The following is a 288,358-nucleotide window of genomic DNA, read 5'->3' as shown; positions in this document are numbered from 1 at the left end:
TATAGTATGAAAGCCTATCTATTTTTGTTTATTGATATAAAACATCAAACAAAATAAGCGTCATAAACCCCTACGAGTTATCTTCATATAATTTCCGTCATAGTTGTTCATTTGCGTCAATAATTTAAAAGTGAAGTGTGTCATAAACATCTAAAAATTAAACGTGAACCAACTTTGCGCGCGTCGAGGTACATCTCTGGATTATAAACAGAAAAACATGGGGTTGTTTATCAAATGCTGAGAAGTTTCACTGCCAATTCATAGTGGGTTTTTTCACGTTTAAAGATACCCCGTAGTCATTGGGTAGTTTCCCGGTTTAAATTGCAATTATGAAAAACTACGGTATTGATTCTCACATGATATCATTAGGGTATATTTTCTATCATTTAACACATTTTTGTAATTTTGTCATAATTTACATGTTACGAAAACATAGAGAGTCTTATATTAGATTGTTATGTTATGTCATCAGGACACTGGTTCTATTTTCAATAAAAACCATGAGATCCTGATGATGATCATGAAATTTACCAGTTGTTTTCATCACGCAACATTTCCTGCAAGTTGGAAATTGGCCACTTTGTTGACCAGATGTTTAACATTCAGACCTCGTCAAAGATACTCACCCATGTTGTATTGTAGAACCCGAACGTGCAATAACATTCATGTTATTTTATGTTAATATGTTTATGGTAGGATCGGTTTGAAATATATGATGACAGTAACCTTCCTACACATTCCGTCTTCATACAATCTTGGCATCTGTGAAGGCGTATACATAACTTAAAAAACAATTCCCGGGGCGTCAAATATAGATAAAACCTTTCTCATGTATTAATTTGGGTCATATGCCTTTATACGTAGTTGTATTTTCTGAAATATGATAAAATATCAATTCCACTTGAATGAAGTCTTCCGTAATTTAGAGCTTTATTCCATTTCACCAACGTCTAGAATGCTTACGCTGCTGTACCTTCCATTGCTTCCATTCTCTATGATTTGTGGCGCTTTTAAATCGATCCATGGCATATATCTCTACCACGTTAATGGCAGCAAGGAGTGATTGTCATTGTCGTAACACAGAAAAATGGCTACAACTCGAAATAGTTCTCTAGTTTATCGATAGTCTTCTTTTGAATGTATGGTTCACCAGTCAGCGTTAGACTGCACAGAAAAATGATCATTTGAATGAATGTAATGTCATAGTGATGGTTAGCAGCAATCGAAAATATAGTATAGAAGACTAGTCATTCGTTTTCCTAAAAGCTTAATTTGGTCTTGGTTCGTCTGATTTTTGTTTTTGTTTTGCCCCCTCCTTCCCCGAGAACCTTAAACCATAAACATCACTGCAAAAACCCTGGTTGTTAAACCTAAGAACAATGGTACTATGGTTGACGTCACTATGGTATTATGGTTGACGTCACTGAGTTAATATATGGCTTTTTAGTCATTTAACACTAATAAAATGCAACTTCCGGTGGAGTTAGTGTGGGAGGTTTGTGTTTCTGATGATGCTGTAATGGTCTTGTCCTTGGGCAAGATTTTCATCCCAGTTGATCGTCATAGACTGACCCCTTGTCTCTAGAATATCAAAATCATAAATAAAATTGAGCTTTATGATTTTGGTTCCTAATGATATGCCTGCTTCTAAGTTTCAAACTAGGGGCAGATAATTTAGTATAAGAATGTAGCTTGTCAGTTCTTAACAAAACTAAAAAACAAAAAAACTTATGGTCTGATGGCCAACCTATGATCGTCATAGCAAGCGATGGGCCTCTCGTATGTTGTTTGATAAGGTACATAGCATCTGGTACAGAGAGTCATCGCCTCAAAATCACCGTATCCGTTCACGACGCTACAAACCGAAGACTGAACCTGAACTAAATAGCATTAATCAGAATAGATGAGCTGCATAGAAAGTCTATTAACTTTGTGCTGATATGTTCCCTCTTCAGGTTTGATATTGATACCTGAGAGAGCTGCAGTATTTTTGCCATTTTTTCCCCAATGTTAACATGCCACCAATGCAATTATTTTCAATGTTTCCCCTATGAATTGAACCTAGCTTACTTAAAGTAAGTCCGATTCTGCATCGCATAGGCTAACGAGAATTTCCCTAGCTGAGTCAGTAGGACGCGTGCAAGATCAATTATGATCAGATTAATCCTTTGTTACCAAAATCGATACCTTCCAAATTTCAATAATAAACTTTTCGTCGTCTTGGAAAACGAAGAGATGTAGCTAGATGGAGCCTTAAGCCAAAATATTCGTAAAAATATATCAGAAGGGTTACGGCTAGAATGAAGTCAAGACAACAGATATATCAACACAAACATTATCAACGTTCACAATGACTTCTGAAGGGGCCTATTAATATATATATATTGCACCATTGTGATACCAGACACAAGCGAACGGCCATGCACAGTGCCTTATGCTATATTAACGCCAGAGAAAAGGTTGAAGAAGATTCAAATCCAAACATGTGAATACATTACAGTCAGTATGGTGTAGTCTGACGCTTATCCGAGATCAATAGCGAGCTGTGCCAACACAGAACTAACAGGAATGTTTGCCACGAGGGAAGGGAATACAGTCATAATACGCCGTCTTTGCCAGGGCTGTGTAGCAGACGACAAAACCCAGTAGTCGATCTACGTAGTCGATCAGACCACCAGACGGGCATGTACAAACAAAGTTGGAGGTCACGTGAGCGCAAGGTTTTAGTGTTTGACGGCCTAGCCAGGCATGTCGAGTGGGTGTTGGTCCCAGCATACCGAACTGATTAAGTACTGGATAGCAGGGCCTGTAGCAAGCAAAATGTTATGTTCATTGGAGCAGCGCCTTGACTTTGTTAAATTACATCACGATCCCCTGGGCAACAATGGATCTAAGACAACAATACAAAAAAAGAAACTTCAAGTGAAACGTCTCGGACAGAATAAATCCATTCCTTTCCTTATCATTTGTAGATGTACGTTATATATCTCTTTCGGTCAGATGTATTATCGGTTCGTATTAAAAGATCACTCTTTTTAGATATCACCTACTCCCTACCATCTCGGTAAGACGGAATTATCATACACTCAGTAAATATAAAGCGTCAGAACCATGGGTCACGGGTTCGATATCTATTGTGGGGCATTGGAATAATCATAATACTGACCTCTTTTACATTTGCTTCCCTGAATTGGCTTGAGGAAAACATAGATAGAAATAATTAGCATGGCTTTCACAAGCACAAGCTGACATCCCTGGATATCTCGAGGACGAGTCATTTTCTGGATGCCACCCCTGCCGGGTATTAACTGCTTCCTATAACGAATTGGCCAGGAAGCATTTCACTTTTGTATGCCAGGTTCTCCGAGTGAAGCGAAGATATCTCCAAATATAACAAAGCCTTGATTACATAATGCCCAAAGCATAGCAAAACACTCAAATGTCCTTATTAGTATCATATCTGTTTAGATATTTTGAATATCTTTCATTTTTGTTGTTGGTTTGTTTATCGAGTATGTTTCATAATGCCTTTAATATGTTTGAATTTGCTTGACCTCCGTTAATTGTAATGACTATAGGATCCAATAGATGTTTTAAGACTATAACACCATTTTATCACGTGACCTCTACTACCTACGTCACAGTCGTAAGGAGAGTGAAATAACTTCTTAGAATATACTTATACTCTATTTAAGATAGTAATATAATTTATATTATATATATATATAATTTAGTAATAAAACGAAATAATACATATGGAAATAGATATGCTGCAATGACTGCTTTAGTGTTCATATCATGTAGCACACATTGATTTTGTCGACAATTTTTTGTCAATAAATCCCCTTATCAATAGCATAACAGGTTTTAGGACCATACCACGATTTACTAAAACATTTATGCATTATAGTGTAACATATGTAGCCCTGGAAAATACAAGCCGCAATATACAGCTCGGCTAAAGAGAATTTTTCTTTAGCTCGAGTGGTTGAGTGTAAGACAAGCAGGCCTAAGGTCCTGGGTTCAATCCTTAGCAGAGGCATTGACATAGAAGTATATATATATCTGTGTTTCCTATTAAACGTAGTTTTCACTTATAAATACATTGGGGATTCAAATGCATTGGAGTATAGATATGCACGGTATACACTTCGTTTAGTTCTTTCCATTTATTCGGTTTCGTCTGATTTTTGACCGGCTCCAATGTATTTCCATTTTGGAATGCTGTTCTCTAGGTTCACAATATTTTATTTAATGGACATGCTTGTATTATGAAACTGTGGTAGTTAAATTTCACACATTTCTTTTTTGACTCCGAAACAGCGGCACACACTATATACATATGTACATATGTCCGAGTCAATATCACCGACATAGGGTGAATCTGTGGTAGTAGTTTTTTCCCCACAAAAACAATGTATTTCCTTGTATTTCACGTGAAAAAGCTGTATTGAGAGAAGCATTTGCATCTAGTATGACGGATCGCCATGCACGATATCATCAGCAGACCACCATGTGCTCTTATCGCTGGCGTACTTGATAATGACCCCATTTTGTTATTTCTGCTACAGCCCTTACTACTACTGCTATCTTCTTCAGCAGTGTTCAGAGTAAAGCACAACAGGCCAAAGCGGGGATACCGGAAGTAGCACACCAATTATTTCACTACAACCGGAAGTGTCTGGTTATAAATGCTGGAAGATTTATAGTAGTATGCTGTTAATACAATCTGCTCCTGTCAAGTGAAAACTGTAGTGTTGAAACCCTGTTTCAAGTGTTTTAGAAAGATCAGGCAGTTTCATGTCATTAAGGTAGACCCCGGTGGTTTGGTCCATTGAAGAAAAGTATCCGCATATATAGGAAACTCTTTAATGTTTCATTAATATACAGAGTTCTAATGTTCTCATTCCTCCTGTCCATTTTACAATCCATAACCCACAGATAAACTTGTAAAACACTCTGTGACAGCGACCAATGTTAACACTCTCTGCGGAAATCTCGGTGCCAGCGTTTTGAGCTTCTGTGAACGCAGCGATACCAGCTAACTTTATACTCAATTCTCTCTCTATATATATAATGAAATGATTTGAAGCATTACATTGGTTCTCAGAGGCGAGATTGTCCATGTGGATGCCACGGTGGTATCGATTTTTCCTTGAGCATCTGGAGCTTTTTCCTCAAGGTGATACCTTTTGCTTAAAAGCACGTCGCAAATGAGAATATACCTAAATGTGGCTTGATATTGACTTACACGATGCATGCTAGCAGAAATATAATTTGATATTCTGAAAGTAATTTTACCATTCACAATCATCGATTCTTTTGGGGGAAACGTAAGGTTAAAATAACAATCGCTGGCTCGTGCCGATAAGCATTTACACCTAAGTATACTGAAAGGATAAAGAAACGCAATTAGGAATTGACCGGTTCACCCGTGGAAATAAAAAAGATGTTACAGAAAGTAATAATAGTATAATTCAAAGACAGGGAACCGTTATGTCGTCTGTGGAAATTTCATCCGTGTACTTTAACTACCCTTGTCAAGTTCCATGTTGATCTGATCACTCCCCGATAGAAAACGTATGGGACGAGTTGGACAAAATTATAAGTAGGCAGAACACCCTCCAGTCAACGTCGCCCAGTTGACGTTGGCGCTGGATGAGGAATGGAACCATATAGAAACGAGGAGGGTCAATTAAAAGTTCTTGCTACTGTAGGGGGTTTGGGTTGGGGTTTGATGGGGGCGGGGATACATGATATTGATTGGCCCTGAACATTATTCATTCTGAGAGGGTTACCCTTAGATAAACCAGAATTTTTTTATTTTTATTATTTTTTTACAGGCTTCCCTATCTTTAAATCACATCATTATTACATTTTTAAATCATGTTTTCATTTTCCGTACAACACTTACTAATTGCATTTCTTTTTCTTTTCAGTATATTACATCTATAAAGTCTCGTTAAGAAGCTATCCTTAACAGTGACCTGCTATTCAAGAAGTTTGATCTAAAAAGACTTTGTAGAATCGGTGATGCTACTGAATTAATGGTTGGTGGCGCAAATTTAGACGACCTAGATACGTAGTTTTCTCCAATGATAGACCCAGCATTGCATTCTAATAAGGTAGATCTATTTCTAAACGCGACCATTTTAAACGCCATGCATGTATTTAGTAGGAAAAACACAGCTTATACTGCAAATCAAAAATACTACCGAAAGTTCTTCCATTTATCTACCTTATTTTAGCACGTTAATTAATTTGTACAGTACTTAGTTTTCCAACAAAGGAACATGCAAACAATGAAACATATTGCATCTTATTGTTTGGCCATTTTACATATATCTATCTAATCAAAATCTAGATGGTCATTCTCACTACGTTACATGAACATCTAACGACATCGCAGAAGGGCTCACATTCTGATGACCTTTGTTATCTCAATATTTCACTATCATAGGGAATTGTCAATTTGTCGATGTCATCGATCTCATCCATTCGTTACGTCATGCGTCTTAAGCTAACCATTTCGGTACAGCAAATATATATATCTATATGCTTCCTTGGACGAAATGACTTCAAACAGATTGACATATTATGCAAGCTATGCACTCTAGTCATGCTATTTCGCACATATGAAATTCACTTCCTTAATTCTGTAAGTAGTAATTTGATTGGTTAATCCGAAAGGTCATCCTTACGTGGCCCCTTGTGCGATGCCGTTAGATGTTCATGTAACGTAGTGAGAATGACCATCTAGATTTTTATTAGATTGCATATATATCGTCATTTCTAAAGACAGAAGCTTGTCAAATAAATACCTGAAATTAACTGGGTTTTTTCCCCAGATCATTTTGATTAAAGGATAAAGTGCATTTGTAAATATATCCTGTTGTAATTCAATATCTTCCCCATGTAAGCTTACAGATATTTGACTGATTCAGAACCATCGAAACCAAACAAGTGTTACAAGGATACATAAGTAGTAGCCAACCTTTCGAACCCTTATGGAATCTGGATAGACAAGTGGCACAGTGGATAGCACGCTGGCCTTCCATCAAGGTATCTTAGGTTTGGTACCTCACTGAAGGTATGTATGGGGGTTATTTGTCCGACCCCATGGGGCTCGCCTGGTATCCCATTTATCTAAGTATCAAGGCCATTGCGCTCTGCCATCAGGTCAACTTGAGTACTTAATGTATGTCGATAGAACGTGTTTGATAGCAGTCTCCTGTGTTTGATAGCAGTCTCCTTTATGTTAATCTACATTTGTCATCAACCATCACAAAGCATCTGTAATAGATCAAAAAATCTAATTTGGGACTGCAAGCAAACGAACAAGAAGCAATATACGTGCAACGAGGGTCGTTCGATAATCTTTTTAACAAGATCCGAGACCGACATAAAGCAACCACAGAAGACTCATTGTTCTAACAAGTATTCAAATGTCCCTGAACTGCGACAATAGAACAAGGCATTACGTTCAAAGGCATTTTTTTTTCAAGTTCGATTTCAATCAATGTCAATTTCAATTCTAAAAAGATATTTCTCAACCACTACCTCCTGATAAGCTTAAAAAACAACGAAAAGGGAATCTGAACTGGCATGTATCAATAGACTATGTGCCATAAATATCCATGCTGTGTACCTCAGTTGCATTTTTCGTACGAGGCAACTAAATTTGGATCCTGGTATTTTTTTCCTTCATTCTGTGTGCTTCTATTTCTTGATCTATCTCTTGAAAGTGCCCCACTTTGGCCTTTCTATTGAACAATGTCGCCTTTGTAAGGCTATATGACTTCTAAGACCGTCACTATCAATTACATGAAATAGTATGCTGCCTGCCTGCACTGAAAGGGATGCACTTGGAAACAAAATTAACTCAATCCAGTGTAAGCATATCCGACCGGAAGAGGTCTAAGTCCACTCTGCCTGTGACATGAATTTCATGTAGACAGCATGTTATATTTCCCTTCAGTTGGCGCCGTCCTAAAATAGCTCAAATGAGTTGATAGTATTTTTAATTGGCGTAATATATTATCAGCCAACAGGAAGTTAACAAAGCGTCAGATTTATTAAAACAAAACCAAAAACAATAGAGGACAAATCACATGTTCAAGAAGAGGCGAAAACTGTTACAGCCACAGTGTCAGACATATTTTCCAATATGACGTCATCAGATCTAAGGAATTTCCGAACTCCCTGTCGACATGCTTTATTTCTAGCTGTAATGAAAAGACTTGTCTCGTGGGTATTGGCTGTATTCGAATTTAATATTTATAGAATGTCAAAACCGGATCATATGGTTTCCAATCCTTTCCTATGATCGATACGAGATATAACCAGATATTAAAAATCCAGTATAAGCGATTGCTTATTATCTATATATGTAGCCGCGCACATATTCCATGGAGTGATATGGACATCTACCGTAGAAGGCGAGGCCGGGCATTCATACTGCGTGGATCTGTATGCGTTGTGTCAATGCTGACAACACATCTTAAATTTGTAAAGTAGAAGGTAAACGGGCAGCTCGTTTCCTTCTCGTTAACAACAGGTAGACGTGCGATGTCACTTCAGTACTGACTGTAGTGTTTCTGTCGACCTGCCAGGTAAACTTCTCTCCGTCTGATTTATTTATGTCGATGACGTGGCAGATCTCCTGATGAAAAGAGGCATTAATTCCGTTACCTATTTGTATGTGTGCGTGTACGTAGCACAGATGAACATGTCCGTTTACATGTCGTGAAATATACTGTTGTACACAAAAACAATAAAGGCATTTATATTATCGAAGACTGTTTCACGAAATCACGTTATTAGTTGTGTGCAGTGGGACATGAATGATTAAACTATCACACTGTCTACCCAAAGCTGAATAGCATTCCAGATTCAATTAATATTCCGGAAGTGAACATTGTCAACACTTCCTGTTGGGAAATAAGTCTTCATTTTACTGTAATATATAAGACTTGATATATAATCTCTTCTGGAATTATATAACTGAATTGTTACCACCCCTTTGAAGGCAATGACCCTTTTTGAGGCACATCCGGATCTATGGTCTGCATCCGGTTATACTCGACGGAAGTCGATCCGGGAATGTTTGGTAGATTTAGTGCTTCTCATATTGGAGTGTATGCCAAGAAGTAAGTTTACCAAAAGTTCAATGAAAAAACACCAGCACAGAAATAAAAATATCGAGTGCTTGATAATTAAAAAAAATTAAAGATAAAAAAAAAATGCATATATTTACAATAACGTTTTGAAATCTACGATATTAGACGTTACATACTGACAAGTAAAAAACAATAAAGTGAGAACTTTAAACTTTATTCAGATTCACACTGTAAAACCTTACTAGAACATATAATCACTTACCAGTTGCGTGATATTTCCTTATCAATTCTATAGACCACGAATTACATATAGAACACTAGATCGACGACTTAAGATTCCTGGTATATGTTGCCATATATGCCTATACGAACGACAAATACAACTGACGTTAGGCCTAAGAGAACTTCACGTCTTAACTGCGACACCGGACGTCACATAATGTAACTCACTGGCTCGTTTCAGTCGACTCCAGTCTTGATATCCCCGCACAAATAGGTCCCACATGTAAAGTCAGCTAATCCAAGTCGGTAGAAGTTCTTCCTTTAGACAGACAGATAACACGGTCCGCTCAGATTTACATTGTTAGGCTAATATCTGACTGAAATAAATAGGCCATTTGCGCAGAAAGAACGCTGTGACGAGAAAAATACTCGGTCACGTGATTGTGGTATGGATATATAAACCGCGAAAGAGGCCGAGTTGCTTCTTTGTTCGCTGAGCACATGGTCGATGGTTTGTGCTGTGAATGATCTTGTTAATATCACCTCAGTTTGGCGTTCCAAAGGCGTTAACTTTGCTGTCTAAGGTAAGGAAATATGTCTTTAGTAACGTCCTGTGAATTTGTCAAGTAATGTTTAGCAGACAGCATGTTTATTCCACGAGAAACTGGTAACACTGTGAACGGATGACCGAGTAGCGAGGCCCCTATCGCCATTACGCTGTTGTTGGCCGTGGCAGCTAGGCTATACATGTATACGCACTGACACAGTCGTCGTCTGCTTGCAGCGCGCGCTCTCTGTTCACCAGCCGCATGGGATAATCAGACAGCACATCAATACTCTTTATAGCTGCATGGTGTATACTCGCTGGTTGAAGAGCTAGCCGTGGACACTGATATGTATCGCATGCATTCGTAATGGCGGCTTTAGACTGGCCTAGACACTTCGTCCATTGAAGATCTGTGTGTTATTTATGACGTTGGTTACGCAGGACATTGGTATACTGCCAGTTATAACTTGTTTATATTTGAACAAAAGATTTTTTTTAAATACAACATGAAACATATCAAGACCTGCTTTACCAGGATTTATGAGTCAGGGCTCTCATTGGTCAACACATCATCCAATCAAAAAAAAATATGCAAAATTCCAGAAAGAGGCTGTTGTAATATCAGGCTCAATAACTAAAGAGAAAAAATGAGATTGTGGCTCATTTAATTATTGTGATATAAGTCAAATATTCACAGTATTAAAACAAATAATGATAAAAAAAAACAAAAAAAAACTGAAACGTAAGACAGAACATGCATGGATTTACTCCAACTGATACAAAGCTGTTTTGTCTAATTAGGTATTATGTTATGGCTTCACTGTTACATGAATTATAAATACTGATTAATGGTGATGATGCAATGGCAGTTTATCTAGGAAAATAAAGTTATTTTAGTTTTAAGTATTTGTGCAAAATATTAAATTTAAGAACATGAAGACGGCAGAGCTTGGTGGAGGGACCAGGAGGGGACAGTTATGCCTTTGGATTTAAGAGTGTTTTAAGTTTGTACAAATAATTTTTGTGGTATATTTATTTTAATTGTCCAAATTATACTTATTTGTGACAATATCGAGAACAAAACATTCTGAAGTTTATCTTGGAGTCTACCTAATTATAAAGGCCCTTGACAATTATTTTTTTTTTCTTTTTTTTTTTTAAATTTGGGCCTTTAAAGAATAACGAGTGTTTCCATCAACATGAAAAAAAATAGGGTAGGTAGAGGGGGGAAATATTTTACTAAAGTTATAAAAAATATGGACAAGGAATCCAGACTTGAAAATGGTTAAAAACAACATGAGGGTAGGCACAAAAAATTGTAAGAATTCAATATCATTCAGTTGATACGAGAAAATATAGATGAAAATGCAGTTATTCAACCATGAATGCAGATTGCACATATCATTGTGATTGTGTTATATTTGTTATATTCTATATGGTAAAATTTTTACATGTTATATTTGTATTTTTGTTGTGTCCCTGATTTATAAAGGCTATTCAAATATACAGTTTTTTTTTGCCAGTTTAGCTTAGAGGAATCTCGAGAAATTCTGGAAAAATTCACTCAAAGAACTTTGATGGATCTACTGAAGTTTTGGGTCTGTTATTGGGTCTATTAACAGAATTGTAAACCACAATTTTCATCCCCTTTTACTAGTAAATGTATACAATTTCTTATCTTCTCAAGGAAAATGTAATTCAAAATGTGCCAAAAAGAATTCCTATTCAGAAAAATTGATAAAAATGTGATAATACACTTTGCTTTCGATTTGAAACACAACACCAGACAAAGTGTCTGGGTATGACATTATGGAATTAATGACTTTGATATTCTTATGTATAGATCCCAAGTCATGTTTTGTTTCATTATGAAGACACTGCTTTGTTGTAAAGATTTTGTTATTAAGTTGTAATATTGCTGTCCCTCATAAGAATCTGTTAGAGAATATATATACTGCATTTCTAATGATAATGGTGTTAAAAACACTTTCATTGCTTCACTCTTCAGTTGGCTGATCCAATCTTACAGTTTATGGGGCAGATGGTAAAATATCACCGTAATCTAGACATTGATAAACGCCAACAACCAAACCGCTACCTGTTTTCTTGGAAACTTGATAGGTGCCCTAATATGAAAACTGGCTTACAAGTCTATTTATAGTTTTCTTACAGGATTTTTTTTTGCAGGAATTAAGGCCAAATATGGTCCCCATTCCCGAAAAGTCAGCCCAGGACTAGGTTGGTTATATTAGTAATCTGCTCTGAACATGACAGTATATATGAACTACACTAGAAAGAGAACAATATGGTGGCTGATAAGTCAGTCTTGTGTTGGCATGTTGAAGCTTTGGCATGTTGTTGCATTTGGTGCGTCCTCGCTCTGCACCAAAACGAGATTTAAGATTTGAAATATTGTCTTGTCGCATTTTTCATCTGCAATAAGACACCAACACACCACCTCTCCAGTATGCCAAATCACCAATATGCCATAGGGACATTTTACTTCCACCATCTTTACCTGTAATCATGATCAACCACCATAGAACAATGACCCCGTTTTTTTTGATATATTTCGTAACTTAAGATTTTGTCACATATTTTCCCCAAATTCAAAGTGATTGGCCCTATTCCCAGAGTGGTAAAAACATTAAACAAAGCCAGTTCAGGAAAAATAAAAAAGGAGTCCATTTCTGTTTTTTTTGCCAATCCTGCTTCCACATTGAAATTTGTTATGAATTATAATATTGATTGGTAATACCTGTGTTAAATCCAATTTGAGGTAGAATTATCAGTAACTTAACTTTGGGGCTTCTCTGTCATCACTTTTGCCTGAAATGCCAATGGCCACCTATTGATGGTGCAAGGGAACCACTAGAATATTGACATTTTATCATCAATCTGGGTAGAATGCCAGAGATATTATAAAAAATGCCTGTTTGTTTCTAATGCTGATATTTGAATCATAACATCACACTTAAAAATTCAACACAACAGATGTGTGCCATGATATTATCAATATTTGAAGTTTGATTGACATTTCTATGACAAAGCGGAAAAGTACATTGTATTTAAAATGAATAAGCTGTGACTAAAGTGACTATTTGACTAAGTCGTGACTTTTAAAAACTGATTATTCAGAGATATATTTAACTGTCTAGTGACTTTAATTCAGTCATATTATTCAGAGATAAATTTAACTGACCAGTGACTTTAATTCTGTTATAAATATTATTCAGAGATAAATTAAACCGACTAGTGACTTAAATTCTGTTGTATTATTCAGAGATAAATTAAACCAAATAGTGACTTTAATTCTGTCATATTATTCAGAGATATATTTAACAGACTAGTGACTTTAATTCAGTCATATTATTCAGTGATATATTTAACTGACCAGTGACTTTAATTCTGTTATAAATATTATTCAGAGATAAATTAAACCAAATAGTTACTTAAATTCTTTCATATTATTCAGAGATAAATTAAACCAAATAGTGACTTTAATTCTGTCATATTATTCAGAGATATATTTAACAGACTAGTGACTTTAATTCAGTCACAGTGTTTGAAAGTATATGTGAAAATTCCTTAGACAATTGGTCTACAGAAAATTTAAATCCCTTAGCCCAAGTCATTTTTCGATAGACCCATTTTGTAAACATATATTGTTTAAAGTAGCATAACTGCATCACGCAAAAGCTTGCATCATCAAGTTCATATTCGCTTAAATGTTTGAAGCCAATAACGCACTATTCTCAGTAAAAACACCTTGATTGTAAACTCTGATTTCATATGATTGTTTGTCAGAAAATATAGAAATTTCGTTTGCATGAATTGAAATGTATGTCAGGACTCAAACTTTTCATAGCCATTCGGGCCAACATTTGAAAATTTTACATAGACCGGCCAGGTTTTCTATAGCCTCGGGCCATCGGACCACCTTTACTTTCGAACACTGCAGTCATATTATTCAGAGATATATTTAACTGACCAGTGACTTTAATTCTGTTATATATATTATTCAGAGATAAATTAAACCAAATTGTGACTTAAATTCTGTTATATTATTCAGAGATATATTTAACTGACCTGAGTGACTTTAATTCTGTTATAAATATTATTCAGAGATAGATTAAACCAAAGAGTGACTTAAATTCTTTCATATTATTCAGAGATATATTTAACTGACCAGTGACTTTAATTCTGTTATATTATTCAGAGATAGATTAAACCAAATAGTGACTTTAATTCTGTCATATTATTCAGAGATAGATTTAACTGTCTAGCGACTTTAATTCAGTCATATTAATGAAGTGACAGTCACTGACTAACTTGGTTTGAAGTTTTGACTGTAACTTTAGAGTCAACTTATATTACCTGTGACATCCGAAACTAATTAAGAGTTGACTTATCTCAATATCTGTGACTTCAGATCAAATTTAGAGTTAACTTTAGGACTTCTGAAACTAATTCAGAGTTGACTTGTCTGACTTCTGAAACTTACTTAGAGTTGACTTATCTGTGACTTCTGAAACTTACTTAGAGTTGACTTATCTGTGACTTCTGAAACTGTTTAGAGTTGACTTATCTGTGACTTCTGAAACTGTTTAGAGTTGACTTATCTGTGACTTCTGAAACTGTTTAGAGGTGACTTATCTGTGACTTCTGAAAGTAATTTAGAGTTGACTTATCTGTGACTTCTGAAAGTAATTTAGAGTTGACTTACCTGTGACTTCTGAAACTAATTCAGAGTTGACTTACCTGTGACATATGAAACTGTTTAGAGGTGACTTATCTGTGACTTCTGAAACTAATTAAGAGTTGACTTATATTTAATCATCTGTGACTTCTGAAACTGTTTAGAGTTGACTTGCCTGTGACTTCTGAAACTATTTAGAGGTGACTTATCTGTGACTTCTGAAACTGTTTAGAGGTGACTTATCTGTGACTTCTGAAACTGTTTAGAGGTAACTTATCTGTGACTTCTGAAACTAATTAAGAGTTGACTTATATTTAATCATCTGTGACTTCTGAAACTGTTTAGAGTTGACTTGCCTGTGACTTCTGAAACTGTTTAGAGGTGACTTATCTGTGACCTCTGATCAAATTTAGAGTTGACTTTATAATGACTTACTGTTACAAGTGGTGACTTAGTTGAGATGTCACAGACTTCCTCCTTCAGTGAGACATCAGACTTTCTTCTTGAGTGACTTTTTTTGTAAAAGTTTATTCCCATGCAGGCAAATATGTTGTTATTATTGAACTCAACCCCTAGTCTGGACCAAGATTTTTCTTCAGTTTACAGAGATTCCAAGGAAAAAGTATTGATTCAGCCATGTTACTGCTCTCTTTCCTTTTGGCTTGTTTCGACACAGATGATTATAATCTTCAAATTGAAATTTTGCTGTTCAATGAAGTACATTGCTGATAATAGCTTCATTACAAATAAGAGGTTACTTAAAGTTAGATGACAGTTTTCATTTTTTTAATCAATCAACAAATGAGATTTTGTTTTCTGTTCAGTTATCTAGATCTACCAAAATGCTCTTATCTTAAATATTTTGAGTTAATGTTGGTGAGAGCTGTTTAAACTCATTGCAACACTCAGCATGATTTCTCTCGGTTGAAATGAAAGATAGGAAAAGTGTTCTATGCATGCATTTCAGTGTACCCTTTGCTTTCATTTATCAATTTCTTAGTCATATAGCATTTCTCTTAGAAACTGAAAGATCAAAACAAACCATTTACATAAAATTTTGTTGAAATTTACTGATTAAAAATATTTGGTTAGACATTGTACATAAAATATTGATGTAGGATTTCGAGAATGGAAGGTCTAGTTGTGACACTAGCTGATATATTGGGCAGATCACATTCACACTTTATCCAGTGCATACTGAAAGAATAGGATAACTTTTTCAGGCCTGGAGGTCAAAGTCAAGGTCACATACTGTAAATACAAAATCAGCTTTTCAGGTTGGTTGAAAAGGTCAAGGTCATTGTTACAAGACCCTGACTTCTGTGTGGCCAATTGCACTCAGACTTTATCCAGTGCTTCATCTAAGAAAGTGTTTGCTAAGGATAGCTTTTCAGGGTCAAAGGTAAAGGTCACTTGTGCTATGAATAGGAATTCAGTTTAATGTCTTTGCTTGTGTAGTGCTAATTGCCAGAATTGTAACACTGGTTAAGTTTATATGTAGAGGCACAACGTCAGTATGATAGAATTGTTTCTGTCTTTTGGTGTGTTAGGGTAATCAGTATAGTTAGGGTTGCCACGATATGGCAGAAGCATATTATGATATATTGTGATACAGAACAGCTGTGTTTCAATTTGTGTTGCAATATATTGACCTTGACATTAATAGTATTTATTTTGTAATTTTCCTATTATGATTACCTCCTTCACTTTATCCAAACAACAGGTGTCTGCATCTGGTTAGTATTTATAGTTCTGAAAAAAACAGCCTCTACTCCTACTATTACATATCAACAAGGTGTACACTTGAAATGTCAGAAGTGGAGGGTGAGCTTCGATTCACTTTGAATTTAAGTTTAATCCTACTAAAAAATCAAATGCACACAAACTTCAGTAACATACCTTGGTTTAGAATCTTTAAATATCAATGCATTTTATTCTTTTGTCCTGTGACAGTGATTTAAATATGAGAAAATGGACCAAAAGCGGTCGTGATAGCTGCAAATGCATCAACTGTGGAGCGGAAGTAGGCTATCTAATTTAGAGCTGTTTTGCAACAGGCAATCTGTTTGGACGACAGCCCTGTAAACAATACTATCTATAATTGTCGACCAATCAGACTGTCCATTTTAAAAAGCTCTAAGATAGGTAGCATACTTCCGTTCCACATAAGATGCTTGTCCAATCTTCAAGTGTCACACCTCCTTGTTAAAGTGGGAGTAGGGGCTAATATTTGTTTAACATCAGGATGCCTTTGGCACCTGCCCTTTTAGTCGTGGTGGGTAAATTTTGTTTGTCACACTTTTGTTTCCGGCTAACAACTTCTCTTTTCTGTAATACAAATGATATACATCCGCAGCCTAATATAGTTCCTATTTTGACAGCAATTATTGACATGATTTAACTAATGGTTCCCGTGTTTACTGCAATTATTTAAAATGAAATATGAATGTTTGGTGTTCTAGACTATTTTAGATTACAAATATAAACATTTTCCTCACCAGTATATGCAATTTTGTTGGCGTAGGATTACATAGATCTGTGTCAATCCTGCCTTGAAAAGGAAAGTAAAAAATTCAGTTTGATCGTTGTGGAAATTTACATGCATTCACAGAGAAACTATCCACATGTCTTAGACTCATATGTTAATCCTGAGATCATATGCAGGAACATTTCATATAAGCCTAAAACCAACCGTGTTTACGTAGTCAAATGTTTACAATTCTATAAATAGCTTTGCAACCAAACATTCCACGGGATAACTTCAACTGTCTGTCACATGACTTATCACGTGATCACCGCTAATCGGCCAAAATTGTGGTTATGTCTAATGTAACTAAACCAGCGACCGTTCACAGTTTCATATTTATTTGTCGCTAGAATATCAACAGGAATTGAAGGCAAGTTGTAACAAACTACATTGCCGTTTTTCATGAGGATTTTATTAGATAAGATTATTGTTATTGTTTGTTTAATGGAAAATAATCTAACGATTATGATCCGTGACTGATGTACTGGCGTCTTATTTGTTAAACTGTAGGCCTTTATGTTGTCGGACAGCGTGATTGACAGTGTGACTGCAGTTTTCTATCGGAGGTAAAATATTTGCATTTTCGATGTTACTAGGGGTCATAAAATAGATGTTTGCTAAGCCTAATTAACATCTTATAATATAAATAAAAAACTTAGGCTGTGTACATCTTGGATTTTATCTCTGTTTGTACATGTAACTATTAATGGACCGATTTGTCTTTCAGTTGATTTTTTTTCAAAGTTTACAAGCAGCTTTACTGATTCAGAAGTATATCAATAATCTTCCACAAGCATTAAAGAAATAGGGAAAGAACTATACTCAGCTATAGGAAAGTTGTCAGTAGATAAATATGTTATACATGTCTATATAGAATAGGAATAACCAGATTAAGACATTTCATCTGACACAAATGACTTGACTTGTATAAAGTTATAACAGCAGCAACAATGACAAAAAATGAATTGTCAAATGGAAAACAAACTCGCTCTCTCCATAAAGTTGGTACTTTAATCAGAGTTTAAAGATACCAATGATCAAAACACTTGCAGTTGGCACTTTTTTGGCAGTTGAAATAAATATTTAAACTTTTATATTTGACTACTATACTTTAAATGGCTTTACTACCCTAGCAGTAGCAGCATAACCACTAGGTATATAAATAGATTCAAAAAGTTTCTGATTGCTGTGAGGATGGATTGTCTGGTGAAGTGTGTACAATCTTATTGCATCAATGGCAAATAGTGACTCCTGGTAGGATTCAATATAGGTGTTGGGGTGGGGGGGGGGGGGGGGGGGGGGATGGATACAGGTGTATACATGAGGTCTCCCTGACGACCGCTACCCTACAGCCGAAACATGTAAACAACACTCTTAAATAAATCTGACCATTGAATGAATCTCCATGTTGGGCTCACCGTTTTTACACATACATTTCCTGGTTGGGTGGTTCTGTCATATTATGTTGCAAGGAAAAAATTTACCTTACCTCACTTTTAATCTTTTTGTTTTGAATGAGTTCTAAGATCAGATCGTTCTCGTTTTCGTCATATGTTGCTTTATATTCAAAGTCATACAAATGTATGTCAGGGCTTAATCTAGGATTACTACCCATTATGAAATTTAGGAGATATGAATTATTCTTTAACATTTTACAGCTATTCTTTGCTATAATTCTTACATATTTCATCAAAATTTGAGGTATTTCCCTTGTTTTGAAGAATTTTCCCTTGTTTTATGGGATTTTTTCTTGATGGGGAATTTGTTTTTATTCAAAGGGGAAAACACCAGTGGGGAATACTACCTTAATTTCAGTAGTAAAAGTTTTTGTTACAAAAGCGATACGATGTCTTCTCTCATTTTTCGAAATGGAAAACACATACAACTTGCTGGTTTGTTGTTTTATTGAAAAAATATCGCCAAAAGCTGGTTCACTTCTTCTGTATCACTGTACAATATGTTTTGATAGTGCATTGTGATATACGTGTATCAATATACTGGTTAACCACAACATCCCTAGTTATAATGCTAGAATATGTCTGTGCTAAATGAGTTTCTGTGTATGTTCTCAATGACAAGTATTGTGGATATGTCGCATAATTCATCATTGTTCTCATCCGTTACACTCTAGATATGTGAAAAATTTTGAGTACAGTGAAATAAGCTGTAAAAGGTCAGAATTTAGCTCTACCTGTCAAAGAGCAGAAAGAGCTTATGTCATGGACTGTCATCTAATTGTCGTCCTTTAGATTATATTGATGATGGTGAGCTGTTTATATTAATTACTACTCATCTGTGTGTCTGTCATCCTTCTGAATTTACAAATAATCAGTGTTATCACTATTCCTTGTGAAACAAAGGAGGATCTTTCTCAAATTTCAACTTTATTGAATTAGAGCCTGCATGGAAATACAGGTGTTAATCTACAGACATCGGGTGTCCATCCATCTGTCCTTCTGCAGGGATCAACACTAACAGTAGCCTGGCAGCGCTGCCTGAAATCTGGTCGGGCTGGCAGATTGTCCAGGCCAGCACCCTGTGGGCTGCCAACATTTTCAGCCAAATGTAGAATGTCCAGCTAAAAGTTTCTTCTTTTACTTCAATAATTTTATTTTCAAAACTTTTTTTGTATAAAACCTGTTGGTATAAGATAGATATTTTTATGCTCAGAATGAACATGAGACAGCAGGAAATTGCATCTAGAATTCATTTTTTCCCTCAGTGTTGGGGTTAGGAGCTGAAGGGACATGCCCCCGAATCCCCCAGGAGGGACTTCACATTTCCAGCCCGGGCTGCCTCATTTCAAAACGTGCAGGCAGCCCAGCGGTCTGTCAAGGCGTTTAAGTTAGTATGACAGTATGGAATGGGAAAATGTGAGGACAGTATGTTTTATAATCAGAGATATTTAAAGAAAGGAATAAATGGATTGATGTCGGATAAAAGAGATAGAATGGAAGACAGAATGTTAAGAACAGGGTGCAATTGTGAGATAATGCATGATGTAAAAGAAAGGCAGGAAGCTGGATGAAAGAAGAAGGGAGATTGGCATCATTAAGTATAATTAAAAGGTATGGGTTAGCCTGGGAAACTCTGGACAGAGTAGTGGACAATGGACCACCTATATAATAGCTGTCCATCTCAGGAAGATAAGCCCACCTATATCATGTAGTTGACCAATAGAAACATCAGTCAGATAATTTGCATTTCAAGTAAATCCTACCCTTTAAGTAAAAAATAAAAGGAGAGTCTGAGAGGGAGAGAGACGAGTAGCAGGAGGTACAGAGGCAAGAGTCAGAAGGGATAACATCAGGAGTAGATTGTCATGCTTGTCCTATATTGAGAGAGTAAAGCGAGAGTCAGAAGGGATAACATCAGGACTAGATTGTCATGCTTGTCCTATATTGAGAGAGTAAAGCGAGAGTCAGAAGGGATAACATCAGGAGTAGTTGTCATGCTTGTCCTATATTGAGAGAGTAAAGCGAGAGTCAGAAGGGATAACATCAGGAGTAGATTGTCATGCGTGTCCAATATTGAGAGAAGACCAATAAAAGCTGGAACTGGAAATATGACTTGAATAATAATTCCCTTGACCTGACAGACACAAACAACAACAACAGAGCGTCTGGTCACATTGGTGTCAATCCCTGTTCTGTCAAACTTTTTGGCACATCACATAATGTTACACTCGGTGATGTGACAGTGTGCGTAGTGGTTAAAAATTACCAAGGTCAAATTTGAAGTCACTAACTTTAAATAGATTTGGAAGTATACTGTAAAAAAAAAAACTACATCATATAAAGCCTTTACCAAAGGTCAAACTTCCTAAAATTCACCTGATGGTAAATTATGATACACATATGTGCAGTAGGGGTTCAAAAAGTTCACTTTAATTTCATGAAATAAAATGTATGTGTTGTAATTAATATTTGGTGCATAAGTAGTAAGTAAATATAAATGTGATTCTTGGGTTAAGCTCCAGGCCAGAGACGGTCACATTGTTGGGGCCTCTCTGACCTGAAAATTATTTGGTTAAAATTAACTAGGGCAGCTAATGTTTAGGAAGGACGGGCTATGGGCCATGGGCACATACAAATTCATAATGGCCCATAGAAATTTGAGAGTCTTGCACAGACAAAGAGCAAAATGGCCCATTAGAATTCTAAAACAGTGGTAAATGGCTTATACACATACTCTGCCCATCTGAATCCCAGCTCAGGTCAATTTACTTTTCTATTAATGTGAACTTGGTTGTGTGTGAAGAGAAGTGATAAAGAGATTTTGTTTTTAACTTGTAAGTGCTGTATCTCCCACTCTGAGGAAATACTTGACAAAGTATAGGGAAGTAATGTGTTTCACTATAGCTGGAATAGACCTGCAGGTTCAGGGACCTATCTAGGCCAATCTCCTGATCAGAGGCTGATATTTTGTCCTCAATTCTTCCCCATTTCAGTATTAATTTCCCATCCAGATTTTTTTCCCGAAGTAGGTTAACTTTCGGTTTCCGTCAAATGAACTAAAAGGTCGAGCATTTAGTGTACCAGATTTCATGATTTCAAGTGTCTATGTATGTTGGTACTATTTTATCATGAGGTCAAATGATTTAGGATTGCTATAAAGGAGAGATCTATTGACCGCTTTATGCTTGCTTTGTACATGCCCACCATTAATTACCAAAATGTCAAAAACACTGCAATATTTCTAAATTTTGAGTCTGAGGTCCATTTCCACTAAAAAAAAAACCCGCACCGTTCCCACATGGATGGCTATAGATACAATGGACTCACTGGGAGATCAAATGAGGAATACCACATTTAATAGAAAATGGTGGATGGTATGAGTGGTTTGTGGGAGGAAACTTGAGTACCTGGAGAAAACCGACATTGTCTGGCAATGGCCCTGTACCTTATTAGGTAGACAATACAAAGAAAATGAGATCCAACGTCCGGTGTAGATAGTTCTATACGTCCGGTAGTCTCCCTAGGATGGATTCCAAATGGAATACACGAGTCCGGTACATAAAAAGTGTATACACAATAAATAAAGATGACCAGACAACATCCGCAGGAAGATCTTCAACTGGTTTAATGGTTAACATGTTTCGGCATACTAGGTATGCCGTCCTAACCCTCTGAGGACGGCATACCTAGTATGCCAAAACATGTTGACCATTAAACCAGTTGAAGATCTTCCTGCGGATGTTGTCTGGTCATCTTTACTTATTGCTTATGAGGTAGAGTATATGAATGTGATATTTTTCCCTCCAGAGGAGATCCACAGTATTGTCTACATGTATATCCAAGAGGAGCAGACATGCTTGTGAGCCTTAGCCTAAGTTATAGTTTACTGTTAAGTGTAAAGTATACCAAGGGGCTACTTTTCCCTCCAGAGTAGATCCACAGTATTAACTATTTCCAAGAGGAACAGGCATGCTTGTGATGCTTAGCCTAAGGTGTGGTTTACTGTTAAGTGTAGAGTATACCAAGGGGCTACTTTTCCTTCGAGGGGAGATCCACAGTATTAACTATTTCCAAGAGGAACAGACATGCTTGTGATGCTTAGCCTAAGGTATAGTTTACTGTAGCTGGTGATGATAGAGTATATTTGGTAACTTTTCCCTCCAGAGGAGATCCACAGTACTAGTATTAACTATTTCCAAGAGGAACAGACATGCTTGTGATGCTTAGCCTAAGGTATAGTTTACTGTAGAGTATACCAAGGTGTTAATTTTCCCTCCAGAAAGCTAAAGTATTGACTATTTCCAAAGGGAACAGACATTTTTGTGAGACTTTGGGTGAGGCTAGATACTTCAACTTGTCCAAAAAAAAATAAAAAAAAAAAGATTAATTTGTGAGGAATTGGTGGTTACAGCAAGTATTTTGTCTGATTTATCAAATATTTATAAAACCAAAATAACTCAAGTGAAGAGATGAACATGTATGACTGCATAAACCTCTTAGTATTTTCTAGTCCACAGTAAGTTTGACATTTATGAATGGAAGTCGTATAGAGACAGAAAAGGGAAACAATGGATTTGTTGACCGTGTAGTGTAGTCTGTTAAAATGTTGTACAAAGAGGAAGAAAACAGTTAATATTGATTTCCTTGTCTAACGTGCTAGAAGGATTTTACTATCACTGGATTGATCAGGTTCTGCCCTATAGAGAGCCTCACTCAGCAAATGGATTGGTCTTTTAAAAGTCGGCCTGTTCTCAGAAAGCAATAAGGTCTGTGATTCCATGTGTGTTGTAACAGAGGAAACTAATGCGGTATCAAATGCCTGCTGTCTAAAAGTCTACATCATATTCTGACTAAGGAGCACATTTCCAAGCTGTACTTAACATGATGGTCATAACAATAGCCTCCCATGGCAGAATAAATACAGTGTTTTCTGCAGCTGTTGTAGGGTTGAATTTCAGTCCACTATGAAATTTAAGATTTTTTTCCCCTTTCCAGACAGTATCTATTTCTCTATTGCAGAATTCATTGCGTTAAATGTAACCATGCATTCATGGTATGAGAATTCTTTCAAGATGGTACAAAAGAAAACATAGAAGAAAAAAGGAAATAAAACTAGCAATGTACAGTCTCGAGGTCTAATTTATAATAGAAAAATGCCAAAATGTCAGTCATGTGACATGACACTAGTACACCAAATAACTCTTAGGCACTGCTAAAATAATAATGATAATATATAATGATAAAAATCTTATCCCGATCTTGAGATTTCTCTGTCTACATCACACTGAGAGATTCTGTCAGTCTCCCATACATGTTTCACTGTGTGATTTTAGTATTTTATTTTGAGACCCTGTCATGATCGGTGAAGTGATTGGCAGCTAGGTGTTTGCATGTTTGATTCCTTAGGATTAGTAGGTGTATTTGTTTGAACAATGTTTACCGGCTGTTGTTACGAGGCACTTAACGACTTAAGGCAGTACTGTACCTAGGATCAATGTGTAAAAGGAGAGGGACAGTGTGGTCTCTTGTCATGGGCTCAGCTGATGGAACAAGCTTCTTTGGCTCAGGAGGTAGACCCATGGTTTATCACACAAGAGACCTGGGTTCGATTCCTTTTAAGGCACTCCACAGGAATGTGCTTTTCCTGGTTCTTCCACAAATGTATAGTATATTGTATACTTCTATAGATATCTTCGCACCATGCAAGGTTTTATTAGTCCCCTATCAGTGAAACCAGGGGCACTATAGGTTTTCCCCAATGTCTTGTACATATGTACAAAACACGAAAGTTTGTCAACTCTCTACCAGAGCTAGAAGCTTCAATCCTGGAGGAATTTTCATCAAACTTCAAATGATAAAGGACCATAAAATCTCGAAATTAAGGTTTTTTGGGTCAAGTTCAAGGTCACAGTTACTATTTTTAGCAGGGACCAATAGGATACATGTATTGCTTTAAATGTAATATCTTGTATGCTTTTTAAAAAAAAATGTACCCTGTAAAAATTGTTAAAGTTTAGAATTATTACAGGGATGTTTACTTTCATTACTTTTTAAAGCGATAAATGTTGAACAATAAAAAATTGAAAACAAATAAGATGATTTGACACATACTGAAATAGGCTCTTCTCTTTTTTCCCGTCCAATATATATAGTTATGGCCCTTAGTTACATGTAATAGTGCATACTTTTTTTAAGGGCTGTTATTTTTGCATGATCTATTATTGCCAGACTTTGTATGTGTGTACACTTTTCACAATTGTTTTAAAGTAAACGTTTATAGTAAGTTACAAATGGTAGCTTGAAATAAATAACTTGTAATGTACTGGTTTTCACACCAAGCGAATGGCTGTTACCTCTAGATAAATTAATTAGGGGTGTCAGGGGTATAGAATTCGGGCCCTGGATACCCAAGTTTTAATACCTAAACAGTACCTATGTACCCGATCTATAATTCGACCATGTACAGTGCAACCCCTCTTTATTATAACAAGAGAAGTGATAAATCAACTTTTTCTAACTGTACTTTGTTGGTGATAAAAATCCTTTTTACTTGCTTTACTGGGACATTCCTTCGTTTGAATAAAGTGTATGTCGCTGAAATGAAACTTAATGGGAAATATGTATTTTTCACCAAGTAATAAATGTTATAATCTTCGAATAAATGCGACAGTTTTACTCTCAAGGGAAACCAAAGTACGTATACTTCAAGTATTAAATCATTGAAATTATCAATTCGACCGGAACTATTAATTAATACCGCAAAGATAGACGGTATTTGTGTACACATCGTCATTTTTCTATACATTTCAGTGTTACTTTCATAACTGATAGGCACAAAAAGCATTTATCAATAGAAATTTTACACTTTTCTGCTGTCCGAACGAAAGAATGGCCCTTAAATCAAATTATGTATGTGTAAAACTATACTTCATTTTAACAGTTCAAAAGATTTACATAATGATGTCTTAAATGCATGAGCCTATCACATCTGACGTGTCATTATTGACTGTGATCGGGAAAAGCTATCAAGTACGCTATAGAAGTGAACGAATATTCTGACTGAAATACTGTCATGAGAAGTCAAAATCATAACATGTAATTGTTGGCAAGTTGCATTTGATTATCTGCAAAGAGAATTTACAAATCTTGTCACTGGTGAGTGAAAATAAATAAGACTGGGACATTGTAATTTTACCCTTTTTGACCTTTGACACAAGAGGATCTCTTGGTGTTTCTATTTTGACGGGTATCTGGGTACACATTTTTCATCCCCAACTTTCACCAGAACGGGTGTTATTGATTAAGGTTTGTCAGTCTGTCTGTCAGGCTTTGTTTCAACTGCAATAAATGTCATCTAATTTTCTTCAGACCTGGTAACAAGGTTTAAAGACTTGTAAAAGTTCAAGGAGTAGTAGTGTGCAGCCAGCCGGGATTGAACCCGCGACCCTCGGCTTACTGGTCCGCCGCTCTACCGACTGAGCTAAAGGGAAATTCCCCCTAGCCGGAAGCTAGAAGGCGACCATTACAACTATGTACAGTATCTACAATTAAAACCCGGCCTGCTACACTACTCCCTCCTTCAAACGTGTTCGCCCCCGAACACACCAACCCAGGTTCTCTCTCCCATGGAAGCCTCTTGCTTTCACTTGGAGTGGTCTGCGGCACCAATGTAAAAGTTCAAGGAGTAGTAGTGTGCAGCCAGCCGGGATCGAACCCGCGACCCTCGGCTTACTGGTCCGCCGCTCTACCGACTGAGCTAAAGGGAAATTCCCCCTAGCCGGAAGCTAGAAGGCGACCATACAACTATGTACAGTATTTACAATTAAAACCCAACCTGCTACAGCCTCCACCAAGTTTTGCCACTTTTGTCTGACTTTATTTGACAGAGTTATGTCCCCATGATTAACTAAAAAGTCATTTTCTGCTGTTTCTGTGAAGTAAATGGAAATGTTTAGATATTCTACAAACTTGAAGTATAAATGCCGTAAGGGATAGGCCAAGTGCGATTGGCACTTTCAGTGAACATTATTTGACAGGGTTATGGCCCCTTGATTAATGAAAAATTGTCTGCTGTTTCCATGTGATAACTCCCACAAAAATTATCTGATTATCATCAAACTTAGTAACAGAGTGATCATCCCATGATTTATGAGAGACTAAATGTTTGCTGCTAAATAACTCTCCCAAACATTTTCTAAAAATCTCCAAACTATGAATCCCATGAATTTGCTTGGTGAACCTGGTTTCGCATCAACCTGACCTGTGTTCTGGTACTCATAACAGCCCTAAAAATAATAACTGAAATTTCATCATATTTTACAGATGAAGGCTGACTTGAATTGGTCCTGCTGCTGGTAACTGGGTAAAGGCTGAAGGCAGTCCAGATTGTAAGTAAAAAAAAATCTTATATCTATAGATTAATCTGAGGCTTGTTCAGCACATGCAACTTAAGTGACAGGGAGTTATCACTTTCGAAGAAACAAACACACCTTGAATTGGTATTCACAAGCCCATGCATACCTACAAACAGTATGTCAAATGTAATTATGTCTGAGAGATTGGCACTAAAAAGTGAAGGTGAGAGTTAAAAACAATTTTTTTGTAAGAAAGAATTAAGTTCTAAATCGTAGTCACACAGGTAAGAAGAATGCAATTTTGTAATATTCTAGTAGTAATTTTTTTACTGTTATAGAATTAACACACCAAACACCAACTAAGACAACCTTCTACATTTATCTTTAGCACTGAAGGTTGCCATTCTGAAAGAAGTGCCTACTTCTATACAGAATAGCCAATATCCTGTCACACAAGTGTTTCAGTAAGCCTCTGGCTTTCTCAATATAATATCACTTGAAATTCAAGCTTTGCAACAAAAAATAGGCTGTTAACTAAGTAAATGAAATTTCATACATGGTTCCATCAGATTTGAAAAGTCCATAAATTTCAGTCCTTGCCTTGAAATATTTTGAATCCATTGTTATGCCTTGAAATTTGGTAGAAATGTTTTTTGAAAAGTGCCATGTTTATGGTGAAGTTTTCGGTGTCAAAGGTTTTCTGTGAGGACAATTCCATTTTCTTAAAATATAATATTCCCCACAATGTGTTGCTATGAAATGGTGAGCTTTTGTCGCTTTTGTTGAATGTAATCGATATTTAGTGTTTACAATTGTATGACTCATTGTTAGTTAGGTAAGAAAGAAGACTTTCAGACTCTGTACTCTAGCGGTTGCATAACTTCTTAAATTTCATCGAAATTTCCTTACTGTCCCTGATAAAAGGACAAAAAGTTCTGATATATAGTCATTGAATTTGATGGCTTAAAGTGTATGAACCACAGGTATGGGACTATTTAAATAATGGCTAGACACCTCAATATGAATCTTTCATTAGTTTCAGCCCACTATCATCAGGTGGTCAGATCCCCCTCCATCAGCTGTTCGTTAACAATTTTACTTTTGACAGTGAAAGTTTGTTATCGCTATTTCTCGGAAAGTTCTTCATACACGTAGTATTTCACATATACTTCTTACATTACCCTTGGTCTTCAGTTGTGAATCTATACTGATTTTTGAGACATTTTTGAGATTAAAAAACAAAAGGGCAGACAGTCATGGAGCAATTTTTACTTTTTAGGTCACCTGAGACATAGTCTTAAGTGACCTATTCTAATCGCCTTTTGTCCGTCGTCCTGCGTCGTGCATCCGTAAACAATTTACATTTTGGACTTCTTCTCCAAAACACCTAAACCAAATTCAATGAAATTTGGCAGGAAGCTTCTATTGCTAAATGTCAACCAAAATTGTAAATTATGTGGTCCCCACGCCCCAGGGGCCTGAGGGGTGGGGCTAAAAAGGGTCAAATTGACTAAAACTTTAAAAATCTTCTTCTCTACTCTCAGATATTGTGGAATCAAGCACTCTTCATAGATGGAAGGGTCTTAAGGTGTTTTACCAAAACTGCAAAATTTCATGACCCAGGGGTCTCACGTTTGCCCCTGGGGAGGGGGTAAACTTAACTATAGCTTATATAGTGAAATCAAATTTTTGACTTTTCTTTGGTTTATTTCTATTGGAATTCATTCTAATTTGGTTAACATTATCAGCTTGTGATGGCAGTTTGATGGTATACACATGTTGGCCCTGACTGTCCCCTAGGGGCTGATGGGCGAGGCCAAATAGGGTCAATTAAATGAACTGAATATTTCAAATCTCAGGTGACCGTTAAGGCCCATGGGCCTCTTGTTTTGCATTTCAATATTGTTATTGCTGTTGTCAGAAAGTTCTTTCTCTTTCATATGTTGTGTCCTCTTGGTTGTCCCTTTTCGTACATGATCCAGGAAATGGCTATACAGGCTATACAATTAAAACACGAAAAATGTCAATCTGTCTGCTATCTGATAAAGCAGGCTATCTGACAAAATGTTTTCCAAAAGCCATGAAAACTGTTGGCCATACAATAACTGTCAAAATTAAGGTAATTAATTTCAGTTATAGACAAATGGTAAAAGCATACAAATCAAATTATCAAGCATATTATTATATACATCTAAATTTGTCTCACAGCACCTGTACCTAAACAAACCAACATATTTTACAATGGAAACTACATACTGTGTATACATTATTCCCAACAATCGGACAGCTCCCAGTCACTCTCGATTGAATAACCCAAGCTGATATCCTGCCGAAGGCATGTTCTTCAGTATAGCTAACAACATTATACTGTGCAGTACAATTTTGTCTCTTCCTTTAATAATACCATGTGGAAGACTTCATGTGTTAGCAGTTAGCATATTGTACCTCCTGTAGTGTGGAGTATTTAGTGTAGTAACTGGTGTTGTACCAGGCGCAGACATTGCTGTTTGCATCAGAAATATGAAAGGTACATTTACCTGTTCAAGGACACAGAAAGTAAATATATTTCACAATTAAGATCTAGAAGTACATTAAAAGGATTCTCAAGATAATGTGCCTGTACTTGGACTCAAAATTCATTACAAAGCAGATAACCCACAGTCAATATACTGGAGTAGGCTATTCATAAAACAGTTACTACCCTTAGTCTCTATTTAAGCATACTGAATATTGAGACTGATCCAAAAACAATATGGCAGACAGACAACAATTTTGAAAGTTGAAGATTGTTAACATTATTTCTCAAATACTTTTTCCGGAATCATTTTCATCTCTCATATATTTAGCTCACCGGTTACGAGTAACCGAGAGCTAATGCTGTCGCCCCGCGTCGGCGTCCCTCCCCAAAACTTTAAAGTTTTTGGGGTCAGTCTTTGGAAAGCTTCTTAGTCCAAAAGTATCCACCTCACACCCTTCTAATTTGGTTTATACATTTATTAGAGGTCTAGGAGTAATGTTATGGCAAAATCATGCAGAAAAAAATTGGGATTTTTTCACATTTTACCATTTTGTTAACTTAACTTTTTTAGCACCAAAATCCACTTTAAAGTTTTTGGGGTAATTCCAAAATTATGCTCTCACACCTTCTAATTTGGTTTATGCATTCATTAGATGTCCAGGAGTGATGTTATATCAAAATCATGCCAAAGAAATTGGCATTTTACCATTTAGTGGACTTATTTTTTTGGCACAAAAACCCTCTTTAAATATTTTGGGGGTAAGTTTTGGAAAGCTTATAAGTCCACACCCTTCTTATTTGGTTTATACATCCATTAGAGGTCTAGGAGCAATATTATGTGACATACAATTTCAAAATTACATGCTTGTACATGCATAAAAAATGAATGCATAGTGTGATTGCTGCCGCCGGTGAGCTTTCGCAATCATTGATTGCACTTGTAATTCCTGTTGGCCCCTAGTTGTGCATATTGATTTTTCCAACTGATTAGAAAAGAAATGGCTGTGGCTAATGAGTGGCCATCTTGGATTTAAATAGTAGAAGATTGTTATCTTAAGTAGTATTTCTTTAGAATTACATGTACTAGAAGGATTAATTTCTTAGACTTAGTGAGTTTCCTTTGGTCACTGGTTGTTCCCATTACATTTGTAGTCTGCTAAGGGAAACAAAAGAAATAGCCAACAGGTGCCCTCTGGGATCCTCCTTCAATTTAAATAGCTATAGCAAGAGGATAATTCACAGTCTATTTGCAAATTCAAATCAGATAAGTCATTTATTAAAGCTATGTATTTTACCAAAAAATGGAGTTCTTGTAACATGCATTGTTTCCCATCATTATTCCAAGAGGAGATTATAACTTTTTAGGATCAACAGATAGTGGGCTCTTCAAATCTCCATCTCCATAATACTTGGAAGAAGTGTAGACAGTTTGTCACTCTAACCTACATTTTGACCTATGACCTACATCAAAAACAAAGTTTGTCCTGGCTTTATATCCCGCACTACTTGTCACTTCATCTTCATGCTTGGGACAAGAGTTCACCTAGATGAAACAGTGTGTCATGTACCAAAACTAGGTCACTCTAACCTATATTTTGACCTTTGACCTACATCAAGACAAAGGTTATCCTAGCTTTATCTCCTGCCCTGCTAGTCACTGGATTATCATACTTGGGGCATGATATCCTAGGTGATGTGGCGTGTCCTGTAATGAAATGTCACTTTGACCTACATTTCGACCTTTGAACTACATGTATATTGATCAAAGATAAAAAAATTTTGGGTGTCATCTCCTGCACAGCTTGTCACTGGATCATCTTACTTTGTGTATAGGTGCTTCATATTTGTGCCATGGATTCACTTGCATTGAACTTCTGACATCGCCTACTAAAATTTGTGATATTACTTGATACTAAATTTATTGACATTTATACCTCCAAATTCAATGATTAAACTATTGAATATGATATGTCTATAAAACATTAAGTCTCCAGACACCACAATAGAAATTAAAGAGAAAAAGTTGATTTTTTTTAACCAAGACATATAAGATAAGTTTGCGAAACCTATGTCATACAGTATCGAAGTAAACAATATGTCATACATTATCAAAGTAAATAATATGTTATACAGTATCGAAGTAAATGCAGTTATCTTACAATTGGTCAGAACTTGTTTATTCCCAACTATATAGCCAAATTTTGAGACTGCAAAATCTAAGTCCAACGGAATCAAATTAAATGCAGTAAATACTATGTCATACAGTATCAAAGTAAATATTTACTGTCATACAGTATCAAAGTAAATATTTACTGTCATACAGTATCGAAGTAAATAATTTGTCATACAGTATCAAAGTAAATAATATGTCATACAGTATCAAAGTAAATACTGTCATACAGTATCGAAGTAAATACTTTATGTCATACAGTATTGAAGTAAATGCAGTTATATTACAATTGGTCAGAACATGTTTATTCCCAGCTATATAGTCAAATTTTGAGACTGCAAAATCTTAGTCCAATAGTACCAAATTAAATGCAGTAATTTTCATTTGTTCAGAACTGCCCCCTCGCCCTCCAATCATGTAGTCAAATTTAAACCATTTGAATTAGACATATATAGTTGATCTCTTTATCTCAGTTTTAAAATAAAGACTGACCAAGTGTTGTAGGCTTATAATGTGATATGGTATTTATATTAGCAGATATTCTGCATTTCTTAAAAACTCTAAACGAAATGTTCTGGCTTATAATTTGTTATCCCCGTGCCTGTTGATTGTTCAATTCTGTTGAAATTATAAGAAAAAAAAGAAGAAAAAACTTCAAATTGTAAAGTAATGTCAACTTCAACGGTAACCTTTTTTCAATGATATTCTTGTTATGTAGGTTAAGTCATATTTCATTACATCGTCAAAAATAAGAACAGAGTAGCATATTGATCAATTTAATCACCAAGTGTTTATATTATGGAAACAATATTAAGAGAGACAAATAAATCTTTCACTGCAATGATTTGTGTAGCCTGGACAAAAAAATAGGTAAATTTGCTATATAAAGTAAAAATTACTTGAAAAATAGCAACTTTTCTCACACTTAGTACATTTTGTTTTTTCAGGGGCTGAAAAATGGATGTGTCTGACCCTGTTCTTCTTTCTGATCCATCCATAAGTGAAGATGTGAATATGGATTCAAAGCAGGATGAAGTTGACGGATCACCTATATCGGACGTAACAGATGGAGTTTCGCAAAGTACTACTGAAGGAGCAGACCGCTCACAACCAGCAAAAGAGTTAAATGTTGTACATTCCCTGACTATTTCTGCTGCTTCATTACAAAAGGATCAAAGTCAAGAGGAAAATCGTAATGTCTCTAGTACAACCAAACCAAACGAAAGAATTTTGATATCTGAACCAAGAAGCATATCAGAGTGTGATGATGGAGAAACAAATCTTGTTATTGACTTTGGAGAAGTGAATCAGTTGGCAGATGACGATGAAGATAATGTAGAGAAGACAGAAATTGATGAAAAAATGTCAGCTAAAAGTGGGGCTTTAATGTATGATAATAACGATACAAACAAAATATCGGAAGAAAAAATGGATACAAATGACAAAGAACAAAATAAAGATGAGGATCCGGAGTCCAAGTCTGCACCAGTCATTGAAGTTGTGAGTAAAGATATCGGATTGGATTATTTTGAAAGACTTGAAAATAGTTTGCGTGAGTTGGAGAAGCAAATGTCAAGTTCTGGCGATTCAGAAAATCCTGAACAATTGTTAGACTCGGGTAGTACTGTAAGTGGAAGTACTCTATTACAAAATGGTTCGGAGAAAGCCCAAGATATCTCTACTGTGGAAATGGATAACAAGTCAGAAGATTCGAAGGGATATATTGACGCAAAAAAAAAGGAAAAAGACCCAGTTGTAGCACCCTCTGATGTTTTATCTGGTAATAATGTTGATTCAGAAACGCAAAAGGATAGTGTTGATAAAATGGAAAAACCAACAAAAAACAAGCATGAAGTCAAATTGTCTGCAGAAAATGCAAATGCTATGTGGTCAAAGATTGGAATGATGCGTTGCACAAGCTGCTCCTTTACAACTGACCAGGAAGCTATGTTGAACTCTCATACAGTGATATGCAGTAAACGAAAAGTTGTGAAAGGAGAAATTAATTTCAAATACAAAGCAGACCGCTATGGATGTGAAGCATGCCTTTATACAACAAAGAGTGTACGGAACTTCGAGGAACATGTAGCTTTTCATTTGCTTGCCCAGCCTTATATCTGTTTGAAATGTGTTGCTACATTTGAGAGTAAATCTGCAATTGAAAATCACGTTAGTACCATACATTGCGATGAGATGGTGAAATGTGGTTTACGAGGATCCAAAAAAATCAGTCACATAATAGGAATGTTGCACAAAGATTCTAAGTTCTCATTCACAGGAAGAATGTTGGATAAAAAGGTTTGGAACATGTCTATGGCATCTACAACAAAGGATCAAAATACACATGGAAAGGTTCAAAACACGTCTCTTCTGAAGAAAATTGAACGACCAGCGATTATTCAGCAAAAGAACTTTATGAAAACCAGTCCTTCAAAGAAAGATTCTTTTCCGTTAGAACCATTAGAGAAGACGGAGAAAACTGCATCTGAGATAGTTACTACTACTGCTAAACCAGTTCCAATTCAGAGTAGTAGTACTGCTAAACCAGTTCCAATTCAGAGTAGTAGTACTGCTAAACCAGTTCCAATTCAGAGTAGTCCTCCAATAGTGCCCAAGGCCTGCATCACCACTTCCTCCGCACAACTTCCAGGTGTCCAGACTTCTACAGGAGGGCTAAATGTCTCCTCATTCATCCTTGTTCCAGTGACGATGGCACCGAAGCCCCCTCCACCGGTTGTTCAGCCAAATAAACCGCCTGGATTGGTATCGATTTTAGGGTGCCTACAACCCTTCTTTAAATAGACCTCAACAACAAATGATTGTAATGAACCAAAATAATGTGCGTCCGACAACTTCCACACGACAGTTCATAGTATTGCCACCTACGACGAGTACGCCAACTTCCCCGGTGGTTCATCCTCAAAATATTTTAATTGACAATCAGAATCTTCATTCTAGTATGATTCAAACACAGACAACCGTGCAGCAGAAACTGATTTTGACATCTCAACAACAAGCTGTCGTTTCTAGTACAATTTCTCCCCAATATACAGTTTCTTCCCAATTGAACTCGTCAAAGTCAAATTCTGCTTCGAAGAACCAGTGTATATCCATACAGTACAATGAAGTGAGAAAAAGCAACACCCCTTCACAAAAAGAAGATCCTAAAGAATTGAGCGCTGATGAGAAATTGGGTACTGTCATTGATTTGACGGAGGGAAGTTCACAAAATAGTTGTCGGATTTCTTTCCGAAAGGAAGGATCATCATATATCTGCAAGTATTGTAAAGTGAAAACTGAAACAGAGGACGGTTTTAGTCGACATGTTTGGAGGCATTTTCACGGACAGCCTCAAATCTGCAAAAACTGTCCAAACGACTATTCGGCCGATGACGTCGCAAAGTGTGCTCTCGTTGCGGAAGTAATGAAAAAGTTAGTTACCTTTGATGTTGAAGAGAATAACACATCCAACAATGTTATTGAGGTTGTGTCTGACGATGACGATCATGTTGAAAGCCAACGACCTATTAGTAACACTGACGCGCAAATGGAAGGGTCGGATAGCCAGGAAAACTCGACAAATAGTGAAGAAGATAGTGGTTTGCAAATAAAGATAGCATCAACATACAGTTTGAGCGAACCATCGAAATCACAGGCAGATATAAATCCAGAGAAAGAATCAGAACCGTCTGTGTTATCAGAGGAAGTAAAGGAAGATAGAAATTCACCATCAACAATGAAAAAGAAAGACTCAGGAAATATATTTGAAAAAATGCAAGGATCGATAAATGTTGTTGATCAAACGTACAACAACCATGACACCGGTAAAGACGACTCGCCATCGTCCGACCAGAGAAGTGAAAATGCTTCTCGTGGCATTGCAATTGAAAATAGCAGAAAATCACCTTCAATAACGACAAGTTCAAGTAGATCATCAATAGAAGCACCAAGTGCGACAGAAATGACAGAAGTCACTGACGCGAACAAAGGAACCACTTCAGTTGAAAAGGTGAAAAAGACAACAGGTGCTGAGAATACGCCTAAATTTTCTTGTAATGGAAGTTTCTATGTGTGTGGCTTTACCGATTGTCGCTTCTCATGTATTACATCTGGTGAGTATAGGGAACATTTAATGTGTTGGCACTCGGATGCTGAAGAATATAAATGTTCACATTGTGGACACAGAAGTCTTACAGAAGATTGTCATTTGCGGCACATGCTAACTCACTCAAAAGCATCGTCTTTCATTCTTTACACGTGCAGTTATCCAGCTTGTCTTTACGGAACTAATGTCGTAAATTTGTTTCGGGATCACTGGACAAAGTTTCACCCACATACAAAGCAGTTCAAATGCCGATCATGTAAAATGATGTTTCCCTCTGCCGAGGACCTCATCACTCACATACAGGCAAATATACTTAAATTCGTTACGTGCCCACATTGTACGGCCAAAGATAGCAACAGGAAGACGATCATTGCACATATCATTGAAGCACATCCAGGTAAACCTCGACAGATTACTGTTGCCAGCCAACTTGTATGTCAAGAGAGAGACAACAACGAGTTTGCGGTTCCTGTTCCAGGGATTCCAGATAAACCAACCGAGGTCTCGCCCTGGCCATCTGTGTATATGGACGACGCAAATGATGATGATCATGGCGTATATGCAGATTCTCCAGATCAAAATAACTCGTGTGATGACACAGAGGCAGATGATGAACAACCGGACCATTTTGATCAACAATCAAAATTGTCGAAAGCAAAAGGTTCTCTCACGAAAATTGCCGCCGAAGGTGACATGCGTGATGCAGTGAAAGTAATGGCGCTGAACAAATCAAAGTTAAAGTCCTTAAGTGCCGAGATAATTCGCTGTTCTGAGTGTTCATATCTCGCTTCAGGAAGAGGACTACTGCGGAAGCATCTTTTTCTTCATAAAAGGGGCAAGGATGAACGGAAACGTCGGTTTTCTTGTCCTTGCTGTCCGGCAGCCATGGACAAGCTTAGCAAGTTATCATGTCACATGAATCTACATGAGGGTCAACACAAGGTAAAAGTTTTCTTCTGTACCTTATGCGCATTCAAAACGAATGTGACAGAATTTCTCAGCACACATATGAACAAATCACATAACTGCGAGATAACGAAGGGAATTAATTTCATTACCAAAGTTTTGAAAGTGTCAGTTTCCGCTTTCTTCTGTAACAAATGCTTGTTTGGAACGCGGGATCAAGAAGTATTCAGACAACATGAACTTGGGCATAATGATGATGAAGAGAATGGTGTGACGACGGCACAAGAGCCATCATGCCATGCATCATCTTCATCTCCGGTACCGAAACCTCAACCAAAGAAACCAACGGTTAGAAATACATTCGGTGAAAATCTAAACGAAGAAGACTTGGCTTCAGTAAATCCTGGTTCGAGGAAGAGGTTTTGCTGTAAGCTTTGTGGTAAATACTGCTCACGTCTACCAGCACTGAAGGCTCACATGGCATCGCATGTACTTGATGCAGATCTAGAGGTCATGGTATACAAATGTCATTACTGTGCGTATTCATCAACATACAAAGCATTTGTAAGCAGACATTGCGAAGATAAACATCCCGGGAAAATCATTCGCGTGAAACGTAGGGTGGACGTGATATCCGCGGCTGGTGAATATTTTCCACCACATGGACAGGAATGGCCAGAATCTCCAGAAGATATGGACGACCCTGAAGACATCGAAGTTTCTGACATGTCAATTTGTTCCCACCATTGTGATATTTGTCCATACAGTTGTGATGATGCTGCGGAATTACTTCGTCACAAAAACTCTCAACATCCTTACCCGGGAATTCAGAAAACGTTCATTGTTCCGAATGGTAATGTTTTCAAATCGCCTGTAGTATGTACAGAGTGCTCATTCACCACTACGAGAAGAATAGATTTACTAAAGCACATCAAGATCCATCCTGTTTTGTCTCCCTCTTATGAGGCGCAACCAAAGGAGCAAAGGGAATTGCTAAAAGTTGCTATTGGGAAGAAAACCGCCACAACCCACTCGTATGAGCCAAATTCCCCATCTCCAGACCCAGATAGCGAACATACACCAAGTCCTCAAATGGAGGATAAGAAACCCAAATTAGCGGAAGATGGTAGCCTGATTCAAGATGAGGTGCAAAAACCTAAAGTGAAAACACCATTATACTTCCTGGGAGGAGATCTGCTTCATTTGAAATTAAAACCTTGCTTCATTCAAGAGGAATCAAATTCTGAATTCACATGTAAACTTTGTCAGGATACATTTTCTGGTCGTTATGTTCTCCACAAGCACATACTCCAACACATGGATGTTTCCTTCTACAAATGTGCATACTGCAGTCATGGTACTTTAGAATCTCCCTCCATGGTTGTCCATATACAAAAGATACATCGAAAGCCCATACAACACGTTCAGATGGATGTTGCTGACCTGGAAAGTAAAATCAACAAAGCTATTCATAGTATCAAGGAGGAAGAATACTTCGTCAGAATGCAAGATAGCAATAGTGGTCACGCCAACACAGATGGAAGAGACGTTGATAGTGGGGATGATTTCCAGCCCTCTGAAATCAATTACCGTTCACCGTTTAAGACGAAAGTACCTCCGTTGACGATCAAAACATCGCCATCATATGATATTGTGAAAAAGAAATCCGCTTCGACCGCTAAAAAGTCGACAACAAGCAAACCCAAACCTAGTATTGTTATTAAGCCTTTACAGAAATCACCTGTGTATAAACCACCGGTAGAAGACAACCCAAACATTCAGAGGATGGGGGATATTTACAAATGCAAAGTATGCAGTTATACAAGTACATCACGAGCAACTGTGTTTAACCACTTGACAATTCATTCAGGATTTCGAAGATTCGGATGCCCTTTTTGTCCATATCGCTCACACTGGAGACACGATTGCCTGAAACATATTCGAACGCATCATCCAGGGAAACAAGGTCAGCCTACCGCGGACGATCCTCCAGAGGATTTTGATAATCAGCTGACCCTCAAACCCGATAAAAGCTCTACAAGCCAATCGGTACCAAAGGTACCAAAGCCACCGCCTCAACCAAAGCAGATTTCAGCAACACTTGAAGGTCAACCACCAGTTGAAGGCGCAGCTGAAACAGAAAACACCCCCGAATATAGGCACGTTTTTAAATGTCTTGTCTGCGATACCAAATTCAAAAGCATTTGGTCTATACAAAAACACTTTTCTAAGGAATGTTCCCAGCCAATGTTGGGTTGCTCCTCGTGCAAATTTAAGGATTTGGAACCAGGAACTGTAAAGCTTCACATAGAAACAAAGCATCCGGGAAGTGAAACATCAAGAATTGTGACATTGAAAAGAGAAGCCAAAATGAGAAAATACACAATTCCTACATTTAAGAAACAGGATTCTAAAGAAAGCGTTGACAGCATTAGTGGGAAAAGTGTAAAGTCAGAAGGGGCAGACCAGGAACAAGCTGCACCTCCTCTATTTAATCCAACATCCACCACTACTACTACCACCGAAAGCCAATATTCGAAGTTAAAATCGCCAATTCCAACAAGCACCAGCCTATCTATCTTGATAAAGCGAATAGGAAACCGTTACATGTGCAAAGAATGTGGATTCAGCAATCCAATCAAACGAGCACTAATGCGGCATGTAAAGAAGCATAGTAACGCTCGTCCGTTCGGATGCACATACTGTGATTATCGCTCGAACAACGAATGCAACACGAAAAGACATATGAGAAGAAGACATATTGGGAAGCCAGTCCTTGTTAAAAGGTTAGAGCCGTCTCAGTGGTACTCTCCGATTTCAAGTGATCTGAAATATAGCCGTAAACCTTTTTCGGCTCAGACAACACCGATACTAGAATCACCGAGTGCTGACGACAAAGAGGGTGATGTTGCAGAAGGGGATGACAATGCGGGTTCGGAAACTTCTACGAATGTGAAGGCACGCGTGGAAATAAGATACTTCTGGAAATGTTTGGAATGTGGTAACAAAAGTAATTCCGTTTCTAATGCGTACAGACACTTGAAGAAAGGAACATGTACCAAAACACTATATGGATGTTCAGGATGTAAATTGAAAAATACTGACAGAAAAGCAGTTGAGTTTCACCTTACTGAAAAGCATCTAAATAAGAATGTACAGATAACAATTTGCCCAAACACAGCCAAGATACGGAAATACCACATTCCAATCAAAGTGGGAGGATATGTCACAAAGTCAGAAGGTGATATTTCTCAGTTTGACGACACCAGCAACAGCACGGCGAGTATTGTGAGTAATACAAAGACTGTTTCTAAGGAGAATGGAGATGTTCCAAAACAGAACAGCGAGAAATCCCAGGTTGTGTTTTGTTCCGCTTGCAACTTGAAAGCTTCGAATGCAAGAATATTTCAAAGTCATATGGAATCGGAGCATACAGGGATGCTCATGGTTTGCAAACATTGTACTATATTCAGAACCGCGTTTGTGTCGAAAATACAACAGCATACATGGGAAAGTCATCCAGAGATGCCGTTAAAATTCTATTTGAGAACCAAAAAAGGAATACCTGATGAAGAGAAGAGACCATCGGAAAGATACACGTGTGCCAAATGCGATTATATAGGAAAGCGATCGTCTGTCCGTCAACACCTCTACTGTCATTTTGAGTACAAACCATACAAATGTGGACATTGTGGTTATCAAACGAAAAAGAACGATGGTGTAAGGCGTCACATTGAGAAACAACATATTGGTAAACCTATGAAGATTTTATTTAAGAGAAATGCAGCCCAGGAACAGGAAATTGAGATGTTACTGGATTCAAATTCGCCTGTCAAACTCTCATATCAGAAGTCTCATGCAGCAAGATTGGCGAAAGAAAGTTTATCAAAGCCGCCCATCAAAACAATCGCGACTCAAGTAATAAAAAAGAACTTCCCAACTTTAGCGAACATGAAAAATGCTGCAGTAGAAGATTTTATTCCGAGCAAGATGTACAAACCATTCTTCAATAACAAGGCTGGAAGGCCCGGCTTCACCTGTCTGCTTTGTCCATACAATACCTTCATGCAGAACACGATGATATCCCACGTTTATCATCATATGAACTCCATCTACAGATGCCCTTACTGTCCTAATCACGGCTACCCAAGGTATGTTACCATTCAAGCGATCTTTATTTACCATATTGGAAGTAAAAACGTACATAATTTTAGCAGTATCATTATCTAAGTGCTAATTTCATATTATTTGTAGTTTCTGTACATTGTTTTCTACGACAGATGTTGGTACGCTCTATTCATCGCCGCGGTAATCAGTTTGAATTTAGCCACGCGCTAAAATTTATATGAGGTAAAAAATAAAGTTATACTTAATGAGGACAAACTGATGTAGAAACAAACTTTCATTGTATTGTCTACAATCGATAGTACATTTAAGATTTATCAATAGTAAGTTTCGTTCATCATACATTTAACAAAACAGTCTCGCCAACCTTTACATTACTTTTAATTGAATTTATGGTTATTTGTGGTATCTGGTGTTCAACGCTTTAATACGACAATAATGACACACATCATAACATGTATTCTCGATCGTCCTTAATTGCGGTTATTCTACCTTTGATTGAGTTGACGATGATTATAGAAGTCTAATTTTGTTAGCTTACTGACATGTACCTCCTCATTCTAATTACAGGAGTAGAGTGACGACTCACATCCGGAAGCAACATCCTGGCAAACCTGTGTATGTTATTGATGAGAGGCAAAATAAGGGGGGATCCGCCAATTCGACAGCTTCTTCAACAGTGACTTCCGAATATTCATCAGAGCCCACAGAGAAACGTCGGAGGATTGATCATTCGAGCGACATCGAAGTCGAGGAAGAGTCGAACGCAGGAAGCACAACAGGTATGTGGTATGTTTTTGTTAGGATTCCTTATGCTGTTGTTTTGTATGGAAAATACTTATTTACAAGGTTAATGAAAATTACAAAAAATATTAAATAAATAGTATTCATTTCAGAGTTCTGTCTAGACATTAAGGGTACCAAACAGGATTATTCTTGAATATTGTCTCTGTTTTATCTGACTATCCATTGGACATTGATAAACTGTAAAGGTAATATTATTTCAGTGTAAATCTCATTTAATTGGTTATCTAATTTTAGTGGTAATCTTATTATAGTGGTAATCCTAATTTAGCAGTATTCTTATTTTAGCGGTAATAATATTTTAGCGCTTTTCGCGTTAAAATCCTTCCACTAAAGTATGCGTTTATTGAAGATTATATACGTAGATTGTATTCTGTGGCAATATTATTAGCGCACCAATAACTCATTGTGCTGCTCTGTTTAAGGGCCATCTAAATAGCATATCAAGTGACAGCATATCAAGTGACATTTCACACGACTATACATCTACTCCAGTGTAATTTTACTTGATCAGTTGTTAGTATGCATCGTGGCTTATCAATGGCCCTGATGTTAATATGTAGTTTGTTAAAGGGACATCACGGAAAACCAATTTTTATTTTGTATTATTTTTTCACATTATTGGGTATATCTTTAAAAAATATAACCTTATGAACAATAACCATTCGAATTTGATGATATATGTACATAAAAAACATCAATTATTAATTATAAAAAGGTTATCACAATTCGTTGATCAATAGTCTGGATATGTAAATTTTGTGACATGCACGATAAAACGCATGCACACAACAAACTAAATCACCTGAAAACAAAAATGGCTTCCAACGTGAATCGACTGCGGTTGAAAACAATAACAGATCCGCAATAAAGAGAATAATGGGCAAATGGGTCAAAGGCAATCCTAGAATTACACTGGGGAAGCAGTACAATAGATTGGAACAGATCAAACATGAAAACAATGACTGCAGTAATACGGACGCTGCTCTTATTCTGCTTGATTGCTGGATTTTTACACAATTTACACAAATTCGGTAATATTTAGACTGTCTGTATCAGTACATCGCTACTATCACTATACTATATGTACAGTGTTTTCACTTATATACACATAAATATCTCCGCCGAAATATGTACAGAACGTGTTATTAACATTTAAACCATTGTATAATATCGTTATCCAACTAACCCAGATGGAATATTTCGACTTGTAAGCTATCGTGTGTTTGTGTTAACAATTGAAAATACCACGATTTCAAAACAGCCACGTGATGATTTAAAAATAATTTCCGCGCTTAATTTAGAGGGGGATTCCCAACTAAATCGAGTGGTCAATCTGGACATAGGGATCGACTCTGAATATTGGGATAGCACAGAAACATAACAGGAAAGGAACAAAACACGTACATTCAATGAAAATAACAACGTTTTTACCGTGATGTCCCTTTAAGCACTTCGTAAATTTCGGAAAAAAACTTAAGCATAATTAGTTCCTGTGGATCACATAATTATGTTGCATCATATAACCATGCCGTCCTGCTCATAGCACGCAAAGTGGGCATTTGTTTGACCTGATCTTGGTATTAATATCGTATTGTGTGTTCCCTTATCAGGTCTTAGCAGTTGCACCAAATAGTTACGGTACTATATGATTGAAGGTAATTGAATCTCAATTGAGTTCCCGTGATGGCGGCCGTTTTCTCTCGTTTCAACTTAAAAGTATGTTAAATCTATACCGGGATGTTTTCGTCCTACAGTGACATATACTTATTACAATTCTATCGTAAATGAAGATTCCTCGTCTCGATTTCAAAAAGTACATTTATATGACGAATAAAGAGTCGCAGGTCCGCTATCTTTGATCCAAGTACGTTTCATGAACCGAAGCACAGCACGCGATCTGCTGGGTCTGCTGGTACGCAACGTTCAATTAGGAGTACGGAAGATTCATACCGGTGCAACTGGTCGAACCCGATAAATGAATGCTCGGTTAAGAATGTTCTGTTTTGATCTGGTAATGCAAATGGCGAATTACATATAAAAATATGACTTATTTCGGTAATGCATTACATTTTTATTGTGCCAAAGTAGGTGCACGGTACGGTTTATACCCTATTTAACTGTATCCAATAACAGGGGGGAAGTAGGATGTATGTAGTGATCATTTTGATTTATCAACATTTAATTACCTTGGGACCAATTCAGTGTGTTTTACTATACATAAACGGGCGAATAGCCAATAACTTTGAATCGATATTGGGAGATTTCGTTTCATAGAAAAATTGCGAAATAGTCGCCTGGGAGTTAACGGACTTTCGACCCTTATATACAGAAATGATATTCCTAATTTGTTTGATATTAGCAGCATGCATAATGAGACAGTCACTTAACGGATGGAACTGTCTATTAAATTTTAATGGCACTTTCTGTTTGTTTCACAGGAAGCATTAAGGAGGAGACGGGAGTTATCCAGTATTCATGTCACATATGTAGCTACTCAAGTCAGAGCCTGTACCACTACCGGCAGCACTTGGCATCACATGGGGGCTTTAAATGGGTGACAGCCGGAACGCAGTTGGAGTCTCGTCTCAAGTGTGGGTATTGCTCATACCTAGCTGCTGGGGACAAGGACTTCAACACACATATGGAGAAACATCTTGCCACAAGACCGTTTAGTTGTCCTTATTGCGATTTCTCACAATACACACAAGGGAAAGTGAAGACCCATGTTGCGTATGCCCATCCGGATAAACCTGTTGAAGTATCTAGAGAATCTGGTAGTAGCTGTTTGATCGATGACACTCTACAATTAGACTCTGTGACACTCGTGCAGTTGGATCCGGCCATAAAGCTTGTTGACATATTGTCACTAGGTGCTTCAGAATATGAAAAACTGTTGCTTGGAGCTAACATATCCGTTGTCGATTTTGATAATCTCTCTGACGATCGGTTTACCGCCGTGGCAAGCAACCTCGGTATTTCCTTGGATAACCAGTTTGAGATGAAGACAGAAAATCAGGATTACGAATATGGCGACCAATATGATGACTATGTCGTGAAGACTGAAAACGTAGATGGAGATGTCCAAACACAAACAGTAACAACAGATGGGGAAATGGATATAAGTTCAATGGTGGCCGCTGCGGACAGCCCTGATATTGTTGGTAAGGCTGATCAAAATATGGTTGACAACCAGGAAGATGTGACAGAAGATACCGATGAGAACTGCCTGCGGGAAAACATAGAATCAAACAAAGTAGAAAATGCAAATGATTTCAGTGATGTCAGCGATGCCCCCTTGTCTCAAGACGATGAATCAGAAGAGGGTAGAGACTGCAGACGAGAGTTTAGTAGAAATGGACTTTGAAAGTGTTAGCCAGGAATCGGTAGACGCCAAGTCCTTACCAGAATCATCAGTTAATGAGAACACTTTGCACGAGTCGGCCATCGACACAGAGGAGGAAGCTACTGTACAATATGCATCCGCAATGGAGGAAGATGACGAGTCGGATGAACAAATCAAATCATCCATGGAAAACACAAATGATGCATTGGATACATTGGCGAACGAACAGGCAGAACCGAGTGATCTTGATACTTCAAGAACTTCCAACAGTGAGCCAATGTGGGCGTCACAAGGATTCCAAGTTATCGATGAAGTGTAGATAAAGACACTGTAAAATATATTCATAGGGTTGTACGATGTGTTCATTTCATTAGTAGAAGAGCACCCTTTAAAAATGGTAGTATCGTGAAGAAATATCAGTGATTGAATTGATTCCGGGACGGCGCGTTGGGATGGTTCAAACATTGAATGCATGTTGTATTCAAGATGTATGAATATGTATTTGTAAATATGTGACTTTCTTTTGTAATATCTTGGAAATGATGAGGCATTATCTAGAGTTCCAAAGTAAATGTCATTCCAACACGCTATATTTGGTCCAAGCTTATTCATGCATTTTTTGTATTTCTCACCACCATCAATGCAAGTTACAGTTTATAAAGGGCATTTTGTCATAAGATGCATTTGAAATGATTAGTGTGTAGGCATGTGAGAGTCTTAAGCAATATCGTATAGACTTCATGCTGACCTGCTGACGCTATGTGTAAGAATGTGTTTGACAATACATCTTAACGTTTGAATCTGGATAGTACCGGTATTTCTGTTCGCAACTTGGTATATTTGATGTCTGAATGAAATTTACAATTATGTGTTGGAGGGGATTATTTTTGTCACATTGATTGACATATTTGTAAATATACATGTGTAGTGTCTGTAACATTATTCTACACTGATTTACTGGTAAACGTGTAGTACCGGGTAACGTTAAATCTGCCAACAAATAATTTGGTGGATAGTTTCAAATTCTTGACTGTAAAATTTGTCATGCATACATTTGGAATAAAGATGTACGTGAATAGGTCTTTATCCATCACGTTATATCTGTAATATTGAAGGTAGAAATTGATTTGTCACGTTGGAATGCCAAATAATAATACAGATATGTTGTACATTGTGTGTGGAATGACTAACCATGTCCATTTCTCTGTAACTGTAATGTTATATGCTGTTAACGTATATGTTTTAGCGGTATCCTTATTTTAGCCCTTTTTGCGTTGGAAGCATTCTGCTAAGATATTGCGCTAATTACGCATTCATGTATACACATTTTCAATAGCAATTAATGAGTGTGTCAATTTATTATTGTTAAAATACACAATGCACTGAAATTTGAACGCGCCATTTTTTCACGTTTACAGTATATAAAAATCTTTGCATTTTCCATGTAAAATATACATTTATAGTGCTTTAGTACAAATGATGATATATGAAATGTTGCTCTTTGTTAATGACAATTACTACCGTAATGTTTTAAAAACATTGGTACCAAAAATTTCAATACCTAATTACTCTCGTTTTTATTCTTGCATTTAAATGATGTCGTCACCGACCAGGAATATATTTTTAGAATTTCTGGTAACAGGTGTCCTTTCGTTTTGTTTATTTTCTCGGTTAATGTTTATTTTTCCATTTACCCCGACAGCCAGATCTGTTGGGACAGCTGTTTGCGTTCTTCCGTTATAAGAAAACAGTTGAGTATTACAGTGTATATTAAATGGTGCTAATTGAAAATGAAATAAGAAACTTTCAGAAAATCATGTTTTTCTTGATGTCATAACTTCTTACATGGTACCACTTTCTTCGTTAGAAAACTGCGAAATCGCTCTAAAATTATTACAGTTAATTTTCGCGGGCGATACATGTTAGCAAGAGATAGTTACGAGCTTCAATTATAGATCTAGCATTCGTTTATATAACTCTTTATCCAGGGATGTGATATGTTTGTTCGCGAAGTCAACGTTTGAAGAAATGACTAAAAGTAACTTGAAAGAACGACAGCTGTAGTGTCCGGACAAACACACCCTGTGATGTCAAAATTGAGCTTATAAGTCAAGTCGGGTCTAAATTGAGTATAGGTTCACAGAACAAAACGGTAGAAAAAGGCATACTATTATATTTATTAAATTAAAATTTTGTTCAGGCCAGTGATTTGATTGAAATTATTTTTGTTTCGGTCAAATTTCTTTACATCAAGTTACAATCGCACGTTGTTCGTTTTTTTGCTCGTGTATAACGTATGCATGCATGTGCCTGACCAATAATTATAATGATCATTGGAAATCATGGATAAAATTTTGCTGTTATCGAAAATTAATTCATTAATTTTTTTTCTTTTTTTTTTTTTGTAAAAAATGTTATTAAATTGTTAATGTTAATTATGCGTGTTTTTGTGTTTTGCGTCTTCGTTACAAATGAGTTATTCCTTATTAGTCCCGATACAAATTACAATTCCCGCTCTCTCTGTCATGTACGTATGAACGTAACGCAAAAGTTTGTCAGCATTGTGGCGGCTTCATTACTTGTGGGATTTTGATAAAGCCTCGCACATAAAGATCCATACTATCTCCGACAAGGTCGAGTTTCAGGGGTTTGGGTCAAGGTCAAAGGTCAGTGTTTCTATTTTAGCGGGTTCATGTAGGTATGAACAATAATTTGGTGACGTCTATTAATTAATGTGAATCCCTTGCAGGCTTCGTGAGCGAAACTGACTTGCGTTCTGTCGATACTTCTGTTTAAATCTCTGGATACCCATGAGGATAAAAAGACTGCTTAATTATTTTGATTTGCGAACAAACTGAATAGTGGTAGGCTGAATGCTAACCCGATCGCATTATAAACCAGATACAATTGATGTACGTTTGTGGAGGCCTGTGGAAATTGACATAAGACGGATGCCATATATTGTGACAAGGGCAGAGGTAATTCCTGTTTTTCTGTGAGTTCACTAAGGGTAGCGAAATTTAATCACAGTCACATGCACTTAAAACTGATTGATGTAAGGTTCTAGATATCTCCTTATAATTAAGATCCTACATGTATTTCTAGAAGATAACCCTAGTTTGGACGACCCCAAACGCAATGCTGACTTGTTTAAAAGTGACAGAATCACAGCAAGCCAGACAGTAAAGATTGAAATGTAAAACATTATTTAAATACCTAAAGCACCTAGCTGTGAGAGTAGGCAACATCATAGACCCTGTCATTTTAATGCTATCCCTCTGGGTAGCCACACGTTTGGTGCAGACATTCTCCTACTTTAAACAGTAATTTACGTATACTTTTGTTGTATTTGGTTCATCGCCCAATGAACAGCCAGGGTCATTTTGAGACGGGGTTTCCTTGTAGTAGTTGGTGGCTACCTCATTGAACAAGACATGAGATGTCTGTCTCGTGCTTTCCAGAGCAATTAGGGTAGAGTGTTTAGCCAAAGGACATTACCATGACAGGACAGACCTTCCCGTTTCTCAGCTTTCCGAGAAACAAACCGCCACGGGCAGAGAGTGTCGAACCATGCACCCCGGATCTTAACCTTGAGTTGCGTTGGCCGTCGCTCTAAAGGATTTAGCTGTCTAGCTGCGAATGAATCTAGCTCATCGACTGATAGAGTGTGCGAATTTTAAGCAAATATGTAAAAGATTTCATAGCGTTTTTAAAGATTTTTAAACAATTTGTCGTTAATAGTGCATTTCATTTTGCGTGTGTAGTTTTTCTCTGGTGTTATCCGGAATCTTGATGGAAATTAGTAGCTATATTAAGACAGTTGTCACGCGCTATATGACGCTGCTTACAATAACGTAACGTCATCATTTTACGTTGAGTAACGAAGTCGTAAATAATTACGACATTAATTTTGACGCACATTCCATGGAGCATTGAAGATGAAGCGATGAAAAACTTAAATAAAAACTTAGCTCAACCCTCGTGTAAGAGTTTTGCTGGCCAGCACTCGGCAATCAATCTGCTGACTGGCCAAACTCTTACACTCGGGTTGAGATATCCCTGTCCACGGAACAGACCTATGTTAGATTCTATTAATCTCACCCTAGGGAAAAGACAAGCTACATGTGCTCTTTCATGTTCTCAGCAATTGTATTTCGTCACTTCAACAATACCATGACGTCACGGCAACAGTACAATGACGTCACGTCGACAATTCAATCACGTCAAGTCAACATTTCCTTGCATTGATGTAACGTCAATATTAGATAAATAAGAGGGTAAACAGGGTAAGAGAAAAATAATCATTCACCCCCATGGAAGTGATACAGAGAAATCTCAACCCTCGGGGTAAGATAACTGAAGAACCTTCCCCTCGGGTTGTGATTCCCCTGTCTCAACCTCAAGGGGTGAAAGATTATGTTTTCCTCACATACTTCACAGGCTTATCCCGCGGTTCCTAGGGAAAAGATTAATATAATCTTTCACCCCTTTTGGGGTGAGATAGGGGGATCTCAACCCGAGGAGGGAGATTGTTAAATTCCCAAACACGAGGCTTGCCGAGTGTTTGGGAACTTAACAATCTCCCTCTGAGGGTTGAGATCCCCCTATCTCATCCCAAAAAGGGGTGAATTATTATTTTTCTCTTACACTATTTTCCAATCGTCGTGTGAACCAAATCCAAACGTATGTAAACAACAACACGTGGACGGCGGATGACAGTTGTGATAAGGCTGAAGCAGACGCTTTACACCTTACGATGTTGATTTCATACACAATATAGTTCCGATTAGCTTGTCAAAAAGAACACCAAACACTCAGTTAACTGATAATCCATACTTATTTTAATTTTTTTTGTGCATAATATTGATATTTAGCATTCAAACGTTTCGGGTCAGATCATAGTGACGTCACCCTATCGAGAACAAGAGCACGTTCAAAGAGCACATGTAGCTTGTCTTTTCCCTAGGGTGAGATAAGAAAATCTCACCCCGGTAAAACTGCGGATATCCCTGACCAGGATAAGAGAAAATCGATCTCACACAAGGAGGGTAAAGACAGCCGACAGGCGTTACATGACACTGTTCACAATAACGTAACGTCATCATTTTACGTTGAGTAACCATGTCCTAAATAATGACGTCATTAATTTTGACGCACATTTCAATGAGCATTGCAGGTGGGGCGATGAAAAAACTCTCATAAAAACTTACGTTTGGTTGAAAGTATATGAGAAAAATCATCGAACATGGGTCTGTTCCGCGATCAAGGATATCTCAACCCTCGTGTAAGAGTTTGGCTGGCCAGCACTCGGCAAGCCTCGTGCTGAATGGCCAAACGCTTACACGAGGGTTGAGATATCCCTGTCCACGGAACAGACCCATTTTAGACTCTATTATTCCGGCCTCGTCGACGATGCGTTTCCGACCGTAGTATGCACAGTTAACAGATACAATTCATAGATTAATGTGATCTCAATGATTCTAATACATTTGAGCTGTAAATTATATCCGATATTTTTATTCTGCGATGCTGATTTAATCTATTATAATGCTAGTTCTACTTTAAAAAGCTTGGAGAGAAAGTCACATATGTTACTTACATGAACTCTCATGTTCATTTGTCAATATAAATCTTACATTACATACATTGAACAGAAAAAGACATAAATAACGTTACTTAAATATACAGTGTAACCTTAACGAAAACGTTTAAAGATGGCTTTTCCGTAGGGCCAACGAAACTAATTATGCCACACAGGAAACACATTCACTCCTGAGCAATGTAATGACAGAGCTACAGTACTTAAGAACCTACACATTAAATAATGATATTTTGACCATTAGCTAGCTTGCTCATATGGAGTCCTTGTTTGCAACGAGACTTCAGGTATGGTAAAGTCAGTGGAAATGACGCTGCGAGGAAAAAACATGTAAAATTTCGAGAGATTTAATAAACTGATATGTATTGTCAAAATTAATGAAAGAACTGTCACTTTTCCATGATTTGGGCACCAGATAGGGATAAGGCAACAACACGCACCACCATAATTAAGGCGAAATCATGTGGATAGGACAGGAGTTTCTGACATATTGCACATATCACACAGAAGTAAGGTGTCATTGTTTGTAGTGGGAGCAATTTGTATATAACTATATTAATTGTGTAAAATATCAACGAAATGGCTTAACACAACCATGGATTTAAACAGTAATTTTACATTTGTGAAAATATAAACATAATGAAATTGATTAAATAGTTTAGTAGCGGTATGAATTCAAGTCGGCCACATACTTAATCTTCGAGTCTTCCATTCAGAGAAAACAATATAGATAAAGCGTCACATGTGATTCATAGCAAAAATCATATTTATAGTGAAAACTAGTCCTACTAATGTTTATCTTAAAAACATATAACGGCTTGTTTATTCCGTTTGCTAAGTCTACGCTTACTCCAAACAACAGAACCTGGAAGTAGATATGTAATAACATTGTCTATATATCCCCAGAGCACCTTATATGATTTATTGGAATTATCATCAGCATCATATTCCGAACATCAAGACGTTGTTCAGCTGGATGTGTTTGTGACAGACGAGAAGATTTTTTACCCCATTGAGATACGAACAAAAGTGTCTGTACCAGTGAATCACACACACACACGAAAGAGTCGTTTTATCCAGTCGGACATGTTCTACAACATCGCAGCTCGGGCTACTTGCAGCTATCGTACGCCTCGGCAGGCAGCAGCTAATGTGGAGTAGATTCGCGGCATTCTCCCAAGGGCAGAAGTGTTTAATCATGTTGGCAAGGAGATTCACATCTGTCGTGCAAATCAGCAGCAACGCCAGAGACACGTGTTATACCGATGGTTGTGCGGCTGTGCTTGGCGAAGATTTCAACGCGGAGCTGAATCACGGAATATGGCTTGAATTAGTACATAGAAAACCTGTCTACCCTGACATCATGTAAAAACCAAATGCTATCATCTTAGGTTTCTTAGCTTGGATGAAATTGTAGATTGTATTATTCTTTAAAGGTATGATTTTGAATTAAGATAAGTACATTTAGTCCTTCCAGAGCAAAAATACTCTCGCGATTAAATACAATGTAGCTCAATTCAACATTGTTAATACGTATACATGCCTATAAATTCGCTAATATAATTGGGTTTTAACAATTCGACTTCTCAATGTCAATCTAAATCACCAAATCAAAATCACCAGCAACCATTTATTAATTGATATTTCTGCAATAAGACTAACTAATATTCCAGGAAAAATATCTAAATAATTATACCGTGATAAAACAATCATAGATTATCCAGCAATTAAGAAACAATTGACCAATAATCCACCAACTTAGAAACAATTGACTAATAATCCACCAATTTAGAAAAAAATGACCAATAATCCAACAACTAATAAACAGTTGACCAATAATCCAACAACTAAGAAACAATTAACCTATAATCCACCAACTAAGAAACAATTGACCGATAATCCAACAACTTTGAAACAATTGACCGATAATCGAACAACTTAGAAACAATTGACCAATAATCCACCAACTTAGAAACAATTAACCTATAATCCACCAACTAAGAAACAACTGACCGATAATCCAACAACTTTGAAACAATTGACCGATAATCGAACAACTTAGAAACAATTGACCAATAATCCAACAACTAAGAAACAATTGACCGATAATCCAACAACTTATAAACAATTGACTAATAATCCACCAATTTAGAAACAATTGACCAATAATCCAACAACTAAGAAACAATTAACCTATAATCCACCAACTAAGAAACAATGAACCTATAATCCACCAACTAAGAAACAATTGACCGATAATCCAACAACTTAGAAACAATTGACCAATAATCCAACAACTAATAAACAGTTGACCAATAATCCAACAACTTATAAACAATTGACCAATAATCCAACAACTAAGAAACAATTGACTAATAATCCACCAACTTAGAAACAATTGACCAAAAATCCAACGACTTAGAAACAATTGACCAATAATCCAGCAACTAAGAGACAATTGACCAATAATCCATCAACTAATAAAAAATTGATCAATAATCCATGTTTAATTACCATCCGAACATGTTAAACAAGAGGCCCTGTATCGCTCACCTGGCTTCATGAGTATAATTGTCGCTGGAATTGCTATGTCAATATATCATAAGCATTTTATATGGGTACATGTACATTGGTTTTATTGTAATTCTAAAATTGTCAATTTAGCCAAATTGACCCCTTTTGGCCCCACCCCTCAGCCCTCCGCGGGTTGACCATCAACATTTGTACAATTTTGAATACCCACCCCATATCCATGCTACCATACAAATGTGGTTTTTATGTCAAAAAGTACAATTAATCCATGAAGTGAAATATGAGCGATGTCCATTGCTTAGTCTCAAAGAAGTTGTTTATATCAATTTAGCCAAATTGTTCCCTTTTGGCCCCGCCCCTCAGCCCCCCGGGGGGTCAGCCCTACCATTTGTACAATTTTGAATCCCTACCCCAAAAGGATGCTACCATTCAAATATGAGCAATATCCATTGCTTTGTTCCAGAGAAGAAGTTGTTTAAACAAATTTACCATTTTTGGCCCTGCCCCTCAGGGCCTCGGGGGTTCAGCCCAACCATTTGAACAATTTTGAATCCCTACCTCAAGGGGATGCTACCAGTCGAATATGAGAGATATCCATTGCTTAGTTTCAGAGGAGAAGTTGCTTTTATCAATTCTGACAAACTGGCCCCTTTTGGCCCCGCCCCTCAGCCCCTAGGGGTGGTCAGCCCCGTCATTTGTACAATTTTGAATCCAGACCTCAAAAGTGATGCTACCAGGCAAATATGAGCAATATCCATTGCTTAGTTTCAGAAAAGAAGTTGTTTATATCAATTTAGCCAAATTGACCCCTTTTGGCCCCACCCATCAGCCCCCCCCCCCCCCCCCCCCCCCCCCCCCCCAGGGGGTTAGCCCCACCATTTGTACAATTTTGAATCCCGACCCCAAAGGGATGCTCACAGTCTAATATGAGCAATACCCATTGCTTTGTTCCAGAGAAGAAGTTGTTTAAACAAATTTACCATTTTTGGCCCTGCCCCTCAGGACCTCGGGGGGTCAGCCCAACTATTTGAACAATTTTGAATCCCTACTCCAAGGGGATCCTACCAGTCAAATATGAAAAATATCCATTGCCTAGTTTCAGAGGAGAAGTTGTTTTTATCAATGTTGACAAACTGACCCCTTCTGGCCCCGCCCCTCAGCCCCGTCATTTGTACAATTTTGAATCCAGACCTCAAAGTGATGCTACCAGGCAAATATATGAGCAATATCCATTGCTTAGTTTCAGAAAAGAATTTGTTTATATCAATTTAGCCAAATTGACTCCTTTTGACCCCACCCATCAGACTCCTGGGGGTCAGCCCCACCATTTGTTCAATTTTGAATCCTGACACCAAAGGGATGCTCAAAGTCAAATATGAGCGATATCCATTGCTTAGTTTCAGAGGAGAAGTTGTTTATATCAACTCAGCCAAATTTACCCTGTTTCTCCCCGCCCCTCAGCTCCCCGGGGGGTCCGCCCTGTCATTTGTACAATTTTGAATCCCTGCCCCAAGGGGGTGCTACCAGGCAAATATGAGCAATATCCATTGCTTGGTTTCAGAGAAGTTGTTTATATCATTTAGCCAAATTGATCACTTTTGACCCCGCCCCTCAGCCCCGTCATTTGTACAATTTTGAATCCCTACGCCAAGGGGGTGCTACCAGGCGAATATGACCGATATCCATTGCTTAGTTCCAGAGAACAAGTCGTTTATATCAATTTAGCAAAATTGACCCTTTTGGCCCCGCCGGGGTCAGCCCCACCATTTGTACAAGTTTGAGTCCCCGTCCCATATGGATGCTTTTGTTATGGTGGTTTTGAAGAAGAAGTCAATTGTTGACGGACGGCTGGACGGACGACGGACGACGGACGGACGACGGACGGACGACAGACGCCACAGTATGGCATAAGCTGACCTTGGTCCTTCGGACCAGGTGAGCTCAAAGTAGTACATATGTATTTTGACATACATAAATAAATGCCCAGTTCTTATTGGATGCTTTTGAATAATCTGATGAATAGGTTACGACGGTTCATGTTCCTTCATAAACAAAAGCAACGTATTTTGTATATCAGTAATATTTATTGAAATCAATGAAATCAACTACAATAGAATTAACGAAAACATATATTTGAATACAGAATAGATTTTATATCATTTAATCATTACCAGTACCAATACTGGTCAATACTATGTATGGCACCATTGTCAACAATATATATAATTTGAGATATACCATTAAGTAGTTACCTTGCTTAAACTACCACGCCATTTGTTCTGTTGTTATCATATATGGCTGTTGTGTTATGTGTAAAGGGAATACTGTTAATCATTTAGATGTCACGAGTATTTTATTTCGAGAACTATTTCTAGAAATGATGTTAAATGCGAATGAAGAACTTTTAGAGTAATAGACTCTACAAGACTCCTTTATCGGTAACCGATAGCTTGGCCGCCATCCAAAGGAGTTATTTCCTTACAACTAATCGCAAAGAATTTGAATTAGCGATTGACTCTTCTCGCGTATGAGCGCGAAAATAAATCCCACTAGAAATATAAGTGATTTACAGTTAAGTACATGATATATATCACTCTTATGTTCTACTTACTTTGCCAATATCTGTTTAAAAATTCTAAATGTAATCTAATAATCAACGTCGATGAAAAAAGCATGGGAGCTTACAAGGAAATTTTAAGAGGTGTAATGAAATAAAAACAAGCAAAGGACATGTTTCATCCAAACCAATTCTGAAGCTTACAAGTCGTATCGTATAAATGTATGTTAATTCAGGTGTAGTTATCAATACAGCGAATACCAAACAGTGATAACATTTGATGGAACATACAGTATAACAGTCAGTGTAGTAACACCAACAGCCATATACTTATATTGAAGTAAAACCAACTATACATTGTAACCTATTTACTACAACCATATATTATTTTGCGTAAATCCCTCATTCCATTCATTAATATGACCTCACCCAATATAATAGTCAAAGAGAAAACATATAATAGAGTATATCATAATGATGGCGATAATCATTCCATTTCAAATTTAAGAATGTTCATTAATTGTTTTTGAAATATTCTAAAGAGGCTTGATAATAGGAAATATACTTAAGCCTCTTTTGATATATTTCACATGAAATAATTTTTTTGGAATATACAATATTTTGTTTAATTACCTGATGAAATTGAACATTATTCTTATCACTTTTATTGTTTGATACAAAATACAATATACGGTAAGTGGGGACGGGGACGTTTAACATTTGTAGACAATAGAAAAGAAGAGATATTAATCTACACTTTAAGATTTACAAGTACATTTTATGTCAGCCAAACCTACGTGTGAAGATGATTTTCTAAGAATTAGTGATTTATGTCATTTTTAAAGACAATTTCGCTGAAATTTGTTCACTGGTTGGTTTGGCCACTTTAGTACATGTATAATCTTTTTATATCTATGATCTGTGATATGGTCATTCGTCATCCGTAAGGTGACTGTTTTGGCATATCTAGAGTAAACATAATCATTATTTTTATTTCGTTAGATAATTTGTTGTGAATATTTTAAACAGCGCCAGATGCCATTTTGGAAGGCATCTACTTCTCAATTTGATCATCCTGTGATCTTTTACTCCACTCTGTGAATCCTCCCTGCAAGTAAAAAATGTAGCACTTTAACATTTGTTCTCCTTTTCAATTCCGACTTATTGAATTAAGCTCTTCAATTTTTGTAAATAAGTGTGCCAGTTGTCTACTGTATGTCTGTGGTGTGTAGTACAGAGAATATTTTTCATTTAGCATGTTATAGGGCTATGTACAAGCTCATAAGAGAAATACGGCTGTTACCAGTCGATACCGCCATATTGGTTTCTCTGCAGTATGATAAAGGCTTCCTTGCACAATGAAGTTGCTGGCGTTGGTAAACCTCGCATCATTCGCCATAGATTAAGGATCGCGTTCCCTGGTCAGACTACTCTCTCAATCATTTCCGATACATGAAGTAGTCCCAAATTGTGATCCCTATCGAAAATTTCTGAAGCTGCTTGAAATGAAACTCCAATGGCACGTTGCTATTCTCGTTGAAATAAAAGTAGTCAACTTAGCATGCTCTTAAACATGTTTTTGAAATGAATATGGAGTTATTTACGACAAATTTTCTGGAAAATTTGATCAAGAATACTTCGAGATGTCCCAAGACATTGAGTCATTGAATATTTTTTGATACCTCGAATATTCGAGGTAACAAAGTATACATGTATGTTATATAGATTTTTAACTGTCGGAACTGATTTTTATTTCGAGTTTAGCATGGTCTTCGAATTGAAATACAATCAATGTAAAATGTTTGGAAATTGGATATTTTAAATAAGATGAAATACACATGTATACTGTTGGCAAGTACTACTATAATTATAAGAATTGAAACATGACGTTCAGGACAAGATATGTCAACTCTTGAGAAGTCAATAAGACAAGTAGACTATCTTTCCCTGGAATCTATAATGGCACAATATCTATGTTTATCTTCAAGACTGATGCATATTTTCTTTTTACTACTTGGATTGTATGAATTTTAAATCTGAAAATAGACAGGATAAACATTTCGACAACTGCACACTCCGTTTCCTTGGTTACTAAGGCGACCGAAATGCTTGGATCATTATCAGCTGTCAGATAAATCGTGTAGTGTTAACTCCACACGTCAACATTCATTGTAACAAGCATTTTTACCTATTCGATTCAGCTTACGAGCAAAGAGAGCTGTGTCGTCTGCTTCAGGTGCTTTTCTATACACCAATAACGTTACATAGATTCCCGCCGAAATATTGCCGTTAGCCGTTTTTAGTGCTTCTGACGACAACGAATGTCACTCTATACTTGCCCAAAGTCATTTACCACATCAAACCACCTACTGACTGCATTTCGAAAGCAGTTGTCCTTGTTCTCATATTTCGCCTTGGCGTGATTCGACAAACGAATTTTAGCGATGTGTATGTAATCTAGGTTATCTAGTCTAGTTACTTGTTTTCCCCTGTTTACATCCGGTATATGTTGTGGACATTTGTCTGCGGTCTTATTCAGGTATCAGCTACAACCCAGTCGTTTCATATTCCGGCTGTACTACTATAGAGACTGTGATCAGCGAGATTAGGTGGAATGTCGTAGGCCAGACGTACGACAAGTATATGACTAGGAACTTGGAAGTGACAGGTGAACAAATTGACAAACCAAATTAAGACATTGGATGACTAACTGGGCCGCCGTGAGCGGCCTAATCACACTGACAAATCTAACATCTGCCGATGTTTATGCCATATACACACAGACATTGCCATTAAACAAACGCCCATAAAGACCAAAGTACACACTGACAAGCTACCTTTGCAAAAGTTCATATCATGATCAAGAGACAAGAATAATAATTATGCTGAAAATTGTGAAGGCCAAAGTACTCGATAGCATGGAAGCATTGTAAATACCTTCTTGATACAGAAACAAGTGATTGTCAACCCGAAAAGATGGCAAAGGTAAAAGTAAACAAATTACGTGGATCATAGAGACTATAATCAATGCTACATCAAACTACCTAATATGTATTGAGAAGAACGGCTAAAAGCTCTATAAGCCTATGTTTTGCTAGTCGCGCAACATTTAACAGAAATAAGTCAGTGTGCATCCTATCTAATCGCAGAATTGTCTCTCGTCTTGTAATCTGCTAGATAGTGTTTTTTGTGAATTTTGGCAAAAAAGGAGAACATAATTAGCTCATATGTATCGCATATACTGCACAACACAATTATGTCGTATTGGTCCCACGTGTCTATAGCATCCATTAGGACGTTTGTTTGACCGGCTATGGTTGCTTTGTGCAACATATATGATCCACACAAGATAATTATATGTTCTCATTAAACATGACTTTTTCGCATATTTTGCTAAGATTACCAAAGAGTATAGCAAATTGCATGACATGGTCCGCAATTAGACATGATTCAGCTAAAAACTGAAGAGGAGACATCAATAATTGACTCACTAAAAACCAAACAGTAAATATCACAATAGTAGATACTTACGTGGTAAACAGAAACATTGTCATTGCCACAGAGAGCTGCTGTGAAGGCCAATGTACATGACGACATGCCACTGTTACAGTAACAGGCTAGGGGTTTAGACAAATCAACTCCAGCCTCGCTAAACTCTGCAAAAAAATATGCAATAAACTAAACATATTCAATACGTTACCTTGCAATGTCATTGAGTTATACGTAATGCAATAGTATATATCTTATATAAAATCTAAATGATAATAAGTCTCTTCATCTTTCGTTCCAATGGTTAAAAGTATTTGTCAATATACAACATGATACATTCATTCTCATATCGATCTCATGGCGTTTTCTTAGATATACCGTAGCCTCTTAATCATGAAACCGTTCCTATATTCAAATTCACATCTGTGTTCACACTCAGATATTTTGGTGATATATCTAACATCGGAACACTTTTTTAATGATTTGAAGGAATTTCGAAAAAACAGTCGATATTGTTTTCTATGTTTGAGTTTTTCTTTTAAATTGCTATTTCATGATTTAAGCGAGTTTAAAGAAAGTTGGGTTGAGCACGGATATATTTGAGCATGATAATGGATTTATGAATACGGGCCTGGGTATAATTGATGAAATTATTATCATTTAAAATACGTCACATTATAAGGTAGCTACCTTTTTTAAGATCGTCCAGATCTTTAAGCGTTCCCGTTTCAGCGTTGACTAAATCTGCCATCGGTAGATTTTTGGCTCCTTTTATATGTCCCTTGCTTTCTGCAACCATTTTTTTCATTATGAGAAATAGTATGATTTGGAAAGTATGAAATTACTAAATATGACATGAGATTTACCAATCTTCTTTTATCTGTTCAGTGTAGTTAGATGAAAGAAGTCACATGTTTTTTTTTTTTTTTTTTTTTTTTTTATCTCAAATTGATGTACAAACTTTTTATTATTCAGATCATATTTTTGCAGTTTCAATTACTGATTTTATTATTTTGACAATCACTACTACCACTACCACCACCACCACCACCACCACTACTACCACTACCACTACCACTACTACTACTACTACTACTACTACTACCACCACCACCACCACCACCACCACCACCACTACTACTACTACTACTACTATGCAAAATCGTTTTATATTGTACAGGAAAGCTCTTGTGATAATATCGTTAAGGAGCAATGAAGCATTTAGTTGGATTTACCTGCTTACAAGGGCAAACTTTGGCTGGATTTAACATGCTTACAAGGGCAAACTTTGGCTGGATTTAACATGCTTACAAGGGCAAACTTTGGCTGGATTTAACATGCTTACAAGGGCAAACTTTGGCTAGATTTAACATGCTTACAAGGGCAAACTTTGGCTGGATTTAACATGCTTACAAGGGCAAACTTTGGCTGGATTTAACATGCTTACAAGGGCAAACTTTGGCTAGATTTAACATGCTTACAAGGGCAAACTTTGGCTGGATTTAACATGCTTACAAGGGCAAACTTTGGCTGGATTTAACATGCTTACAAGGGCAAACTTTGGCTGGATTTAACATGCTTACAAGGGCAAACTTTGGCTAGATTTAACATGCTTACAAGGGCAAACTTTGGCTGGATTTAACATGCTTACAAGGGCAAACTTTGGCTAGATTTAACATGCTTACAAGGACAAACTTTGGCTAGATTTAACATGCTTACAAGGGCAAACTTTGGCTGGATTTAACATGCTTACAAGGGCAAACTTTGGCTAGATTTAACATGCTTACAAGGGCAAACTTTGGCTGGATTTAACATGCTTACAAGGGCAAACTTTGGCTGGATTTAACATGCTTACAAAGGCAGAAGTTGGTAGGATTTAACATATTTACAAAGAAGGCATTTGGTTGCATTTGATATGCTTAAAATGGAAGTATGTGGCTGTCAATGAAACGGCAAAAGAATGAAGCACAGAAAACTGAGGAACAGAGAGGGGGAAGCAAAAACAGTAGGGAAAGACTAAGATAAACATGCAATAATACTTTGTATACACGTTTAGTATATTGTTCAATCGCAGTAACGATAGAACGAATTTTAGAAAACAAGAACAGTAAATAGCCTATACTTAATTCCCAGTGTGGTAAAATGTCGTTTAAGTTGACTTTGCGTTGAATCGATGAAAACAGCTTACTAACATTAATAATTGAACAAGGAATCGATAAAGCTGTTAACATGTCATGAATTCCCCTGGAAACTACATGCTTTGAACAATTTTCTTTAACCTGATATTTGCTGTTTCCATGACAACATCATAAGTCTCGTGATACTTCTTGAACATGCACTATTTAAGATTAAACCTCTTTGATACAGAGACGGTACTGACTGGGAACTAGATTCGATAGAGGATGGTTAAGAGAGGTTGTATTCAAGCGAAGGAGTAGATGACATTATGACTGCAAACCATTCAAATAATCTATTGAGTTCTCATTTAAAAGCCATATCGGTTAAATCAATATTCGGTGGAATGACATCTCGAAAGCATTAAGTCCAGGACATTTACAAAATGCAAAAAATATATATATATGAAGTTGATGAAAAGCTTTTATATTGAAATAAAAATGAATGAACATGCGAGTTTTCGGTTCTTTTTGAATATTGTTAAATAGTTTATGATCATAAAATCTTCAACAAAGATGGAATTCAGCTCATTACGACCAGGGGTCGCAGTCGAAGGTTTACTATAGGACTTCCATGGCCCCTGGACACCAGAAAGGTCAGATCGAAGGTTAGGGATATACAAGGTTATGTATGCACTGTAAATATGGCCAAAGCCACTCGGCACTCTAGAGATCATCTGTTAAGTCGAAGACATACCTGGTCCGGAGTACTTAAACGATGCTCGACTGTCACACACCTGTCTACCTGAAGATGACGTCACATTATCCACCATCATGTCAAAGTTCAACCTTATACTATCATCTGACCTACAGGTAAAGTCCCCTCGCTGAAATACAGAAATACGTTTAGTGTTAATGTCGTCAATAAGTGTAGATAAGATATCCCAGGGAGTAGTGTATCATGTACCGATTCATTTAATTGTGACAGCAAGTGTCCACTCAGATGTCTCGAGGTGTAATTATGAGGTATAGGTAATAGGGGCTGAATAAAATACGAATTTTTGTTATTATTCAAATTTTGTCTCAATGATTGTGCTACCTAGCATGTGCGTTTTCTTTTTTCAAAATATTTGAAGTTATAACTTATACCTGATACTCATGATGTTGCCCTTTATTACTTCCTTTCCAAATGGTTTCAATAATCTGAAATCCCCCCTTCTTTCTCACTTTTCATACCAACCAGGTGATTCCTTTCTTTCCCACTTTTCTTCCTTCTTCAGTTTCCACTTCTCTTACCAACCTGATGTTGTTATTTCTTTCCTATGTTTTGATTTGATTTGTATATCTCATCATGTTCAATTTAAGTGTTCTTAAAGTGGTAAACACTACCTTGAATAGTTTTTCATCAAAATGTTATCAACATGAACTTTATTGAACTGATTGCTTTCCTACTTTTTTTTACCAACCTGATATTGTCCTTTCCTTCCAATTTTTCTTGCCAACCTGATGTCCTTTCTTCTCACTTTTCTTACCAACCTGATGTGTCCTTTCTTTTTTTAAACTTACTACATTTTAAACCTAAATTTCGACCCGAAATGTTACGCATTTCATATCTTCTTTTCACCCCCGAAAAGTCATGGTATAATTGAAGGCTCCTTATGCTCTACATTGCGAGTGGCATGAAATGACTAATCTGGATATAAGTACGGTGTACTACATACAATATCATTGATAAATGATAAAGAAACCAAGCGGCAGCTTTAAAGGTAAAATAAGCAGGTTTCTGGATTACTTACTTTGGTCAATAAAAGGTCAAATATTAAGGATCAGCAAATTTTGTAAGGACATATTCCAAATGTACACAGAAGATAACAGGGGTAAGTTTTGAATTGTTATAGAAACTTTTGAATTTGAAGTTGTACGACATATTACATCCAGTATATATATCAAATGACACCATCTCTGTCGATAATACCTTCGAAGTAGGCACTTCACTACTAACAGGACAACCAGCAGACTTCCATTTCTGCCAACCACCATCAAGGATGGACACTTCTTTGTGTCCAAACAGCTGAAATATGAAATGATATTGCTATGCGATATTTGGTGGATTTATTTGCTCGTTATTTATACAGCAATAGTTACATCATCATTTCCAAGATTTTTCATTGGTCAAGCGCCGAAAATATCAAGTACTCTTTGGATTTGATCAGGCGACATCAATTAGTTTTGGAAGAAGAAGAAGAAAAAGCAATATCTCGCTCACTCTTTCATAGATATATGGTTAATTACATCCTGAATCCTGTTGTCCACACCATTCCTCTATAACAAAATCCAGGATTATAACAGGACATTATTTTACCTTGAAAGTCCACCATGCACGACCAGACAAGAAGAACCCAGATGCATCCGAGTCGCTGTAAATGATCACGTGAGTGTCGCTGTCGACGCCAGCAGTCCGGACACTCTCCTGGAACGCGTCGACGTCGGGGACGTTACGAGGAAACAAATCAGTATGCTTGCCCTCCATGACACTGAGGTATGACGCCCCCGGCACGTGCTCTCTATGGATAAGTGTGTGTAAAAAGGTGAGTTTGCGTCGATAGGCTTGCAAAAGATTAACAGTATAATTGATATATTGATCACTTTATCGACTAGTTTGGTGACAAAATTATCGATGTAGCGAGTAAACATTTTGAGTTATTTATTATATAGTTGTGTAAGTAAACAATACATTGAGTAACTAGTGAGTGAGTGGGTGGGTGGGTGAGCGAGTGAGTGAATTACTTACGCCATGTAATGATCTTTCATGTCCTTACTGCTTGACCAGGATACGTCAAGGATGACCACTTTCTCGAGATCTCCTTTAGCCAGTTTTTCCTTCAGCCATTCCACGCTTACCAGATTTGGATGGGCCATTGTGGCTTCTTTACAAAGTAAGACAACATCGGAGTCGAGTTTTGATTGGTAGTTCATATTGCAAAAGATCAAAGGATATTGTCACATACATTATTGATGGCGAGAACAGCAAGTTTGATTCAAACCATGGTTCCTGCTACCTTTACTTTCAGTGAGGAAATGGATTGATACGGAAACTCTTGACAGACGCACTTTTTGCTTTGAACTACTTGTTACCGGCACTCAGCCCAGTCAAGTTCCGCTACATTCCTCTCTCCTTTAACGATGTCTTCGACTCCTACGACACACACAAGATTCTAAATCACCTCTGTGGGTATTTCGTTGGGCGCCAAATGTTACAGGAGAGGAAAAATGCAACGACCAGACCGGGACTCGAACCTGGGTCCTCCTAACTCTAGACGGGCAATCTAAACCATTTGAGCTACGAGCCATTGGCGCTCAGCCCTGTCAAGGTCTGTTACATTATGGTTTCTGGTAGGTTTTTTGGCTAACCCAGCATCTGATTATAATAAATTGATGCTTGTGGTTGTCAATTTTAATGACATTGCTTTTATAATCAGTGACGACCCAGGATAAACGCCCTGGTTTTTTTTCTTCCATACGGTTCATGATTGTCGGTGTCAAAGGTTTATTTCAGCTTCAGAAGCAACCTCTGATGTTTGCAGAAAATGTTCATATAATTTGATAAGGTTCTTAACATCTTCATTCTCCGTTTAAAATAATAAAATAGCATTAATGGTTTACAAAACAACTTCAGGAATACCTCCATATAGACTAGCACAAGTTCTTCCTAGGAAAGTAACAGCTACAAAATAGAGGAGGGTTAAGCTGGTCCCAGAATAGGTTAATATATTTTATCTAATATTTAAAATATAAAAACTACAGTATGTAATAGGAACTAAATGCATAAACAAAACAAATATAAAAAATAAAATAAAAACTCGGAAAAAGCATTCATTTGTAAAGTTTGACTCGTTGTTGTTTTTTTTAAATATAGTGGGTTTTTTTCAATTTGTCAAAGACATGTGAACAACGATTCACCGTGAACAGAAATAAACGTGTCATTATTTAACAAACTATGTCCTAAGGGGCGTAAATCATGTAGCGCCTCAGGGCTTGCTCTCGAGGGGACGTAACTCTTTGTAGACGTTGCAGCAATCGGTTTCCTGGTACACTAATTAAGATAAATGGCTTAATACTGTACACAGAATGCACATATCAAAATATTGACAATAGGGGGAGATTATCAGCTGGCAGATTAGCGATGCTTTGTATCGACATACTCAGAGTAAAGCATATCACGACGTGAACACGTGAATTCGTCTGCAAGACTATAGATCTATTCTGAGTATGTCGATACAAAACATCGTTCGGTAAGCTAACCCAAACATTCTATTCAGTTATAGATATAATCTACGTTATTGTTAAGTATGAAACGCACAATACCTATTTAAGAATACAGTAATAAACGTTGATATAATTAAAAATGGAAGTAATTAGGGAAATGTAACATATAACGTGGTTACATACCTGTAATGTCAAGTTGATGCACCGTCAACAGTGTTGCAAGGGAGGTAACCCATATCAACTCGTGTAACAGCTGTGATTTACCGATAACACGATATCACAGGGACCCGAGAATTTGTCTAAGGTTATGTGTAATTAGGCCTCCCTGGTGTGTATAGCACATTTTCAGACGTTTCGGGGGCTAGGTTGAAATTCTGTAAAAATGACAATGAATACCGAGTGGAATAATTTTTAACGAAATTTAATCTAGAAAATTTGCTATACACAGTTTGGAAAGTCTGTGGACTGTAACAAATTCTCATATCCCCGTGAACACGATTAACAAACAACAATGTATAATGCTCACGGTCGGGATAACGACAAGATATTCTTGTTCTTGCATGACTCAAACTTAATAATGTCATTTAGTAAAGCAGGATTCGTTACATTTAAACATGATAACATTTTAGTTTTTTGTCCCTTCTGAGTGGAGTTCAAACACTGAGTAATTTATAGCTGCTCAATATAGTTATAGCTTTTTTGATAAGGTTGATATATGATGCTATCAACAAGGAAACTATCAGGATAATAAAACAGGTAGTGACCGACATCAAAAGACTATATTTTATAATACAATCTGTAGTTTTATTATCAAACGGCATAAAGAAATCAATGAATGCAATAAACATCAGTAAGAGAATTATACATACATTTTAAAGCGCCACATTCATTATCTATATTAAAGCACCACATGCATATTCTGTCTTTTAGCGTCACATCCACAATATATTTCAAACGCCATATCCAAATTTTAAAGCGCCACATTCAGAATCTATTTCAAAGCGTCACATTAAAAAAAATCTGTTTTACAGCGTCACATTTAAAAAATCTATTTTAAAGCGCCACATTAAGAATCTATTTTAAAGCATCACATTCAGAGTCTATCTTCAGAAATACTAATTAATCATTTTTTTACGCCGCGGCACTTATGATGTCAGTTTATGTAAGATGCATTTGTAAAAAAATGTCATAGTGTAATAATAACTTTAAATACTACACACGACTTTCTGCCAAAATATGAGGTGACGTCTACCAGCATGCCGCTTTATCATTTACTAGTAAATCTGTTTAATGACTTGGGACAATTGGAAAGATGAGATATACGGACTGTCATTAGCTACGCTATATACCACAAGCATGTAGTTATGAGCCCAATCTACAATACTTAAGTAAGTACGTCCGTTTCCTGCATCTTTCGTACGATAATATATATACATATACATTTTATTTCTGGTAATAATTATCAAGGATTGAGTCTACACAACTAAATGTTTATCTGATGAATGTCAAAAGGTCGTTTTTCATACCTAACAATGTCGAATTATAAAACAAGCTCAGCTGACGTATTACAACAAAAATCATGCAGACGTCGACAAAGAATCTAGACTCATGAAATATATTCCACGATCCTGTATACTGGTACATCGTGCATTGTGACATGTGCACTCATCGGAACCTCAGCGATGATTTTGTTACAACATAACACAGGCAATATACTCGCAGAGCAATATATACAGTTCGTTAGTCTAAATAACAATTTTCAGTCGTCGTAGTAGTTAGTGGCTACCACATCGAACATTCGGGAGATTGCCGCTTGCTATCTATAGTAGTTGGTGGCTACAACATCCAACATACGAGAGGGTGCCGTTTGCTATCCAACATACGGGAGGGTACCGCTTGCTATGGATAGCAAGCGGCAACCTCCCGTATGTTCGATGTTGTAGCCACCAACTACTACGACGATCGAAAATTGTTATTTAACGACTAACGAGCTGTATGTAATCTTCACCAATGACAATCAGCAACACAGGAGAGTCCATCAAAGCGGCTTCCATTTAGATTAAGGGCCATTTTTTGCATTGATACATATGTAGGAACCAGGCGCGAGGATGCGTAATATATTACAGATATTTAACACTGTTCCTGTCATTGATCTCCATCAAAAACTAAGATAAGAAAACAAATTGTGTTATATTAAAGGATGTTTTAACTTAAAACTGATCTATTTGTAACTCAAAAGAGAGGAAGAGAAAAACGCTTCGTCAGTGATGAGAACATATCTATAGAATCAAAGTTCTTGGGCGGAGTACGCGTTCATTTACATGGGCTTTTGACATCATAATTCGATAGTACCTCATGAAGTTGAGTTTGTGTTTAGTTTGGGGTGGGGGTGTGGTGGGGGTGTTGATATTGGACAGTAGTTACAGCAATATAACAACACAAAGCGAAATGGATTATTGGAACGTCAGCGTACACCAGGAAGTCCGACAAGCGATTAACTTGGTGCTGTTCTCTACAAAACCTACGTATGCTTCGACTCTATGGAGCCATTTTCATATATAATTATCTTGGACCGAGTGGCGATCTTTTTTCATATTCTAGCGAGCCTGGACTCTTCAAGTTCGTCAAAATCAAGAAATGTTACAATTTAAATAACATAAAAACCACATTGCCTGAATACTCGAACAGGCTCTACAGGTAGGTAAATCGAGTTATCGACTAAACTGTACGGCCAACCACTTGATCTGAGGGTGTAATAGATAAAATGAGTGGCATAGAAAAGTTATCTTCGTGGGAACCATAGGAACTCGGACTGAACCCACAGTCCATATATAGTATAATATACATATATATCAACCGTGGGTAGGGGTTCGTGCCAAGTCCCTGTGGTTGGAATCAGGGATTAGCCCACGGTACACGGAAGCCAGATAACAATATTTGGGGAACGAACCACAATTTTAAGTGTCTATGATCTTATGGTAGTGTGTACGTTTGGACTTCTACTGGTATGTATGTGGTCCTGGTTGACACCAATCTCTCCCAGAGGACATTGTAGTACCCTTCGTAACACGAGGTGTATTAGCTATAGCGGATAGAACATCTGGTAGAGGTTAACTTGACGCTATAATTGGTAGAAATGGCTTTGATGCCGCGGACAAAATAATTTATTTTACTGTAGACTTCCGTAGTTTTAATAATGCTCCCGGGTTTGTTAACAAAACACATAACCTATCAACACTTAAGTTCCCCTCATTACCCTTATTATTGGTAAATTAACGTAAAACATCAGTGTACACGTACCACCAACTGTCACTATGAATTAACATAAACCTGTTTCGTTGTGCTTCCTTGACTTCCTTGATAGTGCGCTACAGTTCTGTATATCAGGCGGCGCAATACCGGATTAAGCAGGTTCCGATGTAAAGGGGCTACGACAGCTAAGTCGGTTGGGTCGCCGACCACGTAATTTCGTAACCTCAGGTGAATATGCGAGGTGCGTGATTCGACGCTACCTACCCGTGGCGGTTTGTGTTTCTCTGAAAGCTAAAAGTTTTAAGAATAATAGTGGAGATTTCAAAATGTATTACACCGGAAACTTGAAGAGGCAAACTTGGTTGATTACATTATTTTTTGTTTGTTTGCTTGTTTATCGCCTCATTAACAGACAGTGTCGGGGTTCTCCTTGTAGTAGCTTGTGACTTCCTCACTGAACAACATATTTGAGGCCTGTCGCATGCCATCCCATCCAGAGCAATTACGGGGAGTCTTGTCTGAAAGCACAACCATACACTACAGCATAAACCGCGAACCGTTTCTCAGCTTCCCAAGAAACACAAAACGACACACCTCGGATATTCACCCGGGGTTACGTGGCCAGCGCTCTAACCAACTGAGCTAGCCTGGCCCCCTGATAATTGAACACGAAGTAGCCTGGCCCCCTGATAATTGAACACGACGTAGCGTGACCCCCTGATAATTGAACACGAAGTTGTTTCAAACTGTTTTAAGCAACTCATACCATTGGATTTTTGTAACATAAGAAAACATCTCCAGTTTGTTTAGACTTTCCAAACTGGAGATATTCAATTTTGCAAATTTTGACTCTGTGACAGGTATTGCCAGATAACATGAATGAAATAACAAAACACGTTTTTTTTTGTGAATACATTTTAATGTGGACACAAACTATCAGATGAAGTTCTCTTCCATACATACTGATCATGATGATTTTATCTGTAATGAACACAAATTAACACACATATGGGGGTCCTTCTCACCTTCACAAAAACCTTTGATGATCTTTTTATTCCATCCCTGTCTAGGACAGGATTATGATATGGCATTTTCATCTAAATGACATTTTTACAAATATGAACCTACTTTGCATTGTTTCTTAAAAATATGAATGTTTTGTTATTTTGTTCAAACGATGTTCTGTGGTTTTGTCAAAACATCAGCTCCACAAAGTTAAACATGATATTTTGTTGAACCATTCAAATTATAGACAAAATAACAGGAGTCAACATTTTTTTTACATAAAATGGGCTAAGTGATTTTCTAAACCTGACATGAAAGTCACAATTTCAAACATTAAACACAGGCACAGAAGTAGACAGCGAGAAAAAAATAACAAAAAAGAAAGAAAAAAAAGGACCACCCAAATATTTCGTTATTCTTTATATCCCACAGGGGCCTGGTACATTATTCATTATTCCAACCCAGACTTTATATGCATGTTATCGATACATATATTTATGGACCATTGGTTTAAAATTTGTACCAAGTCTCTGTGTTATGTACCAATCTGAGTAGTGGAGGTTTGGGACACTGTTCTATGTCTGACATGTACAGGGGCTAGCCCAAGTATCGCCTGGCTCTAAAACTGGAGGTTAACAAATTTGACAGACACATGTGTACACAAAATATCAAAAGTTGTCAGAGGAAAGTCCAGATAATACAAAAGGAAGAAAGAACTGAAACAAAAATATAATTTATTATATTAGTGCTCTACATGTAAAAACCATTACTGAAGGCCATGTATAGTTTTCCTACCAAGGGTAGATTGGTCTGAGAAAAGGTCTTAATTCTGTACATGTAAAAACAATTATCAACAGCTTAGCATAGTCCTCCAGCTAATGAGACAATTCAGCAAATTACGGTCCACATCAGATTTAAAATTACATACAAAGAATGCACAGATGATGAATTCTTGTTGAAACTTAATCAACACACTGAATGTCTGATGAGCCCACTGTATTCAAATTGCATTTGTTGGCATTAATGTGAATGATTTCAGGCATATCACTAACTTTAGTAGAAATATCAGAAGTTCAAAGCAAGAGAACAAATGCCCCAAGTAAAAAGTGTTAGAGAGAAGTAGATAAGAACATCAGACCTGAAAATTTGTTTCCTTTGATAAAGGTCAAATGCCAAAATGTAGGTCATAGTGATACACCTCACCTATGTGAACTTATGCTTCAAATGTTAAGTTTAAGTGACTACTAGTGAAGAAGATATAGCCCAGATGATTTTTTTTAAATGTAGGTCAAAGGTCAAAATGTAGGTCAGAGTGACCTACTCTAGGTACATGACACATAATCTCATCCAGATTATCCCATGCTCGAAATATGAAGTTCTAGTGACAAGTGGTGTGGGATATACAGCCTGGATAAACTTTTTCTTTGATGTAGGTCAAAGGTAAAAATGTAGGTCATAGAAACATACATTTGTTATATGACACACTGCCTTGCCTAAGGGAATGCATGACTCAGGTATGAAGTCCCTGTGATTTGAAATGTAGGAGATAGAACCCAGATAAGATAAAGAGCGGAAGGATGCAAGAAAGGACGAAAGGGTAGACCGAAGGGGAGGGGGTGGGGGACACAATGTAAAACCTAAGTCACGCCCGGCTCCTGGTGGGGGACACTGCAGTTGATACACATGATGATTCAAATCATGATTATTTAGTTTCCTCTGACCCCAACACCAGTCAATAAACAGCTGTTTTGTGTAGGGCCCAACCTTCTGTCAAAATGTCTATTGTCTGGTGTTAGGGTCAGAGGAGACTTGGGTTATTTTTAGCATTGTAAGTATCTTACCTGTCATGTGCATGTCACGGGTACTCATCTCACCTGTCAACACACCCCATGAGTATAAACTGCATGTATTGGTGGAGAAGACTTGTACCTGTGTATTCATCAACATCATGTATGGAACAATTTCACATCATATTTGTACTTTCACATTATCTATGTACATACATGTAAAACATTATCAACATTAAATATGACATTTCAAAAACTACATCAGATACAATTCACTGGTTTCAATTGATGCCGCACCAAAAAGATTTACTGATAGTCATAATTTTGATATAAGATATTCACCTTTTGAATTTATTAATGCCAGAATAAATCTAAACAGTTCAAACATTAGGTCATAACCTGTTGATCAAAACAAATTGCCAGTGATTAAAATGAGCTTAAAATTATCAATTTTTGGTTAAGCAATCTAAACCTGAGAAAAAATTTCATGTGATGTAAATTAAGGTGATTCCAGGTGATAGCACAGGTCAGATAGTTGTTAATTTATTACCATGTGAGATTCAGGGAATTGGTGACAGTTTATAATATACCATATTTATCCTGTAATTAGTCTATAGGGCATTGACTCAAAATAAAGTCAATTGCTGAACCCACTGCAAGACAATAGCATTGTTAGCATTTTTACTGAACCTAATTAGATGAGCTTATTGCCAGACATGGGCTTATTGCCAAACATGGGCTTATAACCCCACATATGTTTATTGCCAGATATGGGCTTATTACAAGACATATAGGCTTATTACCATACATAGGCTTATTGACAGACATGGGCTTATAACCCCACACACAGGCTTATTGCCAGACATGGCCTATTGGCAGATACAGGCTTATTATCAGACGCATAGGCTTATTGCCAGACATGGCATATTGCCAAATACAGGCTTATTACCAGGCGCATAGACTTATTGCCAGACAAATGGGCTTATTGCTATACAAATGGGCTTATTGCTATACAAATGGGCTTATTGCAGGATAAATGTGGTATATACTAGTATTTACTGATAACATATTCACAAACTTTTTAAGATTGGCAGTTTTCAGATGGTGAATCTAAAACAGAATACTTACAACATTATTATGCCTTATATGACAATATTTAGCCTCCAGCATAATACAAGAAATACAATACTGTAATGTGTGTATATAAATATATGGTAACAATTGTTTTTTGTCCACTTGACTATGAATAAACACAGAAACAATGATTATATATGCATGTATATATATGTACATAATTTTATTATCTGAACTATAAACAAACACTGCATATAGTTACACATAAATACTGTATAAATACAGCACTACTTCTCTGAAGCAAAATGAACAAAACAATGAAAACAGAAAATCAAAAGCACTGACAAAAAAGAAAAAAAAATAATAAAAAAAATATATACAATAGGGGAAAAAAATGTCAAGTCCAAGATTGAGAAATACCAAAGACTGATAGACTAAGAACTAGATAAACTGCTGCATAGGTCTGTCATTTCAAAAAATAATATATCATGTTAGAAGTTCATCTATGGCTAGACAATAGCTAGAGTTTAAAAAGTTTTCCTAGAATCAGTTAATAACTTATATAATCATATGATCATTCAATAAGTTTAATTTGGTATAATAAGTACTGTTTTTTTTATTAATTAATGCTGACTCTGTTCATTTTGCAATAAAGGGAGATTAACATAATTGCTGGACCTTTGAAAATTCTTATAAAGTAGCTACAATATATGTTTTGTGTTAGTCGGAAAATTAATATGCAAATTGAATGCTTAGGTATATAGGTTGAATTGGGTAGAGAGGCATTTGAAAGAGTTACCTCCCTTCAAAATAAAAATGTGTAAGGACGGAAAAACAAGAGAATGAACTAAAAATTACTTCATTAAAGTGAGCTTTAAATAAAGTTTTAACTTTATATCAAAGCGTCAAGCTTGAATCTATTTTAAGTGTTTTAAGAAAAGTTTGAATTTTGAATTCTCTTTTCTATATTTTCATACATGTATATATATGTACCAGGTATAAAACATTCATTAAAGATCAAATCAGATGTGATTTTACCTAAAGTACATATAATATATAGGTATTAGTAAAAAATGTCAGCATGTACTAGCTATTTGTTTAGTTTGTCACACGTTCATATATACATGTATAACACATACAGAACAAGAGGCCCATGGGCCTTACAGTCACCTGAAATTTGAAATATTTCAGTTAATTTAAATGACACTTTTTAGTCCCACATATCAGTCCAAGGGGTCAGTCAGGGTCAACATGTGCATACCATTAAGCTGGCATCCCATGCTGATAATGTTAACAAAGTTAGAATGAATTCCAATAGAAATCAAACAAATGAGAGTCAAATATAGGATTTCCCTATATAAACTACATAGTATAGTAAAGTTTACCCCATCCCCAGGTACAAACGTGTGACCCCAGGGTCATGAAATTCACAATTTGGTAAAGCACTTTAAGAGCGTTCCATCTATGAAGAGTGTTTGATTCCACCATATATGAGAGTAGAGAAGAAGATTTTTGAAGTTTTAGTCAATTTGGTCAATTTGACCCTTTTTGGCCCCACCCCTCAGGCCCCTGGGGGTTTGGGACCATACACAATATAATTCACAATTTTGGTTGACATTTAGCCATAGAAGCTTCCTGCCAAATTGCATTGAATTTGGTTAAGTGGTTTTGGAGAAGAAGTCGAAAATGTAAATTGTTTACGGACGCATGACGGACGATGACTGTCAAAAGGCGATTAGTATAGGTTACTTGAGACTTCGTCTTAGGTCACCTAAAAAAACAGGAAAATGGTAGATAAATTCTATTGATCTGTAAAATGAAAATAAAGAGATTTTTTGGCAATTGTTGATACAGAAAATGGGAATTTGTTCATCAGAAACATAGCTAAGGACAACATTCCTATGAAAGGTTTTGGAATTTATTTTTCATATAAATACAAAATTTATTTATTTATTTTTTATTCTTGGCCTTAATTTGTTTGTTTGTTCATGTTTCACATATCAATTAGGCAATAATCTGCAATCTATGATACTCTTGAGTCTTCAAAAAGATTTTATCATTTAAAACTTGACATACAATTACACTTACACTTAAAAAGTTATTTCATATTTCTGATAGTTCTAGCCATAGGCATGTTATTACAAACAATATTGCGCTTTTGAAGTCAAACAATGGCAAGGAACTTGAATTTATTTTTTTAAGTTAATATAATAACCAAGAAAAAAAGGCAAACTAAATCAAGCACTTGAAATTACACTAACAATAACATTGAAAAAATGTAACATGGGAAAAACAACAAAACTGAAAAGAACAGTCAAACCTGTCATAAGTGACCTTCCAAGGGAGGTAATAAAAAATGTCACAAGTGACTGAGAGTCTCTTACCCAGTAATCCAAGGTCAGGTAACTAGAATAGTAAATAACAATGGAAGGGGAAAATATGGTCACATATGAGAGGGAGTCGCTTCATTCAGTTGGTCACTAAGGCAGGTTTGACAATAAATTGAAAAAATAGTATAAAAAAATTGAAAAGAACTGTTTAAAAACAAATTGAAAAGAACTGTTTCAAAAAAAATTGAAAAGAACTTTTTCAAATACTGTACATTAAAGGAAAAAAGAAAAATAAAAGGAAAAAAAAAAAGAAAAAAAAGAAAGAAAAAAGATGGACACAAATAAATATTCCCATGAAATGAAGTACAATTATACCGGTATATAAGGTCATAAAGACAACATACAAGATCTAAATGATGCCATCTCCTGGTACATCTTAGAACTAATACAGGTGGACACATCACTCATCAGGTGTATAACATAATATCCTCCACTTTGATCTGTCTTAATATTTACATTATAAATCTAGACAAGTGTAGGCCGCATTTAATTTTTTGCTGATGATAAAATGGCTGTTAGACCAGCTTTATTCCAAAGTGAAATTTTCAATGGGGACAAATATAATTTTAGGGTCATAATTATAATTTGACATTGATCATGGACTGAAAAAAGATGAATTGGGGCTCAAGTTTCCAACACAAAGGTAAAGTAGAGGTATAATTTAAGTTTTAAGAGTCAGATATTAATCAAGAGTAATTACAGATGAGTTCATCGGTTTTGAAAATGACACCTTTTCTGATAAATCTTCAATTACCAGTAATTAATATAATCAAAGTTATTCTCTTTCTTACAGATAGGTACTTTACTTCTTGTTAAAAACTTCATTTTTTATCAGGGGAGGAAATGTTGATATTAAGCAAATTGTGATGTTAACAGCAAAAATTAATTAATTTTCTTTGAAATGATTCAGACTTTGATAGAGCATATTACAAAACTAGGTTTTGAACAATGTACCTCTAGATCATTAAACAACAAACTCCTGCAGGGCCATCACATGAAAAGTCATCATTCCCACAGGATTCTACCTGTACAGGGTTTTTTTTATTGCGTATTTTGAAATGTATCTGGCACATGACATTAACAAAAGATAATAAAAGGAATTCTGGTCATTTGATGAGTTATAAGTAAACTTATGTACATAAAATATACAGACAACATAAAGTGTTTCAGATAAAAGGTAAACATTAATATAACCAGAATTTGGTAATAAACAACATGATGTCGGGATGCCCCAAAACACTCTTTGAGGTAAACCATGCCATGGTTGAACCATTTTAAACATATATTAACCATTTAAACATATAAAAAAATCACACAAAAAAGTTACTATGATGTCCGTAACATTAATTCTCAATTGAGAGAACTTTATTTTATTTATTTTTTTAATTTCGTAAGGCATTGAAAGAAAAAAAGAAAATTATTGAAATTAAATTTTAAGACATCAATATATTAACCATCTGTCAACAACCAAATACACAAATCCCACATTTCTTTTAACAAGTAAACAACAAACATCTTGTGGATGTAGATGAGATTCTAATATTACTCATTTAAAGAACTTTCAAGCCCTATTCCAGTAATATTCGTCGTACAAATGACTATAATCCAATTTGAGATTTCGTCATCACATTTGAAGGATTTCTGATGAATCACATGTAATATTTATTAATCATATTTACATTTGTTGAAGACTATTGCCAAATCTGTGAATGAAGTCGGTGAACTGTTTTCTGGTAAGCATGTCCATGTTTAGGGTTCGGACACCAAAGTTGGACAGAATGGTGTCAAGGTCATCAAGACTCGAGTGGAATGTGTCGTGAAGTTTGACCTGGCTTGCCCCTAGACTGGTCACAAGAGGAGTCAGAGGATTCAAGAACGGTTTGCTGGAAGCTAATTTGTTTGATGCCAACTGCCTACTAGCAGGGCAGGCAGTCTTTGCAGTCACATCCTCCAAATTATCTGTCACAAAGTTTGACAGTGTGACTTTGTGAGGCTTCACAGAAAGAACACCATAGCGTGGGTCATTTACAACCCCACACTCCTTTAAAGACATCTCCTTGATTGGAAGGTCTTCATTTTGATTTTTAGTGTCAAGACAGTTATCTCCCTTTTTTGTTACCTCACCTTTCTCACAAATTTTATCTTTGACCTCTGAAGCTTGGTCATTGTTCCACTTAATTATTCTCTGGACACGCTCTTTGTCCAAAACTGTTTCCCTTTTAATGTTGTCAGATTTCAGCAGTTTTCCTTTGTCAGCCACTTTCACACGAGCTGAATCCCCCAGGAAATCCAAAACTGTGGTGTCTTTAGTAAATTTCATGAGACATGCTGGGTGATTTGTATGTTTATCGTAACAGTGGAGATGTAGCTGGTGACGAAGTGGAGCGGCGTAGTAACAGTACACACAGCTGAAACCAACGTTCAAGGACTCCAATTTCCTTGGGTGTAATGTGTAGGATGCAGACGACTCCTCAGCTGAAATCATTAAGAGTAAAGAAATAAAATCAGAGAAAATGAAAATTGATACTTTAATGTTAAGAATTCTTTCCAAGAAGATTTTAATCATAGGTTTCCATAAATTATTCTGTATTATACACAGATTACAGTTAGACAAATAGGCTTGATACAAATTTTTGCTTATTACAAAGTACATAATTGTGTAAATCCATACCTGAAACCCATGAGACTCTGCTCTTGCAATTTGTGACACAAACGACAGAGCAGAGTCTTGTTGATTTCTTATAATGGAAGTTAATTCAAACCAACAAATTTGGCTCAACGTTATATTTAAATGTGAATTATAAGTATTCACACTTCTTATGATTTTCATTAGTAACCGCGGTATAATTAGGGTATCAGTAAACAGATATTGTCATTAAGGTTACTATAACATCTTTTTTTTCAAATCAGTATCATTTTGTTCTTATAGCAATTTGGTGAAAATGGCAATATGTGTACATAATACATTATTAGAAATAACAATGTTTGATTTTACACATGTTATGGTCAGATATCATTTGGTATGATCTTATTAGAAATAACAATGTTTGATTTTGCACATGTTATGGTCAGTTATCACCTGTTATGATCTATCAAGTTTCCCATCGGATCTATAATTTTTTTTTCAATTTGATGATGTTGCTGAAGTGTTATTACATAGCTGATATGTTTACATGTACATTACTTATACTTATGACATATCTAGGTTACATGAAAAGTTAGTGTGTTTTCCTGAACTGCTTAGTGTGTTTCATATTGTTTAAATGTATACATAGAACTATATATATATATATATATTATAAGAAAAATAATGTGTGTACAATATATACCTGTATATATTTTCATACCATATATGCATCGTTTTTATAAAATATTTTGCTGTAATTTGCAATTGTATGACAATCGGTGTGTAAATAACGTGACTACAAAGTATGGCAAAGATAATTTTATACATGTATTAAATATGTTTTGACCTTTAACCTAGCATTATATTGTTAATTAAATAAACGAATAATTGTAATCATGTAAAATTCATTTGTTTGTTATTATTTATTGCTTATTTTCCGCTTTGTTCTCAAGCAATTATTCGGCATACAGCCGATTACACACAGACACAGATAAGTTGAACCATTGGGTAAGTCAAATATCTTGCTTGGTCAGTCAAATTTGACTTATAAATCAAAGTTTTACTGTATATCAATTTGAAAAATTACAAACTTTGACCAAAGCTGCATGGGCTTATTACACAACAATGAAACACCATTTTTTTTTTTATAGTTAACTGAAGCAGATTATTGCAAGACAATGAAATAGCAATGCCAAATAACTATATATGGCGGTAATGCCAGGTTATAGTTTGTAGCCATTTTGCCATATACAAAAATTGTATATTGAATAGGTACTTCGAATTCCTATATACAAGAATAAAGAGAAAAGTCATAAGACTTAAAAACAAAAATATACACTCCTACTGAAAAAAGAATGACGTACAAAAAATGCAAACTAGTACAGGTGAAAAAAGTAGTAGCAAAAACTTCAAACTTTAATTTGATATATAAAGTTCATGTCATTTGAACTTCAAATGAGCCATTGAGGGGATGGAGTCACTAGTAATAATATACAGTAAAATATTAAGTTGTGCGAGTTGTTTAAGGAAACATTAATGAATCTAGATATTGTAACAGTTGGCAGATAATGGACTTAAGATGAACATAAGTAGGGTAATTATACAAAAGTAGGAGTTATAAAGTTACTTACCTATTGTCTCCGATGTCTTTGCTTTTCCTGTCTTTCCCTTCCGTTTGGCAATAAGCTGCTGTAGGTTTTCTTGTTCTTTAATAGATCCCAGTTTCATTTGCCAAGTTTTAGGAAACTTCTTCAACTTGGGCATAGTTGGAGAAAGATCAGAAAGAGTGGTATCTGGTTCAATACTGCCTTTAGAAGATTTTGGTGTAGAGGAAGCTTTTGGCAAGATTTCCAAATTGAGCTCTGGATCTGGTTTAACCAAGATAGCCATTCTGTAAACCTTCGGCTGCATGCCTTTGTGGTTGCGCCGTGCATGTTGAAAGGCGAGTGTTTTTGAGTGTGATTTATACTTGCATTCCTTACATACCCAGTTTACAGTGTCGTGTGCCAGCATCAAATGCTGTCCGACACCACGCACTGTTGACACATACGAACACTTTGGGCAGCGACCTTTCAATACCTTAGACCTGTCTTCAGTGACAAGCGTCTTTGCTGTATTGGTGATATCCGGTGCTCCAGGTGATTTGGAAGGCGAGGATTCAGAAGTCTCATTGTAATCATAGATATCAGCCTTACTTGGAGTTGGCTGTTTGGAGGGTGATGTTTGTCCATGGAGTGACAATGTCAAAACCTTGCCTTCATGTCCGGGAGTCGTGTCTTCCTCCAAGTCTTTTAACAAACAGAAACTGCGTACCAGAGCAACAGTCTTCCCTGGATGTTCCTCCTTATAGTGTGCGAGACCCTCATATCTATTAAGGGTGAAATATGAACATTCTGTACACGAGTACTTACACATCTTATGTACCCAGAAGGCATGAAGCCGGACTCCATTTATGGATTTGGACTGGTATTCACAAAGAGGACATTTTATCATTTGTTGACCTTTGCCCTTTGACTTGGCCTTAGCCAGCTTAGAATATTTCTGACTGTACTTCTTTACATAGTTTGTCATTCTAGTAGACTTCAGAAGAGTTGGTTTTTTCACAGGTGTTTTGGGAATTTCAACATTTCCTCCATCACTTCCATCACAAAGACAGTTAGCTTTCCCAGGATTGACATTAACTCTCTTTCTTTTCCCATCAACAGAAACTTCTTCCAAGGGACATTTATCACAACCTGAGTGTATAATTGTTTTTTGTTCACTATCAGAAACAGGTTCTTGTGCTACTATCTTAGGCTTTTTCTTGTATGGTCCTCTAACATAAATTTTTCCCAAATTGGTTTTCTTTGATGATGTTGGTCTTCCTCTTTTGCGTTTCTCGGGGCTTTGGGCAGCTGTTGCAGACATTCCTGTTTCATTGAGATCTCTTTGTTCCTCCAATGTACTGCTTGTACTACTGATAGATAACAATGAGGACTCATCATTGGGTGTTGCACGGCTTTTATTCTTTTTAGGTGGCATTGTAAGACTTTTCGCTCGTTTCACATACTTCCTTTTTACACGTGTACTTGTGGCAGTAATGTTGTCCTGTCGCCTCTTTAGAGCTAGCAAACTGTTGTTGATAGTTTCCTCTGTCAGAATGCCAGTTTCACTGGCCATTTTCCTCTGTTTTTCCAAGCCTCTTGTAGCTGGGTCGGTAACACAGTCAATCTTTCTTTTTCGTCCCACAGTCTTCTTTTCCGATGATACATCCATCTCAGCACTTGCATTCCCCTCTTCTTTCAAATCTGATTCTGTTTTTTTCTTCTTTGTCCCCACAAACTTCGCTTCAGTTTGTGAATTAACAGAAATATCTGATCCTCTCTTGGATTTCATGACATACTGGTCTGGCAATGTTCCTACTAGCTTCATTCTCATGTATTTCCGTTTCAAGGGAGCTATGCCATGGCCCCGTGTTGCTGTACGGCCCCTTCTTTTATATACTGGTTCTGGCCAGGACGGATCACCTTCAGATCCGCTCACTTCACTTTCCGGTACCGAGTTATCTGTTGAAGACTGGTCAGTCTCTATGTCAAACCTCCTTGAGCTTCCTCTTCTTCTACCTCTTCCCCGTCCAGATTTAAGACCAAATGAAAATTTAGCACCTCCTGCTGTTTTTGCTTTCGCTTCTGCAATTTGACCATGTGAAAGTTTTTGTCGTCGCACACCGTTATCTAAATTCAAAATTTCTCGTATGGTTTTTGTTCTTCCTTTCTTTCTCTTATCCTCGTTCTCAATCAATTGTCTTGTTGGATTAGAATCTATCACAGAGGGTTGGCTCTGCGATATTGGTGAAGTCATTTGAGGTTGATCCGACATCTGCGGTTGAAGGGACATTTGTGATGACAGTTGAGTTGGCATTTGTGCAGGTACTTGTATGGGAATCTGCATAGGCATCTGCATTGGTACAGGAATTGCAATTCCTCCGAAGGTCTGGATGAGATTAATGCTGCCTCCCTGAGCAGGCATAACAGGCCCTGGATGACGAACAGCTAGCAAGGGAGTCTGACTCCTTTGATTCATCATTGATGAATTTATGCTAACATTACCGGTATTTATTTGCGATGTGTTTTCAGTATTAGAACCAACAGGATATGATCCTAGCTCATTCTTTTTCTTTCTGCCTGGTCCTCTTCTTCTTGGTTCAGCAGGACTACTCTCAGGAAAGTTAACATCACTTCCCGCTTCAACTGTGGATCCATCAGGGTAGGTTACAAAAACTTGTCCCTTCATTTGGGGCATTTTCATAATTCTACCCTTTTTCTTGTCAGACACTGACTGTGCTGAATTATTTCCACCATCGACGTCTATGGAAGAATTAATTTCCTTCTTCTTTGTGAATTTCTTTGAAGGAGTACTTTTGAAATGATTGAACATATCAAATGTTACCAGATTGCAGTCTTTGTACTTTGACGGATTTCTCAGTGCTACTTCAGTAGACTTCACCTTTCCTTCAAGATTGATACACATATCCAAATAGGTATCTAAAGCCTTGTCCTTCTCATCTTCTGGAGTATGCTCAAAGTTTTCTGAACCACTGTGTCTTTTCTTGTTATGAAAATTAAGCGTAGATTTATCGGTGAACTTGCCACCACACAAGTTACAAAGGAAGGGTTTATATTCAATGTTGATAGAGGCATGTCGTCGCAGGTTGGTTTTGATTGGAGTGCTATATTTACATCCCTTACACTTATACGCCCTATAGAGACCAGAGCCCCGGCTATATCGATCTGGTGTTGACAAATTAGAACAATCTGTACTGACCGAATCATCCAACATGGAAGTATCTGATGTATTCAGCTCAGCATCACTTACGGTTTCCTCAACCAATTGTCCATCACTACTTTTATTTGCCATGATAGCGGAATTCTCGGTACTTGCAGGAGATGAAGACTTTTCATCTTGCGTTGAAGGATTTTTAACATCTTGTATTGGTTTAGTCACTAAAGCCAACGGTTCTGTTTGTATATCTGACTTAATATATCCTTGACCTTTAGATTCCAAAACTTTCCTTGATAAAGTAGACCTTTGTCCTCTACTTGGCCTCTGAGATTTTATCTCCTCCTGTGAAATATCACTTTTCTTTGAATTTTTTGTTTCATCATCACTTTTCTCTCCAATCCCTACTGTTTGTGTTCCAGATGCTGTTTGTTTTTCAGTCCCAACAGCTGAGGTTTCACCATTTGTAGCTTTCGTTTCATTGTCCTGTTTGTTTTCATTTTCAGTATCTAATGTTTTTGATTCTGATTCCTCTTCTATTATATCTTTCTCTTTTGAACTGTCATTTTCTATAATATCTTTCTCTTTTGAACTGTCATTTTCCTTTTCTGTGCAAGGTTCGTCTTGAACCACAATGCTTTCTTCTTCCTGTTTCTGTGGTTCTATTGACTTAATCTCCTCTTTCACCTCCGTCACATTTGCAGATGTTTCGTCTTCAGCACCTACTTTCTGTGTCAGTATTACAGATGATGTTTCATTTTGTGGTATCACTTCCTCGTTATTGGATGGTGCTGTTTGTGTATTTGGTGAGGACATTTCCTGTGAACTAAGTGATGTCTCTTCCTGAGAATCCTGTGAAGTTACTTTCTGTGATTTTGAACAATTACCATCCTCTTGTTTTGATGGTAGTTCATCCTGTTGTTTACTACTTGTTTCAGTATTGTCTATCAATGACTTGCTTTGCTGAGAATTTTGATCATTTGAGCTCTTTTCTGTTTCTGTCACAGTGGCTGAACAGGATTCAGACTCTTTGATATCTTGTTCTTTATGTTCATCAGAAGAAACTTTTTTGTCCTCTTCAGGTGCAGGGGAAGGTTCATTGTTTGATTCCTGAATTTCAACTGTTTTCTCATCTTTTTTAAGTTCCTCTTCTGTGTAAGTATTTTCTGCCTCCTTTTCCTTACTCTCAGCAACAGACGTAATCATTTCACTTTCTGTACTAGCACTGCCACCTTGGTCAGTTTCAGGGTCCTCAGATGCTGCAGTTCTCAAGGAGGTTTTCTCATCAGACACCGGATCATTTTCATCTTTTACATCAACAGTCTTTTTAACAATTGTATCTGATGCTGCCATCCTCTTCAGTGCATTGATAGGTTCCTTCAATGGTCAACTGAAAAAAAAAAAAAAAAAAAGTGTTCAGAAACTTTAGAATAGGAGTTCTCTTCCAAAAGGTTTTTTCATACAAAATTTTGCAAGCAAATTATATATGAAGGTGAGGCTTCAAATATACCTGACTATGTTTCAACACACCCCATATCAGTGCTACTGGCCATATATTATGGGGTGAAACCTGAAGCTATTTTGGTCATTTTCAAGGAAGGACTTGCAAAGTTATGAACCCTTATCTGTACATATTTATTCACCAATAAACTCCTTCCTCTCCCCTTATGCAAAAGTTTGCTACCCATATCATTAAAAATCTAGCTGCCTACATGTAATTAATTATATAAGTTATAACCATATCAGTTATCGTAGATTGCTTTATAGCAGAATAATTCTGCATGACTCTGACTGTTTTAACTGGGCTATTGATGACATATGAATTGCTGGTATTTACATTGTAAGAGGACTTACAGGTTTTTGCAAACAAGATAACTGCCTTCAGGGAGTTTGCCAGTAAATGATAAAGTTGTAAGAAAAATTCTGGATATAACTTGGAACTTAGGCCAGGGTTGGCTAAAGATTGACATTCAATGCATTTCATACACAGTTCATACCATAGTTTTCTTTCTTCAGTGATGAAGCAATCATTTGGTTTGGTTTTGGTTTATTTTGTTTAATGTCCTATTAACAGCCAGGGTCCATAATACCTGGCAACTGCCCCACGTAGGTTCTGAACTCGCAACCCAGATGTGGAGGGCTAGTGGTAAAGTGTCGGGACACCTTAATCACTCGGCCACCGCTGCCCCTATGAAGCAATCATGATCTAGGTTTGAATAAAGGTGGGAGTGTTAGAGGGGGAGGGAGCAGCAATCGATTGTGGCAGAATTTTAAGGTGGGACAAATATGAGTGCTTTAATTCTGGGTATTTTCGGAAAATGTCAAATTGGGAAAAATTTTACACACTGTATTTGCTTGTTTTTGTTTGTTTTTTGGTTTTTTTGTTTAACGTCCTATTAACAGCCAGGGTCATTTAGGGACCTGCCAGGTTTTGGAGGTGGAGGAAAGCCGGAGTACCCGGAGAAAAACCACCGGCCTAAAGTCACTACCTGGCAACTGCCCCACGTAGGTTTCGAACTCGCAGCCCAGAGGTGGAGGGCTAGTGATAAAGTGTCTGGACACCTTAACCACTCGGCCACCATGGCCCCCCCACACTATAAGCAAAAATTTACAATTTTACATGGAATTCACAAAAATACCAATAATTGTTTTATAAGTGGCTCGCTTACCAATGCTATAATGTTTTCTAGTTTTACATGATGACAGTCACCAATTTTGATCCCTCAATGTCATTCTTATTGTGTTTATTAATTTCAGAAGTCAAATCACTGTTTCTCATAAATCTGAAACGTCAAGACATATGTCAAATTAAATAGACAAGTACTTTTAAACCTAAGATTCAAATATGATTTTGGGGAGCCAAAGCCAAACTCTAAAGTGTCTACTGGATACCCTGAATTACATTATGGATTCCTAATATATTATTTGTATACAGGTATCACACTGCCATATCGAAATAAAAAGTTTATATTGAAGAGATACATATTTTCCCTATAACTACCCCTCAGACAAAGTGCTAATTAGCGTTTTACTGTCTGTCAAAGCAAATATTTTCTTAGCTTTAATTAGCTTATCATTAAACAAATATAGGAATACATTATCAATTTAATCAGACTCGTTTGTGTACAACATTTTATGCAGCCAATTAGATAACTTTAATTATCAAAATTAACTGCTGGAATATATATACACTGTATATGTAAATGACACAGCAAAACCAATTAATTTCAGCCTACAGATAGTTTGTATAGACATACATTATCCGGGTCTCATAAAAGTGTAAGTTAGATAAATATAAGGTTGATCATGAGCCAACATAAGTTCATATTACTATATCTACCATGTATATCATACTCTACATGATGAATCACCAAGCAGGAATATGTATTATTTCGAGAGCAGCCTAAGGGATACACATATCTATTTGAATGCTAAATCAGAAAAATATGCATGGACTTTCCTATTTATGTAAATAAGGTCAAAACTTTTCCCCTTTTCTGAACAAAAAGCTGATGGGCCTAACTGTCACCTGAGTTTTAAAATCTTTCAGTCAATTTGACCCTTTTTTGCCCCACCCATCACCTTCTGGAGGTCAATCAGGCCAACATTTATTTACCACCAAACTGCCAATTCTGTCAGTACATGGCCATGGTGATGATTTTAACCAAGTTAGAATTAATTCCAATAGAAATCAACAAATGATAGTAGAAAATATGATTTCCCTATATTAATTAGAGTAAAATTTACCCCCTCCCCTGCGACAAACTTGAGACCCCAGGGTCATGAAATTCACAATTTTGGTAATTAAGGGACATTAATTTGAAATTTCCGTTAATTTGACCCTTTTGGCCTACAATAATGGTATTTTGACCCTGGTTAATTTTACCATGATTCAAAATACCATATGCAATACACCGGTCGGCTCTAAATGGTAGTTAGTTATATATATATAGTGTTACACCTAAACGATGATAATTTTATTACCTTCCATTACGTCACTGAATGTATTACATCATAATGCTGTTACCAATACCTTAAAGGTAATCACCTGAAGATAACCGATACATGATTTTGAAAAAGTTTACGATAATCAACATTACTTGCTTTGTTGATCTTTCATGTTTACATATATACATGTACACATTATATATCATATTGTATAACAAAGCATAAATGTACAAATCAAAAAATATTTTTTGTTGACAAAAGTACAATACATTTATATGTATACATATTATAAATGTAACTTAACATAAAGTAAAAAGGAAGTATAGAATATATGCCAATATATAAACAGTTTGATTCATAATTGATTTATACAACTGTTTATATAGACACTGTAACTAGAATTATGGCATGATGTTGCATACAAAATATATTAATTACACTGTTACATCATAAGATTAACCAGAGAATTATATACATGTATATGATTTATAAATCTCTGGATTAACATGTGTACCAGTACATGCATATTATGTCATTATATCAGGAAAGACATGCCACAGAACGACTTCCTTTGTGTGCAGCTATTCATACACAACAGCTGGAGATATGTCAGTCGAGTGTATGATATAACTAGAAATAATATTGATTGTCATGATCAATGTCGATTGGCATAAAGCTGGAAATGCATGCATTGTTATGTATATGAGTTGAGACCCCATTTCTAGAACTAATATAATATTTATAAATACAAATCAATAATGTACGGTCTGCTAGCTATAGAGGAATGCACACTGCATAATTTAAATCTTCTTGCTGTAAGTTTTATTAATATTGCTGTTGAACTTGCATAAGCACGTCAGGCATTAATCTTGCTTTAAAAGTTACATGTACATATACGTAAACATACACTAGGCCTACAGTTTACGTAATAAACAATGAGTCAGAATATTACCGGTTCCACGGCCATCCACCCGTAACACACGATAAGAATTTATACTTTATACGGGTGCCATTTATTGAGCATTTATGAAACGTATACTATAATATCATTTATACATAATGTAAATATTTGTTTGCATGAATGAAATGCACTAGTTTATAATACAATAAACAAATTGAAAGGTCATGTTCGATCGCGACTGAATGTTTACAAGCGTAGCCTGTCGAACGGAAGTGGTCCAGGATTGAAATTTTCAGCTCGGACACACTTCGCACACTCTGGATGCAAATTACCTTCAACCGCAAAACACACCCCAACAAAATGACCAACATTAACTAGTATTTACCTGATAAAGTCTTGCATACTGGCTGACGTTACAGTACGTGGTCGACAGCGAGCGTGTCTTCGCGATTGTGTATTGTGATAATTCAAGCACTTTGCTGATCAAGATGAGTTAAGTGCAGCATCAAGCCTCAAGTGGTCGAGTCCCACGATGAAAACACATAGATGACCCAGAAAGAGGGAGATAAACCAGTCTATATTTCGGCGGACTGTTACAAAATGATATGATATATAGAGATGGGCCGCACACAATACCTCGACCCATCTCATATATTATATCATTTGTAACGAACCTCTGTGCAAAGATTGAATAAACTAACGTAACTGAATTAAAGAATGACTAAAAAAATCATGAAAGACTGGCCCCAAACCACACGTTTTTCAAGAGCACCTTTAAAAGTTTTAAAATAAAATCGCTCGTAAGAAAGAATGCTAGTCGTTTCGGTAACAAGTCGTTTCGGGAGTCCAGAAAAGTCTCGGGGTCGTTTCGGTACATACGCGAGATTTTTCGGGACTTCGGTAGGACGTTTCGGTACTTAATGAAACAATGCGGATTCTATCATTTTTGTGTTATCATTGCATTTTTAAGTGACTATAATTGCATCAACAATCTATTATTGGTATATAATGCTATAATGCTTACTAACCACGACTCGGGTTAATGTCCCTTACAACGTTTACTGTAGACTACCACGTGATAACGTTAAATGATCAACACAAAAACAGCAAAATTCTTGCTAAGTTTTTTTTTATTAATATCAAACAATCATAATATACCATCCATAACAATAATATCGATAATTAATATAACTCGATATTACAAATCAACAACAAATATGAAATGCGACCGTTGGACACTACCATTGGGCCAACGTCGGCATACGACCGTCGCGTTTGTGCTGTTACCGGATCGGGAAGGATCAGAAACACGACCTATACATGTTTGGAATGAATTCAATTATACTTAATCGATTAGAAAAAAAATACATATATTATATGGATAAATGGAGCATTTTGGATTAAGTTATTCTTGTAATTATAGGAAAATGGCATGAGAAGAAGGGGAGGGAGAGTTAAAACTAAAATTACTGTATAAGATGAAAAATAATCTAACTCCAGATTTTTCAGATATTCTAGTGGCCCTAACAACAATCTGTTGGTCTAAACACCCTTATGCATTGAGAAATAGAAATAATTTTGTTATTCCTAACTATAGGCTTTCTTATACAAATTCATCTTTTTTACATTCAATTCTTCGTCTATATTAAAATAATTATATTTGATATTCTCCTAGATTGAGCATTTTCAAAAATGCTACTACACCCGATATAAAAACATTAAAACCTCCCAGTTATTATGGTTTTGGTGATAGGAAAATTAATATAATTCATACTAAGTTAAGGCATCAAAACAACTCTCTCACATATATGACTTATTTCGTTTTAACCTGATAGAAAATGCTGAATGTATTTGTGGTAACCCTTTCGAAAATGCCTTTCATTTTTTCTTTATATTTCTATATCTAAATTTATGTATATATTTCTCTATCTTCACGTATTTTTATACATGCATATATTTCTCTATCTTCACGTATTTTTATACATGTATATATTTCTCTATCTTCACGTATTTTTATACATGTATATATTTCTCTATCTTCACGTATTTTTATACATGTATATATTTCTCTATCTTTACGTATTTAATTCTATACCTACATGTATATATTTCTCTAACTTTACGTATTTCTATACATATATATTTTCTCTAACTTAACGTATTTCTATACCTTTACATATATATATATATCTAACTTAACGTATTTCTATACCTTTACATATATATATTTCTCCAACTTAACGTATTTAATTCTATACCTACATGTATATATATGTGTGTGTCTCAATTTTGAATACGTATAATGATTTAACAAACCTAGACTAATACGAAATCAAAAAAAGTAATGAAATCACCCTGTATAGCCTTTATTTCTCGGGCATGGGTTGTTACATACCAATTTTGATATTGATTGTATTGCTTCTGTAATAGAAGTTTGAAATTATGAACCAAATAATAACGTGTTTAGGTACGATCATATAGAAAAGAACCATCAGTTGATTGAAAGTACCGAAACGACTTGCTCATGTCTCCCGAAACGACCCGGACTTCTACAGAAACGACTTGTTACCGAAACGACCTGACACCGTAAGAAATTTGACGAATTTTCGGAAACAACGTAAACATGTCAACAATCTAAAAAACATACCAAATAACTTTTCTATGCGGATATAAATGGTATTCTAGATTACTTTTCTTCTTCAAATCCACGGAATTTTTGGAAAATTGTTCGGTAAAAACTTCTGACACTGCTAATATTATACCACCGCTTGTACATACAAACGGAAATCTTGTAATGACAGACGTCGATAAAGCAAATATACTGAATGATTACTTTGTTTCTATTTCTACCATTGACGATACAGACATTGACGAGCCAGGGGTCGAACTTAGTTTAAACAACATTTATTTATATTCAAGACAAGTGTACATATACATTGCAAATTATACATTGGTGAGGGATTTAGAAACAAGCTTAAAGCTTATATTAATCCACTTCCCTCTAAGGTTCGGCATATTGGTGATTAGTATGGTGGTACAAATACTGTTTCATAATAATAAACAGAAAATAATTATTTTGACAAAAAGGTAAATTATAGTGAAAAGTGATGAACAGTGGTGGAATACAAATAAATCTATGTTATAGCAATCTAATTGGAGAATAGAATACTTGGATATATAATTATGTAAATTATTTATGTTAATTAATGATGTCGATGGGGATGTGGATAAATTACGATGAAGCTAAGTAGTTCATAAATATTTAGTCGAACCTTTTGGAATGTAATATAAAATTATGTACAGCTTCAATTATTATTTCATTTTCTTCATTTGACAAGTCTGGGTTTCCTGATAATAGAATATCAGTATTCAGATCAAAATTTAAACTTAATACAAACTGATTATGCTGATTAATAAATTTTTCACACATGAATAAAAAGTGAAAATTATCTTCAATATATCCACATGAACAGAAAGGGCTATCCGTTAGATTTCTGTTAAATAAATGTTCTTTCAAGTTACTGCAATTTAAACGAAGTCTAGTATGTAGTATTTGTAAGTTACGTGTGCCAAAATTTCTATAACATGTTGGGGTTTTAATGTCTTTATTTAGGTATTTTTTTAGGATAATCAGAGAGGGGTTGTTTCTGATGTCTGCCGGTATAGAATTCCAAAGTTCGATTGTTGAAGGTAAAAAGGATGTTTTATAATAATTTGATTTAGAATGAACAGTTAATAATTGATTGCCTTGTCTGGTTCTGTAATCATGCAGATCTGAATGTTGAGAAGGAACAAGTGAGCAGAGATATTCTGGTGTTATTTTGTGAAACATTTTGTGAAACTGAATAATTTTATGTTTTTTCCTTCTATCCGATAATTTTTCCCAGCATAGATCGTTGTATAATAATTGTATATTTACAAGTTTAGTGGCCCCCGTTACTATTCTACCGGCCTCTATTTGAACATGTTCTAGTCTCTCAATTAAATATAGCGGTAAAGAATCCCAGACGACATCCGCATATTCTAAGATTGGTCGTATAAAAGATGTATATAGAGTTTGTAAAGAGTGTCTGTCGAGAGAGAATTTTAATTTCCTGAGTATTCCTAGACGCTTGGAAGTTTTACCTAGAATATAATTAATGTGCTCAGTCCAGCTAAAATCAGCAGAAAGATATACACCAAGATGTTTATGAGAGGTTACGTTTGATACAACTGTATTGTTCATTAATACTGGAGGATGGTTTGGCCTGTTTAATTTTTTACTGACTAACAAAGACTCTGTATTAGTAGGATTAAAGGTTACCAGCCAATTGTTAGCCCAATTATCTATCTTCCCTAAATCGTTGTTTATCAACTGATTTGTTATTATTGGATTATCTATCATCATGTAAAGAGTGGTGTCGTCCGCAAAGAGTTTAATTGTCCTGTTAATGTCGTTAACAATGTCATTAATGTAAACAAGAAATAATAGTGGTCCTAGAATGGATCCCTGGGGAACTCCTGCTGTAATTGTTTTGTAAGATGATGATTTCCCGTTTATAACAACCCTTTGATGTCTGTTTGATAGATAATTTTTGAACCAATCGATTAGCTTACCAGAAATTCCCGCCCGTTGCAATTTGTAAAGTAGCCCTTTGTGCCAAACTCTATCGAAAGCTTTACTTATATCACAAAATATATCCTGAATTTCTTTACCATTATCAAGAGCCTTACCGATATCATTAGTGATAGAAACTAATTCATTTACAGCAGAATCTCCAGGGATAAAACCAGACTGTGACTTCGTGAAAAAATTAGTTCTGTGCAGAAAGTTATATACATATTTAAAAACACATCGTTCCATCAACTTGCCCAGAATACTGATAAGTGATATCGGCCTATAGTTGGCAGTATTACTTTTGTCACCTTTTTTAAAAATAGGGGTTATATTAGCATTTTTCCATTTGTCAGGATAGTAAGACGATTGGAGAGATTTATTAAACAGCAAACATAATGGTTCAGCAGGCTGGTTTACACCTTCAGTTAGAAACTTAACACTTATCAAATCTGGACCAGAAGACTTAGAGGAATCTAAAACACTAATTGCATCTTTGACATCTTCGATAGTTAGTATAATATTGCGTAGAGTTTCGTTAGGTGGGTCGTGGGTCGAACTTAGAACTGACGCTACGATATCAGACATACATTTTCAACTCAGCGACATTACCGAAATCTTTATCTCTTTACAAAGCTGTATGTCACGACGGAATTAGCCACAATATGTTAAAAAATACAGCATTTTCTATAGCCTACCCATTATAATTAATATTAGTTATGCCATTATTCAAAAAAAGGGGATAAACACGTTTCTTCTAATTATAGGCCTATTTCATTACTTAGCACTATCGGTAAAGTTTTTGAACGTTTAGTAGATCTAGTTAAATATTTGAATAACTATTTGCTTGATAACTCACTTATTTATAAATACCGATTCATTTCATTTCAACAAATTTTATTATACAAGATGTTATAGTACAAAGGAATTTGACAACAGGCTTTGCCTATATCAGTCTTCTCCCACATAAATGACATTTTGATAAAGTAATTGAACAATAGAACTATATAATTAGGGTTATTTGTAACACTTGCACATACACTCATACACACATCATTGTAATAATTTAAGTAGTCATTCAAAGTTTAATGGAATAATTTATAGTTAAAAAGTATCGAAAGTTCAGGGAATATTTTTATTTATATACATTATATATAGAAAATAGATAATTATACAAGACTTTGTAAAGCAAAAGTGCTTCACCTACCTGACGGTGAGAAAGAAGAGTATCTTATTGAACAATTATAATGATATACAATGTACATATATACATTGTATCAATGAAATATTATATAATTAATTGATTCAAAGATAAATAAAAGAGAATTAAAATCCTCATTTAATTCCATACATGGAGTAAACAAGTCATCATCTACAATAACATATAAAGAAGTGTCATCAGCAAATAGCTTTATATTAGTACATACTTCATTAGTTAGATCATTAATAAAGAGTAAAAACAAAAAAGGCCCAAGAATTGATCCTTGAGGGACTCCAGAATTTACATTTTTAAAACTAGTTGAATAACCATCATATACAACTCGTTGTCTTCTGTTTGAGAGATAATTTTCAAACCAGTTATAGAGATTACCTTTTATGCCATATTTTTTTAATTTATATAATAATCCTTTATGCCAGACTCTGTCAAAGGCTTTGCTAATGTCACAGAAAACAAGTCTTATATCTTTCCCTTCATCTAAATTTTTTGAAATTGAATTGTATACTGTGAGCAACTGATTAATTGTAGAATCATTTTTCTGGATGCCAGACTGGTGAACCCTAATTATATGATGTTTGTTTACATGATTATACACATATTTGAAAATAATTTTTTCGAAGTACTTTAATAAAAACAAGATGTAATTGCAATGGGTCTATAGTTACTAGGATCATCAGTGTTTCCTTTACCTTTATATAAGGCATTTACATTTGAAGATTTCCATGCTAGTGGAATCTTACCAAGGTCTATAGTTTTTTGAAAAAGAATTTTTAAAGGTTTGACAAGTGAGGGTAAAAGATTCTTTACAATTTTAGGTGACAAATTATCAGGTCCTAGTGGTTTATTCTCCTTGATTATTTTAATTTGGTCTGTGATATCTTGTTCAGTGATTTCTATATTATTAAAATCCAAGTGACTAAGGGGAGGTAATTCATCAACAATATCATCAGGATCTTCATCAACTGCATTAGATATGGAAGTAAAAAAAATATTGAGAGCCTCAGCCTTATCAAGAGGATGTAATAATGTATTACCATCAACTCTGAGGGGATTTGAGGTAGATTTATTATTAAGATCACCTATTGATTTGGCTATTTGCCACCATTTTCTTGGAGGAGTATTTTTATCTAATGGAGAATTTTGCATCTTTGTCAAATAATCAGATTTTGCTTCACGATTAAGTCAATAACTTCATTACGAGAGTTTCTGAACTTAAGCCAATCACTTTCCTTGTTAGTGTTTTTAGCTATTTTATGAATTCTATTTTTCTTTCTTAATCTATTTCTAATTATGCTATTCATCCAAGGTTTGTCATTTGGGCGTATTCTTATCTTTTTTGAAGGAATGTGAGTTTCAGTTAATGTTCTAATATTGTTTAATATTTTATCATTAATTACATCCACATCATTATCGTTTCCAATTATTGTTTCCCAATCTAAGGAAGAAAGATTAGCATTCATTAGGTCCCAATTTCCTTCATTATATTTATAGATAATTCTTTCAAAGGACCGTTCTCTAAATACTTTAAAACATAGATTTAGAACTATTGGACTATGATCACTGCATAAAGGTGGTAAAACTTCAGTATTCTGTATCATATTCAAGTTATTAACATAAAAGATATCAATACATGTTGAGGATGTACTAGTAATTCTGGTTGGTGATTGATAAACATTATCAAGTTGGGGGGGGGGGGGGGGGGGGGGGGGGGGGGGGGGGGGATCGAACGGAGAAAGATCAATACCATGGAACAGGATATAACGAACATTAGAAATAGCAGTGTGTTTTTGTGCAGCGAACAGTGTAATCTTCTGCTATCGGCATCGTAATTGTTTGTTTGTTTAGTAATTAATTAATTTTTTGTAGAAGATTTGACTAACTTTTATAGGTCTCTGATACAATGTACCAAAAACTATCAAACTTATGGGATATAGTCTTATTGATCATGCACATTGTTGCCATTTATCCGTATTTTCTAAAATCCATTGGGTCTTATCGACATGTCCAAGTTTTGTAATTAAGCAGCCATTACGTCCGACCAAAACATCATCAATTTTAAATGCACACAAAAAGCACATTGTTTTATCTAGGCCACTACAAAAGTTACCACATTAACCAAAAACTATCATACTTATGGAATGTGGTCTTGATTAGCATGCACATTGTTGTCATTTATCCGTATTCTCGAAAACCCCATAGGGACTTTTCGAAAATTGGAGATTCCCGCCGATCTTTCCTGCGTTGTGCTTGACTTTTATACTCAAAATACAAACACTTGGACAGCAAATTGTGATATATTTCATATTGATGACACTTCTGTACTTTGATATTAATAAAATTAAAGCACATAATTGGATCTTGGTGAGGATTTCAAATAGAAATTATCCAATTTATGTGTCTGGTTTTCAAGTTTTCTCCAATATATGGCGTCTAGTGAAGACTGAACCGAGCGACCGCAAAGGATTGTGGGAAGGTCAGGGGCCACTATGTAAACACAAGGGCAAATAGAGAGCTGCCAATCTCTGTATATATGTCTCTGAATGTATCATCAAATATGTATAATATATGACTTTTTTTTGTTTATTATCAGGTCAACATATTGCCCCATGAAGGCTTATCTACATTACATAGATTGAATTTTTATTCTGAAATAACAGCCTAAAAAACCCTTTGAAATCTGTTTGTATGTATGTCGTCAAAAACATGTCTGATGAAATATTACCCTTTGTTATCACAACGTAACTGAAGCTACGACGCACTTTAGAAAGTGCGGATAAACTCTTTACGCGAGTCATCTCCCTTAGATTGTGACGGTCATCGATAAAAAAAGAAGCGAAACGATTGGTTAGGAGGAAAGTCACGCCCACCTGACCGGCCTGCAGGATCTTGCTCAACGTTCAGAAACACTGCTGACGCAGCTTCAAGAAACAGGTAAGCACATTTCTGATTGAGTTTCACCCAGTTTAATGACGTATTTCAATTAATTATAATATATTTTCCAGAGTAAACACATGTTTAGATAATGACATTTTATAAAACTGATTAAAAAGCCACTGAAATGGTGCAAAAGTGCACGGATTTTACTTCCGTTTTATCGACCCGACTATCATGTTGTGATAGGGTATTCCTGGAGACCGAACAACAGTTCAACAACGAGTACACGATCAGCGAATTTATCGTGGACGTATTATTACAAACTGATTGTGTAATGTTGCAGTTAGTGTTTTAATTGTTGGACTTTCTATCCAATCATTGCAACCAAGCAAAACAATATTCACACACCTTTGTTAGACGAGTTTTGGGCTGTTGATTACAAGCGTCTGTGCAAATTAATTATATATACCTAGTGAATCGATAGGCCTATCGAATGCTATATAGAGTATCATAATTTATAAGATTCTTAAATGTTTATTTGGAATAAAAATTCGTAATAACACACTCCCATGTACCGTAATCGCATGTACATACTTGAACAAGAAAGTTTGACGTCATAAGCAAGACGGTCATGGCTATATTTAAACATGGGTATGTCCCACAAATGCTTTGATTGACATGTAAGATTTGACAGGGATTTCCATGAGGTTGTGAAATACACATGTGTAGAAGAAATGGTAGCTTAAAATAAATATTGCAGCAGCCATTTACTATATAGTGTTGCTGACAAAGCAATGGACTTAGTCACTATGACAGAACAGCACTTTTTACCCTTTAAAACCATGCCTAATTTATATGTAAGTCAGTGTGAACACCTACTTGTGTGAACGTACCACTGCTGTGACCACCATGTAGGGATTGAAGACAACCTCTCCCATCACTTCCAGATTTGCTTAGACTGATAGGAATTGGCAGTCTAAGCGTTGGTGCTAATTATTATTTGCGGTATACTGGTGTACATTAATTAGTAGGTAAGATTGAATTTTTATAAAAGGAATTTTAACTTTTCAACCCTGTTAAAATTTAAAAACTACGCAATAAGTTATAATGAGCGAGGTATTAAAAAAAATAAGACATAAACTAAAAATATTTCTAAGTGTGTACAATTATTTCCTAAATACATTATATTGTGTTGAAGACCTTATGCAATGAAATTATGTATGCAGCTTAATTTTTTATATACTGATGACCAATATAGAATAGCAAAGTGCATTACATTATAGATAAAACCTATACTTACTTTTACTTAGTGAATCAGTTGTGCGGGGCTTAAGTCCTTTTTGAGATAAAATCTTACAAGAGGATGAGGGTTAATGTAATGAGTGACATTGAGTGAGTGTACTATATATATATATAACTCCGCTATATGACTAAAAAATACATCTGGTAGTACAATGTTCAATTGCGACTTGACAAGGAAGTCATAATACGCAATATTGGCTCAGTCATCTAGGTCAGATTTTAGTAATGATTATAATTCATATATTTCCTCATATGACTCAAGTTAATAATCTTCCTGTACAGACCTTGGGAAACCTTATGTCAGATATCTTTTTTTATCACCGTATTCTTGACTTTTTTTTTCTTTTTTTTTAATGTACTGGATGAACGATTGGTTGTACGTATTACAGTTCACACCAAAACTACATTGCCTAAATTGATAGATTTTTTTTTATCGAACTGCAAGCAAAGATTTTCATAAACTGGTGTAACAAGTCCAACAGGTCTGGCAGGTGAAGACTTTGTATGAAAGTTTGGGAGAATGACAAATAGTGACATTGACATGAAATCAAATTAAAATGGGACATCAAAAAGTTGTGAAAATAATAATATCTTTATAGAAATAGTAATTCCGACTATAGGAAAACCTGAATGATGAAGCATGGTGAGCTTGATATTATTTAAATGGATTCAACCATTGAATCAGCTCTGTACAAATAGCACTGGGTCAAATATTGGTATTCAGTTCGCTTTTTGGGTGTATTCAATCAATAACTGTATGATTATCTATTAATTTTGCTGTCAAAAGAAAATCATACTTTTGGAAAATCCAGAATGAATCAAGTTGTTTCTGTGGAGTGTGAAATATTATAGTCAGTTATTATTAAGGCAGGTTTATTTGGAATTTTCATTTAAAATATTGGTATAGTGTTGGACTTGCATATAACACATGGACCATATTTAAATCTGTACGGCTTTTTCAGTTCCTGGTAATGCATGTGGAAAAGTGATCTCAACTATACATACAGGTGTCTATGAAAGACCAGTTGTCTAGAATATATCAATTTTAAATTATATATATATAAGTAGAAAAATAATTCCAAACTGAAGCTCTATTTAAAATTCTCGTTTGGAGATGGGTATGTATTACACTGGAGTTCAACATGTACAATGTATTATACTAGGACTCTTTTGATCCAGGGGGAATAGACTACAACAGGATAATGCTTTGTCATCAACATTTAAGTAATCAATATACCTATTTATAGAGTAGAGAAGATTACCTATAGGTCTATATAATACATTACATGTTCTTGAACATGTTGGCACAGATCCAGGTTTCACCTATGAAATACACAGTAGAATTTGTAGTCCACCTCTTAATCTTTTGTACCTACATTTCAGCTAACAATAAACCTTGTACTTTGGCTAGCCATATATTTCGCTGACCTCCACTAACTTAATTATTATAAGTATCAGAGCTCTTGTGATTTGATCTCAATTTTCTGTCTACCGAAGGTTTAGTTTAAGTAGGTACATGTATATATATATTTCAATTTTTTTTTTTTACAGTTTAAAGCATACAGGTGCTCCTAGCATGCCTATAGCCAATTATAATCTAAAAGTTAAGTCTACATACAAGAACTAACTAATCAAATACTGATCGGTAGACTTAAAATGGTTTAAATGGCTTTTTATTCTCTGCTGTTCAGTTAATAAGATTGTCTTTGTCAACTCCCAATATTTTATTTCATGTACACACATGTGAGACACAAGCATTTTGAAAGTACATGATCAGTCAGGAGAGTTAATGTTCTTTGTTGTAAGTAACCAATCAGAATTGATGTATGGTTGGTAAATAATACCAAAAAAATCAATTCATTATAAATATTTTATGAATGTACACAACTGATAATAAAGAATGTCTGTTGTTTATTATACAGTTATAATTGTATTTACCAGTCGATCTGACATTTTGAGGCAAAGTGAGAGTTCTAAGTCCAGTACAAAGCAGTCTGAATGCCAAACTGTTGTAAGCTCAACCTATTGTTCAACTTTTATCAAAATACCTGGGGTTTGAAATCGGTATCCAATCAAACATTCTTTTGGGGGTCAGACTGGATGTCATGATGATCGAATATCACCCTCACCTTTCAGCCAGGTGACCGGGATATAATAAAATAGAAGTATGTACCGTAATAGGAATCCATAATAAGAAATAACCTGCCCATGCTTGAGCTCGAACTAGTGACCTATGTCTGTCAAGACCAACATCTTACCATTAGGCTAAAGGGAAATTCCCTCTTGTTTGAGTTAGTAAGGTGAACTTAATTATTACCCGAGATCTCCACTTTTACAAGTGTAGGGGGTCACAATCTAAAAGACATGGGTCCTCCCACTTTTAGACTCTTGCATATTTCCATCAAAATCTGCAATGGTCATAGATACAAAAAAATGTATAAGTTTATTACTGATAATAATGATTTGAATATATTCCGACATTGTAAAATAAAATAACCAATCAAAATGTTGTTTTTGTTTTAGATAACCAATCAAAATGTCCGTCTCACGTCGTGGAGGGGAGGAGCTGTCCCTTTTTAGGATTCCTCCCTACTACTACCTCCATGTCCTTGACCAGAATCTCAATGTCACCCGTCTGGAGATTGGACCCCAGACCTACATCCGACAGGATAATGAAAGGTAAGACTCGGATACAATGCATAGTAAACATGTTAAGGGGATTTTCATAAAAAGGGACCCATTACTGGTTTGGGATTAATCAAAATATTTAAAAAATTAACTTTTGATAATCACAGATATGACGAAATGGACATTTTGAAGTAGAATTTGTGAAGTGAACCATACAATGTAATCGTTTTTTATGATATACCTATGAAATGTCCTTTATTTAATTGAATCTAATTCATCAATTATCTAAAATTTGCCTAAAGCTAAATAGGTAAATGCGGACCATTTGCGAATGTTTATGATTTGATTTTGTTTGTTGACAGGGTGGTGTTTGGTCCCGAGAAGATGATCACTGTGCCCCCAAGGCATTACTGTGTGATCGAGAACCCCCATGTCCGAGATAAGGACAGCAAGGTTGTGCTGGACAACAGTGGTCAAGCCAAGCTACTTCACGCTGACCAAGAGATCCGTCTTGCACAGGACCCTTTCCCTCTCTACCCTGGAGAAGTCTTGAAGCAGGTAAAAGACAATTTCTGAAAAAAAAAAATTCATGTGTAAATGAATAAGGTCATTAAAAGTCATCTGGCAAGTAATTAAAATTATGTATGACTATATAAACTTGTAAAGCAATATTTAAGAGTGAAAATAAAGTTGTTTCACAATAATTCAATGTCGAAATTTATTTGTTTAGGTTGTAACACCCCTGAAAGTTGTGAACGCCAACTCCGCCTTGCGTTTGAGATCGATCCTTGACTTTGAGTCCGAGGGTGATGAAAAAAGGACAGCTGGTGATGAGTGGTTATTCGAGGGGCCCGGGACCTACATCCCTCGTAAGGAAGTGGTGATTGATGAGACAATTCGCGCTACAGTGATTCGTTCAAACCAGGCGATTCGTCTTCGGGCACGTAAAGAGACCATTGACCGTCAAGGAACTCCTCGAGTGACTGGTGAGGAATGGCTGGTCAAGAAGACTGGAGCTTACTTGCCTGGGGCATACGAGGAAGTCGTCGACATTGTCAACGCTTTTGTCCTCACAGACAAGGTATGCCAGTTATTCATCAATAAAGTATTTTTTGATTAATGTCATTTTTTATGTTGGTCATGTAATTATATTAATATGTCGATTCTTTAAGGGTGACCCCACATGAAAAGGTTCAACCCCTGGCTCTACACTTTATATTGGCTTATGTCCGTAATGGCTGTTGTAATTTTTCTGTCTTTTTCCATTGATCATTAGTTCCCCTCCTGTGAAACTGGGGACTATGTTTCCTCTCTGTCCGTCTGTGTACATACGTACATTGGTAACAGCTTGTCAGCACTCAAGTAGCTACATTTCTTGAGGGATTTTGATCAAACTTCATGCAATTCAAAGGACCATGATATCTCAAACAACTTAGAGTTTCGGAGTTGTTGGGTCAAGGTGACCTTGGGTTGTTGAGTCAAGGTCAAGGTCACCTTCACCATTTTTTTTTTAGAAAATCCATGTTGCAGTTTATGTAAATGTATCATATCATATCTGATACACTGGATCTCACCTCACTTGCTTTGAAATGGACATTTACGAATACGAATACTATACACAGGTTATAATCAGTGAGCCCATGATGCATGCCACCCAGTAAATCATACAAAAAATAAATCTGCATGCATTTTACCTGTTGCAGTTTTTTTGGCACATTGTCATGGTAAAGCAGACATATTTTTTGGCTGAAACTGGATACACTTCTTTGTATGACATAAAACTACCTCTTGTTTCTGATATATTTACAGAAAGCTATACAATTACCTCTTGTTTTTGATGTATTTACAGAAAGCTATAAAATTACCTCTTGTTTTTGATGTATTTACAGAAAGCTATAAAATTACCTCTTGTTTTTGATGTATTTACAGAAAGCTATACAATTACCTCTTTTTTTGATGTATTTACAGAAAGCTATACAATTACCTCTTGTTTTTGATGTATTTACAGAAAGCTATACAATTACCTCTTGTTTTTGATGTATTTACAGAAAGCTATACAATTACCTCTTGTTTTTGATGTATTTACAGAAAGCTATACAATTACCTCTTGTTTTTGATGTATTTACAGAAAGCTCTTCACATGAGGTCACTTAGGACTTTTAAGGATGACTTTGGTGTGGTGAGGAAAAATGGAGAGGAATGGCTTATCACCATGACGGAGACAGAAACACACATCCCAAATGTCTACGAGGAGGTGAGTGTTTAAATGTTTAATTTCACAGCTTTGAAAATGATGATCTGGCTTTTTAAATTTAAATTACTTTTAGTGGATAAATCTTCAAAATGTTATATAGACCATTATTTTCTCAACAGATGTCAGCAAATTTTTGTGTTTTAAAACATGTTTTCTGAGTTATAAAACGTGTTGTTTCTATGGTTACAGGTTGTTGGAGTGGTCTCCATCACAACTTTGACGTCCCGTCAGTATTGCGTTATTTTGGATCCCTGTGATGACTCCGGACGGCCACAGCTCGGTCGCAAGAGGTTGGTCAAGGTCAGTACTCAAGGTCAAAGAACCTGTCGTCAGTTCAATTGTTTGAAAGACAGAATAATTAGGTTAACCTTTTGAAGACAAATCATGTTACATTAATTTAAGTTGTTGGAATTTTGAAAAAAAATTACCCTGGTAAAAGAGTAAAAGATGTTGAAAAAATTCCAAGGAGCAAAAATCGATTTTGAGTCAATAGAGATAGTAAGATGTCCATTTTCAGAATGAAAGAAGTAAATTTAGGATTAAGTTTATTTTAGTATCAAAAGAGAATATGACATTAAGAAAAAAATAACTATGTGACTGAATTTAATAACATTAAGAATTAAAAGTTGAAATATCTTAAGAATTTTGTCATGTTTTTAAAAGTTTTATTTCTTATTTTAGGGAGAAAAATCCTTCTTCCTCCTGCCTGGTGAGCGCCTGGAAAGAGGCATTCAGAACATTTATGTTCTTGGTGAGGAAGAAGGCCTTATTCTTAAGGCAACAGAAACATTTAAGGACTTAGACGCAGAGGAGGACCGTCGTCCTGGAGACAGGTGGATGATCCGAGGGCCAAAGGAATATGTACCACCCACAGAGGTGGAGGTCGTCCTGAAGAGACGTGCAATCCCATTGGACGAGAATGAGGGTATCTATGTCCGGGATATCAAAAGTGGAAAGGTACGAGGCTTTCTTGGGAGAGAACATTTCCAATCTGACTAGTAAAATATTGTTATTGTGACAGCTCTAGCTCTGACAAAATTACATCATCATATCGTAGAAATAAGTGTATTTGCCGCTCTGACAAAATTACATCATCATATCGTAGAAATAAGTGTATTTGCCGGTTAAACATTTTTTTCAATTTGAAGTAGACTGCACCATTTCTTTTCGATTATGAAAATAATACAAATTTTTAACTTCCATTATTTTAGGTGCGTGCTGTTACTGCAGAGACTTATATGCTGAACCATGATGAGGAACTCTGGGAGAAGGAACTCCCTCCTGCAGTCGAGACCCTCCTTGCCCAAGGAAAGGATCCTCTGGCTGATAGGGGTACAAGGGGATCGAGTTCTGAGACCTTAAAGTCTCGGGACAAGACGAAGGTCGTGACCTTCCGTGTACCACACAATGCTGCAGTGCAAATATATGATTACAAGGAGAAGAAAGCCAGAGTTGTGTTTGGTCCCGAGCTGGTCATGCTTGGCCCTGACGAACAATTCACACAGCTGAGTTTGTCTGGTGGCAAACCAAAGAAACCCAATTCTATTAAATCTCTCTGTCTGTTGCTGGGCCCCGACTTCATGACTGATATCATCGTCGTAGAGACAGCTGACCATGCTCGACTCAGCCTCCAGTTATCATACAACTGGCACTTTGAGATTAAGGACAAGGCGCAGGTCGCTGATGCCCACAAAATCTTCAGTGTGCCAGATTTTGTTGGCGATGCCTGCAAGGCAATTGCATCCAGAGTGCGAGGAGCTGTCGCTCAAGTACAGTTCGACGACTTCCACAAGGTATATATACAAAGTTTTATTATGATTATCATAAAGTTCTATTGCTGGGAGAATAAAATATATGTACGGCTACAAAAAAAACCCCAAAAATCCCTATTTCCTCTCCTAAATATTAGATATCTAATTACATCGTGGTTACATTCACATGTAATAAAGTCATCAGCTCTTTAGCTTAATCAATTGTTCATTAACACTTATATATAACATTGCTAAAGTTAAATATATTTCATTGTACACAAATAAGTAAATGTTTGTTTCGTTTTCCTTCAGAACTCAGCCAGGATTATCAGATCTTCCGTGTTTGGTTTCGATGAAAAAGACAAAGTGCGAGACCAGTTTGTATTTAACCAGAACTGTCTAATGATTACAAGCATAGATATCCAGTCTGTCGAACCCGTCGACCAGAGGACACGCGACGCCCTGCAGAAGTCTGTCCAGCTTGCCATTGAGATTACCACCAACTCCCAGGAGGCCACAGCTAGACACGAAGCTGAACGTCTCGAACAGGAAGCCAAGGGTCGTTTAGAAAGACAGAAGATTAGCGACGAGGCTGAGGCTGAAAAGTCCCGTAAAGAACTGCTGGAACTCCAGGCCAACAGTGCCGCTGTGGAAAGTACTGGTCAGGCAAAGGCAGAGGCTCAGTCCCGTGCTGAGGCTTCGAGAATTGAGGGAGAGGCAGCTGTTGAGCAGGCTAAACTCAAGGCCATGGCAATGAAGATTGAAGCTGTACGTATTATTATATCGTTATATTATTACATAATTCAATAAAAAATTCAAACTATTTTCTTTTCACTAAAATCTGTAGATCGAAAAGTTTCCAACATTCCATTTGGCTAGTCTCTGTCCAAGTCTGTAATTTTCTTCTTGGTTCAATCACTTAAAAGCAACTTGCATAAAAGGACCACCTGGCTATAGTGGACAAAATTTGTATTTGAAATATTTGGCATGATTTTACACAAAAATGTCTTTCACTGATCTGTTTGTGATTTGCAGGAGTCCGAGCTGGAAAGACTGACCAGCGCTCGGGAGGCTGAACTGAAATACATTCGTGAGCAGAATGACATGGAGCTCAACAAATCCAAAGAAATGTCCCACATTGAAACAGAGAAGTTTAAGAACATGGTGGACGCTATTGGAGCCAACACACTCCAGTCCATTGCTGTGTCTGGTCCGGAGATGCAGGTCAAGATGTTGACTGCCCTTGGGCTGAAATCTACGCTCATTACAGATGGCAGCAGTCCGATCAACCTGTTCAACACGGCCAACGGATTGATCGGAGGTCAGCTGCTACCCGCTAAAAGGCGTCATGCTCCAGGCGACTCTGATGAGGAGGATTAAAGGGCAGAGAACTCTGAGTAACTCCTATGAGATTTGACTTCGTTGGTTTGTGTGATAGCATGAATACGAGTTAGTGAAACTCTTGTTCGATGCGATTAGTAACATTGGCTGAATCCTATTTACCATATTTCTATTGTTGTGCTCTACAATCAATTTGTAGGTTGTATCAAACAAGCATCAGATGACCATTTACAGGGTTGGTATGATTGAAGGCTCTTGTGGCCTACACTCAGAATATATCTGTATTGCTGGGACCATAAACAAACTGAGGGTTTCGAGTTGTTTACAGTCACATACATGTAATTATATGGATGTTTGTTTGTGAATTAGGACATTGGGGAACAAAAAATACTTTCATAATTTATTCAAAAATACATGTATATCTTTTCATTATAGACTGACACACCCTTAGTGTTATTATAACTTATTAAGAAATCTGTGTATTATTTAATAGAAAATCCTTTATGATTTTTTTTATGCTTAATTGATCAATTGTATCCTTATTATTTCTAAGGACTTGTAAAACAGACGAGTTGTGAGCCTATTTAAAAATTTATCTCATGCATTTATAAATTCAAGGTATATAATACTATATATATATATATATCCTTGTTATATTTGTATATAACAGTTATTCATTATATCATTTGATTTTGTACTTCTCATTCAGATTTTTATCATGGAAACATATTTAGGGTAAATGTACACATGCGGCTATACCAAGTGCAATTACATTATATGGTGAGCGTATAAAGCATGTGTGATAACCTAGTGTTTAATTTCATGTTGATATTTCAGACAAATTTGTTTGAAACAAATCCCTCCTCTTTAGCCGTGGAATTGGAGCGTTGCTTGTTTAATTTTAAAACTTTAAAATGATAAATGTGACGGACACTGCAATATACTTCCGCAGCTAAAGTGGAAGGGTCAATGTGATTACCTAGTGTTAAATTTCATTTTCATTCTTTAAAAAAAAATGTACAGAACAAATGTGTATATAGAACGCCAATAACCTTACTGCAACTTACAACTGCTTTCATGTATTAATTAATATTGTATTTTATTTGTGAATATTCTGTTAGCAAATTTCATACATGACAGTGCTGACAAGATTTGATGTTGTTTACTGGTTTGAAGTTGTTTTTCTTTTGATATTGTTTTTCTACAAACTTAGACCATTGCGTTTTCTCTGTGATAGATTCAATGTACCACAATCTAACATAATATTTATTCATATCAAAGAAGTTGAGAAACTTTATGTAGTTCTTCAAAACTTGTCCGTCTTCACTCCGATTGTGAGTGCAGAAATGGATAACATCTGTTAACTAAATATTTCTTGTTTTTGTGAATCCTATTAAACTTGATACAAAATTTATCATTTGTTTGTTGAATTTTTGATATGCTATCTGGGGATGATCACTGGCTGTTCAATTTGTCTTTTGTCTGTAATCTGAACATAAATTACTTCGACATTATATGTAAAAAGTTCTTTTACCTAAATGCCATACTTTCAAATGTTTGGAATTTCCATATTGGAGATTGCATAGGTACATTTATAGACTTAAATCATACTAACACAACTACCTTAAAACTACATATACAAAATGTATATAGATTGTCTTTTGGATGATTTAAATTTTCAAGATAATTATCCCGTTGTGACGAAATTGTGTTCCATTCATATGTGCATTCATACATACTGTGTACGTTCACCTTTTGTCAGCTCTAGCTATTTCAGTGGCAATAAGATTTTAAGCAAACCTCATGCATACATCGATCAAGTATGAGTATTCCACGAACAAGTTCATGTTTCAGGGTGCCAGTTAATGTCAAGGACAAGGTTACTTGCTATTTATAGAAGTCATTGCTAGTGCTCTGGTGACTTCATTTTCAAGCAAATTTCAAGCAAATTTCATATATTGGTCAAGTATGAAAACTCCACGAACAAGTTCATGTTTCAGGTTGCCAGTTTATGTCGAGGACAAGGTCACTGCTATTTATAGGAAACTTCATACATTGGTCAAGTATGAGTATAACTCAAATTACTTCATGTTTCATGGTGCCAAAGTCACTGATACCATTTGGGGGGGGGGGGGGGGGGGGTCAGGGGGTACTCCCCCGGGAAAAATTTTAGCAGGTAAATGCAAAATCCTTGATTCTAGTGTATTTCATGATAGATTCATACAATTTTAGGGGTTGTGTGTGCCCCCCTTAAATCTGCCAGTGCCTTGAATGAGTTCAACTTTCAGAGGCCAAGGTCAATGACAAGTTAATAGAAAATTTTTGTCAATGTTCTTGCCTCTTCTTTTTTAACAGGATTTCAAACTTAACACATTGTTTTATTACATATTAATCATATGGGTATACCTCAAACAAGGTCATGTTTCAGGATGCCAGGGTCAAGTTTAGTATCTTAAATGCAGTAAATGTGTGTAATTATGAAGCAATATTTCAGTAATGGCGTTGCCCATTAATTAATACAGATTAAAGGTCAAAGTCGTGGAGGTCTTTTTTTTTCTACATTCCAGTAAAATTATACCAAACGGACACTGCATTGTTGCTATGAAGAATAATGACGGTACAGATTTTGGTTTATAGGGGTTTGACCATCTTGTAACAGCTACAGCTAAATATCGAGTCTTTGACAACGATTTCTGGAGATGACTAGCACTTTCCTTTTGAAAACTTTTCCAACATAAATTTTACATTAAGAATCAGTGTCAACTGCATAATAATAACAACGAAATAAGACAAAATAATAGCAAAAACATACTTTTAAATTCAGTCTTTATTGTGAAAAATTATATTTGACATCCAATACCACTGCATGACCTATATTGTGACTATAACAATGAAAACAAATAGCTGTACGAATGTGGGATGACCAGGGAATGAATGACACAGGTAAGAGCTGGATACAAAGTTTAATGATGGGAGGTTTGAGTTTTAGGATTTGATGGGTTTTTCCCCGCAAGTATTTTGCAGTGGTTGAGAGGAGGAAGACACCATGAAAAAAGAAAGAAAAAAGAAAGAAAAAAGAAATGTTTTTAGAGTGTAATACCTGGTATACTGGAGGTATCAAAATGTCTCGCCTGATACTTGTACATGAATGTGGCAGCAGAGCTGGACTAGTTCAATTACCCATACCATCGGATACCCATGGTGGAATGCACTACACATATGTGCAACAGTGGATATGAAATGTTGGATACTTACGGTTGATTGCAATTCATACCTGTGCAATCAACTGTGGGTATATCCGACGATGCATAATCAGAGACCAGGCCCCAGGTTTAGTAATGCTCCTTAATTTAAGAAAATCCCTTTACCGGGTACATGTACTTCAAAATTCTTGTAACAAACATTACAGAATTTAGAAAAAGTAGCTGAGAATTTTTTTCCTTAAATCTAATAATGCTTTTATATGGACAATTTTAAAGAATTTAGTTGAAGGTTAGTTGAAGTGATAGAACGGCAGGATTGGAAGATTCTGTGGCTGTTTTAGCAGCAGTTCACACACCATTCATGTTACAAAATAGTACATTTGGCACTACCAGAGGGAAACCTACGTGGGGCAGTTGCCAGGTACTGACCGTAGGCCGGTAGTTTTTCTCCGGGTACTCCGGCTTTCCTCCACCTCCAAAACCTGGCACATCCTTAAATTACCCTGGCTGTTAATAGGACATTAAATAAAAACAAACCAAACACTACCAGAGGAGATAGCTATTGAAAGTAAGTTAATTTTGGTGGCTGACAAGATTTATTTGGGTGAGCAGTGTTTCAGATGGTGATACTGTAGTGCCACATGTAAAATGACCTTCAAGCTTCCATCCTATATCACTTTATATACACTTGCTTAGCTTGAGTGTTTTTCCGCAATAATTCTCCTATGAATAACCGTCAGTTAACAGGGACTTAAGTCCATGAAAACATGCTAGGAAAGGAAGGTATAGTATGAACATAATGTCCGGGAAATGAAACCCTGGTATATACTGCTCAGCCAGAGAAATCTTCTTTAGCTCAATCAGTGGAGTGCAAAAGTAGTATCCTTAAGGTACTTGGTTAGATCCCTAGCATAGGCATTGAAATAAATTGAACTTATCAGACTCTCTTTTATGTTTATACAGCGTTATTTTCAAAGGCATGCCTTGAAACTGGAGGACTCGTTCTTCCTGAAGGGGTTTGGGTGGGGGATGGGGTATATAACTCCGCTTACTACTAAACACTAGCTGCAATATACTGCTTGGCTAGAAAGAGCTTCTCTTTTAAATTTACTCAATTGGTTGAGTATATGACTAGTAATCCAAACGTCCTGGGTTTGATCCCTAGTGGAGGCATTGGAATAAATATCATTGATGAACTCTGTTACAAAAACATGGGACGGTGAGGGAGGCTAAGAATCACATCAGTAAATCTCACACAGGTAAATAAGAAGACAGTCGATACACACACAACATACATATCACTTACATAGTGTGCGTCTACATAATTTCTGTAATTAAACAAGATTGACACAATCACAGAAAAAAGAAATCTAATGTAACAATTGCACATACACTTACAAGATTTCATACCAGTGTTTTTCCGGCCTATACATTTGGATCAGAGTTCCAGTCCTATCCCTAATTTTTTCAAAATTTTGTTTATTTCCTATTAAAAATTCACAGAATGTTTAAATCTAGCAGTTTTTAAGCAAGGACACCTCCCACCTATACATTACTAGATATCCCATAAAATCTTACAATTTTTGAGCACAAAAAATCCCAATATCCATAAGGTGGTATTTTCCAGAACAGCCAGGAAAAACACTGTATAGAAGGAAGGTATAGATTTTTCTATGATTAAAAAAGACATAACCAAAGTATCCAACAGATATATATGCATGTAATTCCTACCTCAAATTACTACTTTTACCAAGTTGCTTTAAAATAATTTTAAGAAAAATATCGGCTACACTTTACTTGCCCCGACATTTTTCTCTCCTCGTGGTGAAAAAATCGTCCGGATTATTGTGGGAAATTTACTAATAAAAAGTATGTTCCGTTCCCAAAATGGGCTTCCGGAATCGGAATCGGAATCCGAATTTCCGGACTGGTGAGTACAAATAACATTATGGAAATCCGTTCCCGTGCTATTCCGTCCGGACTGTGAGTTTTCCGGATTATCGGCGTCCGGATTATCGCGGGTCCACTGTATATGTAAACTACTGGTGTTTCGGCTATGTCTATACAATATACTGTTTAAAGGAAATGTCCCATGGACATGATATTAAAGTTCCAACACTGTTGTAAATAGAGGAATGTTGTGATTCACAAATCAGGTTTTACTGGAATTACTCTGGAAATTGAGTAAAATGAGGCAAGATCATCAGAGACATTAGTTTCAGATGTAATTCATTTTATAATGTCAATAATGAGAAACGAGACAAATGGGGGTCAGTTTTAACACATACACACCTACTGTTATAAAATGCGAAAACCCAAAGTACCCTGCACTGTTGTTTGTGACACAAAACAACAGATAAGAGTCTTGTAAGTTTCTAATGATGACCTCTGCTCTCAAACGACAAAGTAGAGTTTTTGTAGGTTTTTGATAACGACCTTTACTATTTAATTTGAGATAAAAACAACAGTTGAGAGTCAACAACTCTATGTTAATACAATTGATGATCAATAATGTAAAACATTAATTTTAACAAGAAGTATACATTCAACAATTTTTTTTTTTGAGAATTTCACATCATATATACAATGTAAAATTTTTCATAATAATAATAATGAAATTAAAATCATATTTATCACAATCTTACTGATAATACTTACATGTTTATCTACCAACAAGCCAATGTCTAGTACATTTGTAGTATTTCTTTCATTTTCCATTATTGATAAAAAAACAAAACAATTTGAGAGTAATTATAAACAATTTTCAAATTGACCGATATTAAACCTGAGATTTGTGCGTTGTTTGATTATATACCAACAAGTGATGCTGTTTATCGACAGACAAAACTATACATATAAACAATTATAGCTTTAAAGTTCTGATCGCCAAATTGATGGTGTATGTATGTCTCTTTAGCATTCGACAATACATGTATACAGTCATCAATGTACAGTTATTTTCACGAGTCCTTTTCAACTATATTGCTATAAACTATGAGTCTCAAAGTGTTAAATATAAGTATTAAAAGAAATTCTGTGAGTCCCATAAAATTCTATGAGTACAGAACTAGGAACCCTCATGTAGATTTATTACCGACCCGATATACACATACAAAGTAAAAATTCCATGTGCTTGACTAGTCCCTATTTTTGAGACCCTTTAGTCCCGATTGTTTACAGCAGATTTGATTTGAAATTAGCATGGTGCTGCAAGTAATCTTATTAATTACATATCATAATGTATATTGTATATGATTTTCACAGCAGTTACATTTCTGACAATTTTCCCCCCAAAAAAAACATAATAGGGTACTTATTTAGATTAGTATGTTTTAACATCCAATAATTCACTTTAAACAAAGTAGCTAGTGCTTAACAAAAAAGACCTGAAAACTAAGGCTAAATAAAAATATATATGTGTTTAGGGTTACAAGTTGAGAATTTGGTAGGGTCAGTAGGTATGAAAGTTTTTTATTTTATTTATTTTATCTTGCTTATTTTTGTTGTGTATTATTTGGAATTAGTCGATTAGAACACATATATTTTTAGCAAAATCAGACGTTAACCACGCCATTGAGAGCTGAACAATGCAAATGTGTTCTTTTCTAACATTCCCTCCTTTGGGCTATTCTTCAATTGTAAAACATTTATCCCAACCTAGGATCCCAGGTTTTGGTTACTGGTAGTGGTACCATCCATACAATTGAATTTAGTATTAACCTTATAGGGAATTCCTGGGTTTGGGTAGAATACTTGAAGCTTGATTACAGGTAGCTTTAATAGTTTTAATTTGGATCTGACAGTATTCAGTGAAAAAAAAATCGAATTAAATTAAAAAAAACTTAGTAGGCAATCAAAATGTAGGGTTGGTCGGGAACTCTAAACACACACACATTTTTTGTGTGGCCTAATTGTTTTCAAAACTTTCTATTTTTTACAACAGAAATAGAAAAAATATTTCAAAATCATTATTTTTTTCAAAATGTTTGCTTTTGCTTTAAATACAGAAAGATACTGATATCTGAAAATTGTTTCATCATTTAATTTCACCCAGTATATGTATCGATGGAAATTAAAAAATCATTTTTCTAAAATTTTGTCAATTATTTTGTCACCTGGAATTCTGAGACAGGTAGGGTAGATATTTAATTAGAGTAAGTCACATGATACATGTACTTGCAAAGTTTATGCAGATACAGGTATTTATCTGTGTCAATTTGAAATAAGTCACATACATGTAACATCCAAACTAGCCTTATAATGCTAAATTGTTAACACGATCCTAAATTTCATTCATGATTTCACACATCACTATTACAAGATTAAAAACATTTATTTTATAAAATTGGAAAATAGACTTACATGTATATTCTATTCACAACATATCAAAATAACAGATCGGAAAAAATTAACATATACAAAAATTCCAGTATATTCCAAAATGAAGTGGTATTTTTTAAAAAGAATGTATATTAAAATAATTATGTCAGAAAAAAAATAATAAAAAAACTATCAAAAGTTTATAATCTTTAAAACAAACAAACTGATTTTTTTTAAATAATATGAATTTCTAAAGCAAACGGAAAAACAAGATAAGTAACGAACAGATTTAATGATATTTTTTTTTGAGAACATGTAATGAACATTTTTTGTTTTTGTTGACTATTTCTAAAAATAAAACTCAAATTCTACAAATAATGAAGAATTAACTTCAATATATTTTTTATGTTATGGTGGTATCTGCTTTTATTGATGAACTCTTCTCTCTTAGAAATTACTATTTCACTGTATCAGCCAATCAAAAGTGGCATTATAAATGACAACAGTTTTTTTTTTGTTATGGGCTGATAATTTTTTAAGCCAATGAAAATAAATCAAATCATTATCAGGGAAAATCCACATCAACAGTTTTGGTGTCAATCAAAATAAATGATATTCTGATAAAGAATACATATCTAAAAACATTTTATGTGATAAATGTATTTTTGAAACAAAAACAAGAAACATTGAAGTTCTCTGATAATCAACTCATTTCCATACCAATAAAATAAAAAATCATATATTTTTTCTAATAATATCAACACAGGATCTGCTTGGTCCAAATCAAAATGGTAAAAGAATGAAAAAAAGTTTTGGATGGATAAAAAAAAGAGGATAATGGTAGATATATCAAAATCTGTATCGGAGTGAGCAGTGTTAGATTATACATGTATATCATTGTAGTTTGTGAATACTTTAGATGTTTGACATACATGTAGATAAAATTGGACCCATTCCAATTTGAAATTTTCTAATATTGATGCTGTTGATTCTTAATGTATTTCATTCAAGAAAACTTCTTTCAAAGTTGGTCAACTTCTTTCAAAATAAGACACAAATCAAAGGCTGAGATGAAAAAATTAAACATTAACAAAATCACCTCATCCTTACGCCATTAAACCAGAGGTTATCAACTAGATTGCATTCTGATTCACAATGAACAAATAATCAAATATATATCCACTTAATTCTAGGTGATATTTTCATCGGTAGTCAAAGCAGTTACAAAAAAATTAATGGGAAAACAATGTTGACACTAACTGCACACAGGGACTTGGTAAAAATTCTTAACCCAATATCTTAATATATGTACATAATAATAGATTTTGGGTTGGGAATATTTGTGCCTAGTCCCCGTGATATCGGTGTAGTATGGTATTTTGACCCTCATGGTAAATTGACCCCAGGGTCAAAATACCATAATATACCGGTATCACATGACTTGGTAAAAATTCCAAACCCAAGATACTAATATATGTATAGCAAAATGGATTTTTAGTTGGGAATTTGTGCTAAGTCCCTGTGATACTCCAGCTTAGTTTTCTATTTCACTGACAACATTGTACATGATATTGCTACAAAATTAACCACCGTTCCAATACATGATAATGGAAGCATGTTGTTTTCATTGTTTTCTGTACAATTTATCTAATATATTATATGTACATGTAAAGTACTTAGTACCTAGTAACAAAAAAAACAAAAACACATAAAAAAAACACACACAAGAAATATATAAATATTATATATGTTAATCTTAACTCATTCACCCCTGAAGTGTCATTATGAACTCTTCCAATGTTTGAATTGGAAGAGTTCAAATGTGTCTTTAGGGGTGAATGAGTTAATCAACAAATGATTGTCATTAACATAACTTTATGTTAATGCTTCATAGATTCTTTTTTATTAAATAATAAAAATAAACAAACATAAAATCTACTAACACATGATGGCACATCATATTAATCTTATTTTTGCTATAATCAATAATGTATGGAGGTTTGTACATACAGTGAAATAATCCTGATAAAATCAAATTTATATAAGAATAAATTGAAATACATGTAACTAGAACTACATTTCTAGATTTAGTCATAGACAGAGTGATTTTTCTTTCTTTTCTTACTTTTTTTATAATGAAGCAGTTCTGTTATGTGAAAAATCTGATTACATTGAATTATTATTTTATATCTATCGTTGGTACAGTATTGGTAGGTAGTGATATCCTATTAAGTTTTCACATTTTTACAGGAGTATAATACAAGAAGCCTGGGAAATATACTATATTAATCAATGGTAAACATTAAATGTTAATTCGATGATGCATCAAAGCATCAGGGGAGCCTCAATAGTTCAGACAGTAGAGTAAACTCAGGTGAAATTCTGTGTGGCTAGGAAAGCTAAAAAGTTTGTATTTTTCTCACAAAGCAGACACAACAAACTGTCCTATTGTAGGTGTGGCATGACATTTGATTCCTGATTCTCTGGAAAAACAATTGATGGACCTTCTGTGGGACTTCCAGTGAGGTAGCCACTGGCTACTACAGAAGAAGCCATCAGCTACTACCATAAGACTCCTGCCTAAATATGACTTGGGCTGTTGATAATGAAATAAACCAAGTCAACCAGCATACAGTATAAAGCATCAGACATCTTGTGCTGACATGAAGAGTTCCTCGCTGAATGTCGAAGACAATGGGTAGACATTAATATAAAATTTTCATAAAGCATAAACAAGATCAAAAGTCTACGTCCAAACGTATAACTTAATTTAAACTCTCTGAGAATAGCAATTCTAGTTGCTGTGAAAAGTGTGGTGCCAATTTGAGCTATTCAGTGGAATTCTAATATTCAAGAAATGTCTTTGTATCATAAAACAAATGGGTTTGGACCATATCTTAATATTTCCATTATTATAAATAAGTTATTATGAAAAGTTCATGAACAAAAAAAGTTCATGAATTTAAAAGGAGTCCTCGCAAATATACACACATACAAACAAAATTCACTACAAACTTCAGTTGTCCACTTCATTGATTTGTCCAAAATGTAAAATAGCATGTCATAATTGTATGGAAAAATTTACAAATGAAAATACGAATTCTTCATTTTCATCTTCCTCAGATGTTAAATGCTACAAAAATATACAATTTCAAAAACTTTCATATGATGTCTCTTAAGATGTGTCTATTGATGAAGAAACATCAGAACAAATTCTAGGGCTAACATAAACATTTTAAGAAAGGTATATCAAATTACTTTTGATTAAATGATGGTTGATGCAAATGTAAATATATTCATTTCAAATATTTATATAAAAAAATTTATAATTTGATGACAGAGTCTTTATTCTGATATCATCTATGATTCTGTTTCCATGGTAAAATAGTTTAAACAAATATTTCCTTCAAATATTGAAGAAATGTATGACTTATATGAGGACTTGAACAAGGAATATTGGTCTCTATGTTGTTAGATCTCGGCCATTAATGCATGATCAAGCACCATGGAGAGAAAAAAGATGACTAGCAATTTAAGTGATATTTTTTTTTAATAATAAATTTTATCAGTTTTTGGCTGAAAGATTTACATCTTTGGGATTTGTTTTAATATGTATTTTCTGATTGTCAACATCAGAGTAAAACTTACATAAGATTCTAATGTTCTAAATTGAGAGACACAATGTCCTTTATGTTAAATCAACCCTACAGCATCAATTAAAGGATGGGGGTAGGGAGGTTTGGGGTGGGTAAGTGATGGTGGTGTGATATACGGTATGTGTAGGGGGTGGGTACTATACAAACATGAGTCTAACCAGTAGTTTTACCCCATTTTCAATATTAAACACCCACAGTTTTAAAACAGAAACACAGATACCCCTAAATAGATTATCTTTTTTATGTAAAGATTTTCTTTTTTTATGAAACATCAAATGTAATTTTAAGCTTTCATAGAAAAAATGTTTCACTGTAAAAAGATACAGAAATTTTCAATGAATTTTATCTTAAAACCAGCAAAGACATTTCTGCATACAAACATTCGTATATTCTTCCTTTCCTAATTCAGGGGAAATGAACAGGAATAAATCTGTCTTTAAAACACATTTTTCATAGTCTTTTTTATAGAGGAAGTACATATAGTGTTTCATTATCTTTCATTGCTCATCGGTTAAATGTGAGACAGAGAAAAAAAAATTCTACTGGACATGTTTAATAATGTAATATTTTTTTTGTTATCTTTATATTGAATAAGGAAAGTCACTGCAGTAAGCTTTAGACGACCTACAAAAAAAATCAGAAAAAGTACTGTATAGTAACATATGTTCATTATGAAAAATTTACATTGTAATCATCATATGTTTGTTACACCTTTTATACAGCATCTGTATCTGTTGGTGCTTCATCATATATAAGTTCAGCAAAGACATTGTAAAAACATACACAAGATCTACATTTATAACTGACAGCATAACAAATATTTTGTATGTGTTAGCCTTACTTTACAGGTATTAAAATGATTATCACAGCAATCCATTCCTTAATTTTTTTTTAAATCATGTGATGCTATAAACAGGGTCCTTATATTTAAAAAAAAAAATAAAAAAATCCTCATTGCAAGATATTTCTTAAACTTAAATCTCAGTAGAAATTTCAGAAAAGGAAGGAAGTTTTATTGCAAATTAAGCCCTCATATTGGTACTTACTGGATATATCTACCAGTACAAATTTCTCTAAATCACATCAAAGTCTTTTACTTCCATCACTTCCTCTTCAACAGGTGCTCGGTCACATCAGAATTTGCCTATTACTTCATGGCACATATACCAGGTATAGTCTAAATTATATGATGAGAGTACAGTTAATTGACCCAGCAGTAAATCAACATATACAAAATGTACATTCACCTAGCTAAATATTATCCTTTCTTGTTTATTATTATAATATATGTATTAAAATCAAATAAATTCTCCCCTTTTGAATTTGCACTCTGTTGGAATTAAATGTATCCCCGGCTATGTGTATATGTATATTCTGTAGTAAAGTTGAGATGCCATCAAATTTTAATTTGTGTAGAAAAAAGGTGAAAATGAAGTTATTTAGTATCGGTATAGAATGGATATTTACCAATGCCTCGAACCAATGACAAGGTCAATGTGCTTTCTAACCGAATTTGCTGTTGTCTTTCTAACCGATGTCACTAATCTACATCTTTCTGAACTTTCAGGTTTTCCTATACAACTGCTTTGACAGTGGTCTATGCCTCCTGTTTAATACAAATACTTAAATAATCACATCTTACACAGATGATGGTCTAGGTGTACTTAAATAATCACACCATACATATGTACAGATGATGGTCCTATACACGATTGGTCCTTAACTCTTGAAGGTGTGCACAACTCGCACCACATACTGTCGACAGATTGGACACTCGTTGAGGCGACGGCCACATTGTGTGCAGGATATCATGTGACCACACTCCAGAAGCACACAGTCAATAGCAGCATCCATACAGATTTTACAAATGTCGTCCTCCGTTTTCTCCCCTCCGATACCTGGTTCCCCTTTTGGGTCTGTAGCTGTAAAAAAAAAAGTTTCACTTTAATGAAATTTTTATACATTTAATGCAATTACCATATTTGACATAATAAGCAATGTGTGTTTACTAAAACGAAAAAAGGGGTGCGCTTAATGAAACCATGTACAGGGGAAATGTTTCTAAGTGAAATCCGGGGGGAAAAATACCAACTAATTTTTTCATTTACATTCATTTATGTAGAGAAAACAATTAAGATTCTTTGGTTGAAAGACTCAAAATTGTATTGGCAGATCAGTGTTAAAGGTAAGAAAGTTTTTATATTTTCAAATTAAATCCTCTTTTCCTGAGAAAAGTTGGTGGTGGGGTATGGATAGGGGGATGCACCTATAAGGGCACACGGTCGAACACAATATGTTGAATGTTAACTGCTGGCTAGTATTTTGATACCATTACTTATTAATTTCTCTACCTATGTGTCACTGGATATTTCCCCCAAAATTCATATGAAAATTCTATGTTTTGGTAGAGAAACATAAATCTGTCATCACCTTCCGTCAGAAAGACAGTTTTAGTTTGTCACCACTTACAATAGGATCAGTAACTATATCAGAATTGAGAGATGTCTAAGCCCTTTTTTCCAAACTGCTTATTCTGGACCCTTTTGTCTCATTTTGGGAAGATTTTTGTTGTTGTTAACACATTTGATCCATATAGTTTTTGTTTTTTTTGTTTTTTGTTTGTTTAACGTCCTATTAACAGCCATGGTCATTTAAGGACGTGCCAGGTTTTGGAGGTGGAGGAAAGCCGGAGTACCCGGAGAAAAACCACTGGCCTACGGTCAGTACCTGGCAACTGCCCCACGTAGGTTTCGAACTCGCAACCCAGAGGTGGAGGGCTAGTGTTAAAGTGTCGGGACACCATAACCACTCCGCCACCGCGGCCCCAGAATATAGCCAGTTAAGTCGGTCAAGGACATTCATCTGAACAAACTTTATAAGTTTTTCATCCTAGCATTCTACTGGCCCAATATCATAACCCTTGGATATTTGGGATTGGAGAAGAAGTTGTTTAAAGGGAAAGGTTGATGTAGGACAGATGGACGGATGGATGAAGGGGACTGTAGAGGGACATCATTTTCAAATCAACTTTTAAGACAGAAGATTTTTAACTGGAAGTTCTCTTGTTAATTTTAGAATTTGAAGTGACCAAATAATATATGATATAATAATAATATTAATAAAAACAAGTAATTGGATTCCAAAGAAATTTTACCATGATCTGCATCTTCATTTTGTAAGTAACTTCATTCTTAAAAGCGATCATTCTAGGGCACTAGTTGTTTTAATCATTTGTTAATCAGACATATTTCTACACCATGGGTGGCATTTTATGCATTTTTGTGAGAAGAAGTGTATATGCTGTTGGCGGTGTAGTGCCTTTAAAGATTTTTTTTTTAATGAGAATAGAGTACTTACTTTCTGTTGAGTCTATATCTTTTACTGTAAAAAAAGAAATTGAAATACAATGTAATTGGTGTTTTAATCATACGTTTTACCTTGTACATATATTCTTCTTAATATCAGGTATTTCTAAGTAATTTTGTTTACAGTTTAGACTGAATGAAATACCATTATTCAAAATTACCCCCAATTTGTTATAAGTAATAAGCTCTGTTTCAATATCTAGATGCTATGATTGGTGCTAAAATTCATGAATATATATAACTGGGTATTCTAATAAAGATATACAAAAGAACTGGTCACAAAAAAAACGCTCAAAAAACTTAATTCAATTATGAGTACACTCGTATGGTAATTTCACTAATCAAAATATAAACCTGCAAAAGAGGGGACATAACTCTCACAAAAATTGTTGAAAATAGAGAAATTAATTACACTGACATCATTTTATATCTGAACAATGATGTATACTTTTTCGAACAACCATTTGAAATATGCCTGAGATCATACAATATTATAATCCTTGGCAATGAACCACAAATCTATTTTTTCTTACCTTTTTGTTCATTGGACTTGTGTTCCTTCCAAAGCCTCTTGACCCTGTCAACTAGCTCGGGCTTCTCACAGCATCCTTTGTAATTAACAAAGTTCGTCACCAGAACTTCCTTTAGCTGCCGGACTGTGAGGTTGTCAACATCCTCCAGAGTTTTTATTTCGCCCAGATTCATCCTCACACGAGGTGTGGCCGTCTCCTGAGGAACCTGTATATTTTATTGGTGAAGGATAAATATCAACTTATTCTGATGTTTTACAATGATAGTTAAACAAGTCATATAACCATACAAATCACACATACATTTTGTATTTTTTTTTTTTACCAAAACCGAAATTCACATTGAATGGGCTTACTGTTATTGGTTTTAAAACACAGTACTTACCGGTAAAGTACAATTTACCCTCGGGTCTTGAGTATTTGCTACTGTTTGCAACTTTTCAAGTTTCACATTTTCAGATCTAACATAATGCAATTCAATGTTCCATCTTTGAAATCTGATGAGGGAATATATTTATCCTCTGAGCAGTCCTATTGAAATTATACAGCCATATAATATATATAGGAGTATGGCTGATTCTGTAAGAATGAAATCCCCCAGTTGGGGTGTGCCAGTAGAGTTGTGACTTATCAAATTTTTTTACTGGTAGACAATTACACCGAGTTTTAGCTTTTTGCTGGGGATACCTACCCGTTGGTGAAATTTTGAGAAATTCTTTCTTTTGTCGACAAATATATTTCAATGTATTTTTCAGAGTTTACAGACGTTTTTCTTTAACTTTGGAGTTATTTTGCATGTCACTTCCAATCGACAATATTCTCAAATTTTACCTCCTCATCTTCATCCTCCCCAAATATTTCCTGTCTATGCATGGCTCGTCTCATTTCTTCCTCTTGTCGCTGTCTCAGCCTTGTATCTCGTTCTACCTCAGTCTCTGGCCCTGGGGGTGGGGGTGGCTCTTGGGGACTTAAGTTTTGCGTTCCCTGGGAGTGATTATGCATATCCTGAGTACCCCCACTGCTAATTGTACTACCAGACAGACTACTGGGCTGTCTAGACAGAGACTCCTGAAGTATAATGAACAAAATTTTAATTAATTTCTGCATAAAGCACAATATCAATTTTACCAGTCTGAATCTGCATCAAACCATAAAGCTTTAATTACATGTTTTTTTTAATTTTCCCTAATAAATTAAATAAAAAAAAAAAAGTACTTTTTATGAGGTCACAAATACCTAGTGAAAAATCCATCAAACTAGTTTCCCCGATATTTTAACACTTTTGCTACAAAAAAAAAAAACCCACACAATTTCTACCAGGGACCAGTAATTCAAAAGGTGATTAGGCTCATTGCAGTTTAGCAACAATTTTGAAATCCTGACCAATCATTTCTGTTAAAACTAGCTCGATTTTCTTTTTATTACAAAACTTTAGCACTCTCCAGGCTCTAGATCTTCCTACCTACATTGTAGGCCTGCATATTGCAAGGAATATACACACATTGAGGTATTGAATTAAAAGAGAAATTAGATTTTCACTAATGATGTCATTAAGCTAATCACCTTTTGAACAAATTAATTGGGCCCAGACAGGCAAAGCAATCTCCAATAAAGGTTTCAAAAGTGGAAATTCATTATTAAGGCATTTTTATTAATTAGAAGTCAATCAAATAACATAAATATTTGTGTAAACAGTGTAGAATGTGCATTTGTGTACAATACACATTAAACAGGTAGCTTATTTTTTTATTTTCTGAGAAAAATAAGAGAAAATAATTAGGTAATAATCTAAATATTCAAGTATTAAATCATAATCCAGTTCTCAAAAGGAGACAACAATAGTAGTCTGTATCATTACGGCTGGCAAAATTACAATTTGTGTACATGCAGTCAAAAATTTGACATGATTAATTTAAAATTGTGCATTTTACGTAAAAATAAACAACAACAAAAAACAACAATTGACTGAGCTAAACTGTACACCATTTTTCTACTCACCAAGTCCTCCACTTCTGATGACTCCTGAGCTGGGGTTTTGGCGAAGTTGATGAACAGTAGATCGATGAGGTCATGTTTTTCTTTACACGTGTTTGTTGGGACATTCCGTTTATTGAGCAAGATTCGTAGTTCCTTAACTTTCCACTTCATTAGATCAGAACGTGTGAATTTTCCAGACATTAACACTTTACACGTATTACATTGTCTGTATGTCATTCTGTTATTTTCTGGATCTCGATAACGATGCACACAACTCGAACAGAAGATTCTGTCACAATATCTACACATTTTCTGCCAAAAAAAGAAGACATAAATAATTAAATAAATTAGGAATTTGTTTTACTTGTAGTATACAGCCATACATAATTGCATGGCTAATATTTTCATTGAATGTGAAGTGTGTGTGACCCAACACCCATGCAAAGAGATCAGTGTAGTTTGGCTTTTGTTTAACTGATAATGAATATATAAACATATATGTCTTACCCAGTTAAATTCTTTTGATAATGCATAGATGCACAGGTAAAGAGTGTTGGTTTTTGGAAAAATCACATGAACTTTTGGATTTAAAGTAAACCGAGCCAATATCCTGTGGATGATATATGAAATTTACCTTTCTTTTGAAAAGATTGAAGTTTGTTTGACAAGCTTCACAAGACATTATGTTAGGAGATGTTGTTGATTGTTGTTGGCCCTGATTGAAGTTCACATTGGTTGTGTAGCCCGAAGGATGAAATGTGAAGGTCGCTGTGCCATTTTGTCCTCGAACTGCTGCTGCCCCCATCAGGCCAAAAACTTCAGGTCAGGCAAAAGATTCAAGGTCATTCAGAGAATCAGGTCAAAGTCATGTGTTCAGTAATTGCTCAGCTGAATGGTATCGAAAATGTTTTGGCACACAATTTTGTTTTAATATTAGGGATTTTACATAAGAGTATCATCTGAAAATAAAATAAAAAATTAGGATTAGATACAGTTTTCACAGCACATCATGTTCAAGTACTGTATATAAGATTCATATTACCTATAACTATCATTGTATTTATCATGTAGAAGTCTTGGAGATTTGGCATATTCTTCATGCATGTTGATAAGGTCAGAAAAACTGATTTGTAGAAGTTTATGACTGGTAGACATAAAAAAGGGAATTAATTCACAAGCTACTTCAGTACATGTTGAAAGTGCAAGGAAGCCAGCAGAAATAAATGAAACCATGCAATTGCAATATCCCATTGAAATGCATGAAATTTTTTGATATTTTACATTCACAAATGCAATTACATAATCCATAATTATGATTTGTAAATATTGTAGGATTTTTTCTGGTGAGTTCTTCCAGAACACCTAAATGATGATTTCCAAAACTGAAATGTGTTCCACTCCCCATACTAAGAGATATAGTGGGTAAAGCCAATCTCAAATGAGTCAAGGACTCACGAAATATCTGTCCTAATAATCAAGGAGTAATTCATGTTTTACTGATAATCAATTTTGTTTTCAACCCAATTCTAAAATCAAGATGAAATGATAACTTTTGTATTTTGAAACGCTATGTAGATTGTTTGGTGAGTTTCAACAGCTTCATTTTGTAGGCAGAATAAAGGAACTTTCTGAAACTTTGTCATTCACAAAAAACCTGAAAATATGTTCTAATTTTGGCTAATATACACTAGTACTTTTACAACCCAAAAATGAGACTGTGTCAGTATTATTTCTACTTGAAATTTATAGCTACCTGCTTGAATTAGTAAAATATCTAAATATTTTCTTTAGAATGGGGGAGGGTATTCAATTCTTTTCTCCATTTTGGAAAAAATAATACACTCTTTTTAGCTAGTGGAAACAGCCATTTTGCAGCCGAAAACCAGAACAACCAAGAAATATCTTTAAAAAAGATAAACGGCATAGTCTTAATGCTGGTGGTTATAATGTAAAACTGCTGGTGAAATTAATTAACGAACTAATCAATAAATGTGCAGTTTCAGCACGGATAACAAAATTATATCAGTTTGAATCATTTTTGGTGATAATAAGACTGCATTTGAATCAGGAAAATGATTTTATTAATGTGTCATTTGAATAGATACATCCACTTTTTCAGCTTGCATTCAATCTTTGTTTCGTCTTTAACTGCATATCTGCATTTTGCATTTACCGCTACATTGACCAATCACATACTTCTTCTTGACCAGTAACGCCACCTTTCGCGTCATATCTGGGGCCTAAAGAAAATTATACAGCTATGCCGAAAAAGATGATGAAATATCAGGGTGTGTTACTGTATTGCAGTCTCTCAACATGCATATCGGCAAGTCTATAGATGTATGTTAATGATTTCATGGAATATTATTGATAAACACACCCATACCATAGCTCATGTCCATATATACAATGTACTTAACTCATTAACACATGGTGTTCTTTAAACAAATAGCCTGTTCAAAAACTTTTTTATGAATACAAAAAAAGTTTAGTCTTTTTAATGTACATAAAACATTCACTAAATTTTTATTTTAGAAGTTTTCCTTTTGTTACTATGTTACTGTTTAATCATTTTAATGCAAGGATATACAGCCAGATGATAATTAAATTTGTGTACATACATTTGTGACTGTGACACTGTGTCATTTATTATGTAGAGATTATGACTCAGTATTTCCTTCCTTACCTATAAAAGCAGAATTATAATCATTTTCATACAGAAAATATCCTGTTGCTGTGAAATCCCTGGTCAATATAAATAATTTCCTGGTTCTCAACCACCACAATTAATTATACACTGCCACAACATGTAATATTACCAATAAGGAAGTAAAACTGTCAAAAACATAGGGCGTTTTTCGGAAATGGTTATCATTTCTTACTTCTGTCATATATATATATAAGCTTATATGTAGGTAACATGTAAATGTTTGTATGTATGGTTCATTCAAAACTAGGGGATGGACTGACACACATATTTATAATTAAGGTGACATCAGAAAGTCAATTGCTGTCGGTGCGTAAATACGGCATATTATCAGAAAAAAACTTACACACGCATGTCGCCAATGTGTATATCTGACAGAAACAATAGTTGAATCGTTCTACATATGTGTACAGATAAAATACTCAAACGCACACGTACGCACACATGTAAACACAGGCATAATCGACTTGCCATAAAAATAAATCTATGAATGACAATCAAGAAACATTGGTACAGTTTTATAACGGAAATTATCAACTCAAAGTAATAGTTTAAAGAACATTTTACCGGATTTATCAAACCGTGTCCTCTGTTTTGGGTAATTCACAGTAAGGGTGTCCCTTATTACGTTCCGACAGTCCGTCACGGTTCAATTGTTCAACCATACCTTCCTTCCCGTTACCAATATTGTCACCAATGCCGCGTACGTCAATAATCATGGTCACCAGTATACTTTAATCGAAGGTCTTGGTTCAGTTTCGTACGTTCAAGCGTACTGGAAACCAAGAACATGTAGAGGCGAGGCGCCAGTGGGTATTTCCCAAAAATTACACCGTCGGTGTTATAATCAGCCATGCCCATTATACTGTCAATGAAAGAGGCCATTCAGAAAATAGTAGTTTTTATTGATGATAACATAATTTGTTTCGAGAAAAACACATCTTCAATTCTGGTTGTATTTCCCCCTGGGAGGTCCCACAAGGTGCATGTGTCTAGACAGGCTGCTCGTTTACCTGATTACCAGACGACTTGCGCGACTAAGTGTAATGAGACAGGTGTACTCGTCGTTAATCATTAACTTGCATGTAATTTATTTCATGAGGACATGTATATTGTTATTTTATCTTTCTGTCTCATAAAACGTCAGTTTACACCCCTGGATCCACTAGTACAAACACAGGCGTCTGCGTATGATTAATATATTTTTTTTTCTTCTTTAAATACGTGTACTAACCAAAATTTATATTATATAACATAATATCTATAGACTATTTGAAACCAAAAAAATATAGCCCCTACTTACTCTGATACACGTTGATATAGTATATAGGAGTAGAGATATTTTTCTATAAATACTAGCCAGATGCAGACGTCTGTGGTACAAGGATCGGATAATGTTAACGTTGATTATGCTCTATTCAAGGAAACATATTCTACCACTGACTTAATTATATAAATATGATATTATATATGAAGTTCGGTCTGTACGGTCGCTGTTACATAGAGTAATGGATGCATGCCTCTTCAGGTATATCCTTATGTACCTGAATATATCTTTTATCGCATTTAAAGAAAGTACTGTGTAATTATACATTGCCATTTTCTGATATTTCTAGATGGTTGGTAAAAAATTGTTGTAATTCAGTTAAGTATTTTCCCAATGTGTATCTAGATTAATTCCGGTGTCCTACAAAGTTTGCGAGTTTGCGATGTGGTTTTAGATGATATTCCGGGTTGTCTGTTCCATATTTCGAAAAACCTAAAGCTAAATTACACTGTAGTATTGCAACATAAGAATTTCATGCTTGCAATGGTTTCTTCCTGATTTTTTGCCTCTTGTTTTAGTGCATTTGCTATTGTATCTAACTAGAATCTAGATTTCTTTCTTGCTTCCTAGCACTTAGAGCCGAGAATATTTGACTTGAGCAGCTAGCAAACTCAAAAAAAAAAAAAAAAAAAACAACAAAAACAACAACAAACAACAAACAAATAAAAGAAAAACAAAAACAAAGCTTCGCTGTCATGACATTAACATTTTAAATTTCCATTCCATAAAATCAAAATACACTTCTAATTCGAAACCGCGTCCATATCTTATTCACAAATTTTTTGTTACGTTCCGCTATGGAATATAATTTAAGTCCGTGGTCATGGTTATTCATGATGGCGCCTCGAAGTCTGTGTTTTGATCAATAAGCAAGACCGTAGAATAGAGAGTCCAGTTTATCTCAACAAACGAGGTGTTTCATCTTTCTGACTGAACCCTCCGGTCGATTCGATCCAGTTATTGTACAAAAGTATATATGTTTTTCTTTAATTAACAGTGTCTACAGAACTATAATTATTGGACTAGAAATTTAGCCAAAGCATCTGTACCATACACAGGTCATACATGCGATGCTTAACATTTTAAATTAGTATTTACTATTTAGTAAAGATTGATATGGTAACGCAATCTGAAAACGTAATGTTTGATATTTTGTTTGTTGCTGTCATATTTTGTTTAAGAGTTAGCTCCCCTAGGATGGTAAACGTGAAGAGCCGTACGAGAGAATCTCATCTAAAAGTTGAATGAGGTCAAAATCCGAAAGAATATGCTTGACTGCATTTACGAAACAATATGAACGCAACTGACGTCACTATTCTAGCGTGTACGTGTTGTCTGTAAAACTGCTTTCCTGCTACCGTGGGCCCATATACGCCTGGACAATATACACATAAGCAATTGATGTTTGTCCGTGGTTTCCAGAAAAATGTGGTCAAAAAACTGCATATGCAGTTGTTTTTTGCCAAGTGTCCGACACATTTCATCGTCAGATTTTGCTTTGCTTTTTGTTTATTTCGACAACGCAGTGTTGGCCCGTAACCGCCTTGGCACATTTCGAGCTTTGCTCAGGTAATTAACACACCATTTGATAACTCCCGACTACCTGATGTGGCACAGGTGGCCCATTGAGACAGCCCACTTGACCTTGTAAGCTTAGGTGTAATGTGTGGGTAAAACCATAAGGTACAAAGGTTAAGGGGAGGAGACATGCATATAGCCAGATGATATGAACAGATTGTTACATATATATGTAATCCTGTCTTCTGAAATCGCAATTGATATACAATGTTACTGTTACTGAGTTGGCATGTTATCCGATTTAATAGACAGCTCTGACCGTTACAGTCGTACTATGAACACCTCGGCAGTAATTACGCTATTGTTTCAGCAGTTTAAAGATTTAATAGGCACCGGTGACTGTTTCATTACTACACCTGTAAAAACATCAGCCGAGTAGATCTACCGTTGTGTCAGAGATTAGTTCCGCTTGAGCGAGCGGGTAGATGAATTGTTGACTATCGTGTGTACTAATATCGGCGACCGCCTTAGGAAATTACCTGATGTAAGTAAAGCAGTACTTTTTATCACCAAGAGTTGTTGTTATAAGATTCTACCGACAAATTCTTTAATGAATTTATGAAACACTTATAATAGCATGTAGGTTTGTAGTGCCGATATATTCCGTATTACAAACGGAATATTTAGCTGTTAAAAAATGTCGGCGTTTGCCACCGATCGTTTTTGGACACGAAAATTATACTTCGAGTTATTCGATCATTTCAAATAGGATTTTTATTGTTGGGACCAAATTTTCACTTCGTATTATCCGAGTTTTTCGAGTTATCCGAATTCGAATTTTCAGAGTTTTTTTTTACTAAGATAAAGAGAGAATTCGGCCGGGACCGGCGAGGTACTTCGAGTTAAGCGGGGTATTCGAGTTAACGAAGTTCCACTGTACATGATATAGAACATTAACACAGTTAACGTTTGAATTAAAATATCATTTCAGAATTTTAGTCTACTTACATAACTTGTTTTGTGTGTAAGAACTAGTTTAACAAACAAATTTAGCATAAGCTATATATTCAAAATGTGGTCAAAAAGAACTATACATGTACATACATTTTGAATGTTTGTCACACTAGTAAGGCCTTTCACAAAATAATAAAATACCGGGAAAAAATATAAAATGGGTACAATGCTTCTCATCAGATAGAAAACAAAAAACGGTCAGTAAGTGGCTTTGTATAACAAGACAAGAGATCCCAGAGAGATCTTGGCGCCCACCATTGAATGTTCTTTATAGGTTCCATGTCAGATTGATCTTTTCTCTACTTTTCTCTTCTTCTAAGTCTTACTAATCTGTGTAAACTCAGAAGAAACCTCTAGTACTTTTCAAACAAGGGAAACCTATATATAAAATTTAAGATTTAGGCACCAAGGGGAACCTATATATATGGAATTTGAGAAAGATTCCTTCAGTGCTTTCTGAGGAATAGTGATAACAAACTTCAATTGTCAAAATCCAAGATGGCTGCTTGTCGGCCATGTTGTTTTCCGATTGGTCTCAAAATGCAATATGCATAACTAGGCACCTGGGGGAACCTACATATGAAATTTCAGGAAGATCCCTTCATTAGTTTCTTAGTAATAGTGATAACCAGTTTCAATTTTCGAAATGAAAGATGGCTGCCTGTCGGCCATGTTGTTTTCTGATTGGTCTCAAAATGCAATATGCATAACTAGGCACCAAGGGGAACCTACATATGAAATTGGAGAAAGATCCAATCAGAACTTTCTCAGAAATAGCGATAACAAACTTCTATGGTCAAAATCCAAGATGGCTGCCTGTCGGCCATGTTGTTTTCCGATTGGTCTCAAAATGCTATATGCATAACTAAGCACCAAGGGGAACCTACATAACAAATATGAAAAAGATCCCTTTAGTACTTTCTGAGAAATAGCGATAACAAACTTCAATTGTCAAAATCCAAGATGGCTGCCTGTCGGCCATGTTGTTTTCAGATCGGTCTCAAAATGCTATATGCATAACTAAGCACCAAGGGGAACCTACATAACAAATATGAAAAAGATCCCTTTAGTACTTTCACAGAAATAGCGATAACAAACTTCAATTGTCAAAATCCAAGATGGCTGCCTGTCGGCCATGTTGTTTTCAGATCGGTCTCAAAATGCAATATGCATAACTAGGCACTAAGGGAAACCTACATATGAAAGTTGAGAAAGATCCCTTCCGTGCTTTTTGAGAAATAGCGATAACAATCTTCAATTGTCAAAATCCAAGATGGTTGCCTGTCGGCCATGTTGTTTTCCGATTGGTCACAAAATGCAATATGCATAACTAGGCACCAAGGGGAACCTACATATGAAATTTGAGAAAGATCCCTTCAGTACTTTCTTAGAAATAGCGATAACAAACTTCAATGGTCAAAATCCAAGATGGCTGCCCGTCGGCCATGTTGTTTTCCGATCGGTCCCAAAATGCATATGCATAACTAGGCACCAAGGGAAACCCACATATCAAATTTGAGAAAGATCCCTTCAGTACTTTCTTAGAAATAGCGATAACAAACTTCAATTGTCAAAATCCAAGATGGCTGCCTGTCGGCCAGGGAAACCAACATATGAAATTTGAGAAAGATCCCTTCAGCTCTTTCTCAGAAATAGCGATAACAAACTTCAATGGTCAAAATCCAAGATGGCTGCCTGTCGGCCATGTTGTTTTCCGATCGGTCCCAAAATGCAATATGCATAACTAGGCACCAAGGGGAACCTACATATGAAATTTGAGAAAGATTCCTTCAGAACTTTCTGAGGATTAGCGATAACAAGAATTGTTTACGGACGGACGGACGGACGGACGGACGGACGGACGGAGGGAGGGAGGGACGGACGGACGGACGACGGACCACGGACGCAGGGCGATTTGAATAGCCCACCATCTGATGATGGTGGGCTAAAAATCCCTCCCAGGATTCTTTACTCCTCTGTTTGTCGAAATACAAGCTCTTTAAGCTGATCTTCTGGTTCTAAATATTGGACGATCAATAAAGTTTCTTGTATCTTGTATCTTGTACTCAGGAACCGCAATGCACTCTGGGAGAGTTTGTCAAAATGGATGGTGACTAGTGGCATTCCTCAGGGCAGTGTCCTCGGGCCATCGTTATTTGTAATTTATATCAACTAAACTGTATATATAGGGCAGTTGCCAGGTACTGACCATAGGCCAACGTTTTTATGTCCTATTAACAGCCCGGTTCATTTAAGGACGTGCCAGGTTTTGTAGGTGGAGGAAAGCCGGAGTACCCAGAGAAAAACCACCGACCTATGACCTGTGATAAAGTGTCGAGACACCTTAACCACTCGGAAACCGCGGCCCCTAGGCAGATTGAGAAAACTTGCATATCAAGTTATCAAGTTTGAAATATAGAAGGTTACTACCAACTTTGATATATAGAAGGTTACTATCAACTTTGATATAGAGAAGGTTACTATCAACTTTGATATATAGAAGGTTACTATCAACTTTGATATGTAGAAAGTTACTATCAACTTTGATATATAGAAGGTTACTATCGACTTTGATATATATAGAAGGTTACTATCAACTTTGATATAGAGAAGGTTACTATCAACTTTGATATAGAGAAGGTTACTATCAACTTTGATATATAGAAGGTTACTACCAACTTTGATATATATAGAGAATACATGGTCAGTGTCTTAAAATATAGGCTGTATTTTGGCGAGGGTAAAGAAAGACAAAAGTGGCGAGCCTTGGCGAGCCACTTTTGTCTTTCTGTCCCGGTTTGATATATAGAAGGTTACAATCAACTTTGATATATAGAGGGTTACTATCAACTTTGATATATAGAAGGTTACAATCAAATTTGATATATAGAAGGTTACAATCAACTTTGATTATATATAGAAGGTTACTATCAACTTTGATATATAGAAGGTTACTATCAACTTTGATATAGAGAAGGTTACTAGACTATCAACTTTGATATATAGAAGGTTACTATCAACTTTGATATGTAGAAGGTTACTATCAAATTTGATATATAGAAGGTTACAATCAACTTTGATTATATATAGAAGGTTACTATCAACTTTGATATATAGAAGGTTACAATCAACTTTGATATATAGAAGGTTACAATCAACTTTGATATATAGAAGGTTACTAACAACTTTGATATGTAGAAGGTTACAATCAACTTTGATATATAGAAGGTTACAATCAACTTTGATATAGAGAAGGTTACTATCAACTTTGATATGTAGAAGGTGACAATCAACTTTGATATATAGAAGGTTACTATCAACTTTGATATATAGAAGGTTACTATCAATTTTGATATATAGAGGGTTACTATCAACTTTGATATATAGAGGGTTACTATCAACTTTGATATATAGAGAAGGTTACTATCAACTTTGATATATAGAAGGTTACTATCAACTTTGATATATAGAAGGTTACTATCAACTTTGATATATAGAAGGTTACTATCAACTTTGATATAGAGAAGGTTACTATCAACTTTGATATATAGAAGGTTACTATCAACTTTGATATAGAGGAGGTTACTATCAACTTTGATATAGAGGAGGTTACTATCAACTTTGATATATAGAAGGTTACAATAAACTTTGATAGATAGAAGGTTACTATCAACTTTGATATATAGAAGGTCACAATCAACTTTGATATATAGAAGATAATCAACTTTGATTATATAGAAGGTTACTATCAAGTTTGATATATAGAAGGTTACTATGAACTTTGATATAGAGGGTTACTATCAACTTTGATATATAGAAGGTTACTATCAACTTTGATATATAGAAGGTTATTATCAACTTTGATATATAGAAGGTTACTATCGACTTTGATATATAGAAGGTTACTATCAACTTTGATATAGTGAAGGTTACTATCAACTTTGATATATAGAGGGTTACTATCAACTTTGATATATAGAGGGTTACTATCAACTTTGATATATAGAAGGTTACTATCAACTTTGATATATAGAAGGTTACAATCAACTTTGATATATAGAAGGTTACTATCAACTTTGATATATAGAAGGTTACTATCAACTTTGATATATAGAAGGTGACAATCAACTTTGATATATAGAAGGTTACAATCAACTTTGATTATATATAGAAGGTTACTATCAACTTTGATATATAGAAGGTTACTATCAACTTTGATATATAGAAGGTGACAATCAACTTTGATATATAGAAGGTTACAATCAACTTTGATTATATATAGAAGGTTACTATCAACTTTGATATATAGAGGGTTACTATCAACTTTGATATATAGAACGTTACTATCAACTTTGATATAGAGAAGGTTACTATCAACTTTGATATATAGAAGGTTACTATCAACTTTGATATATAGAAGGTTACTATCAACTTTGATATATAGAAAGTTACTATCAACTTTGATATATAGAAGGTTACTATCAACTTTGATATAGAGAAGGTTACAATCAACTTTGATATATAGAAGGTTACTATCAACTTTGATATATAGAAGGTTACTATCAACTTTGATATATAGAAGGTGACAATCAACTTTGATATATAGAAGGTTACAATCAACTTTGATTATATATAGAAGGTTACTATCAACTTTGATATATAGAAGGTTACTATCAACTTTGATATATAGAAGGTGACAATCAACTTTGATATATAGAAGGTTACAATCAACTTTGATTATATATAGAAGGTTACTATCAACTTTGATATATAGAGGGTTACTATCAACTTTGATATATAGAAGGTTACTATCAACTTTGATATAGAGAAGGTTACTATCAACTTTGATATATAGAAGGTTACTATCAACTTTGATATATAGAAGGTTACTATCAACTTTGATGTATAGAAAGTTACTATCAACTTTGATATATAGAAGGTGACAATCAACTTTGATATATAGAAGGTTACAATCAACTTTGATTATATATAGAAGGTTACTATCAACTTTGATATATAGAGGGTTACTATCAACTTTGATATATAGAAGGTTACTATCAACTTTGATATAGAGAAGGTTACTATCAACTTTGATATATAGAAGGTTACTATCAACTTTGATATATAGAAGGTTACTATCAACTTTGATATATAGAAAGTTACTATCAACTTTGATATATAGAAGGTTACTATCAACTTTGATATAGAGAAGGTAACTATCAACTTTGATATATAGAAGGTTACTATCAACTTTGATATAGTGAAGGTTACTATCAACTTTGATATAGAGGGTTACTATCAACTTTGATATATAGAAGGTTACTATCAACTTTGTTATATAGAAAGTTACTATCAACTTTGATATACAGAAGGTTACTATCAACTTTGATATATAGAAGGTTACTATCAACTTTGATATATAGAAGGTTACTATCAACTTTGATATAGTGAAGGTTACTATCAACTTTGATATATAGAAGGTTACTATCAACTTTGATATAGAGAAGGTAACTATCAACTTTGATATATAGAAGGTTACTATCAACTTTGATATAGTGAAGGTTACTATCAACTTTGTTATATAGAAGGTTACTATCAACTTTGATATACAGAAGGTTACTATCAACTTTGTTATATAGAAAGTTACTATCAACTTTGTTATATAGAAGGTTACTATCAACTTTGATATAGTGAAGGTTACTATCAACTTTGATATATAGAAGGTTACTATCAACTTTGATATATAGAAGGTTACTATCAACTTTGATATAGTGAAGGTTACTATCAACTTTGATATATAGAAGGTTACTATCAACTTTGTTATATAGAAAGTTACTATCAACTTTGATATACAGAAGGTTACTATCAACTTTGATATAGAGAAGGTTACTATTAACTTTGATATATAGAAGGTTACTATCAACTTTGATATATAGAAGGTTACTATCAACATTGATATACAGAAGGTTACTATCAACTTTGATATAGAAGGTTACTACCAACTTTGATATAGAGAAGGTTACAATCAACTTTGATATAGAGAAGGTTACTATCAACTTTGATATAGAAGGTTACTACCAACTTTGATATAGAGAAGGTTACTATCAACTTTGATATAGAGAAGGTTACTATCAACTTTGATATAGAAGGTTACTATCAACTTTGATATAGAGAAGGTTACTATCAACTTTGATATAGAGAAGGTTACTATCAACTTTGATATAGAGAAGGTTACTATCAACTTTGATATAGAGAAGGTTACTATCAACTTTGATATAGAAGGTTACAATCAACTTTGATATATAGAAGGTTACTATCAACTTTGATATATAGAAGGTTACTATCAACTTTGATATATAGAAGGTTACTATCAACTTTGATATATAGAAGGTTACTATCAACTTTGATATATAGAAGGTTACTATCAACTTTGATATATAGAGGGTTACTATCAACTTTGATATATAGAAGGTTACTATCAACTTTGATATATAGAAGGTTACTATCAACTTTGATATATAGAAGGGTTACTATCAACTTTGATATATAGAAGGTTACTATCAACTTTGATATAGAGAAGGTTACTATCAACTTTGATATATAGAAGGTTACTATCAACTTTGATATAGAGAAGGTTACTATCAACTTTGATATAGAGAAGGTTACTATCAACTTTGATATATAGAAGGTTACTATCAACTTTGATATATAGAAGGTTACTATCAACTTTGATATATAGAAGGTTACTATCAACTTTGATATATAGAAGGTTACTATCAACTTTGATATATAGAAGGTTACTATCAACTTTGATATATAGAAGGTTACTATCAACTTTGATATATAGAAGGTTACTATCAACTTTGATATATAGAAGGTTACTATCAACTTTGATATATAGAAGGTTACTATCAACTTTGATATATAGAAGGTTACTATCAACTTTGATATATAGAAGGTTACTATCAACTTTGATATATAGAAGGTTACTATCAACTTTGATATATAGAAGGTTACTATCAACTTTGATATATAGAGGGTTACTATCAACTTTGATATATAGAAGGTTACTATCAACTTTGATATATAGAAGGTGACAATCGACTTTGATATAGAGAAGGTTACAATCAACTTTGATATATAGAAGGTGACAATCAACTTTGATATATAGAAGGTTACTATCAACTTTGATATATAGAGGGTTACTATCAACTTTGATATATAGAGGGTTACTATCAACTTTGATATATAGAAGGTTACTATCAACTTTGATATATAGAAGGTTACTATCAACTTTGATATATAGAAGGTTACTATCAACTTTGATATATAGAAGGTTACAATCAACTTTGATACATAGAAGGTTACTATCAACTTTGATATATAGAAGGTTACTATCAACTTTGATATATAGAAGGTGACAATCAACTTTGATATATAGAAGGTGACAATCAACTTTGATATAGAGAAGGTTACAATCAACTTTGATATATAGAAGGTTACTATCAACTTTGATATATAGAGGGTTACTATCAACTTTGATATAGAGAAGGTTACTATCAACTTTGATATATAGAAGGTTACAATCAACTTTGATATATAGAGGGTTACTATCAACTTTGATATAGAGAAGGTTACTATCAACTTTGATATATAGAAGGTTACAATCAACTTTGATATATAGAGGGTTACTATCAACTTTGATATATAGAAGGTTACTATCAACTTTGATATATAGAAGGTTACTATCAACTTTGATATATAGAGGGTTACTATCAACTTTGATATAGAGAAGGTTACTATCAACTTTGATATATAGAAGGTTACTATCAACTTTGATATATAGAAGGTTACTATCAACTTTGATATATAGAGAAGGTTACTATCAACTTTGATATATAGAGGGTTACTATCAACTTTGATATAGAGAAGGTTACAATCAACTTTGATATATAGAAGGTTACAATCAACTTTGATATATAGAAGGTTACAATCAACTTTGATATATAGAAGGTTACAATCAACTTTGATATATAGAGGGTTACTATCAACTTTGATATAGAGAGGGTTACTATCAACTTTGATATATAGAAGGTTACAATCAACTTTGATATATAGAAGGGTTACTATCAACTTTGATATATAGAGGGTTACTATCAACTTTGATATATAGAAGGTTACTATCAACTTTGATATATAGAAGGTTACTATCAACTTTGATATAGAGGGTTACTATCAACTTTGATATATAGAAGGTTACTATCAACTTTGATATATAGAAGGTTACTATCAACTTTGATATATAGAAGGGTTACTATCAACTTTGATATATAGAGGGTTACTATCAACTTTGATATATAGAAGGTTACTATCAACTTTGATATATAGAGGGTTACTATCAACTTTGATATATAGAAGGTTACTATCAACTTTGATATATAGAAGGTTACTATCAACTTTGATATATAGAGGGTTACTATCAACTTTGATATATAGAAGGTTACTATCAACTTTGATATATAGAAGGGTTACTATCAACTTTGATATATAGAAGGTTACTATCAACTTTGATATATAGAAGGTTACTATCAACTTTGATATATAGAAGGTTACTATCAACTTTGATATAGAGAGGGTTACTATCAACTTTGATATAGAGAGGGTTACTATCAACTTTGATATATAGAAGGTTACTATCAACTTTGATATAGAGAAGGTTACTATCAACTTTGATATATAGAAGGTTACTATCAACTTTGATATATAGAAGGTGACAATCAACTTTGATATAGAGAAGGTTACTATCAACTTTGATATAGAGAAGGTTACTATCAACTTTGATATAGAGAAGGTTACTATCAACTTTGATATATAGAAGGTTACTATCAACTTTGATATAGAGAAGGTTACTATCAACTTTGATATAGAGAAGGTTACTATCAACTTTGATATAGAGAAGGTTACTATCAACTTTGATATAGAGAAGGTTACATGGTCCAAAGCTGACGCGTGGGTACAAATATATATAATAAAAACACAACAACACAGATACCAGGATTAATGGAACTAATAAGACAAATTGAGGAAACTTAAGTTACCAACATTGAAAGAAGGTTACGAGGAGATATGGCCCAAAACTGACGCGTGGGTACTACGGCATTGGTCCCTCAATATATAATCCAGAATAAAATGTCATAGTATATCACTTGAAAAGGAAATACGATGCATGTAAAGGAAATCTACTTTAAAAGTAGAATGATCAGCCGTCGGAACTCATCGTCAAATCATATCGCCACAACACGGACACTGAGAACTTTTCAGAAGCCCGGATGATAAGTACATGGGGACAACTGGATTACTGAAATTAAGCACTGATCTGGATATCACTGTCGGGGGACGTCAGGTCTGGATATCACTGTCGGGGGACGTCAGGTCTGGATATCACTGTCGGGGGACGTCAGGTCTGGATATCACTGTCGGGAGACGTCAGGTCTGGATATCACTGTCGGGGGACGTCTGATCTGGATATCACTGTCGGGGGGACGTCAGGTCTGGATATCACTGTCGGGAGACGTCAGGTCTGGATATCACTATCGGGGGACGTCTGATCTAGATATCACTGTCGGGGACTTCAGATCTGGATATCACTGTCGGGGGACGTCAGGTCTGGATATCACTGTCGGGAGACGTCAGATCTGGATATCACTGTCGGGGGACGTCAGATCTGGATATTACAATCGGGGGACATCTGATCTGGATATCACTGTCGGGGACTTCAGATCTGGATATCACTGTCGGGGGACATCTGATCTGGATATCACTATCGAGGGACGTCTGATCTAGATATCACTGTCGGGGACTTCAGATCTGGATATCACTGTCGGGGGACGTCAGATCTGGATATCACTGTCGGGGGACATCTGATCTGGATATCACTGTCGGGGGACATCTGATCTGGATATCACTGTCGGGGGACGTCAGATCTGGATATCACTGTCGGGGGGGAGTCAGATCTGGATATCACTGTCGGGGGACATCTGATCTGGATATCACTATCGGGGGACGTCAGACCTGGATATCACTGTCGGGGACGTCAGATCTGGATATCACTGTCGGGGGACGTCTGATCTGGATATCACTATCGGGGGACGTCAGGTCTGGATATCACTGTCGGGGGACATCTGATCTGGATATCACTGTCGGGGGACGTCAGATCTGGATATCACTGTCGGGGGACGTCAGATCTGGATATCACTGTCGGGGGACGTCAGATCTGGATATCACTGTCGGGGGACGTCAGATCTGGATATCACTGTCGGGGGACGTCTGATCTGGATATCACTGTCGGGAGACGTCAGATCTGGATATCACTGTCGGGGGACGTCAGATCTGGATATTACTATCGGGGGACATCTGATCTGGATATCACTGTCGGGGACTTCAGATCTGGATATCACTGTCGGGGGACATCTGATCTGGATATCACTATCGAGGGACGTCTGATCTAGATATCACTGTCGGAGACTTCAGATCTGGATATCACTGTCGGGGGACGTCAGATCTGGATATCACTGTCGGGGGACGTCAGATCTGGATATCACTGTCGGGGGACGTCAGATCTGGATATCACTGTCGGGGGACGTCAGATCTGGATATCACTGTCGGGGGACATATAATCTGGATATCACTGTCGGGGGACGTCAGATCATGATATCACTGTCGGGGGACGTCAGATCTGGATATCACTGTCGGGGGACGTCAGATCTAGATATCACTGTCGGGGGACGTCAGATCTGGATATCACTATCGAGGGACGTCAGATCTGGATATCACTATCGGGGGACGTCAGATCTGGATATCACTGTCGGGGGACGTCAGATCTGGATATCACTGTCGGGGGACGTCAGATCTGGATATCACTGTCGGGGGACGTCAGATCTGGATATCACTGTCGGGTGACATCAGATCTGGATATCGCTGTCGGGGGACGTCAGATCTGGATATCACTGTCGGGGGACATCTGATCTGGATATCACTGTCGGGGGACGTCAGATCTGGATATCACTGTCGGGGGACATCTGATCTGGATATCACTGTCGGGGGACGTCAGATCTGGATATCACTGTCGGGGGATGTCAGATCTGGATATCACTGTCGGGGGATGTCAGATCTGGATATCACTGTCGGGGGACGTCAGATCTGGATATCACTGTCGGGAGACGTCAGATCTGGATATCACTGTCGGGGGATGTCAGATCTGGATATCACTGTCGGGGGACGTCAGATCTGGATACCACTGTCGGGGGACGTCAGATCTGGATATCACTGTCGGGGGACATCTGATCTGGATATCACTGTCGGGGACTTCAGATCTGGATATCACTGTCGGGGGACATCTGATCTGGATATCACTGTCGGGGACTTCAGATCTGGATATCACTGTCGGGGACTTCAGATCTGGATATCACTGTCGGGAGACGTCAGATCTGGATATCACTGTCGGGAGACGTCAGATCTGGATATCACTGTCGGGGGACGTCACATCTGGATATCACTGTCGGGGGACGTCAGGTCTGGATATCACTGTCGGGGGACGTCAGATCTGGATATCACTGTCGGGAGACGTCAGATCTGGATATCACTGTCGGGGGACGTCACATCTGGATATCACTGTCGGGGGACGTCAGATCTGGATATCACTGTCGGGGGACGTCAGATCTGGATATCACTGTCGGGGGACGTCAGATCTGGATATCACTGTCGGGGACGTCAGATCGGGATATGCCGGCACTTGTCTGTGTAAGTATTATATTTTATATCATTTACATTAGTTTTGTTTACTCATTCTGTACCCAGAGTTGTCGTTCCTTACACTCACTACCAACTGGCGTTGCCTATGTAATGCACATTGACACACTTTCTGGAAGTGATGCAGTTGAAAGAAGTTGCCAGATACCGGAAATTGAAAGTCATACATAAGTGTATATATATGCATAGCAAACAGATTTCCCGTTGTTGTTAAATTGAACACTATAAATGTTGGTTATACCAAATGGTAACTGTCTTCGTACATATTATGACATTAATCTTGTTGGAGTGTAAAGAGGAAGAAGTTACCCGGCGCCGTAGTGTACGGTTTGGGGGCGTACATTTTTTTCTGGAATGAACTTTTGTGTTTAGGGTGTTCTGATGAAATTCTTGGTTTAATGGTCACTTGGCAAATTCAATATTCTCGTCTAAGGAAATTCATTTGGTCAGTGCTTGGAATGTCTACCAGAGGCGGAGGGGTCCGCAATGGATTCTGGGAGAAATTGCAATGATTGCGGTACCTGTGGTTTCATGTCGTCTGAGTGAAGGAATAAAATGTCGATAGATGTACATTGTATATTAACATTGATGAAATCTACACCCTTTTTTACAGCCTGATTCATTACACTACCTGTGTAAATGATACTGTCTATATATGGATCTCTGATATGTTATTTGAGCTATCTACTTATGCATTGTCATTCCGTATCCTGTTGTATAATTGTGTGTGTGTACATGCAGGTCTATGATAAACGATACACTATACAATAAAATGTAGTTTTTTTTTAATCTTTTTGTTTCGTTAATGTTAAATATAACGTCCGTATCAACATGGTAAAAACAGTTGAATTTCGCTAAATATTTAACAGACACACAAATCAATTAATAGTTTATATCTATATATATGTCTATATGTGATTGTGTGTAATTTACCTGTGTCTTGATAAAGGGGCAGATTGCCTCGAAAATTCGACAATTTACTGTCGTTATTACTACTTGACAAACTATCTATTTCTAGTAATACGCATCCAGCGAACGTCTGTTTGTTAGGACCCAGTACCTATATTGGATCATACCGTCGTTATTACTTACTAGACCCTATATATATATTTACATTACACAAGGTATGCTGATGTTACATACATTTCCTGATAAACCAGGCCAAATTCGAAAGTCATGTTCAGGACATGAAGTCACAGGGACACGTTCCTATGACCCACAATGGAAAAACAACCCGAGGAAAATCCGACATCATAAATCACGTATTACCCACAATGAAAATATTACCTTATAATCCGACTACTACATTGTACATAGATCACTTCTCAAAATGAAAAAAAACAACCGATAAGATCCGACACCAAGACCACTTTTAAGTGATGTAGGGGTCGAACTCTAGTGTTTTATTTTCCCCTTCTCTCATATGAACGTGTCAACCCCTTGTGCATATAGCCAATTGGTCCAGTCCACAGGGGGTCCACAGGTCCATAGAGTATGTATTTACACTTGTCGACCTGGTAGGCCTGAGCTATAGTTTTATGAATGCAACTTTAAAGATATGTTGACATATCACAGAAATATCTTAAAATGTACAAAATCCGTATCACAAATGAATTTCTGATTTTAGAATTTGTCCTTTAATTTTAAACGAGGTTACTGTATTCGCCAAGATACTATTTTCAATGTCACTAATTCAATCTTTACGTCTTCATCATATTATTGTAAATATTGCCACCTGTTCCTGGTCAGTAATGAATTAACAGCCAACGTGCTCAGAGCGAGCTTGACTGTGGTCCAGCAAACATATGGCGGGGAAATCGATGGAGGTCTAACTAACCGTGTGCGTCTGCTCCATATATAGATATCGGCAGGTTTGGTACAGCGACGGTACAAGACACACAGACACAAGGACACTAGCTACTGATGGGTGACACCAAGATAACACGTACACATATACACCCTAAAGGTACCAGATACATCTGACAACTTACCTGACAGTGTCACGGTCACAGGGAGCTGATATTGTCACCATAAGGTAGGTACTCCATCTTCACATTGCCTAGTGTATTTACATAGAAGGATTCTAGGTCAAAATCCGGGTGTATCGTGTGCTCATACGTCATATATATCCCTCGGACAGAGACAGGAAAATGGTCATTGGTATAAATGTCAATGATACGTATAATATACACATCACCCTGGTCGTAACGCCGTCTATAATGTTCTAAGGTAACACATTATCGAGGACGCATTGGTCTTGTACTGCGCCTTAAAGGCACAGGGGCCTGATGGATACATTGTATGTCCGATTGTTTACAGAACAATATTACACGTTTTGAAGGGTTTGATCAATGCACAGGGACTTGACACGAATTCCTAAGACACAAGCCATATATGTATGGGTTTACCTTCTGTCTAATGATAATGTTACACTCGCGTAAGATGATGACCAAATACACTTAGACTAACAATTAATCTGGTCCCTGTGCTGAACACGGACTGATACACTAACATGACTAGTCAGATTTTACTAGTACAACACAGATGTGAATTTTTACCTGTGCTTTGTTGTAAACAATACATTCATTATAAAAAAGCAAACGGATTTACACTGAATCAAATCACAACACGGCCATATATTCTACAACCCATCCTATAAGTTTATGACATGGAATGAGTTGCGTGACTAAATGGTTTTTACACGTTTCATGTGACTGCACCTTTACACACATGTCGCGGGTTTATTTTGGTTAATGTATGCCAAATTTACTGAAATACTATCGAATATTGTGTGCTTAAAATATATACATGTATGTATATTATATACAAATACACATGTGTGTGTATATATATCTCTTTCAAATCAATGAAATCATTTCACGGTTATACGAGAAATAAATCCGAAATATCTTTCACACCAACGAGATATATCTTTCAAATCAATGAAATCATTTCATGGTTCTACGGGAAATATCTTTCACCCCTACGTTCGGAAATCTAAATAATTTCACGTATATTCATAACCATAAACCGATAGGTGTTAATGTGTCTGTCGATCAAATACAAACAGAAGATTTCAAGAGTTTTTTTTTTTTTATTTCACTCTGACACAGATTCAAGTGTGTGAGTTTCAATGTATAAGTGGGAAATTACCTAGATAAGTTACTGTATAGTTGTTAATTTTCACGGGCTAATGTTTCGCGGTGGTCACAATTTGACCTAGTTCTCTGGTATTAAATTTCGCACAACAACGGCTGATTAGCATTCAGCAGTTAACACTTTAAACATTTGTGTGTATATAAAAGTATTCCTTGGAGATTTTTTCGCGGTATATTTATTGACAGCGAATATAGCGAAATTAAATCCCCGCGAATATTACTAAAGATACTGTATAGTTACAGGTGCATATAGAAGGCACACTTATAGAGCACAGCAACCTGAGAATTTGTTACAGTCTACGCAAAGGGGCATGTCTAGTCTTATATTAAAATATTCTTAATATATAAGTATTTCTGGCTATTTTTTTTTATATAGATAAGACTATACATGCCCCTGTGGTCTTCGTGTATTTGGACCTCCCCTAGTGTGTATACCACATTTTCAGACGTTCAAATTTCGGTAAAACTGACACCCTCTGTGTTTATCATCATAGCTACGTCTTGTCCATGGACTATTAGTTGAGCTGAAGCTTTTCAGATGTGTCGGTTACAAGTGAATTGGAATTTCGTTTCGCTGGCATTCCATTGACCTTCTGTGTGTCTTTTATCACACATATTTGATATGTTCTAATAAAAATTATTCAATATCGAAAATTTACCAACCTGATTATACAACGCAGTTATTGTACCCGCCTTTTAAGGTCCATTTTCTTTTCCCTTTTCTGACATTCCTTCTAAATTTTTGAACAGAACCCAAAACTTGTATCACAGGAGAGAACTCCACTCAACAAACCGAATGTAAGACTGGATCACGGATATATTGATTTGGATATAAACAACAGTTTTAAAAGAAAAGATAAAAATCTCAAAAGTCGCATGTTAGGAATCATACAATGGGTACATCAGGTACCCCGGAATGTAATAGTATAGGTCATTTCTGAATCTCTGAATCTACACCTGTATATCTTTTGTGGTTTTATGCGAGGCATATTTTTCTTGAGAAATTTTAGTATTCTCTGCTTTGTTGGGAAGAAATTCTGATCTTAATAATTTATAGCAGATAATGATACAAGCTTTTTGTAGATTATTTGGTCTCGTCGTTTTCAACGTATGAAATCTAGACTTAATCAATAGATTCTTATGCCAAATCATGGTATTTGTGCTCCTCTGTTTGGCACAATGCATTTAATTGTATACTAAGACGAATAAACCCCGCAAACCATTTCGAGGAATGCCGTTACTTTAACTTTGATTTGATATCACTGACTTAGTGTTTGATAAATATATAAAAAAAGAATAAAACCTACTTCCGGAACACCTGGTTGCGTTACCATCGTAAGTTTCCCATTGTACGTTTTCTATGGTAACCATGTTAGTTATTCCGTGTACATTTCCCATGGTAACCATGTTAATCTTTCCTTGTACGTTTCCCATGATAATCATATCAGTCTTTCCTTGTAAGTTTCCCATGGTAACCATGTTAGTCATTCCTTGTGCGTTTCCCATGGTAACCGTGATTGTAATTCCTTGTATGTTTCCCATGGTAACCATGTTAGTCATTCCTGGTACGTTTCCTATGGTAACCATGTTAGTCTTTCCTTGAACATGTCCCATGGTAACTATGTTTGTAATTTCTTGTACGTTTTCCCATGGTAACCATGTTAAGGCTTTCCTTGCAAGTTTCCGATGGTAATCATGTAAGTCCTTCGATGTACGTTTCCCATGGTAACTATGTTAATCTGTCTTTGTAAGGTTTCCATGGTAACCATGTCAATCTTTCCTTGTACGTTTCCCATGGTAACCATGTTAGTCGTTCTCTGCAAGTTTCCCATAGTAACCATGCTAATTTTTCCCTTAGTCACATTTTGCTGTATTTTTATTTATTTAAAACTTTTTCAATACCGTTTTGTTGTCTTACTGCGTGTAATGACAAATGGAATAGTATGACATTTTTATCTTGTAGTTAGATACAATCTGTGACTGTTTCACCATTACGAATGGAAAACCAAAATAAAGGTCCTGAAACTGGAACAAAACAAGAGGTATCGTATGGCTACTCAGTACTATATATAAATGTGTTTATGAATGAAATGAAGTTATTGTATACTGTAGTAGCAGTCATTTCACTTCTTTATATAAGAAAAAGGGATACCTACCCTGCTTTTATGTATATTGCCAGGATCTCTCATTCATTGCATACTGTACTAACTTGCCATCAATAATATAACGTAACGCGTTTATGGACATTTTTAGATATTATTTGATTTATTGTGAAATTTGTCATTTGTGAACACAATATCCGGAACATGGGTTTCTATGAAGAAATTGAATTGTATGAAGACATTGGTTTGGATGAAAGCACTGGTTAATATAAAAACACATTGGTTTGTCTGAAGTCATTGTTTTGATTGGAAATACTGGTTTGTATGGATATATTGATTTAAATGAAAAGATTTGTTTGTTTGCCTGTTGATATGATATACCAGAGGGAGATTTGTTTCTGCACTAATAATGATTGTCATATCTACACAGACGGACAAGTTATGGGGAGGCAGGTTTACAGGAAACACGGATCCGGTGATGGAAGCATTTAACGCGTCCATTCATTATGATAAGCGGATGTGGCATGCGGATATTCAGGTTTGTTAATTTATATTTCAGTCGAATTTTAATTACATATATTTAATTATAATGTTATTACTTATTTTTGAATATAGTGTTTACATTTAAATAATTCCTTATTTTTGATTATAATGTTTACAGTTAAATAAAGTAACGAACGAGAGAGGGAGAAATAAAATATTATCGGTATTAAAGAAACAAGACAGAAACAAAATAACGAAAGGCAATAAGACAATAACTAAAGCAGTGTGAGAGAGTAATTATAACCAAAACAAGATATTTGATTAGATATTTTTTTTATTAAAGAAGTCAAAATATGAAATATGATACTTCCTGAGGACACGAGATTTTTAAGATCAATAGAATTTCAGGATAATAGGGTTCTCAGGGGCCGCGGTGGCCGAGTGGTTAGGTGTCTCGACATTTTATCACTAGCCCTCCACCTCTGGGTTGCGAGTTCGAAACCTGCGTGGGGCAATTGCCAGGTACTGACCGTAGGCCGATGGTTTTTCTCTGGGTACTCCGGCTTCCCTCCACCTCCAAACCTGGCACGTCCTTAAATGACATTGGCTGTTAATAGGACGTTAAACAAAAACAAAACCAAAATCTCAGGAAATATGACATGCTACCTGTTTTGAGAGAATATGGCCAGATACAGCCATTACCGGATGCGAGGAGAAAAATCCGGACAGACAAATGTTGAGAGAAAATGGCAGGATACTGAAAATATACGTTATTGTAACAAACATGTGTAGCTTGACGACCATTACCATTTTTGAATTGCTGTTTTTGCGATATCCGGGTTATATTCACATTTTGTGGAATATTTTTTTTTCAGTCTTATCCAGATTATTGATAGTACATTGATATATTGTATACTTTATCTAACTTGTTGTCTTTTTATGTTGCGGCAGGGAAGCAAAGCCTATGTTTCCGCCATACAGGAAGCCGGACTGGTCACTGTGGAGGAGAGGGACGCCATTCGTGAAGGACTAGACAAGGTCAGCATGAATCTGAAGATTGAAATACAACAATGTATCATTTCATTGTAACACAAATGTACAACAATGTATCATTTCATTGTAACACAAATGTACAACAATGTATCATTTCATTGTAACACAAATGTACAACAATGAATCATTTCATTGTAGCACAAATGTACAACAATGTATCTTTTCATTGTAACACAAATGTACAACAATGTATCATTTGATTATCTAGGATATAATTTTCAGCAATACATAAGGCCGATCAGTGTTAAAAGTGTTTATCTACTAAAATTCAGGTTCTATGTCTGTATGTGATCGTTTGTAATTTAGTTGCCTCTTGCCTCGAAAATTCGACAAATTACTTGTCTGAAAAATAAATGTCTGTACTGTCGTGGCCAATTATTTATTTCTAGTAATACGAATCCAGCGAACATCTGTTAGGACCCAGTACCTACATTCATCATGTCTATTGGTCCATACAGTCGCTATTACTTACAAGACCCCATCAATATATTTCCCTTTGATGAAATGCGTGTAGAATGTGTTCCCTTTCCAAGGCTTTGATGAGGCGATGGATTTCATCATGAAATTGAAAAAGTTTTCTTAGATCCTTAAGACTTTAGCAAAACCTTTTGATGTTTAACTAATTTCATTTCAATATCCAAGAACCACCACATTTTATAAATGATGTTTCACATTCAATTAAATGACGGTCCACAGGACTATGCGACCTTGTATTCATTAATTATGAAATTGGTCAAGTTTTTCTCAGATCTTAAAGGCATTAACAAAATCTTTTGATGTTTAGTAAATGATTTCATTTCAATATCCAAGAAGCACCACATGTTGTAAATGATGTTCCACATTTAATCTAATGACGTTCCACAGGACTATGCGACTTTGTATTCATAACCACCACGACAGTCATGGCATTATTGTACGCGAGAACTTCAACTTAAATGTGAAAACTATTTTAGATTATATGTATAGCTTTACGACTTACCACCTCACGGTGACCACTTGTATCCTATGTGCTTATATATGAAAGATTGCAGAAGAATGGGCAAACAACAGATTTGATATACAGCCAGGCGACGAAGATATTCATACAGCAAACGAGAGGCGCCTGAAGGTATGTTATATTTAATTAAACAAATAACATGACATTATAAATTTTAAAAGGTTGCATGTTGAACTGATATATAAACTTCAGTATTCAATATTTGTTTCTTTTCAGTATATTGTTTAATATAACTAAACCGATCTGCATGATCCATTATCGACTGTATATGACAAGCACCACTGTTATCAATACTTATTGCTATGTCAGGAGTTGATTGGACCAACGGCGGGAAAACTTCACACTGGCCGAAGTCGGAATGACCAGGTCAGCACAGACATGAGGCTGTGGTTACGTGGCGCTCTTAGGGAGCTGAAAACATGTGTCCTCGACCTTGTCAAGGTCATGATCAACAGAGCTAGACTGTACGTAATACTATTCAAAATTACCTACTGCAAATGAAATATTTAAGCGGTATATGTTTATATTTTAGATTTTTTTTTGGAAAGAAATCACTAATCAATGATTGCTCTAATTGTAGTTTCCCTTTATTATTTTATCATGGATGCGCCAAAACGATATAACGCTTATGTGTTTGAATGTGTTTATGCACTAAAATTTCATTCCGCGAAAAATAAATACATTTTCAGTATTATCTGTTGTTACCTAAATGTGTTGTCACTTTTCATTTTATTACTGTATTTTGTTGTACGTTTTTGAATATTTCATTGATGCAATCTAGGATGAAAAATTGGAACAGAAAATAAAGCCATATCCATTTGCCATATCATTCATGTTTGCTCAGATGCTGTGAAAATTGTTATATTATTTTACGCGAGTTGAATCTTAACTTTTCATTCTACTGTATAGTTAAATTTTACAGGGGCTAATATTTCACGGTTTTGCCGGTTGGACAATGTTTATGGGTATTAAATTTCGCGCAACCACGCCTTGCAAATTTCCAGTAGTAAAGGCTGTCATACCTTTGCGTAGATATCTAAATATTCGCTGGATATCTATTTTTGCGGTATATCTTATGAACGCGAAATTATATTCCTCGCGAATATAACCAACTACTATTTTCCCAAATATATTTGATAAGAAACCTTTGAACATATGGTTTACCATTCCCTTTCTTTGCAAATGGAAATACTCAACACATGTGGATTTGGAAGCTCTATAATGATTTGAGAGATAATTTATGGAGTAAGAAAACTCGAAAATAAAATTTCTTCAAATATATTTTAGCGCGAGTAACGTAAGGTTTGATTTATATTTGTCCAATATAGAGAGATTGATGTACTAATGCCTGGGTACACACATCTACAAAGAGCTCAGCCAATCAGATGGAGCCACTGGTTGCTAAGGTAACCGTTTCATTCTTATGTATATGTTTCATTTCACTTTCTTATATTGTATTCACTTCCTTCCGATTGCAGAGAGAATCCCCTTATTTTGGTATTTTATTGATGTGATTATAATGATATTGTTTTTTTAACTTTGTGCACTTTGAAAGGCTTCAAAATATCGATATACACAATAACAATCCAAAGTTTAATGTCTGATTTCTTCGATGGTAAAAAGAAAAGCTATTTCATACTTAAAACTATCACATCGTTTTCTCTTTTGATGTATTTTCGAAAATAAAGTTTGCTCTATTTTCTCATGCTTGACTTTATATCAACTGTATGAATTAACAAATACGACCGTTAATTAATTTTTTTAGTTCCTCATCGTCAAAACTTTAAATTTACTACGCTATTGTCAATTGATTCTGTTACGAGAGAAAAAAATGAGGGGTTTGACGAGTTGATTATAGACAAAAAATGGCATGTACTTATAGTTTTCATTTAATTTTATCTAGCTATGCTTGGATGTTAAAAAGAGACGTGGAGCGCCTGATAGAACTATCTGAGAGGGTCAATGTTCTGCCACTCGGAAGGTACGATGTTCTACAAAATCATCTTGTGCTGTGTTGCAATCTAAGAATGGTGATTTGTTCATCTGAGAACAATGAACCATTATTGACCCACATTTCGAAATAACAATTGTAGTACTTCTTTCAAAAAATTATATATTGCATTTGAGGAATGTCATCTTTTTGTCTTTCTAGTGGGGCTTTGGCAGGAAATCCATTTGCTGTAAACAGAGACTTCCTTGCAAACGGTAATGTATCAAACGACAGGAACACACTAGTTCCCTGGCACCGACCACCATTATTTAATTAACACATGATGATATACTAAGTAATAATATGCCACTGTGACATCCCATTGCCAATACATTATAAATCAAATTAGGGACGTTAACGGCGATGATGATAATCGTCCAAATTTTCTTGCCTATACTTCGGAGCTTTTCTTAATATTTAGGATAAAAAATGTCCTTGACTCGATTATAACCGGAACAAGGACGTCATACCCCATCAATCAATCAATTAAAAACATTTTTACCAAATTTAGACATTACATGATAACGCGAGATGTAAGAAACATTTTGCCTTTTAGTTTTACTTCTCTTGTCAATAATTGGAATACACAAAGATTCGTTGAATTAATCAGAAACCAATTTTTCTTTGTACGTTATCGTCATTTCTTCGGAAATACATAAACCTTTAATGAAACGACAGCGCACTTCAGAAAAGGTCCTTAAAAATCGTTTATTTTTGTATTTGTTCAGAGCTTGGATTCAGTGACGTATCAGGGAACAGCTTAGATGCCGTCAGTGACAGAGATTTTGTGGGTAAGGACACAAACAATTAGGTCAGAATTTCGATGATCTGTTTCAAAATTGTGTAACATTAAGTTTTATTATTATATAGGAAGTTCAGATGTTGTTTTGGAGAACACGTTTTACGAAGAACTACAGTTTTAATGCCGGTGTATAGACTAGCCGATTTGAAGCGCTATAAATGTATACCATTTAGGAGGCATGGCGGCCTGGTGGTAGAACAAAGGGGTACGTGACCACGTTAGCACGAGTCCTGGCACGAATGCTGCGTTGTATCTTTAAATAAGATACTTTACTTCGTTATGTTCCAGTCAACTCAGCTTTAGATGAGTACGTGATCTGGCAGTACAAGAAATGTCGTGTGTAAGCTGTTAGCGCCGAAATGGCAGCTCCGGCTGTATGCTCCCCAGGGAGTTGGAAAGGCATTGGCTGGTTCTTAAAGGCCCAATAACCATATATTATAATTTGTAAACTGCTTTGAAGACGGCTATGTTGCTGTGATATAGCGGTAGAGAAAAGCTCCAAATAATAATAATTATTTATTTAATTATGTGTAGTAAATGCTATATACTGCGTACCATGAACTTTTACCCTAAGATAACTGTGCTGTATTTTTAATGAATACTTATATTATATTAGTGTTTTACTTGTTCTTGGCGTTATATGTTAAATGCAACACAGTATTGAAATTATCCAACATTAAGCAGGCTATAAGAATGATGTGTTTGTTTTTACATGTGGATTGTGTACCTTTGGCGAATCTTACAAGAATAAAACAGCTGTGAAGTTGTGTTTTACCTTCAGTACTCGTCGTACACTATTTTTGTTAGGTCACATTCCCCCTGGAGAGGGGGTAAGTTTTACTATACATGTAGTTTATATAGGAAACTCACATATTTGAGTATAATTTGTTTTATTTTCATTGGATATTGGTTAGCATTTGGTCAGGGGTACATTTTCTCAATGATATGTTTTATCAGAGAATGTCAAGGTCAAGCCCATTTTTATGAGGTCAAAAGTAATTCAAAAATAAAAAATCTCAAATTGAGTTAATTTTTTCATCTCATATGAAAGAACATGATCCAGTGAAACCTGTGCTCTCCCCGTAAGATGATACAGATTATTGTTTTTAAATGTCACTCCAAGTATCTGCTTTGCCGCTCCGCGAAGAGCATCTCAATATTATTACTGTACAGCGAAGTACCTGTTATTTTAATGTCACGCTGAGTATCTGCTATGTTAATCCTATCGTAATTTTTTTGCATCGTTACAGAGGATTATCTACTATGAAAATGTCATTCTGAGTATCTAATATGTTGTTCCGTGAAGTACATTTGAATATTGCTTCAACGAAGTACCTGACATTTTAATGTCGCTTTGAGAAATAGTATCTGATACTGTACTGAATGGAGTGCATTTTTCTTTGTATTGTAACAGCAGAGTGCGTTTTAGTTTTGAGGTCATTGTTGTGTCTGCTATTTCGCTCAGTGGAGTTGATGTTTTGTATTATTACAGCTGAATTCCTGTTCTGGGCCTCTATGCTGGGGATTCACCTGAGTCGGTGGGCTGAGGATCTTATTCTGTATTGTAGTAAAGAATTTGGATTCATCACATTATCTGATGCCTACAGGTACATACTGCTAATATAATATATATATATATAAGCTATCCAATTGATTCCTAAATATTATCACAAAAATTGTAATTGTAAGTAAAGTAATATATATTGAGTCGTAAACTTTATATTTGCATATGCGTTTCAAAGGTATGGTATTTTTCATTAACTTTTGCTATCAAATAGATATAATTGATTCATGTCGGTAGACATGTCGAAGAGGGAAATGTCCTCATGTTGATACGTTTTTGTCCATTCTGATGGATTTTTTTTCGTGAAATTGAAAAAAAGGGAAAAAAACAACAACCAGGTAACAGGTACGGTGCTGTTTTTTACACTGAAAAAGAAAATGCTGATACAAATAATAAATCAAACATAATAGGTATTACTATAATATTGCTTTACTCATCGTTTTAGCACGGGAAGCAGTCTAATGCCACAGAAAAAGAACGCAGACAGTTTGGAGTTGATTCGTGGAAAGTCAGGAAGGCTATTCGGACGGGTAAGAGCAATTGGTAACGTAAAATCTCAATGTATGTATCAACAAGCACGCTGAATTATCATTATAATCATACATATCTAAAACATAGTTATCAAACAATTTGTTAAAATGTCACATATGAAGGAAAGCCTTAAAGAATCATTAAAACATTAGATATTAATACATGTCAATATCTCGATGTTCGTTTGTATGCCTACATTTTCATTTGTCACCAGCTTGTTCACGTTTTTAAGACTTTCCATAACCTGGTTTTTATCTGGATTTATACTTACATTACGTTTGTAGACGACGCTGATCTTTCCGGGGCACGTGGTCTTATCATCACTGTATTTTTCAAGTAAATCTGTATTTTGAATTAAAGATTTTTCTCTCGTTTTATTGATTTCGAAATTTTAGACTTGGTTTATGTTTGTATTCTGTTTGGCAGTGTTCTTTTGCACTCGTTAAAAATATTAAGGGACAAAAAATACATGGAGAGTAACTTTGCCCTTGACCTCTGGAACATGGTCACATTATGAAAATGCTATATTAATGATGGAATGAAAACTAATTTTATTTTTGAAACATAGTTAACTATCTCTAATGCCCCAAAATATTGTGTACAAAATGTAATGGTAATGATACGTTCAATGTAATACCAACAAATATTGATGTGGCCGTAAAGTAGATATGGTACACTCCATATACTATCGATATAAGTAACATCCCTGGAATGGAAATGGTTCGTGCCATATAATATCACCAGGTAGTGGTAACCATTGGACACTTCAAAACTTGCTTCATCCAAATTAGAAATACTTATAAGTGTTTTGATGAATATTACTGAATCATGTTTGTCTCGCTTGGATTCTGTTTGAATAATGACACTGTTTAGAATATACACCCATACTTCACATTACTTTGAAATGGAAAATTGAATATTAAGAAATTTACTGTATTTTTTAGGACTATTTCCTTCTGATCAAGATTCTAAAATTTCGTTGTATCTTTTTTGAGTTTCCTCAGTCACAACCTATGTATCACTGACAGGAAGAAACATCAGTATAATGCTATTTTACTTCACTTTGGCTCTTCTGTATTCAACTCTCAACTTGTATTAACTCGTGTTTCTTTTCTGGAACCTTTTGGTAATTTCCGTGAATAAATTGCCGTTCATACATTTCTAGTATCGGAATATATGTATGTAGGTATTTATACTTATAAGTATCCTTGTGTTTCTTTTCTAGAATCTTCTGTGAATAGATTGGCGTGTATGCATTTCTAGCATCTAAATATATGTATGTAGGTATTGGAGACTTATAAGTATCCTTCAACACAACATAAAGTTGCCTTTCATTATATCATTTCAGTGTTCAGGTTTCATGATGACACTAAAAGGTATACCAAGTACATATAACAAAGATCTACAGGTACGTATACCGTTTATACACGGTAATTAGAAATATTCTCAATTTCCCACATCTTGTAAGTATAAAACTAATATTAGGTAAATAGTTTCATTGTGTTTCATGATATACATTTATATATGATGGGAATACAGACTTAACAAAAATTCAAATCCACATTTGCCGTAATAACTCGTATGACCGTAGAGAATAATATGTTTGTTCAATATTATTTCTACAGGAAGATAAAGAGAGTATGTATGATACATATGACACCCTAAGTGGCACACTTAAAGTATCAACGGGTGTGTTGTCTACGTTAAAGGTAAACAAACATGCGCAATATTTTTTTCCGAATTCAACGCTAGTGACAAGCATGCTCGCTTTTACAACGTTCATTTTTTGTTTTACTGAAATCTGGCACGTTAAATGCGAAATATATATGCTAATTAACATTATATAACATATATTATAAATTGGACGAGCTCTAGAAGGACAATACAGTGGTATGATGCAGTTAAATTAATTTGTTATCTCAACTGTGTCTACATAAACTCTATTTGTACTGAAGGTTGTTAATATCTTGTATGTTTATTGAAAAAAATATAATTCCTCTGTCTAATTCCTTTTTACAATACCATATTTATTGCTATATACACACGTTCTTCACGTCACTTGGAAATCTTTTTGTTAGTAATCTTTGTAAAGGCGTTCGAATGTTTTTGTTTTTAAACAGATCCATCCGCAGCGGATGCGTGGTGCTCTCAGTCCAGACATGTTGGCTACTGACATTGCTTATTACCTGGTCCGAAAAGGGGTTTGTTTACTTTAAACATTTTGAGTTTCCTCGGTCGCTTCCTATGATAAAATGTAAGGAACTTAGCACCACGGACGAGACTTAGAAGTACAAAACAGCTGTATGGTGCAGTCTTAATCTTTTTGGTTTACTGTATCTAAATCACAAATTTGTATTGATAAGTGCTACAATCTAACGTGTATCTTGTACAATCCTATAATCCGAGATTTGTATGGAGACCCTTGTACAAGGAGAATAAGACCTACGGAAGAATGAGCATCGTCTGCTTTATCGATGACACCCGCCATACAAATCTAGGTCAAATCCGGTTCATGAGAAATATGGTTGCGACAATGGAATCATATCTCATAAGGAATATATTTTCCAGTTTTGTAAGCAAAACGTACCAGTTAACAACATTAAACGCCGCCATTACGTTTGGCAGCCCATTCAAAATATCGCTGTCTTCTTGTCAAACGCAACGTCATACAAATACGACGTAAAAGTTGATGCTAGTGATTCTCACGCATGAACGGTTTTGTTATTTCTCGTCCTAAACAATGAAATACATACACAATTGATTTCCCGTTGAATATCACATATATTTCAATCGTATGACAGGATCTGTCTTTCTAGTGATATATTTGTGATATTCAACTTTCGATATCCTCTATTTACTTTTGTTTTGTATGATAAGGTACTTGATATGACATACGTGTTCTTATCATTACTCATGTTTATAAAACTGCCTGTGATTAGCCGAAACACATCACGTGGCCGGGAAATAAAACATTATATTCTCTGAGCCGCGCTAGCCAGGGAAATAAAACATCATATCTCTCTGGAGTGCTTGCCGCCATGGCGAACCTCTCTCCGATTCTCACAAGAGTTGTCGTTCTTTTCAGTTTCGTAGTAAATAATGAACATAGAAACATTAAGCATTGTTCCCTAAAATATCTCAAAATTTGAAATTTAATGAACTTGTAAAAAAAAAAAATTGATTGAATTTAAAAGTATTTAATTTGTTGATTAAACTTGACGTATACTTTTTGTAGCAATTTATGGCCCTCTACGTAGGGCGATATGAAAGTTTTGTCTACTCTCAAAAGTCCTTGGGGGAAATGTGATTGTCATTTTACCTTTTTATATGATATGCCATTATGTATTTGCTACCACTAGAGAACCCGATATGCTATGTCGATTTGATTACATTTTACTTATGTTCCATCAGGAATCCTTTATACTATGTTGATCTATAGCATAACATATCTTCTTTTCTTAGGTTCCGTTTCGACAAGCCCATGGTCTTTCCGGTACGTGTGTGGCTTTGGCGGAGAAAAAGCAGTGTCTGTTGTCCGATTTGTCTTTAGAGGACTTACAGAGTATAAGGTTTGTACTTTGAGAAAATCAATAGGATCATCATCAAAAGTCAAATTGATAACACATTTTATTATGAAGACTTGAATTTATAGTTATGCTTATCAGCGTATTGATCAACATTGGAAATTAAACATCAGATAAAAAGGACGCATACTTTGTCATGATATTAGCAAAATCTGTTTGATTCATTCAAACACAGGAACAGACGATCTACTAATTCTATGGGACACTTGGTCTTTGCCACTTAATTATAACAAGGTATTTTTTTTTTTATTTCTTTGACACTAAACTTTTCATTCTTCCGGACAATTTTTATTTGAATTAATTTTGCTTTTAAACAACATGTTGTTCTATTGTAGTCCGTGTGTTGAGAGTGATATTGTTGATCTTTGGAATTATGAAAACTCTGTAGACCAGTACAAAGCTTATGGCGGAACGGGAAAAGTCAGCGTCACTGAGCAGCTTCGGAAACTTAGCACCTGGCTGGAAGGACTTTATTGATTGACATGACGTCACATGATTTTGTAATTAGGATATAATAGTTAGTATACAACCCGTATCCTAAAAAGGTTGCTTTACAGATCAATTTTGTTCTACCGTACTTAAATGGATATCATAACATAATGTATATGAAGTTGAAATGTCTTGCGAGTTTTGAATATGCTCTTTCGTGCAATATATGATTGTTATATTTTTTTAGTTGAGATTTTTCTTTTACAAAACCAATAATCCCCAAACACCGGCTTAGCAGTAATTGTTCAAATTTCTTTGTATTACCATATATACATATATCGTTATAGAGGTGATTAGAATGTGAAAAATAGTAAACATCTAAGGTCTATATGCAAATATTTAAACAGTAGTTAGAGTTTTCATGTTGTTATATTTGGAAATATTGTTTTTATGCTGATAAGTGTTTTAAGTGTTTTAAAAATCACCGACGGACACGGCAAGAAACAAGAGAAAACAAATACAGATTGTATAAGGAAATGTCACAAATAAAACGTCATGATTGGTTAGGTTTGTTGCGTTTTAATCGATCGTAATTAATCTTAAAATTTATAATCAGGGATTTTATTATTAGCATCTTGAACATTTCTTTGACATTTTTGTATGCAGTTATGTTATGATCATTTTCACTGCTTAATAAATAAGAAAAATCAGATTAATAATTAGATTATATAGAAATACAACTAATTCGGAAAACGAAAACTGATCCCCTGACCGTCCCTCCAACTCACTTATCTTTGGCTACAAATCACTAAGCATGACATATACGCAGTTTTTCCAAAAAAAACCAAAACAATTTTTTTATAGTCCGACCAGAATGACCTGTCGTGTTGAACTTTGATTAGCATATTGATAACAGACGAGTCGATAATCATTTAGGGAAGTAGGTGCATTGAATACGTGTGTATATGCAACAGTTTTAAATGATGTGTCGTACGGATTAATTGGTACGTTACTGAAGCACCGGTGATCGTATAACGGGTTTGAACTCGTAGGGCATTTCCCCCAATATAAGATTTTGTTTTGCTTGCGTGTTGTTAAACATGTGCTAGTGCATATTTTGTTAGTATTTTTTTTACATTTGTTGTTATTTGATATGTACTAATCAACGACCACATGGTGTTTTATTTCCATTTTACCTGTATTTAGAGGCACATTGAGCGTGCGACACGGAGACCAGGCGCAATGAGCTTAATTGTAATGCATACTTTTGAAAGGTCTTCTACTGTTCGCTGTTAATCGCCTCAAATCCCTTGTATGTTAATTTGTGAATAACTCAAATCGTAGTGGACAGATCATTTTGCAGCCATGTTACTCCACAACGTGTGCACGTGCATTATCAACTCGATGCACCGAAACATCAATTAACAGGTTGACATACCTATGCACAAATAGGATCGCCTACTTTGAATATTTTACGAAAAGGTCAAAACGACAGGTCATTCTTGTCGGACTATAGAAAATACCAAATACATGTATGCATTAGTTGATGTGAGTTAAAAAAAGAAATTATTACAACATAAAATGTATACAATTTATGTAAGTACACTGGATTACATGAAACCAATCAGAACATTCGCACATCCTCCCTCACTTTCGCAGAGCAATAAATGAATAAATTCCTTACGTTCAAATTTCACCGTAAATAAAAAAAAATATACATCACCTGAAGATACAAAACCCGCAACGGACAGCATGAGTTTGAAATTCACATCCTCATTATCCCCCTAATTTATTACGCCGTCAATAGTGAATTACACAAGGCGACGTCATTTTCTTCAGCCGATGCAAAATGCTTGTTACAAGAAAATCTTTCTTTTTTCAAAGTGGAGGTAAAAATATCGATATGTACTACATAAAATCAAAGCATACCATAATAAAAAAAAAAAACCTTATTAAATATTATTATTTAAAAAACAAAGCAAACACTCGATTCTCTTACCGTTTCCTCCACTTGGATTCAATGCTCAATGTTGTTCTTTACATTAATGCAAATCCACATCAATGATTTCTAAACCGATTAACCTTTAATCAATTAACACAGAAAACCAATCTTCATCATACATGTATGTAATTATTTTCTATAATAGTTATCATAAAAAAGATGCATTTAGTAATTTGATATTGATTGATTCAATAGCAAATATACAAAATCTATAACATATTGGTTAATATGTACAATATTTCTAAGACTGTGAAACCCGCAGCTAGACTCGTTCGCTTATATTTCTCCGTATTTTAAAGCGTCAACCATGTAACAACGTAGATTGGAAAATTTAGGAAAGCTTTATATTAAAAAACCTATGAAACCATACCGGAAGATAAGGCTCGTCATTGAACTGATGTATATAACATATATAGTTTTATATGCATGTTCATTATTTTAATCTGAAGTTAATAACATTTATTTTTGAAAATTTAAATTCGACCCATTGTGCGAAAATTAATCGCCACCAAAGAATATTAATATGAGCAGATAGTTCACGAACAAACAAAAAAAAAAAAAGAAAAAAATGACGGACGCAGCTCCCCGAGGTACCGACTAGCTAATGAATCACTGAAATCGGAATGAGCGATAATATGAGGACACGACAAGATGTCAATCGTGAAAAAACGTGAAGATGAAAGAGAGCGAAGGAGGCCACGTGTAGGACACTCGAAAGCCTCACAGGTTCGCTCACAGGTTCGTGATGAAGTTATGGTCGAATCGAAGCTACACTTGCTTTCATGCTGACAAATCACGGACATTACATCTAAATACTACCTCACCGAACTATAATAAATGATTTTACAAAGATATTTTGTATCTGTCGCCATTTCCTTCATTTACATGCATTCCACGCATACGTTTTGTTAACACGGCACAGAAATGTAAGTTCCTTTGTGTGTGTAATATTTTGATTTACAAGCCATACCTATTACTATAACATAAGTAATCGAGGAAAAACGAGCTATAATTGGGGTTGATTACCACAACAAAAACGATACACATTAATCACTCACTGTACTCTGATTTGTTTACGGTAGTTGACGGTGTTACGTCATTTCTAATAAAGCGAAGGAGGCGTAACGAAATATTTCGGTGCAGATGCACAGCCGCAGAGTTTTGTGGATTTCTGTACAAGTATGATACTTATTCCTTCACAGTTAGTCGCAAATATGAGTGTAAGCTTATTTTATTTATGAATCATATATATTACTGTGCAACTCATATCTGCTGTTCGAACGAAGGAATGTCGCTTTAAGGATAATTAAGATGAGTTTATATCAATACCTATTATACAACAAATCACTCAACAATTTCCTGTAGTGACCACTGCTGACAGCGAAGAAGAAGTGGAAGAAAATATGCATTATCAAATCTAAGATCTTCGACTGTTCATCCTACTACAAAGATGTTTTGTTTGCGATATTTCTTTACTAAAAAATCAGTAGTGTAACAGCAAGGTATCATCTAGTTGAAATAAGTAACAATATAACTATATCACCATCATAGAATTGTTTATGACCAATTCTTCTTTAACTGTCAGGATATGCTCGTCACCTACACAGTTCTTGTTATCTGATAGTGTATATCCAGTTACTCACTTGAATATCATTCTGTCTTATCCAGGAACTCAAAGACCTCGAACAACACGTTGTTGTTATCACATGGTGATAATGATGTTATCAACAACATGTCCTTGGAATGGTCATACAGGACCCAGAGGGGGTCTCTTATTTCACTTTGATCCAGTACAAGGTCACGCCCTCTCTGTCCGTCTCGTGACATCTGAAATACATTGGGCGGAGGGCCGCTGCAGCACACATATATGTTACCTGAACTGTCAAACGTTATTCCTCTTTTGTAGCCACGCTGTTGGTCTTCAAACCGGGACATTTTCTCTCCTTCCATGTTGCAGCACACTATATCCTTACCATCCATGTAGCAAAATTGTTCCAGATCCTGACTTACAGCTATATATGTACACGTTCCTGTCCGGGGTATCCTTTTTTGTTCGGTTCCATCCATTGCCAAAATGTGTACAAACAAATCTGTACCTACCAGTATGGTATTGTCGTGTACAGTGATACCACTGAGGTTTGCTGAACAAGACAGAGGAGGCGATGGAATAGTACTGGTGAGCGTCAGCGTATCACCAGTAACAGTGTGTTTCTGTATCCATCTTTTAGTTCTCACTAAAACCACCCTGTATTTATCACTGTAAGCAACATCACGAGGTCTTTTCATTAAGATATGGTTGTTAAGCCAGTTGTACCTGTCATCGTACATCACAATTTGTTTGTTGGTGTGATCCACCAGCAGCAGACGGCCGTCCGGGAGGACTGTTCCTCCAGTAAACCGTGTTTTCGACCCCAAAGCGGCATTAGTAACACTCTTCACTTTCCTCGTCATAGCTGTCATTTGATCTAAGGTCACAACAGGACCAGTGATGACCAGGGACCCTAGCATGTCAGATGTACTAACGGAATCCTCCATCAAAGACACGTCAGGTTTACCTCTTAGGATGTTTATATTGTCCTCTATACGAGTCCAGGCATTCTGTATGGGTACGGATGAAGTTTCCACTTCGCTGATGAATCCTACAGAAGAGATGGAGTTGACGACCTTTGATACTGAATCTTCAATCTCTAGCTGTAATTGTGTTTCTCTATAATCCCGTATCGAAGTCTTCACTTCATGTAGATGGGATATAAGCTGATTCTTCATCTGTTCCTGAATGACGAACACCTCTCTAGAAGATGCGTAACTTGTAATTGCCGACATGACCTTGACACAGTTTTCAAGATTGATTTGTAACATTTGTGTTTCTTTTTGAAATTTTGATAGGACGAGTTTTCTGTTGCTCCATCGATCTTTTAAAGTGGTCTGAAAACGGCCATGCAACAGATCTAGTCTCCTCTTTGCTTCTGTAATTAAAGTGTCCATGTTATCCAGACTATCAGTGTACTCTTTGTCAACCTTGTCGGCGTGTAAATCCTGTTGTTTGGAAATAACAAACATTTCATTTTTCATATGTTCAAATTCAGGCACAAATGATGCTTCTTCCTTATATTTCTCTACACGCTGCGCGATGTCATATAGGGACCTGATGGATTTACAGCCAGGATGGAGCATTGGAACACAAAGAACACAACATAGATCCCTGTGATACAGGCAGAATAGTTCTAACATTGATCCTTGGTGCTTTGGGCATTCTTCATTAGAACGGCAGTGAACCAGCACTTGATGGCTTGCATCATTAAGATCGATAATTTGGTGTTTTCTAGTTTGTCTCACTTTCCTGTGGGCATCACAGCAATCAGAACATAACGCCTCACCACACTCAATACACCATCTGTTTGCGGACTTATTGACATCATCTAGTAGACAGACATCACAGCGTATTTGATCGGAATCCTTAGTTTTGCTCATCAAGGAATTGTAAAGCGCATTGATTGGCAATCCTTTAGCTATATCACTCAGGGTTTGTATCACGTACCTTCACCGAATATCTACAAGCTGGACAGTCAAATATTTCCCCTGAATCTGATGTTTGTAGCCCAAAAGATTTAATATATGACCTAAGACACTCCTCACAGAATGTATGTTTACACGGTAGCGATCTCGGCGGTACTTGATATACATTAGAACACAACAAACACCTCAAGAGTTCGGGCTCAGGCATAACACTCGCTGTCGCCATGTTAAAAGTATGTTCTCATATAAGGACTTTTCTGTATTATACTATGATCACAGTTACTCCATCCTATCAATACTGTAGTTATCTCTTTGTCACACCTGCCCGTTTGATATCACTGTCGTTCGTACAAATAACATCCGCTATCTTCTATAGAGATGCTATCTAGGGTAGACATGACCCTACATATCACTGTTGGCTGATATTCAAAATGCAAGCGCACTGCCCGGCTGCATTATCTCGAATAACGTATTTCATTTTTTTTTAACCAAGATGACAGTTAGGGTACACTAGACACACACAATATATCTTATCTACATGATAAGCTCATTAGCTACAATGCTTTAACTGAATCTCTTATTATTCGTCAAGACGGTAACGAATACACCTCAGATAGATATCATGGGGCTGTAAACGGGACAGTAAGGAGTGAAATTACATATGTAAAGGAATGTTCTGCATGTAATCACAGCGCAACATATATATCCAAACCCACGATTTTATATGTTTATATCGAGGTATACATTATATACACGTATTTCTACCACAATACCCTGTGTTATTCAACTCTCAGACCATCAGTTAATCATTACATTACAATGATTAACAATATGTTTATACCACACGTGGTATAAACTCTGTACGCATTTTGATTGGCTAACACGGTGAACTTTGACCCAAGCTGCAATTGTTATTGACGTCATCAATAATCTAATGACGTCACATCACCGGGTCCCGAACGTCACCGGTACACTTTATTTGCATACGCGAAATTATACTTGGCCACGTTTCCCTTTGATTCAAGCCGATATTATTGTGGTAGAAACAGGTCACACGACTCGAAATTGTTGGATATGGAATTTATTTCACACTCGTAAGTTATTTTTTAAAAGTTGCAAAAAACACTCGCTAAAGCTCGTGTCTTTTGTAACTTTTAAAAAATAACTTACTCGTGTGAAATAAATTCCATATCCAACAACCACTCGTTGTGTAACCTCTATTTATACCATTTGCAACGACCGTGGACAGGACTTTTGAGCCGCAAGTTATCAGAATATCAAGTTTTGTCGATTTTATTCCAGTACAGGATTTGCACAATCCTCATCACCGATCTCAAAACATACAAAGCCATAGTTCATAATACTAATAATATAGATAAAATGTACATGGTACTATTGTAACATTAATAATATAGTCTGTAAGGTTATATTGATAGTAAAATTAATAGTTTGGTTATACAAATATAATAAGGCCTTGGTTTTTCCTAATTTTATTTCTTAAACGGTTTGTGTTAGCGGCAGATAGCAAATAGTCTGGTAGAGTGCTAAGTATCCTCTTCCACCGTATTCGGTGGCCATATCTTTCCATAATTATCCTATTTTCTGCGTCAGGTGAAGCAGAGACGTACCGGCCGTATAAATGTGTGTACACAATTTCATGAACACAATTTCCCCTTTTGTACCCCTTTGTGTGTAAACTGAATAAACATGTGTTTTGTCGATTTGAATCATTAAAACGATCATTCATCATTGAATCTATTAATTATGATACATATAACAACTGTTTGCCACGCATGTTGTTAAAGAAAAATCCAAAGAAATAAGTATATGTGAAAATATATCTACCGTGTCGTCACGGTGTGCTTCGATCTGTCTGGGTATATGTTTTATCGATTCCGCTTGAATTATAAAAAGCATGCTTGACTAAATTGTCCCTTTAAAACTTTGTTTAACTAGCACACTTCTTACTGCAAATGTATGTTAGTTCTTGTTTTCTTATATGGTAAATATGTTATATATAACATTTATGTATAAGTTATCACTGAAATATCAATCAGGAACTCAAAAACTTCCAACAACAAGTTGTTGCTATTATTTGGTAAGAATGATGTCCTTGGGATTGTAATATATGACATAGATGGGGTCTTTTATTTCACTTTGATCCAGGACAAGGTCAAGACTTCTGTGTCCGTCTCGTGACATCTGAAACATTTTGGGTGGAGAGCCGGAACACAGCACACATATGCTATATGACTTGTCAAACGACATACACCCTAAATAACCAAACTTTTTGTCTTCTTCATGCCTTCCATATTGCAGCACACTACACCGAATCTATCCAAATAACAAAGTCCCAGTCCCATGCACACAGTCACATATTATTTACCCCTTCCTGTCTTGGGTATACTTTTCGTCGGTCACATTCATTGCCAACAAATGTACAAACCAATCTGTACCGACTAGTATGGTATTCCCGTGTGTGTACAGGAACGTTATTCTTGACTGAAGAGGCAATGGCCCATTACTTGTAAACATCAGAGTACTGTCAGTGAAAGTGTATTTCTATATATCTGAATGAGTCCTTACTAACATTTCCATGCGTTTCTAATTCTAAGCGATATCTTTTGGACTTTTCGTAAAGTTATGTTTATTTAAGCACGTTACTCTTGTTATGATACATCACAATTTGTTTGTTGCCATGATCAGCTAGCAGCAGACGGCCATCGGGGAGGTATGTTCTTCCAGTAATCCGTGTTTCCCATGGCCGCATTGGTAACACTTACATATATCCACGGTATTTGATAAGCAATGTAATTAAGAACTCGAGGAACTTCGAAAAGGTTCAGGCTCCATTAAAGCCCTAGATGTCGCCATGTTTTGATAGGAGATATATTGATTTAAGATCTGTCTCTAATTATAACCTCATCTCAGCGACTCCTGTCACTGTCCAGGTTTGATCTATTATGTATATCACGATATCGTACACAATTTAAATCGAAATCTATTTACGTCATTTTCTATAACTCGAACAACAAGGTTCGAAATGTGCTTGATTAAAAAAAACGTAAAGGAAAGGTGTTTATATATTAATACTGTACTAAGTAGGAGGTAAACTTCTTTGGCTGTAGCAAACCTTTAATTTACACACCTTAAAATAAGGGTCAGCATAAAATATATAACATATATTAAAAGTAAACGCATTCTTGAAAACACAACATGGGGAAGATTCAACAGTAAAGTTTATTGACATTGTTTTCAGTATTTCAAACAATATTCCGAAATAAATTACAATTTATCATAACTCGACGCTTCATTCACCCCACCTACAACACGAGCTAGATAATTATGATGCGGTTGCATGTACGTTGAAATATTATTATAAATATTCATTTACTGTTATATACATTTTATACTAATACTATACGATTCTAATAGCATTAATTAACGTCTAGTCTGATGTTTTTTTTCAAATTCAGTTTCATTTTTTAAAGTGTGAATGTCATTCGCTATATTGACTTGAATTTCTACTGTAGCATAAACACTGAAGCATCGTCAACACTAAAACAACGTTAAAATGTAATTGCAAGATTGCGATAGCGTGAATTGAAATGGTTCCATAGTGGAATATGTCTTGAGGACACGATGCTTTAAGACCGAAATATCCCGATTTTCCATTATCTCAGCCATGTCTTTACAGTCTGTTTACAGATTCGTGTTGGTGAAATAGTATTTGGTGATCAACAACATCTGTCTTTATAACTTAAAGAAAAAAACAGTCTCATCCGCCCGATGATAAATGTTTAAGCTGGTCAAAGCTACAAAATGGAGTAAGTTGATGGGTATGAAAAAGGAAAAGTAACAATATGGATATTCTTTTGTTGGAGATTGCTATGACGATTGTTTGTATCCAACCGTGGTAGGGCATCAAGTTGACGATCCAGTCTACAGTGTGTGAAAGTTTCTTGATTTTGAAATTTCATTTCAACAAATTTTATTGACATGATGTTAATATCAATTGGATCGAATAACAGGCAAGCCTATATAAATTCTTTCCATGGTGGATTGAGTGATCGAATATAATTACAATCTTATAAATTAATTGGTCTAAATATTTTGAAATGAAATACATAATATAAACAAAGGAATTAAAGGGAAGTAACTATTTTTCTAACACAAGATAAACACAGAATATGTTACATAAAGCACTTGCGCACACACATACACACTTTAACATAAATATAAACAAATATAACAGTGATTCAGTTCCGAATGAAATAAATAAACAATTGTAGACATCAAAGTTAATTAAAATAGAGACAGTAACAGGTGGCTAGACCGAAAGTCCACGTGCTTATATTGCACAGATCATCACCACCTGAGCTGTATAGGAATTTTCTATGCATATAATTTATGTGATTTTAATAATACTGTAGTTAATGACTTTATTTGCACACTAATTTAATACATAGAAAACAAGAACTAAAATCAATGCAAGTATATTTTAATACATAAATAAATATCAGCTATGTTCAACTGGGTTCATATACATATATATGATATTTAACTTAAGTTAAAAATTATTAATTTTATTAAAAAAGTAGTATTTTTTTTTTAGAGATTTATCAAATAATAGTGTAAGTGGTAGTTTTAGAGAAGAGTTCAGTGGCTTATTCGCATTAAGAATGTTAATTTGATCAGAGACATCTTGTTCAGTGACTTGAATATGTGTTAGTGAAATTGGGATAAAGTTTTGTGCAGTTTGGGGGAGTTCAAGGTTAGGTGATGAAGTAGAGATATTAGTGAAGTGATTGTTCAGGACTTCAGCTTTATCGATTGGGTGGTGAATGACCTGGTTATTTGATTCAAGATGGGGGATAGAGGAGGATTTATTAGAGAAGTTAGTGATAGATTTTGCTATCTTCCACCATTTGTCTGGGGAGACCAAGTTATCGTTCAAAGAGTTTTCATTTTTTTTTATGTAATTTGCCTTTGCTTCACGGATCAGGTCAATAGTTTCATTTCTAAGAGTGCGAAATCTTTGCCAATAGTGGGGATTATTATTTATTTTAGCCTTTTTGTGTATTCTGTTTCTCTGCCTCATCTTAAGCCTAATGTTGTTATTTATCCATGGTTTATCATTCGGTCGTACTGTTATCTCTTTGGTTGGAATAAAATTATTGACCTGTTCCGTTAAACAATTTATTATGGAGGCATTAAATGACTCAGTATCATGAATTAATATTAAATTTAACCAGTCATAATTAGAAATGGCATTATTCATACTATCAAAATCAGCTTCATAATATATCAGAATAGTTTTTTATAGCTCATTTGTTTAAATGTGTCAAAGGAAATTTGGGCATGGACGGATGAATGGTCACTACAGAATGGTGGAGATACATGGGTGCTTCTAATTATGTTTCTGTTATTGGTAAATATAATATCAATGGATGTTGCACTGACAGGCGTTACTCGTGTAGGTTCAAGAATAAGACTAGATAGGTTATGTTTAATAAGGAGTCTTGATAAATGATCATTTAATGGCACATTTAGCATATTAACATTAATATCACCTGTAAGTACAACATCCATAGAAGTATCAGTGGCTCTGGTTAAAGTGTCATCAAGTTTGTTCCAGTATTCGATATTACTCTCAGGTCTATATAAACAACCAAGAAGAAAGTTATGATTATTAATTAAAACCTCAGACCAAAGCAGTTCTACATCGTCCCTTTCAATATCAGCTCTTCTTTTTACAATAACAGTGTTTTTATAGTATATTATGACCCCACCCCCTGGGCCTGTAGTTTTATCTTTCCTGTGTGGAGAAGAAGTGAAAGGCATGCATTTGAATGTCTCTGCTATTTATCAGTGGATTTAAATGTGTTTCTGTCAGGCATGCAATATCGTTACTTTCAAATTCGGTTTCAAGTAAGGAGGTTTTGTTTCTAATAGATCTAACATTTAGATGAACCAAGTTCAGATTATAAAACGGACCAGGATTACTTTCAACATCATTGCATAACAGCAGAATAATAGGTTTTGAAAATAGTATGAATGATAGGTTATCAAAACATAGAGATGATAAATAATAAAGAAGTACAGAGAAACAGAAGTCATCATAAAGTATCTTGAAATCAATTGTAAGTATATTTAAAAATAACCACCGGCGATCTACCCAAATTAGGATACCCGCAGAAGAGTTACCCATTCTCATACTGGAAACGTTTGACGATATGGTAGGATCCGTCGATCGTCCGGTAGCTCATGATCAGGACAACATGTACATTCAATGATGCATATGAAAACCAGTTAAACATAGCTGTGAAATACAAGAAACGACACAAAGATACAACAATCAAACACATACACATACGTAAATAGAAAAGCGGAAGTGACTCTGACTCATCAGAGTGCTTGGAACGTTTGAAGACACAGGTCCTTGTATGACAATAATATATCAAAACTATTTTTACTGCATATGGAATATTATATAACAGGGCAACAACTTAAGTGGAGTTTAATTAACGAACATTATAAAGAGAGAAAAAAAATTTGTTAACATTAAAAATAGGTACCAACGATTTGTGCATTAGTTAATATAACCAGAGACCTATATTAAAGTATATAGGTCTCTGATATAATTTAAAAAAAATATATGAATAAAGACTTGTTTTTAACTAACCCCTATGATTGGGGTCACGTATTGGAACGCCTATGCAGAACTCCAAATAAAAAATGACCATGTGATAGTATAGACAACGTGTTTATAATGTGCACATTCACGTGGAAGGCAATTTGTTACTGGCAAGACGAACACGTATACACGTGTGCGTATAATATTTTGCACGTTGTTGGTTAATAGAGAAGGAAGCGTTTGTTCATATATATAAATATAAGTACTCAGGACATATTTATAAATATATTTATGGAGACTCAGGATATAGGATTAAGTAATCAATATTTAGGTAAGTTTTATACATGTATTTATATTTAAATTATCTTTTGATTGACATTTACCTGCACAATGCATTGGACACACCGTACCTACATGTATGAAGTTAAGGTACATGTATGAGAGCATAGAGGCATTATACCGATGGAAAGTAAATTAGCAATTAAATTTACAAAATAATGATAAAAATATGAATATCAATGAACATGTTCTGTGCTAATTTCTTAATTAATATAGATGCATATATTTTAAGGAAAGATTCCTGGATTTCAACCAGAAGTTTAGTTGTTCACCATAAGCTATAGCTAGAACAAAGACGTACATTAATATTGTACATGGAGTAATACAGGATATATGAGACGATTAAATAGATATGGCATGCGAGATTCATTAGATGATTTACATGTACTGTATATTTCCTTGATACATATATATGCATGTACATTATACATGCGAGTGCATATATATATATATATATATATATATTTGATATACATGTTAACTGCTTTGGAAAGAAGGGTTCAAGTTAACTATGTTATAAAGTATAATGTTATGCAAATGTGATATGAATTTTGGTCACAATAAGACAGTCGTGTTATTTTAAAATTCTTGTCAATGAAGACAATGTGTAAACATGCAAATGAAGTTATTTTTACTATGTAAGTATCATCTCACATTTGACATGTATTACCTACCCATCTGATGTAAGAGAGCCATTATCTCTTTAATTGAATTACAAAAGTATTTGGATTTGCAAGTCAAATTTGGTTATAGCACAGATAATTAAAACGTGTCAATTACTAGATGTTGTTTGTACGAACAAATATAATCTAATCACACACATACATTGTTTTTATACACACGTATAGCACAATGCATTCAATTTTACAATTGGCGGTTTATGTTTATGTAAAATTATGGCTTTATTACAGACATATATACCACAATTTGCGCGGTTTTTCTTACACTGTCACATGTACAGCACCATTCATTTGAAAGAATCTAATTAACAGGTGTTGTTTATGACAACAAATAAATTAACTACATATATGGTACAATTCTTTACTCAAGTGATGTTGGTGTTGATGTAGACAACACTATATATATACTTGTAGCTATTAACGTCTAGAGTTAAGGTATGACAACAATTATATATAGATATTTTTTTTTCAATTCACACATATTGATATAGAAGTCATTGATCTTCCTGCGAGAGGGATTCGAACCTGTTAGGTGCGAAAGATTTTTGAAATAATATATTACATTCAAATAAATAAAGATGGACACTTTTGTTTCTTTTGTGTTATGGCTACATAGATATAAACTTTAAGTTAATGTTTAAAGAGAGTAATTTTGAATAACCGAAAATTTTAAAACATTTCAAATTTTTGTTGCATCAATAATAGGGAAATAAAGTTTAATTTGAATTTTTAAAACAGATAAATCTTTTTCGGAATCATTTAATCTTTTAAATCGCGCTTTGGTTTCCGTCTCAAATGTCATTGGAGCTCAAAAACTTCGAACAACACGTTGCTGTTCAAACGTGAAAATGACGACGTGACCAACAGCATGTCCTTGGTATTGTCGTAAACGACATAGAGGGGGTCTTTGATTTCACTTTGATCCAGCACAAGCTCACACCGCCTCTGTCCGTCTCGTGATATATGATGCACTTTTGGTGGAAGGCCAGCACAGCACACGTATACGTTACCTGACTTGTCAAACGACAAACCACGTACGCAGGTAATCTGTTCATCTTGGTACCGAAATGTTTCCGTTCCATCAGCATTACAGCACACTATACCGTTACCATCTGAGTAACAAAATACATCCATTTCTCTACAAACAGCTACATATGTGCACTCCCCCATCCGAGAAATCCGTTTCTTTTCGGTTCCATCCAATTCTAATATATGCACAAAACCGTCTGTCCCAAGTAAAATGATATCAGCAAGAATAGCGATACCACTGAGGTACGTTGTGATGGATTGAAGAGGCAAAGGGATAGCACTGATAAGCTTCAGAGCATCACAAGAAACTGTGTATTTCTGAATACCTTTACCAGTCCTCGCGAACACTAACCTGTGTTTGTCACTGTAAGCGATATCGTTTATGGACTCCGTTGAGCTATACTTGCAAAGCACGTTCATAATTGTCATCATAAAAGACAATTTGTTTGTTGCCGAAATCAGCCATCATAAGACGGCCATCTGGAAGGTACGCTCCCTCCGGGAAACCCTGAATTCTGCCTCAAAGTCTCATTGGTTACACTCTTCACTAATCTGGTCGTAATTGTCATCTGGTCGGCAGGACTTGCTATGACCAGGGATCCTACCATATCAGATGTGGACACGGAATCCTCCATCAAAGACACCTCGGGTTTCTGTCTTAAGATGTCTATATTTTCCTCTAACCGAGTCCAGGAATTCTGTATGGGTACGGATTGAGTTTCTTCTTCCGTGATGTATCCTACAGAAGAGATTGAGTTGACGACCTTTGATACTGAATCTTCAATTTCTAGCTGTAATTGTGTTTCTCTATAATCCCGTATCGAAGTCTTCACTTCCTGTACATGGGAAGTTAATTGTGTCTTAAGCTGTTCTTGAATAACGAACGTCTCCCTAGAAGATGCCTGACTTGTAATTGCCGACATGATAGCGACACAGTTTTCAAGGTTGACTTGTAACATTTGTGTTTCGTTTTGAACTTTAGACAGGGCGAGTTTTCTGTTGTTCCGTCGAGCTTTTAAAGTGGACTGAAAACAGTCATGCATCTGATCTAGTTTATTCTTTGCTTCTGTAATTAACATGTCCACGTTTTTCAATGTATCTGCGTATTCCTTGTCAACATTGCCGGCATGTAGATCCTGTTGTTTGAAAATAACAGATATTTCCGTTTTCATGCTCTCGAATTCAGGCACAAATGATGTTTCTTCCTTGTATTTTTCTACACGCTTCGCGATATCGTCGAGAGACCGGATAGATTTACAGCCATTGTGGAGAGTTGGAATACAAAGAACACAACACAGTTCTCTGTGATGCAGGCAGAATAGTTCTAACATTGTTCCTGGGTGCTTTGGGCATTCTTCACTAGAACGACTGTAAGCCAATACTTTGTTTCTAGCATTATCCAGATCTATGATTTGATGTTTCAATTGTTTGTCTCACTTTCTTGTGGGCTTCGCAGCAATCAGAACACAACGGTTCACCACACTCAACACACCATGTATTGGTAGACTTTGTGACTTTGTAAATCAAGCAAATACCACAACTTGTCTGAGCAGTATATTTAGATCTACACATGGACTTATAAAGCACGTTTAATGGGAATTCCTTTGCTATATCACTCGGATTTGTATCAAGCACTGTAACGGAATATCTGCAAGCAGGACAGTCAAACGTCTGTTCTGAGTCGGATATTTGTAGTCCAACTGATTCTATATAAGAACCAAGGCACTCCTCACAGAATGTATGTTTACATGGCAGCGATCTCGGCACTTGATATACATTAGAACACAACAAACACTTCAACGGTTCAGGATCCGTCACAGCGCTGGCTGTCGCCATGTTTCAAAGTGATTTTTGATATTAGTGATATAATTTTTCACGCTACAACTTCACGTGTTACATCCGTCATGTTAGACTTTAATTTACACTTGAGGGATATTACCTGGCCATGATATATACCCACACAGTATAAAGAGTTGACCTTAGCTTGACATCCTGGGTGACAAAGTGAACCCGTCTAGACGCAGGACTATACCTATATATATGGAATTTGCAAATATATGATAATTGTTTCTTTTATGTGCGGTATCGTGTTGAAATCTGATTGTTTAATGTGCATTACCATGACTAGGGAACAATATGGCCTCGGTTGTGTGCATCATATTACCATGGGAGGACGTAACAGTATATAGACTATTTGAAATCTTATGAATGATACTTTGAGGTTTTTTTTCTTCTCGAAATGAATACAACTCGAATCCATTCGAGAATTATTTTCCTTGGTGTAAAGTAGCCCAAAATATGTATATATACTTCGGGCAAGGCCGACACTCCTTTTTACGAAGATTCCTTTCTAGAGGTAAGGTTATCAATAACTTCCATGCATGTTGATATAACTTGTAACACTGTAAATATTTCCCATACACCATTTTAACATACATGTATAACTTACTTAGTCACCTGTAACCAACTGTTTCGTGCATTTGGTATCGGAGTTTTGTTATAAAAAACCCAAAACAAACAAACAACAAAAAAACAAAAAAACAAATAATCAAGACATTCTTACAAGTGATGTTAACCTTGTTGACGGACTGGTGTGTGTTATTGATATAGTAATGTTATATGAACGATTGATTCATTATAATTAGTGCAATTAGTGTACTTGAACATTAACATGTATTAACATATCTTCAACTCATACATGTAGTAATGGATATATATGTATACACTATGTGGGAGCCATGTTCCGGATATACAAATAGCATATATTCAACATTTCAGTATCATTATTTTTAAAGTTAAGTTTAAAATGCGACGTTTGCGAGATTGAAAGTATCATTAAGATAGAAATTCAAGACCGGGTAATCTGATAGCAAAACATAAAATTACATCAACTTGGTAACAAGATCAATGTTATTCCGAATGTGTGTAAGCTACATATCGTCATCACAATATGCTAATTTTCAGGAATATTCTGATCCTGAACGGATTGATCACCAGAATCTACGGTGATTAATTGTTGTCATATATATCATGAATAATAGTTTTCCGTAACAGATATGTTTGCAGTACACGAAGTTGTAGTTTCAAGACAGTTAGAAAGTTAAGCGCTAGGTATTAGCAATCTATTATCTTAACTAGATTCGTTATTTCTATACCACGAATATCACTGCATGTTGTATATTAATGTGTTACTTTGGCAAACTTTCAGAACATGCTGCATTGGATTAACCTCGGAGTGGATTAAATATATTAGTTTCATATTTCTTTATATATTTCGCTACATAAAAATCAAATTGGTTATTATGTGGAATGGTAAAGTAAACCTTCATATATAAAACTTGATTAGCATAACCTCGTGAAGGCATTATGCTATGTATTGAACTGAGGTTCTGTGGTAGATATATTTGCTCTAGAAGATGCGTAATTGGTAATTGCCGACATGACATCGACAGTTTCAAGGTCGATTTGTAACATTTGTGTTTCTTTCTGAACTTTAAATAGGACAAGTTTTTTGCTGCTCCATCAACCATTTAAAGTGATCTGAAAATGATTATGCAACTGATCTAGTCTCTTCTTTGCTTCTGTTATTAATTTGTCAATGTCATCCAACGTATCAGTGTACTTTTTGTTAACTTTCTCGGCCTGTAGATCCTGTTGTAGTATAGAAATAGTCAATATCTCCTTTACATACTCTAAAATTCAGGCACAAATGATGCTTTTCCCTGATGTTTTGTTTTACACGCTTCGCAATATCGTCGAGGGATCTGACAGATTTACAGCCATTGTGGAGCGTTGGAACACAGAGAACACAACAAAGTTCCCTATGATGCAGGTAGAATAGTTCCTAAATTGTTCTTTCCTGGGTGCTTTGAGCATTCTTCATTAGATGATGATTTGGTGTTTCCTGGTTTGTCTTTCTTGTGGGCATCACAGTAGCTGGGTTATTGCGTCTCATCCCTCTCTTTACACCATCTGTTTCGGACTTTCTGACATCTAGTACACATACATTACAACGTGTTTCAACAGAACCCTTCATTTTGCCTATCATGGACGTATCAAGCGCGTTTATTCAAAATCCTTTGACTACATCACTCGGATTTGTATTAAGTACCGTCACAGAATATCTACACGCTGGACAGTCAAATTTGTTCCCTGCATCAGATGTTTTCAAATATGTCCCCTGATGTTGAGGTCCAATGAAATGAGACACTCCTCACAGAATGTATGGTTATACGGTAGTGATCTCGATACTAGATATACATTAGAACACAACATACATCTCAACTGTTAAGATGCCATCAGATTACTAGCTGAAGACATGCTTAACGTTTGTCCGTAGGTATGAAGTGTGTTTAATCACCTCAGAGACGCCACACTTTGTTCACCATTTCCTACCTATGCCGTAGTTACCATTCTGAATAACGTTTTACAGTCGGCATGTTGGAATTTAACTTTCTCATTTGGTAGTGCATCCTTACTAGTGTTGTATTTACACGATAGAACGAGTTTGATTTTATAAGTATTTCCTTACGCAACGACTAAATTGTCGCTTCTGAAAGCATCATATGTAATGCGTTTGTTTTATTTTATCCGAAGCCTCACTGGAATTTGCGCTTACAGAGATATAAATTTATACGCAAAGTTTTCAGTGTAAGACTTGAGTAAGATACTTGAGTGCTCTGAAACAATACAACACTAGCTTTGCTATGACTTTTGTATCTAATTAGTCCTATTTAATGATCCGATATCATTGAAATTAATGTTCCCAGTGCCTTTTCTGTCATGAAAGGTGCGATCAACAAATTAGCTGTCTTCGATGGGCACAAAACTATACATTAACGCAGAGGAAAATCTGTTAACGTGTAATGTAAGCTTAACGTCAATAGTATTGACGTGTTGTTATCACTTAAGGAATGGGATTTTCCGGGAAATAGCAAAGTACACCTACGTAAAATTGTCCGATTGTGTTAGTAACACTCTTCCCCATCGATATGTATAAATAGTCCGCAACGTAAAAAAAATCACATGTTTTGATGACAATATACAAAAACTCTGTTTAAGATTGTAGTGAGATTAAGTCATCATGGTTTTATTTGTGAGCCCTATAATAAAGCGTGGCTAGGGACTAGGGTAACGTTAAGTTATCATTGATCAAAATCAGAACGATTTGTATAATTTTTTTTGTATATTTTATTGCATATGAAACATGATTTCTATTTATTTGTACTTTTGATATTTTAACCTTAGTTATTTCGATAAAATCCCTAATGTTAAATGAATCATCCAATCGATAAACGGACTTATATAATAATTATATTTATACTTCAAGGGTACTTCTTTTTAAATTTACATTCAAAAATATTTTGAATGCGCCGTGGAATTATTTTGATATGGTTTTAAGTGTTTTGTATACAGGTATTACCTGACTAAGCATGGCAAGCGCTCTAAATACTGCTTAAACCAATGACTTTGGAGTTAAGGTTGTTTTAGGACAAGTAACTTGGTATTGCATATATTACTTACATGTATTAGCAGACGCTATGCATGTGGTAGCTGCGTGATTTCGTGTATGATGAACATGGTTGTATTATATTCATTTCTAAATTCTAGTGTCGCACTTAATCATGTGGAAGAAAATGACCTTCACTAAATTTATAATACTAATGGAAGGAATGTTAAAATAAAATCACATTAACCTACATAAATATAACATGCTGGTAATTTACGATTAAGAAAAAAAACCCGTCTCATAAGTCATTACCACAGTTCCTTACACATTGAGAGGTAAATACAGTAGAGTCAAAATCAATAAAAGACTACACCATATCTCGTCAATGATGTTAAGGATTTGGTTTGTTTTTGTTTAACGTCCTATTAACAGCCAGGGTCATTTAAGGACGTGCCAGGTTTTGGTGGTGGAGGAAAGCCGGAGTATCCGGAGAAAAACCACCGGCCTACGGTCAGTACCTGGCAACTGCCCAACGTAGGTTTCGAACTCGCAACCCAGAGGTGGAGGGCTAGTGATAAAGTGTCGGGACACCTTAACCACTCGGCCACCGCGGCCCCCTGTTGATGTTAAGGACACCATACAGCTGTTTCGTCTTTCTAGGATTCCCCTATGATGTTAGGGACTCGTCAGTGATGTTAGGGACGTCATGCAGCTTTGTCGTCCATCTATGACACGTCAGTGATTTTAGGGACACCACACAGCTGTTTCGTCCTTCTATGACCCACCTGTGATGTTAGGGACATAACACAGCTGTTTTGCTATTCTAGAAATCGTTAGTGAAGTTTGTGACACCACATACCTGATAATTCTTCTTCGACTCGTCGGTGATATTAGGGACCTCATACAACTAGTTTGTCCTTCTAGGCCTCGCCAGTAGTTTTAGGGACCTACTACAGGTCCTTATAGGTAGAAAGAGATCTGGATGGAGAGGTACTATAGTCATACAATGCAGTAAATCCATGCCTATTGTTCCGGGTATTCAATTAAACGAATTTATGACAATAATGTATTCATACCAGAAAATCAAAACCGTTGTCTTCACCATCTTATATAACTCTCTGTAGGTATCAAAATGCAACTTTGACAGAAATGTAGAAGGGACATTCCTTCGTTCGGACATCAGAAACATGCAGAATTTCTTTAGATGAAATATATGTCCGAACGATGATTAGGTGAGTCTATGTGCCTACAAGCATTGAAATCAGTGCAGAAATGTTCAGAAAAAAGACTATCGTATACAAATACCTTATGTCTTTGCGGTAATTATTGATACTTCGGGGCGAATTAAGAATTTTCAGGACTTAATACCCGAAGAAGTTTGGTTTATCTTGAGAGTAAAACTGCCGTATAAATGTAAAGATTATAACTTTTACTACTTGGAAAAATATATATTTTCCATTAAGTTTAATTTTGACGACCTAAGTTTTATTCCAACGAAGGAATGTCCCTTGAAGAGGGCAACATATAAACACAACATACATATCTGTGGATATACTTAGATCTGGCGTTTTGAAAGGTCAGCCTCTCTTGGTTCATCTATTACATCCACTATGTAAATGTAAACCAGATTCAGCATTGGACTGTTGCCATAGAAATCATGATGTGATGTGAAACATGTTATTTGATACTGGTAGCAAAAACGAAACATAAATAGAGCTGAAAATGTTTATTAAGAATTACAATTGCACTGTTGAAATAGAATAGATGTACATGTATGCACATAACAATAGCCAGTTGAATGATGGCGTAGATGAAAATTTCTATCTCTAAGCTGACACAACAAATGGCTGAAAAACTAACGGCTATTTAAGGGATTTCGCCAAGTTTTTATGATATACCGTTCTTGTCCTCTATAGCTATTGGCTTTAAAGAGTTAAAGAGATAAAAGGGAAGTAACTCTGGTGGCTAAGAATGCAGTCTACAGGATTAGTGACATTATTTTCCGTGAAACGTACTTTCAAACTTCGTGTTCAAGATTATGGAAATAATTCTTGAAATATTATAGAAAAGTATACAATGCCCCTTTTCCGGTGCGATGATCTTATCTAAATAATGTGACTCGGGAATCGAATTCATGAAATGTGCATCATCTTGGTATAATTTACAAAAATATATATTACATATTTACAGTTGTAGGAAATGTACAAATAACTGCTAGAAAATGATGACAGTAAAGCAACCAAATTAAGGAGAAAGTCTTGCCTTATATTTTCTTTCCCGTTCGATTCCCATTGAATTTTGCTATATTTTTCGAAATAACAGTATTGACTCTTGTAAAAAAAGTACATATTTAATTAAATTCTTTCATTAAACATGTATACAAACACACACACCTTAAACAGAATAGACGTTAATATGTATTCTACTAAACAGACATTTGTTCTTACTAACTACAAAAAAGAAACCAATTCTGTTTTGACTTTCATTACTGGATCTTCCAGTCGTCTGAATGATTTTGTTCTTTCCACTCTCCGTAGTAAATAGAATGCTCTGTTTTACACATGTTCTATCTGCCAATGAAAAGCTAAATCTTCATAGAATAATTCATTGTCGACAGTTTTTAGATGACTTCCATATCAGATAATTTCGAGTGCGTTTTGTGAACTTTGGTACTTATACATGATTTCTACCTTTTAACGTTTATTTCTAACATAACTAACTTACTTTTAACTTTAGATTCCCGAACTGATTAAAGGACCATTTTGAAGACTTAACATTATAACAGGAAAATCCTTTAAAAGGAAGTAACTATCGTATAAACAGTCTGCAGTGCTGTGGTCGGGTGGAGCAACGGTAACAAATCCGCCTTCCACCAAGACGACTTAAGCTCGATTCCCAGATCGGACGTGAAAAGGTATGGGGTCATTTACCCAACCAAATTAGTTTCACCTGAGTACTCCAGTGTCCTCCCAAAGTACGTCCTAAAGACGGCTTTCGTCCAAATAAAAGGTAATGATTTTTCTTGCAATTGTAGTAAATAAATGAAATTATATTTTGGTCATAAGTTTTATAGCGTTGTGAATGCAAATACAACGGAAGACAACCTGTTAACAAAAAATAGTTATTTACATATCGCCAAACTACGCATGTGTCGGTGATCTATGATTGATGGTATTATTTCTAATACTTGCATTTGCATCGCAAATTAATATTTTTCTTTAAAAATTTTACAACAAACGTAATGAAAGCCTGCCATAATGATGATTAATGTACGCTAAGTTTGTGTTTTATTGAACTATATCTAGAATTATGTTTTAAATCTACGTGTTTTGAATTATACATTCACAGTGAATTTTATGCATAAAGAATATCAAAGTTTTTGCTTTAGAATAATGATTGTTCTTTTTGACAATCTAAATGCAGACAATTAACTATTAAAATGTAGTACAAGAATGTACCTAATATCGAGGTAGAATAGGCTGAAACAAAATAATTCGTCAGTAAATATGGTACTTCTTTACATTCTTGAATAATAAAACAATATGGAGCTGCATTTGGTAGGTACTCTCGAACACAAAAATATGACAACACTTGCTGATGTTGCGACTGCAGCGTCACCTCCCTCATTCCGTCAAAGAAGTGTCTTTTCTTCTGGAGGAGGAAATTTAGTCTCCTCCGAGTCGTCGGAGTAGTCACTAGCCTGTACATAGACATCCAAGTCTTCTTTCGATCTGCAAAGTAATATTTTCATTTTCTTATGAATCTAAAGAGAATAAGAGTTAGGGTTATGTGTTGATAAATAACTGTTGATTTCCGACATGAGATTTCTTCATATTCAAATTTTTCAATTAGTTAAAATCTGATTAAAGGTAATCTACCAATAAAAAATTCTGGATATGTGATTTTGTTTTCTTCCGTTAACAATGTGATATTTTGATCATTGTTCCGACACACAACTGGTTGTATAGCACTTCAGTTAAATCTTACATACTGACAGGCTCACACGCTGATCATACATACATTATCATTAGCAAGGTCAAATGAAGGCAGGCGTCAAACTCATTCAAACTATGATGTACATTAATATGCGACACTCTGTTTTATGTGGGGCTTTTATATGCTTTATTTGTGTCTGACGTGTACAATCTCAATAATCCTGTTACAGTATTATAAAGCATATGAAGAATATGTAGAAAACATACGTTCCAAATCTTGCCCCTTCATCTATTGTGTCTGGAAGTCTTTTGTTTACTGTCTCGGGTAGGAACAAAGTGAAAATGCCGGCCGTGACACTGATACAGCCAAAGATCACCAGAGGGAGCGCCTGGCCGTAATGACTGCCTACCAAAGTGCCCTAGAGGCAGAGAAAATGTAATAGATTATCGATTGATTAACATCTAAAACCCTTTTATTGTTTTTGTATTTGATAATGTATATGCCAGGAGTATGACACAATAACGATATTTTCATCACACGTTTAATTAGAATATCTGAAAGGTTAAACAAACGAAAATAGAAGAGTGATCTTTGAAATGATTTTCAAAATCGCCTACTCAACAAAATACTGCACATTCTGTCGTGCCTGTTCTTGGTAAAAATAGATGTAATCAATTAAATAGATAGATCAAACTTTCAGCGAACCAATAAGTTTAACTACTTTTGTTTCATTTCTATCTGAACAGATAAATCAGCTTGTTGCCTAGTGACGAATAGAAAACAGCGCTGTATGTAATAACTTATCATCACCAGTGATGATACTTAAGGATCAACATTGATATTATGTGGCTGTCAAAGGAAACCCAAACTAAGCAACAAAAATTTATTCTTAAACTAGTTTGATACATTATCAATTACTTCAATTTATTTTAGTCAGACCCTGGTTTGCTGCGTCTTGCTGTAATAAAACAAACTTGGCATTTAATTGGTGTTGAAATCAACACTTATTAATAACATAGGAACTGTATTTAAAACTCAGATGCATATTAACATGTATTCACGTGAAATGCACCAATAGCTTTTAATTGACATCAATCTTAAATATTGCAAAGCAACAAAGGTCGGATAAAATTATTTGGGTTCATACCATTCTCTAGACAATGTGATCACGCACTGAACATGCATGAAAGTAAGAAATATTGGTCAGAAGTGATGACATGGTAAGTTGGTGAAATAACAATTTACACAAACGCTTGGTGGATATTTACCGATATTACGCATATAAATATGAATGAACTACTGTTAACGGATATTTCTTATATAATATACATTAACAAAGTGACACGCATAGTCCCCAACAATCTACGGGAGACAACTCCGATGATCATATGAACTGAATTGCTTCTCAGACAAATACTATAGGGTATATCTTCTATTTGCAGGTTTGTGATATACACTAATTTACGCTGAAAAGTATATTTAGATTGCTCGTAAAATGTGATACATGCATATCATATTTCGCTTTTGTAGCAATATTTCGCTTATACCATTATTTTAACAAATTATATTTTCTTTAAATATTTTCTTTCGCCGCGTTTCTTTCATTGAACTACACTAAGGTCGGTTGATATGAAGATGAAGACTTTCGAATATATATTTCTTTTCCGAGGAAGACAGCCGGTATGTATTTTTTTTTTATTTGTCTTTCTTTTTTAATTTTTTGTCAAAACCCTTATCACGTTATCATTCATAACTTACCAATTTAGCAATATATGGTGCTGACATGCCTCCAATTCGTGCCACACATGAACTCGCACCCATTCCTCCTGTACGGACAACTGTTGGGAACAGTTCACTAGAGAAAATGTAAATAACAGCAAATGCTCCAGTCGAGCCTACCTTCCCAATGCAGCATAGAGCTATGGTGAATGGTTCGAAATCTGAAAGTATATATTAAACCAGCAATGTAGTCGTTTAATTACACCAGCAGTGAAATCTTTATACAACACTAATAAGAATACTGACAAAATGAGGGAAAGATGTGTCCGTCCCGGAAGGTTAAGCGTCCTTTTTTCATCATAATAAAATCAAGCTCAAATTTGGGCTTAGTCACATTTTCAAACTTGATAATTAGGTAAGTGTCAACGGATTTTTGTCAATTAATGACAGACGTATTAACGATAGTCACTGAAAAGGTTAATGGATCGCTCATATAACCAAATATCATTTTGAATCATAGTGTTCAATGTAACAAGCATTAAGTCAACCTTATATATGTGTCATTTATTTCTTCACGATTCGAAGTAATGCCCGTGCACAAGCTACCTACATAGAGACATCGCAATAATGCAATTTCTATCTATGCTTGAATGTTGCTCGCTTATGATTGGTAGCTACATAAAGCTTGCGGTAATAAAACTCTTCTGTATATGCCTAACACTGAAAAGGAATGAATTTGTCTACTGAAATGACATTTTCCAAAGCTGTTATGAATTCAAAATACATTCTGAAGCATAAGACACAATTCTACGATGCAAGTTCATTATTCGGCATTTGATGTTCATGTAGGTGTTTTTCAATTGAATCTTTTATATAATCCTTTTACAACCATGGATCATAAAAATTCAGAAATATACGTATGCCTGCAACACCTACCTTTGCCTCCTAGTAGAACGGTGAAGATAGTCAGAAGGTTTGAGCCTCCACTTAGCATCATAAAGAAGGCATGTACATTTCTACGTCCGAATTTCGATAGAAGTCCTATCGTTATTGCTATGGCGGGCAACTCTACCACCGCCAAAAGAAGAAATTTTAGGTAAAAATTTCCACCGAGATTGCTCATATGTATAGTAGTTCCAAAGAATATCTGTGAAACTGAAAACCTGAAAAAATGAAGAAATGAATAACAAAATGATAGAATGGTCATTGATATTAAATTAAAATATTTTTTCTCATCTATTTAGAGTAAACATCTTAAACGTTTTTAATCGTGTAAAACCATACCTAAATGTAATCTATATATCACGGTATCTACTCCTGACTAACTTTGAACATCCAACGGTTCTGATCTCTAGGCATTGAGCGCCAATTTGCAAACGGTATGAAGTAGGATTTGGTGACAATCTCTTATAGATTACTGAATACATTAACATCTCTCATTCATGATACCAACAAACCAATAGTACTATACTTGGCTTATGTTTGGATATATCACCTTCGTAATATTCAAAATCCTCGTATAATTCTACTATTTTAGTGTTAATAATATTTCAGTTTTTGTACATCTGTATACAACCAAATATCGGAAAATATCTTGCAGTCGATTTCGCCGAAACATACTGTAAATGCAGTACTTTGGCGTAATTAAATTTTCGCTGATCATGAGGCTGATCAGGCTGACGATCCGTGAGGAAATGTCGCATTCACATTTTACACAGTAGAAATAGTATATAGAAACTTGAATTAATGCAAAAATTCAGCGAAATGCTTCCGGAGCGAAAAATGTGAGAATACATTTATCGGTCAAATACAAAATGTATGCATGTTTACATTATTTGAACCATGCTTTTATAATCTGTATATAGCGAACGAGGGACTTGATTTACGGAGATTACGATGGAACCATTCAAAAGAACTTAATAATATTTAGTACACTCCAGCATCACACGTTAAAAACCTCACCAAGACACACACATATTTATTTATATATAAATATGAGCGTTGCCGTAGCTACAGAATATACCGATCCCCTTAATGCCCCCTTCAACCTACATCGGGCCTCTTAGTAATTATGGATGTTGTGTAGATGTATATATCAAGTTACTTGATGTTCCAGTATCTTGAAGATTGACTTGAGAGTAACAAGTCACGTTACAGATGAATCCAATCAACGTTTACGGGTAACACATGTCTTTACTATCCAGAACATTATACTGAGTGAAGATTTTGTAGCAACGAATACACTTCGGCCTGCAGAGTACGCTAGAGAACTAGTTTATGTGGGAAAGAGAGATACAAAACCAAAGTCGAGAAGGGATGACGATTATCGTCATGCAGCTTTTTAGCGACCAATCCTCGAAAACAGCCCCTCCCCCTTAAATGACTATAGTTGATGATAGGATGTTAAACAATACAAAACAAAACTGGAAAATTCTTACTTCTTTTTCAAAAATGATTGATACATTTATGCATTATTTTACTTTTAAATTATGAAATGTGCATGTGTAATGTTTCTTTTTTTCCAAATTTTATGCATAGAATTATAATTACTAAAGACCAAAAATTCAGTTTATTTTACTAATGATAGGAAAGATTACGTTTCTACATTAATTCGCCATTATTAAGTTAATAAATTTGAAAAATAGTATAGTAATGGTTAAGTTTTGTTATTCAAAATGGAACGTCACCGGACCTCATTTATGATTTTAAAAAAATCTAAAATGATTGTATTATTTTTAACTCCTAATAAAACACGGTGACTTTAATATTACCATTTGAGCGCAGAATACAATTTCTTACCAATTAAGAAATATGATGCATGTCCTCCAAGCCAAAGTTTTCGATGTGAACAATTGCCAGACTCTCCCCGGTTTTACCTTATCAATTTGACTCAGATCGATTTTTTCGGGATACGGTTTCCTGTTTTTTAACGCGACCTTCCTAAGAACCGTCTCCGCCTCCTTGTATCGTCCCTGACTGATAAGCCATCTTGGAGATTCAGGTATTATCCTACAAGGCAAACGAAAACAATCAAATTCCTGATCGTCGATTATCACTTACTTCCAATTTAAGTAACTTAAGTTTTATAAAACATACAAATTGTAAAGAAAGAAAATGAGATTAAAACATATCTATACATATATGAATATTATATTTAGAACAAGAAAACAACTGACAGCAATTGCTAAGAAAAATCCATAAAATTCCGGGAACACACTGACCGTTAGTAAATGAACTGAAGAAACTGCTTCTGTCTATTGACTTTAAATAACACAGTATACATATTCGTGTTTGATGATTAATATTTTGATACACTTTTGTCGTGTTTAAAAAACGTATTGTTGTGTATTTTATTCATTTAATTGAAGTCGTGGTCAGTTTCTGACAATCCAGTGTAGATTAGCACTCATCAAAAGCAGATATTGGTATGTCTTGTTCTACAGAACTAATCTGAGTGTAATTAGCCGCGCGATCAGCAGGAAATGGCTTTAAAACGTGAATCATAATAAGGCTGAAATATATGTTTGCCTAAGTACAGGAAAGGAATGGAGTTCAAACTATGACTGAATGTTGTTCAAAGCTACCAGGGTATTCACTTTCCAAATAACGTGCGATGATGATTCCCTTATATGTGAGATACAATCTGTTTCGTTTTCGCGTAATTATTACATTTTTTTTTATATCTAGGGCTAATAACAATATTTTTGCCAAAAACAACTTTTTTGAATGTGCGATATTTTAGAGGTGGAAAAATTTACGAAGTACAGCGGCTTTAATTCGTCTTCCTGGTGCAGATACGATTTTCGGGATGAAGATATATTTCAACAAATTGTCCTTTGCGAAGTTTTTTATGTTTAATTATCATTACGGTTCATGTCTTGTACTGAATAAATAAAGTTGATATGTAATAGCAGTCCTTTAACAAAGTCTGGGAGAGGTTTAACGATAACATTTCAGTTGTTTTTTTATGATGTGAAAAAGCCTTGATCACACGTTAATGATTATTACTGATAATACTTAAAGACAATATTGGATTATTATTCGTTGACTGAAGCGTCTAACTGAAAAACAAAGCTTTGTTAGATTACACTTAAAATATCATGATACAATAATGTCAATATAGACTATATATCAATTTAAAAGATACATTGTTCAATAATATTGCAAAGTAACCATTACCTGTTACCTTCATTTTTAATTATATATAAATATATATAAGAGCATCGACGTTTCATCCGAAAAATGAATAGAGTGTTCTTTGAATTTGCTATTCAAGCTTACGTAATTTTGATATGAATATATTCAAAAGTTTCTATTTGTTCTTGATAGAGCGGCAATCAGGTGAGTTGGTTAATTAGCAATATTTTACAAAGCATGTCTGAAACACAAGAACATTAAACAGGACTTATCTTACCTGTTAAACCCATTACCTGGTGGTTTAGAGCTATATCCACATGAGCCTGGGTAGCTCTCCTGGAGAACTTGCCCAGCATCCGGAAATATTTCAGCTCAAACTCATAGACACACATCGGCAAGATTTAAGAAGATAATGATTGTATAACCCTCAATTAAGCACCGTCTGAAAACAATGATCTCTTGAAAATAAAATAGGTTCGAAAACATTTCTTAACGATAAAATTATTCACTTAAGCACATAGAAACCTGTGGAAATGTAAATGTGGAATTCTTTGTTTGTTTGGTAATGTGTATTGATGTATACGGATGCCGTATTCAAATTTTACTATTATTGACTCTCGTCCATTCTTATTTTATCGTAATAGTGCACTTTAATATTTACTTAGATAAATATAATCTACAGAAACTATATCAACATATCTTTTATATACATGTAGATACCAGTAAGTAACATATGTATGTTACTGACCTACATCCCTCCTCACTTTATCTACCGTGACATGCTTCTGATAATTTCACTAAGGTCATCAAAGCTGCTACATCTGCGTCTAGGAACAAGGATGTCCAATTAAACACAAAAATAGGATGTTGCATAATTTTATACAATACCAAAATTTTATCTTTTAAGCTAATACCCTGTTCAAAAGTTTTAGCCCTTTTTTTTTAATTTGTAAATATATAGTTACCAGATAATCAAGTGCATCGAGAGGAAATTTAGGATATTGTTTCCCGCCTCTGTATTTGATGATATATTATCTAGATTTATAAACCGTCATTAAAAGGACGCTGTTATTACTGATATATTCTTTCCTCTTTACCTTGAGTGCTATTTGATTTTTTTTGTTTATGAAAAATAGTGTATAAGCTATCGGTTCTGTAGCATTTTAAAACAACGGTTTCATTATCAAAGAAGAGGTCTTTTATTTTTTTCCACAGATTCCTAAGCGTCGGCAACCATACATTTATAACAGAAGTTATTTGACATCTGAAAGTTATTTGATCAATATAATTTACTGAACTTGATCGAATTTCGTGAAATATTTATAAAACAAAATGTTTTGGAATGTATTTTGCAAATCGGAAAGATTACCAATTGAATATTTTGCAATGTACAAATCAAAACTTTCAGATTAATCAAATGCAATGACGAATTAAATCATTTTGAGCATATGTCCAAACAATTGACAACATGCATATTCTGCATAGTTCTGGTATTATTTGAAATTATTTATTGTTTTAACATTTTATGAAAAAAATTATTGATCATTATGTTTATTTTAGTATGTTTTTTCTTGTTGAATTATACCAACATAAGCGTTGTCTCTTTTGAACACGTTATTTACCCTTTCGTATTATCTTGCTTCATTTCTTCAATTCATAATTTTGTTTGGTGCTACTGATACATTCTAAACAGGAAAATGTGCCTCCACCGGGTATCCAACCCCCGACAATCAGCTTGCTGCTCTATTGCTCTACCTATTGTGCTAAATTGAAATTCCCCGCAGTGCGAAGCGTGGACGCGGTCGTATCACCACATGCCCTATTTACAATTACACTTTGAAAACGTTCAAATAAAGATATTTACATGCTTTTGAATACAATGATCGCAGTATGGACGTTTGTGTATAAGTATTGATCTACCAGAATGATCTGAAATCCATTAGATGCTTTACCAATAACATACAAAGTTTGATTTTAGACAGATATGGTGTTAAATGATTGCTACAATACCATGTAAAACGATACAATTTAAGGTCTGAGGAACCTTACGAATATGTCAGATTCTATTCGGTTTCCTTCTTTTTATATCACTTGCAATTATAATTTGATCAAGATTTCGAAATATATCGATATATGGTGTACATCCAGTGTATTGTTAAAATCAATTTACTGTATGCTATTGTCAATTATTTTGAATACACTCAACCCATAAGTAAAAAATAACGGCGTTTCAGCCATTGCAGTAGTATCACGTGGTGATATTTCTCCGTCTGTGAACCGCGGTTTAGCTTTTTAAATGCCTGAAAAGAAGGTGTTTTGAGCAAAAGAAACATGGTATTCAATGAGAATAGATCTTTCGAATATTGAATAACGTCATCATACAAGCCTGACAACGTATACATTGTGCTTCTTGTGGCTCAACATTTAAAAAGGATTGATATTCTTATTGATTCGTGCAAAACCAATTTTCCATTTGTACTACCGTTAAGGTGGCATGTTCAATAGACTTTTAAAAACGCACCAATAATATCATGTCACTTTATCGGTAGAATCACAGGTCTCAAACGTATTATACGTGAATATCCGAAGCCAGGTATAATTATAACTACTGCAATGTTTGATGTGCCCCTGAAATATTGTGTTAATAATATATCAGATGTACACATGTATGCCATTTAATTTGAAGTATGGATGTTGTACATACCAGTACAGACAAACGTGCACCACACACGGAATCGCTACCACCAGTTGAATGGTCTTCCAGTTCCTCAGGATGAACCCTGTTCCCGTTAGATATAGCAATCCAACGGGAAAAAACAAGTGCATAAGAACGCCCGCCAACATTCTCTTACTGGGTCCAGTCAGCTCAATACCTGTCAACAGAAGAATACATTCAAGTGTGAATTTATGCAGCTAGAGCCTACTACATGAACATACATCTTGGATTCATAAACCAATTAAAATATACAAGCTGGATGTTCGACTGGCCGATCAATAATGTAATGGAAAAGGATATGGGACTGGTGATAACGTTCTTACAGATTGTGACAGACTAGCAATAGTTTTTTTTCATAACAATTTTCTTTCAAAATAAAAACTCTATCCACAATCAAAATCACATATACTCGATATTTCTATCTCCATGAAAATGGCTGCTTACCCATGACACAGACAAGGATGAAGAGACCATGGTTAGACGCTCCCACTAGAAACTCTAGGACAGTAAAACTATAGAACTCTGGTGTAAATGCAGTCGATACGGATGAAATGAGGAGACAGACGGTGCATATCAGTATTGTTTTCCTTCTTCCGATGCTGAATAAATAAAAGAATATTGCAAGTTATGTAACCATGTTTTTAGCTTGTTTAATATGCGTTGGAATATGCTTTCGTAAAATGGCCGAATCGACTTCTACACAATTTGCCGTGTTGACTTTTACTCTGTCTACCATCTCAGTGGTGAAGGGTGCAAGGACGATTATACGATTAAAATCTCGTATACCGCATACCTCACCTAATACGTTTCACTGGTTATTTGTCTGATGAACGTGACAGTGTTGTTGCCAAAATGTCACACATAAAAATCTGACATAAGTTGTGACAAGAATAAATATCCATACACCATGGTCAGGATATTGAATTATTTTATTTTTACGGGAATGACAGGGTAAAAGTAAAAGTGTAAAATTCGAGTTCTTTGGGAAATTGGTTGATTTAAAAGCGATGAATAAAAAACACCTTCTAAATGATCAAAACTATCATGAATATTGCTGCTATTATCTATACATGTAACTACGCTAGTGGTGGTGTTTATATTGGTGGGAGAAGTTTTTATTAGATGTATAATGTCACTAGCTATATTTATATACCATCTCGGCAATATTATTATTGATTTATTATAGACAATAAATACTGACTAATCTAATAATTCACATAGTCAAGTGGAGATAATTCTAGACAGATTATCAGACATAAATATTCAGTAACAAACTAACTGTACTGGTAAATGATCGAACCACAGAACTGAGGTCTTCTTCTGTTATTGTCTTAGATCGACGATCCATCGCCTAATATCGTTCTGTATTTATTTATTTTTTTCACTCCACAATGTAGTATTTTTTTAAATACGGACACCCTCAAACTATTCACACAATATTCGCAGTATAGTTGTTTTGTGATATCATGTTGTTGTTATAATTACATGGATAACTCATACAAAAATAATTAAAAAATTGCTATTATCTTAAGGCATATCTATGAGATAAATTTGCTATTATCTTAAGACACACCTATCGGATAGCATTCCGAAAAATAAATCCCCCACAAGGACGCCACAGTAATACACCATCTGCGCATGCGCCGGCTTCATCTCCTCTGAACAAACAAGGTTACCCTGCAAAAGAGGTAAATATAGACCGTTATTAGTACATAATGGCGACGATAACAATACTTCATAATGCAGGATAGCCTTGCTCAAACATTTCCCCGTGGATAGTTTCCGTCATTTACCGCACTACCAAACCCACTTTTTCATTCACACACACACACTCACCCACGTGTCATAAATCATGAAATATTGGATGGTCATGTTTACTTTGTTCAATAAGGAATCAATTACAATAGCAAGTTACTGCACTTTGTATATAACATATAACTTGTATATATCTTAGCAATAAATATGCGACATGCCTGTCTAAAAAATTGCATTTGTTAAGAATAACAAAACTTTACAAATAGTTTGAAATTCAACCATATGTTAGTGTATGTATAAACCACGGCGTACCACAATGTACAGGATCAGTGGATGTAAAGAAAGCGCGTCATGTATCTTATTGTGCGGGATTTAAACACGACGGACTTATACGTAATATCTGTGAACTTCAAAGAAGATTTAAGAAGAGAGAGAAAAAAACCCCATAAAACTCGGTGAACACACCCTTAATATGTTTTCCAATCATGTACTTTTAAGCAAACAAAGCTATCAGTTTTAATTCGTATCTATTCTTGTCGTAGGGGTTTATCTTATTTTTCAATCTAACGATTCTCTCCACTACACATATCCCATTAAGATTGATAATACCTGTATATTGTCTTTGCCAAATCGTTATAACGTACAGTCGTTTATACAGCATTAGATATATTACATAGGCGACACTCCCTGGTCGCCATAAAATATCTTATATTTAAATGGTACGATAGAGAATATCTAGAATGACATGTTTCGCTGATGGCCTTGGTGAACTTGATAATCATACAACTTATGTTTCATCGAAGGGCTAAATTATTCTCAGTTTACCTGTAAGCCCAACTACAATAAGCAAACCATATGTTAGTTTATCTCAACCATAGTAATGAAGAAGCTTAAGTAAACATATATTTTTCATCAGAGGTATTCAAACAGAGTCATTCAAGTCTGTAAATCAAAGTATCCCGATCAAATCTCAGATTGTTAGTAAAGATAAAATACGTTACAAAAGGCGATACATGAAAATATGGCACTTTACATATCAAAATTAAGTTCAATTAAAATCAAGATTAAAACCACTGAATTTGAACAGTGATTTCCTAAACTTTAGATGGGGAGTAAACTGTGTTGCGTTTAGGAATGTTAGGGTACTGCAAGAAAAACAAGCATGCTGGGTATTACTAAAGGAGGACATGTCGTCTACCGGCTCCCGCTAAAAATAATAACAGTGACCTTAACCTTGATCCAAAAACTTTGAAACTCAAATTTGATTTGAACTATTCATACATACCCAGTTTCACAGACAGACAGACAGACAGACAGACAGACGGACGGACGGACGGACGGACGGACGGACGGACAGACAGACAGACAGACAGACAGACAGTGTCGGAACGACAAACGAGGAGGAAACCTATAGTACTCCCGTTTTCAGCGGTAGGGGACTTATAATGATTTCGTAGATTATATACTATAAAGACGACAAATAACTCAAAAACATAAGCACAAACACAAACATAATCACCTCTGTAACTACAGTCTCATCAAATGTATCATGATCATACACCCATTTAGAACACTGCGTCATTGTGTACGATGACGAGTTTCCGGTTCCTGTCTGTTTGTACACGTGACATCTGTCGTAGTCGTAAAATGAGTCATCCGATGGAGGAATGGTTCTGTTGATGAGACTGGCATGGTAGTCACCCTGGACAGTCCATGTGTCGTTATCATATCCTGGGATTTTACACCTGTAGGAAAACGAAATATACTCGCCAATGGTATTTTATTACCTACACACTATTTATGTATCTCTTTATTAATTTGTAGATGTAAAGTCAGGAGCTGAAATGTTCAGTTGGAAAGTTATAGTTTTAGGGACTATTCAAAACTGAGTAACTTCCCAACGTTACCTTGCTAAATTAAATACTTTTCTTCATTCGCACAAGTTGTTTTCACACAAAACAGGCAAATCTGAAACAGCGCTTTTTATGAAAATTCGCCATGTGTTGTAAAAATAACCACCCTGATATTCAAGATTTATATGAACTACAAAGGTTAAGATAATATCGCATGTTCCTTCAAATTCATAAAAGACATTTAAATATTCAGTCCACGTCTGATATCAAATGACAAAGAAAACAAAATAAACAGGGGAAAAGAAAGAAGAAAAAAAAAAGTTGGAAAATTTGAATTGATATAATATGATATGTTGTATCTCCATTTTATTCAAACATTCATTTAGGATACTGTCCATGTGTCCATGACGTTAACACAGATTGATTATCACTTATGATGAGGTAAGCTTTATTACCTAACGATGATAAACTGCTAGACACATGAGCCATATTAATGGTTCAGCCTGACAATTTTACTCCCTTACCTTTATAAAACTATTTTTATGCATTCTGTAATAGTTCTTTCTGTGTACATTTAACGATCCTGGTATATTTCATATATTATTTCAATATTCGATGTCTTGTCACTTGCATTTTTTTCTATCATAATCAAATATTCATGTCCATTTTCTATCAATCTTTGCTAACCAGTTTGCTATTTAATATGTACTATTTAGATTTGGAGGAATAAAGCTAAGACTGACTGACTTAGTGAATGAATGAATGAATGAATGAATGAATGAATGAATGAATGAATGAATGAATGAATGAATGATATAACACTATTAATTACACATGTGGATGCTGTGATACACTTTAGTTAGGGAAGCTAACGAAAGTTTGTCATATAACTGGCCTCTGCTATCGTGTAATACCATATGTCCATATATCAGTGTAAGCCTTTTCTAGGCCTCTAATACATACCAGTATTTTGGAGTCTTAGCCTTTTTTAGGCCTTTAGTACATACCTGTGTTTTGGAGTCTAAGTCTTTGCCAGACCTCAATACATACCAGTATTTTGGAGTCTAAGCCTTTTCTAGGCCTTTAGTACATACCTGTGTTTTGGAGTCTAAGCCTTTTCTAGGCCTCTCATACATACCAGTATTTTGGTGTCTAAGCTTTTCCTAGGCCTCTCCACTAATACATACCTGTGTTTTGGAGTCTAAGTCTTTTCCAGACCTCAATACATACCAGTATTTTGGAGTCTAAGCCTCTTCTAGGCCACTAATACATACCTGTGTTTTGGAGTCTAAGCCTTTTCTAGGCCTCTAATACATACCTGTGTTTTGGTGTATATGCAAGAAGGACGATCGCCATCATATAACACCCATTGCTGATGGAAGGCAGGCATAACAGGAGGAACAGAAATATCTGATACCTTCCGAACTCGCCAATTCTCTTCAGGATGTCCTCTAGATTCGACATTCTCACTTATTCACTGTCAAAAGAATAATATCATTTCGTAGAGCTGGTATATTTATCTAATGCTGACATCGAACTTAACAGCACTTCACTAAAATGGAATAAAATTGATTTATGTCGTCGTTAGAAACGATCGATGAAAACAGACGCAGATGCTCCAGATGGAAAAGACATGAATATTTAATAAACGACATCCATCAGGTCAATCTAGATGAAATCCAAGTAATATCAATGTTTACCACAGAAAACAATAAATAACATTACATAATCAATAATAGCTTTGGTCATGTTTACATTTTAATGGTATAAGAGGTATCATTAAATAAATTAAAAAATGTCGTTCGACTAATTCTCTCAAAATTTGAACAAGATCGCATGCTATCAGGTACAGTGTTTTAATCGAATGCGTCCTGAAATATACGTACGTCAGGAAACTTATGAAAATGGTACAAATTGTCAGTATACTTTCCACAATCTGTCTCCTGAGGAAATGGATACCTTTCTTGTTAATTGACTAACTCAATCAATCTAAACGAATACACACACATTTATAACATCATATTACTGCATTTACGTAAGGCCTGAAACACTGACAGACCAAAGTGGATTTACAACCTTCAGATTCTCAACCCACCACTTCGCAGTGACATGACAGTACCTCAAGCACTGAAATACCGAGTTAATTAACATATCTGCTTTACTGAAACGAAATCGTGGTATTGTTAGGGAATTTGATACTCATGATCATGTTACATTTGGCCCTAGGTTTGATGTCAGTTGAAGTTTAGGTTTCTATATCAACGGCGCACATTCTCTAACATTTGTTTATCACTTTCCATTAGGATGTGTACAACGAAAATATTTTTAAAATAAATAATCTGTTCAAGCGAAAAAAGCCTAACGCCCAATAACATGCCATCAAGGTTAATACCCAGTATATCAGGCTGTTTTCATGTAGTGTTAAACTGTATAGTTGGCAATATTTCCCGGTGAGTTATTCTCGCTAGATTTGCGGTCATTAAAATATAGTGCGTATAAACGAGCATATATAGAAAATAATTTTACTGCAGGATTTTTGCAGGGCTTGGCTGCAAGATATGTAATATCCGCAAAGTATGTCCTGCTGGGGAAACCTGGGGGATTGAAAAATACCAGTATTGTCTACAACCGGCAATCTCAAAGACCTGTACAAAAGACATTAATATTAATTGTAATATTAATTATCAATATGAATAAAATTTCGTTATTATTATTCAAGTGAACCCTATATTGTGGACATGATAATATAACGTGTATATATTTCTGTTTTAGAGGCGATCGACAGGTAACCTTACTGTACTTCGCTATAATAATCATACCTGAATAGCAGGCTTTAAATGTTAAGGATGAGTAATGTGACATGTGCGATCTGACCAATAATTGATTTATCTAGACTGTTTAACTAATACATATTTTTAAAATAAGGAAGCCTCTGGTAGAACATTTAACAAATGAAAAAACATATCGTTAATTAGATTATCGTAATTATTAACATCTATCCCAATCCAATTATATTTCAGGTTTAAAACAGTTATATAAATTATCCGGTGGAGTGGTTCTGACTGTCAATGTTTGAAATTAATTGTAGATCATTTAAGTACAGTATCATTCGTGAATCATTGGACAAGAAACATTTTAGAGTAGCTCTTCTCTGGGACTTCATTCAACAAGCATATTGGTATGACATTTCTCAATTCCATTATACAGACACTGGAAATATTCGCCTATGTTTCCAAGCGTCATCATTGCGGAGTATCTATCATGTAACAGCGAAAACCATTTTAATTCTATTCGTATATCTCATCATAGGAGTCGGCCTATAGCCTTCTTAAAATCAACTCTCACGAGCATACAATAACGACATGCAGTGCCTTATAATCGGGTCCCACGTTCTTGAAATATCTTAGACGTATATTTGACGTATTTGAAAGAGAGGTTCACCCCATTCCTACCAAAGAGGATACCGACGAATATAAATTTACACAAAATAACAATGTTCGCACTGAACATTTTATATAATAGGAGGTTTTATCAGATTAAATCAGATCCCCCTTGAACTTTCTGAATATAGATCAGATTCTTTTCAATTTCTAGTCTTCCAAATGACACCGAAATGGCGTAAACACCATCGAAACCAAGGCATTTTTATATCCTATGTAAAGTGACATTCATGTAGAAAATAAAAACACACACAGGTTGTTTGCTTCAGATCATGTATCTCCTTAACTGGTAAAGGCCATAAATTGTTTTTCTATACAGACATGTGCACCTGAACATTAAATGACGTCATATTATAGCACATGGTTGACACTTCTCTGATAACACCAAGAGTATGAAAAGGTATTAAAGGGTGTCTCTTAAATATTTTTGACAAAAATTTCACAATTTGTACGAAATATTTTTCAGATGTTCTTGTCGTGACGAATAGAAAGTCTTGTTCTCTTCTATGCGTTTAAAATTTAAAATAAAAGATATAATTTGTACGTTTGAGTTTGTTAGGTAAACGTTTATGTTTCATGTTTTATGTGAGACACCAATTATTTTTGTATTCACGACAAACGTCTTTTTGCTGTTATTACGTAATACTTTATGGTGTATTATACATGATGTTGGACGTTTTTTGTACAAGTACAGATTTTCCCATATAAAATTTACACATTTCTTATCACATGCTCTCTGCGTAGAACATAAGTGTATTCGTCTAGCGGCCCATGCTTAGATCTACAGGTTAATTATTAAAAAAAAATAAAGTGATATATCTTCTACTCTATATCCGGAGTGTCTGTCTCCTGGTACAGAGTACGATCAAATATGCATGTGCATGGTTAGAAAATACATTGACGAAACAGATCTTCAAGTTGGAAGTCCATACTGGTATATCTATGGTATGGATTTGTTTACTTCGAAATAAAACGAACAGTGATTAATCATGAAAAAATGATGTCATTCAGTACATATCTACTTTGGAGCATTTAACGCTCGAATCTTAGTATCTATAAATCTATCATGACAGTAAGAAGAAAGATAATTTACTGTCACAAAAGGTATAAATGTCAAGATCTGTCATGTTGGTGACATTAACACGACATACATCAGTATTAATTCATTGACCTCACAAATGTATGCGACCTTGGATCTCTTTAGAGCTTAGGTTTCATAACTGCGTGGCTACATTTCTTCAAGGGCATTTCATGTGGGGGTGAAGTTTGATATGGGTGGGGTGGGGGTTGGGGGGTGGGGTGTTCTGTTATTTATTGAGACTTTAGTGTTTCCGTTGAACTAAATTTTCAGTGAGGCTGAGGACATAGTTTCTCTGGGCTGTAGCTTAAGTGGATTCTATACCCGTAATTTCTCTTGGCTGTTCTTATAATGTGTGTTCTGTTATTTATTGAGACTTTAGTGTTTCCGTTGAACTAAATTTTCAGTGAGGCTGAGGACATAGTTTATCTGGGCTGTAGCTTAAGTGGATTCTATACCCGTAATTTCTATTGGCTGTTCTTATAATGTTACATACATTTGATAGGTCTGCATGTCTGTCAGTGAATTTGTGGTTGATATAGCCGCAAGCTGTGGCTAATGTAAACCTCTAATTATTAATAACTTGATGTCATTGTCGGGTAAACTATACAATGATAAATTGTCTACCCTAAGGTCATATTGTGCCATGCATTATCTCACCTTTCAACCCGTCAATTAAAAACAATAATCTGGCATTCAGTCGGTTTCAGGACAAGGAATAAATCGACATAGTCTTACATTTCACTCGAACTGTCGTACCGACATGGAATATCACTGAAGCAATTAACAGGCCAAAATAGATAAAAATTGTAACAACAACAACAAAAATAAAAAAACCAAGATAGTTCCTGTTGACAATAATTTTGATAAAGAGTCAAGATTTTTTAATGTGAGTTTTGAAGTGAATCAATGATTTAAGAGAAAATGTAGTCAAAATACAATGGGATATGTATCATATAGAAAAAAAACTGACCTATAGCGTCTGTTTACAATGAAAGGAGGCAATCTTGAAAAAATGACACGTGAATACCACGTATATATCACGTGAAAAACATTAAAGAAATTTGCATGAGAAGGTCTTTTCTAGTGTCATGTACAAGCTTCATGTAGCTGTAACATAAATAACAATCTAATTAAAATTAGATGTCTATTATGTAGTCCGTAAACTCGGTATATACGGAGGTTACGGACTAGATAATGGGCATCTAATTTTAATTAGATTGCATAAATAACGATGAAACAATATTTGTATTTCCAGATGAATATTTTAATACACTATGCATATCAAATATAATTTATGTTGGTGTTATCCGTAAATATGTTACATATATGGTTTTTTTCCTTATTTTATTAGCTGAATGATGGAATACGCATCCGTCTGGAAAAGGTAATGTCTGACACCTCTGTACTGAAATATAGTCATCAAAACCTCAGCAGCTGTGTCGACAATGTAAAACTTATGGCTGACTAAAAAAAGGAAGAAGAAGAAGACAAGAAAATAAATGCATTCAGCGTTTTAATTGACGTGAGTCTTAATAAATGTGTGCCAGTTTACTTGCTTTTTAGTCTTAAATTATTTGACATGTAAAGTAAAATAGAATAAGCCAGCAGATGTAAATTACAGTACACTATCTTTTTTTTTTTTTTTTTTTATCTTTGGCTTAATTTGATTAGCTCTAAAAGTATATTGAAATAATTTTTGCCTTTATCTCATAGCGTATTTCATATTGACCCTTTGCGTCACTGAAAAGTCCACAAATGACGACAGCAGTGCAATAGGCTTTTATATCTTATGATTCGAGATTTACTGCATAGATACGCCAATACCTGAGGGATGGTATGTGCTTATACGAGACATTTTACTTATCGGGAGTGTATTTAGTGTATACTTATAGGTATACACTCTGACGAATTATACCTAGGTAGATCACAATACACATATATTCATCTGACAGTTATTGTTTGAATCACATAACTTTTTTTCTGTGGATATTTCGAGCGGTACCCGTCACCTCTCTATTTGCTCTAGATTACAATACATTTGTATAGTTTAAAAGAAAAACACTTTCTAAATCAATATAATAACAATACGGTGTATATTATTAAAGGGATACGAGAATTACATTTAAAACTTGTTAAGCTCATAATAAAATTCATATTTAAGGATGATTTTCGATTGTATGGTCTCTGTATATTCCGCTGTTTGCTACGCTCAACTGTTGGACGTCAAGTCAAAACATTTTCTTTAAAGACACATGTATACACGATGAGCCGTCCCAGACATGATGTGATCAGATCACAAGTTTTAATATCAAGTCAGATGTTATTCGGCATGACACGTTGTTAATTCTAGCGAACAGTGGATCAAGTTCAGACTTCATGATTTGTATACCAAAGAGTTTCATTTTCTTTTAAAAGTACCCAATATGTAAACGATATATGGAACTGATCAAATGATAAGGTTATCGCAACTCCGGTTTCATAGTTAAACAAATTATAACTGTCTTCCCTTTTGAATCATCACATGCTATCTAATTGATTTCAATTTTCTTTTTGAAATACGATATCATTGAAATATTCAAAATGTCAAAATAAATCATTTAAATGTGCACTGTTATTACAATCTTAAGTAGCTTTTAAAAACCTTGAGTATAACTTTACAGGTGCAATACATGTATGTAAAAATGGCTTTCATAAGAAAATCGATAGAAGTTAAAACAGAATTAAAGCGACAAGAATGGGACCTGTCACTATGGACGCGGTTTAAACTAGTGTGCAATATTCTCACAGATATTGTAATTTGTACGGACGTTCTTCCGACTGTCACTGAGGTATGCTCTTTGCTGAATTATGTAAAAATATGAACGTGCTTAAAGTAACCTTGTTTATGAATGTCCTCAATCATTTTTGTCAATAACATTTCGTAATAATAAGAAAAGAGGCAAAACAGCGTACCTTTCCCACATACATACACTAATTTTACTAATTAAAACACAATACCGGTCACAACCACATTACCGAAGTTGGATTTTTTTAGAAAAAAGTTTATGATAATAGGTTGATTAATTTTTACATAAACGAAATCTTCCATTCCCGTACCGACACTAATAAAAACTTCATATTGTTACACTTCACAATATCACGTAGAAAAATATTTCTGATCTAGGTCTGAATGGTTTGGCCATTGTGATGTACCTACCTTGACTGTCGAAGAATGCGCCTCTTATACACTGCGTTAACCTGAGTGTTTGAGCGGAATGTGTCAAACTGATACGCATACGAATTTACGGTAGCTATATGTATATATATATCTGTGTTAACGGATATCCCTAAGGCCAAAGCTGATGTATTCTATGTTTCCTGTCAAACATGTTCCTCTGTAGTCATTGACTATATTGATTACTAATGTAGGCGTTTGGTGGACTTTTCGGCGGGATTTTAATATTTTTTTGTTTGAGTTATAAAGCTATGATTTAATCAGTAGGTACATGTAATAGATACATATGGCTTTTGTTTAATTAGTAATCAAGTTTAATTAGTAATCAGAATTAGAAGCAGGTGTGTATAACTGTTAATCAGCTATTCAAACTGCAATACAATATATATAGACTGAATTAAATCTACCAATACATTACAAAAATGTTGTAATTACAAATATTTGGTTACATAGTACAATTGATTTAATTTTGAATCATCCACTTTTATAATAATTAGGAATACTCCTCGTCGTTCGGGAAACTTGAAAGCCCACAGTGGATCGTTTTAAGAACTACAGATGACCATGTCTTTAATTTCTAATTTCTAGAGTTTCTCTTTATTATGGGTATATAAAGTATATACATGTACATGTATATTTAAGATTCTACATTTTTTTGTGTGAAAAAACCCCAGTATATTTCCTTCCTTTCGATAATTACTGATTCACTTACAAAGGTTTTTTCTTACTGCCAGTGTTAATCATTGATAATAGTAATTCAAGTCACCTATATTCTCAAAGTCAATTTTAGTAACCTACAATCTCAATGTACGCAGTGGAACATCTTTTGTGGTATAATTACTCACTTTCGTAAGAATTGTTTAATTGGTGGGTATCAGCTATACCTTTCGTACTAAGATCTTTCAGACAGGTCCCAGACACTTAAAAGTCATATATATATATACCTACACCACGACCTACTGGCTCCTATGCGATACACGAGTACACGTCAATACGGTTCTGATATTTACGATCCAAGCGCTTTGTTAACAAGGAGCGACCGAGTATTGCTTTGTGTTTGTAATTATGAAGGAAATGCTTACATATTTTCTTGGTTGTTGTCCCTAGATGACCTAATTCAATCGCGTACTTGGGATGATTTGCTATCCTAGGGTTTTGTTTACCTAAAGCGAGCGAGTACTGCCTCGTGTATTTAATTATTAAAATGATATTTATTTCAGATTCGTATTATTTACTTTTCTTAGTTGCCGCGATAGCTCAGCCTTTAATTTCAGGTGAAGCACAGGCGTCAACTTCTAGTTAGTATTTAAAAAAAAAAAAAAATATTAGCCCCTACTCTTACTATGTTTACTCAGGGACCCGAGAAACGGGCCGGTCTGTGCTGTCGTGGTTGCAACCTTAGACAAGACACTTCCCCTCATTGCTCTGGATAACATGCGACGTGCTTCCCATATGTTGTTCAGTGAGGTAGTCACCAACTACTACAAAGCGACTCCGCCTCAACATAACGAAGGCTGTTCACACGGCGATAAAATCAATATTCAAATACACATGTATACACATATTTTCTCATACAGATTCACAATATATAGACATTTAGATATATATATAGATTACACTACATAACGACGTACAATGATATACATATTACAGTCATACAATGTTAACAACACAAACACAAACAATACTAACTATAATTGTCGAACAATCAGTATCCTACTTCCGTGTTCCACAGTCGATTCGCCGTCTGATCTTCTACACCTTGTTGATATAGTAAGATAAGGCGTTATTTTTTCCTCTTTAAATGCTAACCACAAACAGCCGCCTGATAAATATGATCCTCAAATCGCTGTGGGATAAAGCTACATCACCATTAAGTTGGACTCGTCTTTTCTCAAATCACAATATACTTTTACTTATCTGCGCACGATATTATCGTAGACTCTAACTTCAACATTCAAATGATATTAACACGATATTTTAAATAATTACTTAAAGGAACGCATTTGTCCTCTTGTGGTGGTCGTTTATCTTGCACCAGGACCAATATGGAACACACCGAAATTTTAAAATCGTGCGAATGATTGAATTTCTAATCGACAACAGTTTTGTAGAGTTTTGTGAGCAGATTTTCCGACAGATTATTTGCATACCCATGAACAAGCTATCTCACAAGGATGGCGAACGTGTTTGTTTCAATACACAACGTCAATGGCCGTATTATGACGTCACGTTTTTCGCGCCATTTACATTTTTTCCCATTTTAAGGTATGAAAAGAAAAATGCAACCAATCAGAAAGCTGCATTCTGCATACAAACAATGGAAAATTAATTATGTTGCTTTAAGTTAGGTCTCAATTACATATGGTGTAATGTTGATGAAGTATTTAAAGAATACAGGTACATCCCATTTACTTTGAATACATGTATAATTTATATCAAAAACAGATTATGTTATGAAGATATATTTACATTTGGATGGCAAAGCCATGATATAAACAAACTAAACAAATTTGCAGTCTATGAGAGTATAACTGACACCCAAAGCGTGACACCATTCTATGCATAACGAAACCAAATCGTGCATTCGTGTGTTATTCATACCGACCGGATGTACGGCGGATCCCCCATCCCCCTTAACTACTTGCAAGCCAATGTTAAACAATGGCATTAATCATTGCTCATCATGCATCGGATGAGTCGAGACCATAAAACAAATCTTTACAAGTAAAGAAAACGAAATATATAGACTGAATTAAATCTACCAATACATTACAAAAATGTTGTAATTACAAATATTTGGTTACATAGTACAATTGATTTAATTTTGAATCATCCACTTTTATAATAATTAGGTATACTCCCCGCCGTTCGGGAAACTTGAAAGCCCAATGTGGATCGTTTTAAGAACTACAGATGACCTAGAACGAATATTCATACCCTGCCTACACTGCTCTCCGGCAGGGTATGAAGTCCCTCCCATTGCCGATAGTGTAGCAAGCCCCGATGTGATTCACATCGGGCAGTATAAGCGGTGGTAAAAAATTCTCGGATAAATAAACACATGTAAATTGATGATTCTGGTATCTATTATTAATATTCAAGCCACAAACCTGCACATTACGTCAATTGTTTGACAATAAATAGTAAAATCCAAAACGAGCAAGACACACGGAGATATCAGTTCAAACATACCGCCATCTTTGATACAAATGTAAAGGTCAATTTCCTTATAAGGAAATCAAAATAAATTGATGCTAATGAGGTTTCCCGCGAGATTTCAACAGAAAAACAGATTCGGAGTAATATATCTCAGTAAGGAAGGTCAATTCATTCTGAAATTATTTAATTACGCAAAGTAAGATTCGCTTTCTTCACAAGAGTTACAAAACAGAGGTTAAAATATCTCTGATAATGTATTTATTTATCGTAGTAGCTTCATCCAAATATGGTCACGGGTTCCATATTTGGGTCAGCATCCTCGCGAGAGTTCTTCGAGAAGTAACATGGCGGATCACGGAGACAACTCCAAGCAGTATGATATCAGAATATGCGAAATAAAGATTTCCAGATTAGACGGTAGGCTAATACATTGCAAAATTGTGTTAGAAATGTTTAATTATACCAACTATTACTCCAAAGTTAAACGATATCCGCTATTTGTAGCATTTTCGAGGTTCACTGTTTTGCTACATTACGAGCAATGGGAGGGAATCGTAGCTCTGACGACGACCATCTGTCAGAAATTGTCCGTCCGTCGTCCAGAGCTACGTTATCGCAGCTACAGATGACCATGTCTTTAATTTCTAATTTCTAGAGTTTCTCTTTATTATGGGTATATAAAGTATATACATGTACATGTATATTTAAGATTCTACATTTTTTTGTGAAAAAACCCCAGTATATTTCCTTCCCTTCCTTTTCTTTTTTAAGAAAATGTATTCGATAATTACTGATTCACTTATAAAGGTCTTTCCTTACTGCCAGTGTAAATCATTAATAATAGTAATTCAAGTCACCTTAATTCTCAAAGTCAATTTTAGTAACCTACAATCTCAATGTACGTAGTGGAACATCTTTTGTGGTATAATTAATCACTTTCGTAAGAATTGCTTAATTGGTGGGTATCAGCTATACCTTTCGTACTAAGACTTTTCAGACAGGTCCCAGACACTTAAAAGTCATATATATATATACCTACACCACGACCTACTGGCTCCTATGCGATACACGAGTACACGTCAATGCGGTTCTGATATTTACGATCCAAGCGCGTTGTTAACAAGGAGCGACCGAGTATTGCTTTGTGTTTGTAATTATGAAGGAAATGCTTACATATTTTCTTGGTTGTTGTCCCTAGATTACCTAATTCAATCGCGTACTTGGGATGGTTTGCTATCCTAGGGTTTTGTTCACCTAAAGCGAGCGAGTACTGCTTCGTGTATTTAATTATAAAAATGTTATTTATTTCAGATTCGTATTATTTACTTTTCTTAGTTGCCGCGATAGCTCAGCCTGCAATTTCAGGTGAAGCACAGGCGTCAACTTCTAGTTAGTATTTAATATATATATATATTAGCCCCTACTCTTACTATGTTTACGCGGGGACCCGAGAAACGGGCCGGTCTGTGCTGTCGTGGATGCAACCTTAGACAAGACACTTCCCCTCATTGCTCTGGATAACATGCGACGTGCTTCCCATATGTTGTTCAGTGAGGTAGTCACCAACTACTACAAAGCGACTCCGCCTCAACATAACAAAGGCTGTTCACACGGCGATAAAATTAATATTCAAATACACATGTATACACATATTTTCTCATACAGATTCACAATATATCGACATTTAGATATATGTATAGATTACACTGCATAACGACGTACAATGATATACATATTACAGTCATACAATGTTAACGACACAAACAGTACTAACTATAATTGTCGAACAATCAGTATCCTACTTCCGTGTTCCACAGTCGATTCACCGTCTGATCTTCTACACCTTGTTGATATAGTAAGAGAAGGCGTTATTTTTTCTTCTTTAAATGCTTACCACAAACAGACGCCGGTGACTGTTGTTAAAACTGTGATAAATATGATCCTCAAATCGCTGCGAGATATAGCTACATCACCATTAAGTTGGACTCGTCTTTTCTCAAATCACAATTTACTTTTACTTATCTGGGCACGATATTATCGTAGACTCTAACTTCAACATTCAAATGATATTAACACGATATTTTAAATAATTACTTAAAGGAACGCATTTGTCCTCTTGTGGTGGTCGTTTATCTTGCACCAGGACCAATATGGAACACACCGAAATTTTAAAATCGTGAGAATGATTGAATTTCTAATCGACAACAGTTTTTGTAGAGTTTTGTAGAGCAGATTTTCCGACAGATTATTTGCATACCCATGAACAAGACGTCTCCCAAGGATGGCGCACGTGTTTGTTTCAATACACAACGTCAATGGCCGTATTATGACGTCACGTTTTTCGCGCCATTTACATTTTTTCCCATTTTAAGGTATGAAAAGAAAAATGCAACCAATCAGAAAGCTGCATTCTGCATACAAACAATGGAAAATTAATTCTGTTGCTTTAAGTTATAGGTCTCAATTACATATGGTGTAATGTTGATGAAGTATTTAATCAAAGAATACAGGTACATCCCATTTACTTTGAATACATGTATAATTTATATCAAAAACAGATTATGTTATGAAGATATAGACGTCTCATTAAGATATACAGCTTGGTGAAAAACTGGATCAATATTGCCCAGTGATTAAAATAAGATCTTGCCTTGTCATGGGAACAGGTATGAATACACGGGAGAGGATAACTTATAAAACAACATCTGGAAGACAGGAAAAAAAACGTTAGGTTATCCCAACACCTGTATGCTAATTTTGTACGTGGATTTAAACATGTGGTCGCGTCACAGAAACATCGATTTTCTTAACATTTGTTATAAATACATTAAAAAAATAACGACACGGTACAGTAATCATTTGCTCATCTAACAGATGATTTATGTAGAAATAATTTCTTCTCGTCTTGAAAAAAAGCATGTAACTTTAACATCACATGAAAGATTGTTTCATTACAGGGGGCAGACATAAAATAGTATCTAATACAAATCTAAAAGTCGGTCACACGTCATTGATCGAAAATAAATGTAATTATGTTTTGAAATGAATAGGCCCTACATTTAACATTGTGCTTTCTGATCATTGGATAGTGATTGTCGTAACATTGAAAGCTCAAAAGCTGATTCTGGCATAACTAAATTCATAGTCAACAATATGAGTATGTAATACCTTTCGCCTCGTAATTTGGCGAAAAGAATGTGGCACTAGATATTGGCAAATTATTATTAAATCCATATGTATTACTATAAAACTATATGTGGCATTTAAAAACGAATTGTGATAAGTTTAATACATCTTCCTTTGTAATTTCATCCTCGATACTACAGGAGTTGCGTTCACTTTCGCTTTTCTACACACCTACGGCGGCGGTTCTGACCCCCAGGGCCCCCCTGGATCCGTTAGTGCAAGTTATAACAATGTGTGCGACTTTGTGCATATCAAATATGTGAATTTTCTAAACCAAATTAACTGATTAAAATCTGCTATATGAATGTTTGTTACCTGCAGCTTATCTACTAAGGAGAATGTAATACAATCTAATTAACATCAGATGTTCACTACGTGTAATATGTCCCGCCCGCTTCTCCCGTTACAGTTCCTGACAATTATCTAAGTATTTTGTACATGTTACATTTTCTACGTGTTCCGTAGTTACATATACATGTCTATGTGTGTTTAAAAATACAAGACCTTTTTTCATGATAACGTGTATGCTTATCATTATAAATGTGTAACATATATACAAATACAGTTGTATAATCTAGACTATAGATAACCTATCATATAGCACAATAACAGACTGCTTCTAACCGAGTAAGGAGGGGCTAACATGTCCCGATAGCCACAACTTCCAGTCACTACTGTTACAGCATAAAGTATTATTCTGCACCGTATTTTTCGTAGTTTCAGTTGAACATACACTGTGTATATATATATGTGTGTGTGTGTATATATCTATGACCGCTGAATTCAGAAATTTAAAAACACTGGCACGCCTTTCGTTTTACATTCTAACAACGATATATGAAATTAAAACCGAAACAGACTAGTATGGATCACCTGTCGTCAAGCAACATACATTTGAAACTGATCTAGTGAGGAGGCAGTAGCAATCTCCCGGTACAGCTCGTTATGGTACATAACAAGGGAAATCGAAGCACACCTTTAAAATATCAAGTTAAGCTGACGAAACATACAACACTTAACTTGTCAGCTTTTTATCAAATTACAGTAGTTTGCAGCGAGGATCATCTACGATCAACAAATCACATCAGCGTTCTGTTCACCATGACATTTACCACCAAACCAACTTTCAACAACTGGAGTCTTTTAGGTTTTAAGCATCTTGACAACAATACAGTACTTCACTACCTATACTGTAAGGTATAAAAGCAAACCAGACGTCAAGTAAACTGTTAAAGGGACACGACTCTCATGTCAAATTCATCCAGGTCTGTACAGCTACGGACCGACAACGAGTGAATCTGGCATTGAATGAGAGGTAGGTGAAAAATACTTAGTACGTCGCCGACAGCGTATGTACGTTTTGTTACGAAAATGCATAACATGACACCCACGATATAGATGTACATTTCAGTCTGAATTGTGATGAATACTCCACTCTGTATAAAACAAGTAGCTTGGATTCGTGTTTTGAAAACCAATATCGGAATTGGTCAATATCGTATATAACTTGCCATAGTTTCACAAATCTACTGGTTGTTGGAAACATTTGGCATTCAGTGAACGTTTCAAATAACCCGAGTAGAAGCGTGGCAGGGTCAAACAACAGCATTCACATCATAAGCTGTTTCACATCAATACCTCGAGTTGTGTCCCTTCCAGCATAATGTTATACATTTGATAAAATGATAATTTTCCAAATAAAGATAGCAGAATACAAAGACCTGGTTGTCTACGTTTATCTAAATTCAATATACTAAATAATAAACACACAAATAAAATAATTTGATGACAAATTTATTTCCATTTTTATTGCAGTGTAAATTGCAAAGACTGAAACAATATCAATGTATATTTGTACAGAAATAAGCAAGATTGTCCTGAAATGCAAATGTTCTTACCACACAACACTATATGTCCCACTTAACATACACACGCGCAATGATTGAGGACACGATCTCAATTAACCGATAGGAAATTGTATAACCGCTCTTGATTGCGAGATGAATACCTTTGACTAATAAACATATTGTATATCGTTAATGTATAAAAGCCCTGAAAGAAAACCGATATACGTTTATAATATAGACATGAAGCGACCACTCAACCTGTACAATGTATATGGCTAGTTATATCAATCAATTTAACTTCAGTACCTAATTTTTTAATTCTATGGAGAAGAGCTAGTAAGTTGTAAAAGCTTGTGGCTAATATGTTTAAATAATTTAAAACTATCAAAAAATAAAAGGACCATATTACGAAAAATGGTTTAAGTCTTTAAAAAAATTGACATTAGTTTGGTTAAGTTCTTATACAAAATTGGTATTTTAATAACATAATATGTAGGCAAATTAATTATAAAAAAAAAAATAAGAATTTGTATAATAATTGAGCAAAGTAATTATAGTTTAAGACTTGGAATAAGTAATTAGGGAAAATAATTGATAGGGTATATAGCAATGATACAGAGTTTTTGGGTATAGTAAGTATACGTATTTCACATACGAGTATAAAATCATACAATGTTAAGTATAGCAATTCTATAGCACTTATACATCATTAACAACTGGGAATTCAATGATCATCGAAGTTCAAGACTGTATATAGTTTTTCTAATAATCAACTATTGGGTATAGCAACTTGCGTTAACCATTCCACAAGCTCAAATGTGTTGTCCAAGATAATGTGTTTACTAGTACCTTAGAAGAATGATATATTTGCTATATAAAACCCTTTTTTTTGATATTATGGTAAACACCTTCCCAGTTCGTTACATATTACATCGTCAATAAAGAATAAACTTCTCTAGCTTTCTTCCACACAGTACAAATCAAAGGATATCATTTTTTGTTAACTTTGAAATAAGATATTGTATCATCACGGAATTTGAATTCAGGTCTAGAAATGACAAGAGAAAAGGATATTTATTTGAAAACTTGACATCAAAATAAAAATATTGAAAATTATTCGAACTCTCCATTATTGACTACTTTTTTTTCCATCTGACAAAGACGACAACAGAGAAACAATATCTAACAGCGAAACCGGAGAGCCTGATAACGATCTAAACATTTGATTTAAAATCGATTATTGTATTATATGAAACTTTCGTTTGGGATACAGCTTCATTATTAGAGAAATCTGTTTCAAAAATAAGATTTTGTATATTTCTATTGTAGTATCAATATTATACACAAATCTGAGTACTTATGAATATTTTACAAATGCCGGATGCGTCTATACCACATATATTTAAAGTCACATTGACATGTATAATACTGGACGTAAAACTACAATGTATATTTTACAATACTGCAAATATCAGATATAATTAAACAGTGAATTATCAAATACTCTAACTTTTGGCGAGAACCAGTACAGTTTGATTTGGTTTGGCTTTACAAAGAAAAGTGATGCAGATATTTTTCTTAACAGAAAATTATAGCGTAAGTATGGCGTCGATGATTGAGTGGACAGCTAAACTAAAAGGATTTTTTGTTGGACTTGGTTTAAAAAAAAAAAAAAAAAAAAAATTCTATTAAAATATCAATATGAAATAAAAACAGTGATTATCAGAGGATATTGTGAAAATCAATCCCAATAAACCGTAGACAAACAATACCTTATTAAGGATTTACACAAAAACATGCTACAATGAGGTATGTACAATATATGTATAGATTTTACAAACCATCATAACACATTCACCGGATTTAGTATCTTCCCCCAAAACTATGCTACACAGTCACCAATAATCTTGTATTTTGATGAGTACAAAAATATACATGTTATTACGAGAAATACATCAGAAAGTTTTGGCTCCCCCTTTCCGCATATGTATAAAAAAATGTATAAAATAATATGTAGCAAATACTTAAATACAAATAGTCCAATGTAATACCGAAATTAAGACTAATCTCAAGTGGTATTTTTGATCAGGAAATGAAAGTAAATAAAAGGTAATTGATTTTAAATTGATTATCATGTATATAAGATATATAGCGTATAAAAACAAGACAAAGCTTTTGTAGTTTCTCGTGATCCATCAATTCTCCCAGTACAAACTCTCTCACATGAGCAGGACTTGTGAAAATTTTCACAAATTTGTGAAAGAAACGATGAAGATGTTACAAAAAATACCCATAATGCACTCTTTCTGTATTTATAACTTGTTACACATGGTAACCATGGTGATGTCATGTTACTTCATTGTAGCAATGTATGCCATGTGAAGGTAATAAGAAGTCGAGTGCCTAGAGAAGCACAACCGACATGAAAGATACAACAGAAGAGAAAAGTTTGAAAAACAAAATCTGAAGTGTATATCATATCGAAATATACTTATTCAAAAACAGTAACGCACAAAGCTAACATGACTATAGCATCAGAGTTTCATAACAGAAAATCAAAATTATCAAATTACATGCATAAAGACAACAGTCACAAGTATTGTATATGTTAAAGATCTTGCAGTGATCACTGGTCTCCTATGCTATTGCAAATTTCACCATTCGCCCTTCAAATCAGTGTAGATACAAAAAGCTTGCCAATAGGATTTTGCCAGATGTGTCTTTAAGATATTTTCATTATAAAGATCTTAGCGATCTAAATTCATATGCGACAAGTTTCAGGAAATTGGAATGAAATCGAAACTTGTTTATGTCACTGTGACCGTACCGTGTATTATCATATGCAATTGTGATACGTCAATCAATATTACGTATGATTACTTAAAGCCGTTTTTAATTACTGCCCTTCATGCAATCCAAAGAAATTAACTGACTGGCATGCATGTTCATAGATATAAATGAGTTTACATAATATGTGAATAAAAAAAATCTTTGAAAGGACAAGTAAACAATTATACAATATTGGTAGCACTTTCAGCGCCGTCCAATCAGACACTAGCAAGATTAACAAATATTTTAGCCAAAGTCGTTCCGAATGTTAAGCTTTAGTTTGACTTGAGGAAAAAAACAACTTATGAATTGTCTGATATTTGAAAGTGCTGACTGATTATTTTTCGATGAGTGATTTATTTTCTGTAGGTAGTTCCGGTTCAGGAGATTCAGTACCATTTGAATCAGAAGATAGTTCCTTAGCAGGAATGTATTCCTCGTCGTCCGCTCCCATATAGACCGTCCCGTTTTGGTCGAAAGCCCTGTAAAATACAATCATACCAAACACATTACGAATCCTCCTTGTAACCAGAACTTTCATTGGCTTAACAATAATGTTATTGGTCTATAATGTAAAAAACGACGTCGCCTATTCAAACTGAGCTTTCGATAGGCTGATTAAATACCCCATCAATAAAAGTGGATTTCTATAGAGGAACTGTGCACAGTAAATTAAATCATCCGGATTAACATGAATACATTTTATGTTACAGAGTTATGACATAAATTACAGCAGAGTATTTTCATTATAAACCGTTCGCGCTACATTTTTTGTTGTATCTCTAAAGCATTAAACATATATTCAAGTTCATTCTTAGATAAAAACGTTGATAGTTATGGTAACATTTCAATTTGCAGTAGTAACACAGAGATTGAAGGCAGCCCCAGCAAGGAGAGCATTTACTACAGTGACACCAATTTGCAACGCAGGCACAAAGTGGAAATTGCATCAACAATCAATGGCAAAGTAAATATCGACGGCATTACTAAATGGTATATACAATTATATACTCAATTAGCAAGGACAAATACACAATTGCGTCAACGCATAAAAAGACAAATGCAACAAAAAGAAATAAACAAAGACAAATATACAACAGAGTCAATATAACAAAGCGAAGACAATCTCGACAATGGCAATAACATTAACTTTAATGGTATGAAACACTCAATACTAATATGTTAACTGCCAAAACATAGCGACCAAATTAACATGTACATGTACTTAGATGTACAGTAACAACACCTGAGAATACAAGAGGCCCGTAGGGCCTGTATCGATCACCTGGAAATTTCAGTAATTATGGCAAAGTAACATTAAGCTATATACTACAAATATTTTTCCTATTTTTAGATCTGCTCTAAGTGCCATGCATTTCTGTCAATTTTTTCCTTTTTAATAAATTTAGCCTTCTGATTCAAAAGAACATTATTAGCAGCTGTAGACAAGAATACCCACAGGTTAGCAAGGACCATGTCGTTTGGTTATATATGCCCGTCAATTCGACAATCCAAACAAGTCACGTCAACATTGTGATGTATTGTAATATTTGGATTTTTTTTTTTGAGAATTGGACCCTGTAGATAAATGTGCACGATGGGAGACAAATAATCATCCCCTACCTCGAGCACGTGACCGATAAATCCCCAATCCTCCGGTTGATATTCTTGATAGACTAACTCTCAGTAGAACCTCGGGTTAGACAGCCTAGAATACCACCCCTCAGACTGAAGATTTTTAGTCTTCACACAGTGAGAAAATAACCAAAACGTCAACGCACAAAGTCACATACATCGTCACCGCAACACAAAGAAACCATATTATACATACATGTCAATGCGACAATTGTACAACAGCGTCAACATACAAGGACAAATATATCATAGCGTCAACACCAGACATTTAAACCACGGTGTCACCAAACTAGAGCTCATCTGAGGTTTTATGGTTCTAAAGCGCCAAACCTCAAGGACAAATATATATTGTCAACACATAAAAACAGGACAGACAGTACACTGTAGATACAATAGCATTCTCATTCTCGAAGGACAATAAAGAACTACAGCCTGCGTTAAATTTCAACAAAAAGTAAATAAATCTCGTTATAAAACTATCAAATGTTTTATATTATGTAAATACCCATACTTGTTCAGATTTTATGTCATTCATTCCAACCATTTATAAGGATACCCTATGTTCAATGGAATTCGTTAAAAGCTTTCCCACATGACAAACGCCAGCCTTGGACCATAGCGATAACATACTAACATGATAGTGTAAACACAAGCTAAAGAATACGGGGAAAGGTACATCGTACTATCAAACAAATCCATTATTGAGTAAACAACCTGGATGAAAAGAAACATTAAACTGGACATTTATTTCCATACATGGAATCGCCTAGACGATTTATAGAACAGGATTACCCTAGTAAAGAACTGTTCTCTCCTATATTTAGGCTTACAATGTTTCATTACGGATTTGTTCATGGCTTGTTGAATACTACACTTATTGATCTTTTTGCTACCCTACTATGTCATTACTGGCAAAGAACCTGGTGGCACTCGTTCTTGGCTTTACCTAAGAATGTTTATTTTTCCTTTCTATTTTCAAAAGTTTTTGTTTTGAAATAATACTTCACATCTGAACATATAATCTGTAAATATTTAAACGTTTTATATGCGTAACTTACTTCCCAAAGTGGATTCCGTCCTGAATGGTATCCGGAAGTCGCCTGTTCCACGTTTCCGGAAGTAACAAAGTGAGGCTGCCTGCAGCCAGGGCGATAAGACCAAACACGATAAGAGGGATAGCTTGTCCGTACATACTACCAACAGAGTCACCCTGCAACCAAATAAATCACCGTGAAAAATATATCAATACCGAAAGGCATTACACTAATACCGATGTGTATTTCATTCAAAATAAGACATACACAGAGTGTATATAATGTTAACTTTATTTATGTTACAATTCTTAAAAAAGAACTACATGTATTAAGTTTTACTTTTTACTTTTTAATCTTGTTAGTTCGGATATAATTGTTCGATGCATCTTAAGTATCCTGAAGTGGGAGGAAACATTAACGGGAGAAACCCACGTTTCGGACAGTTAAAAGTTGTATTGCTGATCAGAAAACTGAACCCCTGCCTTATACATGTATGTGAATTATTAATTTATTCAAATTGATGGAATCAAACGGAAATTCACACTAATTATCTCAGTATAAGCTAATTAATCAAATCTATGAATGAAATATAGTGTATGGACATTGATTGTTACAGGTATGGCCTATATATGTGTGATAAAGCGGTGGAGTACTCACAATTTTAGCGATGTAAGGGGCAGACATACTGCCAAACCGTGCGACACAGGAGCTAGCTCCCATACCGCCATTTCGTACTACAGTCGGGAAAAGTTCGCTTGAGTACACGTAGATGATGGAAAATCCAGCTGCAGCTCCCAGTTTACCCAGACAACAAAGAGCCAAAGTCACTGGTTCAAATGCTAAAACAAAAAAATACAATAGTAAGCAAAATGACAACACGAATGGATCACGTAATCATCTGGTTTTGTACAACCTACAAACTTAAGTTTAATAGTAAAACTACTGGAAAGGTAGCACCGTGCCCTACTGTTAATTAATTAAGGGATACTCACATGTGCCACCTAGAAGAACTGTGAAGATCGTCAGAAGACATGCCACTCCAGCAAGGATCATAAAAAAGGCGTGTACCTTCTTGCGGCCGAGTTTAGTTAACATAAAAACGGTAAGAGCCACAGCGGGAATCTCGACCAGCGCCAGTATGATAAATTTGAAGTAAAAGTTTCCTCCAAGATTCTTCATATGAATGGTGACACCAAAGTAGATCTGTGCTACAGAAAACCTGTAAAAAAATACGAAACACCATGTAACAACAAGGTATGTGCATCCGTTTCTCATGAATATTTATAACTTATTGTGAAAACCCATTGCCATGAAGTACATCATAATTTCGAATGGTAGGGACACGTGGATTTTTTTTAATGTGACATCAAAATTTGCATTTGTTAGTGCAGGCAGTCATTAGGTTTCCGTTACTCCGGGTACTCAGAATGCAAAGAATGATTAGGGAAAAAAACCCTATTACTACTGCCTAATTAAAGACCACTATAACGCACTAGATCTGATCGCATATACCAAATAGGCAGACTGTGGGATGTTCACTTTCAAATGAATATTTCTTAAATAAAGACGAGAAAGAACATAACAGTATTACCAGTTCAAGAAGATGATCATCGTTCTCCATGCAAGAGTCTTATTGGTAAATAATTGCCACATCCGTCCAGGAGTGTGCTGTTCCAACTGACTCAAATCATATTTCTCGGGGTACTGTGTCCCGTTCTTTTCGGCAACTTTCCTCAGGACCTGTTCTGCTTCACCATACTTTCCCTGGCTAATGAGCCATCTTGGGGACTCCGGCATCAGCCTACAAGAAAATAGCAGGCAGTCAGTCTCTAGTGACAATGTCGTGAACGTTACTCGATCTTAATTACCATATATATACCATATGTATATAACACAATATCATTACTACTACGCATGGACCAAGAATGCAAACAATGAATTAACGCTTACCCGTGAATTAGAATCGTACATTTCTAACGGTTAAATCGTGTATTTTTCCTTAACGAGACCAAAATTATACAAAATTGAAATAGAAGGAACCTAAACGTTACGTTTTGCATTGTTTTCCATGCGTTTAATACTAAGGTGAATTAACAATCAAGATTAACATAACTAAATAGAAAAAATCAGCGTTGAATGATGATGACAGTGCGATTCTGGAATGAGTAAACTTTTTTGATTAATTGTGAACACACAACAATTGAGCAACAAGCAAATGCTGAATCGGTGAGAATATCGTTTTATGTGGTATTCTATAGCAACTCTTTAGGTGCTAGGTAGCGCATGGCTTGGATCATATCCATACTCCCGTTTTATAATAATATAAAATCTGGATGTTTAAAACTTTTCAAAATGTGTGTTCTATCTAATCTGTGATGGCTCTGTTTAGTGTTATTAAGTTTTTAGAGGACAAGCTGGATAAGAAAATGAAATATTCTTTATTCATCTGGAACACCCATATAGCATATACCCAATCCTTTTGTTTTGTGAGCCAATAAACTGTGTTTACATTTAGATATTTTATTGATTATACTAGTATCAACACTATACCTTAGCTTTACAAATTAGTCTTAGAGGGACGCAACAGGTGTATGTTGTATTTATTTTTTTCGTGCTCTACTGTTTATCTGGAATAGTCAGGCTCTACCGCTCTACTATTAATTTGTACAGAAAGATGATAGTATATCGGTGTCGTTTAACAATCGTTATATAACTTTAAATCATTATCGATTCATACTATCCAATGCCAGAACCGTTACACTGAGGTAGGTTCATACATGAATTAGTCTCTATATTTTAAAGCAACTGCGCTTCCACAGTTGGCATTATTAAATAATCGATTGATGTTATTTCTATGTGTGTATGACGCATGGCTGTATTAATAATCAATAAATATCAGTATGCAGTCTTTGCATGTAATTGTTATATCCATAAACCGTCTGTAGTGCTGTTGTTATTGTCTATTTATAGATATATTCATGTTATACGTGGTAGACTTATGTATATTGCATTTTGCATGGGTTTCGAAATATTTTAAGAAGTATATAAATTATTTCGTTTCCTAAATAAGAAACCATATTTTGGGTTGAAATTGACCGAGATCATATTTATTGTTTCGCGTATTTCATTGATAGCTAATTGTTTAATGTTTATGCCTATATATACAAAGTGTATTATATTTTGAGTATAAATGATATGATGAATAGTTCTTCATTTGTACTGAAATGAAATAGTCATTAACAAAGAAAAAGTATTGTAAAATCGTGTGTTACATATATAATATACGTGTACGAAATACAATCTGATTGTTATTTAACACTGTCAAGCAACCAGGTCTTCGGAACAAATAAAGAGCTCACCAGCAAAACAGATTGAATTGTTGGTGAAAGGGCGTAAATGGTCACATTTACGGTTTTATCGCAATCATGTCATATAATATCATGACGTGTGGTTAGCGAACATGAAAACTTCATTTAAGAATCCTGATCATCTAGACATAATACATAATTACAATCCTCTGAACTCTGGTTATTTAACAGTGTTTTACAAAGTGAACTCTGAAACGGAAAACCAATGATTAGACAACACTTACGTGCGTGACGTCATCAGTCATAGTCTTACCTGTACCATTTACCTGTTACGATATATCCGCCTGTGCTTGGGTAGCTCTCCTGGAGAACTTGCCCAGCGTCCCGGATTATTTCAGCCCCAAACTCATAGAATCACATCGCCAAGATTTAAGAAGATAATGAACGTATAACCCTCAATTAAGCACCGTCTGAAAACAATGAAATTCTTGAACTCATGTACATTAAGGGACGTACATGGGTGTGTGTACACAGCTAGTCGTAAAAAATCAAATCTGCTGAAAGTTATTATTTTTAATAAGCGTCTGATTACCAAATATTCAATGTTTATATAAACTATAATTACAGTAAACGTGCTATATCTTGATCAAGTTTTAATAAGAAAATAATTAAAAATGATATAATAATAGATTGACCCTAGCCATAGAAAAAATCATAGTCAAGAACACTTTTGGTCATATCAAATTGATTTAATATTTCTTGGAATAGTTCTCCTCCTTAGTCTATCCGATAATGTTTCTGCCCATATAAATACACTTGATGAATCGGAGAGTATTTTTGCCCCCCTGATACTTTCTTACGTTATTATTACTAATTTGACATTCCTTTGACCTTATTTAATATTATAACTACCAATCTGACATCTCATTGAGCCTATTTGATAACATGACTGCCGATTTAACACTATCTCTGGCCTATTTGATTAATGTCTGCCAATTTGACATCCAAATGAGCCTATTTAATACCCCCTTCCTCTGAACCTACTTGATAGTATTTCTGCCAATTTCATATCCCAATGAGCTACATGATGGTATTTCTGCCAATTTGACATCTTAACGAGCCTCTTTCTTTCTTAGTCTATTCTATCTTATTCCCAATGAGCTACATGATGGTATTTCTGCCAATTTGACATCTTAACGAGCCTCTTTCTTTCTTAGTCTATCTTATTCCCAATGAGCTACATGACGGCATTTCTGCCAATTTGACATCTTAACGAGCCTCTTTCTTTCCTAGTTTATCTTATGACACTTAAGTCTTAAAATATATGCTAACGGGCAGAATATCTGTGACATGAGTTTCACATAGAGTCATGGCCTATCCATTATGATTTTTGACATATGTTTCTACTTCGTCTATTTGATATACTTCCCTATAAGATAATACGACTGTCCTAAGAGCTTGCCATCTCATAATTGTGAACGTTCTGTTCCTCATGGTAAGGTTTCTTTCTTTAAACTGTTTCAGCGCTGAGGATTACTTGAATATTTTATCCTTTCCATTAAAGCTAAAAAGTTGTGATTTCCGTGCCACATGGTAATCGAGTCTTATCATGGGGAGACTGACACACAATGTTAACTTTCAACAAATTTGGAGTATCTCATGGTTGATTTTATGGAATGTGAATAACGAAAGATTCCCGGTATACTTTATATTTCCAATTATTTTCAAATCGTTTGAAAACATTAATTCCAACATTGAACATCAAATCAAATTTTGAATATATTATCAATTTTGTTTTCAAGTATACATGGGTCTTTCCAATGCCATCACATTTCAATGTATTTTTTATTAGATTATAGCTATGTATCAACGTAGGCGTGGATTGAGGGTGATGTGACGGAAAATGTATGTTTTCGTTTAATGTAAACTGTTGCATGAATGTAGATTGTATGCAGGTACAATATGTATAACGCGTATATTGTATTACAGGTATAACGGTAAAATGTTCTTAAGTTGCATTAACAGTTGTAGTTGTACAAGGATAAATTATGATGGTATGGGGACATATTACAAGTTTCTGTAAAGGAGGGGTGCCAATTTCGGCTTGTATGGCCCAAAAGGTGGTAAGAATATTTTTGCAGGAAGATACTTAAAGGTCAGCTGCATATTGTATACTAATCAAAACATATTTTTTGCGGATTCATAAAAATATCGGCGTCAAAGGTCAGAGGGTGAAAACAATGATTTGTGTATGGCTTAAATCGATAAAATTTAATATCAGTGTAAACATATCAGGGATATATAAGGTTTATAATATTAACTTGAAAAAAATGACAAAAAATAAAACTTGGAGGTCAAAATGACCTAATTTAGCATAATGTCTATTTTAGTTTCAAGTACTTGAAACAAATATTGAAAACTTCAAATGAACCCCTTATAACTTTGCAACAATGCTAATCACTACATTGGGATCATTTTCTTAACGTGTTAACATGGTCATAAACGGTTCGTTAGTATATCCGTAGTAAAACTGCATTTGTTCAGTGCCAGAGGCATTGCGTTTGTTTTCTTTAGTGTGAATAAAGGCAAGAGAAGATTGTTCGTTAGTATGAATATATCTTAAGTACAAATGAAAGCTATTCAGAATTGCCGTTAGTAAACGTAAACATGTAGGGGACAATGGAATTTCTTAAGTATATATATATACAACATAGCGTATTATTCCGTTGAATGTGACGAGCACTCTTTTATTTCGTTAAATATATGGACATAGATTTATCGTTTTCTTTACATATTTGTCAAGAGGTTTTTTATTTGGTAAGTTTAAGAGAATCTGTTAAATTAAATAAGGTAATTCAATGCAAATGTTAGTGATTTTGTGTATGTGTTTTTTTTGTTTTTGTTTTTTATATATTTATCAGATACGATGTGCTGCAGACAATACTTTGTGTGTTTTGAAATGAAATTGAATGAAGGCCTATTGTGTGTTATGGATTATATCTGTTTGTATGTGTGTATTGTAGACATGATTAGATATTTGTATAGGTGTGTCTCTGTGTCACAGCCGTGTTGAATACAAAGCTAAATCCGTCAGGCTAAATTAAAACCGGTCACATAAAGAAAGTGTGCGCTAACGTGCAGCTCCTCGAGTCACTTTTCCGTCCGTTAACTTAATCAGGTGTCATGACAGGTCAAGGTTGTTTTTCCAGTCCTTTCACAAGTCAATGTCATACTGTCTCTACCGTGGGTAATATACATGTAAACGTCATTCTGATAAGCCTATCCTCACTCAGGGCAAGGTCATATTGTCTATCACGTGTAATACACATGATATTGTTACAAGTCAACGTCATTCTGATAAGTCTATCATTACACAAGCCAAGGTCATATTGTCTATCACGTGTAATAAACATGATATTGTTACAAGTCAACGTCATTCTGATTAGTCTATCATTACACCAGCCAAGGTCATATTGTCTTTAGCAGGAGTTATACGCGCCATATGACTTTCTCAAATAAGACAATCGAGTCTGATAACTTATAACTTAAGATAATGACACGATGCAATTTTTAAATCGAATTTTATGGCATTTGACAATATGGAAAGAACAACTACAATGAATTATGTGATTGTTACCGACTGCCCATTTAAATGATTAAATTCTTATCGTTGTCATTCTTTGTCATAGCATTTCCGCTGTAATTACAGGAACACACCTTGTCTGTTGAAGGTGACAAGGTAGTCACCGAAACGTCACGATCAGATCTCATGCTAGCTGCAAAGAAGCTTTCAAAGACTTACTTTCTAATAATAAACGTATCGTACACAGTTGACACCTGTCCCTGGGAGTAACGATCGGAATACCCAGCCATTCATTTAAATGTTTAAACTGAAATCAACATTTAATTTCAATATTAAAGCACGTGCCCGAACAGGTTGATGTTGAGTTCGGATATCAAATTTTGAATTTCAAATACATCACATACTTGTTGGTATGTATTGGGCCATTAGAAGTTTGGGTACGTGCGGGCCATTAGAAGTTTGGGTATGTATTAGGCCATTACAAGTTTGGGTACGCATTTGGTCATTACAAGTTTGGGTACGTATTTGGCAATTACAAGTTTGGGCAAGTATTGCGCCATTACAAGTTTGGGTACGTATTGGGCCATTACAAGTGTTGGTACGTATTGGGCCATTACAAGTGTTGGTACGTATTGGGCAATTACAAGTTTGGGTACGTATTGGGCCATTACAAGTTTGGGTACGTATTTGGTCATTACAAGTTTGGGTACGTGCTGGCCATTACAAGTTTGGGTACGTATTGGGCCATTACATGTTTGGGTACGTATTTGGTCATTACAAGTTTGGGTACGTGCTGGCCATTACAAGTTTGGATACGTATTGGGCCATTATAAGTTTGGACAAGTATTGGGCCATTAAAACTTTATCCTGATAGTTAGTATCCAGATATATAGCTGTCGATTAAGCATGAGGGCTTTTATTAAAGGTAACTTCCCGATTTCTGACCAAACCGTCACTGCTGGAGAATATTGAATCTTCTCAATTAAATTTTAATTATCACTGTCATTAATTTGTTACGACAGGAGTAATATAACAAGACTATTTATAGTTTTCAAGTTAATATTATCTTAATATACTCTATAAACATATGTCACATTAAAACTTTTTTTATTTAAGCATGTAAGAAGAAAATGCACAATATTTAAGACAGATTTACATTTCAATTGAATGTTGATATGTTTGGTTCAATCTGTTTATATTTTGAAATAGACACATTTAAAGCTATTAACGACTAAGTAGAAGGGAAACAATATACACAGGATGAATTAAAATCCAGAAATCCATTAAAAGATGTCAAAGCTCGTGTAATCAACCCGATCTCCCAACTGATGTCTTATTTCCTGTTGTGAGAACTTTCTAAAATGACGACGAAGGGACTATCGGTTTTCATTATCAATATTGATTATAGTGTACTTACTTTGAAGCCAACCGACCTATCATTCATTCATTTTTTTATTGCCACGTGTTTTAACCTCTCGTAATCAGTGACGATCGCACCATATTTGATTGGCATTCGGTCGATACTGCCTCCAGCTGTTCGTATGCCTTTATCTGTTCCCTCAGTAGCTCTGTTGTGTCAGTAAGTTATGATCCATTTTCTCAGTAGATCTCGATCTGATTTGTCTGTAGATATCGCTTTTTTTCTGTCAGTAGTTTTCGCTCTATTTTGTCAGTAGTTTTCCCTCTGTTTTGTCGGTAGATTTTGGATGATTTTGTCAGTAGATTTCGGTTTGTTTTTACAGTAGATTTCGCTGTTTTGTCAGTAGTTTTCATTTTGTTTTGTCAATAGACTTCGCTCCATTTTATCAGTAGTTTGTTGTGTTAGTAGATTTCTGTTTGATTTGTCAGTAGAGTTCGCTCTGTTTTGTCAATAGATTTCAGTATATCTTGTCAGTAGATTTCGGTTTGTGTTGTCAGTAGATTTCGGTTCGTTTTTACAGTAGATTTCGCTGTTTTGTCAGTAGTTTTCATTTTGTTTTGTCAATAGACTTCGCTCCATTTTATCAGTAGTTTGTTGTGTTAGTAGATTTCTGTTTGATTTGTCAGTAGAGTTCGCTCTGTTTTGTCAATAGATTTCAGTATATCTTGTCAGTAGATTTCAGTATATCTTGTCAGTAGATTTCGGTTTGTGTTGTCAGTAGATTTCGGTTCGTTCTTTCAGTAGTTGTCGTTTGATTCTGTCAGTAAAGTCTCTGCGCAGTTGCAAAATGTTAAAATTAACAGGCAAAATATTTCATAATAAAAAGAAGATTTTAAAATAAAATATTTATAGACTAAAAATAACTCACCACCAATATGCTATGTAGATGGCACAAGGTACGCCGACGGCCAGTTGTATGGCCCACCAGGTCCTGAAGAGGTAACCTGCTCCAGCCAACCAGAAAAGTCCGAAAGGAAACAGGACATGGATAGATACACCAGCAACCATTCTCCGGGAGGGTCCAATAAGTTCGATACCTGGTAATATATACACGTGTGTGTTTACAAGTAAGAAATGCGCATTTGTTCTCTATACTTATAGTTATCAAAAGTAACACAAATTTTTACAAACTTCAATATATAACATAAGAATCCTGAGAACATAAATCATATGCTCAATATACCATTGATAGATTAGGACAAAACAGATAGGTCTAAGTATGTATATGTAGTGTATGCACATGTATTTGTAAGTGTGCGTATGTGTACATTATATGTATGTGGAGTATATGTACATGTATGTATGTGTGAGTATATGTACATGCATATGTATGTGTGAGTATATGTACATGCATATGTATGTGCGAGTATATGTACAATATATGTATGTGGAGTATATGTACATGTATGTGTGTGTGAGTGTATGTACATGTATACGTATGTGTGAGTATATGTACATGTATATGTATGTGGAGTATATGTACATGTATGTATGTGTGAGTATATGTACATGCATATGTATGTGTGAGTATATGTACATTATATGTATGTGGAGTATATGTACATGTATGTGTGTGTGAGTGTATGTACATGTATACGTATCTGTGAGTATATGTACATTATATGTGTTTGTGAGTATATGTACATGTATATGTATGTGTGAGTATATGTGTGTGTACATGTACAGTATATAATGTGTGTACGAGTATATGTACAGTATATATATGTGTGTGTACGAGTATATGTACATGTATATGTATGTGTGAGTATATGTACATGTACATGTACAGTATATGTATGGGTGAGTATATTCATGAATATGTACATTGTAGGTATGATTATATGTACATGTACATGTATGTGTGAGTATATGTACATGTATACAGGAATGTATGAAAACTTGAAGTTTAATCATTAAAAATAAATGAATTGATCAATTGTATCTTCCCAATAATAAATTCAAGCGATTCAAGATATACCTCTATATCACTATAACCTAAGAAGTAACGTATTGGAGTATGAATTAAAACTGAACTGCCTTATCCATCTGTTTCGTCCTTCACTTCTTATAAGGTATTTAATCAATTGCTGCCTGTAGACATGTCTGTCCGGTCGCGTACTGGGATAATTGATTTATAATACTGGGGAAAATGTGTTGCTGACAGATGATGACAAAAACCACAAGAGGCATTTTAATAATAATAATAAGTACTTAATAGCTGATTAATGTTACTAGTCTGAATTTTTCGCAGTTTTCCCAAATGGAACTTCTTTATTGAAATCCAAATTTCTTGAAACACAGCCTTGACAAAATTTCGTTACAAGCAAGCTGAATGCTGTACATCTATACACGTACTATACATATATAGACATAGAACAGTACAGAAAAAGGTTTTGGACTGAACTATATCTCAATCACAAACAATCAGTGAACTGATTTGATGACCTATCGAAAATGACCGTTTTCATTATCAAGACAATGAGAGCAATGGAGCAGACAAAGACTTGACCATCCAGTATTCGGCGATGTGGTCAGTTGTTAAACTGTTTTAAGCTCTACCGAACACGATTTAATTTCGCGGCATATTTAACGACCGCGAATAAATCGAAATTAAATCCCCCGTTAAAATTACTAACTGTACAGTATGAGGACGAACATATACTTACAGAGGACACAGACAAGGACAAACATTCCGTGATTGGAGGCGCCCACGATAAACTGGAGGACTGTGAAGCTGTAAAACTCCGGGGCGAAGGCTGTTCCGACGGACGACACAAGGAGGGCAACGGAAGTAATTAACAACGTCTTACTCCGGCCGATACTTTAAAACAATGGGGAAAAATCTGTAGAGATTTGTATAACTACTACGGCCGATACTGTAAAACAATGGGGAAATATCTGTAGAGATTTGTATAACTACTACGGCCAATACTGTAAAACAATGGGGAAATATCTGTAGAAATTTGTATAACAAAATGGGAAAACATTTTAAAAGTTTATGTTTGATACAATAAAAAAAGTATACATTTTTTGTATATTATGGAAGCAAAAACACTTGGAAGAGGTTTTGTATTTGAGGCGCAAAGACAATTTGTTATTTGTAGAGTTCTTGTATAACAGAGCCTGAACAGGCATTTTTTATTTATTTAACAAAGCGAGTCTCACGTTTGTATAATGTTTAATAAATGTATATCTGGCGTTCAATAAATCAAAACATCACTATGATAATATTTTTTTTTAAATTACGTCCTTGTATAATTAGAGCCCCTCGTAACACTTCAATACAATTATAGCCAGGACGGCAAATATCCTGATCAATACACTTGATCACAGCAGCACTATGGAAATTAACAACACCCTCGAGCGCCTTTTGGGTAAATTTATGTTAAATTACTGCCGATATAAGTGAGATAAAATCAGAAGTAACAAGGTCCTTCTGCTCGATCTGCTAACAAAGCACGCCTTATGACTGATGATGATGCGCACGCATCTCACGTGACTGATCTCATAGAATAGTACCAATCAGAAGTGAAGACAGAATCTTCAAACTGCCACTGAAATGCCAACACCTGGACACGATATTATTAGACACACCCAAGACTGTCTTTCTGATAATACAGATAATTAGCTGATATTAAAAAACAAGTCCCCTATTGTCACACTTTTTATCAGTTATCACGCAGATGCTGTCAATTCTTATGAATACGAGTTTTCTCGGTCATTATCATGAACAAACCACCTTTTGTGCTTAAAGACTGCTAAACCCAAGGCAAAATGCGATGCATTCCAAAGGAGAAGCAGAACAAGCAAAAAAGGATTTATCATTTTAGCGAGAATACATTATTGCCGAACTAAATGTTATACAGTACAAACAGTAGCACGAAGGTTTCATTTCAGTTTATAAAAAAAAAGGAAAATTACTATGATCAATTCCTAACCACAATCAAAATATTACTTTAAAATACTCTCTAGAAGCACATGTTTGCATAATCAAAATGAGTTTAAATAGTGATAATTGTGACATTGTCCTTATAATGATTGAAAGTCAATGCAGTAACTTACCTGTCGGACAACTGTCCGAAGAAGAGATCGCCGACCATGACACCTATATAGTAGACGACTTGCGCGTGGGCAGGTTTCATACCTTGATCGCATACAAGATCTCCCTAAAATATCAAACATATTGGAGACTTTAACGATGGTGAACAGACCGATATCTCGGCATGTGTGAGATTGAGGGGTTGGGAGTTTCATTTTGAGGGGAAGATATTAAATAGCAAATAAGGGCACGAGGAGCATTAAAATAATCCCCAACTTAAAATGGCGGTTCGTTTCTGCTTTGGCAGGGAATATAAAACAATATACAAGATTCTGATTTGATACAGCTTCACATTAGTATGTTAATTCACGTTAATTGTCAATAGGAAGTGAATGAACTGTGGTAAATCTTACTCTAGTGACGATGGTTTCGTCAAATATTTCTTTGTCATACACATAAGCGGAACACCTAGACTTGATTGCATCCGTGGCATTCCCTGAGTACCGGTACACATGACATCTGTCGTAATCGTAAAACGAATCCTCCGAGTCGGGAATGGTTTTGTTGATGAGGCTGGAATGGTAGTCACCCTGGACAGTCCACGTGTCGTTATCGTATCCTGGGATTTTACACCTGTAACGAAAGGTTTATGTTTGTATTAAGATGTCAACTTAAATATAGCATTTTGTTTAATGACAATATCACCTTAACCTGCTGTAGATCACTTAATGTGCTCGAAGAAGGCAACTTAGAGCGGAACCCTTGCAAAACTGGATGTTTTTGTCCTCTGCTTAGATGAAATTGAAAGTACCAAAGTCAAGTCAAAGGTAATCCCATTGTTACCACTGGGTTGAGGGTCTTTAATCTATAATTTCATTTCTGTCTTTTTTTCTCATTTCTATTTCCTCAATTGGTGTCCACCAAGATAAGGTATGATATGATCCTGACCTTTGAGAGAACGTTGACCCCCTAACCAAACCAGCAACGAGATACAGTATGGTATTGGTCATAAAAACTATGGAAAATCAAGATAGAATATCACATTTGCTGTTATATTTGTGTCTGACGTAGTTTTTGTGTACCAGATTCCACATCAAGGGATCCCCTCCACTGAACCCAGACACAAGCCCTGGCCGTAAGAGGACGTTGACCCCCCCCCCCCCCCCCCCCAAACAGTTATACAACGCAGGTCTGTACAGCGCTATCAAACGGACTCATCAATGTGGGAAGATGCTATTACGTTTGACGAGAATATGAGTTTGATCTGATCAATCAATTCCTGAGAAAATCATATTTCACCGTGTAAAACTGAGTTTTGTCAGATATTGGTTATACTCTAGGTGTATTTGTACCTATTATAATGAGTGTGAATATTAATTCATATCAAATCGTATTTCTTGCAATAATTTAACACTTAGCATATCGTGAAATATATAATTTGACGTTCATACGGAAATTAAGCATGGCGATTGTTTGTAAACACCGAGACATGTTTGTGAGAAGAATATAAAGACTTGCTCACACGAATTTAGAAACTGTTAATATTATATAATGAACATGGACGAGTTTAATTTTACCGAATGTTGATATAGCCTCCTAAAACACTAGCTATATCTACACTAGAAAAGGTCCATGTACAGACTGTTACAAATCCCCATGCCGATTTGGTATGGTGGACAATGTTACCGAGCGTAACTCCGACATGATTACAGACTCCGATATCTGTATATCTATGAGGTGAACTACCTCGACGGTGTTTAAATCAATCACTACAGACAAAGGACTTTAACAAGGGTGAACACCAAGCTAGTGAATGAGAAACACTAATCCTCTCATACCATCGTGTCAGCATGAGATCAAGTTACCCTAGGTTACCCTGGTCTGAAAAAAATCAGAACCATTAAACAGGTAGAGGCTATTGATTTACCTTTAAATTAGAAAACCTCCACTTTCTGAGGCAGTCGTTAGATTATATATATTATAACTTTGTACAACAGAATAAAAAGCAAGTCCTTTGTATAACTACAACACGAAAGGCGTCCAGAACAATGAACAGACCAGAAAATATGTAGTACAGTGTACACAGACAAGTAAAATATGTCGTACAGTGTACAGACCAGTAAAATATGTCGTGCAGTGTACAGACCAGTAAAATATGTAGTACAGTATACAAACCAGTAAAATATGTAGTACAGTGTACAGACAAGTAAAATATGTAGTACAGTGTACAGATCAGTAAAGTATGTAGTACAGTGTACAGACAAGTAAAATCTGTAGTACAGTGTACAGACCAGTAAAATATGTAGTACAGTGTACAGACAGGTACAATAAGTAGTACAGTGTACAGACCAGTAAAATATGTAGTACAGTGTACAGACAAGTACAATAAGTAGTACAGTGTACAGACCAGTAAAATATGTAGTACAGTGTACAGACAGGTACAATAAGTAGTACAGTGTACAGACCAGTAAAATATGTAGTACAGTGTACAGACAAGTACAATAAGTAGTACAGTGTACAGACCAGTAAAATATGTAGTACAGTGTACAGACAAGTACAATAAGTAGTACAGTGTACAGACCAGTAAAATATGTAGTAGTGTACAAACCAGTAAAATATGTAGTAGTGTACAAACCAGTAAAATATGTTGTAGTGTACAAACCAGTAAAATATGTAGTACCGTGTACAGACCAGTAAAATATGTAGTACAGTGTACAGACCAGTACAATATGTAGTAGTGTACAAACCAGTAAAATATGTAGTAGTGTACAAACCAGTAAAATATGTAGTAGTGTACAGACCAGTAAAATATGTAGTACAGTGTACAGACCAGTACAATATGTAGTAGTGTACAGACCAGTAAAATATGTAGTAGTGTACAAACCAGTAAAATATGTAGTAGTGTACAAACCAGTAAAATATGTAGTAGTGTACAAACCAGTAAAATATGTAGTACAGTGTACAGACAAGTAAAATATGTAGTAGTGTACAGACCAGTAAAATATGTAGTACAGTGTACAGACCAGTGCAATATGTAGTACAGTGTACAGACAAGTAAAATCTGTAGTACAGTGTACAGACCAGTACAATAAGTAGTAGAGTGTACAGACCAGTAAAATATGTAGTACAGTGTACAGACCAGTAGAATATGTAGTACAGTGTACAGACCAGTAAAATATGTAGTACAGTGTACAGACAGGTACAATATGTAGTAGTGTACAAACCAGTAAAATATGTAGTACAGTGTACAGACCAGTAGAATATGTAGTAGTGTACAAACCAGTAAAATATGTAGTACAGTGTACAGACCAGTACAATATGTAGTAGTGTACAGACCAGTAAAATATGTAGTACAGTGTACAGACCAGTACAATATGTAGTAGTGTACAGACCAGTAAAATATGTAGTACAGTGTACAGACAGGTACAATATGTAGTAGTGTACAAACCAGTAAAATATGTAGTACAGTGTACAGACAAGTAAAATATGTAGTACAGGGTACAGACAAGTACAATATGTAGTACAGTGTACAGACAAGTAAATATGTAGTACAGGGTACAGACAAGTACAATATGTAGTACAGTGTACAGACCAGTAAAATCTGTAGTACAGTGTACAGACCAGTAAAATATGTAGTACAGTGAACAGACCAGTACAATATGTAGTACAGTGTACAGACAAGTAAAATATGTAGTACAGTGTACAGACCAGTACAATATGTAGTACAGTGTACAGACAAGTACAATATGTAGTAGTGTACAAACCAGTAAAATATGTAGTACAGTGTACAGACCAGTAAAATATGTAGTACAGTGTACAGACCAGTACAATATGTAATACAGTGTACAGACAGGTACAATATATAGTACAGTGTACAGACCAGTAAAATATGTAGTACAGTGTACAGACCAGTAAAATATGTAGTACAGTGTACAGACAAGTACAATATGTAGTACAGTGTACATTAGAGGTAAAAACATTGTACACTTTGATGTTTTTCACAGAACATGTAATACAATGTATGTGTATAATAAGTGATATATAAGTGTATATGTAGTAAAATGTATGAGAGATTAAACACTAACAAAACATATAGTGTAAATGTATAATACTTATACAGTGTAATACAAAGTACGACTACAACAACAATGGTCCATTGTTATACATCTCACTAGCTGGTTATGTTGTAACTGGATATTTAAACATCTAAATGTAAAACTGCGATAGACTCTCATCCATTGTCGGCAGCATTGACAAACCCCTTGTTTACTATCGAAATCCATAAAGTACGCTATAGACTGTGTGAAACCATTAGGTTCATCATTCATAGCGTCAAAACCATTTTAGTGACTCGAGTGATAGGTAGGTGTCAGTTTCTGTAGACAAGGCAACTAATAACAATCCCGAAAGGAAATGTATGTTTGGCTGTTGATCAAGGAAATCTATGGACATTTTTTTTTTTCGAAAACCGATGAAAATAAGATAAGAAAGAGCGTATAAAACTGGCTCGGCTAACGGATGTTAAACCTTTACATGGATACTTGCCAAAATATTCCATCGCTTATTTACCAAAAGTTTATTGGTGTTTTTTGCTACCATTCAATTACAGAACGAATATTCATACCCTGAATACACTGCTCTTTTTCGACGACCATCTGTCAGAAATTGTCCGTCCGTCGTCCAGAGCTACGTGATTTTAAGGGACTATATTTTCTATCTTCTGACTTGATTAAAGTTGAATATAATTAACCACAGGGTGATCAATGATTGTATTAATGATTAACGACAATATGAATGTTATTGTCTAAATGATCAATAGATATATTGACGCTAGGTTATGTAATCACCAACAACCGTCATATACAAGTATAGTTAAATCTATTGTGGCCATACAGTATCAGACTTCAATCAGTATTTCGTGAAATAATTTAAATATCGGAGATTCTTTTTAAAATGTTTAATTCATATGATCTGGAAAGCTTTTTCTTGTACGTTTATTTACATTAAGAGCTTCTTAAAAAGCAGAATCGTCTTAATGATTGAAACAAAGCTTTGACGGTGTGTATACGAAAATCGTGGATCAATAATTCAAAATAACAATCAAATAACGTCATATAATATTATTTGCATGTGATTTGGAGTTGATAGCTCTACACGGCTGTAAATAGATTAAAGGGATAAAGGACACCAGAACGCAAAAAAATGAATATTTAACTAACGTCTAGCAGAAACACATTAGCCTTTGTCAGATTAGCCTTGCTCACGACTATTGATACATGTATTTAATTTCTTTTGACGAGCGATTATCGTCATAACATGTCGACGAGAGGCACAAACAGTCTCGGATTCCCATTGTAACCAAGACAAGAAATCATTTCGGCCAAGATTCGGTTATGTTCTATACCCATTTGGGGAACAGAGCAAGGTAACTGGGTGCATGTCAACTTCAAAATATTGTTATACGCGGTAACGCGTGTACCATATCAAGTAGCAGCACATATATATCTGCACGCCTTTTGTCAAGTCTAAGGAGCGATGTGTTAGGTTGAAAATTAAAGCACTCATGTTGACTAATTCCCTCAAGGGAAAAACATTACTGAAATCAGATTGTAGACCAAAAATGCTTGGGTTTTTTTAAGACTTTGTCTCAATTTTTTTAATCAATTAAAAGGTGGGAGGACATATTTATCCAACGATGCTATCCATATCGTTTATGTAAAATATCGCAATTTTGGGATACTAGTATTCAATTTCGTAGATTTTTTCCTGTGTTTTTCACCTCTATCAGGCCTCAGTCGGAAATTCCATATGTACCTCAACACTATACTTTGACTCCATAGTGGTATCTGTACTTTGATGTCTACGTTTTGAGTATAAACAGGTTTACCGCAAAACACTAGGCTACTTCGGCCTAGTCTCGCGCAGTCAGAAGCTTGTTATATACCTCATACATTTAGCTCTTAGATCTGTGTTTTGGGTATGCACACAAAATCTATGCTATTTTGTCTCGAGAAATGGACCTCGTCTCGGGGAGTCAAAATAGTTTGACCCATGTGTGTTCTGACTACAAATACAATGTATTCATACCGTGTGAACAACGTATATACAGACCTGTGCTTTGGTGTGTATGCCAGCAAAATCATCATCATCATATAACAACCATTGCTGGTAGATGGCAAACACAGCAGGACGAACAGCCATACTTGGTATCGGCCGAACTCCCCAATCTTCTTTAGAATATCGTCAAGGTTAGCCATGGATTATCTGAAATTTCAAGAAAAACATGTTAAACATTTATTGAATATTTAGAACCAAACTGCATTCATTAGTAACGGAAAATAAAAGTGGAATATGTCTGTTTACATAAAAGAATGTTACATTTTACAAATCTTCCTGTATATTGTCGAGTTGGAAGAATTCATACATGTGTGACTCACGGTGTATGTATTTTTAAGTAAAAACTTAAACCCGATATGCTTATCTATGTATCATGTGACTTTTGTCTTTGTTATCCACTGGTGTTTTTTCTGACAGTAAACAAAATAACGCCATCAAAGGTTTACCACAAACCTAAAACATGAAACACATTCCACTATCAGCTTTTCAAAAGTATGTGTCCAAACAAAGCTCTGTGATTTGAAAAAAACAACCCGAACAGGTAGCATTTCGTCGGGAATGGCGGAAGTATAGGCATCGATAATTTGAACAGCGACATTTCCTCCGTCACTTAACAGCAACGAAGGGTCTATCTACTGATTTTGAATGTCAGGTTGTCCTTTAAACTGTCTGGTCATGTAAAAATATCGTTTAAAATTACTAATGCCATATAAAGTTTCATTGGATTTGCCGTAGTTACCACTGTGCTTGGTTTGATTCCCAGAGGCCCAGTTCCTCAGATTTGTTCACCTCAAGAGAGAACCCGTGAGAATTTAAAACGTTGGCCTGCACGGCTGATTCTTGTGAGTGACAGATTTGTCGGCATGACCTTTTGTTAAGTTCTTTGCAATGAAACCCCGCAGCTCACAACACCAAAACGACCCTCCCGAGATCATAATATGGTTTCAACACCCGTCAACCTCCAGGGGATCTAGGTCGACCTCCCAAATCAATGGCATCCTAACTAGGTCAATTCAAATAAAAGTTCATCTCGGTTCAAATTGAAATGACATGGACAAAGGCCCAATAATGCTATCGATGATGAGAACAATGAAATGTCGACGTCACAATAGGTGGTGAAGTTCATTTTTGTATCCGTTGAGCAAATACAGTAGAGATTGGTGGTGGTCTTTAAAATAACACAGTTTGTGTCACTAATGTATAGTGTACATATATTGCGTTTATGTTGGCAAGCCATTACAAATAGTCAATCTGTTGCTCATTTAGTCAGTCTGTTCATTTCTTTAGTCAAGTCTGTTGTTTCTTTGGTCAAGTCTGTTGTTTCTTTGGTCAAGTCTGTTGTTTCTTTAGTCAAGTCTGTTGTTTCTTTGGTCAAGTCTGTTGTTTCTTTGGTCAAGTCTGTTGTTTCTTTAGTCAATCGTTGCTTTCTTAGTCATTAAGTTATTTCTTTAGCCAGCCTGTTGTTGAACTTGATTTCGTCGACATCAGTCAGTCGTTGAGTTTGATTTTGTCCACGTTTGCTGTCGTTGTGATTGTCTTTGTCCGCGTTGACAAATCATAGATCTTTATTTTGTCCTTGTAGACTACCCTTAATGTTTACCTTGTCAACAATGACAGTCCTAGATATTTACTTTGTCCTCGTTGGTCAGTCATAGATTTTCATTCTATCGAAGCTGGACTGTTATTTTTGGTCTAACTTGACCATTCCTAGATTTTTACTTTGTCCAGGTTGACCAGTCCTAGATTTTTTGTTTGTCGAGGTTGACAATGTCCTAGATTTTCACTTTGTCCACGTTGGTCAGTCCTAGATTTTTTACTTTGTTGAGGTTGACCAGTCCTAGCTTTGCCCTTTGTCCACGTTGGTCAGGCGTTATGCACTTGTTGTGGTCAATTTTGTCTTTTGTGTGTCAGTAACTGTGACTTTGCTACACGACGAACCAGTCAACATGTAACACACTCGGCCTTTCTCCACACGCGCGTTGTGGTTTCCATACAAAACACACTGTAGACTTAACATTAAACAAATATTTCAACTATTATTAATATTACGATAGTATATAGTACTACTGTATACCGATTAAGTCCGAGCACAGGCATAGGAAATGGGCACTCATTATAGCCAGCCCGAGTTTCCTATGACTCTGACACCAGACTTTGGACAATCTGATATATGGATGTTTGGTAGACATGTATCTGTTAGAATGTCTCAAGTCTAGTGTCGGGGTCTAGTGTCGGGGCCTAGTGTCAGGGTCTAGTGTCGGGGCGTAGCGTCGGGGTGTAGTGTCGGGGTCTAGTGTCGGGGCGTAGTGTCAGGGCCTAATGTCAGGGTCTAGTGTCAGGGCCTTGTGTCAGGGCCTTGTGTCAGGGGTCTAGTGTCAGGGCCTAGTGTCAGGGTCTAGTGTCAGGGCCTTGTGTCAGGGTCTAGTGTCAGGGTCTAGTGTCAGGGTCTAGTGTCAGGGTCTAGTGTCAGGGTCTAGTGTCAGGGCCTGGTGTCAGGGCCTGGTGTCAGGGTATAGTGTCAGGGCCTAGTGTCAGACTCTAGTGTAAGGGCATAAATCAATCTATCTGTTAGAATATCTCAAGTCTAGTGTCAGGGCCTAGTGTCAGGGCCTGGTGTCAGGGCCTAGTGTCAGGGCCTGGTGTCAGGACCTAGTACCAGGGCCTAGCGGCAGGGCCTAGCGGCAGGGCCTAGCGGCAGGGCCTAGCGTCAGGGCCTAGTATCAGGGCCTAGTATCAGGGCCTAGTGTCAGGGTCAAGTGTAAGGGCCTAAATAAATCTATCTGTTAGAATTTCTCAAGTCTAGTGTCAGGGCCTAGTGTCAGGGCCTTGTGTCAGGGCCTAGTGTCAGGGCCTAGTGCCAGGGTCTAGTGCCAGGGTCTAGTGTCAGGGCCTAGTGTCAGGTCTAGAGACATCTATCAGTCAGAATGTTCAAGTTTGCTGACAGGGCCTGAAATCCTCGATGTGTCAGAGTATTCAAGTTTTGTGTCCGGACCAGAGACATCTATCTGTCAGAATGTTCAAAGTTGGTGTCAGGGTTAGAGGAAACCCGGGGTTATAGATACTCATGTAGTATCAATATTACATCATACGGCTCTCGGTGCAGTGCAGAACTATATGTGTACACTGCCGCAATGCATGCATCGATACTTGTCTTGTCGGGAGACAAACTCTCTCTCTAATTGATTTGTTACAGAGAGAGCACGGGTGTTAGTCATGTCAATCCCGCTATAATAATCACGAAAGCAAGCCCCTGTGAGCCCAGTACACTACCACAGCACGTGCATCGATATTGACCTTGAAAGAGAAGTCACCCACAGGTCTAGTTCCCGTACTAATTTAGAGAACGGAAAAGTAGTGGCTAGCCAACAACATGAATAACAGGTCACTTCTAATTAGGTACCGACAGTAGCACCTGCGTCTGAACTTATGACCTCCTTCCCCCTCCCCGACCACGCCAGTCACACTTATCGCTCGTATGCACACAGTGAGCAATCTGTGACCAACAATTGTCGAAACATACATTCCTTGGTCAAATATTTTCGGCAATGTCATCAAATACATGTACATTAGAGACATATATCCAGCCGTGAAAGTGAACTCAATTTATTCATACATTATGAGGTTACAAACACACGTCAAAAGTTCAATACATCAAGTCATACGTTCAGTGGATAAATGTCCATACGTATGTAATAGTAAGATGTACATACCCAGGACTCAAAACGTTCAAATGACCCGCCTAACTGTATGCGGTTGCAAAATCACAAGTCCAAAAGTCATTTTTCAAATCGACCTGTCCAAATAATAACGTAATTGAGCTTGATTTACACCAAACCGAAATTCTTTGTGTCAAATCGACATTCCATACATTATGTGATTACATTGGCGCTCATCTAAAACTCATAACGTCACCCCAACCTGTCCATACGTTAGGTGGTTAAAGGTCCATACGTATTACGTCAAATCCACGTGTCCATACATTACGTGGTTACATAAGCACACATCTAGAAATCATAATGTCAGTCCAACCTGTCCTGGTATTACGTCCAATTCACGTGTGTACGTGGTTATATAAGCACACATCTAGAACTTATGTCAGTCTATAATCTGTCCATACGTTCGGTTGTTTAACGTCCATACGTATTACGACAAATCCACGTGTCCATACATTACGTGGTTACATAAGCACACATCTAGAAATCATAATATCAGTCCAACCTGTCCTGGTATTACGTACAATTCACGTGTCCAAACATTAAGTGGTTAAATGGCCATAGATAGGGTTTTGGACACATAGGGTATTTTTCCATTTTCTGTTAGCCCGACCCCATAAATGTTGGCTGACACAGGTTTTATTTCGCCTTACAAAGCTGTTTATCTATTTTAGGCCAGTAGGGGGATATTGCTGCTGGCTGAACAATTTTAATGAGCTAGGTGGTCACGTGGGCCGACGCGTCATCTGGTTCACCTCACCAGTATCACTAGGCTAGAATCTGCCTTGTTATATGCATTTATAGAGGGAAACTTCAAAGAGGTGAAAATGTTACGCAGACATTCGTATTGATTTGATTAAAACATATCATTTTAAATACTATATAGTATGTTTAAACGTATTCAGTTACTCAAAGTAGAAAATATAAAAGAACTTAACAATTTAGGAAAATATTTATCACTAGCAAATAAACTAAAGGAAAGATTTTTTCATTTTTAATGATTATTTCTGTTTCCCTGTAACAAATCTGACAAATTAGCTTATTGAATTACAAATCATGTAAGAGTGGATGCCTTTGTCCATTAATGTTATATACTATTTTATCCAATAAGTTGTAAAACTTAAGGAATAAAGTTGAATTTAATACAGTTGTTTAATGAATAACGGGTCATCACTGGAGTACATGTAACCAATTCACTGTTGTAACCCAATATATTAATGTAAAATATTCCCACATCACAAAACCTTTGGTAGATAGTGTGTAAATAGTGATTTAATGCGACACACATTTGGGTGTTTATGACGTTAGTTATACTATCATCTCCTCAGCGGTGAACCTGTGACGTAGGAGGCTGACCGACCTCGTTATCAGAATGAAATCTTGCATCTAGGTCAGTTGTCCAGATGGACCCATACCATGCCCTGTATCTCAGCGTGTATATACACAACCCCAGGAGTGTGAGGGTAATTTGACTGGCTTTTCAGAAAACCAAACTATAGACAACTTTAACCTTTTTGTGTCTAAAACCCTTTATTAAGTCAAATCTTTGCCGATACATTAGGTAAACGGTCACTTCTTAAAACTTTGATGTCCACCTTTTCCCCGTTTAGATAAATTACGTCAAATTTACGTGTTGATATATTTGGCGGAAACATTTTACCGTCCATCATTTCAAGTCGTTTTATGACAACAATTATTAAGGTCAAGGTCACCAGGAGTCTAAACCGAAACCTAAATCACTTCCGTATCATTTCTATACACTAAAGTTACACATTTTTTGTCTCAAAGTTCGAGGACACTTTAACGCCCTATAGGTAATACGCAGGAATCCTACCGATTAAATCTAACTTTATTTTTTTCAGGATATGTACTCAAACAGTGGATGACATTTCGTAACCAGTTTTAAACACTGTTTATAAGTCCTGAATTATCAGGTGCTTAGAGTATTAACGAAAGCTTAAAGCATGTGTGTTTTTCTATCCCCTAGCTACATGTACAACACAAACGTTATATGATAATTGGACATGAAAGTTAAATTAGAATATTGTTTACACTAATTCAAATCCGTGATACTATATATACATCTGTATTGTATTTCACATATCGACTTCACAATACATAACAACACAAGTGATTCCTAGTTGATTATCAATAGTTTTGCCTTTCTTTTGTGAAACAGATCCATACCAAATAATGTTTTTCTAGCTATCCTAACGCCTCAGTTGGTGACAATTATAAGTAAAATTGCTTACACGGTTTTACTTGAGAATTTTTCGAAACAAACTGGACATCTTGTATAATAAATAGTTTAGGGCTGAATAAATACACAACGACTACGCTGTCCTCGAACATTTTTATTAACGGTTAGGGAAATCATATCTTCAAAATCCAAAAACTTCACCCAGAATATAAAAATCGACAGCTGAACCCTTGAACTCGGAGATGGGAAAATCAGCGCCCATCCATATCTTTGAACAAGATTATATTACATGTATGAACTATTTCATATCCATTGTATTGGCTAAACTGTTAAGTCCATTTCTTAATTAACTAATTATGTTTTCTCTAGAAGAAATATTACCATGGCAACAAGTTCGGTTAATATCAACTCAATGAAATGTATCCATATCCTATGAGTAAACGCCGTGTAGCGAACCTCAACTGAATACGAGTTGATCAGTTCAGGTCCATCATTGCCGTATAAAACAGGGGATTATGTTAATGAGAAAGGACTCGTTACGAACCCGAGTTTGATCAGATAACGTTTGGGTTAATTTTGACACAGCAGCTGGACTCCATGACAACTGGGGCTTAGTGACCCCGATAACCCCGCAGAGAAGCTGTCCATCTATCGAGCATCAACTGCGGTGTTTTGCACGCACACCGGGGATTAAATACCAGACAAACGATGTTAGAGAGATAGGACGAGAAACGGAAGTCTGGTGCATGTCAATGGCTCATGTGATGTGGGGTTGGGGAATATACAATGTCTCCATGATGAAAAAAAGGCCTAACTACATGTACTTGCGAGAATAGATATAAGTATTTGTTGACAGCCGGAAAATCTTACGACATGGCGGAGCTGCACCTGTCTGGAACTCCCGTTGGCTAGTAGCCATGCATAGTATTTGTCATAATGTCCAAGTCTGGTGCAAGGACCAGAGGAGACTCGGACTACGTTGGCCAGATAATCCGTCTAGTATAAGGTTAGGGGGTCCCTGGTTCGAACTACGACCCTGACCATTATAAACGTACCCGATATATTTCTGACCAGGGTGATCTATAACGATGCTGAACCACCAGGGGCACATAACTCGTACGGACACTCGTCCAAACCACCAGGGGCACATAACTCGTGCGGACACTCGTGCATGAGGCACACATTATTTAGCTTGACATTACACTAACTGACACGAGTGCAGTGTCGTACGAATTACATGTGTAATGTACAAAGCTCGGGAATTTCGTACTCGGTACTCATATGACCTTCACAATACACAATGGGCTGCAATTCCGGTATACTTAGACAGCTTAACGAATGAAACGAAGGTATGAAATATCTTTTCATTGTGTACTATCATAGGCCGATGCAAACAACGAACGAAATAAAACCGGAAAGCAGGTGAACATGGTAGTTCACCTTCAATAAAAGTATCGCAGGCACCTGCATAACACCACACGGTAACACAATACCCAGTTCTTTAGTAAAACGCAATGAGACGTAACGGCATTCCCTGTGTAGGATTGGTGGTATAAAGGGGAGAGGTGAACAGCCGACGTTGTTGGATACAGGGAGATGAGAGAAATGGGAAGCTGATCACGAGGGAAACGGAAAATAAGACTGTCACGTTTTGAGAAGCGAGAAGAGGCGAAGTAGGGTGTGTGTGTTGTTGTGGGAAAGTCGTTGTAAAGGGGGGGATTACATGTGAATGGGTATATGAGAGAGTGTGTGGCATTTTCAATGTATAGGTAAGGGAGAGGCCGGGGTAGACAATGTAGGAATGAGGACGGCATAGTCGATGCATGGGGAAGCGGGGAAGGGATTTTCGATAAATGGGCAGAAAGAAGGAGAATGGAATTACACTACAAGGCCGGGATGGATGGAGATGATTTGTTCATGCGTGAAGGAAATGTAGTCCACGTGTAGTGAAGGATTCTTCACGCATGCACACTATACCACACGTGTGTGATATTATACCGTCATACAATGCAGCTTTCAAGCTCAACAGTGTATGGTATCAAATTATTGATTAACGCATTGCTGTTTGTTCTCACGATATAAATTAATGCTTTGTGCTATAATATCCGGCTGTCGTTCGCTATGGATACTGAACCTAAACTAGAATATATAATTTTATAACATTTAAAAATGGGACAAACAATGAAAAATAGAAACCACAGTGCCTTACACAGATGCCATTTACAAATCAATATTAATATTTACACAATGAACTGTTTTATATTGGGAATGTTTATACGAGGGATCTAAGGCTAAAAAAATCGATAAAAAAATCAATAAAAAAAAGATACAAAAAAACCCCCAATAAAACAAAAACAAACAAAAAATAGAACAAAGAAAAATATTTCACAATCAGTCTGCCACTGTACCAACTGGGATTGGATTAAATATGGATAGATGAAGGTTTGGGAGAGATACATGTATCTAAAACTGAATTTATACAAAGTGGCCTTCCTCGCTGCTGCCAGATCGAGTGCTATACAAAGGCCGACATTCTCTTCTTGGCTACAATACATGCGAATCAATAATGAAACTATTCGTATGAACGTCTACATTGAAATAACTGAAAATATGTCCTATATACTATTTAACAGGAAGAGTAAAAATGGGTTTTACCTTAAACAGCGCCTGGACACACAGATATGAACCTCTCTCTTGTTGATCACGAGACACAACTCCTCCAAAATTAAAAGCAGTAGTGTGTGTGAGATATCGAGACACAGTGTAGCCGTAAAGCAAACTGATTTCTGTGATGGGGCCCGCGAAAGGAGAAAGCGGTATTGTTGGTTCCAATCCTGTGTTGTGCTGTGCAGAGTATACCACAGCCACAGTACATAGAATCTAGTTTTTTAAAGGTCCTGTATATGTGTAATATGGCGAATATGTCGTGGCGAGGACCCGTAAGAGTACTTAGAATCATATTAAGACTAAGACTAGTTCCCTTTTATAACGTATTTTATAAGTGTCGTAAGTGGGTTACCACGTGCTAATAATAAAACAACGAATTTAAAATATTTTAGTTGTAGATAAGACAAAAATAGTGCTCCATGAATTTAGTGTTAGGTAACAGGCAAATGAAAACAAGGATGGACCAGGCAATGTCTTACTGACTAAATATACAAAATAATTCTTACTAAAATCCAAGCTAAACATGTAATGCCCTGTGACCTTTTGTTACCATGGAGTACGCAATGACAACATTTTGCAAAACTATAGACTTCTGATGTAAACATTTGTAAATATGATAAATACAATTTTTTATGGAAGATCGCTTATCTTATATTTTATCAAATTATACAAAATATCTTATATTTAAGATATCTTGTATGGAATATGAGACACCTTATTTTATTATTAGATAAGACGCTTTATAAAATGTAAAACATCTAACATATTTTATAACATATATTACTTATGTGTTAAAAATCTGTACGATTAAATAAGTAATAAGATATTCAATATGTTATCATATACGTGTGTTTAACAATTATGGACCTTTAGTGAGGTCAGTTTACAACGCGTTAGATATTAACATCGTATTAACCGAATCAAAGGTTTTCGATTTTTATATTAGATATGAAACTTGTTTTTAATTGCATTACAGCATCTTGATAACAGGAAATCTACATGTACATTGGGGCATTGTGACATCACAATGAGTATGACGTCATAAATGCAAAAATGTTAAATATAAAATTATAAACATTAGGTTAATATCTCAAAATCTTAACCTCCGCGTGACCATGTTTTAGCCAATGCAAATTGAATATCTTAAAAGATCATGATAGTTCTCATGTTTAAGCTGTATTCTTAACGATACGTCATTTCCTGTATAACAACCGGGGTCGTCGCGCAGAAGACAACAAAACAGGGAATACTAACATTATCAGGAAATCGTTTTCTAGCTAAAAATCGATAATATAGATGTGCATAAAGATCCTCAAAAAGTAAAAGGAGATGAACCCCCCCCCCCCCCCCCCCCCCTCCTCAAAAAAAAAAAAAAAAAAAGAAGAAAAAGAAAAGAGAAAAAGTTCCGGAAATATTGATCGTCTTCTGCTTCTAGTCAAATCCAGTTACATTCTCAAAATGATGACTTGAATAGTGACAAGGGAACCACAAGGTATATCAGCAAGCACTGATACACCACGTGGCCTCTCTTTGTAAAGTGATAATGGAACTGTGTAGTTGTACTTTAAATGCACGGGTTAAAGCTCGGCGACGACCTTCAGACAAAATTATCCACGTCCAACTATTTTCTGAAATGAATTAGAAACGAATCATATTGCGAACTTAAAAAAAAAGATCCTGTTGATACATGCTTTGCAATTTAAAGGGAGTGTTGTAGTATATCTATCAGCTGTCCTATCTTGAATTTATATTAGCAAACTTGTACAGGTATTTTTGACAAAAGTTTGCCATTTTTTAATAATTACTTAGGGTCATCTACCTGTAAATACATGTATCATATCCGGAGACATTTCTATTGACCTATTGATAACTACTCTGTCGCAATTTAGCAGACGTAATTTGTCAAAGGGGCATTCCTTCGTTTGAATAAAGTTTAAGTAGTAAAAATTAAAATTACTGGAAAATATGTATTTTTTCGAAGTAGTAAATGTTATAATCTTTACATTGATAAGGCAGTTTTACTCTCAAGATAAACCAAAGTTCTTCGAGTATTAAGTCCTGAAAATTCTTAATTCGACCCGAAATATCACTTATTACCGTAAAGACATACGGTATTTGTATACGCACATTTCGGCGTTAATTTCATTACATGTAGGCACAAAGACACTCATTAAATCATCGATTGGACATAGATTTCATCAATAGAAATTGTGCATGTTTCAGATGTCCGAACGAAGGAATGCCCCTTTAATGATAAGTATGTATCATGGCCCTGCCACCATGTCTGGTAGGAAACTCGGGCTAGTATCATGGCTAAGCATTGCGCTGCCTTTGACATTCAAATTGTTAAACTGTTTGTTTATTTCGGCAAAACACGCGAACAAATAATTCAGGGGAAGACCATTACCTCATGTGTACCACATACATCGTACAAAATAACCACGCCAGTCTATACCATAGGGACATTTGTTTAACCGGGTAAAACCCTACACATTGATTCTACTTTTGACTTTAAAATGCAAATGACGGGTTTTAATAATATCACACAAATATAGCTAATGGAAACGCATTTCAATGATCAAAAATATTTTGATGAATATGGCAAGAAAATTTGTTTAAGAAAATGCAACGAGATGTATATAATTTTGAACTTTTTTTTCAGAAATCCGAACCTTTACTTTAAACTCAGCGGTTGAACTACTTTTTTTCTCATTTTCATCAATTAAAATTTCAATCACAACATCTCGGTCAATTCGGAACTTGGACGGAATTGGCCGAGAAGTTGTGATTTGCCCGCGAGTATCGGTGTTTGTGAGTTGAAAGGAATGCCTATATTTTCAATGTATTCTTTTCGCTTGACCTCCTCAAATTAACGAATAAAAAAAGCCGAAAATGCCTTTTATGGTCGTATAATCGCTTACTGACGCAGAAGAAATGTGGAACAAGAAACTGGTGTCATATTACGCTTTATTAAAATCCTGTAAAGTGTAACGATTCTTCTGATAAAAAAATAAAACGAAACAATTTTCATTTTAAGAGATATTTTATCGTAGGAATCAAAAATTTTATAGCTGATAGTTATTTCTGTGGATAACTTGTATCCTATAACGACATTTCTTGTTTTTTTTTTTTTTTTTTTTAATTTATTCTTGCCTCCGATATAATATCCACATGTACATTTATATCTACATGTTTTAACGTACTGCGGCCTCCCCTGTGTCTATAAAGCATTGCCTAAATGCCAACCCATGACAGGCAGCAGGAATTTCGTGTTTACAAAGTGAGAGGAATTCTGAATATCATCCATACCAACAATTCACGTCAAGTGAATTTAACACAGGCTTAAGACAATCGGACTAACAATACAGATCTCATGCTGAACACGTGTTGGAGTCTCGAACTACTTGTACACCTAATAATGTCCAGATGTTTTAGAGGTAGGGCAGAGATAAATGTTATGACATTAATGGTTGCAGATGTTTGTAAATAATAATACCAGTTTTACAGGGGTTGTGAATTGTGTAGGTCAGTACGTAAACTTGTATCATGGTTTTGATTGGTTTGATACGTGTGGTCAGTCTGGTGCGTGCTATATGGGGCTCATGGTGTTAGGCTCACGCCATTACTGTACTCATTTAGGACACATTTGATTTTGAAAGTGTTAACTTCATTTTTATATGTATAATATGAGACTCTGAGTCCATTTTTAACTGTCCAATTGCGTTTACTTAATGAAGCATAAAGCATAAAGCATGTACCATTATTTTTCGTTTTAGTTTAATATCATAATGATTTTATTGATTAATAATGTTCTTTTCTAACCTTGAATATTTTCAAGATATGTCTTTTAAAAAATATTTTTCAATATACAAAACTGCTTAGTAGTCACAAAAATAGCGTTTGTAACGATTCAGTTCATTGAGTTACACACATACTTTTTCTAATTGACACATACACAATGCAATTTGTTAATATGACTAAATACATACATATATACATGCATAGTCACAGCATTGAGTAAATGCTGCTCGTATACATGTATATAAGTTGTGTAAGAGTAAGCTCCCTTATCTTGCTAGGTTTTACTTGCGACTGGATTGGGTATATTGGTCTCTTGGATCAGATCGGATTAAAAATGACAAAATAATATATTTATATATAAACACAGGAGAGAAGCTGTCTTTATTTTCGATACGCACCCCTCTGGCATATGTATTTCATCCGTCCTCATTTAACCCCGGCCGCTGTGAAAAGGACCGAAATCGCATTCCACACTACTATACTGTAATTAGGACTTAACCCCGTCTTGAACCCCCGCCCACATCATCAATGACTATTGTTAATATTACAAAAGACTTGCTTTGCGCACAATTTAAAACTCTCCTTTCAGATCAGCCTTTTTGAAATTCCCCAGGTCCACACAACCAAACTCCGGTGTCCAAACAAATATTGACAAGTTCCAATTTATTCCCAGACAGTCATTAGTTCATGGACTTAAACTCGATACCGGCGAGAATTTGTCTAACTCTAAACCTGTCGTTGTAGGTTTCACGCATCTTACAAAAGCTAAAGTGTATACATATTATATACATGTAGAGAAGTATCATTTATTTTGGATATAGCTTGTGTGGCACAGTGGTAACACACATGCCTTTCACCTAGCCCCCGGACATTCCGGTTTCCTCCCGCAGTTATACACCTCACACGCTTCCATCATTGTCAACATTAGCGATAAATATGCGTTGATATACAAATGTAACCTGATTTACAATTGGTGTAAAATAATAATGATAAGATTAAAAAATAAATAAATAAATAAAAAAATAAATAAAATAAATTCATAATTGCTTTGTTATTTTTCACAAAGTATTTCAATGACAGACAAAAAGATTTTGTTAAAAGAAAAATTCTTTCAAAAATGTTCTGATATTTTATAGATCATACTACGCAAGGTTTCGAGTTATTTCCCTTCTCAATGCCAGACGTGGTTAGAGAAATAGCGAGCAGGAAATAAAAGTGTGTTAATTTAATTGCATTCTATATATTGTATATATATGATGTACTTTTAACAACTTTGAATACCTAACTGTTATCAGTTAATTTGATGAGGAGATAATCTTAGCCTTAGCGACAGACTCACTACACGTACACGTACCAGCTAAATCAATAAATGGCCTCATAACTTAACCATCAATGACTTGCTGCCAATCCTTTGTTATTGCTAACCATCTGCCACTGAACATCTGACATCAGTAAACAATCACAACACTATAAATTAAGTATTCATATATACATAAATGTAGTATAATAATAATATACATTCTGAAACCTTATAAAAAAAAATTTTTACATCGATAAACCCGATTTTTTTTATTAGGTTTCAGAATGTATATAATAATAATGTATATAAATACTTAATAAATAGTGTGTTACTCAAAATCCCCAAACCGAGCCCTGTGCTTCAGATTGGTAATGTTGCAAAATACCCTACAGAAGCGGATCTTCTTACCACAATTCTCATGCTTTTCAAACACGTGCGCACATCCTTCTCTCTTAACCAGCCACATGCGGTCCTTTGCTCTTAAAAAACCCCACAATAACAGAGATAATTCTGCGGCTATAACATTTATGTATGTTCCAACAAACACTTAAAAATATGGGGACATATCAGTATGGTTAATACTTTATACCCAAAAACAAAGAATAATTTCACCAGCCTATATGTAAAGGGACTGCACTCTAAGTCATATCCGGTTTTCATTTTGTGATCGTTTTGGTCAACGAGTGGATAGTTCAGTATACAACAATGCTTTGTCCAAGGAGTGTATTGATTACGGGAGCAAACCGTGGGATTGGTTTAGAGCTTGTTCGACAGTTTCTGCAGCTAGAAACGCCACCGAAGCATGTATTTGCCACGTGCCGAAGTCCTGGCAAAGCCGAGGTATATATATATATATAGATTATAGATTCTACACACGTGTGTAACCGCATGAACACCCACGTGTGTAATAGGCATACGAATACTTTGTTTACATATTCTAGATAGTGCGTACCGGTGTGGCGTTGTATTGTCATTGTGTACAGTAGGCATATTTCAAACTGATAGTTTGATCTGGGGACATTTTATGTATATGTGGATCTAGATAAATCTAAAGTTGTTTTTGACAACTAGAAATGATCTCGTGAACCTAGTAAATAATATATCTGACCCATTTAAATCCGCATGATTCTACTATGTTTTATGCCTATAGTGAGATTTGGGTTTCCGTCATGTTCTTGCCTTTTAGATTCAGTGTCGGTCAGATTTATGAATAATTATACACTCTATATTTAGACATTAATGGCATCCTAGCCGAGGTTTCTACGATGGCCGACAGCGGCCGACAAATAACAACTACAGAGTAATAGATTTGTGTACATGTACATTTTCTAGACGTACAGTACAACTACTCAATATTGCAAAATGCGTACATGTACATTTGTGTACATGTACATGTACACAAATCTATTGCCCTGTAGTTGTTACTTGGCGGCCGCTGTCGGTCATCGTAGGTTTCATTTCCTCTGCCGCTGACATTAGACAGCTAGCTGTCTGGTGGCCCAGGTGTCAGGCTACAGTTTACGTTTCCGTCGTACCTACATTAATGTATTTCGTTTTGTTTATATTTACTATCCCCTCGTACCTATATAATGTATTTCCTTTTGTTTACTATCCCCTCGTACCTACATAATGTATTTCCTTTTGTTTACTATTCCCTCGTACCTACATTAATGTAATTCCTTTTGTTTCATCTTCTCTTATGCCTATATCTAGGATCTCCATACACTTGCGAAGTCTAACGGTGCAGTCAGCGTGCTAAAACTCGGTAAGTGTCTTTAAGATATTAAGCAATCTCATTATTTTTCTGTATACTGGAAATCAGATCCGTTGAATTCTACATCGCCGATAAGTGTAATTATGGTTGATTGTAAATAATAATAAGCTGCTGTATATTTTGATACTAGACCTAAATTTGATTTTTATTTAATGTTTTTAAAGGGACTATTACCTTAGATTTCAACCGCAGGAAGTGTAGAATTTGGCCTATGAATAATAAGAAATACCAACAATTAAGCGATACACGCGCCTACACCGTCAACTTTGTTGTTTTTATACATATTTTTTGGGGTCGGGACATTGTTTATTTGTAAACAGGAGCACGCTCGATTTATGACGAGGAAAGCCGAATAGGTCACATGGTCCGTCACGTGACGAAGTCATTAATTCCGTCGCAAAAAAAAAGAAAAGAAAATGGATCACGAGGCAAGTGTAAACAAACACTCGTCTAAGGCATGTCACTTACTTTTGCGCAGGAATTGAAACCTTCTCTGTTTAAATATATATCGTTTTCCATTCAACTGGCATCAATATATTTGATATAGATACATGCAATTAATAAACAGTGTGAATCACACAAGAGTTAAGACAAACTCTATGCCTCCAAGGTACTTATAGAACATGTTAAAAAGAATGAATGCCAAAAGTAATGAGTTTGTCCAGTATCTTTCTACTTTTCTGTCATGTATCAAGTTTTCTTCTTTAGTGTTCTAAGAAAATTTTAATAGCTTCGGTTTTAATTTAGATCAACAACCAAATTGTCAGCTAATTATATCTTATACTAAGACACCACTACCAGCTTCTCAGAGCTTGGGGAAGGGGACAAGGTAGAGCATGTACATTGTAGTAGTCTGAGAGACATGGTATACCATGCACAGTATGTGATATAGGAATGTACAGTTGCTCTCCTGGTAGTGTAGAAAATTAGAGACAGGTCCTCCCTGATGACTGTTGACAATCCATCAGTTTCAAGGCAACCAGGATTGATTAACTGATATTACTCTTGTATGTTTAACAAAGTACAAATGTATAACAAAACGTTTGTCTCGGTCTTTGCGATAAGTATGGATGTAATGACATGCTTATTTAGTTTGGATGATGATGATGATGATGATGCTTTGTCAAAATTTGATCACCTCAGGGCTTTTTCTGAGGGCTTTTTGGGGCCATCCCCAATTGGAATTATTTCATTTCAAACCCGAATTCCCAAAATTTTCTGTTTACTCATGAAGAAATAAATCCAAATTCACCAATTTTCTTCCCAAAAAGAGACAAGAAGACCCCATCCCAAACCAGTGAGAAAAAACCCAGTCACCACAGATGATGATGATGCTAAATGTTCAAATATGCTAAACACAGATAATGATGATGTTTTCACTAATGTATTTTGATATGATTATCACTTCAAATTACTCGTGCATATTCGAGCACGGTAAATGCATGGGAAGATTAGAAGAAACAAGCAATACATGTCCCCTAACGGCCCCCGCTAAAACAGTGACCTTGACCTCGACCCATAAACTCTGAAACTCAAAATTGATCTGTATCTACTCATACTGAAGTTACATACGAACTTTCATGATCATACCTTGAAGCCTGACTGGGAAAAAACTGGAAACACTGAGACAGAAAGAGAGGGAGTAAACCTATAGCCCCCCCCCCCCCCCCCCCCCCCCCGCGCTATGTCAAATAATGCAAGGATAACCCCAGAACTTGTCGTATTTTTATGGTTGGTACCTAATGTACGTACTTTAAATTACTTAACTCCATACTCTCATTGTTGTTAGTTGGCTGTATGGCTACATGATACAGCGAAGCAAATGTTGTACTTACAAATCATACATCAACGTTATAACAAAGAAGGCAAGTCACAATAATAGTTTCTTGGACTAGTTAATCAATTGTTGGCATAGATATTTTAATCACATCTGTAGACAAATCTATTTCAGTGTTAGTACAGATGACAATAACCAGATCCATGAACATTAATTTTCACATGCATGCAACGTTAACATACTTGTGGCACATATATATCATACTTGCCGCATACATCAAACTTACCAAACTTTTGACGCATACACCATACTTACCAAATACACCATACTTGTGACAACATAACTGTCAGAAAACCACCATACTTGTGACATACACTATATATGTATACATACATACTGTTCATGAGACACAAATAATAGGTTTCAAGTTGACATCCGTTCAATTTAAATGTATTTTCAATCTTGTTGTAGGTCAGGAAGCATTATGATTATCATCGGTCATTATATGTGACTCTCCTGGTTCTATCAATCTGTAGAAACCTCTTTTCCCTCCTCTTCTGCCAGTCCAGCTTGAGCTACTGATTTTTGTCCTAATACTACATCACCAAATAACAAAGTGTTCAAAGTCGTCAAACTAATCAGGCCTAAAAATCTAAAATAAATATAAATGGAAACATATAGCAGAACTGCACATGGCTGTTTAAATTGTAAGCATGTTTCAAAAGATGACTTTTAACTAAGAGATCAGATATCTTGACAAGACCATGATCATGATAAACAAAGCAATAACAAAAATATAACTTCTCAAATGAAACTGCCCCTTCAAAACAGAGCTGTATGAGAACACCATAGCTTGGCTATTGATGACATTCACTAACAGAAATTTACTCCTTTTTGTGTCAATCAAATATGAAAAATATGGCATTGCATAATGATTTTAAATCATGTTAATGCTTGAATTACTCAATAATTAACAGATTATTGACATTTAGCAATCAGAAACAGAAAATCACAGGAAATGTTATTGTGAAAGATTCTTCAGCACACTTACATGTTCTATACCTGAGAGTGAAGTCAAAGCTTGGATCATAATCCTCATCATCAGAGTTGAGGTCATCCACACCACATTTCCACTGACATCTATGGTTAAGCTCACAAAAAAGAGACAAAAATATCAATTTTCTTGCTTGAAAGTACAAAGGATTAGTACACAACATACCACCTATTACAAATAAAAGACAATTCCTTTTAACAACTGCAAAGTATTCCAACTAGAGAATTCAGTGAATTATAGTCCTGCACAAAATATGAAATAATATGCCATTATGCACTGATGCTGAATTTGTGAGTCATAGAAAGAGATATAGGTCTGAATGATTACAATTTAAAAAAATAGTATCGCCCCCCCCCCCCCCCCCCCCCCCCATGTTATTCTTCATTCAACAATACTACATATTTCTTTCACTAATATGATAATATGTTCTGTACCGGAAGTTATATCTTTACAAGAAACACCTGGATGTATTTATTTCTAAATGACTGGGCAAATACATATATATGAAACTTACTCGAAAGGATTGATGATATATCGATGCTGCTCTCTCCTTTTTGGTAGCACAAGTACTATCAGCCTTTTGCTTCGAATTCCTTCACAATAAATGTGATATAATAAAATTAAATTAATGCCATACATACAATGGTAGCTTATTGTAGTCTGGGTCGAATTGTACAAAACGTGAAAAAGCACTACTTGTACCCTATGCATCTGGACAGTTATGATTGATCATTTATTTCATTTATACTGGAAATATAGTGTGTAATTTATAAGTAAAATTGACATTTTAATTGCTATTAATAATTAACAATATTATCATTATTATGCAATAGTCTTTTTTATACTGTAACATTTTTACTTTATAATGATAACAGCAGGGACATCTACTGCCACATTGCTACATGTATATATTATATACAGTACAATTAATGTTCTACATGTACATGTACATTGTATGCTAGCCACATATATATAGTTACAGTATGAATTTCATATATATATACATATGTTTATAAACATACGTTGTACTGTTTATTATCAAGGTAATGTTTATAATCACGGTCGATATTTTCACAATAGCACCAGTACCGTCATATTTAATTTCAAGTAACACTAATTCACCAAACAATGACAAACATCAATTTCCCTAAGAACGAATACACCCAATAGGGTCATCTCGCTTTCAACAACGAACACACGTTGTCATAGTTAAATTCAAGCGAATAATACAATTATTATCATTCAATCATTATCAAAGGACACTTTAAGTAGTATTATTCATAACGTTCTTATAGGTTCAACACTGGATACCGGATTACAATCAACGGCAATTGGATACGATAGAATTATATGCTAAAGTTAAGCTAACCTAGGCCTGTCAAGTAACAGCTTCGCGAATTCCCAATCCGTATTCAATCCCATTTCCTCCTTCAACTTTCGCCATCTATCAATCTCCTGTCTAACATAGATTACTGCTTGTCCTCTTTTCTGGTCTGACTTCTTCCTTTTACGCTTTTTGGCACTTTCCGTGAGGTAACTTCCATGCCCCTGTTGCCTTTACGTCCGCCATGTTGCTTCTTTCTCAACTTATACGTATGCGCAGTATCAGGTTACGATCGGTAATTTATGAATTAGATCGAGACCACAATGTTTACATTCTTTATTTTTTAGATATCTGTCATAAACAGTTGCAGTGACTTTTAATTTTTGTAATTAACACAAAGTGTTTGTTTTGTAACATACTCATTGAAAAAATAACGTTTTAGATCATTTTCTCATTGTGTTTTCTAACCATATAGTCCCTTAATTTTAAAGCGGATACTTAATTGTTTGTATCACGAAGGAATTGTACCTTCTCTATATTTGGTACAATTGTATGTAACTTTAAGACGATTAGTTAGCGACCATCTTTAGGATGCGGTTATTTTTGTCGATATAAGTTTTTTTTTTCAAATCATGTTTTGTTTGATACAATGCGATTGAAAACAAATCTTTCAAAAATGCAGTAAGTGTTTTGCAACAACGGTCATGCTAGGGTCAAGGAACACATTGACGGTCTCGTTTCCATATGATTCACTGTAACACTTGAAAAGACAAATGTCAAACTTAAAGATAAATGTATATGTGTATGTTATTATTTTAGACGATTTTATTATGTGTGTTGAGGGTCAGTAACTTTGTTTGTTTAGATGTCTCCGACCCGGACAGTTTCCAAGGCGTCCGAGAGGAAGTGGAAGCCCTTTTACAAGGTAGTGGGCTAAACCTCCTTATCAACAATGCTGGAATAATTAGCCGTGACGATCTTTCTGCCGTCACAATACAGAAGATGGAGAGTCTATTCCGTACCAATACTATCGGACCGCTGTTTCTTGCTAAGGTTAGCTGTCCGTAATACCATAGCATTGTCAATAAGTACAATATTGCATTAGATAGACTTAACTCATCGAGTACTGTTTATTGATAAAGGTAGTTTAACAAACGAAAACATAATTATTCATTAGCTGTATGCATTCCAAAAGTCCCATGGATTACGACCACATACGATTCCTGCACAAGAGGAAACTTTAATACCAGAACGTACCCATTTGATGTAAAACATGCTTGATTGCATCTCATCATCTGTTTTAATTTGACTGACTAGATTTTCTCTTTCTTCTGATATTATTGATTCTTTTCTTTACTTGTTTGCATACACTTATTAAATTCTAACGCTCTTGTTCAATGTAGGAGTTCCTTCCTCTAATACAGAAGGCTGCAAAAGCGTCCACTGGCCTTCCCATGAGCTGTACAAAATCTGCCATTATCAATATGACCAGCAAGGTCGGATCAATGGACGACAACAGAAGCGGAGGGCGCTATCCGTACAGAATTTCTAAGGTACTTATGTTAATTTTGTGTTTGACCTTTGTGGGGCCGCGATAGGCAGCCTCGTTTCCTCAGGTTGAAGATTTGAGGTATGCGGTTTGACGCCCTCTACCCTTGTGTTTCTCGGGAAGCTGAGAAACGGACCGGTTTTTGCTGTTGTGGTTGTGTCCTTTGGAAAGACATTTTAACCTCGTTGTTCTGGATGGCATACGATAGGTCTCGGTATGATTTTCAGTAAGGTAGTCACCAACCAATACAAGGAGGCACAGCCTCAAAATGACTCTGGCTGTTCATGGGGCGATAAACCAAACAACAAATTGTGGTATCAGGGGTGCTATATCTTTCACATACCTATTATCAGGGACGTACAATGTTGCTGCTGATGTTAATTTTCTTTGAACTGGCTTTAAAGAATTTGAGTACACTACAGGCTATTTTCAGTCCGATATTTCTCGAGTTGTCATTTTATGCAATCACTTCGTCGTTATAACTGTCCCCATACCTCGCATATGTAAATGGCGACTTAATTTAGGATTTTGTATTTTCTCTTCTGTCTAATTGTCTCCCTTGATACTGCCTCTGGTTTCGCCTGGTTGAGCTTTTTTACCGTTTAATAAAATGAAAAATGTGCATTATCAATTGGTATACTTACTAACTTTTGATTGGATGACGGGTGGTGCTTGGTAAAGTCATTCTGATAAATCCTCATTATAACCTTATGCAGTACGTTATATACTGACAGATGTGTATCACCCATATGTCATTATCGTAGTGGTAAAATGCGAAGACTTCAACTAAGTCTTAATCTTTAATTGTAAGCATAAGTATAAAATGCAAAACAACTAACTTATATTAACAACTCTTGATGTCCTGGATTAAAACGCACGAGGGGTTTTATTGTGGGAGAAAACTGCTGTGCCAGGGGAAAACCCCACGTGGTCGGGCAGGTGACCATACATTCTCACGTCCGATCGGCGAGTCGAAACATGGTCGCCAATGGGAAAGACAAGTGTGTTACTACTGTGCAGCCCTATCATCCTACTCCCCACCTCTCCGTCCGCCTGGCATGTACGCCTGATCTTAAACGTATAGTGTATATAGTCCAGAGTCATCACCTCCTTAGGCCTAGTCTAGGCATGTGCTCAGGCGACGCAAAGGATGGCATATGCACCCACCCTCCGGGGTGACTAATGTCCTTCCATCCGTGACATTCACAGGGCCGGACAGCTTACTGAAACAGACCTTCTTTGGTGTTGGACACTTTATTATGTGTAGCGCTATTAAGATGCCTACATGACTGTTAAATGTGATGGTGTGTATGTGATGGATAACACGAATATTTGATTCCCCCCTGATACATACTGGAACCAATGAGGTAAAATAATATTGTAAGTTCTACAACTTTAAAGGGACTATTACCTTAGATTTCAGCCGCAGTAATTGTAGAATTCGGCCTATGAATAATAAGATATATCAATAATTAAGCGATACACGCGCCTACACCGTCAACTTTGTTGCCGAGAGCTAACGCTGTCACCCCCGCGTCGGCGACGGCGTCCCACCCCAAAACTTTAAATCCCTACTAGTCCTAAATGACTGTATGTATTCTGATTAAGTCGGTTAGGTTGGAGCATTATTTTGCAAAGGAGATCTAGTATTGTATAAATGGAGGGTATGGGTCCTTTGCAAATAAAATGAAAAGAAAAACCCAAAAAACTTTTAATAATAGTTGAAAGATGCAACAAAAAAGTAGACAAATACTTGTGATGTAACTTGAAATATTTTGCCATGATTACTGAAATATTACAGTGAGCGATGTAGGCCCTCTTGGCCTCTTATTTTGCATGGCCCTTGACGACAACGTCTTCTTGTTATGTATTGTCCCAACTTGCTACCCGGGGGAGTAATTACAAATGTGATTAACAATCACAGAGCATCGCTAATAAATATTTTGATGTGTTTGCTCCTTAAGCTTTGTCCTTTCTACCGGATTTGTATATTATAGCACTGTAAATAACGTATATATTATGATATTCCGTCATATAGAGATTGTTATTCGATTTTAAAAAATGAGTCATTCGTTTGCATCGGTGTGGCTACATAAACAAGGTCAAACATGACGCACTGGATTCAGTAAGCAATACCAAGAGCACGTTTACTGCCTCGTGGAATCAAAGACTGCAGTAAGTTTGTTGATATGTCAGTGACATTTTAATTTTTAGCTCACCTGCTCGAAGGGCAAACTTATGCCGTGGCGCGGCGTCGTCTGTCCGTCCGTCCGGTTTTTCCATTTAAACAGCTTCTTCTCAATAACTAAGAGGCCGAGAGACCTAATACTAGGCCTGTAACATGCTCGGTTGAAGGGGTATCAAGTTTGTTCAAATGAATGAAATTGACTTTCATTCAAGGTCACAGGGGTCAAAAAGGCTCAAATCTTACAACGACTTCTTCTAAATAGCCAAGAGTCACAGGGAGTTGATATTGGGTCTGTATCATGCTGGGATGAAGTGCTACCAAGTTTGTTCAAATGGATCCCCCTGGCTTTCATTTAAGGTCACAGGGATCAAATAGGTTGAAACCCTTAAATGACTTCTTCTCAATAACCAAGAGTCCATAGGGAGTTGATATTGGGTCTGTAGCCTGCCGGGGTGAATTGCTATAATGTTTATTCAAATGAATGTCCTTGGCCTTCATTAAAGATCACAGGGGTCAAATAGGCTCAAATTTTTTAATATCTTCTCAGTAACCAAGAATCCCAGGGAGTTGATATTGGGTCTGTAGAATGCTTGGATTAAGGGCTACCAAGTTTGTTCAAATGGATGACCTTGATCATAATTTAAGTTTGAAAGAGTTAAATTGACACAACATTTTTTAAAGACACCTTTTCAAGTAACTGTGAGGCCCTGATATCTTATATATGGTCTCTGATACACTTGTTCCTAATTATGTTTATGTATGAAAAGGATCACTGGATAGCAGGTGAGAGATTCGAGCCCATTGGGCCCTTGTTTTTTTCTTAGAAAACAAACCATCAGCACAAAGTTCAAGAAAATGTAGAGGTTTACGGGAATCTAATTTTAAAGATATAGAAAAACATGCAAGAAATTTTCACAAATGTACCATCGAATATAACTCCAGAATGAGTCCGTTCGTCGGCCGTCAACATTTGCTTTCAATCGCTGCTTGTCATAAAATGCTGAATGGATTTTAACTAAATTTGGTCAGAACAGATTTTGCATTATTGACGATTCTGACCTCCCCCCCCCCCCCCCCCCCCCCCAAGCCTAAAAGTTGAAATATTGCAAATTTGAAAATAAAATAAAATAAATTAAGATGAATAAATAAATAAAATTAAATAAGTTAAATTGCCTCATTTGCATATTATGTCTGTTAATATGTTAGTTGTATGCTTATATATTTGTTGGACCCAATTAATAATAATAATAATAAGTTAGGGATAAATGCAACTTCAAATGTGTACTACTTTTCAGAATCTTGTAAGAGGGTAAGCAGGTACAATAAACTTATTTTTACGGGCTTCCTGCGGGGAATGGAGAGCAGGTGGAATGCCCAATATAAAATAATATTAAAAAACAAAACCTTTCTTGCTTAAAGGATAGCATTTTATCTTATCTTATTTATTTTATCCTACTTCAATGTTTACAGGCTGCGCTTAATATGGTGACAAAGAACCTCAGTGTAGATTTGAAGTCTGATGATATTTTGAGCGTGAGCCTGCATCCGGGTTACGTCAAAACCGACATGGGTGGACCAAACGCTCTCATCACATCCGAACAGTCAGTGCAGGGCATGATCAACGTCATGGCAGGTCTTGATGAAGAAAAAAACGGACTGATGCTCGACTACGCTGGCAAGATAATCCCATGGTAGTTTTTGTTCGGTTGTTGATCAGTATTTAAACTGTAAATTAAAATTGTAACTGTCCATGTTAATATAGCTTTTTCTCCGTCAGCCGTAGTGTAATATGATTTGTAACCGAACTTGCTCACGGGAATACTGTTTGCATGGCACAGACTGTTTGTGAATTTCAAGATCTAGACTGTTTTTGTTGATATTGAACGATACTATCCCACTCCATATATTTGTTTGGTACGGACTGGTTTAAGTCAGCGTTTTATCAGACATAAACAACGGATAAAATTGCTTTTCTGTAAACATCGTCGTGTTCTTATCAACTAATAAAGGTATGTTTTGTTAATTGAGGATACGTTTTTTGTTGATGTATAAAGTATACAAAACATCAATTCTGTTTATATGTGTTGTGATTTCTATTTTAAATGTTGGACATTATCAATTATCTAATTACAAAAATATCAAGGCCACCTATTGCAAAGACAAGCTGATATATTTACCGATATCGTTGATGTGGAAAATACTTGAAATTCGTTGAAAAGTATTAGAAAAAAGTTATTGTAGTAGCTAGCTTTAAACAAGTTTCTTGTTATTAACTAACATTAAAACAGAAACATTGTACTAGATCAGTACCATGGAATCTAAATTGATGTTTGTCACAAGATGGATAACTATTGAAATGGCCTTAACCAAATCTGTCACCCGTCATTTAGAAGAAAAAACGGAAATAACAGTTTGTGGTGAATTTTGACGCAACACCTCGATGTTCATATATAAACTAGGGCAACGATAATTTAAATACGAATATATAAATTCATATCTACAGGGATGATTTCTTCACCAAAATTTAAAGTATTGAACTGTAAAATTAAAATTAAATCAATTTTAAAGATTCCTAGCTCTAGAAACAAGAATATGCAAGGATAGGTCCGATATTGCTTATAATGGAAGACGCATACATAAATGTGAATAATTACATTGAATTGTTAATAATCGGAATACGTTGGAAAATAGCAATTATAGTGCTGTTATAAAGTTGGTCATTATAATTACTGTGACAGCGCATGTGGTAAGCACTGTTGGTGTACGGAGCAGTAAAGTAAAGCAGCACTAGTATGTGCTAAACTATCATTTTGTATGCTTTAGACATGTCAATTAGTATTGTTATAAGTTAATACGTTATATAAGTTATATAATGGAGATGTAAAAGTGTAAGCCAGAATTTTCGGAATGGCTGATGTCTTGGAATCAACATTTTTATGGCGTTTTGTTTCCTCACAGCTCACATTTATTTAAGCATTGAACTGTTTTTGTATGGTATTTATGATCTTTTTGAACGACAGAGCTTTGTAAGCAAACAAATCATAATGCGCGCTCTGTCGTTCAAATAGATCATAAATACCATACAAAAACAGTTCAACGCTTATATTTACATTTTCCAACGATTTGATTTTTTTTCCTTTGACAGATCATATTTAAAAAATTCATAATTCCCGCGTTACCGACAGGCAACACAAATTTTAGTCGTTAACTGGAACAGCCTTCATGTCTCGTGCAGATTGGCAAACAAAATCGGCAACAAAATAGTGCTTGAAAAAAACCCCAACAATTTATTATATTCAACATTTATTACAAACAAAGTATATGGCATGTTTTCTCATAATAAATTATTTGACAAAAATATGTATTTTTGCTCAAATTTATCTATAACAATGCTTTCAGTATATTGGCCCGGAACAAAATATTGCGCAGGTCTGTGTTGTATTACTACGCTGATACTGTCGCGTGATGCATGGCACTTAAACAAACATCAACGACACAACTCTCAAAAAGGCTTTATAGTGACAATGCCATACAAATGTAAATATATACATGTATATATTCATCACAGTACAACTACGATATGAAATTCAAATCTTTACCTTCGGATCACCAACACATAGTCATACTACATTGTGCTAATTATTTGATATAAAATATAGTAACACAACTGACGAATGAAGACAACTTTATGACTGGTGCCCTGACCGGGCCTCGAACTCACGATCTACGGCACCCAATCGTCTAGTCAGAAATACCCACAGCTTATACGGCTGCGCAACATCGGCGTTCTTAAAAAAGAACGTTTCAATACCACAGTGATGCCCCGATATCCTGACATGATCATAGTAGTCGTCTTTTAGATGATATGAATACCTGGATCGTAATGTACATGTATTTACATACATGGATGCGAATTGTTCCATTGCATGTGTCAATAATCAAATTAGGAGTTGTTTTCTTCATTTTTTTTCATGGGATTTCGTCACGGCTTATCGATAATCAAAGCTGTTTTTATATATCAAAATCACATAATCTTTACACTTCCCTTTTGTTCTCATGCAAAAAGATGCATGGTGAATAGTAATGTTTTGCAATTTTAACTTTTCCTTGATCACAATTGAGTTTTTTGACGTTTTGGTAATTCTAGGTAATTGTAAACATAGTTTTTTTTAGAAGAATTTACTTCATTCTACCTTTCGACACTGAATTGGCACTACACATACTAAGAAACCTAATTTATCAAAATATTCTTTCTATAGGACAAAGGAGACCGCAAGTTCAAGAGAACAGACAACTTCATTTAAAAAAAATGCTTAAGAGTATGAGGATTACAAAAGTGGACAATTAAAAAGATCACGTGATATCAATAACTTGGTAGGAAGGAAATCAAACTTTCTTGTGATCCCAAAATGTCTAAAATAAAGAAGTCTGATCTGACAGGTGATATCAACAAATTGAACGTATGATAGGCAGATTCAGAACAAAACACAGAAGCGATGCTATGTATAACGACAACATACATTATACGCGTACAATCTCAAATATTAGCAGGTGCGTTTAAATCTAAAGGTGAATCCCCGGAGGAGCAAACACAAGCTGCACCTCAAAGAAATAAAATGTTCTCATTTATGCTTCCAGAAAAATCCACATCATCACAGGAAGGAAACAGCAACCAAGGGAATGCGTTTCAGCTCATTAAACGAAGAAATATCGCTCAAAACGTAAAATAAATATAAATGATGGAAATGTCTGGCGAATACGGGAGACGTGACACTGTACAGAAAATTCGATCATAAAAACCGGAGACAAGCATAAAGTCCTTCTTTGAAGGGTCTTTAGAGCACGGTCTTTACGAGCCCAAGCGGTGCAAGGTTCTTTCGCTACATCTCCGCGACCATATCACAGTTAAACCACTCATGTTCCCCAGGTACAAATTTGTCTCATTCCTTACCAAAAGGTGGACCAGGATCTTGTCGTTGCCAGCAGATGCATATGGAATGCAGACGACGATAGCTATGCTAGTGTACGATTTGAAAACAATACATTTTTGCTGATGCCGTTGTGTTTAATTTGCTTGATGAATAAAGAATCCCGTGTATCATATTATGTTGTATTGTTTTCTATTGTATAATTGTTATAATTTAATTGTATTTTTGCGTGATTTTGATTCATTTAAAACAACAATCGTTATGTTCATTCCTTCGATAATTAAGTGGAAACAAAACAAAAACTCTCAGAAAGATATATAATATATGTTTAGTCAGAATGTGTTTGTGAGTGCATGTGTGCTGTTGACAAGTTTGTGATGATAAAATTATTATAATGCTTGGACGATTTTCTATACATTTACATTGTATGATGAAGGACCAATGAAAATCTACTTTGTAGTTATCAAGCTTTTCTATGACCAATGAAACGATCTAGCCTATTGCCGTGAACAACATCGCCAGAGACTTAAATAGGTTTCCATGGTTAAATATTTCTCCATATGGTATATAACCTTCAGAACGATTAGAATCAAATAGTGAAACATGGTTAATTGTCTTGATACATGAGTGTTCTATTGAGTATGATATAAGTCAACGAAGTTAAAATCAAATAAAGAAAATAACATCGATTCGCGTCAAAAAGGATTTCTGGCAAAAATGGATGAGAAGCCATCCCTAACCCTTACATGGACGGAAATCAGTAATTTAGAGGTGATGCAAGTTGTGTTATCGGTGATAGCCGCGATACTGAATCTGCTTTATCTCCTAGTTATTAAAGGTAAGGGAGATCGGCTAAACGCCACCGAAGTCCTTCAAACATGTAAAACATTTTTGATTCTGGTCGCACTTGTCATCAACATGACCTTGCAGATCATTGTTTTAAATGGAATCAACCAAAACGATCGATCCATATGTCTCCTGAAAGGTAAGAATTTACTTTTTCAATAATTATGCATTTAGTGATACGAGGGCACATACATGATAAGCAAACTTAAACAATTATCTGTCATTTTTCTCCAATTTGTATGCTTGCAGATCGATCTCATTGATTGTTTTTTTGTCGGAAATGTACCATATATCATTCCCTCTAAACTCCAATAATGCTTTTCTGTGGAGAAGGTATTACATTTATTCATCGACGTAAGGTATCAGTCAAGTAACAACTATGTAATGTTTTGTTAGTTCTGTTATATTTTGAGATGATTTATGATTATATACATTTGATCCTAACAATATGCGGTCTGTAAAAATACATTTGTATGTATCCACCAATTATATCTAATATGGTCGAATCAACAGTATTATACAATGTACATCTAATTAAATCTTTTGTTATTGATAATCAATAAGATACTCTTTATACTCTGAAAATGCCTACAACAAAGACCATTGTATAAATAAAGTATTGACGCGTAGATTTGTTTCTTTTACAGATTTCATGGAAAAAATTCTGTTGGATGCGTACCCCTTTGCCATAATGGCAGTCGCAGTAACTCGGTTCAGAGTTAGTATGTGCAGAGGAAATTCGGCAATTCTAGTCACTAATACGTCCGCTATCGTTACGTTTGCTCTTTGTCTTCTGCCTACTTTCTTATTAGGTAGTTCCATGCTCTTTCTCTACTTTTACAATAACGTGTATAAACTGGACAGCAAGAGTGATCATCCGAAGGGACTAGTTGTTAACGAATGTAGAGCGGATTTTAATAATATGGTCAGAACGTACCACGACGTTGTATTCATAGCATTCGGAGTGATACCTGTACTTGTTACGATAAGTATTTACTCCCTGATCTACCATAAAGTATCTCATCTAAGATCTAAAACAAACATTTCCCGTACAGGAAAAAGGCGCTGCAGCAACACTGCGTGTAATATACGTGAATGCAACTTTAAGGTGACCATTATTCTACTTATAACGGTCTTTTCAATTGCATGGTTTTGTTACATGTTCCTTGCAGTTTTAAACACTTATCGTCCGGTTAAGTTGATCTCGTTTTGTTTGATATTATGGAAGCCGTTATTATTTGCTCTACATCCAATTGCAGAAGGACTATTTTTTCAACAAAACCGGAACAAAATCGTCAGGTTGTTTGCTAAATGCAATGTCTGTAGAAAAAGAAAACACACACAGAAAGTTAATTCCGGGATTGAAGTGCTGATTGACTCTCCCGGCATCAGACTTTCTGAAGTTGGTCCATCTCTGAGCTCTGTAAAAAAAAGTAGAATGCTCAAAAAATATCTTTATCGACAAACAGTCAGAGAACATACAACTCATCATCGATCAATAAGGATGTTGAGCTAAAAGAGGAAATGTTTGAAGAAAGTGCCTTACACCACATCAGACGTACAGTTCATCCAATATCTATGCTTTCTTTTACTGAGGTAAATGCGGAAGAAGATGAATCTGAAATAAAGTGAAAGATGAATTAGAACCGTAATTAATTCATGTGCATAGTTGTTATTCACACTCTCATTCGATCTCACCATATCGACTACGCTGTACTTCTGTTAACACCTCCTCAATTCATGGAGATAAAATCGGTGCAGTATTATTAACTTAAACACTCCTAATGAATTTAATGAAGGTTCCTTAACTATCAAGTCGCCCTTAAACTCTGAAATAGTTATCGATGAAAAGTTGAGCGATATTCTTAGGTTAAGGAACGTTGATAAAACCGGGCCTGATCTCTATGTTTCCTTGTCTAGTTCAATGTTAGTTTTCCTTATCTACATGTATATGTATACATGTACTTATTTAAGTCAATGCTAGTTTGGCTTCCCACTAAGCGACACTGACAAGTCATAGAAAAACGAAATATGATACAGTATTATATCCACTATTTAATATATACGGCTTCTTTTAATAACTTCACAGTTAAAAATCCTACTCCTTCGTGTATCTTCATTGCAATCATTTGTACATGCTAAATATTATAATATTCCTTAACGAAAAAAAGATAACAAAATAATGATAATACAAAAAAAATGTATGTTCAGAATCATTACAAGATATTTTATCTATGCCTATGATATTGAAAATTGAAAAGCCATTTTAGGGAAGACATATTTGAATTTGCATGTAATTAGTTTCATATCACGTATTCATCAAAGAAAACAATCCTATAAGGGATACCTCTACTTGCTAGATTTGACCAGACGAATAAGTAAGCAACAGCTGGTTTGGTCCATATGATAAAGCACCTACAACTAACATTTCAGAAATGATTTGACTTCAGTTTGTCTATTATGACGATTGTTTGTGTATCAACGGAAGTTTGTTCTACGCATGTACATGACGTTTACTTTATTTGAATAAATTAAATACATAGTATTGTCACTATATTACATTCGTTTGTTATTTCTTTAAATCAATGTATAAAGAATTAGTTTTGAGTGAAACGAATCGAACTTGTTCGATGCTTGATGATATTCTTTACATAAACAACCCATTTGCCAAGTTAGAGAGGGTATTGTTGATATTCGTAAAAAAATACATATATGGATTGAATAGATTTTTTAATTTTCATTGCGGCTATGGATACCAATAGCTAGCTACATATTCCGTGGCGCGCGTATTATATTTACATAACCTTGATTTAAAAAATTTATATCGAGAAAACGAGAAATTTTATTAAAAAGAAAAATTTGTCATGTATACGACGAAACGCCAAATTATTAGAACAGCCGGGAGATCCCGCCTATGCACCACGCACGAGAGACAATGTTTTCATACGGTTTTCATAGTGTATTCATGGTCATATGTTTGTTGTTTTCACTTGGTATGTTCATATCAGCAAACCACATTAGGAATGTAAATATAATGAAATATCAAATACTGAACACAGTAATACTGAAAATATCATAACCTGCTGACATGCAATATATACATCACTACACACAACCATAACATATAAAAAAATCTACATAATTCACAAATAAAAAATTTGCCTTCAGGGCTGTCTAAGCTGCTGCATGAAATTCAAACAAGCAATGAAATTCTATGAGTAAACCTTACCAGCGAAAAATAAGCGAAAGATCTGGCAAGGGAAATCATAGTGCTGATGAATGAAATGGGGTCTTCCCCGAACACTACTCCTATAACATAAGAGGCCGCTGGTCGGCTCTTTTTCTATCGGATATTATTTTGCCGACTGCGACCTCTTATTTCCGAAGCACTAATTCTTTGATGCAGTTTCCGCCCGAAATCCGGGCGGAACTAAATATGCTTGAAAAAAACACTTAAGAGGTTGACAGGTCATTACAACGATGTCTACGTATCATGTATGCAATATTTATCCCATATGTATGTCACAGACACAAATATATAGTATAATACGGTGTATAACACACAAAATACATGCCCATGTCGTTGTAGCACTTTTCTAGTCGTTTTTAAAAATGGCTGCCTAAAGGTTGATACAAAATAGTTGTCGTTATTTCAAACGGAACGAAATGATACGGACTTTGTTGTATTCCGCTTGTAGGACATAAGTTGTAATCCAATTTTGTATTAACCGGCAAATCACGTGGTATTTTTACTATCACTAACGGCAGTATTGTCTGCTTGCGCTCTGCTCCGCTTCGGAAGAAGAAAACTTCATAATATGTGTTTGTTACGAAATTATTCTCATTTAATCATTGGATTATGGAAAGAAATATATATTGGACACCGTTGATCATTTAAATGTAAGTTGACACGCTATATTTTTGCAATAAACGAACTTTGAAAATTTCATCGTCAGCATCGGGAAAATCAGCTATGGGCAGTTAGAGGTTACACGGCGCTAGTCAAAAGTATCTCGCCGTGTAAAACCTCTAACATTGTTGGAGTACCCCGAACACCAACTCTGGTTAGGGTGGGTTTTTTTTTACATAGTGTTGATAGGGAGTTATAGTCTGTTAAAGAAAAATTCTCAGTTTTACATCACAGGTAAATCAGAAGACAGGTAAATGAACTCACCTGTTAGGTGATTAGACAATCATTAGCTATTAATGATTGCCAAACTGTTTAAAAAATAATGTATAATACAAAGATTCAAGATTTTTATTTCACTCTGACACATTTAAGTTTGTAGCAAGAGGTCAAACAATACATATCAATTGTATAACATGGCAACGAGAGTAGATGGACAAATTGAAAGATCCAACCAGAGATATATGTCTCTGATCCAACAGGCTGTAATGAAATAATGACATCTTCATATACACAATATTTTTTTTAACTTAATTTTTTTTTTTTTTTTTTTAGAATTATTTGTAATTTTGCATGAAATATGCTTATCAGTCTTATTAATCGTACGTTACCTTTTGCAAACATTCCTCTCATATATGGAGACGTAAATATCACGTCACTGGAAAATAGAATTTGTCTGTTATGTTTTACTGGGGTTGGATGCGAGTATCATTATTTTTTTTTATGCCCAGATATATATGCAAGTCAAATTCGTAAAAAGTATATACACCTAATTATTATACATGTAACCCATCTATTCATAAAATGAAAGGATTATCATCATTATGCAGTATTTGAGTATTATCAAATCTATCTATGTTCATCCAATTACTAGAAAGACATTTTAAAAGTAATATGTGAATTTCAAACATCAATTTGTAAAATATGTATATTGTAGAAATATGGAAATTATATGTTCTAAAATTTACATGTTATCATATTAAGTACGTCAGTATGGTTATGTATTGAACGAATTTTTATGCAGTGTATACTACAAACTTTGTCTTTTAACTCATATGCAATTTGTAATACTTACAATACTTTTTCATTGACCAGCTGTTCTGTGTTGACATTCACGCGTAGGTATATCATGATCCTGTGTGTTTTCGGACTCGATGAGATTAAATTGCTCGAATTAATATATGTGTTTGTTTAACAAAAAAGATCTTTCCAATCCTTCTCTTCCTCCTCAATCAACGCCTGTCGCTGTTTGTTTACTTTTGAACACGCTTCTGTTAGCACACGACAGTACTAGTCATATCGATACTTCCGGTACCCCGCTGAATGTGTGAGGCTCCATAAAGGGAAATTAACACTATACTACCTATTTCTATTTTTTCCCCTTTATTTTTGAAAAAATGAAAATAATCACTTCTATTATTAACACATGCTCATCGACATATAATTAAATACACACACACATATATATATATACATAAATATAGCCTTGCTTAGATTAAAAGCTGTCTTGAAATTACATAACAAACTTAAGTCAATTTTCATTTTTTTTACACGAAACTTTTAATGTAACAATAATGTTACGACTTTTTTTTTTAAAGAAGAAAGAAAGACTTTAAAGAAAGAAAGAAAGAAAGAGATGATTAAGAATGAGAGCCCTCTTGTATGAGGACACATTATTGTCAAAGAGCTGACCCCGGGGCTCCCCAACCCCGGCAGCTTTCTAATAGATGGGGGATTAAAATTGATTTGTTGGGAAAAAAAAAAACTCTTTTTTTTTTTTTTTTTTTAAAGAATGTCAACCCCCAAATTTTGTTTATTTTGATCAATGGTGTTCTTAAATTACTTGCGATTCAATAACAGAAATGGTGTTGAATTAAATATGCCATTATTTCAGATAAACATGCATGGAAATGGGTGAATATATGAAGCACGTATCTCTAAGTGTTCATCATAAGTAAATATAACAATTGAACGCTTCTTAGATTGCATTTTTTTATCAATATCGATGCAGTCTAGGTGAAAAGTGGACGTGCCCCATTCTATTTATATGTAGCAAATATTGTATTGGTATTGACAATCAAACAAGCGTTTAATTGTGAAATAAATAAATAAAAGTATAATAACTCAGAAGAAAACATTTTCATTGATTAAATATGTAAATTTATTATTCCGGACATGACGAGTATCTCAAATGCAAAACCATTAACCTTTAAAATTGATATGATATCGAGTTCGAGTTCAGGAAGTTTGACTGTATCTCAACATCGTCTATTATTCGTATATAGGATTCAGGTGTTTTTGTAATAATGTCGTGATAATAGGGAAATGATTTGAGAACAATTTGATAACTGTATTGATATTGTTTTGTTTTGTTCTAGGTACAATTAGATGAAACAACATTGGCATGTCGACGAAGACATAACTGCATACAGAGTCCAGCTAATTTTTTAAGGCTCCCAAGGGTAAAAAAAACACCAAAATCCTTCTTCAATCATGGATTTGAAAAAGAGGTATAACTAATTCATCATAGTCAAAGCTTGATATTTTCGAGGGTATAGAATTTCACGGAATATAGTTACCTCAAAAAATATTGTTCGTTTCAAAAAATTTCGGTGAAAAACAATACGAACGAGATAATGTTGAAACTAGTAACCATAGTAATGATTAATACAAAAAGTATTACAAAATACAATACATACCAACTAGATAATAAAATACTGCTCGTATTAATAATTACTATGGTTAGTATTTTCAACATGACCCAAATTTACATTCACATGTTGGATAACGATCTCGATGTCTCTGCTTAGTCGGCCTTAATATATTTTTACAAACAAACTTACATCACTCAAAATTTTGTCACTGGTCAGAAAAAGAATGATTTTGTCTAGAAGCTGGTCGTGATGTAAAGGAATCTTAAACATCAGGTTGGCGGTAGTTCTAGAACCCAAATTGTCTACGTGAAGAACCAAAGGATTCTTGATTATAGAAACCACGACCTCAACCTCTGAATACATCACTGCCACGATAATTAAAAATTGATGTGAAGAGCGACTCGAAGATGTATGATCTGTATATCTCTGTTTAGCTGCAGAAAACTCTGCTGTGACTTTGAGAATGTCTTATGCCTGTCCAAACAGTGTAGAAGAATGTTTCTCCAGACATTTGAATAAAGCTGTTGTTTCGCTGTTATATAAGTTTATCTTAAATGAAGTAGGTTTTTTTCGGTGAGAGGAATATATGAATTAAGTTCACGGAAGAGCGTGACTCTTTGTTAGCATACTAGTAATTATTACAGTAAAAAAAAGGAAATGATAGGCGTCTTGTATTGGAAAAACCCAATGACATCGTTGATCAGCAACGAGGTTGGCTCTTAATAAATGATTCATAAAGACTGGGTTGGGGGGCATAAATAGCGACCAATCAAACAAAAATGGTGGTGAATTAATTTTTTCTGGCCACAGTCACTTAAGAGCAACTATTCTTTGAAAAACAACATTTTCAATGAAATGATTACCTATATTTCTTTCGAATATTTCTTGGTTTATTCATATCTATTTTTTTTTTTTTTTTTTTTTAGGTTTCAAATTGAATTTTATTTTTCCAGCAAAAATTGAGGGATGCCAGGGTTGGGACCCCGGGTTCACCCCTCTTACATCATGACGCCTCTCACAGGAGGCCTCTTTCACATCTTTCACACATTCGTTTTTCATTTCAGCCCATTTGCTCGTTTTGTAATAAAAAAGAAAAATCATTCATTCTACAAACTCTTTCATACAGTATATTTATTTATATGCGTTTATATATATATATTTTCAACAAAGCAATGTGGGAGCTACATTTGCACACATTCATGCTAAGAGCTACATTGATTGAAATATTATTTTAAAATTCAACAATAAGTATACATGTAATTTCCAAAAAATCTCCAAAATAACGTATAACCATGTATGTGTGCAAATGATGTATCACCAATAGGAAACCTTAATAGAAATAGACGACACATTTACTTTACAAAGAAGAAATAATGAAAAAGAACAAACATTGAAAAGGGAAATTTGAGTATCTATACTTATTTAATACTCAAATATCGCAATATATATACAGTATCCCCCATATTTAGCACACAAACTGTGTCACAAAGCTCCAAATAATTGTTTTTTGTTCACAGAATAAAGGAACTTAGTTAACTAAGGTGAATACAGCATATACACTGTCACATCTACAGAAAAAAAAAAACCAAAAAAAACCAAACAAACAAAATCATCACACATCACAAAGAGAAAAGAAAAGGAAAAGACAAAAAAGAAAAATGAAAAAGTAAAAAAATTAAACATACATATAAACAAACAGACATGTGGCATATGTGTAATTTCAACAAGGTACATTTATGCATAAACTCTGTCTATACATGTACACCTTTTTTTTACAAATGCATTCAATCAACCTAACACATTCATTCACACGTGCACTCTTATCATACATACTTGCATGCATTAATATTTGTATATGATATATAAAATGTACAGCACAGAAACAAACATGACCCAAAAAAAGTCCACTGTGCTACCACAAGGGTCAGTTGGGACTGGCATCATTTTATATATATATATTTGACTTAATTTTAAGTTGCACAATCTTACACCCAAAACATATACCCACCCACTGATACACATACACACACACACACACACATATACAAATGCACAATGATTTATCCACATAAACAAAACTTTATATATATTACCTTCCGATAGTTTAGATAATATAAGGTGTTTATAAATCATGAAATTCCAAATCTCACCTATGCCACATGCGCTAGGGTTACAAATATAACATTAAAAACACCTGTTATCAAGGAAGAAAAAGAGCAATGAAATGGTAGACCTTGAAAAAAATAACCTGACAAAAACAGCAAAAAAGAAAAGAAAAATCAATTGTTTAGGGGGAACCATTTCTGGTTAAAATTATATATAGTATTGTTTTCTGAAGCCAAGATTCTCTCTACTTGCTTTATTTTTAGAAATTGTTTCTTACTACCATCAAAAGTTGGTAGGGTCTTTCTGAATCGACAGTTATAAATATAATATTTAATTATCAGTATTAGATAGTTTGTTATTGGCGGTCCATTGTCACAAATAAATAGTATGTCTTTGATCCCCATCTGAGCTGTTATTCTAGAATTATTTAGGTTTATATTATTCATCCAATTTCTCAATTCAATCCATATTCTATCTACTTTCCTACAATAAAAAAATAAGTGTTCAATAGTTTCAGGGGAATCCCTACAGAAGGTACATAAACTATCATCAATTGCATTAATTTGATATAGAAAAGTATTTGTAGTTAAGATCCTATGAAGAATTTTAAAATGTAAATTTTGAAACTTTGTTTCCATAGTAACCTTAAAGCTTATGGTATAGATTTTATTCCAATCAAGTTCCTCATTTCGATTTATATTTATTTTTCTAATCCATTTCTCTTGTTTTTCTATAGGGTATTGTTTATAACTTTTCACAAGAGATTTATAGACATATTTTAGATCTTTCATTTCAATAACTTTTTTAAACAAATCTGTACTTCTTCCTGTAACATGTTCTCTTCTCACATGATTTAATTTTTCTTTTGGTATCTTTTTAACTACTGAAAAATATTGTAAAAAATTGAGATTATCACATTTTATTTTTACCATATTGAAAGGTAGAAATTCCAGGTTATTATCTAAAAAATCTTTAACTGTTTTAATTCCATTTGCTTCATACAAAAGAAACTGTCTAAAGAGAGTAAGTGGTACATAATTTAAAATATCCTCCTCGAGGACAGATGATAGGTCGTCGTCTTTATACTCTGCCCATGCTAAAATAACATCTTTCCAAAAAAGATTAGTTAAGGTGTTTGCTATTTCTTTTAGTTTTAATTTACCCAAGCTCCACATCCTTTCCCCTCCAAATTTAATAAAGTTTGTCTTTGCTAAGGATTGCCAGTCACCGGCTTCATTATATAGTCTTTTAATCCATTTAATTTTTAAATATTTCATAAAACTGTCAATATGTATCATCTTTAATCCACCCTCTTCATAATCAAGAATCATAGTATTTCGTTTAATTTTATCCGGTTTATATCCCCATATGAACCTGTAGAAAACTGAGTTTATTTCATTTATCCATTTTTTATCAGGGTTTGGAAGAGAATAAAGTAAATGTGTTGTAAGAGGCAGTGCAAGTGTTTTAATGACAGTAATTTTCCCCAGTAAAGTAAGATTTCTTTTTGACCACATTCCAAGAAGTTTTTTAATTTTTGACAGCTTTTCCTTATAATTTAATTCAATAATATCTGACAATTCAAGTGAAAAATTAACACCTAACAATTTAAAATTATTTGAGGTCCAATTAAACTGATATTCTGGACACAAAACCTCATCAGAGTATTTTTTGTTACCTATCCATATTAGTTGACACTTTTGTACATTTAAGTTTAGTCCGGATGCACCATGAAAATTGTTAAAATCAGTTATTGTACTGGACAATGATCTGGGAGAACCATCTAGAAATAGAAAGGCATCGTCCGCATATTGGCCGAGTAAATATTCTCTATCATTTATCTTAACACCTTTAATATTTGTATTTTTTTTTCAATTGTATAGCTAAAATCTCCATGCCTATTAAAAATAGATATGGGGATAAAGGGTCCCCCTGTCTACATCCTCGTTGTACTTCAAAAAAAGATGAGAAATATCCATTATTAATTATTCTACTTTTAGCGTTATGATATAGAATATGTATCCATTTAATCAAAGATTCACCAAAATTGAAAGATTGTAAAGACCTCTGAATAAAACTCCATTCTATTGAATCGAAAGCTTTTTCGAAATCAACTAATAACAGTAGACCAGACATATTCTTTTCTTCTAATTTATGCATTACATCATATACTAATTTTATATTTTCTCCAATAAACCTATCCTTCATAAATCCTTTTGTGTATTGCTTATGATTACTGGTAAGACTCTTTTTATACGGTTTGCTATTGCTGCCGATGCTATTTTGTAATCAGTATTGAGTAAGGTGAGAGGTCTCCAGTTCTTAATTAATCTTCTGTCTTTTGATTCTTTTGGTATACAAGTTATGATTCCCTGGTTTTGAAAGTCTGATAAGGTTCCGTTATTATATGTATAGTTAATGGATCTGCAAACAAGGTATTTCAAATCTTTCCAAAAGAATTTATAGAATTCACTACTAAATCCATCTGACCCAGGACTTTTCCCATTTTTCATATTTTTCAAAGCATTAGTACACTCATCAACATTAATTAGACCTTCACAACTTTCTTTATCTGTATCTGGTATTTGTTTCTCATGATCGAAAAGAGGAGATGAGTTATTGCCAATATTTCTACTGGAGTAAAGTTGTTCATAATTTTTTTTTTCTTCTTCTAATATTTCAGTTATCTCTGTTATAAGTTCACCATCAGAGTTAATCAACTCCTTTATAGTTTTATTGGTGTAATTTTGTTTTTCAAGATTGCAAAAAAAGTCAGAACCTTTTTCCCCCTTTTCATGCCATGTAACCTTTGATCTCATAATAATCCCTTCAATTTTTTCTTTTCTCAAATCATACAATGCTTTATTTTCTTTTTCCAAATCTTCATATAGTTTGGTAGTGGGTTGACTATTTATGGAATTTTCTAAATTCTGGATCTTTTCTGCAATCACTTTTTCTTTCTTTTTCTTTTCTTTTGAAGCTTGAATTGAATAATCTACTGTTAAGGTTCTAATTTTCATTTTTATTATTTCAAACATCATCTGATCATTTACACCCAACTCTGTATGTTCTAATGTTTCCCAATTACCAGCAATTTTGTATTCATTAACAGTATCTTTAATGCATTGGTTTGCCAAGTCGACCCATTTTTTATCATTAAGTAGACTACAATTAAACTTCCAATATCCCTTACCTCTTATGTTATTGTCTTTTCTACAAGTCAGATGTATACAGGAATGGTCAGTTCTATAACCTGGTGAGATACTGGAATCTGTAGTTATATCAAAAATATCTTGAGAAATCAAAAAGTAATCTAACCGGCTTTGTTTTAGTGGATTTTTTCTACGCCATGTATAAAGTCTTTTTTCAGGATGGTGTAATCTCCAAACATCAAATAAATTTAATCTTCCATGTTTTCACTGATACATTCCCTACTCTGTCTATGACTATCTTGAATGATGTTGTACGTGTCCATATCTATATCATTTACTACATTCCAATCTCCTCCCATTATAATCTTTGTATTAGAAGCTTGTCTTATTAGTCTATATATATATGATCAAAAAAAGTAGGTATATCATTATTGGGTCCATATAAGTTTGTTAACGTTAATCTTGTTTCATTTAGTGAAACATCTAAAATAATATATCTACCATTAGGATATATAACTTTACTGTGAATCTCTATATCTATTTCCTTTCCAAAAAATATAGCAACCCCAGCACTAGACGTACTGCCATTACTAAAAAAACATTTTCTCCCCACTCATCTTCCCATTGAGTTTCAATTTCTTTACAACTGTGAGTTTCTTGTAAAAATATAACAGATTTCCGCTTCTCCTTTATCCAATTAAACAGATCAACTCTTTTAGTTTTACATGAGTATAACCCCCTAACGTTCAAAGACATAATAAACTTAGCCATTGTCGATGATAAAAAAGTTAGAGATAAAAAAACTCAGATAAACCATTGCATTGTTCGATTGTTCCTTGTTTTGACAGATATCGATTTCCACAATAAAAACAGGTGAATACACAAAAAGAGAAAAGAAATTTTTAGGACAAACAGAAATAAAAAGTATGAAAAAACACTTAGGACAAAAATAGACAAAAAATAGATTCATAACGGATTTAAAGCCTCTAGAAGATACACTATATAACAGTATATCTATGTCAGCGTTTTAACATGTTGGTCTTGTTATTTGATGAAATAATTATAACCCATGAACAAAAGACAATATTAAATTTAGACAACTACTTTTGTAATTGTAAATCGTTATTGCTATAGCATAGTTATAAAATACCAAAAATTCAACCATATACAGTAGTTGAAATGATAGATCAAACATACATATACTTATGCCATTTCAACTTTTAATATTGTAATTAGACTTTACTATACTGTAACCAATGGGAACTCGGGCAAATCAGTAGATATTATTCAGTCTTACCTTCGTACGTATCAGGGCATCCAGTAGGATTAAAATCTCAAGAGTCAGTGACCCTCAGCTCTGAAATCCTGAGAGTCAAATCAAAATCCTGAGAGTCAAAATATGAAATTCTCAAACTTGACGGTTAATCGTTTCCAAATGTAAACTGATAAAAGTGTCTTCTTCTTTTTTAAATTATAATTAATTGAATAATGTTCAAAAGAATTTAGTTCATCTTAATTAATTATCCAATATTTGTTTTTTTATAAAATAAATAAAAGTATTTTAAAAATTTAAACTTTTCTTTTAATTATATATTTTTGCTTGAATAAGATACAATTAAAAATTAAAAATTTTTGTTTGAATAAAGTATAATTAAAACAATTATTTTTTTATTTGATTTAAATAACTGAAATAAATTTCTTGTAAACCTTTTAACAAAAAAACTTGTATCACAGTTTTCTTGCTGAAATTATGTTTAAATTTGTTACATTGGTTAAGCATAATTTGTAAAACCATCATTTTATTTCTTTTTTCTTAATCTGCTCAGCCTTAGAGGTTATTTTTGTATGCTAATCATGTTTTCATATTTGCCGCCAAAATGTAACATGAATGATTTACGCTTCCCACTCTGTCACAAGCACTGCAGAGGTCATGTACATGTAAGGTTATTCAGGTTAACAACAAAATGGCTGCCGCCTGTGTTGGCATGCTGCAAACGTTCTCATTCTTGTTATGTACATGATTGAAAGTTATCACAAACATATGTTACATTTATTTGTTTGGATGGGAATCTACTATAGCTTACTTATTTCATTTATTAAAATGTGAATGCTTAGAACAAAGTGCAGATCGGCCACTACAGGTAGGTACAGCGAGTGGAGCCCCAATTTGGCAATCGGCAGCGACAGTTGGATTAGTCACAGTTGAGTGGCTCTTTTAATTGACTCCTAGGGGTATTCTACTAATTAGTGTCACTGACCACAGCAAATATACCCTTTGTTGAGCCTGGGTATTGGACAACAAACAGACTAATTACAGTGGTGGTCAAAATGTAAAGCGTCAGATTGACGCACGGCATGCAAAAGTCGTGCGTCAAATTACATTTTGCTGCGTCATTGACCCGAGGTCTCGGGTTAATGGATGCCCTGCGGATATGTTGATTTGCATGGCAATGGTATGTTAACGATATAAGTAGATATATATGGCTTGCTGATAGTGAATAGGAATATAGAATCATCAAAGAGTGTCTTTGTCATTCAATGAAAAGTATGATTTTTAAAAACAATATCCCTGAATGAATGTCGACAGGCTTCACACCGGAAGTACAAATAAGTAAACTAATCTCCGCAATGGATATTAAATTAGAAATACATCCTTCCGGCTATGGAAAAAAAAAACTATGTTTCGCCAAATAATGGGACTGCTTATCAATTTGCGTAAAGATATGTTATCAAATTGTCTTAAAATATACATTTTTTACAATGTTTATCTTAAATAACAAATTTCGTGATCTTGAGCACTGAAACACGTGGACATCTGAACTAACGTTACTGTAGTTCCTAAACGCAGTAGGCCTACTGTAAACGAGAAAAATATCAAGGTTGAAAACTGCAGTTCGCATACTTCTACTTGAATTATTAAACTTTAACTTATCTACTATTAAATATACCATGTTCTGAGCAGTACCGGAGTAGACATCATGCGGTTTGGTCATCACAGTCGTCGGGAACTTACAAACCGGAAGCGAGTTATACCTGTGAAACGTAATTACCGCCCGAGACAAATCATGTTCAATATAATATGAAAAGGAACTTTAATAAACTAAGTCTCCAAAAAGTACATGTTGGATTTTCAACATCGATCTCACCCTATGCTATTTTGAGTTTTTTATTTCGTTATCAACGCTTCAGCCTAATAAAGCATAATTATTATTAACGCACTTTGAGGTAATTTCGTGATGTACTTTCTTGTTAGAGTTATCTCCCCTTCTCATCAGTATGCTAGTTTACATAATTATGTGAAATATAGTTGTAGTTGAGTTTTTTTCTCTCCAAACAAAATCATAGTAAAATATACAACCGTGAAGGTAACATATACTGGTTGGCGACCCATTATCCTGAAAAATATTATTTACAGTAACAATTTAAGGAAGAAAAAGTTGATTTTTTTTTTTTGTTGACTTACGCATATCTGCCCCTCACGATTAATGTCTCTGGTTGTTCCTAACGTGCTGTCGGATCACCTCCTTTATGTCATCGTAAAGGTCGAAACGCACTTTCTTCTCAGTGGCCTTGCATTTACCATATATAGCACAGTTATAGTGCCATGCGTATTCTATATCACTATGATTGTTTAGTCTGTGGATAAGGTCCAAATCATCTTTTGTGATATCATCATGCATTCTGATGCCACTCTTATCCTTGATGGATTTTTTCTTCCTCATGACGGAACTTTTAGACTCACTGTTGTAAAACTTGACGATGAGCGGACGCGGTTTTGCCCTAGAAGGAAGTCTGTGAATAGCAACAATGTCTCTTTTATTAAGATTTATTCTGTCTCTCGCATCCTCACTATCCTTCGTCATCTCTTTACACGTCTGTATAAGTCTGTCTCTTAGGTTGTCTGCGGTCTCGTCCTCTAACTCTTTCATTCCATTCACCCGGATGTTACACTTTCTGCTGTATTGCTGGTTATAGTTAGTATCGCACTGTGTAACTTTCATAGCACTCCGGAGTTTGTCTATCTCTTCGTCCTTCTGTTGTAACTGTTCCTTCAATAGGTCTGTTTCCATTAAAAAACCATCGATTTTCTCATCTACCACTTTAAATCTATTCTCAACCATATTCCTGGTTTCAGTCAATATCTCTGATTTCAACTTTTTCATGGCACTATCGACAATTTCCTGAATTTCATCTACTCTCGCCAGTTTATGAATCAACTGCATCTCCTCTCTCATCTGTCTGAATTCCTTTTGTAGTAATTTCAAAGAGATATCATCTCCAGCATCCGAGAATCGAGATTGGGACGTTTTGCTACTACTACTTGTCATTCTTGTATTTCTACTCATTGTCGCCTTACACAGAAGTCACCCGTAGTAAATTATTTCCATCTGTTGTATTTATGTACGTACATGTACATGTATATGAATCGCTAAGTATTTTCACTATGCGCGTTGTGGACACACACCTCTAAAAGTTCAATGATTCACATCTAAGCACGTACTCGCGCATACACAATTTACACAGGTAACGCAGGTAAAGTCATCGTGAATTGTACTCATCCAACCCTGGGGAGTTCCATACAGATTGAATAACCGCAGTATTCCTTAATTTCTTAAGTCTATTAGAACATATGAATTGGAACACCCGGTCACTATATCCTTATACACAATCTGGTACCAAAACGTCCACATTTGTCCATGTTTAACCTAGTATTTTGACCAAAAATGTCCGGAGCTGACTTAGTGTCGACTGACCAGTACGGCCGCCATCTTAATCCTCTTCATATCTAAGGTAACAATGGTTTTCTTTGTAAATGTCCCAAATTCAATGAGAAATGGCAACGATGGCTTTCAAGGATGAATTGTACATCGCTCAATGGTACAACTGAACACATATATATGGATTTACAAACAGTAAGTTATCATACTTTTTTTTTAAAAACACAAAATGTATACATATATATAATCTGGAGCTCTAGATGAAAACTTACCAGAAGCTATTAAGTTTTATGTACGAAATACTGAAAACTAACATATTTTAGCGGTAATCCTATTTTAGGGATTTTCCAGTTAATTATAAATGTGCTCATTGCATTTAGGTTTACAATTTTAACAAGTATTGGACGCACCAATTAACCAATGCGGCAATCAATTTAAATTCAGCTTTGCGTTTGCCAAAAACTATTTTGCAGTATAAACAGCTGATAAGAATTATGTTCTTCTGATTTTTTCTGAATACAAGCATTATATCTTAAATTACATAGTCAAATATTTATATCACGATTGTCAGAAATATTGCAGATATCAATTGTTTCAGACTTTATATGTTACTTTTTATTTAGTAATCTTTTGAGCTGTAAGGTACACAGTTACTTAAATCTAGAGCACGTACAAAATGTATATTAAATTAATTCAACACGGACGGAAAACATTACATACTAGTAATTGACAGTAAAACAGAATGGGGGTTCAAATAATCTGTTAATCTCGGAGAGGATATCTGTCTAGAGGTTCATCATAAAAATATTGTTGAATAATTTTTCTGGGGTAATCTGGAGTTTCATTGTTCATTATTCATAATTTGTTAATTTTCCAACCCAATTCCTTGTATAATTTAAAACCATGTATTAAGGTAAGCAGATACGAGATAGTTTGCTTACGTAAAGAATAATATGGGTAGACCAAACGCTCTCATCACATCCAAACAGACAGTGGAGGGCATGAACAACGTCATGGCAGGTCTTGATGAAGAAAAAAAAACCGGACGGATGCTCGACTAAGCTGAAAAGATTATACCATGGTAATGTGTGACCTAAATGTAAAGAAAAACAAACTACTAGTTGTTAAGTTTGATCAAAGTAGATTATGAAAAAGGGTTCTCCGTCTGCAGTAGTGAAATGTCTATCCAGTGATTTGTAATCACGAGGATACCGTTTTATGACTATTTATGAATCACTAGAACAAGACTGTTTTAGATAATATTGAACGATACTACCTATGTCAAATATTTGTGTTGTACCATCTGTAATTAGTATATGTCAGTGTCGTATCAGATGAATACAGCGGACATGATAAGCTTACACTAAAGATTTAAGACATGTACTTATTGATTAAAGGAAGAATGATTTTGTTAATTAAGAATATGTTTTCTGTTGGTGTATTGGGTTTATAAAACATGAAATCTGTTTATATTTGTTATGATTTCTATTTTTTATTCCGTGCTATGATTAGATTATCCAAATTCAAAAATACCGTCAACGGCAATGTAAAGCAAAGACTGGCTGATATTTTAGCGATATCATTAACATGGAAAAAACTTGAAATGCGATGAAGAGGATTTTTAAAATCATTAATTAATTTTCTACTAAAAATTCTGTATGAAATGCGATACAATGTGGATTATATATCTTATTTGAAAAACGTCAACGTTTATCTTTTTTTAACTTTCAAACCATGGAATCTTAATTGTTGTCAAACGCATATCACACAACACATGTCGTGTTGGAGAAAAAATAGCTGTTAAGTACGTATAGAGAGTTAATAGTTTAATATGCGTTAAAGTCTCCTTCGCAGTTTTTCAAAGATGAAGTACATTTGTACCTTGAGATAGCGTTGACCCAAAGCATAGAACACGTGTACATATCTTCACGTTCCTTTGAAATCCAACATTGAAAATTATAAAAATCTATTTAAAATTTAATGATATTAAAATGGTTCTTTTTCATCTCCCTGTCCAAATTGTACAGTCATCTGACCCGAGTTGCCATAACGATCCGTCCGTTATCGTGTGCCATACGTCGCGCGTCATGCGTCATGCATAAACTTTTCAACATTTTTTATATCTCATTCAAAACCACTGAACCGATTTTATGCAGTTTTACAGGAAGCTTCTTGGCTTAAGATGAACAAGAATAGTGAAATATGGTTCCTGTCCTGCTAGGCCCAAGGGTCGAGTCGAGGCCAAATTGACTGAAATTAGAATAAAAAAACCTTCTTCTCAAGGCTAATATGGGGTAGTATCAAATACCCCTCACAGATGGAAGGGACATGAGGTGCATTGCCAAAGTTGTGAAATGCATGACCGTGGGATCTCGCGTTTCCCCTGGAAATGTGGTACACCTTACTATTATTAATATACGAAAAAAAACCTATTTAAGCACCATTTGTTTAATTTGCCATGAAAATAATTCAAACTTGGTTAGAACTATCAGCATGGAATGGCTTATAGCATTTATGTAAATTCAATTGAACATGTACAATAAGGATCGTGTTTCATATAAGAAACCCCATAACACCATGAATGTGAATAAACTGAAATGTACATCGTAGTGCACTTGAGTCAACACTCTACTGCACTGTAGTTAACACCGTAGTGCACTTAGGTTCACATTGTAGTGCACTCATAAAATATTTTAAATCAAACATCAAATTCGTGCAAACTTACAATTAACATAGGTTCAGCATTCAGGTTTTGCAAACATCTCACACGTTGGAGGTAGGAAAATTCTACTTCATGTAAAGCTTGCTTTTTGTATGAGAGTATATGCGAGACTGACCAAATTTAAATCACGAAAATATGAAAACTTATCCTATTTATTTCACAATTACTTTATCAGTTTTAATGCAGATTTTATATGTACACTTTTATACAACCCTGAATAACCTAACTGATTAACTAACTATGGCCAGATGACACTGATCATATGAGTAAACTGAGACAGTTCTTTGAATATTTATAGTTTAGCAGTCCGTTTTACTAAGCATTGATGAAACAGTCACTTCTCACAGTGACTGTTTTGAATATCACGAAAACCAGGGGATACCTGGGAACATTGGAATATATAAAATTAAGGGATTTTTGCTATTAGTATCACCACGTTATCCTCATTTTATTCTTTACAATCTCTCACTTTTTCTCTCTACTTTCTAAATTATAATGCATGTTAGAGTCAGATTAATTGCATTGCACGTCAAGGTCAACTTGCTGCTAATTCAGTTATAAGTATCCCAATCAATTGATTTGATATTTTGATATGATTGAAAATAAAAATTAACTCGGGTTCAACGTTTACACGCATTTTATTAAACAGGAATATGTGATGACCTTTATAAGGCATTAACTGAGAGATATACAGTCAAACTGATGACCCCATCCACAATAATTTCAATCGAAAAATAATATTCCTCCCATCAATAACATTGAACATCAACAGGGTTTGTTAATCTATAAATCGAAAATATACCTCCTTTCATCAATAGCGGTTAAAACAAGTTTTCATCGTGCATATATATAATTAGTGTCAAATTGAATTGTCTCATCAAGATACAATTAATTTAGGAATGATTATATAATTAATAATCCCTTTGTATAAATGCAGAAAACACAGTGATCATGATATTTGTGAATTTAAATTACCACAGATCAGGAACATACATCTATTTTCCCTGTTACGGAATATTTCATCATAAATACCCTCGAGTACACTGTACGAGAGGTTTGCAGAAAAAAAAATCTCTTTTCGTATTTCATGGCTCGCTAATTAATATTAGATAAATGTGTTTGATAAAATGTAAGTCGCTGTTCCATTTTACAACATCAAAGGTATGTAGATACATTGACGCCCCAGGGGTGAACGAGATCAATAGGATGCTAGACTAGGAAAATTTTTAAGATATGAGATGCCCTCATATAGTGTTTTGAACACAATAGGAACATGTCATAAGTCTTCAACTTTCCATAAACTTTAAATGGTTTTAAACACTGACAGTTTCAATGGCAACTCGTATACTTTAAACTACTTTCAAGATATTTTTAAAAGCCTAAGACTGTTTTATTACTTTTCATCCAAAATAAAACCTCCCGGCTCATATTGCTTTTATATATTCATGAGTCTATGTTTGGTATACAATAAGTTACTGGGCTGGTTATATGTGTTTCAGTTTTCAGAAACGTAAATTATCTCGTATAAACGTCCAACAATACATAAATGATTAAAATAACGTTATATGAACGGCATGTAATTTCATTCAAGTTTTAAATACATGCAATGTATAAAAATCGATAGTCTGCAGTATTTGACGACAGTTGACCTAAGAAATATGTCATAAATGGAGTATTCAAGTTGCAACAAAATGTGTTGAAATATTAATAGACCAATCACCAGAAGGAAAAGTAACTAGAAACAATAACAAACTCACTGTACATGTTCTTATGTACAACGGAATGAACTATAGTCTCTGGCATTACGGTTGTCATGGAAATAACACATATACCTGGGCAGCAGTTGGTAGTGTCCGTCTAGAGTTCGGAGGGTCACGGGTTCGAACCCCGGTCTGGCTGCTACATTTTCTCTTTCTCCTGTTACATAATTGGCGAGCTTGCCAACCCTTGTTAAAGCATTGTGAGCATGCTTAGCAAGTGGCATATCACGGGGCTTTGGAATAATAATATGACCAGTGATTAGTCTTCATTGCATCTTTATTTTAGGCCTGGCCACTGAGTAGTGTTCAGTCAGGAATTTGTAATGAAAGGGACATAACTCAAACAAAGAAATTATTTATGTTTTTAGCGAAATATTATTCGATAAGTAACGTTATGAACGGTTAACCGGTTGACCGCTACCAGTCCCAAAAAACAAACTAAAAACACCTTTAAAGGCCTTTCTGCGAACAATGGAGATTTTTATTGCCACAGGGACACAAGGGCCGCAAACACTTACATACGTACATTTTATGACGAAAACAACAGTGTTTGGATCAGTACCGTCTCTCACTTTGTACAGCTAATGATCGCTGTAAAGTCAAAACAATATAGTACAAGTTTGTTTCTTGTAAACAGCTCATCCAGCTGTCTGTGAAGACCCAACTTACTGGTACCAGAGACTTGTATATCAGAGATCTGAAGCATAGGTAAATCTCGCTACATCTCGCATGCCCCTTTTGTTATCTGGAGCGGAAGCTTTGTGTCGCGAGATTTGGCTGCCTGCGCCTAACACTTAACCTAGTGTTCGATCAAGGCTCAGATCGTCCACTGACGCAGTGACGGGCCGTAAATACTGTAAATAATATCAATTACTACTGTCTTGTTCAGATAAATTTTACCTAAAATCGCCGGGTGTAACAAAACAAAACAAAATCAAAGTTTTGACTGTCATACTTTGAGACGTTAAAACAGTTTCCGGACAGATACTATTTTTACTATTACAAAGTTTAAAGGATTTTTTTTTATTTAGTGTGTCTTATTTAAATATCACAAACATGTACATAAATTAACCGACCGCAGGATCTTTCTCCTAATATTTTGTTTTCTATGCATATTTTTTCTGGTTTTCATTTTCCTGAAAAGTTTGACATTTTATGTTCCTTAATGATTACTTGATAAAGGGGACATATAAGATATGTATGTCCCTGCTTGATGCTGATAAAAATAACGTTTGATACCTCCTGAAATTGGCTACAGACAATTATACAAATATCAGATTATTAGGAACATGCGTGAATTCGCTTGTGTACTCATCACCGTTTGTCAACATGCCACCTGATCACAGCCAGGTAAGTTGTGAATTTTATCACTGGTAAGTTGCAAGGTTCCTTTGAACTGCAGTCAGAGAACTTTAGATCTACAGTCCTACCTGTACCGGCATTGAAGATACATGTATAAGTTGTAGGTAAAACCGTCCATGGCCGGAGGGGGTTGGGGTTGGGTTGGGGTTGGGGTTGGTGACATCTAGCTGGAGGTGGTCAATTAATACATACAGTGTATGTTTACATTCTTCATTTTTTCGATATCTGTCATAAATGGTTGCAGTGACTTTTCCTTTTTGTAATTAACAGAAAATGTTAGTTTTGTAACGTACGCATAGAAAAAATAAGGTTTTATATCATTTTCTCATAGTGTTTTCTAACCATATAGTCCCTTTAAAGAAAATAAACCAGCTTTATTACTATATGAATATAAATGCACAGTGACCTATTTCATAAACAACCTGTGAAAATAAGCCAGATTTATTATACCCCCGCAACGAAGTTGAGGGGGTATACTGGAATCACCTTGTCCGTCCGTTCGTCCGTCTGTCATAAAATTTGTCCGGCTATGCATTCGCTCATTTCTTTATGGATTTCACTCAAATTTGGTATAGTTAGAAGACCATATGAACTTTATACAGAGTTGAAGGATGGCATGAAGTTGTGTCTCCAGATACGGCTTCTTCCGAAAAAACCGTTTTTACAGAGTTATGCCCCTTTATGTAAAAAAATGGTTACTAGCTTGTCCGGCTACGCATTTGCTTTGTTTTCGACGGATTTTACTAAAATTTAGTAAATAGTTAGAGGACCCTATGAGGCTTAGCTCTATGGAAAGATTTTGCCGAATTACCAGTTCTAATAGAGTTATGCCTTTTTTCTTTAAAAACGAGCAAAATTTTGTTCGGCTATGCATTCACTTAGTTCTTACCTAAACATAGAACATGTTTGGTTTGGCTATAGTACTATAAATAGGCAGATGATGTAAACTATCACACATAACACACTATATACACTGAAACGAGTTAGTCTCCACCAAATCATCACTTTTTCCACTTCATGGCTCGCTGATGATATTAGATAAATGTGTTTGATAGAATGTAAGTCGTTGTTCCATTTTACAACATCAAAGATATGTAGATAGATTGGGTCCTCAGGGTGTAAGGGCTGTCCAAGATGTCTACATTGGGGCCCCGATATAATATATGAGCTGCCCTCATAAAGTGTTGAACTCAATAGGAACATCTCATATATAGTCAACTTTCCATACACTTAACCAAATATATTCAAACACTGTCAATTTCAATGGTAACGCGTGTGCACTGAACTATTTTTCAAGAGATGTTAAAAGCCTAAGACTGCTGCTACTAATGTATGTTTAACTTCTCTTTATCCAAAATAAACCTCCCGACTAATTTTGCTTTTACATATTCGTAAGTCTATGTTTGGTATACAAAAGGCTATTTACTATAGTAGTTGGTTATCTATGTTTAAGTGTTCGGGGTCAGGCTCTCACCTTTTACATCTACAGGTAAATGAGGAAGTAGAACCTTTACAGAATGCGTGTACCTCCATACCTGTTGCAGTTCGTTACACTGGTATGCTTCATAAATGCATTTAATACATATATACTTCTTACTCGAACTTGAAGTACATATATTTGATATCATTCAACACATATCATACAATGCAAGCAAGCAAATGTTTCAATAATGAATCGATTTTAATGAAATATTTTCACATGGATCCCCACAACTACATTCGAAATGTCCAACGTTGTGTTCTCTAAAATATCATAACTTAGAAAAGCTTTCTTTATCCAAAGCTGTTAGCAACGCTCGGGGGGAAAAGGTCGTATTATCCAGTTTTGATAAAATAATTCTAGTTTAATCGCTATATAAATGAAAATAGGAACAGAACCTCTTTTCATCAAAACTCGTAAAATCTAAACCAGCTTTATTACTTTATCAATAAAATGTACAACGATATTCTTTTCATCAACACAAGTTAAAATAAACTAGCATATTACTATATAAACTAAAAAGTACAGCTATCCTTTTCAGGAATACTCATGAAAAAGATCAAGCTCTATTGCTTTATATTAACATTCTGAGTGTTGATTTTTTCATATGAACATACCAAGTGTAAACAACGATCATTTGACTATGACAACACTATTAATACAGTATGAAAACATCAATTCACATGCGGATTTTCAACCCATTACAACAGTTAAATATTAATACGTCTGAAAAATAGTACCCCTTACATTTCCGCAAATTGTGTTTTCTTTCCCATCTATTAACATAAAATAATCATAATTAAACACGACTGGAATTTGCGGAGCGGACACACACTGTAAACGATCGTCCATTGGCGGGTTACCATGCTGTTCCATTAATTTAGCATCTTTAAGTATATAGTAATCGATGGTTAAAATTTCAAAATGACTCTGTTCTTGATGTGTTTTTTTTTCAAATCACCCTTATGTATATATTTTATTGAATAGATTTTCCTCCTTTTCCTGGCGATTATAAATATCAGTAACTACCTACATATCCCGTGATGCCCATTATAAATAAAAACACAAAGTTATTCATATCATCAACACCTTGTAAAAAATCCAGCTTTATAACTATATATTTTCATTTGGCGCCTCACTCTCCCTTTACCGCGATGTTAAACCGAGGTCCAGACTATAAAAGGAAAGAGGCGGAGCCTAAATTTGAAAATGTCTAGTTTTTAGCAGCAGATAAGAGTTCAGACAATTTTTTCAGTAATTTCTAAAGTACAAGAAAAAATCAGAAACAAAAAGATTCAATGAACAATTATGCCTGCTTCAATTTTTTGATAAATTAATATATAAGTAGAATATGCAGTACAAAAATAAGTGAGATTAATTCTGGAGAATTTGAAATTGCCCCCATTCCGAATAAGGGAAATCTGACCTTAGGTGAACTTCCATCACCTAGAATATAAACACAGATCAACATAAGCACGTGCTACAGCACATGGTCAATGTATACACATGGATACAGAAGTCTCACTTACCTCATTATATATATACTGCATTTTATCCAGGAATATATTATTCCAAAATAGTATTCCAATTGCAAGTGAATAAAAGTACCTAATGCACAACACCAAATCTTGTAAATATAGTTATTAGAGTTCAATATGTATGTGATGGTATGTAACACTGCTATTATATCCACTTATTGCCCATGTGCGGTTTATCATCAGGATTTGGGTACAGTTCCCTTACTTGTGATAAGACACACTCAGGCATTATTTCTCTTTTTGTCCACACAGTCCAATGATTCTCATTTCTGGCCATGAGTCTATTTTTCTTGGCAAGGTACCTTTGATCTAATCATGTCCCTCACCTAGACAACATGGTCAAATATTTTTATACATGTTGTCTTTGCGTAACCCCGAATTACTTGCATGTTGTTTTCTTTTGCACTAAGGCCTAGCCGAGATTGTCTGGATTCAATAACACAAGGTGTACAAAAGCAATATACACATTCAGGAAGTCCTAAACCACTTGGTTCAATCAAAGGACTTACATCATTAGCACTCCCTGCCAGGTCCTGTGAACTGGGAGTGTCAGTTTCACTGCCTGAAGCTTTGGGGGTAACATATTCTGATGTGGTCAAAATCTGTACATCACTGTTCATACTGTCTGATTCCTGGTCAATAAACTCACTGGTTCTCAATCACTGCACCATCAAAATCCCAGTTGTTATGTGCAAATAGAGCTTCAATTGTTTGTACTTATTCTTCACTTACCCTTTTCAGTAAATTACGCTCTGCCATTCCTGATTCTTTATGTAATATATCCAACTGAGCCAACTGGTCCTCTTTACTGTATGTGGTCGCATGGAGAGGCAGATTTTGGAGGGAAATGTCCACAGGTCAGGTTAGGAGGTACCATAAATTACTTGTATAAGGAAC

General features: G+C 35.2%; 11 protein-coding genes across 15 annotated transcripts; 4 read left to right on the top strand and 7 right to left on the bottom strand.

The window, feature by feature from the left end:
- The first annotated feature begins 9,515 nt into the window (after positions 1–9,515).
- On the top strand, positions 9,516–47,334 carry LOC117332661. Its single transcript, XM_033891654.1, is given in 6 exon segments — positions 9,516–9,925; positions 26,894–26,958; positions 32,561–34,412; positions 34,414–40,775; positions 41,320–41,531; positions 43,995–47,334. Coding segments are annotated over 4 exon segments (9,342 nt in total). The 5' UTR covers positions 9,516–9,925; positions 26,894–26,958; positions 32,561–32,570; the 3' UTR covers positions 44,921–47,334.
- An 8,327-nt stretch (positions 47,335–55,661) lies between these two features.
- On the bottom strand, positions 55,662–65,748 carry LOC117332660 (thiosulfate sulfurtransferase-like). 2 transcript variants are annotated; one of them, XM_033891651.1, is made up of 8 exons: positions 65,640–65,748; positions 63,982–64,117; positions 63,553–63,754; positions 63,166–63,261; positions 61,948–62,077; positions 59,767–59,865; positions 59,119–59,243; positions 55,662–56,695 (listed from the first exon to the last, which is right to left on the bottom strand). In XM_033891651.1, exons 2-8 carry the CDS (start codon positions 64,107–64,109, stop codon positions 56,642–56,644), a joined length of 834 nt encoding a protein of 277 aa, XP_033747542.1. In that variant the 5' UTR covers positions 64,110–64,117; positions 65,640–65,748; the 3' UTR covers positions 55,662–56,641. The 2 variants fall into 2 exon arrangements, with proteins under 2 accessions (XP_033747542.1, XP_033747541.1); XM_033891650.1 differs by lacking the exon at positions 65,640–65,748 and having other exon boundaries at positions 63,982–64,960.
- Positions 65,749–74,188: 8,440 nt separating this feature from the next.
- Positions 74,189–87,678, bottom strand: LOC117333296. The gene is made up of 3 exons (XM_033892528.1): positions 87,583–87,678; positions 79,222–83,738; positions 74,189–77,439 (listed from the first exon to the last, which is right to left on the bottom strand). The coding sequence occupies exons 2-3, from the start codon at positions 83,699–83,701 to the stop codon at positions 76,640–76,642; spliced, it is 5,280 nt and encodes a 1,759-aa protein (XP_033748419.1). The 5' UTR covers positions 83,702–83,738; positions 87,583–87,678; the 3' UTR covers positions 74,189–76,639.
- An 8,168-nt stretch (positions 87,679–95,846) lies between these two features.
- Positions 95,847–106,574, top strand: LOC117332659 (major vault protein-like). Of its 2 annotated transcripts, none has more exons than XM_033891648.1 (10): positions 95,847–95,941; positions 99,710–99,865; positions 100,177–100,372; positions 100,545–100,895; positions 101,943–102,068; positions 102,258–102,368; positions 102,750–103,025; positions 103,280–103,861; positions 104,132–104,587; positions 104,855–106,574. In XM_033891648.1, exons 2-10 carry the CDS (start codon positions 99,723–99,725, stop codon positions 105,197–105,199), a joined length of 2,586 nt encoding a protein of 861 aa, XP_033747539.1. In that variant the 5' UTR covers positions 95,847–95,941; positions 99,710–99,722; the 3' UTR covers positions 105,200–106,574. The 2 variants fall into 2 exon arrangements, with proteins under 2 accessions (XP_033747539.1, XP_033747540.1); XM_033891649.1 differs by lacking the exon at positions 95,847–95,941 and adding an exon at positions 96,736–96,915.
- Positions 106,575–110,504: 3,930 nt separating this feature from the next.
- Positions 110,505–125,596, bottom strand: LOC117332658 (E3 ubiquitin-protein ligase RNF34-like). Its single transcript, XM_033891647.1, has 7 exons — positions 125,486–125,596; positions 122,846–123,170; positions 122,233–122,523; positions 121,066–121,302; positions 120,238–120,442; positions 119,697–119,720; positions 110,505–118,261 (listed from the first exon to the last, which is right to left on the bottom strand). The coding sequence occupies exons 2-7, from the start codon at positions 123,014–123,016 to the stop codon at positions 118,059–118,061; spliced, it is 1,131 nt and encodes a 376-aa protein (XP_033747538.1). The 5' UTR covers positions 123,017–123,170; positions 125,486–125,596; the 3' UTR covers positions 110,505–118,058.
- Positions 125,597–142,387: 16,791 nt separating this feature from the next.
- On the top strand, positions 142,388–157,842 carry LOC117332933 (argininosuccinate lyase-like). The gene is made up of 17 exons (XM_033892012.1): positions 142,388–142,620; positions 145,707–145,785; positions 146,276–146,383; positions 147,280–147,366; positions 148,406–148,489; positions 148,688–148,842; positions 149,707–149,784; positions 150,282–150,359; positions 150,531–150,583; positions 151,097–151,159; positions 152,663–152,777; positions 153,180–153,264; positions 154,614–154,673; positions 154,891–154,974; positions 155,386–155,466; positions 156,728–156,834; positions 157,185–157,842. The coding sequence occupies exons 2-17, from the start codon at positions 145,741–145,743 to the stop codon at positions 157,324–157,326; spliced, it is 1,425 nt and encodes a 474-aa protein (XP_033747903.1). The 5' UTR covers positions 142,388–142,620; positions 145,707–145,740; the 3' UTR covers positions 157,327–157,842.
- Positions 157,843–160,930: 3,088 nt separating this feature from the next.
- On the bottom strand, positions 160,931–162,751 carry LOC117332167. Its single transcript, XM_033891052.1, has one exon. It carries the CDS (start codon positions 162,749–162,751, stop codon positions 160,931–160,933), a length of 1,821 nt encoding a protein of 606 aa, XP_033746943.1.
- A 9,188-nt stretch (positions 162,752–171,939) lies between these two features.
- LOC117332166 lies at positions 171,940–172,812 on the bottom strand. The gene has a single exon (XM_033891051.1). It carries the CDS (start codon positions 172,810–172,812, stop codon positions 171,940–171,942), a length of 873 nt encoding a protein of 290 aa, XP_033746942.1.
- Positions 172,813–178,641: 5,829 nt separating this feature from the next.
- LOC117332655 (organic cation transporter protein-like) lies at positions 178,642–200,836 on the bottom strand. 2 transcript variants are annotated; one of them, XM_033891643.1, is made up of 11 exons: positions 200,764–200,836; positions 194,365–194,523; positions 192,713–192,938; positions 191,012–191,115; positions 189,883–190,037; positions 189,427–189,595; positions 185,385–185,594; positions 183,522–183,748; positions 182,625–182,806; positions 181,133–181,284; positions 178,642–180,661 (listed from the first exon to the last, which is right to left on the bottom strand). In XM_033891643.1, the coding sequence occupies exons 2-11, from the start codon at positions 194,508–194,510 to the stop codon at positions 180,562–180,564; spliced, it is 1,671 nt and encodes a 556-aa protein (XP_033747534.1). In that variant the 5' UTR covers positions 194,511–194,523; positions 200,764–200,836; the 3' UTR covers positions 178,642–180,561. The 2 variants fall into 2 exon arrangements, with proteins under 2 accessions (XP_033747534.1, XP_033747536.1); XM_033891645.1 differs by lacking the exon at positions 200,764–200,836 and adding an exon at positions 194,933–195,037.
- Positions 200,837–208,908: 8,072 nt separating this feature from the next.
- On the bottom strand, positions 208,909–241,635 carry LOC117332654 (organic cation transporter protein-like). Its single transcript, XM_033891642.1, has 11 exons — positions 241,510–241,635; positions 232,936–233,088; positions 227,238–227,457; positions 226,848–226,951; positions 225,452–225,606; positions 223,654–223,822; positions 216,066–216,275; positions 215,467–215,693; positions 215,132–215,313; positions 214,499–214,650; positions 208,909–212,287 (listed from the first exon to the last, which is right to left on the bottom strand). The coding sequence occupies exons 2-11, from the start codon at positions 233,079–233,081 to the stop codon at positions 212,143–212,145; spliced, it is 1,710 nt and encodes a 569-aa protein (XP_033747533.1). The 5' UTR covers positions 233,082–233,088; positions 241,510–241,635; the 3' UTR covers positions 208,909–212,142.
- A 5,626-nt stretch (positions 241,636–247,261) lies between these two features.
- LOC117332685 (C-factor-like) lies at positions 247,262–261,385 on the top strand. Of its 2 annotated transcripts, XM_033891683.1 has the most exons (6): positions 247,262–247,462; positions 248,336–248,387; positions 253,417–253,604; positions 253,955–254,104; positions 257,759–257,979; positions 260,927–261,385. In XM_033891683.1, coding segments are annotated over exons 1-6 (747 nt in total). In that variant the 5' UTR covers positions 247,262–247,327; the 3' UTR covers positions 260,928–261,385. The 2 variants fall into 2 exon arrangements, with proteins under 2 accessions (XP_033747574.1, XP_033747573.1); XM_033891682.1 differs by lacking the exon at positions 260,927–261,385 and having other exon boundaries at positions 247,263–247,462; positions 257,759–258,355.
- Positions 261,386–288,358: the final 26,973 nt, after the last annotated feature.

The sequence above is a fragment of the Pecten maximus genome, chromosome 8, assembly GCF_902652985.1.
Source record: "Pecten maximus chromosome 8, xPecMax1.1, whole genome shotgun sequence".
NCBI lineage: Eukaryota > Metazoa > Mollusca > Bivalvia > Pectinida > Pectinidae > Pecten > Pecten maximus.
Note: the sequence above shows the minus strand (reverse complement) of the source record. Positions and strands in the feature narration are given on the sequence as shown.

Coding starts and splice junctions, on each gene's coding strand:
- LOC117332167 (XM_033891052.1), bottom strand. CDS start 162,751: ATGAGCAAAACTAAGGATTCCGATCAAATACGCTGTGATGTCTGTCTA.
- LOC117332658 (XM_033891647.1), bottom strand. CDS start 123,016: ATGGGGGCAGCAGCAGTTCGAGGACAAAATGGCACAGCGACCTTCACA. Junction 119,721..120,237: donor CAAGTCCAATGAACAAAAAG/GTAAGAAAAAAT, acceptor CTTTTTTTACAG/TAAAAGATATAGACTCAACA. Junction 118,262..119,696: donor AGATATAGACTCAACAGAAA/GTAAGTACTCTA, acceptor TTTTTTTTACAG/CTACAGACCCAAAAGGGGAA.
- LOC117332655 (XM_033891643.1), bottom strand. CDS start 194,510: ATGTCGAATCTAGAGGACATCCTGAAGAGAATTGGCGAGTTCGGAAGG. Junction 191,116..192,712: donor ATGAGACTGTAGTTACAGAG/GTGATTATGTTT, acceptor CCTCTTTTGCAG/GGTAACCTTGTTTGTTCAGA. Junction 180,662..181,132: donor GAAGGGGCAAGATTTGGAAC/GTATGTTTTCTA, acceptor ATTACTTTGCAG/ATCGAAAGAAGACTTGGATG.
- LOC117332659 (XM_033891648.1), top strand. CDS start 99,723: ATGTCCGTCTCACGTCGTGGAGGGGAGGAGCTGTCCCTTTTTAGGATT. Junction 102,069..102,257: donor TCCCAAATGTCTACGAGGAG/GTGAGTGTTTAA, acceptor CTATGGTTACAG/GTTGTTGGAGTGGTCTCCAT. Junction 102,369..102,749: donor GTCGCAAGAGGTTGGTCAAG/GTCAGTACTCAA, acceptor TTCTTATTTTAG/GGAGAAAAATCCTTCTTCCT.
- LOC117332685 (XM_033891682.1), top strand. CDS start 247,328: ATGCTTTGTCCAAGGAGTGTATTGATTACGGGAGCAAACCGTGGGATT. Junction 248,388..253,416: donor AGTCAGCGTGCTAAAACTCG/GTAAGTGTCTTT, acceptor TTGTTTGTTTAG/ATGTCTCCGACCCGGACAGT. Junction 253,605..253,954: donor GACCGCTGTTTCTTGCTAAG/GTTAGCTGTCCG, acceptor TGTTCAATGTAG/GAGTTCCTTCCTCTAATACA.
- LOC117333296 (XM_033892528.1), bottom strand. CDS start 83,701: ATGGCAGCATCAGATACAATTGTTAAAAAGACTGTTGATGTAAAAGAT. Junction 77,440..79,221: donor AAAGACATCGGAGACAATAG/GTAAGTAACTTT, acceptor TAATGATTTCAG/CTGAGGAGTCGTCTGCATCC.
- LOC117332654 (XM_033891642.1), bottom strand. CDS start 233,081: ATGGCTAACCTTGACGATATTCTAAAGAAGATTGGGGAGTTCGGCCGA. Junction 227,458..232,935: donor GCATACACACCAAAGCACAG/GTCTGTATATAC, acceptor CTTTCGTTACAG/GTGTAAAATCCCAGGATACG. Junction 223,823..225,451: donor TGTCCTTGTCTGTGTCCTCT/GTAAGTATATGT, acceptor ATATATTACCAG/GTATCGAACTTATTGGACCC.
- LOC117332933 (XM_033892012.1), top strand. CDS start 145,741: ATGGAAAACCAAAATAAAGGTCCTGAAACTGGAACAAAACAAGAG. Junction 153,265..154,613: donor CAGGAAGGCTATTCGGACGG/GTAAGAGCAATT, acceptor ATATCATTTCAG/TGTTCAGGTTTCATGATGAC. Junction 156,835..157,184: donor GAGGACTTACAGAGTATAAG/GTTTGTACTTTG, acceptor GTTCTATTGTAG/TCCGTGTGTTGAGAGTGATA.
- LOC117332660 (XM_033891650.1), bottom strand. CDS start 64,166: ATGAACTACCAATCAAAACTCGACTCCGATGTTGTCTTACTTTGTAAA. Junction 63,755..63,981: donor ATGAAAGATCATTACATGGC/GTAAGTAATTCA, acceptor ACTTATCCATAG/AGAGCACGTGCCGGGGGCGT. Junction 62,078..63,165: donor GTGAAGTGCCTACTTCGAAG/GTATTATCGACA, acceptor TCTGTATTTCAG/CGAGGGGACTTTACCTGTAG.
- LOC117332166 (XM_033891051.1), bottom strand. CDS start 172,812: ATGTTAGAACTATTCTGCCTGCATCACAGAGAACTGTGTTGTGTTCTT.